The sequence below is a fragment of the Onthophagus taurus genome, chromosome 6 (assembly GCF_036711975.1).
Source record: "Onthophagus taurus isolate NC chromosome 6, IU_Otau_3.0, whole genome shotgun sequence".
Lineage (NCBI taxonomy): Eukaryota > Metazoa > Arthropoda > Insecta > Coleoptera > Scarabaeidae > Onthophagus > Onthophagus taurus.
The window spans coordinates 4,843,510-5,052,803 of NC_091971.1; the positions used below are offsets into that span (position 1 = coordinate 4,843,510).

General features: G+C 30.9%; 5 protein-coding genes, 1 long non-coding RNA gene and 1 pseudogene across 10 annotated transcripts; 3 read left to right on the forward strand and 4 right to left on the reverse strand.

Annotated features, from left to right (window-relative positions):
* The first annotated feature begins 1,652 nt into the window (after window positions 1–1,652).
* On the forward strand, window positions 1,653–7,271 carry LOC111421081 (chaperonin containing TCP1 subunit 2). The gene is made up of 4 exons (XM_023054211.2): window positions 1,653–1,763; window positions 2,012–2,321; window positions 5,758–6,804; window positions 6,862–7,271. Exons 1-4 carry the CDS (start codon window positions 1,761–1,763, stop codon window positions 7,104–7,106), a joined length of 1,605 nt encoding a protein of 534 aa, XP_022909979.1. The 5' UTR covers window positions 1,653–1,760; the 3' UTR covers window positions 7,107–7,271.
* Window positions 7,272–8,233: 962 nt separating this feature from the next.
* LOC111421093 (minichromosome maintenance 7) lies at window positions 8,234–14,812 on the forward strand. The gene is made up of 9 exons (XM_023054225.2): window positions 8,234–8,360; window positions 8,416–8,785; window positions 8,840–9,158; window positions 12,965–13,147; window positions 13,206–13,503; window positions 13,559–13,770; window positions 13,824–14,157; window positions 14,212–14,425; window positions 14,479–14,812. Exons 1-9 carry the CDS (start codon window positions 8,330–8,332, stop codon window positions 14,678–14,680), a joined length of 2,163 nt encoding a protein of 720 aa, XP_022909993.1. The 5' UTR covers window positions 8,234–8,329; the 3' UTR covers window positions 14,681–14,812.
* Window positions 14,813–27,209: 12,397 nt separating this feature from the next.
* LOC111421103 (homeobox protein aristaless-like) lies at window positions 27,210–151,034 on the forward strand. Its single transcript, XM_023054237.2, has 5 exons — window positions 27,210–27,596; window positions 30,307–30,526; window positions 116,311–116,548; window positions 129,032–129,077; window positions 149,958–151,034. Exons 2-5 carry the CDS (start codon window positions 30,337–30,339, stop codon window positions 150,480–150,482), a joined length of 999 nt encoding a protein of 332 aa, XP_022910005.1. The 5' UTR covers window positions 27,210–27,596; window positions 30,307–30,336; the 3' UTR covers window positions 150,483–151,034.
* Window positions 151,035–159,481: 8,447 nt separating this feature from the next.
* LOC111420652 (cilia- and flagella-associated protein 61-like) lies at window positions 159,482–180,697 on the reverse strand. Of its 5 annotated transcripts, none has more exons than XM_071196612.1 (10): window positions 179,188–180,697; window positions 178,467–179,118; window positions 178,077–178,408; window positions 173,385–175,438; window positions 168,737–168,847; window positions 168,485–168,679; window positions 168,365–168,433; window positions 167,774–168,305; window positions 159,782–161,579; window positions 159,482–159,719 (listed from the first exon to the last, which is right to left on the reverse strand). In XM_071196612.1, exons 1-8 carry the CDS (start codon window positions 179,360–179,362, stop codon window positions 168,075–168,077), a joined length of 3,819 nt encoding a protein of 1,272 aa, XP_071052713.1. In that variant the 5' UTR covers window positions 179,363–180,697; the 3' UTR covers window positions 159,482–159,719; window positions 159,782–161,579; window positions 167,774–168,074. The 5 variants fall into 5 exon arrangements, with proteins under 5 accessions (XP_071052713.1, XP_071052712.1, XP_071052711.1 ...); XM_071196611.1 differs by having other exon boundaries at window positions 167,774–167,876; window positions 167,947–168,305; window positions 178,467–180,697; XM_071196610.1 differs by having other exon boundaries at window positions 159,782–160,068; window positions 178,467–180,697.
* A 365-nt stretch (window positions 180,698–181,062) lies between these two features.
* Window positions 181,063–189,065, reverse strand: LOC111420642 (voltage-dependent anion-selective channel protein 2-like; annotated as a pseudogene).
* An 844-nt stretch (window positions 189,066–189,909) lies between these two features.
* LOC139430079 (uncharacterized) lies at window positions 189,910–201,446 on the reverse strand. The gene is made up of 2 exons (XR_011640643.1): window positions 200,176–201,446; window positions 189,910–192,960 (listed from the first exon to the last, which is right to left on the reverse strand). It is a non-coding gene; the product is annotated as an uncharacterized lncRNA (long non-coding RNA).
* Window positions 201,447–206,181: 4,735 nt separating this feature from the next.
* On the reverse strand, window positions 206,182–207,592 carry LOC111420651 (uncharacterized). The gene is made up of 3 exons (XM_023053688.2): window positions 207,254–207,592; window positions 206,958–207,025; window positions 206,182–206,815 (listed from the first exon to the last, which is right to left on the reverse strand). The coding sequence occupies exons 1-3, from the start codon at window positions 207,404–207,406 to the stop codon at window positions 206,197–206,199; spliced, it is 840 nt and encodes a 279-aa protein (XP_022909456.1). The 5' UTR covers window positions 207,407–207,592; the 3' UTR covers window positions 206,182–206,196.
* Window positions 207,593–209,294: the final 1,702 nt, after the last annotated feature.

Here is a 209,294-nt window from a genome sequence, read left to right on the forward strand (position 1 = left end):
TGGAAAAGGTGACGTCGTTATTATAACTCGGAGTTTCTGGTGTCAGACTTTCTAGTTCTAGGACTAGTTTTAGTTCAATAAAAATATGCAACATAGTGATATCTTATGCTAACTAGCGCTTTCTACCACTATTACTAGAACTAACATTAGACCTAAAACTAGAAACATTCGGATTTAGCCTCACGCCTTTCAAGACGGCTAAATCCGAATGTTTCTAGTTCTAGTTTTACACTAGCACTGTTACTATGTAGAACCAACACTATACCTAGAACTAGAATCATTTGGGATTAGCCAGACGTCTCTAAAGACGGCTAAACCCAAATGATTCTAGTTCTAGGTCTAATGTTAGTTCTAGTGACAGTGCAAGTGTAAAACATTTGGGTTTAGCTGCATGTCTCTCAATACAGCTAAACCCGAATGATTCTAGTTCTAGGTCTTGTGTTAGTTCTAGTGATAATGTTACTGTAAAACTAGAACTAACACTAGACCTAGAAAGTATTGGGTTTAGCAGTCTTTAAAGATGGCGAATCTAGCATAACAATTAAAACTAGAACTAACAATAGACCTACAACTACAAACATTCAAAACTCCAAAACATTCTAGTTGTAGTGTTAATTCTAGTTTTACATTAGCACTGTTACTATGTAGAACTAACACATGTCTCTAAAGATGGTGTAGTATTAGTTCTAGTTTTACACTTGCACTGTCACTAGAACATTAGACCTAGAACTCGAAAAATTTGGGTTTAGCTGTGGGTCTCATAAGGAGGTTTTACTATAATGCAAAATTATATTGACATGTTGCATTTTATGTGGGACAAAGTTTATGTGGAACCAAGTAAGTAGGTAACCCCTGATTTCTATAGCAATATATTTTTGTATACTGCATCTTAAGTGAAATTCACTGTACATATATTATTTACAATTATTTATTTAAATCGGCTACAGCTTTTTGTACATTCGATAACTTCTTTTGAGGAATAGCCCTGCTTCTAAGCTCGTCTTCAGCGGATTTATTCACCGTTTTCGTTACCATTTTCTTCAATTTATTCAACTCACTTCCTTTATTCTTTTTAGGTTGTATTGGGCAATTATTTCTTTTTGTTACAGCAACCCCTTTCGTTTGCTTTTTCTTCTTTTGCACGTCTTTAGGTACTTTACATTTCACTTTTAACTTCCCTTGAGGCATTTTTTTAATAATTTTCTTATATTTTCTTAAAAATATTATTGAATTTTCTAAAATCACATGACATCACAAATTAGAGGTTATGTTATTGTATCGGTAAAACAGTTTTTGTTTTCATAAAATTGATTATTAAACATCTTATTATAATTATTTAAAATAAAATAATAATCAAATAATAACTAAATAATTAATTTAATGCATACTCGCATTTAAATCATCAAATAATTAATAAATTAGTACATAAGAATTAATTCTGTTATTCGATTATTATTATAGGTTATGTTATTATGTCGGTAAAACCGATTTTTTTTTTAATAAAATCTATTATTAAACATCTTATTATAATTATTTAAAATAAAATAATAACCAAATAATTAACTTAATGCATATTCGCATTTAAATCATCAAATAATTAACGAATTAATACAAAAAAATTAGTTTCTTTATTCGATGATAGATGGTGCTGTTAGGGGATTAGTTAAACTTCTCGAAGTTTCATCGCGTGCGTCAAAATTTGGTTAAGTTCTCAATCCTCAAATTTAATTATTTTTTAATAATATATCAACAAAGTAACCATGGTGAGTACTTGAAAATTAAAATTTTCACCCTATCCATCAAGTTTAAAAAATAATTAATATAAAATTTTAAAAAACCCCCCCGATTAAGTGATTTAAACGATGCTGCCCGTTCAGGTGTGTCATGAGGCTAATTCACGCCGGCTTTTCATGAAAACCGCGTGGGTTTGCCCCTTTTCTACCTCAATTTTCGATAAATCCCATCATAACCGCATCCTTTAATTTAACATAAATCTTTTTATTTTCTTTAGGTTTCTTTAAACCCCGTCAGGGTGCTGAAACATGAAGCCGAAGAGGAAAAAGGAGAAATTGCACGTCTCTCAAGTTTCGTGGGGGCTATTGCTATAGGAGAGTTGGTGAAAAGCACTTTGGGGCCAAAAGGGATGGATAAAATCCTCGTTTCCTTTGGGAGAAGTGCTGGAAGTGTCGAAATTACAAACGATGGGGCTACAATATTAAAATCTGTGGGCGTTGACAACCCAGCTGCAAAGATTTTAGTTGATATGTCAAAAGTTCAAGATGATGAAGTTGGGGATGGAACCACTTCTGTTACAGTATTAGGTAAAAATACTCGTTCTTATTAATCATTTATTAAATTTCTAAATTAATAATTTATATTAAACTAAAACTAGAACTATCATTAGAACTAATATTAGACCTAGAAACTTTACGGGTTAAGCCATGTGTCTTTTGAAGAAGTGTTTGATGTTTTGGATGCCATGTTGCAACCTTCTTTAGAAATAAGTTCCAAGTGACCAGGTCATTTTTTATAAGAACTCCATTTATAAAAAAAGGGGAAAACAAAAAACATCTTTCCAGTGATTTACAATGGGAGTTGTTAAAGGAGAGGTCATAAAAAAATAAAAAACAAGAGATTTTTTTATTTTTTCTATCTATTTAATAGGTCTATAAAAAATTGGGGAAAAAAATTGGGGAAAAAAATTAATTATAACTGGTGAAAATTGCAACTATATTCTAATATTGAGGCATAAAAAGAATCTTTAGTAAAAAATAGTATCACATGGATGCTTTAAGGGGCTATACCAGCCAGGGTTGCACACATAGAATGTCATGAGCCATGTCATAAAAAATCGTGAGATGTTGAAATTTGTTTAAAAATCACTCCATTTTAATAATATGTCTTACATATAGGCATAGGATTCAAGTAAAATAGTTTAGACAACGTTTGTGTATAAAAGTGAAATGATTAAAAGGAAATAAAATATTACAGTTTAAGTAATTTCTTAGCGCCATCTAGCGGCAAATAGATGTAACTAATAGAGAACTTTACAGTAACCTACAATTCAAGTTGAAAATGCTATGATTTTATTAACACTGATTATTATATTATTTTTGTAATAAAATCGTGAGAAGTACATGTCCAATCGTGGGATTAAAGGTAATATCATGAGATCTTACGATAAATCGTTAGATCTGGCAACCCAGATACCAGTGTAATTGCTAAAGAATTTATGATCGCTGAAACACTCATAAAAAAAGTTCCTCCACTGCTGCAACGAATAACGATAACAGTAGATTCAGTACCTAAAATGAAAATCAAATATCGATATGATTTTAGAGAAATATTGACATTTTACAAGATGGGGGAGATTTGAAGAAAAATTTTTATTTTTCTGTAAAAAATCACCGTTTTTTCGATGTCAAATCGACATTTTTCATCCAATCCAACAATAAAACGTGTTTATAATACTCTTTTAAAAAAATCAAGTCAATCGGATAATTTGTCTTTGAGTTAGAACTGTAACAAATTTTAAAAATGGCGTTTTGAGCAAGTCGCGTAGTTTTACTATCGATAAGATGATATTTACCATAAGAAATGTCACTTCGCTATTCCTGGTCCATATAATGGGCCCTTCTCAGTGTCAAAAAACGCCTGCTGAGCTGCTAAAGCTTTTTTTCGAGCAGTCCTACCCTCCTTTGATGTCGCTTGGTGACGAAAATTAGCTTGATAAATTCTGACATCATCTTCATCGTTCGCATATTCATTTGCAATTGGACTAATAGTGATTTCCATTACTCGAAACATTTTCAAAATATATTGAAAATCATCGTTAAAAATGGAAACAGCCAGAAAATTTGGCAAGTTCGATAGTTTTGAAGCCATTGTGGAGGTGCGTTCTAGCAAAGTGCCAGAGCAAACCATTATAACTTTCCTTAAAAAAATTTACGAGTTTTTACAACTTTTTATTGCACGGTACAGTCCAGTACTTCCGAGAAATTCACTTCCATTTAATAATAACAAATAATAGGCGGACTATAGAATAATATGTTTTTGAATATTCTAAAACAATTTGGAATCCGACTTTGCAATTTTAATATTATGTTCTTGAAAGTATAAACTATCGAAAAAAGATCCGAATGATTCTAGTTCTAGGTCTAGTGTTAGTTCTATACTCTGTTTTTAAACCAGGAGGAGTATTTTAAATTTGTCACCAGATTGACCTTGCACGTGATTGGTTGAATGCGAGGAAGGTTCACACACAGGCAATTTTGAATTTGAAGGTTAGGTAATTGATAATTCGACAGTTTCGTGTCATTATTGTATATTTTGTGTTCTTAAACCCTTTTTTATTATATTTTGAAATAAATACACTCATAACTTCAATGTTAATTTGTATGTATAGTGTTGACGATAACAAACGAAAATAAATACAATAATAAGTAAATAAATAAATAATAATTATTAATTTAAATTTACCGCCAAAATATCTAGTGATATTTTCTGGTGATTTTTTCCAGTGTAAATCTGACTTTCGCGTTTACTCCTCCTGGTTTAAAAACAGAGTATAGTTCTAGTGCAAGTGTTAGTTCTAGTTTTAATTGTTATTCAGCGCTAAGTTGTATATTTTTAAGTTTCGGGTTTAGCCCTGTGTCTTTAGACGCTGAATGTTAGGTAAGGTTAGTTTTGTTTACAAACATTAATTATACCATGAAGTATTCTTTGGCAATTATAGCGTGAAGTTTTCTTTTGTAATGTCAATTATAGCGTGAAGGAATGTTCGGTAAGGTTAGTTTTGTTTACAAACATTAATTATACCATGAAGTATTCTTTGGCAATTTGTAATGGCAATTATAGCGTGACGTTTTCTTTTGTAATGTCAATTATAGCGTGAAGGAATGTGAGGTAAGGTTAGTTTTGTTTACAAACATTAATTATACCATGAAGTTTTCTTTGGCAATTAGTAATGGCAATTATAGCGTGAAGTTTTCTTTTGTAATGTCAATTAAGCGTGAAGGAATGTTAGGTAAGGTTAGTTTTGTTTACAAACATTAATTATACCTTGAAGATTTCTTTGGCAATTAAGTTTTAATTGTTACGCAGCGCTAGACCCAGAACTAGAATCATTCGGGTTTAGCCGTCTTTAGAGACGTGCGGCTAAACCCGAATGTTTCTAGTTCTAGGTACAGTGTTAGTTCTAGTGCAAAACTAGAACTAGAAAGTTTCGGGGTTGTAACAAATCTTTAAGGGTACGAAAAAGATGGAAACTTTAGTTCTCAGTCTAGTGTTAGTTGTAGTTTTACCGAACGTCTCTCAAAACGGCTAAACCCGAATGATTCTAGTTCTAGGTATAGTGTTAGTTCTAGTAACAGTGCCAGTGTAAAACTAGAACTAACACTAGACCTAGAACTAGAAAGTTCTAGCGTCTGAAGACGCACGGCTAACCCGAAACTTTCTAGTTCTAGGTCTAGTGTTAGTTCTAGTTTTAATTGTTATACATCGCTAGGCCAAGAACCAGAATCATTCGAGTTTAGCCGTCTTTTGTGACGTGCGGCTAAACCCAAATGGTTCTGGTTCTAGGTATAGTCTTAGTTTTACTTTTCGTTCAATAAAAATATACAATAATGTAGCGCTGAATAACAATTAAAACTAGTCTGAAGACGCACGGCTAATCCCGAATGATGCTCTATAGTTCTAGTTTTAGTTTAATTAACACCGTGCGTGAAATTCTTCGGACTTATAATAATTTATATTTAGCTTCCGAATTATTAAAAGAAGCGGAACGAATGGTAGATCAAAAAATTCATCCACAAACGATAATATCCGGTTGGCGTAAAGCAACGGATATCGCGAGGAATGCTCTTTTAGAAGCTTCAAGAGATAATAGTAATAATTTGGAGGCGTTTCGTGAAGATCTGATGAATATAGCGCGTACAACGTTAAGTTCGAAAATTTTGTCTCAACACAAAGAACATTTTGCTAAATTAGCGGTTGATGCGATTTTGCGTTTAAAAGGATCCGGCGATTTAGCAGCCATCCAATTGATTAAGAAAAGAGGGGGAACCTTAGAAGATTCATTTCTAGACGATGGTTTCTTATTAGATAAAAAACCTGGGGTGCATCAACCTAAACGGGTTGAAAATGCGAAAATTTTAATCGCAAATACCCCAATGGATACCGATAAAATTAAAGTGTTTGGATCTCATATTAAAGTTGATTCAATGGCGAAAATAGCCGAGTTAGAAGTAGCGGAAAAAGAAAAAATGAAAGATAAAGTTAGTAAAATTCTTAAACATAATTGTAACGTTTTTATCAATCGTCAACTCATCTATAACTACCCTGAACAATTATTTGCTGATGCTGGAGTTATGGCTATCGAACATGCCGATTTCGATGGAATCGAACGTTTAGCTTTGGTTACTGGAGGCGAAATCGTTTCAACTTTTGATAACCCCGATTTAGTTAAATTGGGAACTTGTGAGGTTATCGAACAGGTTATGATTGGGGAAGATATTCTGTTACGATTTGGGGGTGTTGCTTTGGGCGAAGCTTGTACTGTTGTTATCCGCGGGGCTACACAACAAATTATTGACGAAGCTGATAGATCTTTACATGACGCTTTATGCGTTTTGGCTGCTACAGTTAAAGAGAGTAGGATTGTTTATGGTGGTGGATCTAGCGAAATGTTGATGGCTGTTGCTGTTTATGAAGCAGCTGCTAAAACTCCTGGTAAAGAATCTGTAGCTATGGAAGCTTTTGCTAGAGCTTTACAACAATTACCTACAATTATTGCTGATAATGCAGGTAAAATTAATTTAAAAATAAATTTATAAAATATATTTTAAAACAATAATGTTTTAGGTTACGACTCAGCCCAATTAGTAAGCGAATTAAGAGCTGCTCACGCTTTGGGAAAACGTACATTTGGTTTAAATATGGATAAAGGAGTTGTCGGAGATATGAAAGAATTAGGAATAACTGAATCTTTTGTTGTTAAACGTCAAGTACTTTTATCGGCAAGCGAAGCTGCCGAAATGATTCTTCGTGTTGATAATATCATCAAAGCCGCACCTAGGAAGCGAGTCGAAGATAGAGGACATTGTTAGATTAACTTTAACTGATAGATTTCGCGATTTAACTTCGATTACTTGTGCTTATTTAAAAATTATTTTTCATTAATTAATGTTTGTTCACCAAGATTAATCAGCTTGTTTCATTTTTTATACCACTTGAATGTAACTTTTGAACAATAAAAATCATATTTAACAAGCTTTTTTTGAGTTTTAATTGAAAAATAAGATCTGTCAAAAAATTACAATTGAGGTTATGTAGTTTATATTATAAATATTTTATTCCATGGTATATAAATCTAAATTTCTTTTTATTTACATAGTAATATTTGAAATTTTATATATATTTTATTAATATAATTATTTATCAATTTGATAACTAAATCATTTAATTGATTTCGTTGAGAAAAGAGTGGATAGATGGCGCTTTTGTTTAAATAATTATGCAATATAATGTTAATTAATAAATAATTTTATTCTTTTTTAAAAGCAACCTAAATGTTTACATTCATTTATTTATTTACAAGAAAATTTAATAAAAAATTAAGTTAAATAACTAATACGCATGCGTCCGTTAACCTCAATTAATAGTCAAAACTTTCCTGCTCCAATAAAAATTATTTTTCATTAATTAATGTTTGTTCACCAAGATTAATCAGCTTGTTTCATTTTTTATATCACTTAAATGTAACTTTTCAACAATAAAAATCGTATTTAACGATTAGAGTTTTTTGATTATATATCTTTATTAAATCAAAAAATGACAATTGAGGTTATGTAGTTTTTATCAAATATTTTATTCCATGGTATATAAAGCTAAATTTCTTTTTATTTACATAGTAATATTTGAATAATGTCTTATTTTATACATATTTTATTAATCTAATTATTATTTATCAATTTAATAACGAAATCATTTAATTGATTTCGTTGAGAAAAGTGTGGGTAGATGGCGCTAATACTTATTTTTTGATTATTTTTTGAAATAATAATACGATATAATCTTTATTAATAAATAATTTTCTTTTTATTTAAAAAACAACTTAAAATTTTATATTTATTTAATTATTTATAACAAAATTTAATAAAAAATTAAGTTTAATAGCTAATGCGCATGCGTCCCATAACCTCAATTAATTGTCAAAGTTTTCCCGCTCAAATAAACCGCTTATTTTGTTGTCATATATTTATGTGTGTGGTGTTTAAAACTTTTAAATCACAATTTATTTTAGGAGAAAAAGTACTAAAAATCATTAAAAATGGTTCGAAGAGACTACGATAAAGATAAAGGTAAATTAAAACTGTAATATAGCTTAAATTTTATTAAAAAAACTTTTTTTAACAGAAAACCTTAAAACTTTCTTAACCGAATTTTGTTCGCAAGATGATCTTGGGAAGAAACACTTTAAATATTGTGAGCAATTAACAAAATTAGCTCACAGAGACCAAGTGGCAATGTACATTGAATTGGATGATCTTCATGAATATAATGATACTTTAGCTGAAGCTGTAATAAGCAATACCCGAAGATATTTGAATATTATGGGTGATTTAGTTTACGAGTTACTCCCTACTTTTCGAAATCACGAAGTCATTGCTAAAGACGCTTTGGACGTTTATATCGAACATCGGATTATGATGGACAGTCGAGTGCGACAACCAAACGAACAACGAGATCCTAAAAATAAATTTCCACCCGAGTTAATGAGAAGATAGTAAGATTTAATTATTTAAGTTTTCTATTTTTTATGTAATTTAATTTTTTTTAGTGAAATATATTTTAAAGATATGTCCACATCAAAAAATGTTCCAATTCGGGAAGTAAAAGCTGATCATATTGGTAAATTAGTAACAGTGAGAGGTATTGTGACAAGATGTGGAGATGTAAAACCCATGATGAGTGTTGCTACTTACACTTGTGATCAATGTGGGGCTGAAACTTATCAACCGATTGCTGGGTTGAGTTTTATGCCCATAACTAAATGTCCTAGTGAAGAATGTAGGGTTAATAAATCAGGGGGGAATTTGTATTTACAAACAAGGGGATCGAAATTTATTAAATTTCAAGAAATTCGTATGCAAGAATTGGTAAAAGATTAGAAAAAATACAGTGCTGTGCAAAATAATAGGTTGACCTGAGATATACAGGTGTTTCTAAATTGATGCGAAAGATTTCAAGGTGATTTTTCAGAGAAAATTAAGGGATGTCTTTTATATAACTTTTTGTTCAAAATCCCTTCTCTTCCAAGTTACAGCACTCTAAAGTTAGGGGAAAAAATTTGTTTTTATTTAATAAATCCACCATGGAGGAATTTAGAAGAATAACATTTTGATGATTTTTATAACCCAAAAATGGTATTATAAGGGGCTGAAAAAATCAACCCCTACAATACTTTATATTAGAACTGTTTAATGCGTCTAAATTTTTCTATTTAAAACCTTCGATTTAAATAGAGGGATTTAATACGCAACATTTTTGTTTTTTGACATTTTCTCCTAAAATTGTTAGTTTGATCACAAAAAAATAAAATAATACACAAGCTCAAGTGAGTTAATTCAGAGATTGGTTATTAATAATAATAACAATAAATTTATTGCTTACTCAAAGTACAAAAACAAAAAAAAAAATTACAATTGATCATAGCAAATACAGCTGTAACAATATAAATTTGAGGGAAGCAAACTGAGCCATCATAAACTGCCAATAGTCATCATAAACACATCTAAAGTTAGCTAACTAATGATACTTAAACTAAAGAGAAAGAAAGTGAAAAAAAAATAAGAAAAAACGCAAACAAAACTATAATATATACTGATATAACACAATTTTGTAGCGATTCACAAGCGATCTCAGCGTTAGTAAGTTAACATATCTAGTGTCAACACTATGTGTATCTCTTCTGGGCACAAATCTACAATGCAGATATGTATGTGAACCCGCGATTGGAATTTTATGAAGAAAACTAACGAATGCAACCGCCGGCGGTTTTCCAAGCTTACCCAACCACAGTCAGACAGCTTGTGGCTAATGCAGTGAAGACGTCGAATCCCGTAAATCATTCGAAGACAGGATTCTACACTTTTTGTAATCTGTCTTTATCCCTTCTATACAAAAACTCACCATAGACTGTGACCAAGTAGTTTAAGTTGCTAAGCACTAAAAATTAACACAGCATGACCTTACAAGTCTTGGAGAAAACATGCCGCTGAAATATGGACTTAAGTATGACTTACTTATTAAGTAAGAGGTATTTTTAACAAAACGTAGATTCTTGTCCAAAAAGAGACCGAGATCGTCACGTGTCGATCCGAACTTGTGATTTCGTTGGGTTCAGCACAAGACAGTGTCGTTATTGTTATTATTAGACAAAGAAATGAAATTATGTCAAATAATTTGACATTTGACAGATCAATTATTGATCTCAGCATTATTTTATTTTTTGTGATCAAGCTAACAATTTATTAGTTATAAATGTCAAGAGATAAGAAAGTTACAGATTTTTTCCATTAAATTTGGAGGGCTATTAACTTGGAGGAGAAGGGATTTTGAACAAAAAGTTATATAAAAGACACTCTAAACGATTGTTTCTCAAAGTAAATACGCCTGAGCAGAATAATAGATGCACACATTAAATTAATAAAAATAATATGGTTTTAATGAAAACTAAAAGAAAAATGGTATAATACAACATTTAAAATTAATATATTGTTCGTTGTCCAGTTTTTTAGCACTGCTGCGCATCGACTCTAAAATATTTTATACCAAGCAAATTCGACTGCACACCATAAATCCTTTTGAATTAAGTAACGTTTATTACCAATTGCTCTTTGGGGTCGTGGTCTTGCTGAAACTTCCAGCACAGGGGCATATTGTCATCAGCATAGGGATCATGGTATTTTCCAGTATCTTGATGTATATTTATTTAAAATGCCCTGTATCCAAAAAATTGGGTCAACTCCATACCAGGAACCCATTATGCTTCCCCCACCATGTTTTATTGTTTTGCTGGTGTACAGGGTGGGCAAATTTGGGTGTTATTATAGGCTATCTCAGAAACTATAAGAGACATATTTTTAGCTTTCCACTGATGTATCGCATGTATGGTGTATTTACAGATAATAAGCGTTAATTTTCAATTCCAAAATAGTAAGCGCTAATCTTCAAAATTTTGATTATATTAGATGGGTCCGGACAGTAAATACTACAGTGGTTATAATATATGGTTTTGTACGAATATGACAGAATAAAGTTGGTTTTGTACCATTATTCAGGATAAAGTTGATTTTGTACCAACGAATAAAAACTTTGAATAGTTAATTTAAATTTCTCAATATCTTATTCCTGACTTTGTTCACCAATAAAAAATGGCTAGCAAGTAAAGTTTGTTTATTAAAAATACAAAAAAATGTGTTAATGAATAATTAAATATGGACAACTTCACGAACTAAACTTACTGGTTGTAAGGTTGGAACAGTTCGGTATCAACGAATGAAATCTTTGGTAGTATTTTCCCAGTTTTCCCCAAACATAAGATTTAGAACTGATTTGATATCAAAGTGTCTTAAGAACGTGTCAACCCCATTTCTCTAATTTGAAAAATTAACGAAATATAAGCATTTTTTGAAATCGCTAAAATTTGACTTTTTGGCTATAACTCAAAAACGAAAGAAGATAGAGATTTGGTCTTTGCGGGATTGGATTAGAGACATGGCACCTACTTTTTTCGTCTCTCTTATAGTTTCTGAGATAGCCTATAATAACACCCAAATTTGCCCACCCTGTACCTAGGATTAAATTCTTTTCCTGATAGGACGCCTTACGAAGCTATTAAGTCTATCTGATGCGTGTTTGGGGTCGCGTGCAAATTGTAACTTTCTCCATACGTTCTTTTTTGGCAATAATGGTACTCTTCGTGGGCTCCTAGCAGAAAAATTCTTCTCTAAAAGTGGTCTTTTAATAGTCGATGTGTCAATATTCAATTTTAGTTTATTTTTGATAATTTTTGACATAACAAACGGATCTTTGTTGGCTAGGCGAACAATTACTCGGCGAACGCAAGGCTAAACCCGAATGTATCTAGTTCTAGGTCTAGTGTTAGTTCTAGTTTTACACTATCACTAGAACTAACTAAAAATCGAGAACTAGAATCATTCGGGTTTAGCCGTCTTGAGAGACATGTTAGTTGTGGTGGTAGTGGTAGGTAGCGCTAGTTAGCATAAGATATTAAAGTCCCTAGATTTACAAAGTACCGCGGTTTGACGCCATTTTGGCTCGAAAGTCAAGCGGGAAATTTAAAACTATGTTATTCTATTAATAACATTATGCCAAATTTCGTTTCTTTTTTTCTCGTGGTACTCTGAAGAGTCGAAAGTCCTTCTTACTGCCATTTTTGCAACTCCAAAGGCAATAAGACGGCAATATTTTTGTAAATAAGTGGTGAGATGCAGTGACAAGCTGTCAAACCGCCATTTTGGCTCGAAACAGCTCGAAAATACGCTTCATGAATCACGGTACTTTGTAAATCTAGGGACTTTATAAGATATCACTATGTTCCATATTTTTATTGAACTAAAACTAGAACTAACACTATCTGAAGACGCACGGCTTAACTTTCAGAAATTACAACTTATATTGAATTTTAACTTTTAAAAATGTAACACCTATTTTTTTGCACAACTCAAATTTGACAGTTCTTTAGAAGTTATAGAATTAAAGTGAGCGGACACAATATCAAGTTTGGCTACTCTTTAAGAGAGATTGCCCAAAAGAATTAATTTTTAATAATATGTTATTATGATTTTTATTATAAAAATACATAAATAGACTTGCACCTATTATTTCGCACAACACTGAAAAAAGTTTATCATATCTAACCTAATACAAATCTTTTTAGAGTGATCAAGTTCCTGTTGGACACATTCCTAGATCATTAACAATCTTTTGCCGCGGAGAAAACACCCGTCAAGCTTTACCTGGTGATCACATCGCGATTACCGGTGTTTTTTTACCTTTAATAAGAACCGGTTTTCAACAAATTTCAGGAGGACTCTTATCAGACACTTATTTAGAAGCACATGTATTATATTTTTTTTAATTAACCCCCATTAATTTTTTAATAACTTAATCGTTTTTAGCGAGTAATTTCATTAAATAAAAGCACCGACGATGAAATCGCCTCTCAAAATTTAACTCAACAAGAAATGGCTACATTAACAGAAGACGATTTTTATTCAAAATTAGCACTTTCTTTAGCCCCAGAAATTTATGGCCATTTAGACATAAAAAAAGCACTTCTCCTTTTGTTAGTTGGAGGCGTCGATCGGCGCCCTGACGGAATGAAAATACGTGGAAACATAAATATTTGCTTAATGGGTGACCCCGGAGTCGCTAAATCTCAACTTTTAGGTTACATTAATCGTTTAGCCCCAAGAAGTATGTTCCAAATCATCTCTATATTAGTAATACTAATTATTATTTATAAAAATAGGTCAATATACAACAGGACGTGGTTCTTCCGGCGTTGGTTTAACAGCTGCTGTTATGAAAGATCATACAACCGGCGAAATGATGTTAGAAGGGGGTGCTTTAGTTCTTGCAGATCAAGGTGTTTGTTGTATCGATGAATTTGATAAAATGGCTGATGCCGATCGTACTGCTATACACGAAGTTATGGAACAACAAACGATTTCTATTGCTAAAGTAATATAAAAAATAAAGTCTTAAATAAAATTTAGTTATTTTTAACATTTTAGGCTGGTATAATGACGTGTTTAAACGCTAGAGTATCAATATTGGCCGCCGCAAATCCCGCTTATGGTCGTTACAATCCAAAAAGAACGATTGAACAAAACATTCAACTCCCAGCAGCTTTATTATCGCGTTTTGATTTGTTATGGTTAATTCAAGATAAACCAGATAGAGATAACGACTTAAGATTAGCTAAACACATCACTTATGTTCACCAACATAGTCAACAACCCCCCACAGAAACTCCCCCCTTAGATATGTCATTAATGAGAAAATACATTGCGTTGTGTAAATTGAAAGACCCAACTATCCCAGCTGAATTAACTGAATTTCTTGTTTGTAAGTTAATTTATTAAAAAAAATTAATTTTTTTTAAATTTTGTTATATTTTAGCTGCTTATGTAGAATTACGAAAAGAAGCTCGTAATTCACGCGATATGACATTCACCTCAGCAAGAAATTTATTAGGAATCTTACGTTTATCAACAGCTTTAGCCCGATTAAGACTTTCAGATGTAGTTGAAAAGGATGATGTGAATGAAGCGATTCGCTTGATGGCGATGAGTAAAGATTCTTTGAATCATTCGATTGAGAATAAAGGAACAAGGTGAATTTTAAAACGATTATTTTTAAATGTTTATTTATTTATTATTGTTTTAGACCAATGAATGTAAACGACAAAATCTTCGCGATTATTGGCGAATTAGCTGGCGATAACAAAACGGTTAAAGTTTCTGATATATTAGAAAAGTGCGCCAGTAAAGGTTATAATCCAGATCAAGTTGATGCTTGCATTGAGGAGTATGAAGAATTAAACGTTTGGCAAATTAACCAAACCAAAACTAGAATCACATTTATTTAAAATCTTAAAAATAATTAGAAATTAATGTTTTTCATGATTATAATCACATTTATGTTGTAGTATGTAGTTAATTAAAAATAAGAGTTTTTTGTACCTACTTTTATAATAATTAAAATAAATGATGAAATAAAATTTTTGGTATTAAATTCCTAAAGATAAGAAAAAATATATAAAAAAGGTGTTACCCAAAATAAAGCGATTAGAGAGGATTCGGATTGAGTCGCGTCATAAATTCTAATCGAGTCCAAAGTGCTAACTCACAAAATTTGTAATCGATCTAAAATGTTATTTCTAAAGGTTTTAGTTATTATTATTTTAATGTTAGTTCAACAGGTGCAACTCAAAATTATTCGTGAAGAAAATAAGATGCTTGCAAGCAGGTAATCATAAAATATAATTCAAATTGAAAATATTCGTTTACAAAGTTGTATTTTTAGAGTGATTGTATCTCCGTGTCGGGCTGGATACATTTATGTGAAGAGTTGTATGTGTTGCAAAAGAAGAATTTGAGAACGCTATTTTCTTTCTATTTTTATGAGTAATAATCAATTTATTTGATAAAAAATGTTGTTTTGTAATTAAAAATAAAACGCAAAAATTCGTTTTTTAATGCGCATTAATTGCGCATAATATATTTTAAATCCATAACATTTACTTCGTATGTAAAAAGCCGGTTAAGAGAGGCACGGCTAAATCCGAATGTTTCTAGTTCTAGGTGACATTATCCAATTGAATTAACAAATTAACTAAAGATTAAAACAATTAAGGAGCAAAAACAACATGTAAGGATTAAAAGAAAATTAAAGGAAACAACTCACCGTCAGATCTCAGAGGAATGATAGAGTAGAAATGAATTAAAATTCATTTCTACGTTCATCAATAATTTAGGCGTATATGTTTAGGAGTTTATCCCCTGAACAAATTTGAAATTTCTTAAATGTGAAAAATTGTGAGAATAGTTATTTATGGCGTGAAGAGCATGTCATATTTAAAATAGTTTGTTATATCTTGATAAATAAAATTCTGAAAAGCAAAGGAAATGGAGTTAGAGCACGTGTCTTATAAGTAATGTAAAAGTTGACTTACTGGTTTTAACATAAAAATGTGGTTTATTGAATTAAATTAAGAATTTATCTGTAAAAGACGATGAAAAACTGTAAATGTGGTTATTTAGTGAATGTAACTTACTGAATCTATTAAAATTTGAAAACTGAATGATTTATTTTGTATTATCAACTTTGGGACACTGAATTAAGAGATTACTATATTATTAAACTGAAATAGCTCATACGTTGAATGTGTAATTTGAAAAATTAAATGTATTCGATGAATTGTCTATATGGGTTAATATCTGTTATATCATTCATTAAAAGGTTATTGTAATTATTATTATGTATAGTTCATTTTCTTTCTATAATACCTCCATATTGTTGTAAAGTTGGCAAAATTAACAGGGAGTTTTGTTTTATCATGTTTTGAAATAAATATGTCACATTGACGTTTCAGCTTTCGTTATTCAAAAATAAAAGGTGCATAAAAAATGTTGTGGGGTGTTTATTTGCCATTTATTTACCTAGAAAAGGTGTTTTGTTCTATTTAATTACCTTGTAGCACGTTTTTACAACAAATATGTACTTCGTTAAAATCGTATTTATCTAAAAATTTATTAGTATTTTAACCTCAACTATTTAGTTACTGAAAATGTTACTAAAAATCAGGAAAACAACATAAATTTTATAAGGGTCCTAGATAATACCAACAGAAACCCTAAAAAATGTACATTGACAAGTTTTATAGAAAAAAAAACGAACTATATGTGAAATTCTTCAATTAAGTCCATTTCCCTTGATTTCCTTACACTTTTGATAAGTTTAACATTTTCAAATTTTATGCTGTGTTTATGACTGTCACTATGTTTAAAGATTGCAGAATTATGTTTTGTTAAGTGTTCTCTAAATCTAATGTGTATATTTCTACCAGTTTGGCCTATATAGACCATATTACATTCTGGGCATGTTATTTTGTAAACATATGTAGCACTGAAAAACAAATAAATTTGCTTAATTGTTAAACATAGTTTAATTATTAAATAAAATTTGCGATGAACACCGAATCTACTATATCTAAAGTGGTAAGTAGCACTAGTTAGCATAAGATATTGCTATGTTACATATTTCTATTGCGCTAAAACTAGAACTAACACTAGACCTAGAACTAGAAACATTCGGGTTTAGTGTTATAGTAGAAACCACGAGAGCTGGCAGTGACAGATCGCTTAAAAATGGTATGAATCAAGATATGGACGTATGACTTAGATTATTTCACCACATACATTTAAATGTAGGTTATGTTAGTAATGGAGGTTATGTGTCAAACATTGTCAATGATATTATTTAATGATTTTCCTTTCAAAGAAAACATTTTCGGCTTGTGAAAACACTAACAGATTCATGACAACGCTCACAAGACGTTTCGATTTGAGGTTATAATTATAGAGTTACATCCCTTAGAAGAACAGACGTACTTTTTCGACGTGGCCATTTGAATTGTACAGCAGACATAGTAAACTAATGCTATCTCTTTTTAACACACATTACTCTCTAGCGGTTTGTGAACTACGTATGGCATTTGTAAGAGCGGAAAACGATGATTTACTGCCAGCTCTCGTGGCGTCTACTATAGTTCTAGTTTTACTCTAGCACTATTACTAGAACTAACAAAAAACCTAGAACTAGAATCATTCGGGTTTAGCCGTCTTGAGAGACGTGCGGCTAAGTTTCTAGTTCTCGGTGTAGTGTTAGTTCTAGTATTGCACTAGCATTATCACTAGAACTAACACAAAACCTAGACTAGAATCATTCAGGTTTAGCCGTCTTGGCAGACGTGCGGCTAAACCAGAATGTTTCTAGTTCTCAGAACATTCGATCGATACTTTCTAGTTCTAGGTCTAGTGTTAGTTCTAGTTTTACTCAAGCACTATCATTAGAACTAACACAAGACCTAGACTACAATCTTTCGTGTTTAGCCGTCTTAAGAGACGTGCGGCTAAGTCTTGCAAAAGAAAACACGAAAGTGATATCAAATATGCTTAAATCAATCAGTTAGTGAAATATTGGTAAAGAATAGCCACTGTCATCAGTTCAGTCCAACGTCAAAAATTATTTTTTTTTTTAATTTATTGTTCATTCCCAAAAAGACATAAGAGTCCATAACAGGTATATAAACACTAAAATGTAACAAGAACGCAAGAAGAAGTTACATACATACATACATATACAACAAAAAAAAACATTTCAAAAATCAGTTGAACCTAAGATTAAGGTAATAACTCCTTGCTTCTCCCGCAAAGGAGTCCAGACCATTTTGATTCTTCACCTGTTGTGGTAAATCATTAAATCACTCCGCTGCCGCACAGTGGTCCGAGCGGTAAGAAAACCCGATCGAAAATATTATTTTGGTGTTAGCAATTAGCTAGCTTTATGAAACTTGGCATATGATTATAAGACCAAAAGGGTAATGTTGTGTCAAAATTTGAATTAAATTCGTCAACCGGAAGTAGTACTACGCAAGCAGTACTTTATTTAAATTCATACTCATTTTCTTTTCATATAAATTAGGACTTTAAAGAAGAATATTACTATAAAATTTTGTGCAAAACATTAGACGTATATTACTTCACATTTTTTTGTGTAATTAGGTGATCGCAAATTCCTATCTAAATTGTTTTAAAGAGGACCTATACCGTATGTCTCACGCAACTGGTTCGTTAGAACTTTTTTAGATACCACTATTCGTAGCGGTTTGAAATTTTGACAACATGGATTGTTCATTCGAAGCTTTCGATCTAAAATACTTTCAAGATGGCCGCCACTTCCGGTCTACCGGATGTAGACCACAACTTCGTTATTTTAAATGGAATGCTATAGTTTTTAATGCACCTTTTAATTATATTCGACAAAATAAGTTGACTTTGATAAAAGTTATTGGTACCTACCATTTTTCGTTTTCGAGTTATTTTGTTTTTATGTTTTTCTTTGGCAAATTACTTTATGCTCTTTAAAACCTTATATCTCAGCCAACGCTCATTCAAAAAAGCTCTAAATTGGCACGATTACTCTTGAGATGTTGTCAAACAGATTGTCATTTGTTGTATTAAAGTATCTTATACAGGGTGGTCAAAAATTGAATTATCGTTTCTCCATATTCAATGGTAAGAAAGTCGAAAATTTTAAATGGAATACCCCATATTTTTTTACCCTATCAGAAATGGAATTTGATAAAAATGTGGCAAAATTAATTGGCAGAATTAGTTGGTTAGATAGCTCAATATTACTTAGCTTTTACTAAAAATGTTTTAAGAACTATTCGAGAATAAACTCATCGCTCTTAATTTGAAGTGATATTGGAGACCATAATACGTAAGTTTGCAGCCTACTTATAGTAGAATTTTCCCATGATACTGAGATAGTCCACATACATTTCAAATTATTCGAGATAATATTAAATATTTTTTTTTATATTCACCAACATAACAAAATTTATCTCAATTTGTGTGAGTCTTCTTCATTTTCTAAATCTTGTTCCTCTATATTTACTTCTTCATCATTATTGTCTTCTTCTTCACTTTCTTCATCATCATCATCTTCTTCTTTACCTTCCTTTTCTTCTAGAGATTTGTCCAGTATAAGTAAATTTTTCATGTCTTCATTCATATTTTTATATCTTTCTGAACATTCTTTATAAAAGTTACTAATAAATGGATCGGAGCTCAGTAATAGTCTTTTAAATAAATCTTCAATTGTTTGAAGTCTACCACATTTTCTTGTGTGACATTCTCTAAATCTGCGTACTTGTTTGTTTTTTGCTTCTTGATAAATAAAATCCACAATTATGTGTTAAGTGATCTTTGACTGCCAATTTTTTGGTTAAGGCGCACGTTGGCGCAAGATTTCTTTCTTATGCTATGTACACCATACCTTCAGCAATAAAAAAATGTTAGCTACAATTGTTCGATTTTGTTCGCTCGCAAGATATTTAATTTAAAAGATTGAATGGTCAAAAAATATATGTATTTATTGACGTCAATAGAAATGGTTGTAATTTTTTTCAACAAACATCTTTTGAAATTTGGAAAGGCGTAAAATGAAGACCTTTCTGTACTTTATAAGAAACCAACGACACAATATTTTCAAGTAGTGATATACCATCTTTTTTGTTTTCTAAAGTTGTGTCGTTTTCTAAAAAATTTCCTTATACAAAATAAGGTAATTGTAATAGCAATTTATTTCGCGCAGTAGCTATTATAAAACACCAAAGACTTCATAAACTTCACTAAGAGTCTATTAATAGTTAAAATATATGTAACATTTAAAAAAACAACACTATAAAATTTTTTTTTCAATTGATTTTCGATCGGATTTTGAGTGTTTTCGGACCACTGTGTGCCGTTTCCATGTAATTTAAGCAGTTATTTTATTCTCCAATAGGCATATATTAAAACCGATTCATTCTCATAAAGCCAAGTTTCCGCGAGCACCAGTATGTGTTGATGAGAATAACATAAACTTCATCAAGCTTGTGTCGTAGACTTCTTATGTTAATGTAAAGTAGTTTAATATTTATTGTAGCAGCTTGTTGAGTTTTCTCTAGTTTTTTTTTGGCAAGTCATCAGCACAGTTTAAGAAAATGGGTTTGGATTCATCAGTCTTTTTAAGCATTATCTTTCCATTTTTAACCCAAACATACTTATACTCATTTCCACGACCAAACTCTTTCGTGATCTTAAACAATTTTTGATTGTAACTTCGTTAACTCATCATTGAAATAAACCTTGTTATTGGTTCCCTCATAACCCAGTCCTTCCGTTGTAATGTCCTCTTTTTAACAAAGTGTAATTTATCCTGGTTGCCTTTTCCCCAATCTCCTCTAGTTCAATATTAAGAGAGGTACCTATTTCCTTAACGATGTCCACTGTTCTTTCCGGATTCTGGATCGGTATACCATGAATTATGATGTTCCTCATAATTGATATTTCTAGTTAGTTAGTTTTAAGTTAATTTCTGACACTAACTGCATCCTTTACAAAAATAACCGGATTTTTTTAGGTAGGTTGTAGCCAGAAACTCAAGAATAGTTTTGCCATATTTTTGCATGTTTTCATATTTTGTGCATTTATATATAGATAGCATTTATAAGCATCTATACAAATCCGCAGAATAACAGTGAGTTATTGAAATTAAATCTTAATTGCTTTACATGAATACAAATTATGATTCTTGCCACCACTACTTTAAGTGCAAAAAGGTTTGCCTCTATGATATTATGCAAGTCTTAGGTTGAGCTGGAATAAATATGTGCTTGTTGACTTTTTGCTGCCAATACATTGTAACAAATAAGAATAAATCTTGAAGGAATCTTTTGGTTATAAATATTCATCAAGATTAAAAACAAAAATTTATTTTTTCATGATATCTCAATTAGGAAATTTACTTTTGATTTATCCATACAATGTTGGCTTTTCCCCCAGGTGTATGGGGCGTGCCTCCCATCGCCATTTTACGGCGATCGGTGGGGAGATCGGAACAAAGATTGGTTGCAACGGTTGGGCCCCACTTGGTGGGAAACCGTTCGAAATTTATGTGGTCAATTAATCGAGCTCGTTAGGTTCGTGGGATGCCAGGATTTTCCCTCTTCGCTCCCCCGATTGATTTACTCCTGTAATTGAGCTGTTAGTAAATCCGGTTGATTAAAATATATTTACAAAACTAAATTCGCAACTATTACAAAATATAATTAAAAATAATATTTCTTATAAAAAAACTAAGATGCAATTAAAATGTTTCTTTAAGAAAAATAAATCGAATCGTAATAAATCTTCTTCTGTGATGGTGATATTTTTCAATGAGGGCGGAAGCGATTATAATATGAGAATATTTTTTATATATTTTTTTTAATTTAACAAGATCTCAAACTGAATACCCATTATGCTGGTAATCATCGACCTTCAACGAGTTAATTCGACGTCATTTGACGTCTTAGTCTGCGTACCTAATTATATTTATTTTATTATCGGCAAACATCTGCTCTTTCTTATTTATGTACGTACGTCTGAAAGTCTGTTCGTGCTTCGTGTGTTGGAGTCAAAGAAAGGAAATGAAACACATTAATCGATCGTAAACGAATAAAAATAACTTCATCATACTAAAATTAAAAACAATCATTCCCATTATAATTTATGTATAAACCGTATTTTACAATTTTATATCTTCCACAACATGGTGCTTATGGCTAATAATTTTTGTTCCGAAATTAAAATCGAACGCATTCCAGCAACGACCGACGCGACGTTAGTACTCGTATAATATACAGTTAATATAAATATAAGTAAAGGGTCTCTTTTTTCAGTGAAAACACCGCCACGACCAGCCGGTAAATACTCATATACGTTTTACGACCTCTATAATGTAGGTAATTTAAGGCAAGCGTACGGTCAATATAGCGTAATATAATGCGATATATGTCGATTATTTCTTCAACGTCCCACACTACTGAAACTTGCCCCCAAACCAATATATTATTGTTGTTATTATTTTATTGATAGATATAGTATGTAAAAATTGGTTATGGAAATATATAATAATGTGTAAAAAATATAATATAAAGAAAGTTCAATAAATTGTTAATTAAAGTTTTTTTTAATTGTACTTTAATATAGTATTACTGATAATCAATATATTATATACTGATTTAGAAATGACTGATAAAATAGAAGAACAAAAAAAGTGACAAAAAAAAACAGAATGACATATTTCATTACACATTTTTCTTTAAATTCTTAATATCAATATAACTATTAAAGTTGGATATATGACATACTTATCATTAATAAAAGGTAACTTGATGGGAAATTCAACTAGCACACAATATACAGGGTGTATCTGAATGACATGCCCAAACTTCAGGGGGTGATTCTTTAGGCAATTTTAAGGGTACTTTGATATATAAACCATGGGCGACTTGGGCTCCCCTAAGGAGCTACACCCCTCCAAAAATGGCGGAAAATTTTGGTTTAATTTCTTTTTCTCCAAAACCAAAAACGCTAGGAAAATGAAATTTGGGGAATATGTTTAACTCATAATAGGGCACGTTTTGACCCTATTTGTACTTTCAACCTACCCTTCTAAACTACTAAACGTAACCACCCCCGTTCAATTTATGCCTAGATTTTTTTTATGAAGATGATAAATACATTGGAAAAATTTCAGTTAGATAGATAAAACTATTCTAAAACTTTTTTGTCTCTCTGATTTTCTTCGAAAATTTAATAATTTCTGAGAAAAAAAATAATTAAGCAAACACTAACTGTTAAGCTGTAGGGTTGTTAATCAAAAGTTGAAATGAATTTTTAATGAAAAAAACTTAGTAGGCTTTGCAATCTTTGTCAGAAATATTTTTGACGTTTAAATGTCAGTGGTTTTCGTACTATTATTATTGTTTTATTTAAAATTTTGAAACGTCGAGTGAACGAGCGTAAATGCGATAAAACTTTATTTAAAAATTAATTTGAAAAACAATAATAATAGTAAGAAAAACGCTGACATTTAAACGTCAAAAATATTTCTGACAAAGATTGCAAAGCCTACTAAGATTTTTTCATTAAAAATTCATTCCAACTTTTGATCGACAACCCCGATGTTTAACGTGCAGTATTTGCTTTATTATTTTTTTTCTCAAAAATTTGTCGTTTTTGGAAAAATTTTAGAGAGACAAAAAAGTTTTAGGATACTTTCATCTACCTAGATAAAAATTTTTTAATGTATTTATCATCTGCATAAAAAAAATATTAGCAAAAATGTGAAGGGGGTGGTTACGTTTAGTAGTTTAGAAGGGTAGGTTGAAAGTACAAGTAGGGTCAAATCATGCCCTATTATGAGTTAAACATATTCCCCAAATTTCATTTTCCTAGCGTTTATGGTTTTTGAGAAAAACAAATTAAACCAAAATTTTCCGCCATTTTTGGAGGGGTGTAGCTCCTTAGGGGAGCCGAAGTCGCCCATGGTTCATATATCAAAGTACCCTTAAAATTCACTAAAGAATCACCCCTTGAAGTTTGTTGCAGTCATTCAGATACACCCTGTATAGGTGTTCCATTTAAAAAACTTTAAAAAAGCTATTTGAAAAATATCCAAATGGTATATGGCAGCAAAATTATTTTACATTATAAAATATTAATCAAATAATAAAAGGAAGAACAAAAAAAACTGATAAATATGGACACAATATAATATTAAATACAATAACGCATATTTTATTACACATTATTCTTTAAATTCTAAATATCAGGAAAACTACTATTAGATATATGACATACTTATCATTAATTAAAGGTAACTTGATGGGCAATTGAACCAGCACATAATATACAGGCTGTTCCATTTAAAAAACTTATGAAAAAGCCATTTGAAAAACATCAAAAGTAACTAAGCTTTATGAACACGCTGTATAGCGTATCTAATATCTTTGTTACTATCATTTATCTACTGGCTTTGGATATTGTTTGACATAGTTTCAAGGCAAAACTGGAAAAAATGTCGTTTTTAAAAAGATCCTGCAATGGACACATTTTGGAAAAACAATTGATTATCTCAGGAACTATGAACGCTATGAGTTATTAACATATATGCGATAAACGATAAAATGTATAGGGTGTTCCATATAAAAAAATCTACATACTCTCCGTTACGCTTAAATGGAACATCCTGTATAAGTGAAAATAATTTAACGTAATAAAAAGTGATGAGTCAAATAACTTTTGTATAAAACATTTTTTTCTTTCTCAAACGATTTAGCAACTATTGTCCGCCGGGATACTAATAACTCACCCTGTATATACAGGTGTCCCGTATCTTCCGCATCAGAGCATTATACGGTTGTAGGATACATTATTCTGAAGCAATTTTTCTAATAAAATTTTTCCGAAATGTTTATAATAACCGCACGGGAACTGTTTAAAGTTGTCCAATAGCAATTTTCCGTGAATCACGAAAAAACTTTATTTCTCTTTCCGTGTCGAATCTGTTGGTGAGTACACGAAAGCTAGTACTTAAGCTTTTGTTGAATTGCTATTGGACGAAAAACAGTTCGTTTAAACAGTTCCCGTTGAAACATCGCTCCAGAATAATGTATCCTACAACCGTATAATGCTATGATGCGGAAGATACGGGACATCCTGTATATATATATAGCGCTTTATTTTTTTTTTAGCCACACTATGGGTATTACTTTCAAAATATTTGGCAGTAATATGTTTTAGGACATCCTCTACACGATGGTGATATCATATTTTCAATTGGACGAAATATTTCAAAATGGCGACTGTCAACTTTTTTTTTAAATGGAATGCCAAAATTTTTTTTTTATTATTGAGATCATAAAAACATTCCTTTTACGATAGTATTTTGTTTTTCTTAAAAATTCATTTCTTTCCCCATCAAAAAGCAAACTAACATTGTAATCTAGTAGCGCAAGAATGTTTTACACTCGATGTTATGTTTATTACAAAATAAAGTTTAATTATTTCTTTTGTGTCTAGCGTTACTTGATATTTAGACAAAAATAACATCGAGTGTAAAACATTCATGCGCTACTAGATTAAAATGTTAGTTTGTTTTTTGATGGGGAAAGAAATGAATTTTTAAGAAACCGTTCAATCTTCAAGAAAATCTTCACAACGGAGAGTTTAAGAAAAAAAATTGTTAAGCAAAAAGTAATCAGTTTGTCAAGTTGTTTAAGACTTTGAAAGAAAAAAGTATATGTGCCATTTGAAAAAATAAAAATTACGTCAGAAGGGCCTTTAGGCAACCCTGAAAAAAATTCTGTTCTCACCAAAATATGTTTACTTGAAACTTATTTCGATTCGAGTTTTTGTTTTTGAGATATAAGCATATGGCATTTTAAATGAAACACCCCGTATATATAAATATACCGGGTGATTCAGACCACCCGTACCAGGGATTTTTCTCAAAAACGCGATTACCTAAGAAGTTGCAATAAAAAACCGGAAGTTGGTGGTAATGACATCAACTAAAAATTTTCCAAGTTGTCATATGAATTAAGTTTTATCGTAGAATAGATATTTTAAAAATAAACAACTTTTATTTTAACTCTTCTTAGATTTAATGCAACGTTTAAGTGCTATTGATGATTACAATATTTTTTCCTTATTTTTTCGTATATGAAAATTTTTAAGTTGATGTCATTACCACCAACTTCCGGTGTTACCAGCCTGATAAAAACTGGTACATTGGATTTTATTATCATATTTTTTATTGCAACTTCTTAGGTAATTGCGTTTTTGAGAAATATGTATATGAAGTTAAATTTGTGTATACCTAAATATAGTGTGTCCGAACAGCAAAGCAAGATAGAAATAAGAAGTCTTCACCAAATAAATGGTATCTCTTTAAGTTTTCGTAGTATGTTAACGCAATAACCATAAGCTGCAGCCGATTAGTCTACGCTAGTTGAAATGTGGACGGTACAAAGAAAATGTGGTGGCATGAACTCAGTTTTTAACGTTTAACAAGTACCTTGACATGTTGGAATTGTAGAGTGCTGCAATTTCCAGAAAATGTTATCTTTCACACTATGGCAAAATAATTTTTGAGTTTCTGGATAACCCAACCCAACCCAACCTTCCCCCAGCAATGGTTCTATCAAGCCATGTCCACCATGATTATTAAGTTATAAGAAGGAGAAGCAAAATAAAGTTGTTTATTAGCAGATCGCATACAAACCACAAGCTGAGGAAAAAAATTTCATCTGATTTGCTGAGTTAGGTTCGATTGAGTTTCTGGTAATGAGGAAGTTCTGTGTCCAAAATTAGATTGAGATCAACTCATAGGTAAACACTTCTGCCATACACTAATAGCTCTGTCAGAAAGGGATTAGGATGATGTTAGCTTAATTCTGCAAAATTGAAAATGATAATTGTTGGGAATATGGTCATAAAACAGTGCAGAAGACAATATCAAAAAGAACGCAACTACATCATATGCTCATCAATATGTTTGTCAGGCATAATTTACAGCTTTGCATTTTTGAAATTGTTATTGGCCAAAATGTTTGTTTAGAAATTAATGTATAATAAAATCAGTTTAGTGATATGGACTCAACCGTAGATTATTTTCTTTATGTCACAAAAAAGAAATCAACAAAATACCACGCCATTACTTACACACTAACCACCAAGACAAAATCGTAAACAAAAAAGAAAAAAAAATGTAAAATGGGCATATCTCAGAAACAATTAATACTGGTGGCGTATATCATTTTGCGGGCGGCGCGCCTTAAGTGGACGTCGTTTAGCGCACGTTCGAACCACGCCCCGGCGTCCTTTAACCAGGGGGCCCTTAACGAGCACGTTGATTAATGAGCACGGGGCGCCGTCTACGCCTATCGGGCGTGCTCAAAACAAGCCTCTGCCCACCGCTACCTTTCCAGACAGGTAACCCAGTGCTAGTTGGTTCACGCCAATACACACCTGCACACTTCTGCGTCGTAGGCGCCGAACGGACACGCTCTCCTTTTACAAATCCGGGGGCTCGTTCTTTTGAACGATAAAACCGAACGGAATACTTACTACATCACGGCGACGGTTTTCTTGTATCAAAAAAACCATCAATAAAAAAAAATTTTTTAATCATTGTTTTTTTTTTCGGTTTTTGTGTTGATTTTGAGTGCCGATTTTATTACAAAATTGTTTTCGTTAGTTGACATAGTGCTTGATTTTTTTCATTAATAAGGTTGTTTTGTTGACTACATTTGTTAATAGTGATAATCATTTTTAGTGTTTAAATTTTGTTTGTGAATGTTTAATTGTTTTTGTGGACAAAAGTTTGGAACTCTTTGGATCAAGGTAAGTTTTAGAATTACCTCATCAAATTCAATTCTAAATAGAAATAATCTTTGTAAATACAGTTTCGCTTGCAGACCTCCTAAGTACTTGTCCCATAAAAATATGTCACAAAGAGATCAGAAGAATATAGCCTTTTTGTTTGTACATTCCATTTTATTTGAAGTCTAAATGAGCCAGACTTGGTAAATTATGTAGAATCTCAAAAAATTGATCTAAAAAAAAGGATCAACAAAGTATTGGGTACCCGCGTTTATTTTCTGCAAACACTGTCTCTTTGCGTTTGTAAATCACTCAAGATTTTCAGTACACCAATACCGAATTTGAGAATATTTGAGGTTGATTAAATATTAATCATTGAACCTCAGTAACAACAGACTTCTGCTTAATTAAGTCATTATGATGTACATTATGATGACCAGTTTTGGTTGATATGACCTTAATCACTGAGCCTCAACCTCAAGCAACCTCAGCTTAGTTAGTCAAAACATGTACAGGGTGTCCAAATTTCGATGAGTTTGCAGGATATCTCAGTTATTATGAAAGATAGAAAGTTGCGGCTTTCGCGAACCTAAGCTACTTTTTTGTGAAACTTAGAATGGCGCAAACCAAATTTTCATAGCCCTCTTCGTTTTTGATATACAGGGAGTGTTTGAAATTTACGATTTTCTGTATCTCGGCTATCCGGAAACTTAGTAAAAAAGTAAAAACGGGTTCTAATAGATTTTTTCGCGTGGAATCCAATGGTGCACGTAGAATTTTTCTACTCATCACGGTTTTTGAGTTATAAACACAACTCAAACTTAGTGAATACCCAACTTCTAAAATACTTAACTCTTTATAACTCAAAAACCGTGATGACTAGAAAAATTCTACGTACACCATTGGATTCTACGTGAAAAAATCTATTAGAACTCGTTTTTACTTTTTTACTAAGATTCCGGATAGCCGAGATACAGGAGGTGTCTGAAAATCGTAAATTTTGATACACTCCCTGTATATCAAAAACGAAAAGGGCTATGAAAATTTGGTTTGTGCCATTGTAAGTTTCACAAAAAAGTAGCTCAGGTTCGCGAAAATCGCAGCTTTCTATCTTTCATAATAACTGAGATACCCTGCAAATCCATCGAAATTTGGACGCCCTGTATAGCTCCAGTTTATAAAGCCAAGATTATGGCGGCCGAGGTGTTACTATATAATGACCAATTTCAGGTTGATATAATATTAATGACTGAGCCTGGCTCTCATATTGTGGCGCCTCGATCGCAAGCTTTATGGCACAAAATTGTAGATCTTCTGAAGATCATATCAATCTGAACCTGGTAATTACATTGTGACGCCAGAAATTGTAGATCTAAGCCGAGGTTGCTTGCTGCCAAAACATGGTTACAAACTCAAGTAATGCTTATTTAACAAATTATGTACATAAACTAATGGCTTGAGTATCTGAGTGCAGATCTAAAAACGTTTCTGATAAATCAATCTCTAAATCTAAACCTTATGGTATCTTGTGGTAGCTCTAAGTTGACTTATAAAAGTGTTATTACAGCAACCTAGATTAGAAAGAATCATTTCAAAATAACAAAATTTTTTTGAATGCAAAAAGTAATGAATTTTCATTATTTAATTAGTCCCACCTAAAATAACGTTGTGTATGAAAAAACGTCAATCAATTTTAATTCATTTCCAAACTAATTAACATTATGCAAATTTGTTTAAGTAAAACACCGCACAATCTTTATTTCTAGTCATAAAAGCACTAAAAACTTTTAGATTTTAATTATTTAAAAGACTTTTAAAATCGTTTAATTAGAAGTATTTGTTTTATTAATCCATACATGTTTTATATTTGTATAAAACATTTCTGTTATAACATAACCCAAATTATACTAAATAAATTCTTTATAACACACCAAGAAATCAATACTAATTTTTATGTAAACGATGGTTTTACGATTTCCGTCGACAGACATAAATAATAAAAAAAAAAACGACGGATAATAATGATGCAAAATAAATTCAGTTGCCTCGCCCCATTTAGGAGTTTATTGTTGCCTTATTTACATTCGCTTTTAAATTACTGTCGGTGTGTAAATGCAAAACGACCGCTTTTTAGTAGATAAACAACGCACTATCCGTCGTATAATTTAAATTAATTAATGATATTCATTACGGTGACAAGTACGTTTTTTAATTTTTTAACAATTAGCGGTTTTAATTGATTTCTATAAATTTATCTTTTTGAATATTTAAAATTATTAAAAAAAAAATAAAATAGTTTAAAATAAATTCTTTTAATAATAATTTCAATAACTCTATGTTTGATTGCTGTAAACAAAGTGAAAAATAATATTGTAACACGTGAAGACAACGTGTATCAGTAAAAATTAAAATTGCGATCATTATAGTATAACATGTATAGAGGCCAATATCCTGCATAATTTTTAATATATTCCACTCAGCGCGCGTTATCGTCGCATAATTACCCTCCCTCAATTTACTTTATCGCTACTTTTGTTACCTTTAGTAATTGGCACGAATTTTACTATAATTACAACCGATTTTTAAATAACCTTAAAATAACCAACAACATATATTTAAGTACTTAGATAACATATAGATAAATAGTTATTAATATTTTTCGTTTCCTTTCGTTTTTATTCTTACATTTGTTTTCAACGCATGTGGTTAAACCAAGAATATGTTGTTATAGGGGTCGTGGATTCATTTTGGATACTAAGAGATGGAAGGAGGAGAATGCTTAGAAATGGATTTGAGTACTAATAGGCAACGAGATCAGCAAGCTCCGGATAGTTGTAAAGTTAGGGTAGCGAAAAGTGTTTTTTCTATAAGAAGCCTAGTCGATATTGGTGAAGGTGGAGAGAAATCAGAGGAAGAAGTTAACCAAAATAGTTCAATAAATACTGCACAAGGTAAGTTTTTGTATTGAGAAAATATCTTTGTAGCGGAAATCATATCCATACTTTAAATTAGACCTTAAAGAATCCTTATGAAGGTCTTGTATAAAACGTTATATGTTTAATATATAAATTTAGGAGAAAAACATTTCTGAAAAAATTGTTGTAGAAAAAATTTTGGGTTAAGGAATTAAATTCAAAAAATCATATCTGCTTTAATTGAGGGAATTATAAAATGAGCTACACTTTAAATTAAACCTTAAACAGTCTGTTTTAAGATGACGTATAAAAAGTTATATGTTAAATGTATAAATTTAGGAGAAAAACATTTCTGAAGAAATTGTTGTAAAAATAAGGTTGGGTTAAGGAATTATATTAAATTCAAAAAGTTATATCTGCTATAATTTTCGAAATTATGAAACGAGTTATACTTTAAATTAAACCGTAAAGAGTCCTTATTAAGGTGATGTAAAAAGCGTTATATGTTTAATGTATAAATTTATGAAAAAAACATTTCTGAAGAAATTGTTGTAAAAATAAGGTTGGGTTAAGAAATCAAATTAAATTCAAAAATTCATATCTGCTTTAATTTTCGGAATTATGAAATGAGTTATACTTTAAATTAAACCGTAAAGACTGCTTATTAAGGTGATGTATAAAATGTTATATGTTAAATGTATAAATTTAGGAGAAAAACGTTTTTGAAGAAATTATTGTTAAAATAAGTTTGGGCTAAGGAATTATATTAAATTCAAAAAATCATATCTGCTCTAATTTTTGGAATTATAACATGAGTTATACTTTAAATTAAACCGTAAAGAGTGCTCATTAAGGTGATGTATAAAATATTATATGTTAAATGTATAAATTTAGGAGAAAAACGTTTTTGAAGAAATTATTGTTAAAATTAGTTTGGGCTAAGGAATTATATTAAATTCAAAAAATCATAACTGGTCTAATTTTTGGAATTATAAAGTGAGTTATACTTTAAATTAAACCTTAAACAGTGCTTCTTAAGGTGATGTATAAAACGTTATATGTTTAATGTGCAAATTTAGGAGAAAAACATTTCTGAAGAAATTGTTGTAAAAATAACTTTGGGTTAAAGAATTAAATTCAAAAAATCATATCTGCTTTAATTGAGGGAATTATAAAATGAGCTATACTTTAAATTAAACCTTAATCAGTCTGTTTTAAGATGACGTATAAAAAGTTATATGTTAAATGTATAAATTTAGGAGAAAAACATTTCTGAAGAAATTGTTGTAAAAATAAGGTTGGGTTAAGGAATTATATTAAATTCAAAAAGTTATATCTGCTTTAATTTTCGAAACTATGAAACGAGTTATACTTTAAATTAAACCGTAAAGAGTCCTTATTAAGGTGATGTAAAAAGCGTTATATGTTTAATGTATAAATTTATGAAAAAAACATTTCTGAAGAAATTGTTGTAAAAATAAGGTTGGGTTAAGAAATCAAATTAAATTCAAAAATTCATATCTGCTTTAATTTTCGGAATTATGAAATGAGTTATACTTTAAATTAAACCGTAAAGACTGCTTATTAAGGTGATGTATAAAATGTTATATGTTAAATGTATAAATTTAGGAGAAAAACGTTTTTGAAGAAATTATTGTTAAAATAAGTTTGGGCTAAGGAATTATATTAAATTCAAAAAATCATATCTGCTCTAATTTTTGGAATTATAACATGAGTTATACTTTAAATTAAACCGTAAAGAGTGCTCATTAAGGTGATGTATAAAATATTATATGTTAAATGTATAAATTTAGGAGAAAATCGTTTTTGAAGAAATTATTGTTAAAATTAGTTTGGGCTAAGGAATTATATTAAATTCAAAAAATCATATCTGCTCTAATTTTTGGAATTATAAAGTGAGTTATACTTTAAATTAAACCTTAAACAGTGCTTCTTAAGGTGATGTATAAAACGTTATATGTTTAATGTGCAAATTTAGGAGAAAAACATTTCTGAAGAAATTGTTGTAAAAATAACTTTGGGTTAAGGAATTAAATTCAAAAAATCATATCTGCTTTAATTTTTGGAATTACAAAATGAGCTATACTTTAAATTAAACCTTAAAAAGTCTGTTTTAAGATGATGTATAAAAAGTTATATGTTAAATGTATAAATTTAGGAGAAAAACATTTCTGAAGAAATTGTTGTAAAAAGAAGGTTGGGTTAAGGAATTAAATTAAATTCAAAAATTCATATCTGCTTTAATTTTTGGAATTATGAAATGAGTTATACTTTAAATTAAACCGTAAAGAGTGCTTATTAAGATGATGTATAAAAAGTTATATGTTTAATGTCTAAATTTAGAAGAAAAACATTTCTGAACAAATTGTTATAAAAATAACTTTGGGTTAAGGAATTAAATTCAAAAAAATCATATCTGCTTTAATTTTTGGAGTTATAAAATGAATAATACTTTAAATTAAACCTTAAAGAGTGCTTATTAAGGTGATGTATAAAACGTTATATGTTTAATGTGCAAATTTAGGAGAAAAATAGTTCTAAACAAATTATTGTAAAATTAATTTTTGTTAAGGAATTAAATTCAAAAAATCATATCTGCTTTAATTGTGGGAATTACAAAATGAGCTATACTTTAAATTAAACCTTAAAAAGTCTGTTTTAAAATGATCTATAAAAAGTTATATGTTGAATGTATTAATTTGGAAGAAAAACATTTTTGAAGAAATACTTTCTCACTAATTTTATTTATAATTATATATTTCAAACATCTTCAATCCAACTATTATTAATCGGCAATTCGTTCCTCCCTTAAGGCTAAAGCCTGTTATGGTCAAGACATCGACGAAGTTCTTGATTAGAATTTATAGCCAGCAATTCGCTCTTATAATGTGCTCTTCGAATCTCGAACCAAAACACCAACATTTACATTTATCCATCTCGCTCTCAACGAAATCTTCCACGCGCGTTTCTTTCTTGTTTCAACGTCTCTTCTTATACACCTTAATATGCATTAGAGTGGGGTCAAAGAGGGAACAAAAGGCGATAATCGTTAACGTCTAAAAGCAAAATTTACAACTAAAGAGGCGACTATCAGCATTCAGACGGATTTTTCGGTTTTCTCTTTTTTTTTTCATCGTGTCTTTTAAATCACTTTTAAGTTTTTTTTGTTTACTTTTTAAGGTTTTTTTAATTTCTTCTCGAATGAATTTTCAATTATATTCCTTAATTGTGATTTACTGCGCATAAATATGGTTATTATGGGGTAGGGCGCAGCTCCGCAAAGATCATTATGACGATAATTATATGGACTGATTGGTCGAAACAATCGTCCACCAGCACTCGACTATATAAACTCCGTTTTAATTTAATCGCGTGGTCTCTTAGTTATGATATATTCCAAGAACTTTTTAACAAAACAAAAAATTTTAAAAGAACAAGTATGTATCATTAGTATGTAGATTAGTGAATAATTTATTCCGGATAACGCAAGATAATTTCAGTCAACTCTCGGTTTGTATTTACGATTATAGTAGTACCATAGTATTTTGAATAAATGCTTTTTGAATGCATCATCATCCGTTTAGTAGTTTTTAAATACTTTGACATTGAGAAATCTTTTAAGTAATCATTAACGTTATTATCAAGTGTGATGTGTTTATGCAAAATTATAGTACCTACATATATTTTTTCATCACAGTTATTATCGATATAGGGATAACATAAATTGAAGACTGCGAAAACGGGATATATTCTACATAAAAAACCGATAGCATAAAATAAAGTCGTATAACAACTGTAGCGGTCGTTACAAATTACCCGTATACCATGACCAGTGTTTCATTTATTAATTCGAACAGAGGGCGATATAGCTTATATACCAACATAGACACACTCAAGTATGATACTTTAAGAGTAACGTATTACTTATGCATTCGGAGAGTTTGTTAGAGTTACGGAATGCAGCAGGTAGCTAAAGCAAACGCGTTTATAGTGATAGTGCTAGTTTAAATGAGCTCTCTCGTTCCTTATTTAATACGTAAGTAACATGGGTACTACAACACAAATCAGGCTCGTATATTGATAAGCTTAATGTCTTCGAGAGCGTGTTACCAATAAATCCGTTGAGTGCGTTCCTATTGGATTTGTTTTCTAACTGGATATGTCTTATTGGAATGATAAGCTTAAATTTTTTTTTAATTAAGATTTATTGAGTGTTTCAACATATTTATGTAGCTATCAAATTAAAAATAGATTTTGATAAATGTGTCTAATTTTGTTCAATTTGTACGTTTAATTGTCACAACAAATATATCATATTATATTTCAATTTTAATAAATATCCATGAAAAATCCTTTAAAATGAATCCAAACACGATACATTTACGTATTAAACTTTCCGAGATATCTTGATTTTTGATTTTTGACAAAATCCAAGATGGCCGAAATAAAATGATTCCCAAATATTCCGATAGATAATTAAAAAACGAGTAAAATGAGTCCAAACTCGACATATCTAAGTGTTATAATTCTCAAGATATATTTATTTTTACAAAATCAAGATGGCCGAAAACAAAACACTCATTAATAGTAAAATCTATGTTTTTAAATGTAATTTTTATGATAGATATGGGTTGTGATACATCAAATTAGGTTAAAATTTTCTGATTAATACGAAATTATTACTTTTTTGTTGAAATTGAATGTTTATAAAATTCAAAATGGCCGCAAAACAAATAATTCGTAAATGTTACGATAGATAATTAAAAAACACTTAAAATGAGTCCAAACTCGATATATCTAAGTGTAATAGTACCGAAATTAAAATTATTTTTATAAAATCAAGATGGCCGAAAACAAAACACTAATTATTTATGTCATTTATTCTTTTAAAAATAAATTTTATGGCGGATATAGAGTGTGATACATCAAATTAGGTTAAAATTTTCTGATTAATACGAAATTATTACTTTTTTCGATGAAATTGAATGTTTATAAAATTCAAAATGGCTGCAAAACAAATAATTCGTAAATGTTACGATAGATAATTAAAAATCACTTAAAATGAGTCCAAACTCGATATATCTAAGTATAATGGTACTGAAATTAAAATTATTTTTATAAAATCAAGATGGCTGAAAACAAAACACTAATTATTTATGTCATTTATTCTTTTAAAAATAAATTTTATGGCGGATATAGAGTGTGATACATCAAATTAGGTTAAAATTTTCTGATTAATACGAAATTATTACTTTTTTGGTGAAATTGAATGTTTATAAAATTCAAAATGGCTGCAAAACAAATAATTTGTAAATATTACGATAGATAATTAAAAAACACTTAAAATGAGTCCAAACTCGATATATCTAAGTATAATGGTACTGAAATTAAAATTATTTTTATAAAATCAAGATGGCTGGAAACAAAACACTAATTATTTATGTCATTTATTCTTTTAAAAATAAATTTTATGGCGGATATAGAGTATGATACATCAAATTAGGTTAAAATTTTCTGATTTTCACAAATATCTTAGTTTCTTTTTATGAAATTGAATATTTATAAAATTCAAGATGGCCGAAAATAAATAATTTGTGATAAATAATTAAAAAACAAATCAAACTTGACACATCTATAACTTATAACACCCAAGATATAATTATTTTTATTAAATCAAGATGGCCGAAAACAAAACACTAATTATTTATATCATTTATTCTTTTAAAAATGATTTTTGTAATAAATATAGAGTGTGATATATCAAATTAGGTTAAAATTTTCTGATTTTCACAAAAATCTTAGTCTTTTCGATGAAATTGAATATTTATAAAATTCAAGATGGCCGAAAATAAATAATTTGTGATAAATAATTAAAAAACAAATCAAATTTGACACATCTATAACTTATATAACACCCAAGACATAATTTTTTTTAAATCAAGATGGCCGAAAACAAAACACTAATTATTTATGTCATTTATTCTTTTAAAAATAAATTTTATGGCGGATATAGAGTGTGATACATCAAATTAGGTTAAAATTTTCTGATTTTCACAAAAATCTTAGTTTTTTTTATGAAATTGAATATTTATAAAATTCAAGATGGCCGAAAATAAATAATTTGTGATAAATAATTAAAAAACAAATCAAACTTGACACATCTATAACTTATATAACACCCAAGACATAATTTTTTTTAAATCAAGATGGCCGAAAACAAAACACTAATTATTTATGTCATTTATTCTTTTAAAAATGATTTTTGTAATAAATATAGAGTGTGATATATCAAATTAGGTTAAAATTTTCTGATTTTCACAAAAATCTTAGTTTTTTTTATGAAATTGAATATTTATAAAATTCAAGATGGCCGAAAATAAATAATTTGTGATAAATAATTAAAAAACAAATCAAATTTGACACATCTATAAGTTATAACACCCAAGGTATACTTATTTTTTAAAAATTAAGATGACCGAAAACAAAACACTAATTACTTATATCATTTATTCTTTTAAAAATGAATTTTGTAATAGATATAACGTGTGATACATCAAATTAGGTTAAAATTTTCTGATTTTCACAAAAATGTTAGTTTTTTTTCGATGAAATTGAATATTTATAAAATTCAAGAAGGCCGAAAATAAATAATTTGTGATAAATAATTAAAAAACAAATCAAACTTGACACATGTATAAGTTATAACACCCAAGATATAATTATTTTTATTAAATCAAGATGGCCGAAAACAAAACACTGATTATTTATGTCATTTTTTCTTTTAAAAATGAATTTTGTGATAAATATAGAGTGTGATACATCAAATTAGGTTAAAATTTTCTGATTTTCACAAAAATCTTAGTCTTTTCGATGAAATTGAATATTTATAAAATTCAAGAAGGCCGAAAATAAATAATTTGTGATAAATAATTAAAAAACAAATCAAATTTGACACATCTATAAATTATAACACCCAAGGAATACTTATTTTTAAAAAATTAAGATGGCCGAAAACAAAACACTAATTACTTGTGTCATTTATTCTTTTAAAAATGAATTTTGTAATAGATATAACGTGTGATACATCAAATTAGGTTAAAATTTTCTAATTATTACAAAAATCTTATTTTTCCTGATGAAATCGAAAATTTCGTTGACTTTTTTTTAATTAAATTGATTATGATTTACGATATTTCCCACCAAAGTCATAAAACGAGTCTTTATTTAGTACTGAATACGGTCCTGTGTGTAAATCGTTTATATCTCGTCGGGTTCTACCTGTAAACGATGAGAATTACAGAATTGATGCTCGGTTTCAGATCTACCAGGCAGAACCATTACTCGTTTTTCTTCGTCTATTTGTAGTAATCTCTATCATAACTATTAAGAGAATATTTTTGGACGAATATTCTCTTCGCCTTTCCGTTTTAACTGTAATAAAATTTTGCAACATCTTATGCATAACTACAACGACATCTAACGTTTCTCTTTTTATATTATTATCCTTTCTTGTTTACTCAAACCCCATTCATACATGTTCTTTCTTGTTTTATAGAATGTAAAAAGAGAGAAGAAGAGATGTTTGAGATTCAACTCTTTGGGTTTTCTTTAGCAATGTAAATTGTCGTGAGAGCACACGACCGTCATTAAAACGAAATAACATTATCGCCGAACGATAACCATTTAGAATGTTAACTTATAATCCGGTTCGAGACCGGGGCCAAAGAGGGAAATGGGCGAAACATTTCAATTTCAATATTCGACCGCGTGCTGCTTTAGTGCTAGTATTTCACTCAACCAGAAGAGGCACTCGCCGCTGGGCGGCAGTTAAACGTTGTAATTGATGCCCTATCCAGTGTCAATCTTTCCCTCATTACCATTTTTAATTCATCCACAAGAACTTTACTGACTCCATCTTTATATTGATCGTCTACAAATTAATATTTTTATATAAACTCTCTATTTAGTAGTTTCGATTGTAACGAAATGAAAATAAATAATAAAAAAAAAGATTTATTATCTTGTATAAAAGTGAAAAATGAAAAATATGTGGTGCGTATAGAACGTTTAACTTTGACGTTGAAATTACATGGTACGTAAAGATGGAATTTTTATGTTAAAACTCGCGGGATGATCCGGAATAGAATGGGTTTAAAAATAATATCTGTACGTATTTAAAATATTACCGACTACTAACGTCATTTATGGACGCAGGGAACTACGGCGTTGAAAATAGCACGCGTTTTTGCCTAATCTCGGCATTCCAATTAGTCATCCAGTGTGAAAGTTGATGAATTGCAATAGTTCAGGGCTTACCCCAAGTATGTAGTTGTGATAAAATATATAACTCGGTGAATTACACGATTTTTTTTATATTCGGGTTTTTAAATCAACTCGTTTTCGTTGTTTTTTTTTTCTATTGGTGGTGATAAAAAAAAATACAAGAAAGAAATCAACCCCTATTTAAAGGTTGGGCGCCGAAAATAAATTAAAAAACCAACAAGGCGTGCGACCCCACAACATGTGTTCCCTATTGATATAAAAGGGATTCTTCGCTATTTAACGTTTTATTGGTAGATTCGGCACGCTACACGGTCGAAATGCAATTTAAAAAAAGCCGTAAACAACACGAAATCTAACTTATCGAAAAATACCAATTCATATATACAGTGTCCACCAAAAAGTATAAAAAAATATATATGGGATATTCATCCCGATTTTATTATTCAAATCCTTCATCATATTGTTGCACCTCGGCTTTAATTAAAGTAGAAAGTACTATATGATTTAAGTTTATGATTAATTTATATCAATCTTGTCATCATATTACTACTAGAATTCTACTGCCACTAGAACTAACACTAGACTGAGAACTAGAAACATTCGGGTTTAGCCGCACTTCTTTCAAGACAAATTTTTTTCAAACACAATTTTTCGAATTTTGCAATTTTTGCCGATTAAGTTTTAAAAATTCGTATAAAATCCAGTTCTTGGAATATGAGTATGAAAATTTCCCAAAGTGTTAATAAGAGTGTCCTTTTTCCAATGAACCAACCAATTTTGAAAAATAACTTTTAGTTTTTGAGAAAACAATATTTGCAGTTTTGATAAAATTTTCGATGTTGCAATTTTCATCGATAACTTTCAAAATTCGCTATAAAATTCATTTCTTGCAGGATCCTTGTGGAAATATCACCAATTATTAATTAAAGTATCCTCTTTTTAATGCAAAAAGCCGTTTTGAAAAATCACTTTCAGTTCTTGAGAAATAAATTTTTGAAATGATCGACATTTTTTTCGAATTTTGCAATTTTCGCCGATTAACTTTTAAAAATTCGTATCAAATCTAGTTCTTGGAATATGAGTATGAAAATTTCCGAAAGTGTGAATAAGAGTGTCCTTTTTCCAATGAACTAACCAATTTTGAAAAATAACTTAGTTTTTGAGAAAACAATATTTGAAGTTTTGATCAAATTTTCGATGTTGCAATTTTCATCGATAACTTTCAAAATTCGCTATAAAATTAATTTCTTGAAGAATCCTTGTGAATATATCACCAATTATTATTTATAGTATCCTCTTTTTAATGCAAAAAGCCGTCTTGAAAAATCACTTTCAGTTCTTGAGAAATAAATTTTTGAAATGATCGACATTTTTTTCGAATTTTGCAATTTTCGCCGATTAAGTTTTAAAAATTCGTATAAAATCCAGTTCTTGGAATATGAATATGAAAATTTCCCAAAGTGTTAATAAAAGTGTCCTCTTTCCAATGAACCAACCCGTTTTGAAATATAACTTTTAGTTTTTGAGAAAACAATATTTGAAGTTTTGATAAAATATTCGATGTTGCAATTTTCGTCGATAACTTTCAAAATTCGCTATAAAATTAATTTCTTGAAGGATCCTTGTGCAAATATCACCAATTATTATTTATAGTATCCTCTTTTTAATGCAAAAAGCCGTTTTGTAAAATCACTTTCAGTTCTTGAGAAATAAATTTTTGAAATGATCGACATTTTTTCGAATTTTGCAATTTTTGCCGATTAAGTTTTAAAAATTCGTATAAAATCCACTTCTTGGAATATGAGTATAAAAATTTCCGAATGTGTTAATAAAAGTGTCCTCTTTCTAATGAACCTATCCGTTTTGAAATATAACTTTTAGTTTTTGAGAAAACAATATTGAAGTTTTGATCAAATTTTCGATGTTACAATTTTCATCCATAACTTTCAAAATTCGCTATAAAATTAATTTCTTGAAGAATCCTTGTGGATATATTACCAATTATTGTTTATAGTATCCTCTTTTTAATGCATAAAGCCGTCTTGAAAAATCACTTTCAGTTCTTGGAAAATAAATTTTTGAAATGATCGACATTTTTTCGAATTTTGCAATTTTTGCCGATTAAGTTTTAAAAATTCGTATAAAATCCAGTTCTTGGAATATGAGTATGAAAATTTCCCAAAGTGTTAATAAAAGTGTCCTCTTTCCAATGAACCAACCCATTTTGAAAAATAACTTTTAGTTTTTGAGAAAACAATATTTGAAGTTTTGATAAAATTTTCGATGTTGCAATTTTCATCGATAACTTTCAAAATTCGGTATAAAATTAATTTCTTGAAGAATCCTTGTGGAAATATCGCCAATTATTAATTAAAGTATCCTCTTTATAGAGTTGTTTTGAGGCAGTTACATTTTTTAAATCCTTGTCCATAAACAATTTTCCGATAGCTTCTCGAAGACACACTTCTTTATCTTTAATAACGTCTTCTATCTTCATAAACTCTTCAGAGCATGAGGTAAACTGATTTTTAGTATAAAGCAGCTTTAGTACTCCAACTTTCGTACCCAGTTGATAAAGCTCGTTGTTTTTTACATCTACCACAACTGCAATAATGCTTTTTGTATCAATTTTAGCTCTATCAATGTCAGGCATTTGCTGACGTTGCACTTTTTCATTTTACAAATACGAGTACATGTCTATACGTGTCTATTTTTCGACATTTACCGTATCTCTGCGGTAAAACCTAAGATTTACCGAGTAGATGGTGGTAAAAGTTCGAAATGAACAATGATTACAGAACATTTCGGACTTCTACCATTCAGAGTTGGTAAATGTTAGGAAAATCTTAGGATTTATCGTAGTTCGGACTTTTTAGGTGATATTATAGCGCCTCGGCCTCGATTTTACCAGATAATGTTGTAAATCGTTTGAGTAATTAAGCTGAGCTCGCTTAGCTTGAAAGATCGGTATGAACATCATAAACAATCAAAATTTCAGAAACGCAGATGCAGACTTTTTGGTGAACACTGTATATTTATTCACAATTTGTTCTACATTAAAGAAAAAATTAACCGAATTATTTTTATTCACTAAATCACTCATTAAAAGAACTCACATTATAAGTATCTACATAAAAACTTAAAATTTCTTGATTTTATTAATTATCATGAACTTGATATCGCCGAATTATTATTATTACTCGTTAAAACTCCGTTTTGAATTTTTTGATTCCGGTCGTTTTCCTTATTTAACTCCAACAATTTTTCCTCTTCCGCAATTAATTTTCGCGCCAATTTCACTTTGCTATAATCGCTATAAAACAATTTCCGTTTTCTCCGAAATTCTTCGCGTCGCCTCATCATTTCCGGATCGTTCATTATCGCGTCTTCATCTTTAATCGGCTCCAATTTGTACAAAACGTTCCTCTTGTGGTATTTTTTTGCGAAAATGTCGAAATTAATCTTACGGTCGCGCGATGCGTATAATTTGGATTTTCTTTTTCGCGTTTCTTTCTTCGTCGATCTCCAGGGATCGTTCTCGTTATTTTCACGTTTCGTTTTCGTCATTTGATTCAAAAAAAATTCTATTAAACGGTTTTGTAGAGAACTTGAAATTTAGTCATTTTTTTTTTCTTCGATTATGTGACGTTTTGTTATTAAATGTTATAATTATAAAGTTGTCTATCAAATAATTTGACAGTTTCTTTTTTATTTTTTTTATATTTTTTCATTCTTCCTTATGATTTTTTGGAAATCATCATAACTTAGGTTGAAGATAATGTAAGGTAATACTTGATTAAGCCGAGGTGCTACACTTGAACATTGAATTGCTGCCCATATTGTACAACCTCGGCCGCGAGTGACCTCGATTTTACTTATGTTGAAGAATGTACTATAACACCTGATTAAGCCGAGTCATGTCATGAAACCATGTCGCTACATACTTGATACCGTGGCGTAGTGGTGGAACGGATATCCGGCAACTATCCGATATCCGGCCTATCCGACCATTTTTTAAAATCCAGCCGGATAGTTACCAAAATATCACTACCATAGACATTAAATACATATTACTTAGTACTCCTCCCCTCAGGAATTAGTATCTCTTTTAGGTGTTGGACACTGTAGATAATAATCAAGTTAACCCCAATAGGACTTTTTTCATTGAATACAACATTATTTATATCAGGTTTGTCTTAAGCAACCTCATTAAACAATCCCAATACGATATCTTATATATCTTCTCTTCTAATAAATCCATAATCACTGAGGTGTATGATTTAAAATATGGTAAAAATTTAAAAGAACTCTTTCTCAGTTTTTTAATAAATATACTTAGGACCGGTTTCGACAAATACTTATCATCATCAGCTAAATCTACAAGCGAAATTATAATTAAAAGTATATAGAATTAAATAAAATAAATAAAAAAATAAAAAAGAAATGAAACTTGTTTTATTCTTACGTGATTACTCCATTTTAACCTGTAGTGTCGTTCAGTGTCGTCCACTTTACATCTTTATTTTCCGTTGTTTTACCTTTTAAATCATTTTATATTGTGACTTTTATTTATTTTTTTATTTATTCATTCATTACTAACAGAACTGTCGCTGTTATCACTTTCGATTATTAATTAAAGTATCCTCTTCTTAATGCAATAAGCCGTTTTGAAAAATCGCTTTAAGTCCTTGAGAAATAAATTTTTGAAATGATCGAAAATTTTTTCGAATTTTTCAATTTTCGCCGATTACGTTTTAAAAATTCGTATAAAATCCATTTCTTGGAATATGAGTATGAAAATTTCCCAAAGTGTTAATAAAAGTGTCCCCTTTCCAACGAATTAACCCGTTTTGGGAAATAACTTTTAGTTTTTGAGAAAACAATATTTGAAGTTTAGATAAAATTTTCGATGTTGCAATTTTCATCGATAATTTTCAAAATTCGCTATAAAATTCATTTCTTGGAGGATCCTTGTGGAAATATCACCAATTATTAATTAAAGTGTCCTCTTTTTAATGCAAAAAGCCATTTTAAAAAATCTCTTTTAGTTTTTGAGAAATACATTTTTGAAATGATCGACAATTTTTTCGAATTTTGCAATTTTCGCCGATTAAGTTTTAAAAATTCGTATAAAATCCATTTCTTGGAATATGAGTATGAAAATTTCCCAAAGTGTTAATAAAAGTGTCCCCTTTCCAACGAATTAACCCGTTTTGGGAAATAACTTTTAGTTTTTGAGAAAACAATATTTGAAGTTTAGATAAAATTTTCGATGTTGCAATTTTCATCGATAATTTTCAAAATTCGCTATAAAATTCATTTCTTGGAGGATCCTTGTGGAAATATCACCAATTATTAATTAAAGTGTCCTCTTTTTAATGCAAAAAGCCATTTTAAAAAATCTCTTTTAGTTTTTGAGAAATACATTTTTGAAATGATCGACAATTTTTTCGAATTTTACAATTTTCGCCGATTAAGTTTTAAAAATTCGTATAAAATCCATTTCTTGGAATATGAATATGAAAATTTCCCAGAGTGTTAATAAAAGTGTCCTCTTTCCAATGAACCAACCCGTTTTGAAAAATAACTTTTAGTTTTTGAGAAACCAATATTTGAAGTTTTGATATAATTTTCGATGTTGCAATTTTCATCGATAATTTTCAAAATTCGCTATAAAATTCATTTCTTGAAAGATCCTTGTGGAAATATCACCAATTATTAATTAAAGTATCCTCTTTCTAATGCAAAATGCCGTTTTGAAAAATCACCGTTAGTTTTTGTGAAATGATCGACACTTTTTTCGAATTTTGCAATTATCGCCGATTAAGTTTTAAAAATTCGTATAAAATCCAGTTCTTGGAATATGAGTATGAAAATTTCTCAAAGTGTTAATAAAAGTGTCCTCTTTCCAACGAATTAACCCGTTTTGAAAAATAACTTTTAGTTTTTGAGCAAACAATATTTGAAGTTTTGAAAAAATTTTCGATCTTGCAATTTTCATCGATAATTTTAAAAATTCGCTATAAAATCCATTTCTTGAAGGATTCTTATGGAAATATCACCAATTATTAATAAAAGTATCCTCTTTTTAACGCAATAAGCCGTTTTGAAAAATCGCTTTTAGTTTTTGAGAAATAAATTTTTGAAATGATCGAAATTTTTTTTGAATTTTTCAATTTTCACCGATTAAGTTTTAAAAATTCGTATAAAATCCAGTTCTTGGAATATGAGTATGAAAATTTCCCAAAGTGTTAATAAAAGTGTCCTCTTTCCAACGAATTAACCCGTTTTGAAAAATAACTTTTAGTTTTTGAGAAAACAATATTTGAAGTTTTGAAAAAATTTTCGATCTTGCAATTTTCATCGATAATTTTAAAAATTCGCTATAAAATCCATTTCTTGAAGGATCCTTGTGGAAATATCACCAATTATTAATTAAAGTGTCCTCTTTTTAATGCAAAAAGCCATTTTAAAAAATCTCTTTTAGTTCTTGAGAAATACATTTTTGAAACGATCGACAATTTTTTCGAATTTTGCAATTTTCGCCGATTAAGTTTTAAAAATTCGTATAAAATCCATTTCTTGGAATATGAGTATGAAAATTTCCCAAAGTGTTAATAAAAGTGTCCTCTTTCCAACGAATTAACCCGTTTTGAAAAATAACTTTTAGTTTTTGAGAAACCAATATTTGAAGTTTTGATATAATTTTCGATGTTGCAATTTTCATCGATAATTTTCAAAATTCGCTATAAAATTCATTTCTTGAAAGATCCTTGTGGAAATATCACCAATTATTAATTAAAGTATCCTCTTTCTAATGCAAAATGCCGTTTTGAAAAATCACTATTAGTTTTTGTGAAATGATCGACACTTTTTTCGAATTTTGCAATTATCGCCGATTAAGTTTTAAAAATTCGTATAAAATCCAGTTCTTGGAATATGAGTATGAAAATTTCCCAAAGTGTTAATAAAAGTGTCCTCTTTCCAACGAATTAATCCGTTTTGAAAAATAACTTTTAGTTTTTGAGCAAACAATATTTGAAGTTTTGAAAAAATTTTCGATCTTGCAATTTTCATCGATAATTTTAAAAATTCGCTATAAAATCCATTTCTTGAAGGATTCTTATGGAAATATCACCAATTATTAATAAAAGTATCCTCTTTTTAACGCAATAAGCCGTTTTGAAAAATCGCTTTTAGTTTTTGAGAAATAAATTTTTAAATAATCGACAATTTTTTCGAATTTTGCAATTTTCGCCGATTAAGTATTAAAAATTCGTATAAAATCCAGTTCTTGGAATATGAGTATGAAAATTTCTCAAAGTGTTAATAAGAGTGTCCTCTTTCCAATGAACCAACCCGTTTTGGAAAATAACTTTTAGTTTTTGAGAAAACAATATTTGAAGTTTTGGTAAAATTTTCGATGTTGCAATTTTCATCGATAATTTTCAAGATTCGCTATAAAATTCATTTCTTGGAGAATCCTTGTGGAAATACCACCAATTATTAATTAAAGTGTCCTCTTTTTAATGCAACAAGCCGTTTTGAAAAATCTTTTTTAGTTTTTGGGAAATCAATTTTTGAAATAATCAACAATTTTTTCAAATTTTGCAATTTTCGCCGATTAAGTTTTAAAAATTCGTTTCTTGGAATATGAGTATGAAAATTTTCCGAAGTGTTAATAAGAGTGTCCTCTTTCCAATGAACCAACACGTTTTCAAAAATAACAAAATATAATAAAATAATAAATAGTATAATAAGAATCGATACGTCTACAAAGCTTGAGGAAAGAGCTTAATGAAAATAAATTAACATAATCATAACATTAATATAATTTATAGCCGCTGACTTTTTAAATTAATCCATCTCATGGATTAATTAAAAATAAATTTGTTTAACCTGGTATAGATACAGAAGATACCATAGGGGTAACCGCCCATATGACCTAGTCAACATTTTCTTTTCTTTGGCGATGTTGTTGTTGCTTTTGCAAATAAAAACTTTGCGCACACAGCGTGTATTCACGTAAACGTCGGTAAAACTTGATGTTTTTCTCTTTTTCCGTCAACTTAGAAATTGCCACGCAGTAATTATAGCCCGCAGAATTACGCGCAGCACATCATTACTACCTTTTGATTTATCACCCAGAAAGTGAGTGTGTACGTAAAACTAATCTAATAGGTGGTAACGGTTAAACCTGAAAATGAAATAATATTTGAAACGTTTTATAATAACTTATTAAAAACCACAAAGTATTTATATGGGTGTGTTGTTATTTTGCGATAATAATGAGGTTTCTTTTCATAATATTTTCAAGGTCTCCTTGTGGGCTTAATAAATAATAAAGGAAAAATCGAACCGTATTAAAATTACAAGTCCGTAATTGGTTTTAGCTTAATATATCGGCTCATAATTAGGTTCGGTTTAGTCGCGGCATAATGGCAGTTTATTTTTTCCTGCACATAAACTAATTGAACTGATATCGCCTTAACGTCCTTATCTATTGTGTACAGTGATTAACTGTTGCGGCGCAATTATTGCCATTAAAATAGCGGTAATAGTAGGAACGCACGCTCTTTTCAAAATCGTTAAAAATATTTTAAATAGGCTTCTATTTATCGAAATATAATTACTTTTAATCGAAACGTTGAATAAAAATAATTAATATAAAAAAATAACTTAATTATTTAGAATTTTTTGACTATTAAAAACTCGTACATGACCTAACTTAAAATATATAACAATACATAACTGAACACGGTATCCACAACGAATCTCCGAAATTGCTCCTTTCAAAAGCATCAATTTGCAACATTCCGAATAACAATAAGGCGCGATACCCTCCACAATATTCCGATACAATCCGATACAATCGGATACAATCCGAACAAAGCAGGATTATTTTCTTCCTGTTAACCAACTGTCACGTCGACAAAATTGAAGAGACACTCTTTCTCAAGAAGAAAACTTTTCTCTCTCTATCTAACAATTTTCTTTTTTTTTCCGTTACGGTTTTACCATAAGTTTTACGGTGTGACAACGACATTAATCAAAAACGTTACATCTACTTACAAGTAAAATAGAATTTAATACGTTAGTCGCGACATAATTCCATACCATTTCGTTATACCACATACGTTGTAACTGTTAACGTAATCAACGATAAGTGATCAGAAAATCGATAAATAAACGCGTGAACGGTAATTTCGGAAATTAGAACGATGATTTTACCCAATACGTCGACGATGATTTGCTTAATGTACGGTTTCGGCGCCGTCTAACCAATCATTAAGTTCACTTAACCAATCAGAAACATCGATTTCGATTTTGCAAAACGATTTAGCTTTTGCTTAGCGTCTATTTCTGTGTTTCTTTGTTGATGTTGAGACGTGAGAAAGATTGTGATTTTCGGTTTCGATTTGAAATCGAATCAGAACCGTACTAAAAATTATTTTTGTTCAAAATAAATTAAATTAATAAATTTTTTTTAAAGACACAGTTACATCCGGTTTTAATCTTTCGTTTAGGTGCTTAACTCGCATAATTCAGTTCGTCGAAGGTAATCCATTTTTAATTGCTCTAGTTAGTTAGAGCAGGACGCGTCTTTTGTTTGCGTAATTACGTATTTAGATAACCGAGCACGTGAGAAAAATTAATATCTCTTCATTTCCTCCTTAAATTTCCTACTTAAATTTCCTCCTTCCCGCCGGTTTCCCCGTTTATTTCCTTTTTTTATTGTCTTTTTAATAGACCGTTTTGTTCATCAACCTAATTATATCTCCCCAAAAAAAAATAAGAATTTTATGATCATCATGCGTAACTCAAAACTATTGTTCGTGCGATTATTTTTTTTGTATCACGATTAAAACTCAAAAGCAGTAATAATGATTAGCAGGTTTTAATTTCTTGGAATTAGTTGTAGATCGTTTCACTTGAACGACATTCCCTATTGTTAATCCTCTCCACGGTTCGTATAGTTAATTAACTAAACACAGTCGGTTCTAATAGGTTACAATTTTTTCCTTCTTTACTGTTTTTTTTTGTTCCAATCTTTCTGGTTCTTAATTGTCCCCACAAATAGAAAGTGTATCATTGTATAACAATTGGTGGGAAGTGCGCTCATTAGTTCATTTTATGTTTATTTTACAACTTCACGTTTGGTTCAACAACAGAAAGTTCAATTAAAAAAGAATCGAAAGATCATCTAAATGTAACTTAGTCCTCTTCAGATAGCTTCAATTAACTTACAAACGATTATCATCATATATATAAATGTTGCCTTCTCATGAATTTTGAACTCCACTTCTTTCTACCAATCGCTTCCGGTGAAGTCCAAAGTTGAAATTTAGCATGATTTTAGTCAATTTTCCCTAATTTCGTACTATGGTGCCTCGGCCTCGGCTTCAACTTTGCTTGCGGCCGAGGCTAGATGATTAAGATAATAAAAAGGTTGATATATAACTTGAATAATTTGTTATTGTCGATAAACATCGTTGTTATGATTTTTTAAATCCAACTCTATATGTTTGATTGTTATAGGAACGAAATATAAAACAAAAAAAATCGTATCTCAAGAACGAATTGAGATATCATTATGAAATAACGAACAATTTAAAGCAAATTTGATGAAGATTTAGTGCACCATAAATCATTTCTTATTTTCCATAAACATCGTTGTTATGATTTTTTAAATCGAACTCTGCATTTTTGATTGTTATAAATATGACATAAATTTGAAAATATCGTATCTGAAGAACGAATGGAGATATTATCATGAAATAAAGAACATTTTAAAGCAAATTTGATGAAGATTTAGTGCACCATAAATCATTTCTTATTTTCCATAAACATCGTTGTTATGATTTTTTAAATCGAACTCTGCATTTTTGATTGTTAAATATATGACATATAAATTTGAAAATATCGTATCTGAAGAACGAATGGAGATATTATCATGAAATAAAGAACATTTTAAAGCAAATTTGATGAAGATTTAGTGCACCATAAATCATTTTTTATTTTCCATAAACATCGTTGTTATGATTTTTTAAATCGAACTCTGCATTTTTGATTGTTATAAATATGACATAAATTTGAAAATGTCGTATCTGAAGAACGAATGGAGATATCATCATGAAATAAAGAACATTTTAAAGCAAATTTGATGGAGATTTAGTGCACCATAGATAATTTCTTATTTTCCATAACCAACCTTGTTATGATTTTTTAAATCCAACTCTACATTTTTGATTGTTATAAATATGACATATAAATTTGAAAATATCGTATCTCAAGAACCAATTGAGATATCATTATGAAATAACGAACAATTTAAAGCAAATTTGATGAAGATTTAGTGCACCATAAATCATTTCTTATTTTCCATAAACATCGTTGTTATGATTTTTTAAATCCAACGCTGCATGTTTTGATTCTTCTACATATGAAATATAACTTTTAAAGAATCGTATCTGAAGAAGGAATTGAGATATCATCATGTAATAAAGAACATTTTAAAGCTAATTTAGTGACATTTTAGCACACCATAAATAATTTCTTATTTTCCATAAACTTCATTGTTATGATTTTTTAAACCCAACTCTGCATGTTTGATTGTTATAGAAAAGAAACATAAATTTCAAAAAATCGTATCTCAAGAACGAATTGAGATATCATCATAAAATAAAGTACATTTTAAAGCAAATTTTATGAAGATTTAATACACCATAGATAATTACTTAATTTCCATAAACAACGTTGTTATGATTTTTTAAATCCAACTCTGCATGTTTGATTATTTTAGATTTGCAATATAATCTTTAAAAAATCGTATCTCAAGAAAGAATTGAGATATCATCATGAAATAAAGTATATTTTAAAGTAAATTTTATGAAGATTTAATGCTCCATAAATAATTTATTATTTTTCATAAACAACGTTGTTATGATTTTTTATATTCAACTCTGCATGTTTGATTATTATAGATATGAAATATAAATTTCAAAAAATCGTATCTCAAGAACGAATTGAGATATCATCATGAAATAAAGTACATTTTAAAGCAAATTTGATGAAGATTTAGTGCACCATAGATAATTTCTTATTTTCCATAACCAACCTTGTTATGACTTTTTAAATCCAACGGTGCATGTTTTGATTGTTCTACATATGAAATATAAATTTTAAAAAAATCGTATCACAAAAACGAATTGAGATATTATCATGAAATAAAGAACATTTTAAAGGAAATTTAATGAAGTTTTAGCGCACCATAAATAATTTATTATTTTTCATAAACATCGTTGTTATGATTTTTTAAATCCAACTCTGCATGTTTAATTGTTATAGATATGAAATATAACTTTTAAAGAATCGTATCTCAAGAAGGAATTGAGATATCATCATGTAATAAAGTACATTTTAAAGCAAATTTAATGAAGTTTTAGTGCACCATAAATAATTTCTTATTTTCTATAAACTTCATTGTTATGATTTTTTAAACCCAACTCTGTGTTATAGAAAAGAAACATAAATTTCAAAAAATCGTATTTCAAGAACGAATTGAGAGATCATCATAAAATAAAGTACATTTTAAAGCAAATTTTATGAAGATTTAATACACCATAGATAATTACTTAATTTCCATAAACAACGTTGTTATGATTTTTTAAATCCAACTCTGCATGTTTGATTATTTTAGATTTGTAATATAATCTTTAAAAATCGTATCTCAAGAAAGAATTGAGATATCATCATGAAATAAAGTATATTTTAAAGCAAATTTTATGAAGATTTAATACACCATAGATAATTACTTAATTTCCATAAACAACGTTGTTATGATTTTTTATATTCAACTCTGCATGTTTGATTATTATAGATATGAAATATAAATTTCAAAAAATCGTATCTCAAGAACGAATTGAGATATCATCATGAAATAAAGTACATTTTAAAGCAAATTTGATGAAGATTTAGTGCACCATAGATAATTTCTTATTTTCCATAACCAACCTTGTTATGACTTTTTAAATCCAACTCTGCATGTTTTGATTGTTCTACATATAAATATAAATTTAAAAAGAATCGTATCACAAAAACGAATTGAGATATCATCATGAAATAAAGAACATTTTAAAGCAAATTTAATGAAGTTTTAGCGCACCATAAATAATTTATTATTTTTCATAAACATCGTTGTGATGATTTTTTAAATCCAACTCTGCATGTTTGATTGTTATAGATATGAAATATAACTTTTAAAGAATCGTATCTCAAGAAGGAATTGAGATATCATCATATAATAAAGAACATTTTAAAGCAAATTTAATGACGTTTTAGCGCACCATAAATAATTTCTTATTTTCCATAAACTTCATTTTTATGATTTTTTAAACCCAACTCTGCATGTTTGATTGTTATAGAAAAGAAACATAAATTTCAAAAAATCGTATCTCAAGAACGAATTGAGATATCATCATAAAATAAAGTACATTTTAAAGCAAATTTTATGAAGATTTAATACACCATAAATAATTACTTAATTTCCATAAACAACGTTGTTATGATTTTTTAAATCCAACTCTGCATGTTTGATTATTTTAGATTTGCAATATAATCTTTAAAAAATCGTATCTCAAGAAAGAATTGAGATATCATCATGAAATAAAGAACATTTTAAAGCTAATTTGATGAAGATTTAGTGCACCAGAAATAATTTCTTATTTTCCATAAACATCGTTGTTATGATTTTTTAAAACCAACTCTGCAGGTTTGATTGTTATAGATATGAAATATATTTATAAAGATAAATTTTGCCACACTTTACTTAAGTAACTATTAAAATTAGAAGCTCATAAAACGTTTGTAAACGAATAATTATTGTGTTAAAAATAATTTTTTGCAAAATATTTTTTTATAAAATCTCATTACACCATAACGATATTATAATTGTGGGAAACAATCAACTTAACCGTTTAAAGTCTTCATATCATCACGATTTTAGCTATCAACTTAAAATTACCTCATTATTGCTCATGCAACAACATGTTTCTCGTTATTACCTACTAACTCATTAAAACCAATTCAATTCTTTTTTATTCTTTTATTAATTCTTCTTATTAAATAGAAATTTTAAATATAATAAATCTCAATTATAATTTAAGTGAGATAATAAGTCAGTAATTGATTAGATTATTGTCGTGTACCGAATTTATGCATGTTTAATCGACTCGAAAGTTAACGTTAGTTATTAGTTGAGGCGTAAGTGCGGTTGCAATTGACATTAATTAAACGTCGTAGTGACGGTATGAGTTATTAGTTGATTGCTGGGCTTCGGGTATTAATTGGTAGAAAATTTATCTAATTAGGACATGTTTGATTGAACCCGGTACAGTTTTGAACTATTTATGTTTAAAATTATAACATTCGAGGTGATAAAGTAATTAATCTTTTAAATATTGTCCTACATTTATCATTTTCTTATTGACATCTAACACAACATTTCTATTTGAACAAAGAATACTAAAATGAATCATCATTTTCGATACAACAACGAAAACAGCACTGTTAAGTGTTTTCATGGTGTAAAAGAAGACGAATTATTAATGTGGTGAGCATCTGACGTGTATTCGTCTTGTACCCTGTCTGTATTTGTAACGCATACGGGTAAAATTAACTTAGGGTAGGTGATTAGACTCATGAAGGTGGCATTATCTTTTTAACCCAGACATTAAATTGCACTATTTTAATAAATAATACGTTTCTCTTGATCATCGTGGATATTAGTTAATCCAATGAGAAAACGTTTGCCCACATTATTGTCACATTTGATTAATTTTCCAAACCACATAATTAAGTGTTAAAAAATTAAATATTAGAACGATTAGTAAGTAATCTAAGAATAAGTGACATGTTTGATAATATTTTTATACAGGATGTGGATAAATTCAACATAACGAATAAAATTGTATAAAAAAGTAACCTTTTTCTTTATTGCTATTCTTTCACGGTCCATTGTAAGATCGTAATGAAGTTGAGTTTTGAGGCGGAACACAATTGGATGAAAAACGGTTTAATTACATGATTTAACGCAATAAAAAATGTAACCTTCCAAGTTGTTCGAAAAGAGCGATTCTAGTTTTATCTAGAACGATATTAATTTAATTATATCCCTTTTAATGAAATCGTGTACTTTAAAATCAACTTAAAAAATTTCAAGATTCTTACTTGTAGTTATTTAATCGTGTTACCATTAAGTACCTTGCTTCGTGATTTCGTTAATTGCTTTATTATAAAATTTAATACGCCCTAAAGACAAGTTCTGGTACGATGATTATTTTTTTTAATACTACTTTTAATTAAAGAATAATGAATTAAAGGGAGGAAATCACATGTGTTCGTGTTAAAAATTAAAATAATATTGTTTTATGTTTTTATTTTAATAAGTTTATATCTAATAATTTTTAGAATTTGAAAATAATTGATAAGAAATGGTAACTGTTAAAAAGATGATTATGTTTAAGAATTAATATCTCAAAATCTAAAAAATATTTTTAAAAACGGTGAATTGCGTTGAAAAGCTGATAAAATTTTTGATAATTCGTGAAAATTTCGTAAATTAATCTTAAGAGGTCGATTTTATATGATTTTTTGAAAACAACGTTAAATTTATTAGGTCATAAATGGTGCGTTTAATTTAAGAATTATTTTCTTGAAATCTAAAGGATATATTTAAAAGCGGATTTTTTCGTTGAAAAGAAAACATTTTCTTTAGTATATTGCGAAAATTTCATAAAGATTTACATTAAAATCATTATTTAACGATTTTTTTTAAATAACTGATATAAAATGGTAACGTTTAAAAACTTGACAATGTTTATGAATTAATATCTCGAAATCTAAAAGTTATTTCTAAAAGCGGTAAAGTGCGTTAAAAAGCTGATAAAATGATTGATGATTCGTGAAAATTTTGTAAATTAATCTTAAGAAATCGATTTTATACGAATTTTTGAAAACAACGTTAATTTTATTAAGTGATAAATGGTGCGTTTAGTTTAAGAATTATTTTCTTGAAACCTAAATTGTATATTTAAAAGCAGATTTTTTCATTGAAAAGAAAACATTTTCTTTAGTATATCGTGAAAATTTCATAAAGATTTATATTAAAATCATTATTTAACGATTTTTTTAAAATAACTGATATAAAATGGTATCGTTTAAAAACTTGACAATGTTTAAGAATTAATATCTCGAAATCTAAAAGTTATTTTTAAAAACGGTAAACTGCATTGAAAAGCTGATAAAATGATTAATGATTCGTGAAAATTTTGTAAATTAATCTTAAGAAATCGATTTTGTACGAATTTTTGAAAACAACGTTAATTTTATTGAGTGATAAATGGTGCGTTTAGTTTAAGAATTATTTTCTTGAAATCTAAGGGGTATATTTAAAAGCGGATTTTTCCGTTGGAAAGAAAACATTTTCTTTAGTATATCGTGAAAATTCCATAAAGATTTACATTAAAATCATTATTTCACGATTTTTTTAAAATAACTGATCTAAAATGGTAACGGTTGAAAAGAAGAAAATGTTTAAGAATTAATATCTCGAAATCTAAAAATTATTTTTAAAAGCGGTAAAGTGCATTGAAAAGCTGATAAAATGAATGATGATTCGTGAAAATTTCGTAAATTAATCTTAAGAAATCGATTTTGTACGAATTTTTTAAAACAACGTTAATTTTAGTAAGTGATAAATGGTGAGTTTAGTTTAAGAATTATTTTCTTGAAATCTAAAGGGTATATTTAAAAGCGGATTTTTTTGTTGAATAGAAAACATTTTTTTTAGTATATCCTGAAAATTCGATAAAGATTTACATTATAATCATTATTTAACGATATTTTTAAAAATAACTGATATAAAATGGTAACGTTTAAAAACTTGACAATGTTTAAGAATTAATATCTCGAAATCTAATCATTATTTTCAAAAGCAGTAAACAGCGTTGAAAAGCTGATAAAATGATTGATGATTCGTGAAAATTTCGTAAATAAATCTTACGAAATTGATTTTATACGAATTTTTGAAAACAACGTTAATTTTATTAAGTGATAAATGGTGCGTTTAGTTTAAGAATTATTTTCTTGAAATCTAAAGGATATATTTAAAAGCGAATTTTTTTGTTGAAAAGAAAACATTTTCTTTAGTAAATCGTGAAAATTCCATAAAGATTTACATTAAAATCATTATTTAACGATTTTTTTAAAATAACTGATATCAAATGGTAACGTTTAAAAACTTGACAATGTTTAAGAATTAATATCTCGAAATCTAAAAATTATTTTTAAAAACGGTGAATTGCGTTGAAAAGCTGATAAAATGCTTGATGATTCGTGAAAATTTCGTAAATTAATCTTAAGAAATCGATTTTGTACGAATTTTTTAAAACAACGTTAATTTTATTAAGTGATAAATGGTGCGTTTAGTTTAAGAATTATTTTCTTGAAATCTAAAGGGTATATTTAAAAGCGGATTTTTTTGTTGAAAAGAAAACATTTTCTTTAGTAAATCGTTAAAATTCCATAAAGATATACATTAAAATCATTATTTAACGATTTTTTTATAATAACTGATCTAAAATGGTAATCGTTAAAAAGAAGATAATGTTTAAGAATTAATATCTCGAAAACTAAAAATTATTTTTAAAAGCGGTAAAGTGCGTTGAAAAGCTGATAAAATGATTAATGATTCGTGAAAATTTCATGAATTAATCTTAAGAAATCGATTTTATACGAATTTTTGAAAACAACGTTAATTTTATTAAGTGATAAATGGTGCGTTTAGTTAAGAATTATTTTCATGAAATCTAAAGGATATATTTAAAAGTAGATTTTTTCGTTGAATAGAAAACATTTTCTTTAGTACATCGTAAAAATTTCATAACGATTTACATTAAAATCATTATTTAACGATTTTTTTTAAAATAACTGATATAAAATGGTAACGTTTAAAAACTTGACAATGTTTAAGAATTAATATCTCGAAATCTAAAAATTATTTTTAAAAGCGGTAAAGTGCGTTGAAAAGCTGATAAAATGATTGATGATTCGTGAAAATTTCGTAAATTAATCTTAAGAAATCGATTTTATACGAATTTTTGAAAACAACGTTCATTTTATAAGGTGCACTTAAAATTCAAGAATTTTTTTCTGAAAATCTAAATGGTATATTTAAAAACGGATTTTTTCGTTGAAAGGAAAACATTTTCTTTAGTACATTGTGAAAATTCCATAAAGATTTACATTAAAATCGTTATTTAACGATTTTTTGAAAATAGCTGATATAAAATGGTAACGTTTAATAAGATTTTTAAGAATTAATATCTCGAAATCTAATAATTATTTTTAAAAATTGCGTTGAAAAGCGATAAAATGTTTAATGATTCGTGAAAAAATCGTAAATAAATCTTAAGAAATCGATTTTATACGAATTTTCGAAAACATCGTTAATTTTATAAGGTCGAATAAAATTGAATCAAATTCAAGCTGAGTTTTTTATCTCAAAGTTGCGGTCACATTTTAAATTAATCTTCCTTGCCGGATACTAAAGGTTCACTTTATTCAATCGCATCGTAATTCCCAGAAACAATCATTTGGTAAAAATTGTTAATGTGATATTTTGATCGATGATGGTCTTTTCAAGTTGTGCTTTTTTTAGATTGGTCTTTTCGGTTTGGTGCTTTTCCTTTTTTTATGTCTTTTTGTGATGAACACTGGTCGCGTCGTAACATTGTTAGCCCGGCTGCTAACAAGCTGTTGTATCGCTTTATTATACAACGTTACAATGTGCCTAGTTTATACGTTTTAAACCATCTACGCGTTTCGATGGGTCCTAGAACTTAATTGGCCGTATAAAATCATTAGCCGGTGATTAACGATGGTTATGTGCTTTGTTAAAAAAATTAGGTACGTTTGTTATGTTTATTGTTTTATGGACTATGAATTTATGCGGTATAAAAATTTATTACAATTTTCTTTTAGTTTCTTTGTGTTAAAAAAATTTTGTTGTATTAATTGATTAGTTAACAACATAAACATGATCATTATACATTAGAAAATTATACTTTCTAATTGTTGGAGTGTAGTAACGAGATTGTACCAAAGCCTTGGGGGGGCTTGAGCTTAATTGTAACGTCCACAATTGGAAACGCTGTGTGCAACGTAATTAAACAAGGCTTAGTCCTTATCTGTACACATGAAAACAGGATGCTTTTACATGGGGGTCATTTATTACGTTCGTTGTGTGTGGTAGCCCAAGGAGTTACTTCTCTAATTAGATCAAAATCATTTTTAAAAAATTATAAAATTATTTTCGTTTTGATTGTGATGAGAAAAAGCTTTGACAACTCCATCGAATAATAGGTGACTCTCTATTTTAAATTTCGTGGTAGCGACCTATTATCTTCTAATAGGACACTTCAAACAAGTTTTTGCGTTTCATTGGACGTTTCGGGGCGATAAATTGAAATCAGTTCTGAGAATTATTAACATCTCAATTGTCGGAATTGAATTGGTAAACAAAAAAATCTTATTGTGTTAAAAACAGTTTTCTTAACGAATTTTACTCCTCATGTTTTGACGGTTATCATCAGATTACTAAATCAATTAGGATTTAGAACAAAGGAAATTTTGTACAAAAGAAACGTTAATAAAGAGAAAGGAAATAAGTCAAAATTTTTTTAATTTAAATTTAAATAATACTAGAAAGTAATTTAAAGTAATTACGCTCAGTTATTACCAAGGAGATAGTCGTACAAGAAATGTTTAAGTTCGCGACGCAAAACCAAAACCGGAATAGCGTTAAATTATTAACGCAAAAACCGTTTGGCATAGATCTATAATATTTTAGAAAATGACACGATTCATTAAGCGTACGGAAAACGTTCAGTTCTTTCAAAGGAGTGTTCTTAAAAATATAAAATTACTCGTGTCTAATTGGTAAGATAGATGGGATTAAGGATAACGTATTTTGCATATAATTAATTAATCAAAAAAACTTGAATCATAGAGAAAGCTTATTAAAAAATTAAAAAAACGATTAAAGTATTTTGCTTGATTTTTTGAATTGAATGAAATTGTTAAGATAGAAAAACCAGAATGAGAAAAACTAATTCCTCGTAATGAAAAAGTGACGTTACCGTCCGGGAATTTGAAAAGCACGCGCTATCGTTCGGATTTCTATCCGTCCCATAATGGGCGGTTATCGACAACCGTCGGTTTTACATCAATTAAAACACTTAGGCCACCGATACCATCATCGTTCCTCTTCTTCATAGTTCGAGGAAGAGAAGTAAAGTAGAGAAGCTCTTTCTCCTCCGACGACGCAGACGAGAAAGATTCCCGGTAAAGACCGGCAAAAGAATTTTATCTACGGGCGCCGAGTTCGACCACGTTGGAATTTTTACATTAAACGGGAGACTGTTTAAAAACATAAGACATGTTAAATTAATTAATCGATTAGAAACTATTTCGATATTAAAAGAATTTTTTTTTTGTGAAATATTAAAATAAATGGAAAGTAACTTTTAACTGTAAGCACCACTTGTCTTTTGTAGAACTCGTCAAAGTTCACCAAACTACTGTCACTTTAGAAAATGATGTATTAATGTCAAGCTGTTCAAGCTGTTCAGAAACTCCAGCCAACCTAAGAAGTAAGAACTGAACTTGTAAAAGATAGTGACAAGATGGTACTATAACATTGAATAAGTTTGAATAATGTTTCTCTTTAATAACTGGAAATTTTGAAATCCTAAAAAAGTTGTCCATAAAAGGACAACTTGTTCCGGTTAAAAGATGTTCCAACATGCTGGAAGATTGCAGAAGTAATTATGATACCCAAACCAAGAAAATCCTCAAACGAGACCAACATATAAAACTTTTTTGAAAAACTATTTCTGCCTAGAATGACCAAGTTATTGAAAAAGAATTAGAAGAAAAGAACTTTTTTTTATGTAAAAAAAGTATTTGATAAAGTCTGGCACCAAAGGCTAGAAACCAAACTAAAAGTTATAATGCCAAAACAGCACATAAATGTTCTTTATTTCATGATGATATCTCAATTCGTTCTTGAGATACGATCCTTTTAAATTTATATTTCATATCTACAACAACAAAAAATGCAGAGTTGGATTTAAAAAATCATAACAACGTTGTTTATGGAAATTAAGTAATTATCTATGGTTCATTAAATCTTCATAAAATTAGCTTTAGAATGTTCTTTACTTCATGATGATATCTCCATTCATTCTTGAGATACGACTTTTTAAAATTTATATTTCATATCTGTGACAATCAAACATGCAGAGTTAAATTTAAAAAATCATAACAATGATGTTTATAGAAAATAAGAAATTATTTATGGAGCATTAAATGTTCATCAAATTTGCTTTATAATGTACTTTATTTCATGATGATACCTCAATTCCTTCTTGAGATACGATTTTTTAAATATATTGCAAATCTAAAATCATCAAACATGCAGAGTTGGATTTAAAAAATCATAACAACGTTGTTTATGGAAATTAAGTAATTATCTATGGTGTATTAAATCTTCATCAAATTTGCTTTAAAATGTTCCTTACTTCATGATGATATCTCCATTCATTCTTGAGATACGACTTTTTAAAATTTATATTTCATATGTGTAACAATCAAGCATGCAGAGTTGAATTTAAAAAATCATAATAATGATGTTTATGGAAAATAAGAAATTATTTGTGGTGCATTAAATCTTCATAAAATTAGCTTTAGAATGTTCTTTACTTCATGATGATATCTCCATTCATTCTTGAGATACGACTTTTTAAAATTTATATTTCATATCTGTAACAATCAAACATGCAGAGTTGAATTTAAAAAATCATAATAATAATGTTTATGGAAAATAAGAAATTATTTCTGGAGCATTAAATCTTCATCAAATTTGCTTTAAAATGTTCTTTATTTCATGATGATATCTCAATTCTTTCTTGAGATACGATTTTTTAAAATTATATTGTAAATCGAAAATAATCAAACATGCAGTGTTGGTTTTAAAAAATCATAACAACGTTGTTTATGGAAATTAAGTAATTATCTATGGTGTATTAAATCTTCATAAAATTTGCTTTAAAATGTTCTTTACTTCATGATGATATCTCCATTCATTCTTGAGATACGACTTTTTAAAATTTATATTTCATATGTGTAACAATCAAGCATGCAGAGTTGAATTTAGAAAATCATAATAATGATGTTTATGGAAAATAAGAAATTATTTGTGGTGCATTAAATCTTCATCAAATTTCCTTTAAAATGTACTTTATTTCATGATGATATCTCAATTCTTTCTTGAGATACGATTTTTTAAATATTATATTGCAAATCTAAAATCATCAAACATGCAGAGTTGGATTTAAAAAATCATAACAACGATGTTTATGGAGATTAAGTAATTATCTATGGTACATTAAATCATCATAAAATAAGCTTTAGAATGTTCTTTACTTCATGATGATATTTCCATTCATTCTTGAGATACGACTTTTTAAAATTTATATTTCATATGTGTAACAATCAAGCATGCAGAGTTAAATTTAAAAAATCATAACAATGATGTTTATAGAAAATAAGAAATTATTTATGGAGCATTAAATGTTCATCAAATTTGCTTTATAATGTACTTTATTTCATGATGATATCTCAATTCCTTCTGGAGATACGATTTTTTAAATATTATATTGCAAATCTAAAATCATCAAACATGCAGAGTTGGATTTAAAAAATCATAACAACGTTGTTTATGGAAATTAAGAAATTATCTATGGTGTATTAAATCTTCATCAAATTTGCTTTATAATGTACTTTATTTCATGATGATATCTCAATTCCTTCTTGAGATACGATTTTTTAAATATTATATTGCAAATCTAAAATCATCAAACATGCAGAGTTGGATTTAAAAAATCATAACAACGTTGTTTATGGAAATTAAGTAATTATCTATGGTGTATCAAATCTTCATAAAATTTGCTTTAAAATGTTCTTTACTTCATGTTGATATCTCAGTTCTTTCTTGAGATACGATTTTTTAAAAATTATATTGCAAATCTAACATAATTAATGAAACATGCAGAGTTGGATATAAAAAATCATAACAACGATGTTTATGGAGATTAAGTAATTATCTATGGTACATTAAATCATCATAAAATTAGCTTTAGAATGTTCTTTACTTCATGTTGATATCTCACTTCCTTCTTGAGATACGACTTTTTAAAATTTATATTTCATATCTGTAACAATCAAACATACAGAGTTGGATATAAAAAATCATAACAATGATGTTTATAGAAAATAAGAAATTATTTATGGAGCATTAAATGTTCATCAAATTTGCTTTATAATGTACTTTATTTCATGATGATATCTCAATTCCTTCTTGAGATACGATTTTTTAAATATATTGCAAATCTAAAATCATCAAACATGCAGAGTTGGATTTAAAAAATCATAACAACGTTGTTTATGGAAATTAAGTAATTATCTATGGTGTATTAAATCTTCATAAAATTTGCTTTAAAATGTTCTTTACTTCATGATGATATCTCTATTCATTTTTGAGATACGACTTTTTAAAATTTATATTTCATATCTGTAACAATCAAGCATGCAGAGTTGAATTTAAAAAATCATAACAATGATGTTTATGGAAAATAAGAAAATATTTATGGAGCATTAAATCTTCATCAAATTTGCTTTAAAATGTATTTTATTTCATGATGATATCTCAATTCTTTCTTGAGATACGATTTTTTAAATATTATATTGCAAATCTAAAATCATCAAACATGCAGAGTTGGATTTAAAAAATCATAACAATGTTGTTTATGGAAATTAAGTAATTATCTATGGTGTATTAAATCTTCATAAAATTTGCTTTAAAATGTTCTTTACTTCATGTTGATATCTCAGTTCTTTCTTGAGATACGATTTTTTAAAAATTATATTGCAAATCTAACATAATTAATGAAACATGCAGAGTTGGATATAAAAAATCATAACAACGATGTTTATGGAGATTAAGTAATTATCTATGGTACATTAAATCTTCATCAAATTTGCGTTAAAATGTTCTTTACTTTATGATGATATCTCCATTCATTCTTGAGATACGACTTTTTAAAATTTATATTTCACACCTGTAACAATCAAACATGCAGAGTTAAATTTAAAAAATCATAACAATGATGTTTATAGAAAATAAGAAATTATTTATGGAGCATTAAATGTTCATCAAATTTGCTTTATAATGTACTTTATTTCATGATGATATCTCCTGTTGTACATCCTTAGTATAAAGTCTGGACTTGTTCAAACAAATGATAGAACAAGAGGTTTGTGAAAGAAACACACAAAACGTTGTGTATGTTCCGATTCTTTCTCTTCTCATTTGTTATTAAAAAATTAAATGAAACGAATTGAATCTTTAACATCCGTTACGACGATTAATTAAAATTACAACTGCAGCTTTCCGAAAAAGAAAATTATTTTGTGGTCATTTACCTTTTCTTCTTTATTAAATATAACCGTATATACGCCGTCGCAACCGTAGTATAACATCGACAGATGCGTACCTACAGCCATAATTTTAACAGTAGGGCTCTAAGTTACATATTTTAATGCACCTGCCGCAGCGAAACATGAGTAAATTGTAGCAATGAACTTAAATACAGACCTCTCGCTACAGTATCATTATAAAATTGTGTAAATTAACAAAAGTATATTAATAAAGATAATAATGACATAAATTAATATGCATTATTCTATTTCAACAAAAAAGAACCTGCTTGATTGATTTTCGTTAACTTGTTTTGTTCGTAATAACAATAACTTAAACATAACAATTTAAATGCATACCTTTAAATATAAGCACAAGTTTAAAGGCGAAAATATTTCAGCGATTCAAATAACCATAAATGAAGTTAGTTAAAAAAAGTGAAAATAAACATACGTTATAGTTTAGCTAATGATAACGTTTTCACTAAAAACGATGGTAAATTACAGCGTTTTCTAAAAATTACCTTCATACATACTTATTTTATCTTTATCGATGAAATTGGAGTCATTATATTACAAAGAAAATGATATTACTTCATTTACAAACACATAAACTAACAAAACTAAAAATGGGTTGATAAATTATGATAATTTTTGTTTTTGAAAAAGAAATAATAATTTATATACTTAAAAAATATTAAGTATAATTCAATTTATTCGGAGACTTCGTGCTGAGTCGTTTATTTGTTGATGAAAATTCGATTTGTTAAGACCGATTCTCGAAACACAGCGGGAGTTGTATCGATCTAATACCACGGCTACTGTGGAAGGACCGAAAATTTAATAACTCTTTGTGAGGCTATATCATGCAGACAGATCGTTATGTACCCCCAAAAATGATTAATTGATCATTTACTGGAAATGCATTCTTAATAAATTAAAAATAAATAAATTCGAAATCCATCAAAATAATTTAAATTCTTCTCCTTTAATATCTTTTCACCTCTCCGTCTACAATATCATTCCTTCGGGTATTGTAACATCGACAATAAACAGCTATTAATTACAGTATATAACGTTTTACACCTTTGACTCGCGATCGGCCTAAACACACAATGGCTACTATTGCGTACTACGCATATTGTCTAATTAAAACCTATTGAAATTCGTATGTGATAAATGGTTATCGTTGACATACTATTGCCTTTAATGTTTTCTAATATCAATAAAGCAAATTAAACGGGTATTGTTAACTTTGCATGATACAAAAGAAAACTATTTATGGGTAACGGTAAATAAAGCAAAAAAACTTTCTATAATATTCAATTGAATAAGATTTTTTGTTCGTTAAATTTAAATTAAAAAAATATTTATATTTTAACTACAATTTAATAACTTTCTTCTTAAATAGGAAATGGCAGAAGTATTTTTTCCATATATGCTGTTTGCTGTCTTAAAGATCTGCTGAACCAGAAAAATGAAACTATAAATGACGAATTCAAATTAAAATTCAATTTATTTTGTCTACAAAGGTAGTACATATATACAGGGTGTCCCGAAACTCAACCTCAAGCGGGCACCGGGTGAGAGGCTAACCCATACCTGTTCTGGTAAAAATAAGAAAAAAATTCTATGATTTTTTTAATAATGTATTCTTTATGAACCATGCTACTATAGCAGTCACAAATCAAAAAAGAAAAGTCGTTAGTTTTGCAAAAAAATGTATTAGTTTGATTGAGTTAAGGTTGAAAGAATTTATGTCTATTAAGTTTGACACACGATTTCTAAACAAAGGACTAGTACAACACCCTTGGCAAGTTATTTTAAAAGATGGCCTGTTTAGTCAAGATTCCAAAATGGTATAACACTTGCCATTTTTCTTTTCCTAAAAAATATTATTGCTTGTTTTTCTGCAAAAAAACGCGTTATTTAAAAAATTCATACTTTCGTATGTTATTTGTATTTCCTCCAAAATAATTAAACAAGTTTGTTAGAAGATGTGCCACTCAATATCTACAAAGAAATGTGGTTTCAACAAGATGGTTCCCCAGTTAATTATGCTTGTCCTGTACGGTATTCTCTGGGCATAAATCCCTTGATTTTTCTATTAGGATTGCATAAAAGAAACAGTGTATTAAAAACCGATTGAAAATCTTGCCGAAATGTGCCACAATATTTGTACAGCAGCAGAAGAAATAAATGCAAAGAAATTTGCATAACTAGTAAAAAGATCTTTTCTGCGACTATGCAGAGGTTGTATTAGTGCCGACGGCAAACAATTTGAGCATTTGCTTTAGTTTTAAGAAAATAATGCTATAATAATGATTTTGTTTGTTTAATTTTGTCTTTAGTTTAACCTTATTTGAAACAGTCCTTTTGCAAGACATAAGAGCAACCATCTTGTTGCAATCACATTTTGTAGTTCGTAGGTATTGACTGGCACATCTTCTAACAAAGTTAAGAGGAAATAAAAAGTAAATATAAATAACATACAAAAGTATGAATTTTTTAAATAACGCGTTTTTTTGCAGAAAAACAGGCAATAATATTTTTTATGACAAGAAAAATGGCAAGTGTTGTACCATTTTGGAAACTTGACTAAACAGGCCATCTTTTAAATTTACTTGCCAAGGGTGTTGCATTACTCCTTTTTTTAGAAATCGTGTGTCAAACTTGATGGACATTAATTCTTTCAACCTCGAGAACGTTGAGTTTCGGGACATCCTGTATATGTAACTTGTTTCTCAGAGAAGAATAAGTTATTGATCGAATTAGACTAATGAGACATTCTGCTCAACTCGAAATTTGTAAAAATTCAAGAAATTGTGATTTCTAAAGAAATGGTCTACGCAAAAAAAACATGTTTTTTCATGTTTGCTATTTTAGAGATGATGAGAAATACCATGCAATGCAAATTAATTTGATTAAAAGTTCTGCTCAACCCAAAAATTTCCAAAAAATTCAAAAAAAATTGTTCTTCAGACAAATTGAGGTTGGCAGAAATAATTTTCTTTCCGTTTTAATTGCTATAAATGACGAGGAATAAGATATTGATCGAATTAGATTAATGAGACATTCTGCTGAATTCGAAATTTGCAAATATTTAAGAAAAACTGATTTTCTAAAGATATGGGAAAGCCAAAAAAATGTTTTTTCTTATTTACTGTTTTGGATTATGAGAAATACATTGGAATGCAAATTAAATTGATTAAAAATTCTTCTCAACTCGAAATTAGCAAAAATTCTCTGAAATCCAACCCAACCCAACCCAACTTTCAAACAAATAGAGAATAACTAAATGATTTTCTTTCCATATTTTGTGCTATTGATGCCATTGATGGTGAGGATTTCTTTAGGTCTTTTAGGAGGGAAATATTAGAAAGAACAGATTTATGTCCCACTGCAGTTAAATGGAAAGCCAAAAAAATGTTTTTTCTTATTTACTGTTTTGAATTATGAGGAATACATTGGAATGCAAATTAAATTGATTAAAAATTCTTCTCAACCCGAAATTAGCAAAAATTCCCTGAAATCCAACCCAACCCAACCCAACTTTCAAACAAATAGAGAATAACTAAATGATTTTCTTTCCATATTTTGTGCTATTGATGCCATTGATGGTGAGGATTTCTTTAGGTCTTTTAGGAGGGAAATATTAGAAAGAACAGATTTATGTCCCACTGCAGTTAAATGTTTGAAAAAGGCAGAATTATTTTTTGAAATGTGTTCTTTATACCTAGTTTTTATGTTACACCCTGTTTGACCAATGTAATAATAATCGCAATCTTCGCAGTTAAGCTTATAGATGCCACTTTTATGGTTTTGATCGAATTTATGTTTATTGTTGACAAGTAATTGACCCAATTTATTACTGGCAGAAAATACAAGAGTAATGTTATCAAATTTAAAAATACGGGAGAAAAAGTTTTGTAAGTTTGGATGAAAAGGAATGGAAACAAATTTAAGTTTTTCATTAAATCTTGGGAAGATCATCCTATTGGTAAAATTATTTTGGGTTTTGTTATAGATGTTTTGAAATTCTTGAAGAGAGTAGCCATTATTTAATCCGATCTTGATTATCTTTTTTAGTTCGATGATAAAGTCAGAATGTTGTAAGGGAAAATTGATTAGTCTATTGAAGAGGAAACGAAATGAAGCAAATTTATGACGTGAACTGGAGAAAGAGGATTTCGGGATAATAGTATCAGTGGCTGTGTCTTTACGGAATATGCTGAAACTGAGTGATGATTTTGAAAAGTCTTTGGAAATAGTAATATCTAAGAAATTAATTTTAGAATCTTTTTCCAATTCAGTGGTGAATTTAAGCGCACTAATGTTGTTAAAGATATTAGTGAGGGCAGTTAATTGAGCCTTATTACCATTAAAGATAATCAAAATATCATCAACGTATCTCTTATAGAAAACTATATCCTTGGTAAATAGGGAATACTTCTCCGAGAAGAGAGTCTCCTCAAACCTGTTCACAAAAATATCTGCCATGATACCGGAAATTGGAGAACCCATGCAATTCAAATTAGAAAGTCTCTTGAATTAAAAATTTCAAAGAAACTGCACGATAGCCAATAGCCGAGTTAGTTTGTCTTTAGCTATCGGAAAATCAATTTGCTGACCGTATCGTATCGTACCACAATATCGTTCTTGTTCAGCCTTCAGTCACACCTGACACATAAAGAAGGCAGATAAATCCGGCTGGTATAGTACTTACCGTAACTTCCTTCTGCTTACGTTGTTTAGTGGATCGCTGGATATTCTCCAGAGTGTAGTTAGGAAAAGTAATTTCCAGCTTTTGTTTCCATGGTAAATTTAATCATGGTGTATCGAGAGTTCAGGTAGTTAGAAACTCTTGGAGACGATCTTTTCCATGCTACCAGACCACATGTAATGAAGCCTTTCGTTTTCATACATCTCCATATAGAAATTGAGTTTCTGACAAAAACCATCCACGAATCCACGGCAATTTTGGTACTTTGGTTATTCTGTCTATTTTATCCCAATCTTTTCTGGTCACAAAATTGGAAAGAACAAGGTTGAGTGGTAGTAACCTCCCATTTACTTGTTGCAGATCTTTCAAGGTCTTGCAAATGCTTTCTCGTAGTAAACTTTATTCTGTCTGTAGCAGAGTTGATATCGTGCTTCATTATTTTCCTCTCTCTGCATCTTGGTAGGAAGGCCAGGCTGCTTAATAGCTTGTGTTGCTTAATCTGTAACTAGAAACTTTAGAGTTTAGCTGATTTCAAATCATTAATAATTCAATTTGTAATTTTACCACCAAATCTGACATTGATTGCTGTTTTTTTTTTAATGTTTCAAAATAAATCTATCTAGAATGTTTTTCTCAATATAACCAAATTGGATTGGTAAAGAAAATTTATCTTCTCCCCCTTGATAGCTTGTTACGGTGAGATCGAGATTATTCGCGCCACGTTTACCTCGACTACGTGCAGAAGATTACACCCGTTGGATTATGTAAGCAATTCCGACCCGATTGTCTCGAGGTCCAATTTGCCGCACAGCTTCAAAGTATATGCTTCGCCGGGAGATCGCGGTCTGGGATGTTTGTTTTGCGATTTGCTGCGGTCTGATCGAAGAAAGAGTTTTCATCAGGTATATTAGAACCACATCGTCTTGTTCTTCTATAGTTATTCTACGCCCGATGGTAGAACGAAATTGATGCTTAAACTACGTCTACCCGACTTTTTTCTTTTATTTTACATTTGTTTCTTTTTTTTTTTTATTAAATTGATTTTCTGGTTATTATTAGCTTAAGTTTGCTTCTTTTACAACGTCTAATGGCACGAAATCGGTGTATCGATTAAACTTAAAGGTAGGGTATTTTAAATTCTTTTAAGTTTTTCTTTTATTTTGTGAAGGGTTTTTATTACTTTTTCGTTGGTTTGGTTTAAAAAAGTTGGGCGACTTCCAAGTCTGTTGGTTTTGCGGTTTGGTGGCCAATTAAAACCGTGAATTTTTAGAAGAAATAATGAGATTTTTTTTTATAATAAACTGGTATAAACCTGATTTATTAAAATAGGACTAGAACAAAATAACCGTAATAATTTAAAAAAGAAAATAATCGATTTGATTTCTTGTAATAATTTTTTTAACACTACAAACACAAGTTTCTTTTCTAGTTTTATTTTATCGTATTAAAAGATCTTCGCCTTGAAAGTAGATTAGTGAAAAGTTGCCTTATCTCCTCATTAAAATATTTATTGACTCCACATCGACTAATCATTTCAATAATAATCCATTCGCCATTAAAGGTATCGTTCTATCTATCCATTTCGAAAGTACAACAACAAAATCTCGTCCGAGGATCTCAATCTTCAAGTAGTTTCCTCGAATAATGGGTCCTTAATTAATAACAAGCTAACCGTTAGAATCAAAGATTAAAAAAAAATTAATGGACAAAAAACATTCCCATCGTTTTAATTTAATTGGTTTTTAATTTTTGTAATTTGCAAAAATTGATGGGAAAAAGTGGTATAATTTTCTTTCTCTCCTTTTTGTTGACAGGACAATGTATCAATATAGTCGGGGCTATTATGTGGCAATAAGGCCGGCTAATAGTATTAGCATGACTGCCGCTTTTTTGTCCATTCGTCTTACAAAGGTCCGTGAAAAATGCACCACACCACGTTTCGGTCTCGACTTTTATAACAGAAACTGGCGCTAAGATCCGTTTGGTGATTTGACACGCCCGCTATTCGTTCTTTGTTTACAAGAATTCGTATTTAACAACTTATCAACACATAAAGAAATCTTATAGAAAACCAAAATTAATATAACAAATAATTCATAATAAACAAGATTTTCATAAAGAGCAGAAAATTTTAACCTAACTTGATGTATCACACCCTATATTTATCAAAAAAATCACTTATAAAAGCATAGATGGCACAGTTAATTCTTCTTTTGTTTTCGGCCATCTTGATTTTGTAACAATAATAATATCTTGAAAATTATAACACCTAAATATGTCAAGTTTGGGCTCATTTTAAATCTTTTTTAATAATATACCCCAATATTTACAAATCATTCATTTTCGGCCATGTTGATTTTTATAAATATTCGATTTTATCGAAAAGATTAAGAATTTCGCGATCTCCAGAAAATTTCAACCCAATTTGATGTATCACAACCTATATTTATCAAAAAATTCACTTTTAAAAGCACAGATGGCACAGTTAATTCTTCTTTTGTTTTCGGCCATCTTAATTTTGTAAAAATAAAAATATCTTGAAAATTATAACACCTAAATATGTCAAGTTTGGGCTCATTTTAAATCTTTTTTAATTATATAACCCAATATTTACAAATCATTCATTTTCGGCCATATTGAATTTTATAAATATTCGATTTTATCGAAAAGATTAAGAATTTCGCGATCTCCAGAAAATTTCAACCCAATTTGATGTATCACAACCTATATTTATCAAAAAATTCGCTTTTAAAAGCACAGATGGCACAGTTAATTCGTCTTTTGTTTTCGGCCATCATGATTTTGTAAAAATAAATATACCTTGAAAATTATAACACCTAAATATGTCAAGTTTGGGCTCATTTTAAATCTTTTTTAATTATATACCCCAATATTTACGAATCATTCATTTTCGGCCATCTTGAATTTTATAAATATTCAATTTTATCGAAAAGATTAAGAATTTCGTGATCTTCAGAAAATTTTAACCCAATTTGATGTATCACAACCTATATTTGTTATAAAATTCACTTTTAAAAGCCAGATGGCACAGTTAATTCGTCTTTTGTTTTCGGCCATCTTGATTTTATAAAAACAATGATATCTAGAGAACTATAATACCTAGATGTGTCAAGTTTGGGCTCATTTTACTCGTTTTTTAATTATCTACCCCAATGTTTGAGAATTATTTGTTTTCGGCCATCTTGGATTCTGAAAAAATACAAAAATCAAAATATCTCGGAATGTTTAAGAGCAAAATACGTCGTGTTTGGATTCATTTTATAGGATTCTTCATAAAGTTGTAAAATATCACAAAATTAAAAATCATAACCGGAAGTGACTATTTATTGGATAAATTTTCTCGGAGTTGGTTAGGTTCCGGTGGAGTTTTTTGAGAAAATATTAATTTTTGTCATCAAAACTAATTGTTTTATTGCAGTTTTTGTTAATTCGGGTGCATATTATAAATTAAAAGTTAGTACAAAATATGGTTTATCTGGTGAACGACGGATCATACAACTTTTAACAAACACTCGTTTTTTGTGTAAAATACTTCAAAGAATTCGAAAATGTAATCAAAATTATAATTTATTTAGTTACAAAAATGCTATAGATCATAGAATGAAGATATGGTAAGTTTTTAGATTTTTTAATGTTTTAACACAAAACCTATTTTATCTCAAGAATGGTTGTTGATACAACTTCTAACTAAGAGTACCTTTTTTGTGTAAAATACTTCAAAGAATTAAAAAATATTTTCAAAATTATAATTTATTTAGTTGCCTAAACGATAGAGGGTGCAGAATGAACATATCGTTAATTTTAAGGCTTTTTAATGTTTTTTTAACACAAAACCTAATTTATCTCAAGAACGGTTGGTGATACAACTTTTAACAAAGAGTACCTTTTTTGTGTAAAATACTTCAAAGAATTCGAAAATGTGCCCAATACTTTTATATAGATGATGTAGTAGATGTTACAAATCGCAGAATGAACATATCTTGAATTTTTGGAAATGTTGGTGTTTGTTAGCACAAAATATGATTTATCTTAAGAACGGTTGATGAAACGACTTTTAACAAAGAGTACCTTTTTTGTATAAAATACTTCAAAGAATTAAAAAATATTTTCAAAATTATAATTTATTTAGTTGCCTAAACGATAGAGGGTGCAGAATGAACATATCGTTAATTTTAAGGTTTTTTAACACAAAACCTTGTTTATCTCATGAACGGTTAACAAAGAGTACCTTTTTTGTGTAAAATACTTCAAGGAATTCAAAAATGTACCTAAAACTATAATTTAGATGATGTAGTAGATGTTACACGTCGCAGAATCATAACAATTTATTAATTTTTTTTATTCTGAGATGTTTCTTTCAATCACCATTATATAAAAATTATATACAGACCCAAATTTAGTAAATCAAATTTTTTGTTATAATCCATTAAATTTGTCGAAAACAACACAAAGAAACCGGATGTCACCTAATTTCACTGTCCCATTATTTCACTGTCCCCTTTTGGTTTTAGATACATCTACCTGCGATTCGAATAGATGAAGATCTAAGTTTATATACAACTTTAGAGATTGTATCTTGGCCCTATGTTGACACGAAAAACACTCATTTAGCTTCTGTTGGACACAACCGCAAACGCCACCAGGTCAACTAAGAACCCAGTAGATCCTAATGTCTTGTAAAATACAGGAAACGATTTGTACCGTTAAACTAGACGTTAAAAAAGGAGCGATCACGTAGGTAACCTTTAAACCGTGCCGAGTTCTTTGCCATTTCGGGAGAATTATAGGGGTTTTTCTCGCTAAACAAATTCCCGGTAATCAAAAATTAATGACGCGGTGAAGTTGGGTCGATATCAAAAAGGACATTAACGATAGGATCGCATTATAAAAAATATTATTACTACGATTACGTACTGTTAAATTTACTTTTTTCTGCACATCATTTAGGAATTAGAAAGCTACTTTTCTATTAGAAACATTATAGTGTAATTTTCTGGGTATTATGATATTATATGTTTTATGCTCGATTTTATGATTGATTGTTGAGATAAAAACTTACCATAAAATAAGAACCTTAAAGTTGAAATGAAACAATCAAATTAGTGCAAATTAATCTTCCCCCACTCGAAAAAAAAATCCTTCTCTCTTATACATACATAACATACATCTTTTATACATACTCATTCTGCAATCACCGCAGTTTCCATTATTTTAATCGCACGATTTCGCCCCTTCTCTACCAAAGTCGTCACGCCCGTTGACTGGGCGTAAACGGTTACCTGTCTTTTCTTCCATTGGCTCCACGTTCCCTTTCCCCAGGTGAACAAACACTCACACAACTCACCTGAGACCAGTTTTGCTCAGGTTCTGGCCTCCGACGTTGTGCGGCTCTGTTTGTTTGTCTCCTGTCTCGACCATTAACGCACAAATACATACATATATACCTTATATAAATTAAATGTGTATGTATTAAGTTACCTTTTAACTATATACATATAAAGGTGTATGTATAGATATATGTGTACAACTATATGTTCGTATATAAAAGATAAACACTGCGTGTATACGACGCATCGACGTGAATCTCATCTTACGTGTTTCCTTTTTTGTTTGGTTTATTTTGGGTTTTTTACTTTTTGGTTTTCGTCGCGATTTTGTTGAACGAGTTTTTTTTTTGAAACTTCATCGGTTCGTTGAATCAAACAGTTGATGGTCGTGACGGTTGTATTGGATTTTTGTTGGTTTGTTTAACATCACGGCACTGGGTAAGTACTTTTTAAATTATTATTTCTTTCTTATTTATTGCTCTTCCAATTAAACACAATGTACAACATAAAATGGAAAAAACATTTTTTCTTCCATTCTCCTTTCTAAACAATTAGTTTTAAATTAACCAAAGAGAATTTGGTGCAATACAGCGACCAACGTTATCATGAGTTGCGATAGCTTTATGTGTGGTAAAGCTTTTCTAATTACATTTCTTAAATTGGAAAAAGTTTAAATATTCCCTGCTTATTTTATATGGTGGTAATTAAGACTATGGTTTAATAGTTGTTGAAAGTGAGGTTGCAGAAATATATGGTGTTCTCCCAAACGATTTTTTGAGCTTATAAAAGTACGTTTGAGGTTGATTTATACCAAATTATAAAAGTTTCCTGTAGTTTATTCTGACATTTGTTGAATTGTTGCCCAAACGGTTAAGATTTTAAAACTGAAACTTTTTGTACTAATAAAGTAATGTTTCAAGTTCTATTTTACCAAACTTTGAGTTTCCAGGGTTAACAATTCTTTTTATATATTTCTTTGAAAATCCACTTTTTTATTTGACGTTTATTGAATGTGAGGTCAAAGAAAAAAATTGTTTTTTCCCAAACGGTTCAGATTTGCGAAATAAAACTTTTTGCGGTAATAAAGAAACCTTTGCAGTTGAGTTATGCCAAATTATAAGTTTCCTGGGTCACTGGGTGCTTTATTCTCCATGTATAAGAAAGTTTTAAGAAAAAAATTATTTTCTCCGAAGTTGTTAAAATTTGAATATTGAAACTTTTTGATGTTATAAAGTAAGGTTCATAGTTCGATTATACTCAATTTTAAATTTCCAGCTTCAACGATTCATTTTATATATATCTTTAAAAATCCCTTTTCTGGTTTGACATTTGTTGAATGTGAGGTTAGAAATAAAAATTGTTTTCTCCCAAACGGTTCGGATTTAAGAAATAAAACTTTTTGAGGTGATAAAGTAAGGTTTGAAGTTCGATTATACTCAATTTTAAATTTCCAGCATCAACGATTCATTTTATATATATCTTTAAAAATCCCCTTTTTGGTTTAACATTTGTTGAATGTGAGGTTAGAAATAAAAATTGTTTTCTCCCAAACGGTTCGGATTTAAGAAATAAAACTTTTTGAGGTGATAAAGTAAGGTTTAAAGTTCGACTATACTCAATTTTAAATTTCCAGCTTCAACGATTCATTTTATATATATCTTTAAAAATCCCTTTTCTGGTTTGACGTTTTTTGAATGTGAGGTTAGAAATAAAAATTGTTTTCTCCCAAACGGTTCGGATTTAAGGAATAAAACTTTTTGAGGTGATAAAGTAAGGTTTGAAGTTCGCTTATACTTAATTTTAAATTTCCAGCTTCAACGATTCCTTTTATATATATCTTTAAAAATCCCCTTTTTGGTTTGACATTTGTTGAATGTGAGGTTAGAAATAAAAATTGTTTTCTCCCAAACGGTTCGTATTTAAGGAATAAAACTTTTTGAGGTGATAAAGTAAGGTTTGAAGTTCGATTACACTCAATTTTAAATTTCCAGCATCAACGATTCATTTTATATATATCTTTAAAAATCCCCTTTTTGGTTTGACGTTTGTTGAATGTGAGGTTAAAGTTAAAAATTGTTTTCTCCCAAACGGCTGGGATTTAAGAAATAAAACTTTTTGAGGTGATAAAGTAATGTTTAAAGTTCGGTTATGTTGAATTTTAAGCTTCCAGGGTCAACAATTCATTTTATATATTTCTTTAAAAGTCCCGTTTTGATTTGACGTTTATTGAATGTGAGGTTAGAAATAAAAATTGTTTCTCCTAACCGGTTCTGATCTAACAATAAGAAATGAAACTTTATGAGGTTATAAAGATATGTATAAGGTTGGATTATGCCAAGTTTCAAGTTTCCTGGTTTAGTAATTCATTTTATATTTTATGTTTAAAATTGCTGACGAAATTTGACATTTGTTATTAAGAGTTTTAAGAAAAAAATTATTTTCTCCAAAACTGTTTAGATTTGAACATTGAAACTTTTTGAGGTAATAAAATAAAGTTTGTAGTTCGATTATACTCAATTTTAAATTTCCATCATCAACAAATCATTTTATATATATCTTTAAAAATCCCTTTTTAGTTTGACATTTGCTGAATGTGAGGTTAGAAATAAAAATTGTTTTCTCCTAAAATGTTCGGATTTAAGAAATAAAACTTTTTGAGGTGATAAAGTAATGCTTAAAGTTCGATTATGTTGAATTTTAAGCTTCCAGGGTCAATAATTCGTTTTATATATTTCTGTAAAAATCCCGTTTTGATTTGACGTTTCATTCAATGTGAAGTTAGACTTAAAAATTGTTTTCTGCCAAATGGTTTGGATTTAAGAAATAAAACGTACGTGTGTAAATATATTATTTTAAAATCGCCTAGAAAAAAAAGAAACAAATTTCTTCAACTAATTTTATATAAATATTAATTTCCGGTTACAACTTTTTTTGAAACACATTTCCGCTTTATTTCTTATTCGTCAACCAACTTTCATCTTTTTATACTACCGGCGATCATCCATATAGGAATTAATTAAATTAACTTCTAAGCCGAACGAAACGTTGGCGATTAATTAAAATTTGCTCGTCGGACATTTACGGCTCGCTCTAAAGTTTATTATTTATCGATTTTTTATGGTAAACGTTCGGTCGTAAAACGGCACTAGGAAACCGACCGGGGCGACCTCATCGACTACGAAGAGGTAAATATTATAAATCGATATGCGACAGCAGTTGTAAAAGATCTTTTATATCCTCACTTATGTACTTATACATACATATAAAGATTTTTATTAAAATAACTCAGACAAAGAATTGAACGTTTTTCTTTCATTAGCGTTATTCTAAGAATTGCTTCACTAATAACGTCATGTTATGAAATCTTAGTATAATTAACTCGATCGTTTACGACGCATTTTCCATAAATATTTTCAATGTAAATGGATGTGTTAATAAATTAATACTTTGTATTTAAATATTTTGTAGTTGTTAGATTCGCGATTGATGAATGAATATACAAGGATGTGTTTAATCTTTATTATTATTTTACGATCGAAAAAGAAGTTTTCATTTCATCAATAAATTTTGTTGTAACTTTACAAAGTCTTATATATATATATGTCTAAATCTTATATATGTATATATGAATTTTATTTTCATATAAAGAGAAATTACTAAAGTCGTGAAATGTCACAGTAACATTACAAGATTGCCATAAACACTAAATATTATTCTACGTATATAGGCACCAGCATTATTTATCAGTACATTAATTACAGTAAAACCTCGATATAATGGACTTCGTTAGAACGGACTTTGGCTATCCGAAGTATATGTCTATATGATGTATAAATCAAGGACGGTAGTTCTAGTTTTAATTGTTATTCAGCGCTAGATTGTTGTATATTTTTATTGAACTACGACTAGACCTAGAATTAGAAACATTCGGGTTTAGCCGTGCGTTTGAAGACATACATTTTTAAAGAAATATAACCCTGGAAGCTTAAAATTCAACATAATCACACTTTAAACATTACTTTATCACCTCAAAAAGTTTTATTTCTTAAATCCGAACCGTTTGGGAGAAAACTAGTTTTATTTATAACCTCACATTCAGTAAATGTCAAACCAAAAAGGGGATTTTTAAAGATATATATAAAATGAATTGTTGTTGCTGGAAATTTAAAATTGAGTGTAATCGAACCTCAAACCTTACTTTATCGCTTCAAAAAGTTTCAGTCTTCAAATCTTAACAGTTTCGGAGAAAATTATTTTTTCTTAACATTCTCTTCTAACAAATGTCAAATTTCATCAGTAATTTTAAACACATAAGATATAAAATGAATTACTAAACCAGGAAACTTAAAACTTGGCATAATCCAACCTTATACATACCTTTATAATCTCATAAAGTTTCATTTCTTAGATCAGAACCGGTTAGGAGAAAACAATTTTTATTTCTAACTTTGTGTTCAACAAACGTCAAATGAAAAGGGGGTTTTAAAAAAGATATATAAAACGAATTGTTGACCCTGGAAGCTTAAAATTCAACATAATCGAACTTTAAACATTACTTTATCACCTCAAAAAGTTTTATTACTTAAATCCGAACCGCTTGGCAGAAAACAATTTTTAACTCTAACCTCATATTCAACAAACGTCAAACCAAAAAGGGGATTTTTAAAGATATATATAAAATGAATCGTTGATGCTGGAAATTTAAAATTGAGTATAATCGAACTTCAAACCTTACTTTATTACCCCAAAAAGTTTTAGTCTTCAAATCTAAACAGTTTCGGAGAAAATAATTTTTTTCATAAAACTCTTAATAACAAATATCAAATTTCATCAGCAATTTTAAACATATTAAATATAAAATGAAGTACTAAACCAGGAAACTTAAAACTTGGCATAATCCAACCTTATACATACCTTTATAACCTCATAAAGTTTCATTTCTTAGATCAGAATCGGTTAGGAGAAAATTATTATTTCTAACCTTCTATTCAACAAACGTCAAATGAAAAGGGGGTTTTAAAGAAATATATAAAACGAATTGTTGACCCTGGAAGCTTAAAATTCAACATAATCGAACTTTAAACATAACTTTATCACCTCAAAAAGTTTTATTACTTAAATCCGAACCGTTTGGCAGAAAACAATTTTTAACTCTAACCTCATATTCAACAAACGTCAAATCAAATAGGGGATTTTAAAGATATATATAAAATGAATCGTTGATGCTGGAAATTTAAAATTGAGTATAATCGAACTTCAAACCTTACTTTATTACCCCAAAAAGTTTTAGTCTTCAAATCTAAACAGTTTCGAAAAAAATAATTTTTTTCATAAAACTCTTAATAACAAATATCAAATTTCATCAGCAATTTTAAACATATAAAATGTAAAACGAATTACTAAACCAGGAAACTTAAAACTTGGCATAATCCAACCTTATACATACCTTTATAACCTCATAAAGTTTCATTTCTTAGATCAGAACCGGTTAGGAGAAAATTATTATTTCTAACCTTCTATTTAACAAACGTCAAATGAAAAGGGGGTTTTAAAGAAATATATAAAACGAATTGTTGACCCTGGAAGCTTAAAATTCAACATAATCGAACTTTAAACATTACTTTATCACCTCAAAAAGTTTTATTTCTTAAATCCGAACCGTTTGGCAGAAAACAATTTTTAACTTTAACCTCATATTCAACAAACGTCAAACCAAAAAGGGGATTTTTAAAGATATATATAAATTGAATCGTTGATGCTGGAAATTTAAAATTGAGTATAATCGAACTTCAAAGCTTGCTTTATTACCCCAAAAAGTTTTAGTCTTCAAATCTAAACAATTTCGGAGAAAATAATTTTTTTCTTAAAACTCTCTTCTAACAAATAAATGTCAAATTTCGAGTTTAGCCATACTTCTCTTAAGACGGCTAAATCTGAATGATTCTAGTTTTATGTCTAGTGTTAGTTCTAATGCTAGTGTTAATCGTAGTTGTTATTAAGCGTTAGGTTGATGTATATTTTTATTGAACTAAAAGTAAAACTAACACTATACCTAGAACTAGAATCATTCGGGCTTAGCCGTCTTTAGAGACGTGCGGCTAAACCCAAATGATTCTAATTCTAGGTATAGTGTTAGTTCTATGTTTAGTTGTCATTCAGCGTTTCTATTTCTAGGTCTAGTGTTAATTCAAGTACTAGTGTTAGCTCTACTTTTGGTAGCTATTTAAAGTGCAAATTAAAAATTTTCTTCCCCGTATTAGTCCGTTACATCGAGGTTTTACAGTATTAATAAAAAAAAATCTAAAACACCTTCTTAAGTAGTAAGTAGTTTACATTTAGAGCGCTGACATGGTAGATAGATGATACCATTTAGATCCTTTCGTATACTGGTCAAATTAATTTACAAGAACCGATGCAAATTAACCTCGAGAGAGAACTAATTTAACACACCGGATAGCAAACGATCAATTAATAACGGAATTAGAGAGGTTATTATGCATCTATCGAGATCATTTAAGTCTAAACTATTTTTTTTTATTTTGTGAATATTACTTTGTATTCCAAAATGAGAAATGAGAAAGTAAACCAGTTTACTTAACACGTAAAAAAATTGCAAGAAATTTCCTCGTAAATAAATTATTTATCTTGAGTATGATGTAACATTTAAAATATAAATCACTTTTACGTGTAGTTAATTAACGTAATCCGGTTCCGGTTGGACGATCGTTTATTACCTGTTAGTTGTTATTAATAAAATAATAATATAAATAAATGTCGAATGAAACGATTGTAGTAAACATGTCGATAGAGAACTCAACTTTCTATCCGTAACAGTAAAAGTAATTAACAAGGTGTGTCCCATCGCGGCTTTCATAGAGAGTTATACCAGTTCATTTATAACCGACATACTGCTGCGTCAATTTCCATAATCTGAAATTCAAATGGTCCTTATTCCCGATGCTGAATTATTACCCTCCTTGCAATTAATTCATTACCTCTCTGCTATATACTTAATAAGTTATTTAAGTTGGCAGACGTTAGAATTGGTTTTACTGTAGTTTGTGCGACTTATGCAAAGTGAGAGGAGAATCAATCTTAAAGAATTATTTATATATTTCAAAATTTCTTTTTTGAATAATAATGTAGTATTTATATTGTGTCGAGACTGCCTGCTTAATTTCTTGTTTGTTCTTTTGTTGGTCCAATGGCCGATACATGCACTTAACACTATCTGAGGTAGTCGCGACCTGACTAATGGAGTCTTTATCTGTTTTGGCCGCTGTACGGTGTTGGATGTTCGAATCGACCAGAAGAAAGGCATTGCAGAAAACTAAACAAAATTATTGTCTATACGTGTGGATTATTTCATTTTTCTTTCTTCCTAATGGATGGAAAATCACAATTTTATTCCCGCATATCAAATGATACAAATAAAGGGTTTTGATTTAATCCCCTCTCGTATTGTTTGTTTATATTAAAACTCTAACAGAGTGAGGAGTGTTGGCTTATTAATATCCGAGTCAACAAGTGGATATAAATTAAAATAGAATACTGTAACTTTAATGTCATTAAAAATATATATATCTAAAATTTAGGATCTTTAATCCATAGTTTTAAGCTAACTTTGAAACTAAGTTGAATCCAAGCCTTTGTCTCAAATTTTCCCTCTCTCTTCCACTTCTCATCCTCGGTTACCCTCTTGGTCTCACTCTTTGCATCATTCTTCCGATTAGTCGTTTAAGCATTCTCTCTTCTCCCATTCTAATCACATGATCAGCCCATCTTAAACGTTGGAGTCTGATGAACTCCGATAATGACGGATCCTTATAGATATGATACAATTCATGGTTGTATCTTGATATTTGTATATTATTTTTTTGCGCTGGCCCTATCATTCTCCTTAATATCTTCAGTCAATTATATAAATGTTCATGATTCATTACCGCAAATTACTTAGTCTTGATAATTTCACATTGCTTCTTGTCTATATTAATATTTTTGATTTTTCTGTGTTGATTTTTTCAGTTTTTCATGTGTCTCCTCACCCGCATGTTGTTTCAGACCATGTTATATCTGTTAAATTTTTTTTTAGGCATATTAATTTAATATCTGTGTGGATTCTACTCCTGTCCTTCTTTGGCTTTTGAATATGTATGTTACCTATTACTAGTTTATGTTTGGTGCTGAGTTTCGCTTTTTTGTTCACCTTGATATCCTAAACTGCATAGCTTAGACTTTTGGAATAAATTATGTAGTCTATTATGCGTTTGTGTCCTAGTTCCTCTGCTTCTTACGTTATTTTGTGGATATTCCTGTATTCCATGTGATCTCATTGTTTTATCGTTGTACCTCCTCCTACAACATCTCTTTATTATTCTAATATAGTATATCGTCAATGCTGATTGTACTGGGAAGATATCTGGTGGAGTTATGACTAAGCTGCTTTTTGAGCTTTTGTTAGAAGTAAATTAGAGCTTTGTTCGAAACCATGCAAAAAAGCATCCCACTTACAAAAGAACCAAACCATGCAAAGCTAATAGAACCTATTCATAACCAAACTAAAAACTTAGGTTGTTCAAAAAATTTAAACATACAGGTTGTTTCATAATATATGCGCAGGACTTCAGGATGTGATAGCTTGTCTAAAAATTTAAAAAAAAGTTTCTATCAACTTACCCTCTAAAATGCACCATTTTCCAGATACAGGGTGTTGAAATTTAAACGAAATGCGTTACATTTACGGTTTGGAGAATTTTGAAAAGACAACTTCTGTATCATTTGCTTTTGTAGCTTTTGTTACTTGTTCTATCGTTTACATAAATTTTGTTTGATTGTAAAATAAAATTTTTGTTTCAAAAAATTGACCATGTTTTTAAACATAAAAGTTGATTTTTCTAAAAAACGGTCAACTTTAGAGGTCATGACCTTAAGTACCTTTTTTGTTTAGAAAACATTGATTGTTCAAATGGGCGTGTTAAAACTGTACTTTTTCCAGTGACGTAGAAGTTAGGGAGAAAAACAACCAGTACCCCTTCAAAATCTTCACCAATTATGACTTACAATTAATAAAAAATTTTTCTCGCGCAAAACTTAGCTTATTATGAGTAGAAAATGCTTACAAAAGCTGTTTTCTGTACGATAAATGGTTCCGGAAATATTCGCAAAAAACGATTTTTTTTTATTAAATTTCAACACCCTGTATCTCGAAAATGGTGCATTTTAGAGGGTAAGTTGATAGAAACTTTTTTCAAATTTTTTGACAAGCTATCACATCCTGAAGTCTTGCGCATATATTATGAAACATCCTGTATACATATATACAGGGTGTGTCAAATGTCTGGAATATAGCCAATAAGCTATTGGATAAAACTTCGCTATTTGTGATTTTAAAGAAAAATGTTTCAAATACAAGTTTCTTTATTAATCATGGCGCATTTTTTGACGATAATTGCTTGTTTGTATTGTTTTTGTTTCGTTGCTATTGCAACCAACATAGTTATTTTAAACGGGATGCATATATTTTTTAACATACTTTGATAGAGGATAAGTTCCTCTATGCGATGAATATATCAAATCATATGGTTGTATAAGAAAAAAATGCGTTTTTTGGAAGTATTAAATCAGCTAATTACAATCAAAGTAGGCGCCGAAATAACGCCGTTGATAGCTTTAAATGTCAAAAAAATTACAGTTTTAATAATTATGAATAATTAATAATGTATGGTCATTGGTAGCTGTCTTTGGCCATCAACTTTTTGGAAAGTTTTTAACATTTCTGGTGTTAAAGAATTTTTTTTAATATTTTGGATACTGTGGATTGTGTAATTTGTGTATCCGGGTAAATATTATTAAACAGTGTACAAACTTCACTTTGAGTGCGTTTTCTATCATCGTATCCATACATTATTAATATTTCGATTCTTTGTCGTTCGCTTAATTGCGCCATATTTGTTTAAACTCTCAATTTTTTGACATTTGCAGCTGTCAACGACGTTATTTCGATGCCTACTTTGATTGTAATTTGCTGATTTAATATTGTGAACGCATTTTTTCTAGATTTTTTGTTATACAACCATATGATTTGATATGTTCATCACGTAGAAGGATTTATCATCTATTAAAATGTGCAAAAAAACATATTTAAAATAATAATGTTGGTTGCCATAGCAACGAAACAAAGAACAATGTAAACAAGCAAGTATCGCCAAAAAATGCGCCACAATAAAGAATTTTTATTTGAAACATTTCTCTTTAAAACCATATTCTAGACATTTGACACACCCTGTATATATTGGTTACAACGAATTATATATTGGCTATATATTGGTTATATATTGACAATTACTGATAATTTGGTTACATAAAAAATTTTTCTTAAAGTTTCATGATTTTTCATTCATTTGAAATAGAAAAAAAGCAGTAGTTATTCGTAACCATGGAAACCAACTATTTCAGATATTAAAAATTAATCATTGTCTTATTAAAATATCTAAAACAACTGGTTGACATGGTTACGCATGGCTACTGCTATTTTTCTACCTGAATTGAATGGAAAATCATGAAACTTTAAGATAATTTTTCTCAAAAATTTCACTGTATATAAACTTTGGATTTAATTTATCGCAATTTAAATTTTCTACATTGTTTGAATAGTTATTTAACGAAATTAACACAATCTTTTATGGTTTTAAATTTTCATAATTTGCACGAAATATATCTAAGGATTATGTAACATAATTATGCACTTTCAATTTACAAAATAGTTCCGATTTAAATAAAGTTAACAAATATTTTCAAAAATCGAAATATAACTTTCAAAATTTATTAATTGTTGTTTATAATAAATCAATAAATAATCTTGAACATTTAAATAAATCTATCTCAGGGATTTAAATATAAATACAGAAGAAATTTATTTATTAAAAAAATGTTTACTAACTCCAATAAATCATATATTTCTTCATATCTATGTTAATCTATTTTATTTATTAATAAAATAACCTTTAAGGTATTGCATATATGCATAGTTTTTACATATATTACCCCATTTTTTCATTTACCCAATCTTTTTTTGTTATTGCTTATAAATACTTTTTTCTATTCATGTCATATTGCTTCATTTTTAATTTACAGGAAGTTGCACTTGAAGATAATTTATAGGTTTCACACAAGATCTGCATAATTTTCACATAATATTAATGTATTTATAACTTTATATAGTGAATCTGTATAGTACTTTTATTAAAAATTGGGTTAACTGGTTATTATTAAAAAGTAAACTGGATCTAATCAATTTTGTACAAAGAGTTATTGAGAGATAGATTGCGTTCTCTTCGCGTCGGTTCGTTGGGGAGGGAAGCTACAATCTTCACCTGGATCTAAAACGTTAGGGAAACGCCGGTTTATCGTATAAATTTCTAGAAAACCGACCGTAATGAGATTTTCCGCGAAACGCGATGCTATCAATACTTGCTATAATTGCTACTTTGTTACTGTGCGAAGTTAATTAAATGCTGACCCTTCTCTAGTTAGCATGGTTTAATTCAATCCACTTTTAACTTAATTTTACAGAAAAGAACAAAATCTTTTTTCATTCCATTAAAACCTACATCTTTATATAGAATCCCATTAATAATACAAATTACTTATACAAGTATTTGTGTAAAATAAGGCAGGTGTCCAACAACGGACGCCTTCGAAGAAAGCTAAAATGCGCATATTTTAAGAGGCGTAGTGTAGAATGCTGTAGATACATTAGGACAAGTATCAATTAGCATTTATTTGTACAGGCAAATTTAAGTTGAAGTCTTCCCGTCACGGTTTGCCCACACATAGGTATGTTGTACGACGAAGCTTTTTCCGCACCGAGTCGGCTGAGTGCTTTCATTAATCCCCTCCGATGAGATCAACCATCTTAAGTCGTTTTAAGTTCACTCTTTTTTTTGTACCTTTTATTCGTTATATTTCTTTTCTGTCTTCACTCGATCCGACCAGGAAATTACTAAAACCATTTATTGGCGATAATCTAAGAACAAAAATAAAAAATTTAAGAAAAATTTCGTTTTGTTTTCTTAAATCCAAGATGATACGTAATTTAAAAGGGTAAAGGACAGTTTACTATCGCGGTTATGACTGCGGTCGTTATAAAACTTTACGATACGTAATGCGACGGTGTTTTTAAAGGCACTTTGACGACGCGACGGCGATTTTAACCGGGCGAAGAGGTTTCCCCGGCGATCCAACGATATTAGCTCCAAGATCCCTTATCTCGACCGGTAATGGCCATCTTCAGTCGTTCTCGGCACGTGTTATTGTCTCTTCTACGAACCGTACCCTCTTTGCAACCACATTTTAGCGAGACGATTAAGTTGTTCTTTGATAAATTTTACTGTGTGATGTACTTTAAACTTAAAAGTTTTTTTACCTCAACTAGAAATACTTTTTTGTTGAATCAAAAACCACAAACAACTTCTTTAACAGCTTTCTTGTGGGGTTCGTGCTCAGTAAACCAAACCATTTTGGATGCATTGTGTGCAAAGATGTGCTTTTATTAACCTCAATTGAGGTTCGTGAAGAAGTTGAGAGCAAGCAGGTGCACATTGAAATTGGTCGTTCTGGGTCGAATCATCAGATACCGGCGAACCTCGGCTCCCGTAAAATGGTAATTAAAATGAAAATCTCTCGCGGCTCGAACAGAACCATCGTCCTGTTCTTCTTCTTCTTCGGCGAACCAAGAGAAGAAAGAAAGAGTCATTGACACCAGATAACAGCGTGTAATTAAATTATATCTTGAGCGACTCAACTCCGCGAGCTCGCAATTAAAGGTACCGTAAGGTACTTTTCTTCTTCTTCGTGGTTGCTCTTACTTCTATAACAATTTTTTTGTTCGTTTAATTTTTTTTGTGTACATTCATTTTTTTTTCTATTAGGTTTTATTGCAGTAATAATTTTTGCAGTTTACATTGTTGAGATCACAAAAACACATTGTTGTGGAACGATAAATGAGATAATCTACTTGAATAATTGGTTCTAACGTTTTACTTTGGTTTCTTTTCTTCTAAAATTCTAAAGGATTCTTTTATGGCATAAATTTCATTGCCAAAATTGTTTTGTATGTACTCATCGTATTCTGCAGATAACTTTGTAGATATTAAGACTGTCTAAAACGCAGTATACAAAAATTTATTGGAAACTAGTGATGGAATAGATAGTGATTTTGCGAAAAGCCCGATACATTGCCACATTATTCCGATATTTGAATAAAAATGAAATTAATAAGAAAACTGATAAGATATGTCAACTTATTTGGATCCAAGATACAAAATGAACTGAATGAAGCAACTCTAAAAAGAGGACACTTTAATTAATAATTGGTGATATTTCCACAAGGATCGTTCAAGAAATGAATTTTATAGCGAATTTTGAAAATTATCGATGAAAATTGCAACATCGAAAATTTTATCAAAACTTCAAATATTGTTTTCTCAAAAACTAAAAGTTATTTTTCAAAACGGGTTGGTTCATTGGAAAGAGGACACTTTTATTAACATTTTGGATAATTTTCATGTTCATATTCCAAGAAATCGATTTTATACGAATTATTAAAATTTAATCAGCGAAATTCGAAAAAATTGTCGATAATTTAAAAAAAATTTTTCTCAAGAACTAAAAGTGATTTTTCAAAACGGCTTTTTGCATTAAAAAGAGGATACTTTTATTAATAATTGTTGATATTTCCACAAGGATCCTTCAAGAAATTAATTTTATAGCGAATTTTGAAAATTATCGATGAAAATTGCAACATCGAAAATTTTATCAAAACTGCAAATATTGTTTTCTCAAAAACTAAAAGTTATTTTTCAAAACGGGTTGGTTCATTGGAAAGAGGGCACTTTTATTAACATTTTCAGAGATTTTCATATTCATATTCCAAGAAATCGATTTTATACGATTTATTAAAATTTAATCGGCGAAAATTGCAAAATTCGAAAAAATTGTTGATGATTTCAAAAATTTTTTTCTCAAGAACTACAAGTGATTTTTCAAAACGGCTTTTTGCATTAAAAAGAGGACACTTTAATTAATAATTGGTGATATCTCCACAAGGATCCTTCAAGAAATTAATTTTATAGCGAATTTTGAAAATTATCGATGAAAATTGCAACATCGAAAATTTGATCAAAACTTCAAATATTGTTTTCTCAAAAACTAAAAGTTATTTTTCAAAACGGGTTGGTTCATTGGAAAGAGGGCACTTTTATTAACATTTTCAGAGATTTTCATATTCATATTCCAAGAAATCGATTTTATACGATTTATTAAAATTTAATCGGCGAAAATTGCAAAATTCGAAAAAATTGTTGATGATTTCAAAAATTTTTTTCTCAAAAACTAAAAGTTATTTTTCAAAACGGGTTGGTTTATTGGAAAGAGGACACTTTTATTAACATTTTCGAAAATTTTCATGTTCATATTCCAAGAAATCGATTTTATACGAATTATTAAAATTTAATCGGCGAAATTCGAAACAATTGTCGATAATTTAAAAAAAAATTTTCTCAAGAACTAAAAGTGATTTTTCAAAACGGCTTTTTGCATTAAAAAGAGGACACTTTAATTAATAATTGGTGATATTTCCACAAGGATCCTTCAAGAAATTAATTTTATAGCGAATTTTGAAAATTATCGATGAAAATTGCAACATCGAAAATTGTATCAAAACTTCAAATATTATTTTCTCAAAAACTAAAAGTTATTTTTCAAAACGGGTTGGTTCATTGGAAAGAGGACACTTTTATTAACATTTTGGATAATTTTCATGTTCATATTCCAAGAAATCGATTTTATACGAATTATTAAAATTTAGTCGGCGAAATTCGAAAAAATTGTCGATTATTTCAACAATTTATTTCTCAAGAACTAAAAGTGATTTTTCAAAACGGCTTGTTGCATTAAAAAAAGGATACTTTAATTAATAATTGGTGCTATTTCCACAAGGAGCCTTCAGGAAATTAATTTTTTAGCAAATTTCTAAAATTATCGATGTAAATTGCAACATCGAAAATTTTATCAAAACTGCAAATATTGTTTTCTCAAAAACTAAAAGTTATTTTTCAAAACGGGTTGGTTCATTGGAAAGAGGACACTTTTATTAACATTTTAGAAAATTTTCATATTCATATTCCAAGAAATCGATTTTATACGAATTATTAAAATATAATCGGCAAAAATTGCAAAATTCGAAAAAATGGTTATGATTTCAAAATTTTTTTTCACTAGAACTAAAAGTGATTTTTCAAAACGGCTTTTTGCAATAAAAAGAGGATACTTTAATTAATAATTGGTGATATTTTCACAAGGACCCTTCAAGAAATTAATTTTATAGCGAATTTTGAAAATTATCGATGAATATTGTAACATCGAAAATTGTATCAAAACTTCAAATATTATTTTCTCAAAAACTAAAAGTTATTTTTCAAAACGGGTTGATTCATTGGAAAGAGGACACTTTTATTAACACTTTGGGAAATTTTCGTACTCATATTCCAAGAACTGGATTTTATACGAATTTTTAAAACTTAAGCGGCGAAAATCGCAAAATTCGAAAAAATTGTTGATCATTTCAAACATTTATTTCTCAAGAACTGAAAGTGATTTTTCAAAACGGCTTTTTGCATTAAAAAGAGGATACTTTAATTAATAATCGAAAGTGATAACAGCGACAGTTGTTATTAGTGATGATGAATTACAAGCGAAGAGAAGAAAACTAGACGAAACGGCAACAAGAGATTTTATATATCGTATTGGGATTGTTACAATGAGGTTGCTAATGACAAACCTGATATAAATGAAGTTGTGTTCAATGAAAAAAGTCCTATTAAGGTTGAACTTGATTATTATCTACAGTGTCCAACACCTAAAAGAGATACTAATTCCTGTGAATGGTGGAATACTAAGTAATAGTAACCCAAATATTTTATAGGAAAGCTAATGACGGAGTCTGATTCATTATCTTTCCAATTATACAGGTATAGTTTTCCTAATGCACAAGCAATGTAAAACTCCATACCCAAAAATAAAAAATTTTTAGCCATAATTATATCTTTGGAAAAGGTACTCCTCCAATATTAGACATCTTAGAGGAAAGTGGATAGTCGGGTGAAAACACCTGATCTATTAGCTTTCCAATCATATATGTTAAGTGGTTTTTCTCAAAAAGAAATTTTGGGGATAAAAAATGTCTAAAAATGTTAGAAGGAAGATAAAACATCGTCTGAATAATAGAGTTGGCTTGTTGTTACAAAGTTGTGAATCCAATTCATAATGGTTTTTCTTCATTCTGGAAAAGATTCTGGGATATATGTCGACTAGAAAGTCACAGCCAGTTCGTTCACTGCATTTGGCAAAGAAATGGTTTTCCTCATTTTAGGCACTGAGGTTGTGAGTCTTAGGTTCCATTGAATGGTGCCATAACTTGCAAATGGAGTACTTGTGGCTCTTCATCATCTGGAAAAAGTCATTGCCAAGGAGTTCTAATGATTTATATTTATTAATTTTCCAAAGAAAAAAAAATAATAATAAAGTAAAAATGTGACACATACATCGAACAAGTAACCAATTACAAAAAAGTTAAACATCGACATCGTACGATTCGATTAAGCCAGTTGAAGATTTTTTTTTACAAAGGACACAATTAAGCCGAAATTCTTACTTTTTAACGTACCGATCTACTCTCATCATCTTTTTCTTACATTCATCGTTTACTGAAAGTTTTCGAAGGTCTCCCGATCTACTGTCCTTGTCGTTCTTGTCCTTTTACGAGGAACGAATTCGCGTTGGGTTGCTGTCGGGTTGACAAAAAACCAGTTCCCCGGTCCGGGCATCTAGCTATTCGATAATTAAATAATTAACTTAATTATGTCTTCAAAGGCCTAATTCACCGAACGCGCTTTCGCGGTACGCCGCGAAAAGAAGACGGAAGAGGCGAAGGGGAGAAGAAAACGAAAATAAAAATGTAGATAAAAAAAAATTTGAAACACGGTCCGGTCGTAAAAGGCACTGTGTGTGCTGCAATAAGAGCAATCAGGTGTCAGATTTTTTCGCCCCAAAAAAGCGAGGTGCCCCGTGTGCAAAAGTCGCCGAGCCGGTCCTGACTTTTACGATTCAACGGGCGTAATAATTTAATTGAGCCGCAAAAGGGGCAATTTACGATCGCGGCCAATTGTAAATTTAATTAAGGAAGCCGCTTGAAGATAAAGACAAATAAGGGAATGCCACAGCGACTAAAAATATTAAATAAAAAATAAATACCACTTAAACAATTATGTATTTGGAAAATATTACGACCTATTCAGTTTGTTTCTAATTAATTTTCTCATAAACCAAAAAAAAATTTTTTGATTACTTAATTTATACCTATATAAGTTAGTTTTTAAGCAATTTGAATGATTAATGATGACATCACTCGTGATAAATTTTCCGGGCGCCCAATTAGCGGACGCCTTAATATAATATTTTTTAAGAGGAACTCGGTAAACGCGAAAACACATAAAGGATCGGCGAATTAATGTACCCGATTAAAACCATTAAAATTATGGCCGTTTATCGTTCGAGTGGAGAGACCGTGTTTGGTTCGAAACCCGTATTAAAGTTGTAATTAGCTAACATCTTCTCTTAAACTGACACAGTTATTTAATAGTATATTAATCAAGCAAACAAGAAATCAAATTCGTTTATAAACAAAAAAATTAGTTATAATTCCACGATATTTTCATTTTTAACTCATTAAGGCCCACTTTTACTACCTCCTAATAAATTTATCCGATAGATAAATCCAGTTCTTAGCCAATGAGAGCGCTTATAACTGGCGTAACCATGGCAACTATCCTCTAGATAGTTTATCAGGAGAATGGTAAAAGTGGGCCTAAAAGAAACTAGAATCTTACCAACCTAACGATTTTGTATTAATATATCAAATCCTCCGCCTCGCCCGCACTTGGCTGATCTCTTGAAGATATCACGTGCTGCGAAATTTATCCTGATGTGCCTTGATTCTTACAGCACTAGCCGTAATATGAGCGATTTACATGCGCGATATTATCCATCCACAAAATTTTAATCTCCTGGCAAAGTCTGTTGGTTCAAGGTGTTGTACTGGTTGAACATTGAATGGATACAAGCCATGGATACTTTTACATGAGGAACACCTAGATGAGCAGAAAGTCTTCTTGTACTGGTAGATGGACTGCATTCGACTGACTGAAAAATTTGTTCAACTTCATTCAGAGTTTGTACACCTGCACGTTGAGAATGAATACTTGTACTTAGAACAGAACCGGTTTCAAGCAATCTGTTGAATATTCAAGTAAATACTCTTGAATCTGGTAGCACTCGGTTAGGAAACCATCTCCTATAGTCACGACGAGCAGCACGTGCATTTCCATTGCAGAAACCGTAACAAAACACCATATCAGCAAAGTCCGAATTTCTATATTTTATGTACATATTTAAATAAATCAGTTTATGCATTAACTGGCTGTATCTCAGGTACCTTTGAGAATTGAGCACATGTTTTTCGGGCCTTTTCTGCTTAAAATGAACAAATCTATAGCATATTAACGTATGTACCATTCCTCATGAAACACCCTGTATATGTTGGTAAAGATATAAAGTCTTCTGTAAGAAAACGTTTACTCTCACTCCGCCGAGGTCGCTTGCGGGCGAGGCGCTAGATTCCTCCAAAACTGGCGATTTCTTGTTGATAGAACAAATCCTGCGCCTCGCCCGCAACATTTGATATATTAATACAAGATCGTTAAGTTGGTAAGATTGTAGCGCCTCGCCCGCAAGCGACCTCGGCGGAGTGAGAAAAAACGTTTTCTTATAGGAGAGCTTGTATCTTCACCAAGATATATAAGGCACGATTTCGCCTCAAATCGCCGAGGTCGTTTGCGGACGAGGCGCAACATTTGATATATTAATACAAGATCGTTAGGTTGGTAAGATTGTAGCGCCTCGCCCGCAAGCGACCTCGGCGGAGTGAGAGAAAACGTCTTCTTATAGGAGAGTTTGTATCTTTACTAAGATATATAAAGAACGTTTTCGCCTCAAATCGCCGAGGTCGCTTGCGGGCGAGGCACTACAATCTTACCAGCTTAACGATCTTGTATTAATACATCAAATCTTCCGCCTCGCCCGCAAGCGACCTCGGCGATTTGAGGCAAAATCGTTCCTTATATATCTTGGTAAAGATACAAACTCTCCTATGAAAAAACGTTTTCTCTCACTCCGCCGAGGTCGCTTGCGGGCGAGGCGCTACAATCTTACCAACCTAACGATCTTGTATTAATATATCAAATGTTGCGCCTCGTCCGCAAACGACCTCGGCGATTTGAGGCGAAATCGTTCTTTATATATCTTAGTAAAGATACAAACTCTCCTATAAGAAAACGTTTTTTCTCACTCCGCCGAGGTCGCTTGCGGGCGAGGCGCTACAATCTTACCAACCTAACGATCTTGTATTAATATATCAAATTTTGTGCCTCGCCCGCAAGCGACCTCGGCGATTTGAAGCGAAATCGTTCCTTATGTATCTTTGTAAAGATACAAACTTCCCTATAAGAAGACGTTTACTCTCTGTGGTTTGCAACTATACTCTGCAATATTCAGTTTACAGATATGACTTGTAATCTGGAATTTATAGCTCATGTTAGTAGTCTGCAAATACAATTGGCTTCAATCTGTAGCTTGATATACGAGTGTAGTTGGAATGTGAACTATGCAGCTTGCGGCAGAGCAACTGGTATGATTTGCTATAGTTCTCTGTTTCAAGTCTGCAACTATGGTTTGTGGAATGCGCCTTCCAACTAGCCTTACAGTATATAACTATAGCTAGAAGTACGTAGTTTCTGGTTAATATGTCGTGTTGAACTAATTGTGTTTACGATGCTGTTATAATTCTGTAGTTTCAGTATGCAGTCTTCAATTTGTAGCTATGGTTTGCTGTCTAAGCATTAGAAAGATTATTATGAAGGTTTTAGTGTAATAATTTGCTTTCTAAGTCTTCCAAATTTTCCGAAGTTTCCTACAACAGAGAAACTGATCAATTTAATTTCGGAAGATGTCTTGTTAATCACCAATATCATCTAAATTGTTGCATTGTTAGGTTGGGTTTGGTTTGGTTGGGTTAGGTTGGATTGGGTTGGATTAGGTTGGATTAGGTTGGTTGGGTTGCCATTATTACCATTTTTTGATCGTAATGAACCTCGGAATATATGGTATAAGTTTGTCGGTCGAGTCACGGAACACCCTGTATATCTTGGTAAAGATACAAACTCTCCTATAAGAAGATCTTTAAGATTACTGTTTACAAAAATCGTGGTGGCCGGATATGGGTTGCAGAGGTATTTAATTAAAAGATTGGTTACTGCTCGGAGATGATCAAATATGGATTGTAAAAGAATAAGTAATTCATTAGAAGACTAGATACTGCTTGGAGATGATCAGATACGGCTGGCAAAAAAACGTGACAAATTATAAAAGACTAGACACTCCTTGCAAACGATTGGATACTACTTGGAGATGATTAGATATGGCTTGCAGAAGATTAGACACTTCATTAAAAGACTAAACTCTGTTTGCAGATGAGTAGGTACTGCATGAAAATCAAATTGAAGATAAAGTCATACTCGTTCAGATGGTTACTCTTTAGCCGGTGAGATTTCCAGCGATTTACCACATGTCCTCCAGAATTAAATGATGTTCCGAGATATTTCAGCAAGCTCCCTCAGGTACGTTCTCGAATTATAGACCATTTCTCATGTTCTCTAAGTTGGGTTAGGTTGGGCTTCCTTTTAACATGATTTAGTCCGAATGCAAGGTCATGCATCCCAACCCAACCCAAGTGCTGCAGCTATGATATGGTTCATATCAACTCAATTTATTCTTAGGTTGAGTTATGGATCTTTCGAATTTTATCCGGCAATCAACTGAGAGTAATTTTTGACTCGAGAAGCAGACCAAGTCATAGATATTTTTGATAACTCTCTTCATTATTTTATATGTTGTGTTAATCAAAATTTTATTTTAATTTTTTCTTCTTCATAGAATATTTTTCATAGTTGTTTTTAAAAATATTAAACAATATTAAAAAAAAGTAATTATTATTAAGTAAGCACCTTTATGTGTTTTTATGTTATTAAAATACAGTAGCTATGTATCGAGGGCACTTAATCCTATTTAGATTAGGAGGATCGGGTTTTAAAAGATACTGAAACGGGATGTGTCGCATGCTTGAAATACCGGCGGGTTGCGATGACGACTCAGACATCAGCACTTCCTCGTTATCATGTTGGTAGCGCCGGACTGTCGCCCTTCTTAGTTTAATCTATCTCAAAAAAGGATAGTAAACTTCTTCGAAACCACCACCTTAAAAACACAAGTTATTTAAGGAGAAATACAAATTTTTATGTAAAAAAATTTTATCTTTTTCGATGCGCTTTAGAAAACGTTTTTCTCGTGATGTTGAGCCATAAGAATTAACAGGCTGTGGATCTCGTGATTTGCACTTCTTCGGCGCCTCGATTTGCATTTTTGGTTTATTGGGACGGGTCTCGGAGGTGATCCCATATTGTAGAAGCTTATTTACGAACCCGTTCTATATTTTTGACTTCTATATTTCTTACTACTCTTTTAACGGGATCAATAAAATCCAAAGAAATACAATTTATTTAATATTTTTTTTTTATATTAACACCTTAACTTGAATTAACCTTCAAGGAATTTATATAGAAAAAGAGCTTAATTGATCATTTAAATTTAAAAATTCATTTATGTTTTATGCATTATATAGTTCTTAATAAAATTGCTGTTATCTTGTTTGGGATCTATATAGAGTATAATGTGAAAACAAAAAAGTTAATAACTTGGTTTAAATAAAAGATATTTTTAATTAAAAATGTAATTAATATTAAATAAGTGCATTGATAGAAATATCTAATAAGTTGATTATTTAACAATTATGGTAATTCTATGTGAATAGATGAGGCTCAACGTGGGTGAATAAATCGGAATGGATTAAATCGTTAACGATTACCGATATATTTTTTATTAATTTTGGTAACTTAGCTAATTAAGAAAATGTATAAGGAGCTATTTACCATAATACCTAATTTATTTATGTATGAATTTAACGGATTATCGTTACAACCTTAGTTCCTTATTACGGAAACTTAATCCATTTCTTATTGGAGAGGTTTACATAAATCCTTTTTTAATTACAAGCTCGAAAATTGAATCGGTAACATTCAATCACCTGCCGCTATAAGCATCGGCGGGCATTCAATTAACGATAGTAGCTACATTATAGTAGTATGTCGAAAACGGGTTAGTGATAAAGAATACATCTCCTCTCCTCACTTTCCGAGAAACGCACTCTGGGAGGAGTGTGTGTGAAGCCGTTAATTAGAGAAAACGACGGCATCTGATGAAGAAAACGAGAAGAAGGACCGATTTAAAACCGATTCCGAGAATATTTTTGAGCTTTCAAGTTACAATTAAAAACTTTTTACCAACTTCGTGCAATTCACTTAATTACTTAAGTCCATGAAGCATTTTATTCATTTGATTGTTGAATTGTGGTGGATGATTTTAATTGGTCTATTAATGTGTAAGTAAGTTTGACAATGTTATTACATTATTTTCAAACTCTTCTGGAAGATGTTTCTACTGACACTTCGAACGTATAGAAATCATTCTTGGATGTAGTTCCTCATTATACTGCTAGATATAAGTTTTGCCAAAATCTTTCTGAGATGTTTTTTAACTTACTTATATAACTTTTTGCTGCAGAAGACTGAAAAACTGCTTGGAGATGATTAGATACTTCATTAAAAGAGTGGCTACTGCTTATAGAAGTCTAAATACTGCTTTCAAAAGATTGAATATTGCATGGGATTGACCGGATATAGGTTGCAGAAGATTAGACACTTCATTAAATGACTCGATACTGCTTGGAGATGATTAAATATAAATTGCAGAAAACTAGATAACTCATTAGAAGACTCATTATAATCCTGGTTGCAAAAGATGTAGTATACAATGTTAGAGATGATGAGATGTGGGTTGCAAAATACTAGATACTTCATTAAAAGACTGTACTCTGCTTTCAAATGAGTTGATGCTGCATAAAAATCAAAGTAAAGATAAAACCATTCTCGATAGGATGGTCATGAGTTTTTTATGAGTTAAATCATGTTCGGAGATATTTCAGCAGGTACTTTTTCGAATTTTAGACCATTTCTCATGTTTTAGTGAAACTTCGAATATATACAGATCAAAGAATCTTCTGGGGCGCTCTTCAACTTACTTTTCCAACTCTGTTTAAATTAAAATTTTATTTTTTCTTTTCTGCACAATTACATCTACTTTCTTGTATATATTAGGCAACCAGATGTAGACTAATATGTTGGGTGAGTTGAAACTTTATTAAGTTTGCTATAAAATGGTCTCGATATCTTAATTAGTTTTTTTGAGACAGGATTTTTTCAAATTTCATATATTTAGTCCTAACTTGGCATAAGTGGATATGCAGAGATGAATTAAAAAAATCGTAACGTCGAAATTTGTAGAAATGAAGAATTGATTTTTGGAACACTAAATATGAATTAAATTTGCTTTAAAATGGTTTTTATTTCATGGTGATATCTCAATTCGTTCTTGAGATACGAACTTCTAAATTACATTTTTATCAACTTAGCCTAAATAACCACAAAGGTGACTTAAAAAGATTATATTTTCGAGATTTATGAAAACGAAAGAAATATATTTTGTGAGTTGAAACTTCATTAAATTTGCAATAAAATGGCTTTTGAATCATCTCGATATCTCAATTAGTTTTTGAGATATGGTTTTTTAAATTTCGTATATATAATTCTAACTTGGCATAAGTGGGTATGCAGAGATTAATTAAAAAAATCATAACGTCAAAATTTGTAGAACTGAAAAATTAATTTTTTTAACATTAAAATCAATTAAATTTGCTTTAAAATGCTTTTTATTTCATGGTGATATCTCAATTCGTTCTTGAGATACGATGTTCTAAATAGCATTTTTATCAACATAACCTCAATAAGCATAAAGTTGGATGGATTAAAAAGGTCGTATCATCGGGATTTATGGAAACGAAACAAATATATTTGGTGAGTTGAAACATCATTAAATTCGCAATAAAATGGTTTTTGAATCATCTCGATATCTCAATTAGTTTTTGAAATATGATTGTTTCAAATTTCGTATGTATAGTCCAAACTTGTCACAAGTGAATTGCAGAGATGTATTTAAAAAATCATAATGTCGAAGTTTGTAGAAATGAAGAATTAATTTTTTTAACATTAAATATTAATTAAATTTGCTTCAAAATGGTTTTTATTTCATGGTGATATCTCAATTCGTTCTTAAGATATGAAGTTCTAAATTGCATATTTATCAACCTAGCCTAAATAACTACAAAGTTGACTTAAAAAGATGGTATCTTCGAGATTTATGGGAACGAAACAAATATATTTGGTGAGTTGAAACTTCATTAAATTTGCAATAAAATGGTTTTTGAATCATCTCGATATCTCAATTAGTTTTTGAAATAGGGATCATTCTTGAATGTCAAAATCTTTCTGAGATGTTTTTTAACTTACTTATCTAACTTTTTACTGCAGAAGATTGAATAAACTGCTTGGAGACGATTAGATATGGGTTGCAAAAGACTAGATACTTCATTAAAAGAGTGGCTACTGATTATATATGTCTAAATACTGCTTTCAAAAGATTGAATATTGCATGGGGTTGACCGGATATAGGTTGCAGAAGACTAGACACTTCATTAAATGACTAGTTACTGCCTGGAGATGATTAAATATAGGTTGCGGAAAACTAGATAACTCATTAGAAGACTCATTATAATACAGGTTGGAAAATATGTAGTGTACAATGTTAGAGATGATGAGATGTGGGTTGCAAAATGCTAGATACTTCATTAAAAAAGACTGGATTCTGCTTGTAGATGAGTTGATGCTGCATGAAAATCAAAGTAAAGATAAAACCATTCTCGTTCGGAGATATTTCAGCAAGCTCCGCAGGTACTTTTTCGAATTTTAGACCATTTCTCATGTTATACTGAAACTTCGAATATATACAGATCACTTTTCCAACTTTACACTTCTTCTGCTTTCTTCTTTTCTGCACAATAACCACATCTACTTTTTTATATATATTGGGCAGCCAGCTTTTTTTGCCGTTTTTGTATTCATTGCAAATTATATCAATATTTGATGTCGTTTCCTTGCTTCCTCGGGTATCATGCTGCTACTCATGATATTATATGAACACACCTTTTACACATAATCTTACTAACCTACTAAACACTCTATTAACATAATAATTAAAAAGACTGAAATTCTTTTTAATCTACTTGTAATGGTTTAAAGATTGAATACGTTAAAGCGTCAACGTTAATTAACCTAACTGTACACAAATGCTTGATCAATTATAAATGTTTATCAATTGGTTGTGAAATATAATTACTGGCAAAGAGTCGGGGCGATAATTGTAACCTTAGTCAATGAGTTATTATGCAGATGCAAGTGTGTTAATAACCGTGTGTTGGCTCAGGTAAGACAATTAATAACAACTCCTTCGCGATTTCAGTTCGCGTCGTTCTGCTTTGTTGCAAAGACGTTTTTGTGAGTAATTAAAAAAAAATGGTTTTATGATTCCAACGAATTCACACCCATTCTGTTTTAGCCAAGGGGGATTAATTCCGAGAATATCGTCCCATTGTTATTCCGGTGAGTTTCGTTAAGAAGGCAGTTCTATTACTTTACGCGACTCACTAAGAACATCTGATGATATATTATTTGAACCGGGAAACAATGTTTAACAACTTATAATCGTATTGTTTGCATGCGACCAAGTTTAAACGTACATTAGTCTTATTGGATTATATGTTATTTTCGATTTATTTTTATTTTAGTGGATAGTGTTTACTGTTCCGGAGCTTAAACAGCAAATTAGATTGTGGTTACAGCGAGAATGGTATTACAAAACGTTAACAGAGAGAGATAGAGATAACGTTTTAAATGCGTTTAAACGGAATTTGATTTGTACTAACACAAATTAAGAGAAACTACATTATAAAAACTAATTATTAGATATGTATCGTGTTTAGAGAAATTTATCACTTTCTAAAAAAAAAATTAATAAAATTTTATCTTTAATAAGGTTTAAAAAATGTACTGTTATAAGTAGAAATGTCTTCGGGTTGTAATAATAACAATAATTTTTAAGATGAGAAAGTCGTAAATAAATTAGTCCAATTTGTATAATATTTAAAAATGACCGGCGGTGTTTATTTCGGTCGATTCGATTAAGCTTTAACCACTTTCTACTTAATTCGCAGAATTAACCCACTTTCATAATGACTCTTGTAACAATCAATTATCTCAAACATTGTGTAAAAGAAAAGAGAACGAACGGCGAAGGCGACATAGTTTTAAAAGTAATTTATCGAGAAATAAATCGGCTCGTTTTGGAATACTCTTCTGGAAAAGAATTCCAGAAATCGAACGGACCGGGGAGGGAGAACATTACCGGACCCGGTTGTTCTGACCAAAGAGTTCTCCACGGTAAAAGCAATGGCCGCTCTCCTCAATTAATATATTTTATTTAATTACGGCCGGTCGAGCGCCGTTCTCGGTACGCTAGCCACGTGAAAAATGCCGCCAATGTGGGCTTATGGTTATTTTATGTTTTAATTAAGACCAAAAAGGTAATAGACTTGCGTGTCCTTCTCGTGTACGAGAAATTACCTCCTTTTTTTATAAAGCGCCGGTCTTTTCCTTCGTGTGGTTTACAGGGTAGGAGTTAGGATCCTTCAAAAATAAGATAAGATATTATATAACAAGATTGTAACATCGGTATTTATACGAACGAAACGAATTTGGTACGAATCATTAAATTTGCTATAAAATGGTTTTTAAATCATATTGATATCTCAATTCACTTTTTAGATATGACTTCTCATAAGTGTATATGTAGAGATGAATACAAAAAATCATGAATGGAGAAAGTTGTAGAACTGAAGAATTGATTTTTTAACATTAATATCTTAATTAAATTTGCTTTAAAATGGTTTTTGTTTCATGGTGATATCTCAATTCGTTCTTGAGATACGATTTTGTAAATTGCATTTTTATCATCAAAGTTGACTTAAAAGATGGTATTTTCGAGATTTATGAAAACGAAACAAATATATTTGGTGAGTTGAAACTTCATTAAATTTGCAATAAAATGGTTTTTTAAATCATCTTGATATCTCAATTAGTTTTTGAGATATGGTTTATCAAATTTCGTATATATAGTTCTAACTTGTCACAAGTCGATATGCAGAGATTAATTAAAAAAATCAGAACGTCGAAATTTGTAGAAATGAAGAATTTATTTTTGGTACATTAATTATCAATTAAATTTGCTTTAAAATGGTTTTTATTTCATGGTGATATCTCAATTCGTTCTTGAGATACGATTTTGTAAATTGCGTTTTTATCAACTCAACCTCAATAACCATAATGTTGATTTAAAAAGATGTTATCATCGGGATTTATAGAAACGAAACAAATATATTTGGTGAGTTGAAACTTCATTAAATTTGCAATAAAATGTTTTTTGAATCATCTCGATATCTCAATTAGTTTTTGAAATATGAGTTTTTAAATTTCGTATATATAGTTCAGAGATTAATTAAAAAAATCATAACGTCGAAATTTGTAGAAAGAAAGAATTGATTTTTGGAACATTAATTATCAATTAAATTTGCTTTAAAATGGTTTTTGTTTCATGGCGATATCTCAATTCGTTCTTGAGATACGATTTTGTAAATTGCATTTTTATCAACTCAACCTCAATAACCATAAAGTTGATTTAAAAAGATGTTATCATCGGGATTTATAGAAACGAAACAAATATATTTGGTGAGATGAAACTTCATTAAATTTGCAATAAAATGGTTTTTGAATCATCTCGATATCTCAATTAGTTTTTGAAATATGAGTTTCTAAATTTCGTATATATAGTTCAGAGATTAATTAAAAAAATCATAACGTCGAAATTTGTAGAAATAAAGAATTGATTTTTGGAACATTAATTATCAATTAAATTTGCTTTAAAATGGTTTTTGTTTCATGGTGATATCTCAATTCGTTCTTGAGATACGATTTTGTAAATTGCATTTTTATCAACTCAACCTCAATAACCATAATGTTGATTTAAAAAGATGTTATCATCGGGATTTATAGACACGAAACAAATATATTTGGTGAGTTGAAACTTCATTAAATTTGCAATAAAATGGTTTTTGAATCATCTCGATATCTCAATTAGTTTTTGAGATATGGTTTCTCAAATTTCGTATATATAGTTCTAACTTGTCACAAGTGGATATGCAGAGATTAATTAAAAAAATCATAACGTCGAAATATGTAGAAATGAAGAATTGATTTTTGGAACATTAATTATCAATTAAATTTGCTTTAAAATGGTTTTTATTTCATGGTGATATCTCAATTCGTTCTTGTGATACGATTTTGTAAATTGCATTTTATCAATTTAGCCTAAATAACCACAAAGTTGCCTTAAAAATATGGTATCTTCGAGATTTTAGGGAACGAAACAAATATATTTGGTGAGTTAAAATTTCATTAAATTTGCAATAAAATGGTTTTTGAATCATCTCGATATCTCAATTAGTTTTTGAGATATGATTGTTTCAAATTTCGTATGTATAGTCCTAACTTGTCATAAGTGAATTGCAGAGAAGTATTTAAAAAATCATAATGTCGAAGTTTGTAGAAATGAAGAATTGATTTTTGGAACATTAATTATTAATTAAATTTGCTTCAAAATCGTTTTTATTTCATGGTGATATCTCAATTCGTTCTTAAGATACGAAGTTCTAAATTGCATATTTATCAACCTAGCCTAAATAGCTACAAAGTTGACTTAAAAATATAGTATCTTCGAGATTTATATTAACGAAACAAATATATTTGGTGAGTTGAAACTTCATTAAATTTGCAATAAAATGGTTTTTGAATCATCTCGATATCTCAATTAGTTTTTGAGATATGATTGTTTCAAATTTCGTATGTATAGTCCTAACTTGTCATAAGTGAATTGCAGAGATGTATTTAAAAAATCATAATGTCGAAGTTTGTAGAAATGAAGAATTGATTTTTGGAACATTAAATATTAATTAAATTTGCTTCAAAATGGTTTTTGTTTCATGGTGATATCTCAATTCGTTCTTGAGATACGATGTTCTAAATTGCATTTTATCAATTTAGCCTAAATAACCACAAAGTTGCCTTAAAAATATGGTATCTTCGAGATTTGTGGGAACGAAACAAATATATTTGGTGAGTTGAAACTTCATTAAATTTGCAATAAAATGGTTTTTGAATCATCTCGATATCTCACTTAGTTTTTGAGATATGATTGTTTCAAATTTCGTATGTATAGTCCTAACTTGTCATAAGTGAGATTGCAGAGATGTATTTAAAAAATCATAATGTCGAAGTTTGTAGAAATAAAGAATTGATTTTTGGAACATTAAATATTAATTAAATTTGCTTCAAAATGGTTTTTGTTTCATGGTGATATCTCAATTCGTTCTTAAGATATGAAGTTCTAAACTGCATATTTATCAACTTAACCTCAATAACCAAACAGTTGATTTAAAAAGATGGTATTTTCGAGATTTATGGGAACGAAAGAAATATATTTGGAGAGTTGAAACTTCATTAAATTTGCAATAAAACGGTTTTTAAATCATACCCATATCTCAATTAGTTTCAGAGATATGACTTTTTCAAATTTGATATATTTTTTTAACTTGTTATAACAGTGCAGACATACATTAAAAAAGCCATAACGTCGTAGTTTGTAGCAATAAAGAATTGGTTTTTTTTACATTAAATATCAATTAAATTTGCTTTAAAATGGCTTTTATTTCATGGTGAAATCTCAATTCGTTGTTGAGATACAATGTTGTAAATTGCATTTTTATCAACTTAACCTCAATAACCACAAAGTTGACTTAAATTAATTGTGTCGTCGGTATTTATGGAAGCGAAATAAATATATTCGGTGAGTTGAGACTTCATTAAATTTGCAATAAATTGTTTTTAGAATCATTTTGACATCTCAATTAGTTTTAGAGATACGATTTTTTCGATAATATTCTGAATCCATCCCTGTTGTTGCTCCCGTTTAGATCGTTCCCTTTAACCAGAAGACGCCGCCTTTCCTCTACACGGAATGAAATTGTCATTTTCATTCCTGGCATCGCCGTGCGTTTAAAGAGGTGCTTTTTTGCGTGCGCAAGCCAGAGCGTAGCGGTCGTATTGTGTCCCTTCGCGTTCCACGTGTTTCCCTTCCTCTTCACCGTCACCAATACTCTTCCCCAGCATCTTCTTCGCCGTCTCTTCTTCTCGGATGGCATCGTCACGGCACAATTACATTAAAATTTTATGGCATCGACAAGTTACAATTTCGTCCCCACCTCTTTTATACCTTTTTGAAAAAAGATACTCGAAATGACGACGATGAGGTAACGAAGATGCGATGAAGTAACGAGTGATGAAGAAGAAGAAGTTGATGACGAGAACGAGGATGAAGGATAATATTTCAATTGGACCCGTTTTTCTCGGGAACGCGCCTCTCTGATGACTTACTGAGAAAAATGCCTCTTGAGAGAAACTTGGGAGCCGGTTTTCCTTTTCTTTTCATAGTCACTTCCAATTATCGCTTGTTTAGGAGTATTCTTTAGATCAAGTTAAATATCGATTATGGTTTGTATCTCATCATATAAATATTAATAAAAATTGGTTTTAATTAATTATCACAGTGTTTAAGTGACGATACGACGAGGAATTATAACGAGCTCTCGTTGGAATTGTTTTTAACCAGAACGCCTCTGGCAGATGTTTCATATAATATTTTTTAAAACAGGTGTTAGATATAGTTTATTGAGCCCATGTTCACGAAAGCGACGATGAAACGATAAAAATATGAATTATTACAATCGATTAACGGAGAAAAAACATTTAAATTGACTCGAAAAGTGACCAAAAAAGGAAATAGTTAGGCTCCAAAGTCTTGTTTAAATTTAATTAAACGGATAAGCATAAAATATTATTAATCACCCGCCAGATGTAAAAAATATTTACTCATTGAGGAATTAAAAAAAGCAATTATGAGTTATCACGACGTTCCCTGCTTGTGCTTATAGACAATAATGAAAAAGCAATTCGTTCTTCGCTAACAAACAAGCTTGCTAAAATGTCAAACGTCTAATGCCTACGTTTAACGAAGGTCATAGACTGGGAATAAGAACCGGAGTTCGTTCAAATATCGCAATCCATTTACTATAATTAATAATCGGTCAGATAAATGCGCCGTTAAGTTTTATTAAATTACTGGGATCGTCTCTTTACCCATTAAACATTATTGCATACACCGAGGTATTCCTATTCTTTATCAACGTTTCAAATTAAATTTGAAAATCTTAATGTAAGACTGTTATGTAAATTATTAAGATTAATTATTTTTTTAATCCATGGGAAAATCTTAAAAGATGACAAATTACATACGTTTCTTTTCAAACCGGATATACGATAAAAATATCTAGTGCAAGTTTTTTTTATAGACCGTAAAGAAAACTGAGGAATAATCGTTGAGATTGATGAAAAATTACATCACATTATCATTAAATATATTACGTTAATGGTAATGAGATATTGTGTAAAACTTCTTCATTAATAGTTCTCATGAAATAAAACTCATAATAATCTATTACTTACTTATTAAATAATAAAATAAGTTAAAGTTAAATAGAATTAACACTTGCACTATCACTAGAAGTAATACTAGATCTAGAACTAGAATCATTCGGGTTTAGCCGTCTTAATAGACGTAGGGCTAAACCAGATTCTAGTTCAGGTAGTTCTAGGTCTAGTGTTAGTTCTAGTTTTACACTAACACTGTTATTATGTAGAACTAACACTATACCTAGAACTAGAATCATTCGGATTTAGCCGTCTTTAGAGACGTGCGGCTAAACCCGAATGATTCTAGTCCTAGGTATAGTGTTAGTTCTAGTGATAGTTCTAGTTTTACTTCAATGGTAATATGCAACAACTTGGTGCTGAATAACAACTAAAACAAGAACTAACACTATACCTCGCATGATTCTACTTCTTCGTCTAGTGTTAATTTTAATGATAATACTACTGTTAGTTCTAGTTTTAGTTCAATTAACACCGGTCATAAAATCCTTCTTACTTATAATAAAGTAAGTAATAATAAGTAAAAAAAAATTGGGGCAGCTGTATGACTTATTATGTTAAATTTTGTTAAACTTTGGGGTGTTGTTTCTGATAAACTGTACTTCCTTCCCACTAACGACCCATTACGCGGTCTATTCGAGCGTGTTATTTCATTTTTCGAGAGTTGGGGAACTGTCAGGCGTGTAAAAGTGCTGACGTCTGTCCGCGATCAAGAGCATTGCCATGCCATGGCAGGTGCCCCTCTTTACGAGACTAATTTATTTGTTCACCAAGATAGAAAATTGAGCCGACGATACCAATTAATTTTTTTATTTTATTCAATTTTCTTCGTTTTTCTGCGAGTTGAACTGTGCGTCGACTTTTCGAGTTAATTACGCAATTAAATTGTTGTTTTTGATTTTATCGGTGCTAAAAATTTAACTTATTATGTATTCATTATGTAACTTTAAGTTTCACCTTTAGCCTTAGATGTGCAAATTATGATTTATTCTGGGAGGAATATTTATATTATAAATATTTATTCAGTTAATCAAGTATTTTGTTAGGTTTTGATTTAAAAAGATTGTAACATTGGTATTTATAGAAACGAAACGAATATGTTTGGTGAGTTGAAACTTCATTAAATTTGCAATAAAATGATTTTTGAATCATCGCGATATCTCAATTAATTTTTGAGATATGATTTTTTCAAATTTGACATAAGTGGATGAATTAAAAAAATCATAACATTGGAATTTATAGAAATGAAGAAATGATTTTTACAACACTAAATATGACTTAAATTTGCTTTAAAATGGTTTTTATTTCATGGTGATATCTCAATTCGTTCTTGAGATACGAAGTTCTAAATTACATTTTTATCAACTTATCCTAAATAACCACTAAGTTGACTTAAAAAGGTTGTATTTTCGAGATTTATGAAAACGAAAGAAATATATTTGGCGAGTTGAAACTTCATTAAATTTGCAATAAAATGGTTTTTGAATCATTTTGATATCACAATTAGTTTTTGAGATATGATTTTTTCAAATTTCGTATCTATAATCCCAATTTGACATAAGTGGATAAGCAGAAATGAATTAAAAAAATCATAACGTCGAAATTTGTAGAAATGAAGAATTTATTTTTGGAACACTAAATATGAATTAAATTTGCTTTAAAATGGTTTTTATTTCATGGAGATATCTCAATTCGTTCTTGAGATACGATGTTTTAAATTGTATTTTTATCAACCTAGCCTAAACAATTACAAAGTTGACTTAAAAAGATTGTATCTTCGAAATTTATGAAAACGAAATAAATATATTTGGTGAGTTGAAACTTCACTAAATTTGCAATAAAATAGTTTTTGAATCATCTTGATATCTCAATTAATTTTTAAGATATGATTTTTTCAAATTTGACATAAGTGGATGAATTAAAAAAATCATAACATTGAAATTTATAGAAATGAAGAAATGATTTTTGCAACACTAAATATGACTTAAATTTGCTTTAAAATGGTTTTTATTTCATGGTGATATCTCAATTCGTTCTTGAGATACGAAGTTCTAAATTACATTTTTATCAACTTAGTCTAAATAACCACAAAGTTGACTTAAAACGATTGTATTTTCGAGATTTATGAAAACGAAAGAAATATATTTGGTGAGTTGAAACTTCATTAAATTTGCAATAAAATGGTTTTTGAATCATTTTGATATCACAATTAGTTTTTGAGATATGATTTTTTCAAATTTCGTATCTATAATCCCAATTTGACATAAGTGGATAAGCAGAAATGAATTAAAAAAATCATAACGTCGAAATTTGTAGAAATGAAGAATTTATTTTTGGAACACTAAATATGAATTAAATTTGCTTTAAAATGGTTTTTATTTCATGGAGATATCTCAATTCGTTCTTGAGATACGATGTTTTAAATTGTATTTTTATCAACCTAGCCTAAACAATTACAAAGTTGACTTAAAAAGATTGTATCTTTGAGATTTATGAAAACGAAAGAAATATATTCGGTGAGTTAAAACTTCATTAAATTCGCAATAAAATAGTTTTTGAATCATTTTGATACCTCAATTAATTTTTGAGATATGATTTCTTCAAATTTGGTACATACAGGGTGTCCATTATGTATATATGTTGGTAGGTATCAACTTTATAAAAAAACATTTTATACAAAAGTTGTTTAATATTTTATTTGCCATAATAAGACTGCATTCAATTGTTTTTAATTTAGAAAACAAATGAGCAACGAATAACACTTGAAGTTTTTTAAATGGCAATGTACCCTTTTGTTAGGCTCATTTGATAGAGACTTTTTTCTCTTTACGATGACGTAAAATTTTAGTACCGTTATATCAGAAAATTTTTGAAAATAATGTAAAAATTGTTTATTAAGAAAATTTAACTAATAACATTAATCTAGATATCCGAGATCGCCAAGTACCTCGAATTATTGGATATGTACACTAATTTTTCGTTTATTTGTTTTATTTTGTATGTAAATTTAATTTACAGCAATAATTCGTGGTACTTGACGATCTTAAACTTAACCTCAATAAGCACACAGTTGACTTAAAAAGATCGTATCATTGGGATTTATGAAAACGAAACAAATATATTTGGAGACTTGAAATTTCATTAAATTTGCAATAAAATGTTTTTTGAATCATCTCTATATCTCAATTAGTTTTTGAGATATGATTTTTTGAAATTTGGTATATATAGTGCTAAGTTGTCATAAGTGGATATGCAAAGATGAATTAAAAAAAATCATAACTTCAAAACTTGTAGAAATGAAGAATTGATTTTTGGAACATTAAATATCAATTAAATTTGCTTCAAAGTGGTTTTTATTTCATGCTGATATCTCAATTCGTTCTTGAGATACGAAGTTCTAAATTGCATTTTTATCAACTTATCCTAAATAACCACAAAGTTAACTTAAAAAGATTGCATTTTCGAGATTTATGAAAACGAAACAAACATATTTGGTGGGTTGAAACTTCATTAAATTTGCAATAAAATGGTTTTTGAATCATCTCTATATCTCAATTAGTTTTTGAAATATGATTGTTTCAAATTCCGTGTGTATAGTTCTAACTTGTCATAAGTGGATTGCAGAGATGTATTTAAAAAATCATAACGTCGAAGTTTGTAGAAATAAAGAATTGATTTTTGGAACATTAAATATCAATTAAATTTGCTTCAAAATGGTTTTTAGTTCATAATGATATCTCAATTCGTTCTTGAGATACGAAGTTCTAAATTGAATTTAATCAACTTATCCTAAATAACCACAATGTTGACATAAAACGGTTGTATTTTCGAGATTTATGGGAACGAAACAAATATATTTGGTGAGTTGAAACTTCATTAAATTTGCAATAAAATAGTTTTTGAATCATCTCTATATCTCAATTAGTTTTTGAAATATGATTGTTTCAAATTTTGTATGTATAGTTCTAACTTGTCATAAGTGGATTGCAGAGATGTATTTAAAAAATCATAACGTCGAAGTTTGTAGAAATGAAGAATTGATTTTTGGAACATTAAATATGAATTAAATTTGCTTCAAAATGGTTTTTATTTCATGGTGATATTTCAATTGGTTCTTGAGATACGATGAAATTGCGTTTTTATCAACTAAACCTCAATAAGCACAAAGTTGACTTGTACAGATTGATAGCTTCTTGATCAGGGTTGAGGCCAGATTTTAGGGATTTAACTTTGACTATTAGTAAATGCATTGCATGTATGGAATTAGTCATATCCAAAGGAAAAGTTAAATTTTGTGATAAAAAGCTTTCTAAATGACTTGCCAATTCTGCCATAATGAGTTTGAATTTGCATTGGCTAACACTGGAGTTAATTAAAAACGAATTTATGATTGAAGTACTTTTGATTTTGATTTTTTCTAATCAATCAATTTATTATTCTTGTTCTATTTTGACGTCCGTCCGTTATGTATGTTTATGACGCCCCGAATTGACAGAAAAACAAGGATCCCGCCGCGCGCGAACCCTGGTTTTTGGACGTGCGTGTCTTCGGCGTCCGCCGGCAGGTGTCAGCGGGTCGGAGAACCGGCACCAAAGCGGCCCTCTTGATCGACTTTTAGTAGGGCCGGCGCTTCAGCCGCAATATATTAAGTTAATTTAGTGAGCCGGGGCGGCCACGAACGTAACTTTCGAATTTTATGCGATGATATGACGTGTTTATGGCGCATACCGATCCTTCGCGGCACTCCTCATCTCTCCTAAAACTCCACCACCATCCACCATAGCATGACCGAAAGTTATAACAATCCACAACTCTTTTTCTTATTCTTATATTCGTCTTTTAGGTATAAACCCAACTCAAAAAAGAATTTCATCGTAATCCAAATTATTTTTTTTTTAAAGTGATAATTGTTAAATTAATAAAAATTACTCATCCATTCTCCTTTAAAGTTAAGAAGTGAGTAATTTTTATGTTTTTCTTTAAGTACTTATTATCGTTAATTTCTTTTAGCTGATTTAATTTCAAATACCCAGATTGAGGACTAAGTGCAGTTAGACACAATCGGTTTTGTTATTTATCGTAGAAAATTATACTCAATATCAATTTAAAAGGAATGTAAAAGCTCATAAGAAACTCTTTCTAGGAAGGATAAAAAGAGGCTATAATCCAACCAGTCAGTTAAGAGTAATTGGAATCCATTATTAACCAGCTTTGCTTTCTTACTAAACTGAGACAATTTTTTTCGTAATATTGTATATTATTATTTTAATCGTAAAGAAAAATTAAATAAAAAATGAAATATTGTTAGGTTTAGTTGTTATAAAAGCGATGAATAAGATTATAAATAACATCCGCGTGCACACACCTAAATGCACTGTTACGTAAACCCTTTTAATTGAGATGTTATGCCCAGGTAACCTTGTCGATCAGATAATACGGTGGTACAACATCTTAAGAGGAACTATATATTGAGGAAGAGTTGTAAAGTGCGACGCCAGAAGCGGCAGATGAGGCTCATTCTGATCATATCACATTTCCACCACGCCATCTGATACGAATCGAAATAACTTACGGTTTATTTCGCACCTTTATGACAACATTTCACAATTTTTTTTAATTGATGTGTTGCTAAAATCTAACGAGGTATTAGTCGACGTTTCTGTATCAACGATTTTAATTGGTCTCGTTGCGGTTACATTTCCACTCGAGAGATGAGATGTTTTTCATTCTCGAACACGATACACCATACTATTTATTTAAATGGCTTACGATGGATTTGCATTTTGGTTTGCTGCGGATACCGCTAATGCAATTACGTTCTCTAATTATGTCCCTAAACATACTTTGGCATTTAATCAAATCGATCAATTAACATTTACGTGTTGCTTTTAATAAGCTAAGTTATTTGCAATTTTTAACGGAATCGTTTTATTTTAAAAGTTAATATCTTAAAAAATAAAAGATATTTTGAAAATCGGTTTCTTTCATTGGATAGCCTATAATTTATATAATAAGTGCTGATAATTTCATAAATATTTATTGAAATCCCGATTTTTTATGATTTTTTGAAAATAATTGTGTATCCTGAAAAATGGCAATATGTCTTGTTGCGTTTAAACAATGATATCTCGAAAACTAAAAGATATTTTTAAAATCTGTTTTTTTTCATTAGAAAGCTTATAATTTATGTAATAAGTGCTGATAATATCATAATGATTTATTAAAATCCCGATTTTTTATGATTTTTTGAAAATAATTGTGTACCCCGAAAAATGACAAAATGCCTTGTTGCGTTTAAACAATGATATCTCATAAACTAAAAGATATTTTGAAAATCGGTTTCTTTAATTGGAAAGCTTATAGTTTATATAATAAGTGCTGATAATTTCATAATGATTTATTGAAATCTCGATTTTTTATGATTTTTTGAAAATAATTGTGTACCCCGAAAAATGACAAAATGCCTTGTTGCGTTTAAACAATGATATCTCGAAAACTAAATAATATTTTGAAAATCGGTTTTATTCATTGGATAGCTTATAATTTATATAATAAGTGCTGATAATTTCATAAATATTTATTGAAATCCCGATTTTTTATGATTTTTTGAAAATAATTGTGTATCCTGAAAAGTGACAAAATACCTTGTTGCGTTTAAACAATGATATCTCGAAAACTAAAAGATATTTTGAAAATCGGTTTCTTTCATTGGATAGCTTATAATTTATATAATAAGTGCTGATAATTTCATAATGATTTATTGAAAACCCGATTTTTTATGATTTTTTGAAAATAACTGTGTATCCCGAAAAATGACAAAATACCTTGTTGCCTTTAAACAATGATATTTCGAAAACTAAAAGATATTTTGAAAATCGGTTTCTTTCATTGGATAGCTTATAATTTGTATAATAAGTGCTGATAATTTTATAAATATTTATTGAAATCCCGATTTTTTATGATTTTTTGAAAATAATTGTGTATCCCGAAAAATGACAAAATGTCTTGCTGCGTTTAAATAATGATATTTCAAAAACTAAAAGGTATTTTGAAAATCGGTTTCTTTTATCGGATAGCTTATAATTTATATAATAAGTGCTGATAATTTCATAATGATTTATTGTAATCCCGATTTTTTATGATTTTTTGAAAATAATTGTGTATCCTGAAAAATGGCAATATGCCTTGTTGCGTTTAAACATTGATATCACATAAACTAAAAGATATTTTGAAAATCGGTTGCTTTCATTAGATAGCTTATACTTTATATAATAAATGCTGATAATTTCATAATGATTTATTGAAATCCCGATTTTTTATGATTTTTGAAAAAAATTATGTATCCTGAAAATGACAAAATGCCTTGTTGCTTTTAAGCAATGATATCTCGGAAACTAAAAGATATTTTGAAAATAAGTTTCTTTCATTGTAAATCTTATAATTTGTTTAATAAGTGCTGATAATTTCATAATGATTTATTGAAATCCCGATTTTTTATGATTTTTTGAAAATAATTGTGTATCCTGAAAAATGGCAATATGCCTTGTTGCGTTTAAACATTGATATCTCATAAACTAAAAGATATTTTGAAAATCGGTTTCTTTCATTGGATAGCTTATAATTTATATAATAAGTGCTGATAATTTCATAATGACTTATTGAAATCCCGATATTTTATGATTTTTTGAAAATAACTGTGTATCCCGAAAAATGACAAAATACCTTGTTGCCTTTAAACAATGATATCTCGAAAACTAAAAGATATTTTGAAAATCGGTTTCTTTCATTGGATAGCTTATAATTTATATAATAAGTGCTGATAATTTCATAAATATTTATTGAAATCCCGATTTTTTATGATTTTTTGAAAATAATTGTTTATCCCGAAAAATGACAAAATGCCTTGCTGTGTTTAAACATTATATCTCAAAAACTAAAAGGTATTTTGAAAATCGGTTACGTTTATTGGATAGCTTATAATTTATATAATAAGTGCGGATAATTTCATAATGATTTATTGAAATCCCGATTTTTTATGATTTTTGAAAGAAATTGTGTATCCTGAAAATGACAAAATGCCTTGTTGCTTTTAAGCAATGATATCTCGGAATCTAAAAGATATTTTGAAAATCGGTTTCTTTCATTGGAAAGCTTATAATTTATATAATTAGTGTTGATAATTTCGGAATGATTTATTAAAATCCCGATTTTTTATGATTTTTTAAAAATAATTGTGTATCCCGAAAAATGACAAAATGCCTTGTTGCGTTTAAACAATGATATATCATAAGCTAAAAGATATTTTGAAAATCGGTTTCTTTCATTGGATAGCTTATAATTTGTATAATAAGTGCTGATAATTTCATAATGATTTATTGAAATCCCGATTTTATATGATTTTTTGAAAATAATTGTTTATCCCGAAAAATGACAAAATGCCTTGTTGCGTTTAAACAATGATATTTCTAAAACTAAAAGATATTTTGAAAATCGGTTTCTTTTATTGGATAGCTTATAATTTATATAATAAGTGCTGATAATTTCATAATGATTTATTGAAATCCCAATTTTATATGATTTTTTGAAAATAATTGTTTATCCCGAAAAATGACAAAATGCCTCGTTGCGTTTAAACAATGATATCTCATAAACTAAAAGATATTTTGAAAATCGGTTTCTTTCGTTAGATAGCTTATAATTTATTTAATAAGTGCTGATAATTTCATAATGACTTATTGAGATCCCGATTTTTTATGATTTTTTGAAAATAACTGTGTATCCCGAAAAATGACAAAATACCTTGTTGCCTTTAAACAATGATATTTCTAAAACTAAAAGATATTTTGAAAATCGGTTTCTTTTATTGGATAGCTTATAATTTATATAATAAGTGCTGATAATTTCATAATGATTTATTGAAATCCCGATTTTATATGATTTTTTGAAAATAATTGTTTATCCCGAAAAATGACAAAATGCCTCGTTGCGTTTAAACAATGATATCTCATAAACTAAAAGATATTTTGAAAATCGGTTTCTTTGATTGGAAAGCTTATAATTTATATAATAAGTGCTGATAATTTCATAATGACTTATTGAAATCCCGATTTTTTATGATTTTTTGAAAATATTTGCGTATCCCGAAAAATGACAAAATGGCTTGTTGCGTTTAAACATTGATATCTCAAAAACTAAAAGGTATTTTGAAAATCAGTTTCGTTTATCGGATAGCTTATAATTTATATAATAAGTGCTGATAATTTCATAATGATTTATTGAAATCCCGATTTTTTATGATTTTTTGAAAATATAAATAAATTGCTTAACATAAAAAAATGAGGAAATGTCTAAACATTAATATCTCAAGAACTAAGAGATATTTTGAAAATCGGTTTCTTGCATTGGAAAGCTTATAGTTTGTATAACAAGTGATAATTTAATAACTAAATATAATTTATTAATGATTTTTTGAAAATGATATTTCTAAAAATGAGAAAATTTTTTCATTGAAAACCTTATAATTTTTATAACAAGTGACAATGTTTTATAATTTTTTTCGAAGATAAATATTTCTCTATCACCGATTTGAATTGATCTCATTGCGGTTTCATTTCCACACTGAAGTTTTTTCATTCTTGCTATTTATTTAAATGTGTTTGGTTTTAATAAGTAGAATATTTCGAAGTTATTTGCAATAATTAGCGGAATAATTTTATTTCCAATTTTGCCAAACAGAAAAAAACGGTTAAACAACAAAGAAAATTCTTGAATAATGATTCAACGTAGAATAAATTTTATGTCTCTTAAGGAATTCAAGGTAGGTATGTATTCAAAATAAAAAAATGGTAAAGATTGAATGAATTAAAAGAACAAACTTATCATAAAAAGTTTTTAAACTAACGCAAATAAACATCTTTAAAGTTCTTTTGTTTAGTCATTTAATTATTATTACACAAACACCACTAACTCCTTTTTATTGTCATCGCGCTCGCCGACCTGTGAAACGAACTTTTAATTACAAAGTGAATCATCGTATACAATTATTTAAAGTGTATTTTAAAAAGAAACTTATTACATAACCGCAACAATATAATCCGATATTTTATGGCCAATTATTCATCTTACGTTTTTAGATACATTATAAATTCAAATTTTATGTGACGTCATCGTGGCACTTAAATTTGAAAATAAACTTGTGGGTAGATTTCAATAATTTTTTTTATTAAGAGATCAAGGTCGATTACTAATTACATTATCATCTAAATTAAATTTCCACGCACCCATGAACACGTTGCGGATAATTGGCGAAATATCGATCTATCATGAAGTCTTGTGGTTCGTCGCTTGATCGACTATTTGGGTCTGTTCTTGCAATTTTCGAATAGTACTAGAAAGACCGGTTATGACAGACGCGTGACTAAGCACCTGCTTCCGGTACGCTGAAAACCAACTAAGCTAATAAACTTTCCCCTACGCTTTAAGTTTCCATTCCTAATACTTTACCGATTCTTGACCGCGTTTCCTAAGCACACACAAGCCGCTTTTAACCACATTTTTGAACGGTTTCAAACTATAGCGGAGTTGCGATTAAAGTTCGTTCCCTTTTCCCCGCCCACGAACTTAATTAACTTAATTATAGCTTATCTGGGAGTGTTACGGTGAAACGCGTTCGTAATCACGCGTAATTGTCCGAAGACAAGGAATCCCATAAGACCAGACGATACTTAAAAAAAGAAAAAGTTTTACTTTAGTAGAATTATAGTCTTAGACAATGAACTAAATAGAGTTTGAGTGGTGGTGACGGTAATTCCGTGTTTTCCATTTAAAGTACTGCTATTTTAAACGTTTTATTTACAGTTACATGTTGTACATCACGATCCTATTTTATTAACTTAATTTATTTTTAACTTAACCTTTTCACTTCCTGATTTTATATATTTTTATTTTTTGTTGCAGAACCTAATAGAGCAGAGATTAGTTCGGAGGGTATGGGAGTATCGGAAGAGATGGCACCGAATGCTGGTTCCGAACCAAGACCGACCGTTCCAGACCAAAGCGATGGTAGTGACCCTGAACCTGATGAGTTTGCACCGAAACGGAAACAGAGGCGGTACCGGACGACATTTACTAGTTACCAACTGGAGGAATTGGAGAAGGCTTTTTCTAGAACGCATTATCCAGATGTATTCACGAGGTAAGATTCTGTATTTACTACACCAATTCAAACGGTTTGGTTCTTTGTTTCCTTATGTATCTAGCTGCATTTTCAATGTCCCTTAATACACCCATGTGTTCCCCCCAAACTTGTTTAAAGGAAAAGATGTGCAAATTGACATTTAGTTCATTCATTAATATTTGGTCATGCCTTATATTGTAAAAATATATATTCACTATCTTCAAAAATTTTCAAAATGGACAGCAAATAAAAATTTAGTAGTTCTACTATTCTACATTCTAGTATTCCTTACAGTGGTTAAAATTAAATTTATAATAATTTTGATGGATTTCTGGGCTTTCCAAATATATTATAGCGATTTAGTAACATTTTCCAAGAATTTTCAAAGTCAATCAAAACGTTTTCCAAAATTTCAGAGTACAGTGAAATTCTCCTAACTCGAATCACTAAGAGAGCGCAAGAAAACTTCAAGTTATGGAGAATTCGAGTTAGAGAAAAAATAGTAGAATGCCTTGTGTTTAAACGTAGATATCTCAAAAACTACAAGGTATTTTGAAAATCGGTTTCTTTTATTAGAAAGCTTATAATTTGTTTAACAAGTGTTGAAAATTTCATAATGATTCATTGAAATCTCGATCTTTTATGATTTTTTGAAAATAATTGTGTATACCGAAAAATGACAAAATGCCTTTTTGTGTTTAAACATTGATATCTCAAAATCTAAAAGGTTTTTTGAAAATCGGTCTCTTTTATTGGAAAGCTTATAAATTGTTTAGCAAGTGCTGAGAATGTCATAATGATTCATTGAAATCTCGATTTATTATGATTTTTTGAAAATGAGTTGAAATAGTAGCTTAACCCGAAAAATAAGCAAATATCTTCCGATGATTGAAAACTAATATCTCAAAAACTAAAAAATATTTTAAAAATCGATTTCTTTCATTGGAAAGGTTATAATTTGTATAACCAGTGCTGATAATTTCATAATGATTTATTGAAATCCCGATTTTATATGATTTTTTGAATATAATTGTGTATACCGAAAAATGATAAAGTGCCTAGTTCTGTTTAAACCATGATATCTGAAAAACTAAAAGTTATTTTGAAAATCGGTTTCGTTTATTGGAAAGCTTATAATTTGTATAATAAGTGCTCATAATTTCATAATGAATAATTGACATTCCAATTTGTTATGATTTTTTTAAAATGAGTTGAAATAGCTGCTTAACCCGAAAATTGAGCAAATATCTATTGACGTTTAAAAATTAATATCTCAAGAACTAAGAGATATTTTGAAAATCGGTTTCTTTCATTGGAAAGCTTATAATTTGTTTAATAAGTGCTGATAATTTCATAATGATTCATTGAAATCCCGATTTTATATGATTTTTTGAATATAATTGTGTATATCGAAAAATGATAAAATGCCTAGTTCTATTTAAACAATGATATCTCAAAAACTAAAAGGTATTTTGAAAATCGGTTTAGTTTATTGGAAAGCTTATGACTTGTATAATAAGTGCTCATAATTTCATAATGAATAATTGACATTCCATTTTGTTATGATTTTTTTAAAATGAGTTGAAATAGTTGCTTAACCCGAAAAATGAGCAAATATCTTTTGACATTTAAAAATTAATATCTCAAGAACTAAGAGATATTTTGAAAATCGGTTACTTTCATTGGAAAGCTTATAATTTGTTTAATAAGTGCTGATAATTTCATAATGATTCATTGAAATCCCGATTTTTTGAAAATAATTTATTGTGTATCCCGAAAAATGATAAAATGCCTAGTTCTGTTTAAACAATGATATCTCAAAAACTAAAAGGTATTTTGAAAATCGGTTTAGTTTATTGGAAAGCTTATGATTTGTATAATAAGTGCTCATAATTTCATAATGAATTATTGACATTCCATTGTGTTATGATTTTTTGAAAATGAGTTGAAATAATTGCTTAACCCGAAAAATGAGCAAATATCTTTTGACATTTAAAAATTAATATCTCAAGAACTAAGAGATATTTTGAAAATCGGTTTCTTTCATTGGAAAGCTTATAATTTGTTTAATAAGTACTGATAATTTCATAATGATTCATTGAAATCCCGATTTTTTGAAAATAATTTATTGTGTATCCCGAAAAATGATAAAATGCCTAGTTCTGTTTAAACAATGATATCTCAAAAACTAAAAGGTATTTTGAAAATCGGTTTATTTTATTGGAAAGCTTATGATTTGTATAATAAGTGCTCATAATTTCATAATGAATTATTGACATTCCATTGTGTTATGATTTTTTGAAAATGACTTGAAATAGTTACTTAACCCGAAAAATGAGCAAATATCTTTTGACGTTTAAAAATTAATATCTCAAGAACTAAGAGATATTTTGAAAATCGGCTACTTTCATTGGAAAGCTTATAATTTGTATAACTAGAGCTGCTAATTTTATAATGATTTATTGAAATCCCGATTTGTTATGATTTTTTGAAAATAATTGTATCCCGAAAAATGACGAAATGTCTTGTTGTGTTTAAGAAATGATATCTCAAAAACAAAAAAATATTTTGAAAGTTAGGTTCTTGCATTGTAAAGCTTATAATTTGTATAATAAGTACTTAGCATTTCATAATAATTTATTGACAATCCAATTTGTTATGATTTTTTTGAAAATGCGTTGAAATATTTGCTTAACTAGAAAAATGAGGAAATGCCTTCTGCTGTTTAAAAACTAATATCTCAAAAACTGAACGATATTTTGAAAATCCGTTTCTTTTATTGGAAAGCTTATAATTTGTTTAATAAGTGCTGATAGTTTCATAATGATTCATTGAAATCCCGATTTTTTACGTTTTTTTGAAAATAATTTGTATCCTGAAAAATGACAAAATGCCTTGTTGTGTTTAAATATTGATATCTCGAAAACTAAAAGATATTTTGAAAATCGGTTTCTTTTATTGGAAAGCTTATAATTTGTTCAATAAGTGCTGATAATTCCATAATGATTCATTGAAATCCCGATTTTTTATGATTTTTTGAAGATAATGTTGAGTTTAAACATTGATATCTCAAAAACTAAAAGATATTTTGAAAATCGGTTTCTTTTATTGGAAAGCTTATAATATGTTTGATAAGTGCTGATAATTTCATAATGATTTATTGAAATCTCGATTTAATATAATTTTTTTGGAAATGATGGTGATTCTATGCACTTGTTTCTAAAGCCAAATTGATAGAATAGTTGTTTTTGCTTCTAGTATTGGCTCGTGAGTGATGAGGTTGGTTCCTATTTGGTCTCATTTGGAGATTTTCCTGGTTTAGATATCATAATTATTTCTGCAATCTTCCATTATGTTGGAACATGTTTTAACCGGAATGGTATACTGATCAGTTAGTTTTGGATAACTTTCCTTTAGAATTACTTTACTGCTTAACGTAAGTATTATGGAGGAGTGATATCCTTTTTTCTGCGCCTTTCGAGATTTAGCCCTTCTTCTGGGTGCAATAGTTTTGAAGCGATACTAATAAAGAATTGTAGTAATTTGGGAATTTTATTTCTGCCAGTCGGCCAGTATCTTCATTTTCCAGTTAAGTGAAACCCGCATCTTACTTCTGCAACTAATTTGTAAAATTCTCTTCTTTTTGTTGGTATAATTCTTGTTTTCCAGTTTGGCATTAAAGTCTCCTCGAAGAATAAACCAATCTCCTAGCTGTTGAGGAAGAGATTTTTAGTCTTCTTTTTGAAATTATGTCTTGGAACGCAGTAAATAGCTGTATTCTAAAAGAACACACAATTAATTCTCATTATCTACCTTTATTGCTCCTTTTTGTACATACAGGAACCAAGTAACCAACAACGAGCTGTTTCGGTTGTTTCCTGGAAGGTAAATTTAATTACGAGAAGAAGGTCGGGCACTCAACACACCAGCTCCCCTATAATTGGGGAGTACCACACTCGCGACGGCCCCCTCAGTATTATTTCCTTTAGGTAATGACCTTCCTCTTTCTCCTCCCCTCTCAATCCTTTACGTCAACAATTAAGCGGCAAACGCTTCGAAAATCACCATTACTTTTGCGTGCCGCTCACTTTTCATACCGTACCATACTAATTGGTTCAGACCCGTAACCCGTAATTTCCGACCATTACGACATGTTGCTACTATAACTACTAGTATTAGTAAGTATCGGTAAAGATCTTTATGGAGTTAATAAGGAAAAAGAAATTAAGTGAAAAATTATAAAATTTGTTGCCGAAAATAAAGGACACAAGGAAAATAAATTTTAAAGTGTAGAAGTTGAGTTAACTGTTAATGGGTTAGTACGGTACTGCGAAACAGTTTAACCGGGGTTAATGGATTTCCAGGAGCGACCAACGAGTGGCGCTTTCGCCTCCGGCACCGCACCAAGAACGGCGACGCGACGATTAATTCTGGGGGCCCCCTCAGGTTATTTACGCTCGAAATGAGAGGGTCCGCGAGCCATACGAAAATCTGGAGCGTTACCTCGTCGTCGATAAATGACCAGTTTCCGAAAATGGATCGTTCCGCGTTTACTTGGAATTTTCTTCACGTGAAGTGCTGGTAATTTGATCGTGCTCAATGTTGTCCCAAGCTTTTTTTGTATTTCTTGGACCTCAATCTAAAAGAAAGGCATTCACCTTTTTATAGTACGCCAAAAATTAAAAACTGATTATTATCTGGACAAGAAAAAGCAATTCCTTCCGGATTAATCAAAGATTGATTAAAAAGATTATTTATTACCTATGATTACTTATTTTATATAGAAAATACTTTCTAAGGAATATTATTAAATGTAAGAAATTCTACGTATGATTTATTAGCGAATTGCTCTATTAAAAGATAATTTATTAAGTATTCTTAGTTCAAAGTGATTTATTTTATTATTCTTCCCTTAAGACATGAGGTTATTAAAGATACGTTGTACATAAACAGAAAATTAATTATACCTAACACACGGTGCGCCCGTTTTACTCCTTGTAATATGCAATTTTAAAAATCGCACATGGAAACAAAAAGTTTCATAATTTATAACATAACACAACAAACGACATGTAAATAGATCATAAATGCTCTTAGATTATAGACTGCGAGAACTATCTTATCTATAATTAATGCGAATTAATTAAAATAAAATTACATTTGAGTATAGAATGGTTTAATATGATTATAAATTATAAAAAAATAATTGAAAATTGCAATACTAGAAAACCACATCCATGTTTTATGTAACATCTGTTGCTATATCCTCGTAAACACTGGAAAATTACCGAATATTTACATAAAATATTATCAAGAACACTTTCCCATAATAATTTAACATTAATGACACTATAAATAAATTGTCAACAACATCAATATGTAATTTTCAAGTCAAAATTTTCACGATTCATTTCAATTAACATTCAAAGTACGGAAATGTATCAAATTACACATGACGGTGATGAAGAATTACCAATTATCGAACACGTTGAAAACGAATTAGACATTATCGAGAAAAAAAAACCGATTATTAAGAAAATTGTTTCGAGGGAATCGAGGAGAAAGAAACACGATGATGGCGGTGATTCAAACAAGATAAATAAAAGGGACGTGTTTCTCTTTGGCAATAAGAAGTTTAAAGTGTTACCATTAACGGCGGAAAAACGGGAAATGTATCGAGGATTTATTGCTGCAATTGAAAAATAAGTATTTTCATAATTACTATTATTATTAATTTAAAGGCTCGTGTTGGGTCGTTTGACTTTTTTTATTTGCAATTATAATCGCTTGATAATTAGGAAATTATGCCGTTTTAGAAATTAAATTAATTTTTTTTTGAATTGATAAAAAACATAATATGATAATAAAAACGTCATTTTAGAAATTTTACGATTTTAAGATTTATAACTAAAATTCCAAAGATATTGTTTGTGGATTATGTTTTTATGATTTATTACAAACAATTTTTATTAATATCATTCTCATCAACAAGTTTTAATTTTTGTGGTAAAACCTATTTTGTTGTTTGTTGTCTCACATTTGATATGTTTGAGATTTTAAATCCGCTAAGTTGGTAACAATCATAATTGTATTAAAACCGCTTATATATAAAGTTTTGACGGTTTATTACAAAGAATTTTCATCAATAACGTTTTCTTCTAGCACTATTAGTTTTTGAGTTATAATAAAATTTTTATTCCTAAACGTCGTTTTTAGAGATTTGGGGTTTTATGCTTTATACCTAAAGTTTCGAAATAGTTGAGAAGATATTTTTTATGGATTATGTTTTTATACTTTATTACAAACAATTTTTATTAATATCATTTTCATCAACAAGTTTTAATTTTTGTGGTAAAACCCATTTTGTTGTTTAATGTCTCACATTTGATATGTTTGAGATTTAAAATCCGCTAAGTTGGTAATAATCATAATTGAGTTATAACCGCTTGTAGATAACATTTTGATGGTTTATTACAAACAATTTTCATCTATAACATTTTCTTCTACTATTATTAATTTTTGAGTTATAATAAAATTTTTATTCATAAACGTCATTTTTAGAGATTTGGGGTTTTTATACTTCATACCTAAAATTTCGAAATAGTTGGGAAGATATTGTTTATGGATTATGTTTTTATGCTTTATTACAAATAATTTTTATAAATGTCATTCTCATCAAGAAGTTTTAATCTTTGTGTTAAACCCCATTTTGTTATTTATTGTCTCACATTTGATATGTTTGAGATTTTAAATCCGCTAAGTTGGTAACAATCATAATTGTATTAAAACCGCTTATAGATAAAGTTTTGATGGTTTATTACAAACAATTTTCATCAATAACGTTTTCTTCTAGCATGACTAGTTTTTGAGTTATAATACAATTTTTATTCATAAACCTCAGTTTTAGAGATTTGGGGTTTTTATGCTTTATACCTAAAATTTCGAAATAGTTGGGAAGATATTGTTTATGGATTATGTTTATATACTTTATTACAAACAATTTTTATTAATATCATTCTCATCAACAAGTTCTAATTTTTGTGGTAAAACCCATTTTGTTGTCTATTGTCTCATATTTGATATATTTGAGAGTTTAATTCCGCTAAGTTGGTAATAATCATAATTGAGTTATAACCGCCTATATATAAAGTTTTGATGGTTTATTACAAACAATTTTCATCAATAACGTTTTCTTCTAGCATTATTAGTTTTTGAGTTATAATAAAATTTTTATTCACAAACCTCAGTTTTAAACATTTGGGGTTTTTATGCTTTATACCTAAAATTTCGAAATAGTTGAGAAGATATTTTTTATGGATTATGTTTCTATACTTTATTATAAACAATTTTTATTAATATCATTCTCATCAACAAGTTTTAATTTTTGTGATAAAACCCATATTGTTGTTTATTGCCTTACATTTGATATGTTTGAGATTTAAAATCCGCTAAGTTGGTAATAATCATAATTGAGTTATAACCGCTTGTAGATAACATTTTGATGGTTTATTACAAACAATTTTCATCTATAACATTTTCTTCTACCATTATTAATTTTTGAGTTATAATAAAATTTTTATTCATAAACGTCATTTTTAGAGATTTGGGGTTTTTATACTTTATACATAAAATTTCGAAATAGTTGGGAAGATATTGTTTATGGATTATGTTTTTATGCTTTATTACAAATAATTTTTATAAATGTCATTCTCATCAACAAGTTTTAATCTTTGTGTTAAACCCCATTTTGTTGTTTATTGTCTCACATTTGATATGTTTGAGATTTTAAATCCGCTAAGTTGGTAACAATCATAATTGTATTAAAACCGCTTATAGATAAAGTTTTGATGGTTTATTACAAACAATTTTCATCAATAACGTTTTCTTCTAGCATGACTAGTTTTTGAGTTATAATACAATTTTTATTCATAAACCTCAGTTTTAGAGATTTGGGGTTTTATGCTTTATACCTAAAATTTCGAAATAGTTGAGAAGATATTTTTTATGGATTATGTTTTTATACTTTATTATAAACAATTTTTATTAATATCATTCTCATCAACAAGTTTTAATTTTTGTGGTAAAACCTATATTGTTGTTTATTGCCTTACATTCGATATGTTTGATATTTTAAATCCGCTAAGTTGGTAATAATCATAATTGAGTTATTACCGCTTATATATAAAGTTTTGACGGTTTATTACAATCAATTTTCATCAATAACGTTTTCTTCTAGCATTATTAGTTTTTGAGTTATAATAAAATTTGTATTCATAAACGTCATTTTTAGAGATTTGGGGTTTTTATGCTTTATACCTAAAATTTTGAAATAGTTGGGAAGATATTGTTTATGGATTATGTTTTTATACTTTATTACAAACAATTTTTATTAATATCATTCTCATCCACAACTTTTAATTTTTGTGTTAAAACCCATTTTGTAGTTAATTGCCTCAAATTCGACATATTTAAGATTATAAATTCGCTGGGTTGGTAATAATCATAATTAAGCTATAATCGTTTATGTACATAATTTTGTTGGTTAATTATAAACAATTTTCATCAACAACGTTTTGTCCTAGCATTATTATTTTTCGAGTTATAATAAAATTTGTATTAAAATCGGAGATTTTGGGATTTTATGATTTCTGTTAATGAGGCCGAGGCGATACAATTAATACTATATTTAGGCAATATTGAACAGTATATATTTCTTGTCAGTGAGCAAACTGGGTCAATTTCCATTTTAAACCAAACCGAGGTTGCTTCCGGCCGAGGCGCTACAATTAACACCATAGCACTTCGTTCCAATCTAATGATGCAAGTATTAATTTTAGCTTTAGTTCAATTCTTTTTTAATTTTAACCAAATAATTCCGAGAAAATCCAACCACATTAATTCTTCCAAGAATTATTACTTAACACTCTCTTAAACGTTAAATCAAACGATTCAAAGAGAACTTGAGATGTCGTTATCTCATTATCCGAACCCATCCCAACTTGTAATCGGAATCGACAACTAAATTGGTTTCTATTCATGTTGTAAGAGATTTTCCAAGAATCCTTTTCCACCAATAAAAAATTGGGGTTACGAATTAAATACGAATCGAATTGAATCGATCGGTTTTAAAATAGATGTTAAATCCAAGTTGAAGTAAGTGAAGGAATAATGAGTAAAAGAAATTAGCATATTTCGAACAAGAGTTAAGCGACGGGTCGACAAGAAAAAAGAGAACGGAAGGCGAAAGAAAAAGTCCGGCGAGTGATCCATTATCCGGGATCCCTTGGTCTCCAAATGAGAAGACCGTGTTTTGTCGTGCAAATTAGATAAACCGATTCTCTCTATCTGAATGCCTGTAATTTGTCCCCGTGGCGTTGTAGTGACGTTGTAAAAGGGACCTCAATTAGGAAGGATTCGAGACCGAAAAAGGCAACCGACCATTTTAAAACTCTCCACACACATCTTTTCTTATTTCACCCTTTTTATTTCATTTTACGTTAAGTTTTGTTTTCGCGTACAAGAATTAATTAAATGTCAATAAAACCTTAATCGACAATTTTAATGTTTTAAGTTTTAATTGAGACAACGAAAAAGTTGTTAGTAATTTATAAATAACTGAAAATTATATATAATTATAAACAAGCGATTATTTAATGATTGATTTAAATTGCTTGAAATAATTTCTTGTTTTGATTTTAGAAGATTACCTAAAAATTGATTTATTGAAATTTTAAGTTTTTTATGTAGACAATGAGTCATTTATGGGGATCCTAAAAATATGTCTAGACCACCTGATAAAACGAAGCAGCTTGTAATCTATCAATTAACGATAAGTTTTATTGGAAAGGCCACAAAGCTACCAGTTCAGAATGGGTTTTAAGTTTGGAATTTTACCCTCGTATTGTCTGTTTTATGACTCCAAACGAAACCACCCAGTGTTTCTTTTATTTCAGAAATAAAAACCGCTTATTGCAAATTCAAAATTTAACTTATTGTTAGACATTTCAATTAAACTAAATTAATGTTTTAACTAGTAAACTCAATTAACTTTTTACTTAGGAATAATTACATGCCCTCATTACTTACTTATTCAGTCAATATATAATGTGTTGATTAATGGAAATATCTGCATAACATTTTTTGTGAAGGAAAGTCTTTCATACATAAAATTTTTGAGAGTTACACTTCATTTTCAATAAAATTTTAATTAATAATAAATGGCTTTGTTTTTTAAACATGCACTTTCATTAAAACTAACATTAATGCTATATACTTTTCAACATTGCCTAAATGTAGAATTAATTGTAACGCCTCGGCCTAATTAACTGAAATCATAAAATCCCCAAATCTCCGAAATGACGGTTTTGAATACAAATTTTAATATAACTTGAAAAATGATAATGTTAGGAAAAAACGTTGTTGATGTAAATTGTTTGTAATGAACCAATAAAATTATGTACATAAGCGATTATAACTTAATTATGATTATTACCAACTTAGCGGATTTAAAATTTTAAATATGTCGAATTTGAGGCAATTGATTACAAAATGGGTTTTAACACAAAAATTAAAAGTTGTGGATGAGAATGATATTAATAAAAATTGTTTGTAATAAAGTATAAAAACATAATCCATAAACAATATCTTCTCAACTATTTCGAAATTTTAGGTATAAAGCATAAAAACCCCAAATCTCTAAAAACGACGTTTAGGAATAAAAATTTTGTTATATCTCAAAAACTAATTATGCTAGAAGAAAACGTTATTGATGAAAATTGTTTGTAATAAACCATCAAAACTTTATCTATAAGCGGTTATAACTCAATTATGATTGTTACCAACTTAGCGGATTTAAAATCTTAAATATGTCGAATTTGAGGCAATTAACTACAAAATGGGTTTTAACACAAAAATTAAAAGTTGTGGGTGAGAATAATATTAATAAAAATTGTTTGTAATAATGTGCACAAACATAATCTATAAACAATCTCTTCCCAACTATTTCGAAATTTTAGCTATAAAGCATAAAAACCCCAAATCTCTAACAACGACGTTTATGAATACAAATTTTATTTTAACTCAAAAACTAATAATGCTAAAAGAAAACGTTATTGATGAAAATTGTTTGTAATAAACAATCAAAACTTTATCTATAAGCGGTAATAACTCAATTATGATTGTTACCAACTTAGCGGATTTAAAATCTTAAATATGTCGAATTTGAGGCAATTAACTACAAAATGGGTTTTAACACAAAAATTAAAAGTTGTGGGTGAGAATGATATTAATAAAAATTGTTTGTAATAATGTGCACAAACATAATCTATAAACAATCTCTTCCCAACTATTTCGAAATTTTAGCTATAAAGCATAAAAACCCCAAATCTCTAACAACGACGTTTATGAATACAAATTTTATTTTAACTCAAAAACTAATAATGCTAAAAGAAAACGTTATTGATAAAAATTGGTTGTAATAAACCATCAAAACTTTATCAATAAGCGGTTATAACTCAATTATGATTATTACCAACTTAGCGGATTTAAAATCTCAAACATAAAATATGAGACAATAAACAACAAAATGGGTTTTAACACAAACATTAAAACTTGTTGATGAGAATGATATTAATAAAAATTGTTTGTAATAAAGTATAAAAACATAATCGATAAACAATATCTTCCCAACTATTTCGAAATTTTAGGTATAAAGCATAAAAATCCCAAATCTTTAAAAATGACGTTTATGAATAAAAATTTTATTATAACTCAAAAACTAATAATGCTAGAAGAAAACGTTATTGATAAAAATTGGTTGTAATAAACCATCAAAACGTTATCTGTAAGCGGTTATAACTCAATTATGATTGTTACCAACTTAACGGATTTAAAATCTCAAATATATCAAATATGAGACAATAAACAACAAAATGGGGTTTACCACAAAAATTAAAACTTGTTGATGAGAATGATATTAATAAAAATTGTTTGTAATAAAGTATAAAAACATAATCTATAAACAATCTCTTCCCAACTATTTCGAAATTTTAGGTATAAAGCATAAAAACCCCAAATCTCTAAAAACGACGTTTAGGAATAAAAATTTTATTATATCTCAAAAACTAATTATGCTAGAAGAAAACGTTATTGATGAAAATTGTTTGTAATAAACCATCAAAACTTTATCTATAAGCGGTTATAACTCAATTATGATTGTTACCAACTTAGCGGAATTAAAATCTCAAATATATCAAATATGAGACAATAAACAACAAAATGGGTTTTAACACAAAAATTAAAACTTATAGATGAGAATAATATTAATAAAAATTGTTTGTAATAAAGTATAACAACATAATCCATAAACAATATCTTCCCAACTATTTTGAAATTTTAGGTATAAAGCATAAAATCCTCAAATCTGTAAAAACGACGTTTATTACAAATTTTTAGTGTTAATTATAAAAAAGGATTTTTAATAATTATTTCTTTTTGTTACAGGGAGGAATTAGCAATGAAAATTGGATTAACCGAAGCTAGGATACAAGTAAGTAAAATTTCAATAAATTTATGATTAAATTGGGAAAAAAAAGTAAATTGATTAGAAATGTATTTAAAAGAAAATTGCTATTGTTATGGATTAAAATGGGGTGTTATTAAAACAAATTCATGGTTATGTAGAAAGAGTTAAAGTTTTATTAATCCATTAAATATGGATAACATGCAACCGACCGTCTAAGATTTGTGACGTGTGATAAGGGGTCGAGTAATAAAAGTTTTTCCCTCATCGAGGGGCTATTTCGTGTTGAATATAATAACTAAAACTGGTAATCTTACGATCAGTAACTAATTTGTAAAGTTAATAATTGCACAAGTTTGTGTTTACTTTAAATATTTATCGTTAACATTTTTAACTGGAGAATCTTTTTATCAAAAAAATATATGAAAAATTAAAAATAAAATGATTTAATCTGTTAAATTTACTTGTTAGTCACTCTTAAGATGTTAATACATCTTGGGATTCAATAACGAAGTGAATGCGGATTGCGGTGATTTAACGGGCTCATAACAACCGACTTAATTGAAGTTAATTACGGAGTGAAGCACTTAAATCGTTCGGTTTTACAGCAATCGTAAACTAGTCGTAATAAAACTTTAATCAGCCGCGGAAAATACATAAAATCTCAATTTTTAAAAATCTATTAATTAATAAAATGAAGCAAATTTAGTTCACTTTGAGTTATCTTTTAACATATTTTCCTCTATATTTACTTCTTCTAATTGCGCCGTCTCCGATCCATTCAATTAGCGATTATAATTTTTGATATTGATACTCGGCAAGGTTGCAAGATTTTTCAAGCCAAGGTCTCTTGCGGCCGAGATGCTACAATTATCATATCAATACAAAATTGTATTGTAGCGCCTCGGTCGCAAACGACCTCGGTTTTTACCCAATCAAGCCGAGATTTCTTGCGGCATTATAATTAATTATTAATCCAATCTTGCAATTTATCGAGAAGTCGCATTTAATTCCGGTCTAATAGTTTAAGATCACTAGTTCTATAAGGTGCGGCGTAAACAGTAAATGCAACACGGACCAAGGTTCGCGTGATCCTTAAATCGCAATTAATTGCGCGTTTTTTATGTATAAATCTTTTAATTAATGCTGTTTGGTTTATCGTCTGCGAGTATGAATAAAATCCGGACGAGAGAGTGCCCGTTTAATAACGTTGCATGACGACTAGGTTTAGGTTAACATCGTCCAACGTAAATAAGGCGCTTTAAATATGTAATTTCCTCGCCGTTTTTGCCCTCCCGACCGGCTAAGCTCTTAGTTTTATTTTAATTAACACCATTTCTAGAGACGGTTAAATTTTCATTCTTTTCTTATCGTTTTTTTACTAAGATTTGCTTTTTTCGTCTTGTTCTGTTTTGTTGTTAAACGGTCAAACGACTTCGCCGACGACGTTCTTATAATCTCGTTTAAACACGAATTTATTGTGCTTTCGTGTCTAAACTAATTGAAAGACAAGCGAAGTTTCGGTAAAGTTTTCTTGGAAAATCAATAGAACACGAAAACGTTTAGATTTACAATTATTATTCTTCCACTTTTTAAGAACTTGGTTTGGAATCATAAAATTTTTAGGAATTATACTAAAAGGTATGTAGATTTCAATAAAAAATGCGAATTTGTTGCTAAGATTTAAATAAAGAACTTGTAAGTAAGCAAAATCGAAAAGTATTTAAAAATCAGCGGAAATAAATGGTTTTGTTACTAAAGTCCATAACTTCTTAAGAAATGCATTTGGAATCACGAAATATGTAGTAGTCACTCTAAAAATGATGCAGATTACAATGAATATTACGAAATTGCTATTTGGGTTGAAATAAAAATGTTACTGGGTGTTAAATGGAGTAATACCCAAAATTGTTAAAAATGCGCAGTTTGCGGTTACAAAAATTGATATCTCTTGATAAAATTGCGTTGGAATCAGCAAATTTTTAGGAATTGTACTAAAAAGTATGTAGATTTCAATAAGAACTACGAAATTGTTGCTAAGATTAAGATAAAGAAGTTCTAAGTAATCAAAATCGAAATGTATCTAAAATTTGCAAAAATTAATGGTTTTGAGGCTAAAAATTCATAACTTTTTAAAAAATCGGTTTGGAATCACCAAATTTGTAGTACTTACTCTAAAAATGATGTAAATTACAATGAATACTACGAAATTGCTATTTGGGTTGAAATTAAAATGTTACTGGGTGTTAAAGGGAGGAATACCCAAGAATGTTAAAAATGCGCAGTATGCGGTTATAAAAATCCATATCTCTTGATAAAATTGGGTTGGAATCAGCAAATTTTTAGGAATTATACTAAAAAGTATGTAGATTTCAATAAGAACTACGAAATTGTTGCTAAGATTGAAATAAAGAAGTTCTAAGTAATCAAAATCGAAAAGTATCTAAAATTTGCAAAAATTAATGGTTTTGAGCCTAAAAATTCATAACTTTTTAAAAAATCGGTTTGGAATCATCAAATATGTAATAGTTACTCTAAAAATGATGCAGATTACAATGAATACTACGAAGTTGCTATTTGGGTTGAAATAAAAATGTTACTGGGTGTTAAATGGAGTAATACCCAAAAATGTTAAAAATGCGCAGTATGCGGTTAGAAAAATTCATATCTCTTGATAAAATTGCGTTGGAATCGGCAAATTTTTAGGAATTGTACTAAAAAGTATGTAGATTTCAATGAATACTACGAAGTTGCTATTTGGGTTGAAATAAAAATGTTACTGGGTGTTAAATGGAGTAATACCCAAAAATGTTAAAAATGCGCAGTATGCGGTTAGAAAAATTCATATCTCTTGATAAAATTGCGTTGGAATCGGCAAATTTTTAGGAATTGTACTAAAAAGTACGTAGATTTCAATAAGAACTACGAAATTGTTGCTAACATTGAGATAAAGAAGTTCTAAGTAATCAAAATCAAAATGTATCTAAAATTTGCAAAAATTAATGGTTTTGAGGCTAAAAATTCATAACTTTTAAAAAAATCGGCTTGGAATCATCAAATATGTAATAGTTACTCTAAAAATGATGCAGATTACAATGAATACTACGAAATTGCTATTTGGGTTGAAATAAAAATGTTACTGGGTGTTAAATGGAGTAATACCCAAAAATGTAAAAAATGCGCAGTATGCGGTTATAAAAATCCATATCTCTTGATAAAATTGCGTTGGAATCAGCAAATTTTTAGGAATTATACTAAAATGTATGTAGATTTCAATAAGAACTACGAAATTGTTGCGAAGATTGAGATAAAGAAGTTCTAAGTAATTAAAATCGAAAAGTATTTAAAATTTGCAAAAATTAATGGTTTTGAGGCTAAAAATTCATAACTTTTTAAAAAATCGGTTTGGAATCATCAAATATGTAATAGTTACTCTAAAAATGATGCAGATTACAATGAATACTACGAAATCGCTATTTGGGTTGAAATAAAAATGTTACTGGGTGTTAAATGGAGTAATACCCAAAAATGTTAAAAATGCGCAGTATGCGGTTATAAAAATCCATATCTCTTGATAAAATTGGGTTGGAATCAGCAAATTTTTAGGAATTATACTAAAAAGTATGTAGATTTCAATAAGAACTACGAAATTGTTGCTAAGATTGAGATAAAGAAGTTCTAAGTAATCAAAATCGAAAAGTATCTAAAATTTGCAAAAATTAATGGTTTTGAGGCTAAAAATTCATAACTTTTTAAAAAATCGGTTTGGAATCACCAAATTTGTAGTATTTACTCTAAAAATGATGTAAATTACAATGAACACTACGAAATTGCTATTTGGGTTGAAATTAAAATGTTACTGGGTGTTAAATGGAGGAATACCCAAAAATGTTAAAAATGCGCAGTGTGCGGTTACAAAAATTCATATCTCTTGATAAAGTTGCGTTGGAATCAACAAATTTTTAGGAATTACACTAAAAGGTATGTAGATTTCAATGAGAACTACGAAATTGTTGCTAAGATTGTGATAAAGAAGTTCTAAGTAATCAAAATCGAAATGTATCTAAAATTTGCAAAAACTAATGGTTTTGAGGCTAAAAATTCATAACTTTTTAAAAAATCGGTTTGGAATCATCAAATATGTAATAGTTACTCTAAAAATGATGCAGATTACAATGAATACTACGAAATTGCTATTTAGGTTGAAATAAAAATGTTACTGGGTGTTGAATGGAGAAATACCCAAAAATGTTAAAAATGCGCAGTATGCGGTTACAAAAATCCATATCTCTTGATAAAATTGCGTTGGAACCAGCAAATTTTTAGGAAACATACAAAAAAATATGTAGATTTCAATGAGAAAAGCGAAATTGTTGCTAAGTTTTAAATAAAGAACTTCTAAGTAATCAAAATTGACAAGTATTCAAAACAAGCAAAATTAAATGATTTTGAGACTAAAAAATGTATAACATTTTAAGGAATGAGGTTGGAATCATCAAATATGCACTAGTTACTCTAAAAATGATGCAGATTACAATGAATACTACGAAATTGCTATTTGGGTTGAAATAAAAATGTTACTAGGCGTTAAATGGAGGAATACCCAAAACAGTTAAAAATGCGTTCTTTTTTGTTACAAACTTTCCTATCTTCTTATAAATTCGGTTTGGAAAGATAAAATTTTCAGGAATAATACTAAATAGAACGCATATTTCACAAATTAATGCGAAATTGTTGCAATGACTGAAATAACGATTTTCTAAGTAATTAAAATCAAGAATTCAAATTTTAATAGATAATTCTCAATGTTATCTAACTGTTGGAAAAACGAATTGCGGAAATACAGTAAACAAATTGACTGTGAATGATAGAAAAATAGTTTTAATTTTTCTTAATGAATAGTTAAGGTATAAATTGTGGTAATTAAGAAAAAAATAGGATTGAAATAAAAACTTTAAAAAAAAGTAATCCGGTTTCTGTGTCATTGTGCAGTTAACCTTCGGGTTTCGTCGCAATCCGCACTGAAATAGAGACATGTAATTTATTTAATTAAGCCTAATCGTCCAGACGCTCCGTGACCGGTACGTTCTTGCTTGTACTTTTCGCCTTTTCCCTCTACCGCTCGCACCAAGATCCTTTTCTCTTTCTCCACATTGCCACACTCGCCGTATCTTTCCCAAAAAAAATTGGAACCACCAAATGACTTGTTTCCTCCGCGGCACTGTCATTTTAGACACCACTTACACTTCTACTTCTTGCGCTGCTTCGGACAACAGGTGACTTGGTTCTTCTTTTATCTTTTTATTCCTTATTCATTCTTTTCGGGCAGTTTTTTTCAGTACACGCAGATGAAAGAAAAGCGAAGTGGCGCCCAAAATAAAGAAGTTGTGTCTTAATTTAGGGGATAATTTTCGTTTCCAAATGACGACGACAATGTTTTTTCTTTGGTCTTACTTGAAATTTTAAAACGTCGACATCGTTTCGTTAATTTCGCAATTATATTTCGTTATCTACAAAAAAAAAAAAAGAGATAGATTGTGGATTATTAAAGTAATTGGGATTAATAGCAAGGTAATTGGTTTTCTGTTTTTAATTTAGTTGAATTAAATTAAATTTTTTTCGAGAACTCTAATTGATGTTTTTATTAACATTATTATTATTGTTTTTTTATGGCTTTTTAGTCGTGCGATTGTGTTCGTGATTTAACCTCCTCCGCCACGGAGGAAAATTAATCTTCCAAACCTAATTGGTTGAGTATTCGAATTTCCGATCATGGGAACGTTACGGGTTTGACAGGCGTGAACGAGAGATTAATTTCAGTGTTGGAACAACAGTTTAGCGGCTTTTAGATTGGGAGTCAAACAAGAAAACCTTTAGATTCATAAATCACGGTCGTTACTTAATATTTTCACAAGACCATCTCTCCTAAATGGAGAGAAAGAGAAGGTTGAACCATTAAACAACATCGAAAACGACTTTTAAATGACTCGTAAACTCAATTAGTGTTCATGGATTCCTCAAAAATTAGTCACAAAGGGATTGAAATCGAATTTGTCGTTTTTGCTGTTAAAGTGCGTGATCACGAAGTATTATAATCTTTTTCAGTCGTCTATCGTAATAATAATCGTCGACCCAATAATTATTTATCGCTGATTAATGCTCTCCGCTCCGTCTCCCGTCACGTAATTGATTTTAACTCCGCTTGGCATTTAAATAATTTGCTATTTCGCGAAATATAATTCCAAGCCTGAAAAGCGCGGTCATAATTTAATTATTTTTTGTCACGACTTTGCGGTCAGCATGTATGTGTGTACTTTAACTTTTCAGTCACCGATCATTTACATATTTACCTTAATTAACGCAAACTGACTGTTTTATATACACGTCGGTATTAGCTTTTATGTTCGCCGCCTTAGAAATTCATTAATTTCAATTATTAATAATGAGTACTCTAACGTAACTTTATATGATTATTAAGTTAGAAAGTGCCGATTGCGGTTAGAAAAATTCTCAAAGAGAAACAAACGTATTTCTTTGCAAAAATCTTACATCTAATAAATTTTAATTTCAAAGAATTCCTTAATTAATTATGTAACATGCAAAAATTGTCGTTTATTTAGTTACATTTAGTTTCATAAATAATTCAATAAACAAAATAGTTAAAAAATTTACTTTTTAACGTATAAAATTGTTGTTTCGACATTTACCGATGCGGTCAATAAAGCAAAATTAAATTTTCTATAGTTGGTTGGTTCGGATTATAATTGCGCCCTTGGCATTCAACGGGTCCGTCTACAATCTCGTATAAATTGTAAAATTACTCCGTGAATATGTTCAGAGGTAATTTATATCCTGGATTTTTTTAACTAACATTCCGTTTTTTCTTCATATTTGAAAACAATCATAGCAATTAAGATTAACCACTAATCCTATAATTGATTTCAATTCTTACTCAGTAACAACAAACAATTCAAAACTAAAACATAATTAGTGTAGATATATTCTTATTTAATACTGTTGTCTCTGCTTAACTTGCAAATTTACATAAACGTTGATTAACGCAGCATATTTCCGTTTTTGAGTTATCAAGATGTTTCTAGTATATCGGGCGTGGATGAGTTGAGTTTAGTTGCAGATTAATTGGGTTCAAATTAGTTTGCGCGATTTAGGTTGAGTCTACATTGGGTGTGGAAGAGTTTAGTTGTGGATCAAAACGTTCGGCTTGATTTGCGACAGTCTGAGGTATCAGCAAAAAGAAATGGTTTTGTTACTAAAGAATCCATAACTTCTTAAGAAAGGGGTTTGGAATCATGAAATATGTTGTAGTTACTCTAAAAATGATGCAGATTACAATGAATACTACGAAATTGCTATTTGGGTTGAAATAAAAATGTTGCTGGGTGTTAAATGGAGGAATACCCAAAAATGTTAAAAATGCGCAGTATGCGGTTACAAAAATTGCATAAAATTGCGTTGGAATCATCAAATTTTTAAGAATTACACTAAAAGGTATGTAAATTTCAATAAAAAATGCGAAATTGTTGCTAAGATTTAAATAAAGAATTTCTAAGTAATCAAAATTGAAAAGTATCGAAAACCAGTAAAAATAAATGATTTTGAGACTAAAACATTCATAACATTTTAAGAAATCGGTTTAGAATCATCAAATTTGTAGTACTTACTCTAAAAAATGATGCAGATTACAATAAATACTACGAAATTGCTATTTGGGTTGAAATAAAAATGTTACTGGGCGGTAAATGGAGAAATACCCGAAAAAGTTAAAAATGCGCAGTATACGGTTACAAAAATTCATATCTCTTAATAAAATTGCGTTAGAATCACCAAATTTTTAGGAATTACACTAAAAGGTATGTAGATTTCAATAAAAAATGCGAAATTGTTGCTAAGATTTAAATAAAGAATTTCTAAGTAATCAAAATTGAAAAGTATCGAAAACCAGCAAAAATAAATGATTTTGAGGCTAAAGAATCCATAGCTTTTCAAGAAATGGGTTTGAAATCATCAAATATGTTGTAGTTACTCTAAAAATGATGCAGATTACAATGAAAATTACGAGATTGTTATTTGAATTGAAATAAAAATGTTACTGGGTGTTAAAATGAGAAATACCCGAAAACGTTAAAAAAGTGCAGTATGCGGTTACAAAAATTTATATCTCTTGATAAAAGTACGTTAGAATCATCAAATTTTCAGGATTTACACTAAAAGGTATGTAGATTTCAATAAGAAATGCGAAATTCTTGCTAAGATTGAGATAAACAAGTTCTAAGTAATCAAAATCGAAATATATCTAAAATTTGCATGAATTAATGGTTTTGAGGCTAAAAATTTATAACTTTTTAAGAAATCGGTTTGGAATCATCAATTTTATTAATATTTTTATTTAATACGGTTGTTGCTGCTTAACTTACAAGGTTACAAAAACGATAAAAGATTCGATATGTATTTAGATAAAGTTAGAGTTCCACTTGAGGAGTAACACAAAAGTTTGGAAAAAATTGAACCACGCAGCTATTTCTGTTTTTTAGTTATCGAGATGTTTCTGGTCTGCCTTGGGTGTGGATGAGTTGAGTTTGGTTGCAAATTAATTGGGTTCAAATTAGTTTTCGTGGTTTAGGTTGAGTCTAAATTGGGTGTGGAAGAGTTAGTTTTGGTTTAGTTGTGGATCAAAACGTTCTGTTTGGTTTGCGAGAGTATGAGGTATAGACTTGACTTACGTGGCTTGGGTTGGATTTGGTTTCGATATGAATACACTACTTTGGTGAATTTTTGGTGAAGTCTGCTGTTAATTATTTCCCATATATTAGCTATGTCCGAAGTGGACTTAACTCAAACAGTTTTCTTTGAGTCTGGTTTCTATATGAATTTGCTGGCATAGATGTGGATGGGTTGAGTTGCGTTGAATAGTTTGGATCCGAGCTGGTTTTTGGGGTGATCCATACAGAGAAAAGCGTCAATATGCATACAGGACGGCTTCAACGGACGCTGGAGGAGTACTAGCTTGATGCCCCCCCTACGACCTGCTCACTTGGGAGATAAAAGAAAATTTGGAGTATTCGAATGGGCACGTACTTTCATAGAAGACCTAAAAAAGTGGCAAGAATAAGGCCACTTGGGACCAACCCAACCCAACCTTTTTTTTTGTTTTGGCGCAGTGGAGGGGAAAATGCGTTGGCACCCCAGCCTACTGTTGGCGCCTCAGATGTTCGAGTTGGAAACTTCTGTTCTTCGGCGGGAAATATGGGACTATTCTACCCCATTGAAGGTCGCTTTCTTCTTTCTGTCCTTTCAAGAATACAGAATGAGCGCCATCATTTATCTCTCCTGTTCTTTTAATCGAGTAGATCTTCTTTTCCAGGGTTCATGCGTACTGCATCCTAGAAATAGAGACGTACCTGGGATAGATCGCCCCCCTCTCCTCTTGTATTCTTGCTTCTTCGCTTCTTTTCTCTTCTTCGAGTTGTTCTTCTTTTCAAGGGTCCATCCTTATTGGATCATCCAGTTGGGTAAGTATAATTACAAAAATACTAAACTTTTTGATTAGTTATCTCCCTATAAAAACGTGAGTTAGGTTGGGTCCACACTATGTAGCACTATGTTGCAAACTTAACCTAACTGAACCCAACCCAACCCTTTTTTTTCTTTATACAGGGGAAAAAAGCTTTATCAGCCAAGCTGGTTCAACGCCAGAGTGAGGGGCTCTCACCCTCTAAAAAACCTCCTATAGATCGTCGCAGCCATGCCAGAAATACATTGCGCGTTTCAAACTTCGGTATATATCGCTGTATCACTGTTTCTCAAACCCGAGGTCTCATCTCTATTTACTTTCTCATACTCTTCTGTTATTTTTTCTTATTGCAGTTTTTCCTTCATCCTATGTCTTGTCTTGTTCATCTTCTCCTCCCCCAACCCAACCCATCCAACTATTATTATTAAAATTATGAGACGCAGGCTATACTGAATTTATACCACGCAAAATGTGAGGAAATAGAAAAGAAAAAGGATACAGAACAGATTCTGATGCACTGGCACCATAGCGTAATGTGGAGGTCATTCCAGGATGCTTAAACAAGGAAGCGAAGAAAAAGAGGGCTTTGGGAGTATGGTTTACGATTGACTTGATAGTTTCGGTGTGGATGGTTTGGCTTGAAGCTAGTTTAGGGTGTCAGAAGGTTGAGTTTTGCATTAACTGTAGGTCAGATAGATTTGCTTGGTTTTGTAATTGGATTTATATGGACGAATTGGGCTTAATTTGGATAGTTTCGGTATGAATTTGCTAGTTCCGGTGTGAATTCTGCGTCGTGTATGATTTATGATAGCCTAGGTTATGGCCAAAGTAGATTTGACTGGGGTTGGTTGGGTTGGATCTTATCTCAATGTTGATTTGCTGGTTTAGGTGTACATGGATGGTTTGGCTTTTAGATGTGAGTCGATTAAGTTTTGCTTGCAGTGAAGATCAGAAATTTTCTGCTTGGCTTGTGATAAACTTGATATGGGCAAACTGGGCTTGACGTAGGTAGTTTGGGTTGGGTCTGGTTTTGTTGTAGATTTGCTAGTTGCGGTGTAAATTCTAGGTTCTTGTTAGTTTGGATTGATTTCGATGTTGTTTCGGGGTTAATTTTGGATGTAGGTAGATTACATTTACTTTCATTGTGGATCAAGTATGGCTTGAGTATAAGTGACGGACTGGCTTTAGATGTGCATGAATGGGTTTAGTTTAGATGTGACGGAATTTGATTTAATTTTAGTTTTTAATTATTGACTATTATTATTATTATAAATACGTATTGCAAGACCAATACTGTGATATTGGTTGCATACTTTCAATGATGACGTCGGGTACAATAATTAATTAACACACTGTATGTATTAGAGATAAAAGTAATAAGTATAATGTAAAAAACGTGTTGTTATCTATATTTTAAAATAATTTATTTTAAATAAAACGAAAAAGAGGAAACATTTAAAAATGACATATAGACAATGAATTTTATAAAATGTGTGTTAAAAAAGGAACAAGCTCCCGCATATCGAGTATATACGGGCCTAATTACCTCGTTATAATGCTAAAATGCAAATTTTTACATTATAACGAATACGTCGCTATTTGGGTCATTCGATGTGAGTAACATTACGATAATACTTCTTAACGAAATACTTTTCTATACACTTAAAAAAAAATGTCATTTAAAATTTTTACACCTGAAAATATTGCTTATTATTAACGTTCAGAAAATAACATCAATTTTCCATTCACCTCCCTTAAACGTTCATTCGCGATATTATGACTTATGCGAATAAGAATTATGAACACTCTCAAGTAGGGAGTTGTTGATGTATGTGCGATCGTTAAAGAAAATCATACGGTGTTCCCGAGAGAGATTGTATATTATACATCTTGAGAGGTATTAATAACGCCTTCTGTATGTTCACTGGATCTGCCAGCACCTGTTCGCATTTATCTTTATTTATAAAAATTAAAGAAAATTTGTTTACCATTTATAACATATTATAGAAAAATTTATTAAGTTCTGTTTGGAACGAATGAGTTTTTGAAATTTAATTAAATTAGAAAATCAGAGAAGAGCGGTGCCCTTATTAGCATCGTAAAAGGATGCCGAACGGCGGCCTTTTGAGACAATATGTTGGTTTGTGGTAATAGACGCGGCGGGGTTTTGAACAGCGGGATGGCATTCAGCCAATTTTCGACGCCACGGGACGCCACGTTCGTTCCTGGGGCACCTTCTCGTTCGATGTGCCCCCCTTTACCTGTACCCTGATACAACGTGTGCACGACCTATTAAAAATCACCAATTTGTGAGCTCGGCTTATTATTGCGGAGAGATTAAATTATGGACGTCGGTAGAATAGATCGTTTTCAACCCGGTTTTCATTTCAATAATAACTTGTATGTACTTGTGATTGCAATAAACATTTATCATTTTTATAATCGTGTAATTTAGAGGATTAAATTAAAAACGAACCTCGTTACTTCTAAATAATATACGAGAATTATAATTGGTGTAAAAGCTCAACGATATTGTATTATATATGATGGACAGATGCTCGGCCGCGATAAGTCTCCTCGCACTTCCGGTTATATTTTGCGCGGTCTTCCGAAAAAAAAAATTATAAATAATTTTATTACGCGCATTACTCGATGAACAAAATAGATAAAACTTGGAAAAAAACAGGTTGGGAGTACAATTTTTGTTTAAAATGTACTCAACTCATTTTTTTCTTCTTTTTGAGGGCGGATGTTAATTTTGAATGGTACACTGATTATCGTTTGAATAACAAATGGCTTTGCTAATTATTTTGTTACACAGCCCATAACTAAATTAAATTTAAAATTTTATTCCGACTATATAGTATGAAAAGAATCACTATTTCTCGATATACAGGTGTCTCCCCGTTGAGTTGCATAACTTCGTAGTTATGCAACAAAATTAGCATAGGTCGAATTAGCATAGCGATCATTAATTGATTAAAGCTACTCAAGATGGCGACCCTAGACTGCCATACTACTGATTCTACCTACTAGTTCTTCTTTGGTAGCCAGCTTCCTTTGCCCATAAACGATGGTTTTAACATTGCTCTATTTCCCCTATCCAGCCCTTTAGAAAGGCAGTGTTCAAAAAGTCATGAACAAACCACATTTTATTACGCACGTTCAAGGGGATATCTTAAGTATGGGAAGCTCTTCTTCTAAGAATCTCCTGTAGATTTGACTGGTCAAAGTTCCATCAAAGATTTTTGGTCCCAACATTTTCGATGATTCCTCTCAAAATCAGTGCTGGAATCTACTTTCTGACAAAACATGGGGATTTTCTTCGCTCCAGATGTGCTCGTTATGTTAGTTGTTAATCCCATCACGAGTGAAGGTAGACTCATCCGCGAACAAAGCATTTAGGAGGAGATCCTGGTTCTCTAAGATCCACGAGCAAAATTCTTCTCGTTTCGCATTGTCTGCTGGTAAGAGATTTTGTACTTGTATGTGGTAAGGATGTAGCCTATTTTCACGCAAAGTCCTGTGAATCGATGCTCTTTGCTGTCCCGTAGTGGCAACCATTCTTCTTATGCTGTTCTCCGATTCTTAGAAACTCCTGTATATAATATTTTTTCTGAAACTCTTTCAAATTAAAACCTAAAACCCCACAGTTTCCCACAGCTTGCTTTATTGAGCGTGTGTTATTTTTTTTTGTAGATCTCCTTGTGATAAAGGTTGTGTTACCTTGCTAGTATTACTTGATTTTAGTAAAGCCTTTGATTCTGTGGACCATGCCCTCCTGTTAACTAGGCTTTCTGCTATTGGTTTTACCTCTTCTTGTGTATCTTGGTTCCAGTCCTACCTTTCCTATCGGTACTCTCTTCTCCTGTTGACATCAAATGTGGAGTTCCCCAGGGCAGTGTACTGGGTCCTTTGCTCTTCTCAATTTTCATAAATAGTATTAGTGATGGTATCTCGTGTAACTATCATTTATATGCAGATGACCTTCAACTTCATATTTCGTCAACTGTTAACAACCTCTCAGATGCGTTGTTGCATCTTAACAACGATCTCTCTGAAGCTTGGCGACAGCGTTATTCCGTTTTCTAATACGGTCAAAAATCTTGGTGTGGTAATGGATTCGGTGATGTCTTGGCGGCCACAAGTTAAGAGAGTCTGTAGGAGGGTTTACTTCTGTTTCCATACTTTGAAAAAACTTCGCTGCGACTTTCCTCCTGTTGTACGTCGTAATCATTGTGTTATTCGCCCATTTTCCTACACATTGATTATGCCGATCTGTCCGCAGTCTTTCGAGGTAAATTGGAAAGACTTCAGAACAATTGTATACGCTACATTTTTGATTTAGGAAAGTTTCAGCACATTACTCCATATCGTAACAACCTGCAGATGATGATTTGCCAGAATCGTAGATCATTTCGTATGCTTACTATATTGTACAAAATTATCCATACCCGCACTCCTGCTTATTTGTCCGATGTCCTTCACTTTTTAGCATCACATTACTTGCCCACTCGATCAATGTCGGACTCTACACTCATGTTTCTAGTCCATAGTACTGAAATCTACCACAGATCTTTTACAATGCAGTCGATTGCGTTGTGGAACGATTTGCCTGCCGTTGTTCGCCATGCAGCTAATTTAATAAGTTTTAAAAATGCCTTGAGGCAAGGACAGTAGAATCTAACAGGACTGCTACATCCATTGTTGTGACAACCTGTCCGCAAACTACGTCACACCATTTTCCACGCCCAGCTGTTGTTATGGTCTATGCGTTTGGTGTGTATTTGTAGAGGTTATATACTAGACGTATTCATATTATTTTTGAAGTTTTATGTTTTTAGACGTATTAATGTCTATCATATAGCCTCTAAAAACGTAGACAGTTACCAGGCGTGGCAAATAGTGTGACGTAGAGTGCGGGCAACCAATCCCTAGTGGACTACAAAAATACAATGGATGTAGCAGTCCTGTTAGATACTACAGTCCTTGGCCTTGAGGCACCATCTGCTATCTCTTCAACTATCTTCTTCTTGACCTATACGTATTTTGTTTTCTTCTCTAGTCTGCCTTTCATCTATCTTTTACTGCACTTTTTTTTGTGTCAATTTCCTTCCTTGTAGTAACTGACTGTCGATCCGTTACATAACTCAAATGAAGGGGTCGGGAGAAAAAAGTGCCAAGCATCATGTTTGTTGTTTTGAGATATAGCAAGTTGAAAGGTTGGCTAAATCCATAAATAACATTTTAGTGCAGACAACAAACCAAAGTTTTTTAATACAAAGGTCATGTATCTATATACCGTTAAAAGTGAAGATGTAGGTAAAAAAAACGCTATTATAAGATAAAAATGGTTGTATAGAAAAATATGCACTGAATAATGTTGCTTGGCATTTTTTCCCCAAAAATAAAAGACATTAGGTTTGTTTGTACTTTTATTAAAACACACACCGTCATCGACAAAAAATACTCTTAACCAAAAAGGTACTTTTCAAATAGGTCTATATTACCACAACATCTTCCTTTTGGTCATCTACTTCACCGGAAGACTGTAGGCCATTGTAATATCCATGGTAGATGGGAGGAATGTATTGCATCAAGGATTTGACATCATCTAATTTTTTTTTATTGATTTTGTTGGGCGCATTTCTTTTTAAATGTAGTGCTGGAATAGAACTCCTTTCACGTTTCTTTAGGTTCAACACTAAAAACTCTTCGTTCATCAAGTGTTTGAGTTTCATTTGAAAAGGTTCTTCGCTGTCAAATTTAAAGCAAATAGCTTTGGAAAATCGTGGAGGAGTAACACCATCTGTACAAAACTTGCTTTTTGTGTTAAAGTAGGTCTCTTGCACCCTAGACAAATCGAGGAAATCCTCACTCATCATGCATGTTACAATGAAGTTCAGTGTTTTGTTCCACACTTTGCTACTATCTCTCTCCATTGCCCAGGACTGTACACATTTTGGCAGTGCTTGGTATAATACTTTTCTATTTTTGAAAAAAAGTCACGGTCTGATGGAAGATAAGTATGCCCAGTTATCAGGAAGTAATGTTCTATTGTTTCAAAACGTTTACTAGCTACAAGGTGTGACCAAAGCGACATTATGTTCCAATTTTTATTTTGTCCTCCGCAGTTGTCGGTAAATATTACCAACTTCTTTGCGTGGACATTTGCTACTAATAAGTACTTTACAATACAGCTTCCTATTTCATCACTACCCTTTTTTCCAACTGATTCATCCCACATGAACATAAAACCTTGTCCAGAAGTGCAGTTATGGATACCTACGTTATAGGTCCACAGTTTCCTGCAGTAAAATGCAGGTCCACATGACAGTTTTGGTGTAGGGAGGGTTTGTTGCTAAATAATTGGAATCGCTGTCACTGTCATCAAATTCTTCATACAAGTCTTCTAGGTTTTCATAATAATCTTTAAGATTTCTAACACATTTCCTCTTTCCCTCCATTTCTCATGAGGAGCTTGACACTGTCTTCCCCAAAACTTTGCAAACAACCAGTTGAGGTAATAAAATGCAATGCAAATACAGAGCAATCTAACGGCAATAATTGAAATCTAAACAGTGCTGCTTGTAATTTGTTCAATTTACTCATAGACAGCACTGCTAAATTCGGTTAGGCCAAAATGATGCTTGGCACTTTTTTCTCCCGACCCCTTCAAATATGCTCATTCGCTCAGTCCTATTAGCACATCATTTAGTATTACTTTTTTGGTAGCCATAGTTATTTATTTAAAATTACATACACAATATTACCAGTTGGGTCTCTTGGAAGATATCGCTTATTGCGATAAATTGATCAATTTGCTTTGATGTCTATATTTGTTATGAATTTTTGAGGCAATAAACATTATTATTATTATTACAAAACCTTTTTCCCTTCATATTGTATTGTTAGAAGTTAGGTTGTACCAGGTTTTAAGTTTGATTTAAAGAAAATAATATTTTTCATAAATTCACCTTGTTTCGATTTAAAAAGACCATCATCAGAGGTAGACTAGAAAAGAAAAATTAGAATAAGACTTTTAAGATGAAATTTTTGTTGAAAAAGTAAAATATTAAAATAAAAAAAAATATACAAGTGTTAATAACCTCCGGTAATTGTGTAAATTGTACCAATCATTAGAAGTTTTCCTTTCTGCTAAAGGTGTCGTGGCAATTCCGACTAAGAAACGGCCACAGCCGAAGGAATTACCGGAGCTCAATTTGCTAATAATCCTGCGAACGCCAAAGGAAAGAATTACCGTAATTGCACGGTAGCGCTCTTCTTGGAAATGGGGCGAATTATTTCTAGATTTTTTTCTTCATTTTCACGTTACCTCCGCATATACAAAAGACACCTGTTTCGCTGTAGATACACGAGTCGGGACACGACGAAATCTACTTAAACCTAATCTTTTAAAATTAAATGTCGATCGGCCATTTGTCTTTTTTAAAAGATCTTGTTCGTTGTCGGCAGAGATTCCTTCGAAAAGATACACGTATAATACACCGATAATCGTCCAATCACAATGCCGCTGCGTACTCGGCAGCTTATTAATCTAAATCGATAACATCTAAAAGAGAAGAGAAGAAGGGGAACATGTAAAGTACAAGTTTTGTAGAATGTGCAAAGTCATTCGGTTGAGTGGAAGAAAGAAAACTCGATCGATCTCGTTTTTTTTTATTGTTATTTTTAAAGGAGGGTTAATTATCATCGTTCCCTACCTGAAGGATACCCTCTGAAACCACAACCTGATTACGCGGCATTATTAAATTTATAATATTAGATACACTTATGTGTGCTCTCTGGTTATTATTATATTAATATTAGCGTATTATAATACGCGGCGGGAGCTAAGCTAAAAGTTGTTGTTAAGGATCTCCTTCGAATTCTGGGGACCGTATAATTTATTTTATAGCTTGTAATGATAAGGTGGCCAATGCCGGGAGTGTTTTTTTCAATGGGGATTGCACCCGAAAATTATTATACGCGAAAAATGAGCGTAAAAGTGGAACCAAAAAAGAAAACCACATCTTAACCGAAAATTTATTGAATATAACTTGTTCGCTTTTTTTCCCAAAAAATAATACTTGCTTTATTAATTAATGCATTTGCATCAACGAACCTCAGATATAAATTTTCGCATATGCTCTCAAGACGTTCTAGTTCTAGTTTTAATTCCATAAAAATATCCAACAAAATAAAATATGTAACAACCTAGCGCTGGATAACAATTAAAACTAGAACTAACACAAGACCTAGAATTAGAATCATTCGGGTTTAGCCGTCTTGAGAGACGTGCGGCTAAACCCAAATGATTCTAGTTCTAGATATAGTGTTAGTTCTAGTTTTACAGTAGCACTGTTACTATGCAGAACTAATACTATGCTTAGAACTAGACACATTTGAGTTTAGCCGGACGTCTCTGAAGACGACTGAACCCAAATGATTCTAGTTCTAGGTATAGTGTTAGTTCTAGTTATACAGGCCGATTCAAATTCGATATCCGAATAGGCTATCTCTGAAACTGTAAGAGTTAGAAAAAAAGTAGCTTACATGTCATGATCTCGTTTTTCGAGAAACTGTTAATGCTGAAAACCTAAAAAATATAGAGTTTGACAGGTCTATTCCTTATTGTTTTAGAATAAAGCTGAAAATAAACTTTTTTTTAGTATCGTCAAAGAAATTAAATTTACAGTTTCCTGTAAATTATAACTAAAAATTTAAAAAAATATATTTCTGATATTTGAAACAAATACATTTGTTGAACTATTTAATTTATATTTGTTTTACACAAAAGTTGGAATAGATTCCATTATTTCACATTTTTTATTAATATTTAATATTATTATTAAATGACTTAATAAATTATTGATAGATGGCGCTCATATTCAAAAATTTTCTGAAGTGTCAAATTAAAAATCAAAAAAATCAAATTAAAAATGTTTTTTAAGATAGATTACGAAAATTACGAATCGCTTGACATGTTGGAATGTTACATATTAGAAAATAAAGTAAATTTTATATAAATTTTTAGTAGAATAATTTTTAGTTACAGTACCGTAATTTACAGAAAACTGGTTTATTAAAACCAGTAAAAAAGTTTTTTTAAAAAAAGTTTATTTTTAGCTTTATTCTATAACAGTAAGAAATAGACCTATCGACCCCATATTTTTGTAATCAGAAAAAGATAACGAATTTAATAAGCGAATAATCAGTGGTTGTTTCGAAGATACAGGGCGAACAAAATTTGGGACAGTAACAACATTTTATTATCAAAAAGTTCATGTAAAGTTGCTCAATCTATCATAAATGTTCGATATGACTTCCTCCAGCCTGAATACAAGCAATCAATCTTCTCGCCATTGACTGTCGAACTCTTTCAAACACACCAGGGTCGTTTCTAATTGAGTTGCAACCAGCAATTATCTGATTTCGCAAATCGTCCAAATTCTGCATTGGAGTGCGTAAACTAATGACTTCAGAGATCTCCCGAAAAAATAATCCAGGTGGTTTAAGTCTGGGGATCAAGCAGGCCATGCGTGTGGCCCACCTCGACCAACCCAGCGATTTCCGTATGTTGCTGTTAAAAAATTACGAGCAACCAAACTGAAATGTGGTGGTGCACCATCGTGCATAAACCATATTGCAATTCTTGTCACGTATGGTACATCGTTCAAAAATTCAGGCAGCGTTTCTGCCAAAAAGTTGCGATACACCACGCCAATAAGTCTTCCTGGTAGAAATACATTCAAGGAGAATTGATGTTGAAAATGATCTTCACATACCTCATGCGGATTTTCAACTGCCCACACATGATTATTACGAATTCCTTATTGCATTTCTTGTGCGTCAAGAATAGAAGGATACGAACTAATGTTTGCAATATTCATTGACATAAAGCAATACGTGGAAGGAAATCAGCAGGTAGTAGTGCTTGATCGTGTTGAATGTGGTTCCAAACTGTCCAATGACTTACAAAGTATTTGTAATTCTTCGCGTAAAACTACCAGGAGTACTTCTTCCTCTATCATGTCCAGCACATTCAGTTCCAATTGTACCGTTCTTGCAGTCATTGATGTTCTTGGCCCTACACTTCGTTTTAATGAGCCTGTTTCACGATTTTTCGGTCGGGAACATTACGAACAGGAAATCGTTGGATGTACAATCGTCTAGCTTCTGATGATTTGCCATCAGCAAGTCCATATTTGAAATGCATGTCGTCTCGGCGTTCTTATAAATCATTATAAAGTAGGTACTACACTAACTGTTAAAGACACGCCAAACGCCACTCAATCTAAACAAATGCGATCGATGAGACGTATTTAGGTACTTGATAAACTCTTTGACGTATGCCATACTTTTATTTACATTAATAATTTCAACAAATATCGAATATGGTTGTCGCAAATTTTGTTCGCCCTGTAGCTTCGAAACAAAGGGATGTTTCAAAAATCATCATAGGACGCAATATTCTTAGAATAGGCTAAGGAATAACCCCTTGAATTTTTGTTGCATGTTTACCTAACACCCTGTATAACAAACTTGCGTTGGATAAAAAATAAAACTAGAAGTAACACTAGACCTAGAACTAGAAACATTTGGTTTTAGCCGCACGTCTCTCAAGACGGCTAAACCCGAATGATTCTAGTTTTAGGTCTTGTGTTAGTTCTAGTGATAGGGCTGGTGTAAAACTAGCCGTCTTGAGAGACGTGCGGCTAAAACCGAATGTTTCTTGTTCTCGGTCTAGTGTTAGTTCTAGTTTTACACCAGCACTATCACTAGAACTAACACAAGACCTAAAACTAGAATCATTCGGGTTTAGCCGTCTTGAGAGACGTGTGGCTAAAACCGAATGTTTCTACTTCTAGGTCTAGTGTCAGTTCTAGTTTCACTATCACTAGAACTAACACAAGATCTAGAACTAGAATCATTCGGGTTTAGCCGTCTTGAGAGACATGTGGCTAAAACCGAATGTTTCTAGTTCTAAATCTAGTGTAATTCTAGTGATTAATTCTAAAACTCGAATATTTCAAGTTCTAGGTCTAGTGTTAGTTCTATTTTAATTCAATAAAAATATACAAGAATTGAATCACTTAATATGGGTTACTTAAAATTTTTTTTTCTGAATGATGCAAATGGGTTAATATGTGTAAATTTTAAACATGTATTGTTGCAGGGGATATAATACGTTATATAAAGTTATTACAGATCCCTTGTATACGATAAATTATCCTAAAATTACATATAATTAATCCCCGATGAAAATTATACACGGAAATTACGATATACATGTACACGGTCTTAATAATCGTGTGTATCTTGTATAATTTCAATGGAAATTATTATAATTAAGTTTTTTTTTTTAATTTCAGGTATGGTTTCAAAATCGTCGAGCGAAATGGAGAAAGCAAGAAAAAGTCGGTCCTCAAGCTCACCCTTACACTCCATATTTAGCCCAATCCCCAGGCGGTCCAACCCCATCGGTAGTCGCACCCACCCTTCCAAATCCTTTCAACATCCCGTTCGGGCTCCGCAAACCATTCGATACCCTAAGTTTTCGTTATCCGCCCCATATGCTCCCTAGTTATCTACCCACGCCCCCACATTACCATAGAGGCGCGCCGCCACTTCTTCCTCCCTCGGTAGGGCTTTACCCTTCGGCCAGCTCGTTTCAGACCCTTTTGGCCAACATTTCAGCCGCCCAAAGACCTAAATTACCCACCCCTGAATTTACGGCGTCGCCGCCCCTCTCCCCCGGCGGCGGTGGAAGTTCTACAGCCGTAACCCCTCCGGATGTTGATAGAAGGAGTTCGAGTATTGCGTCGTTAAGATTGAAGGCGAGAGAACACGAACTTAGGCTGGAAATGTTGCGGCAAAATGGGGATTTAATTAGTTGAATTAATTAATGTGGTTTAAAAAAATTACAGTATTTTTTTTGTTTTTAAAATACCATTTTGCTTTTTGGAGAAAGAAAATTATTAAAAAACGATTTAATTTTTCTGTGAAAATATACTTAGTTTTTTTTCCTGAAATAACTAGATTATGGTAATAAGTATTATAATATGTAGTACATAAAAAAATAAATTTTAGCTTCTATCGTAAGGTGGGTAAAAAAATAAATCTGTAATTATTTAATTATTTTTTACCACGCAATTTTAAGCCTTCTAAAACATGTATATTATTATCTTTTTAAATAACAAAATAACCTAAACACTCAAAAATGTAGATAAATTATTATAATTATAAATAGTTAATTATTAAATAATTTTAACTTAGTTTTTAGTTTATAAATATGTAAAGCAGAATGTTCTAAATATTTGTAAAAAAGTATGTAACCGATTCCGTCCAACTATGCCTGTAAATATTTAATTATTATTAACATTTAGTATTGTTATTCAGAAATTTATTCGCAAGAAAAAATATTAAATAAAGTATTTTGTAAAAGTTAATCAATGTTTTAATCCATTATCATATTAAAAAGGAGATTCAAACCTTTAATTTCATGTATGAATCGTTTCTTAACTGCCATAAAGAAATTTCGGCAAAATCTACCAAATAATGTATCTACTTAATTTATAGAGATATCAAACTTTAATTTGATGTATGAATCATTTCTTAGTTGCTATAAATAAAGTTTGGATGGGATTTTAAAGTTTGGGTTCGATTTTGTCATTTTTCCTAGAACTGAAAAGCAACATATTTAAAAAAAAAATGATAACTAATGAATTTGCATGATTTAATAAAATGATTCATATAGTGAATCAAAGAGAACATTTTAAAGTTTTATTTGCACCATAAATCATTTTCATATGTTCATAAATGCGAACTACACGATCTCTTAAAGATGGCGTTATAAATTAATATGTTTTGATTAATTCGCATTTCGGCAAAATCTAACAAATAATGTATCTACTTAATTTATGATAACTAAGAAGTGACTTTTATATCAAATTGAAGAGGAGACTTCAAACTTTAATTTGATATATGAATCATTGTTTCGCTGTCATAAATAAAGTTTGGATGAATTTTTAAAGTTTGGGTTCAATTTTGTCATTTTTTCCAAGAATTAAAAAAGAACACATTTTAAAAAAAATGATAACTAACGAATTTGTATGATTCAAGAAATGACTCTTATATTAAATTAAAAAAGACATTTTAAAGTTTCATTTGCACCATAAATCATTTCTAAACATCCATAAATGCGACCTACAGAATCTCTTAAAGTTAACATTAAAAATTAATATGTTTTGATTAATTCGCATTTCGGCAAAATCTACCAAATAATGTATCTACTTAATTTATGATAACTATGAAGTGATTTTTATATCAAATTGAAGAGGAGATTTCAAACTTTAATTTGATATATGAATCATTTCTTCGCTGTCATAAATAAAATTTGGATGAATTTTTAAAGTTTGGGTTTAATTTTGTCATTTTTTCCAAGAATTAAAAAACAACACATTTTAAAAAAAATGATAACTAACGAATTTGTATGATTCAAGAAATGACTATTATATTAAAATAAAAAGGACATTTAAAAGTTTCATTTGCACCATAAATCATTTCTAAACATCCATAAATGCGACTTACACGATCTCTTAAAGATGACGTTAAAAATTAATATGTTTTGATTAATTCGCATTTCGGCAAAATCTAACAAATAATGTATCTACTTAATTTATGATAACTAAGAAGTGACTTTTATATCAAATTGAAGAGGAGATTTCAAACTTTAATTTAATATATCAATCATTTCTTCGCTGTCATAAATAAAGTTTGGATGAATTTTTAAAGTTTGGCTTCAATTTTGTCATTTTTTCCAAGAATTAAAAAACAACACATTTAAAAAAAAATGATAAATAACGAATTTGTATGATTCAAGAAACGACTCTTACATTAAATTAAAAAGGACATTTTAAAGTTTCATTTGCACCATAAATCATTTCTAAACATCTATAAATGCGACTTACACGATCTCTTAAAGTCGACGTTAAAAATTAATATGTTTTGATTAATTCGCATTTCGGCAAAATCTACCAAATAATGTATCTACTTAATTTATGATAACTAAGAAATGATTTTTATATCAAATTGAAGAGGAAATTTCAAACTTTAATTTGATGTATGAATCATTTCTTCGCTGTCATAAATAAAGTTTGGATGAATTTTTAAAGTTTTGGTTCAATTTTGTCATTTTTTCCAAGAATTAAAAAACAACACATTTTTAAAAAAATGATAACTAACGAATTTGTATGATTCAAGAAACGACTCTTACATTAAATTAAAAAGGACATTTTAAAGTTTCATTTGCACCATAAATCATTTCTAAAAATCCATAAATGCGACCTACACGATCTCTTAAAGTCGACGTTATAAATTAATATGTTTTGATTAATTCACATTTCAGCAAAATCTACCAAATAATGTATCTACTTAATTTATGATAACTAAGAAGTGATTTTTATATCAAATTGAAGAGGAGATTTCAAACTTTAATTTGATATATGAATCGATTCTTCGTTGTCATAAATAAAGTTTGGATGAATTTTTAAAATTTGGGTTCAATTTTGTCATTTTTTCCAAGAATTAAAAAAACACACATTTAAAAAAAAATGATAACTAACGAATTTGTATGATTCAAGAAATGACTCTTATATTAAATTAAAAAGGACATTTTAAAGTTTCATTTGCACCATAAATCATTTCTAAACATCCATAAATGCGACCTACACGATCTCTTAAAGTTAACGTTAAAAATTAATATGTTTTGATTAATTCGCATTTCGGCAAAATCTACCAAATAATGTATCTACTTAATTTATGATAACTAAGAAGTGACTTTTATATCAAATTGAAGAGGAGACTTCAAACTTTAATTTGATGTATGAATCGTTCCTTCGTTGTCATAAATAAAATTTGGATGAATTTTTAAAGTTTGGGTTCAATTTTGTCATTTTTTCCAAGAATTAAAAAACAACACATTTTTAAAAAAATGATAACTAACGAATTTGTATGATTCAAGAAATGACTCTTATATTAAATTAAAAAGGACATTTGAAAGTTTCATTTGCACCATAAATCATTTCTAAACATCCATAAATGCGACCTACACGATCTCTTAAAGATGGCGTTATAAATTAATATGTTTTGATTAATTCGCATTTCGGCAAAATCTACCAAATAATGTATCTACTTAATTTATGATAACTAAGAAATGATTTTTATATCAAATTGAAGAGGGGATTTAAAAACTTTAATTTGATATATGAATCGATTCTTCGTTGTCATAAATAAAGTTTGGATGAATTTTTAAAGTTTGGGTTCAATTTTGTCATTTTTTCCAAGAATTAAAAAACAACACATTTTAAAAAAAATGATAACTAACGAATTTGTATGATTCAAGAAATGACTCTTATATTAAATTAAAAAGGACATTTTAAAGTTTCATTTGCACCATAAATCATTTCTAAACATCCATAAATGCGACTTACACGATCTCTTAAAGATGGCGTTAAAAATTAATATGTTTTGATTAATTCGCATTTCGGCAAAATCTACCAAATAATGTATCTACTTAATTTATGATAACTAAGAAATGATTTTTATATCAAATTGAAGAGGAGATTTCAAACTTTAATTTGATATATGAATCGATTCTTCGTTGTCATAAATAAAGTTTGGATGAATTTTTAAAATTTGGGTTCAATTTTGTCATTTTTTCCAAGAATTAAAAAACAACACATTTAAAAAAAAATGATAACTAACGAATTTGTATGATTCAAGAAACGACTCTTACATTAAATTAAAAAGGACATTTGAAAGTTTCATTTGCACCATAAATCATTTCTAAACATCCATAAATGCGACCTACACGATTTCTTAAAGTCGACGTTAAAAATTAATATGTTTTGATTAATTCGCATTTCGGCAAAATCTACCAAATAATGTATCTACTTAATTTATGATAACTAAGAAGTGACTTTTATATCAAATTGAAGAGGAGATTTCAAACTTTAATTTGATATATGAATCGATTCTTCGTTGTCATAAACACGGTTTGGGTGAATTTTTAAACTTTAATAAGAATGTATAATGTAGCCAGATAAAAATAATCCCCCAATAATAACGAACACCAAACGAAGTTAGTTGACCCCTTTGTAACATTAAAAACAACACACCGTATCACTTTTAATAACCATAATCATGGTGAATAACCGTAATCTCAACGAAAACTTTTCGCAAATTTAGAACCCATCAACGGACGCACTTTTAAAGAAAATAACTTCATTAAGAAGCACCCGATAAAAGACTACTTATAATACTCTCTCTAATCTGTAATCTATATTTAAATTTTTTTCTCATGCACAAAATTAAAGCGCAGCTGCAACAAACATTCTCTATAAAGAATCGTCCTATCGACGAACACGAACTTTCAAAACGGGTGGCTAATAATTCTCCGAAGAGATCATCCGACGCGATTAATAAGATCAGCCTCCTGTCTCTGGCTCATAATAAGGACAATTAACGGCCTCCAGCGGTAAGTGCGTCCAATATTGCTTTCGCTTTATGATTTGAAGAGAAGCCAATTTGTATATTGTATGGCCTCGTAATCAAAAGCATACTCTTTAGCGGGAGAGAAGTCTTCAACAAGAGCTCCTAATCAGTATGTAATTAGTCATGTTATTAATAAAACGAATTGTGTGTGGTGGATATGATTCCTTTTATTTTTTGTTATGTTTGTGTGTGAGGGTAAGATTTTCTGTGTGTGAACTAATTTTAAGTTGATTAAATTAAAAATTCATATTTGTTTGGAAACGGTTCTGATGTAAATGAGCGGTTTCTACCTCCGGACGTGGCGGCTATATTTCACTGCCGGTTCGTTTCTTTTTCCTCGAACGGGGATCGCTTGCCTCCGAGCAATTATCTAATTAAAATTAATGCCCGTTTAAAACCCGAACTCATCAGGACGCAGCGGCCGCCCGAATTAATCATAAAATAATCGAGTTTAGACCGGCGCGCTCTTCAACACAACCAAAAAAAGAAAGAATTTAAAGCAACAAAAAGCCTTTCATCTTAGAAAAAAAGCTCTGATGGATACTTTTAATTTAATAAATAATGGGAACCTTATTAGGAGATTCTAGTTAACAGGTGTATTTAAAGAAAATTAAGTTCTTTTTTTGGTAAAACTCATTTATATAAGAACAACAATACTTAATAATCGAACCAGCAACGGTTGAAGATCATTCGATTGTAATAAATTGCCACCGAAGAACCGAAGGAACGATCGTGCGGTAGGTAAAGACGGTATTTATCAAGGCGCTAATTACACCAGCAATTAATACTTGTAGAAATAAATCTACCGCCCGAAGCTACCTCGACAATAAGAATTAAAAGGAACCTGTAAAAAAAAAAATAAAGCGAAGAAGAAAACCACTTAACGAAACTAAATAATTTAAAACTTAGCGTCACGACGACGAAAGAACTCAAAAGAAGGCAAAAAAGAAAAAAAATTGGTAACGAGTTTTCGATTTTGACCCGATTTATAATTCATTTTGAAATATGTAACGACCATGATTGTTAAAAATTAATGCGATGTGGGTCATTAAATAATGAATTAATTGAATTCGAGACACGTTAAAACGGAAATTTTGTTAATCATTGTCTCATTATGTTCCGATCGAGTTGTAATTAATGATTTTTAGGTCCACATCTTCCTACTAAAACAAAGCAATAAGATAAAATTGATTTTGTATTGCCATGACATAACTAATGTAATTTTTTATAAATAATAATATTACTTACACTAAAAAAGCCACGGAGAAAGAGTGTTTTATTGTCCTCTATATGTCCTTGCTCTGTGTCGGCTCTTATGTGAATCACCCTGTATAACCCCATATTTTTGTAATCAGAAAAAAATAACGAATTTAATAAGCGAATAAGATAATCAGTGGATGTTTCCATTTAAAAAAACGAAAATTGTACGTCAAACTTGACAAATAGGTTATAAAAGCTTGTCGTCAAGTCCTAGTTATCAAGTTTGACGTACAATTTCATAGCCGACTACTGAATTTTCGCTTATTTTAAGTAACATTACGAAATACGTGTCTTTAGTTATTTGAGTTTTTTATGAAAACGACAAAGTTTTTTAAAAGATAATAAGAGTAAGAAAAGTTTTAGAATTAATTTCTACATTAAATGAAGTAGTAATGTATTAAATCCGTCAAAAGGTTAAAAAAATCTATCAAAATTTGGGGTACCATTACCCTTAATCAACCCTTTGAAATGCCTTAATTGAGTTTAATTTGCTACCAATTAATACCCTTGGTACCACTCATAACGTGTACCAAATTTGGGTTTTCTAGCTTAATGTAATACGAAGATATTGAACTTTTAAAAAAATTAAGAGCCAACTTTGAAGACCTATAACTCCTCAGGTGTACAACTTAGTATAGAGGTAATTTACGTTAAATCATCTTAATTTATTGTCCTCTACATGTATAGGTCTATTTCTTATTGTTTTAGAATAAAGCTAAAAATAAACTTTTTTTTAGTGTTGTCAAAGAAATTTAATTTACAGTTTCCTGTAAATTACGGTATTATAACTAAAAATTATTCTACTAAAAATTTATATAAAATTTACTTTATTTTCTAATATGTAACATTCTAACATGTTAAACTTTTTGTAATGTTCGTAATCCATCTTAAAAAACTGGATTTTTAATTTGACACTTCAGAAAATTTTTGAATACAAACAAATGTTGCTATATTTATTTGAATTAAAAGACCGCCATCTATCAATAATTTATTAAGTCATTTAATAATAATACTATATTAAATATTAATAAAAAATGTGAAATAATGCAATTTATTCCAAGTTTTGTGTAAAACAAATATAAATTAAATAGTTCAACAAATGTATTTGTTTCAAATATCAGAAATATATTTTTTTAATTTTTAGTTATAATTTATAGGAAACTGTAAATTTAATTTCTTTGACGACACTAAAAAAAGTTTATTTTCCGCTATATTTTAAAACAATAAGAAATAGACCTGTAAAACCCTATATTTTTGTTAGAGGCGGCGCTACCGGAGGGTGCAAGGGGTGCACTGCACCCGGGCGCCGCCTAAAAGGGGGCGCCGGCGCCTTTTTAATGTTTTCTCCAACAATATCTTATCTTCCTTTTGCAGTATTTAGACCTATCAGCAGTAGCTAGTCTTCAGAAAGCAGTATTTAGTCTCCACAAAGCAATTTTAGTCTTTAGAAAGCAGCATTTAGTGTTCCAGACGCTGTATTTAGACCTGTCGGCAGTATCTAGTCTTCAGAAAGCAGTATTTAATCTTCTAGAAGCAGTATCTCGTCTTCTGCCAACGTTGTGTATGTTTTCTCCAACAATATCTTATCTTTCTTTTGCGGTACTTAGACCTGTCAACAGTATCTAGTCTTCAGAAAGCAGTATTTAGTCTCCACAAAGCAATTTTAGTCTTTAGAAAGCAGTATTTAGTGTTCCAGACGCTGTATTTAGACCTGTCGGCAGTATATAGTCTTCAGAAAGCAGTATTTAATCTTCTAGAAGCAGTATCTCGTCTTCTGCCAACGTTATGTATGTTTTCTCCAACAATATCTTATCTTTCTTTTGCAGTATTTAGACCTGTCAGCAGTAGCTAGTCTTCAGAAAGCAGTATTTAGTCTCCACAAAGCAATTTTAGTCTTTAGAAAGCAGTATTTAGTGTTCCAGACGCTGTATTTAGACCTGTCGGCAGTATCTAGTCTTCAGAAAGCAGTATTTAATCTTCTAGAAGCAGTATCTCGTCTTCTGCCAACGTTATGTATGTTTTCTCCAACAATATCTTATCTTTCTTTTGCAGTATTTAGACCTGTCAACAGTATCTAGTCTTCAGAAAGCAGTATTTAGTCTCCACAAAGCAATTTTAGTCTTTAGAAAGCAGTATTTAGTGTTCCAGACGCTGTATTTAGACCTGTCGACAGTATCTAGTCTTCATAAAGCAGTATTTCATCTTCCAGAGCAGTATCTAGTCTTCAGAAAGTAGTATTTAGTTTTTTAGAAGCAGTATCTAGTCTTCTGCCAACGTTATGTATGTTTTGTTCTTGATACTGACAGCTACTTCTTTCTGGGTGTCTATCATCATCTTTTTGGGAGCCTCTTATTATCTATACGGATCTTGTACTTGTTACTTTGCTTTTGTGCTTATCCTGCATTGGCAAAGTTTGTGTATTGGTGATTTCCTGTCCTGTGCAATAACAAGACAAGTCCATCGGTTTCTTGTTCATATTCTTCGCATTCTTTTATTGAACACATAAGTATTTGCTATGAAAAATCATGTTTGGTATATAATCATTTTTTTGTTTTCTCTGAACAGTAATTTAAGACTTCATGTGGACTTTGAACAATGTAATTCCTGTTTTTTGCTGAAGTCTAGTTTATAACTATTGCAATTTCAGACTTTTTCTTGTAAATTAACCTTCTGACCAGAGTATTTCCGACTATTCCCTTAAGTTTGGTTTTGCAAGAGTATAATTCTTAAATTTTGAAGTTTCTGGAAAACATCCCCAATAATGTTATTAATTTTTTTTGTCATTGTTATCGTACCTTTAGTTGTTTCCAATTAATTAGTGCCATTTTAACACACACCATTAACCTTTTTCTATTTCCTGGTAGCTTTGAAACAATTTCAAAAACGATCAAAATCATTTTTCTTCATCTTTTCATCCTCGTCAAGCTTTCTGAAGATATTTTTAATTGATTAGAACCATTTGGAATCACACCAATCAGCGTTATTCATAGTCTAAAGATTTTGAATTTCTTGGAAAAGATTTGAACATACCTTTAGCTGTTTCCAATTGATTTTGACGCAAACCAATAACTTAAAGAAAGTGAAAAAAGACATTTATTTCATTAAAAAATACACAACAACAATCAAATTAACCATAAAACCCAACAACTGTGTATTTTCATTTAGATCACTCGCAACGTTACATCCCATTTTATCGTTACATTCGCAAACAGTTATCGAAAAAAGTTGGGTTACTTCGTAATAACACTGTTGAGCGCTTTTGTGAAAAGCCGTACACTCTCTGATATACGTTATAGTTGGTGTATCGTTAACGAAGACGGCTGTAATAATGAAAAATTGTTAAAAAAGATTTGTTTGAAATAAAAACGGTTAATTTCTTTACTGTTTTGGATAATTTTTCGACACCACACGTCTTTACTTTTTACAGTATTATCCATTAATTCCACCGTGTCCGTATTTTCAAAAGATGGGCATGGTGTTAAGTAAGCAGCAGATGGTTTTTCCTCAGCACAACTTCCATTTAAATCCGATCTACATTGATAACAATCCATTGCTGTATTATCTTCAGAGGATCTCCCAGAAAGAGTCGAATTCATTGATTTCGTCGAATTACGAGATTTCACCGATTTAGATGATTTAGTCGTTTTGGTGGAATTAGTTTTACTAAAACTTCCTTTTAAATCAATTAAAACAATCATTAAAATTATTATCGTGGGATTAGGAATCATTTTTGACGTTTTTTGATTTTTTTAAACGTTTATTTTTGATAGATTCAGGTTAGGTGAATATTTTATAATGGTTAATAAGGAAATAAAGTATTAAATAAATTGGAAATTTTGCATCTCGACTAAATTGACTTTAAGGTCCCATTTCCTGATTATAAACTATCTTTGATATTCAATAAGTTTCAAGATTAATGTGCTTCGAGTCAGTACGTAAAATGGAAATGTAAATTTACTAGCAAAAATATATAATTATGTATATTTCATTGTAGATCCTTTCAAATTGAAATGTTAACCCGCTTGTGAAATATATTTAATCAACGGCACAATTTACTTTATCTATGATTAATGAGGGTATTTGAATAATTACTTGATTTGAATAATTATTCACTATTTCATCCGGTCCATTTATAATTGATCAATCGAGATCGCTTATTGTCTTCTCACGAAAACAATCGTTTATTATAACCCACAGGATGATTTGCAATTCATATTAAGCAATTCGTTTTGATTCAAAAGGTTTTGTATAAAATTAGATTAAAAAATATTTTTTTGAAATTATAATGTGGTGATTTCATACGAATTGAGTTGGGTTGCATAAACAACATTTAATATGAGGTTTTATGTTCGGATATGAAAAGGAAACAAAATACAAAATTATTTAAATTAATGATACGAAATACGTTATATTGCCAGTTTTATACGAAATAAGAAAAATGTAATATTAAACATTTTTATGTAGTTTAAAGTTTGGAAGGCTTTGTGAAACCTGATTAAGATGTTACATCATCAACACCAAGATCATGTGGAGTACTGTGAAACTGGAAAATGATTTTAAAGGTAAAAAAAGGACTTGGCATAAACGAGGAATACTAGAAAGAGACAGGTAATAGCAAATGGAGATTGAACAGAAAGACTGGAGAAACAAAAAAAGTTGGGGCAAAGAGGAAGGAAAATGAAAAAAGATTGTAAATGTAAAAAAAGGGCAGACATAGAAGTGGAAGGCTTTCAAGGGTCTCTTAATAAGAGAGGGAGACTAAACGGAAGCTAGAAAGAGATGATAGAAACTGGAAGAGTGAAACTAGACCAGTAATAGAATAAACAGATTGAGCAAAAACTGGAAAGTGGAGCAGCAGTTAAACAGTTTACAACAGTAGTTAGCTTAAAACTGTAGCCAACTTAAAAACTATTACATTCAACAACCTCTCTCAAATTAATGGTTCACATCTTTGTTTCCTAAGTCTTTAGCCAGCTTACTTAAATATAGAATTTCTGCACAACACATTGCAACTGCTACATATTCAGATTCGACTATTGATAATGTTATTTATTTGAGGACCACGATACCAATTTTTCTGTTCAAATCATGTCTTTTATTAAACGTCGTATTTTTGACATATTTTAGCACTCCCTTTGCTGCCTTCCATGTACTCATGGTTGGTTTAACCAAAAATCTTCCTAAAAAAGATGTTGCTAATGATATATCAGGTCTAGATATTGTTGTCAAATAATTCAAACATCCAATTAATACTCTATATGGAACGTTTACCATATTGTCGTTCTTGTTGACTTGATATCCAACTGCCATAGGAGCCTTACATAATTTACCATATTGAATTTCTTCATAATTTTATCTTATCGAACCTAGAAACATTTTTATTTCTCCCAAATATTTAGCATTAAATTCTTTAGTTAAGTTCTCGTAGATTGTTCTAAGGCTTTTTTCTTCTCCAGTGATAATGATATCATCGACGAACACTACATCCATACCGTTTCATTGGGCACGTTCAGCCGGTGTCAACTGTTGAGTTGCTATATTAGCAGTCGCGGCTGAAGAATACGCTAAGTAAGCGATGTTACGCAGCAGTTTAGTACATATATCAGCATAAGTAATCTGCGCTTAGTTTATCAGCGGTTGTGAAATTCTAAGTTAAGATTAACATTTTTTGTTTCTCCCCTTTAATTTTGAAAACTGACAAAACTGTATAAAAATGAATATTGTTAATGCAGAAACGCATCATCCACTATCTCTTGTAATAGCACAAAATTTTCAAAAATATTATTGTTGGCCATAGTTTTAGGTTATGCAGAACCGCTAATTCTCAATTGCTTAATCAGCCGATTTCGTTCCGCTGTATTAAAGCTTATACAACTATCTGACTGATTTAATTCAATTGTTGACACCTATTGAACGTACCCATTGTAATATACATACATCATATCCAGATCTTTTCAAATTGTTCTTTTGTGGGTACTTATTAAATGTATCGTCCCAACATTTCGGTGATTCTCGTAAACCATAAATTGCCTTATTTAATTTCCATGCATAATTCCTATCATTAATCTTGAATAAATTTCGGAATTCAGACAACCGTTTAGAAAGACACTTACAAGGGAAGTGTCACAACTGTGTCTCACCGATTTCGATGCAATTTGGTACAGTCATAGAATGGGCCAAAATAAGGTTCGTACATTTTTTTATACGTGCGGTAAAAGCCCCTGGGGCGAGTTATAGGGGTTGAAAGTTTGGAGAAAAAGTACGTTTTCACTTATATTTTAAAAATGAAAAGTGCTATCAAAATTTGGTAAATTGTAACTGATATTCATTTTAAAAGAGCTTTCTTTTGATGTATCACACATATACCAGAGGGTTAAGAAGGGCGAACTACCCCTATTTTTTTGGAATTATTTAAAAACCACCCTATCGATTTTGGCGGCATTAAGTATACTTCCAGCACGTTCAAAAATATTAGTTAAGGGTTTTTTCCCATTCGCTCTAGATCATCCCCAGCGAAGTTACGGGGGTTAACATGTAACCACTTTTCGTAAGAATGATGTGATAAAATTGTCAGGTATTTTGAAAATACTTTAACAAAACCGTAAATTAGTCGCACAATAAAATGTTTAATGTAAAATAAGGCATAATACACCATTTAGGGGTGGTTGGGGTTAACCACCCCCTTAAAAATTAATTCTATCCCGGGCATTACTTGTTGATTACGGCGAAATTTGGTACTGTGTTTGTTTTATATAGTTTATTAGTTTATTTTTATTCTACATAATGTTGCCAAAAATACACCTACCAAAAAAATTTTGGCACAATATTTGTTTTTTTAGTGCCGCTTGCTAAAGGTCATTTCTCAAAATAGTTTTTTCTAGTATAAAAGAACGTGTGCCCAGTGGGTAGATTTTAGTTTCAGAGCAACTGACAGAAGCAATGGTTACAATAAACCCAATAAACGTTTTAAATTTGCTAATGACAGTTTTTACTGTTATGAATATTCCCCAGACTCCTGTAAATGAAGCAGAAGTTAGTTTAAAAGAAAATATACAGCGTATTTTAATGGAAAGTATGGAAGACTACAATATGCAAATTGAAGACGAAACTGTATTAATTTTCGATTCATCCAATGGCATCAATGACGGTCAGCAAATTATTGAAGACCAGGATACAACTGACAGGTTTGTAGAAGATACTGATGCTCATTGTCCATTGAAGGATGACATCGACTACGAGTACAAATTAGAGGCGGTAAATTACTGGACAAGTGGGAAGAAAGGTTATTTGAAACTAGAAACCGTAAAAAACAAATACCGAAAAGTAACGTCAAAGACCCAATTGCACAGATGGTCTAAATATATTGAAGAAAGAGGGACATACAAAGAAAAATTAGCAGAAATTACCGAATTTGTAATTAATCAAGCGAGAGCCGCCGTAGATAATAAATTGCCACTACATGATATTGATATACGCAGATGGGCTATACAAGCTAGAAATGAAAAGAATTTATCTCCTCAACTGTTCAAAGCATCTCATAGCTGGGTGCAACGTTTTAAGAAAGCAAATCGGTTAGTAAGCCGAAAAATAACAAAATTTCTATCCCAAAAACAAATTGGAAATGTTGATCGAGTAAAAACTTTAGCAAAAGATTTCGTTAAAGAGGCAAAGCTACAAATCCAAATATATGGACCTGAAAACACCTACAATTCGGATCAGAGCGGTTTTAACTTGGAATTCCATTCGGGAAGAACATTAAGCGATTTAGGAGTTAAAACCGTAGAAAGTGTGGTCCAGTCGGTGTCATCTACAACGCACAGTTACACAATTCAACCCGTAATATCTGCTGATGGGAAACTTCTTTCTCCACTTTTTATTGTTTTAAAAGAACCCTCTGGCAGCTTTGGACCGAGGGTAGCAAATACAATGTTTAAAGCAGACAATATATACGTTTTGGCATCAAAATCTGGAAAGTTAACTTCAGAACACATGAAAAATTGGCTCCAAAATGTATATTTTCCAAATACTGGTTCTAAATCATTATTATTATTAGATTCTTGGAGTGGCCATTGTCCTGAAGTTATTAGTGAAATAACTCCATCAGGTACTAATTTTAAACATTTATCTATACCTGCAGGGACAACAGGTCAAATACAGCCCCTAGATGTATTTGGTTTCAGAATATGGAAAAATTTTATTAGAAGATTCTCTGATCAGATTATTCTTTACCAGTATGATGTCAATTTACATCAGAGGGATAACATATTAAAATTGCAATCGTTGACGCATAACCAGTTGGCTTCCCCTCGGTTTATAAATGTTTTTAAATACGCATGGTTTGCAAGTGGCTATATAGAGGAGAGACCAGACCATTTTGAAAATCCCGTGGAAGTTTGCTTTTCGAGTGAGAAGCCAACGTGTGATATCTGTGGGGATATAGCGGTCATAACATGTGCATGGTGTAAAAAATCCTTATGTTTAAAACATTTTTTCCACGACTTTCATTTTTGCCAACACTACGTAGAATAAAAATAAATTTAATATTGAAAATTAATATAATACATAAAAAACGTCAATTAGTAATGTAGAATAAACTTCTTTGGTATATTGAACTATTTTTTTTGTCAGTTGCTTTTTAACTCATAAATAAATAAAATATCTTATTTATCTAGTAGTTTTATATTTATTATTTAAAGAAAATGAGGGTAGTTTACCTCGTGGAACATCGATAGATAGATTTTTAAAAAACAATACCACAGTTACGATGGCAGTTTTCATCTTCGAGGTATAAACAAAAAACTACCCCTAATTTGTAACCCTTATAACCATTTTCAAAAATTTTTACTTCAAATATAAAACAAACACAGTACCCAATTTCGCCGTAATCGACAAATAACGCCCGGGATAGAATTAATTTTTAAGGGGGTGGATAACCCCAACAACCCCTATATGGTGTATTATGCCTTATTTTACACTAAACATTTTATTGTGCGACTAATTTACGGTTTTGTTTAAAGTATTTTCAAAATACCTGACAATTTTATCACATCATTCTTACGAAAAGTGCTTACATGTTAACCCCCGTAACTTCGCTGGGGTTGATCTAGGGCGAATGGGAAAAAACCCTTAACTAATATTTTTGAACGCACTAGAAGTATACTTAATGCCGCCAAAATCGATAGGGTGGTTTTTAAATAATTCCAAAAAAATAGGGGTAGTTCGCCCTTTTTAACCCTCTGCTATATGTGTGACACATCAAAAGAAAGCTCTTTTAAAATGAATATCAGTTACAATTTACCAAATTTTGATAGCACTTTTCGTTTTCAAAATATAAGTGAAAACGTACTTTTTCTCCAAACTTTCAACCCCTATAACTCGCCCCAGGGGCTTTTACCGCACGTATAAAAAAATGTGCGAACCTTATTTTGGCCCATTCTATGACTGTACCAAATTGCATCGAAATCGGTGAGACACAGTTGTGACACTTCCCTTGTTAGTAGTTTTTTATAGCATAACATGAAGGCTGGAAATAGTAGGCAGAGACTAAACGGGAATTAGAGACATAAAAAAGAGACGGAACTAGCAAAAGGAAGAAATTGGGCTGAGAAGAGAAAAACTAGAAAGTGGGTGGTAAAGAAGAGAGTCAATTGAGACTGGAAAGAGGAAAAATATTGGAAAGATTGAGATGTTTCTTCCAGTACAATATTCAATAATCTTAGGATACTATTTATTTAGGAAGGCGGGCTACAAGGTACAGAATTGGAACTGGTCCTTTACCTCCTATACATAGCAGATTTGTCTATAAACCAGTGTTAAACTTATGGCAATCAACTTTGAGGTTGTGCCAGTCAAAAAGAGTCTAAATATCGTGAAAATGATGATTTAAGTCTTTTCAGATAAAGTTAATCAACATAATTGTGTGGAATAGCTACAATTTTTGTGGGAAATCTGAACAACGAATCTGCAAAACATTTGCAAACTGGTGGAACAAAAAAATTGATTAATGGAGATGTTGCAGACTTTTACTCCAAATGAAGTACTACCGTAAAAGCTTCTAAAGGTTACTTTATCGTTTCATTCATTTTATCTGGTTTTTATAGACACTTGGTATACATAAAAAGGACACTGGTAGCAAAAGGAAGAAACTGTACAGAGTCTTAAAAGAGAAGAGTAAACTGGGCTGAGAAGAGAAAAAGCTGAAGGAGACTGCAAATACAAAAAAGGGAATAGGCATAGAAGAGAAAAACTAGAAAGTGGGTGGTAAAGAAGAAAGAGAGTCGATTGAGACTGGAAAGAGGAAAGATATTGGAAAGATTGAAATGCTTCTTCCAGTCCAATATTCAATACTCTTAGGATTCTATTTATCTAGGCAGGCTACTGTAAGGTTGTACCAGTCAAAAACAGTCTAAATATCATGGAAATCATGTTTTATCAAGCATTTTCATACAAAGTTAATCAACATAATCATGTGTAATAGCTACAATTTTTGTGTGGAATCTGAACAACGAATCTGCAAAACATTTGCAAACTTGTGGAACAAAAAAATTGATTGATGGAGATGTTGCAGACTTTTACTCCAAATGAAGTGCTACCGTAAAATCTTCTCAAGGTTATTCGATATTTCTTTATCGTTTCATTCATTTTATCTGGTTTTTGTGTGATATGAATCTTATTCGTTTGTAAAACGGTAGTAGTGGAAATGAAATATTCTTGCCGATACCCAGCACTTAAATTCTCCAAATGGTAATTTGATCTCCATTTTAAATAACCGTTAAATGCGCTGCCGGTAATAAATAACGCGAGATAAGAACTCTCCCGGTGGAGAGAGAATAATTTTCTCGCGCGGACAAAAATAATCGAATTACGGCCCGAAACGAGAGCAAAACGATCATCCTTGCTCCGCCAACAAGCGGCTTCAGTTCAGGACGGTAGCAGACAGCAGATTTTGCGCCATAAATTCAATCTTTAATAACATCCACGAAACCGATTCTCTTCTACTTCGCCACAACCCAACCGAAGAAAAACTTTTTATCTCATTCTCCTATCTTGTTTTTCAAGTTTACTTTATACCTTCAATAACCTTCAATTATACTTTGAACTATTTTTTAAAAATAATTTTATTTTAAATAAATTTTTTTTAAAGATACTTATTAAGAAAAATTTTTTTAAATTAAAACGAAATTTGTTATCCCATTTATATGAAGATTAATTAAAAATTGCGTTTCACTTTACTTTAAAAACACCTTTCGCAAACCCCTTTGCACTGCATCCCATTCCCGGGGGCCGTTTAAAGAAATTTATCGTCGATAAATCATATCGAATAACGAAGTAAAAATTCTAATTTGCAATTTTAATGAGAGCAACCCGAACTTACTTGGAGCGGCGTGCGATCCAGAACTTCGTTCGGAAAGGATATTTCGAGACGAAATGAGACCGGGATCCAATCATTCTGTCAGTGGACTCCTCCCAGTACGCCCCTGATCAAATTAAATTACTTGCCTCCGATAATTACCCTATCAAGTATGCTGATTTTCATTTCTTGCTCACCTTATCTGGTTATGTTACTACTTATCACTGCAGTAAATGCGTTTTTGAATTATTCCGCTAAATTAACGACATTTTAACTTAACATAATAATAATTTTGTATAGATTTTTATGAGTTTTATTAAAATTTTTAATTAATTTTCCTCTTCTTCTTACTTAACCCCGAAATTCCCGCTTCTTCTCGAAATAAGTTACTATCAGTGTAACCAGCAATAATAATCGGTATTGTTAAAGGATGAGTGTACATTGGAAGAGAAAATATCTGTTCCTCCAAGAAATTCAAAGTCATCTTTACCACATTTTCTTCGTAAACACTTCCGGAGAATAAAGCTTTAATTAATTGGTGATGGATCTTTTTAAACTATAATTAAAAAAATTAATTTTTTATAACTTAAACCTTAATTAAAAGCAAGAACAAACCTTTTTTTCATTATTCATTTTGTAGATATGAATAATATCATCGATTAAACATTTTTTATACTTATCAGGCTAAAAATGTTGCTTTAAAAATTTATAATTCAAAAGAAATAAAATTTTTACCGGTCTAGATATCAACATTCTCGTCAGATTGTCCCATAAATGTGGAAACATGTAGTTGTAAATCGCCGAAAATTCATCTCCATTAAAGTAAGCCAAAAAATTGTTTATTTCGCCCACTTTATAGCGCGTCACTAACTTTTTAAACAAAACGTTGTGTTTTCCCCAAACGTTTAAGAAATTTAAAACTGAAATCGGCTAAAAAAATAAATTATATTGAGTAATTTTCGAAATTATTCGATTAAAAACGGATACCTCCTTTGATAAACAAGATATTTCATCAATAATACCATATGAATTAATGTGTAGGCGACAATAACCTGTACCATCGAGGTTATGTGGACATCCAGTTGATATTAGTTCACCCTATATATAAGAATTTGTTATATTATGTAAATCATAAAATGAATAAATAAGAAATTATTTGCGATTAAAAATGGTTACATAATTTAAACTATGTAGGACTTTATGTGTCTATAAAATAATATGTACGAATATAGCCATCCTTCATGACTTCTGTTTCTTTATATTCCCTACTTTAGATTGGTGTTTGTGGCTGGCCGAAAGTATTGTCGCTGATATAAAGTAACCCTTAAAAGTCATCTTAAAAAAGTGGACGGCCGAAGACAGCTAGCAACGACGAAACTACATTAAAGCTTTTGGTTGTTCAAGAACAACCGCAGAATCTTTAAAAACTATAAGCCGAGCTACAAAAAGTAGTGCCAAGTTGTCAAATTTTAAAACTGGAAAAGTTTCACCCATATAAGGTACTTCTTGTTTCCATGTTTTATTAGCTTTAGCTTATTCACGAACTTGGGGATGCCGATTATGACAGAAAAGTGCAGTTTTGCCAAGAAATGATTGGAGGAAAATTAACAATTACCATCTAACATCCTTTTCTCCGACGAGGCAACTTTCATGTTAAACGGCACAGTAAATAGTCACAACAGTCGATATTGGAGTGACATCCATCCATATTATATTCAAGAAGGCCAATATCCAAAAAAAGATAAATGTTTGGACTTGTATTCTTTGTGGTCAAATTATTGGACCTTTTTTTGTAAACACAACGTTAAATGCAGAGATATTTAAATCTACTTGAAAATGTAGTGCCTGCGGTTCAAGTTTTATTCCCAGGGGATAATGGTGGAATTGATCATGACATCATATTCCAGAAAGATGGAGCTCATCTGCATTCTTGGGAAATGGATTGGCAGACGAGGACCAATTTTAAGGCCAGCTAGATTTATCATCTTTAAACTTTTTCTTGTGGGTTTCTTGAAAGACAGAGTGTACGAGAATCGACCTAAAAATCTTAATCAGTTAGGTAAGAGAATAACAACTGTAATACAGCTTTAGAGGTCGTCTTCAAAATTGTTTGGATGTAAATGGTGTCCAATTTGAACATTTGTTGTAATTTCCCTATCTCGGCTTTATATGCATCTCATTTAAAATAACAATATAGGTTGCCATAGCAACGATACAAGAAACAATACAAACAAGCAAATATCGCAAAAAATGCGCCATAATTAATAAAGAAACTTTTATTTGAAACTACTTTCTTTAAAACCACAACTGGCAAAGTTATTGGCTATATTTCAAACATTTGACACACCCTGCAAAACGCAAACTCGTAATTACAATGCAATACGTAATATCACAAATTAATGCCTGGACGTCATCATTATTGCAGTAATCTTACCGCCCCCAAGCAGAGTGTAGGTACGGTGAGAAATCAAAGAGCAAAATGTTACAAATTAAAAAAAGCCCTCTTCATAATAAAATATGAAATAAACTACCAATCAATTTCAGTCTTCCATCTCTCTCTCAATTTTGACTAACTTCAACTGTCAAAAAAATGATTTGTTAAGTAGTTGATCAAAAACTGCTTAGCTCATTAGTATGGTAAGGGTAGCTGTGTCTAACTTTAAAAAGCATAGATTTCTCGAAATCTGCCCGACCAAATCTTTCAGGGGAGGTTCAACAAAGTCATTGTAGATTCAGCTGATGATGGCCTACTAGCCGAAACCAGTACTGATTACATTAAATTTTATAGCGAGAAAGAAGTTATTTTATTTAAATACCTAAATTTTATATTTATTTACTTTTATAACTCGCAACATGGATTACCAAAGATTTCCTAAATCAGTTTTTGACACTCAGGGAATTGTTTGAAACAATTGGTTACCATAGTTACTCATGGCAACTGCTATTTTTATCATGTCAAGTAAATTTGAAGAAGTTAATCTTTAAAGTAATTTTTCTCGACAATTTTCTTATGTAACCAATATTAATATTGAGTGTACTAGATTCAGAAAAAGATCCTCTTTCATATTCCGTAAAAAAATTGGAGGATTGCCGTTTGAAAAAAATATGGTGGAAAAAAATTTAAATCTTTAGACCCTTTTCAGGGATTTTTCCATAAACCGTTTATAATGATTTTATCGCCTATATCCGTTACTTTAAGGACACACTGTATAATAAGTCCTCCTCCTTGCCACACAGTTAGTGTTACATGGCCACATAGTGCTAGTTCTAGTTTTACACTAGCACTATCAGTAGAACTAACACAATACCTAGAACTAGAATCATTCGGGTTTAGCCGTTTTGAGAGACGTGCGGCTAAATCCGTATGTTTCTAGTTCTAGATAGAGTGTTAGTTCTAGTTTTACACTAGCACTATCTCTAGAACTAACACAATACCTGTTTCCGGTATGTAGTTTGTAAATGTTGTTATATTTCAAAAATTAATCGATTTCATTGATTTCATTTTATGTTTTTAACAATTGTTTAATGTAAATTAAATATTTTTACTTTAGCAAAATGTGTTTTATTAAAAATAACGTAATTCTTATTAATACGGACCTGATGTCATAAAATTTATGAAATCAGGTGCGCCAGCCCAAAGGTTAAGGTTGACTAATTTCGTGTTAAATTATTCCAAAATCATGCTAAAACCCTTCAAGATTGAATAGTTTTTATTCAGATTGTATCAGATCAAATAATGTCAAAAACTTTTCAAATTGAACGGTTTTGTATTAAAATCATATTATTCCCAGGGCCTCGGCGTTTTGAGGATAAACGAAGTTTATCCTCAAAACAAACGTCACAAACCAGACGTCTCCCTCCGCCCTATCGTCAGCGCCATCAACTCCCCAACATACCAGCTGGCTAAACATCTTGCAAAGATTCTGTCCCCCTTTACAGGTAACACGGAATCGTATGTCAGGGATTCTACACATTTTGTGGAATCGGTAAAAGGTGTAAAGCTGGATGCTGGGGATATGTTGGTAAGTTTCGATGTGGAATCCCTTTTTACTAGGGTACCAGTTGCTGTAGAGGGTCTTCGCCGAAAACTCATTCCGGAGGGTTTACCAGGATACGTGCCAGATCTGGTGGAGTATTGCTTATCGTCGACGTATTTCAGCTGGAAAGGAGAATTTTACGAGCAGTTCGAAGGGGCAGCCATGGGATCTCCACTATCGCCAGTTATAGCTAATTTCTACATGGAATTATTCGAAGAGGACGCTTTGAAGAAGAGCTAGTGGAAACCAAACCTATGGCTCCGATATGTGGATGACACGTTTGTGATATGGCAACATGGTCAAAAACGGCTCCAAGAGTTCTTGGATCACTTAAACTCTCAACACCCTATGATTAAGTTCACCATGGAAACAGAAACTGCCAAAAAACTACCTTTCCTAGATGTGTTGGTCACCAGGACGACAAATGGAGATATAGAACTTGGTGTATACCGAAAGAAGACCCATACCAACAGGTATTTACAGGCATGTTCACATCATCATCCCCAACAGAAGAGGTCCGTGATCCGTACATTATTTCAGCGAGCAGCTTGAAGAAGGAGCAACACTTTCTACGAGGCGTGCTGCAGAAGAATGGATACACTTCGAGGGACATCAACCAGGCCATCAAGCAGCGAAAGCAGAAAGAGGACACGGTAAGTACAAAACCACTTGGATTTATCTGTCTTCCCTATGTTTCAGGTGTAACGGAACGAATTGCTAGGCACCTCTAGAAGAACGACATCGTAGTGCGGTACGGCACGGTCAGCAAAATTCGGAACACACTCCCGATAGCCAAGGACAAACTAACTCCATTAAAAGGAGCGGGAGTCTATCGACTATCGTGTAGTTGTGGGAAGGTTTATGTTGGCCAAACTGGACGCAACGTCGAGAGGGATGTAAGGCTGAAGAAGATCCAGCAGTCGGCGGTTGCGGAACATTGCCATGCAGAGGGGCAACGAATAGACTTCGAACAAACAAAGGTGCTGGCTAGGGACAACAGATACTACCAAAGACTGACAAGAGAAGCCATAGAGATTCACCGACATAAAAATAACGTCAACAGAGAGGATGGCTGGGAGCTTAGCAGAACATGGAAGATGGTGGTGAACACGAAGACCTCTTCCCGCCTCACACCGGACGCGACGCAATTAGTTATTAATTAGTTTGTAATTAGCGTTAACTGATTATTAATTAGTTTTTCCGACTTATATATAGTTACCGATTTTTTGATCTCGTCACTTCGAACCAGTTTCTGAAGAAGGTTGCAACATGGCATCCGAAACGTCAAACCTTTTATTAAAAGACGCACGGCAAAACCCGAAAGTTTCTAGTTTTAGTTCTAATCTTAGTTTAATTCACACCGGCCGTGAAAGCCTTCGTACTTATAAACGAAGTTTATTACACATACTGAATCAATGTTTTGTCAAGAACCATGGCATTTCTGGACATGAAAACATTTTTAGAAATTTGACCAATATTCTGCCTTGTTCGAAAAAGTTACTCAGAATTGGGGTTGATATAGAAATTGTCGCAGCTATCATTACATAGCTCATGAAGTTCTTAATGTAATCATTTTTAATAACACATTTTTTTCTTACCTGATTATAAATACCGCAATGAGATAAATACCCAGGATTTCTAACACATAAATAATTAACTCCACCTGGTAAAATGCAATTAACATAAACGGGCTCAACATATTCGGGTACATAATAATCGTGTTTTTCCGAATCACACCGATAAATTTTAAAAGGATCATTCAATTTCCCAGTAACAAGATAATCAGCTATCATATTAGCTAAAACCCGGCCAATTTCGCCTTGGTTATAAAATTTATGACAGTTAGTTTCTGCATGATATCTTTTATGATATTTAGTACACGTTCCAGCAGCGAAAATAAAAGGATCATTCGTTTGAAAATTAGGAGTTATCACTAAAGCCCCATCAAAAACTAATCCGGCGTTTTGAAACGCTTGCAAAGATGTTTGGCAAATGTATTTCTTTTCGTATACGAAAAGCGCAAGACAGTCCAAAGTGATTCTTCTAGTACCGTTGCTACATTCAAAAGTAACCGATTTTATTCGATCCAATTCATCGTAATCCCAAGTGTATAAATAACCACGGTACATACGCACTCCGCGTTGTTTTAATCCGGCGAGAACGGCTTCTTCGATGGCGTGATCCTTAAAAATTGGAATTCGTCCAGATTGGTGGTACTCATGAGCAGGAACGTGATCGACAAAAACTAAATAATTTTCAGGTAAACCCATATAAAGCAACGTTGAAATGCAACAAAACGCATTTAAAGAATGTCCATAAACGATAACGTTGCTTTGATTTCGCGACCAAGCTTTTTGTAAACGTTCCAAACATAACGACGCATCAACCTCTGTATTTATAATGAAAACGTTTTCGGGATATTCAATTCGCTTCTTTCTTGCCTCCAAAACTCGTTTTGGAATTTGAAATTGTACCCCGCAAGTTAAAATTAAAATATCGTAACAAATTTTATTATTTGAAACGGTTATCGTTTTCTCAGCCCGATTTATCCCGGTCATAATACCTTCAACGATATCGACATAAGCGCTTAATCCGTGCATATCTAACGTCCATTTATTAATATTACTCGATATTGGAATAAACCTGGTTAAGGTGTGGCTGCGATTAACTCCGTGAGCGGAAACGACAGTTATATTATTGTAAATTAATTGTTTTCCGGTATTACTTTTTATTAAAAGTGCGATTATAAATGATAATCCAACATCGCTAGCTCCCACAACAACAATTCGCGTGTTGATTTCAAATTTTGGTCGGCCACACAACGAAGGTGTTGAAATGAATAAGGTTGCAACGGGTCTGCATTCTTTTAAAGATGCGGGGATTTCGTAATAAGACTCTTTGTTTACTTTTAATTCGCCGATTTGAATCGGTAGAACTAATGTCATTTCAGCAATTATACACGGAACAAATTTCGGTTGAGGATCTAAAGTATAAAATAATTTGGAGTATTCGCTTAATCGATGAAGTTCTTGTAAAAAGAATAAGGCCGTTTTCTCGAATATTGGTAAAATAGTAAAATACAAAATATGACCGTAATCCATACTTCCCAATTGCATATCTGCTAAAGATTCTTTGCAATAAAAATGTGTACGAATGTATTCAATATCGTATTCTTGATTTAAAATGGAAAATCCTATAATTCTCGAATTACAAAGAAATACGTAAGTTCTTAACGACGTATGTTGGGCATGTATCGATTTTGAAAATAAATCGGCTAACTTTGCTGATTTATGAGAACCCATCAATTCGTAAATAAAACACGAATCCGCAGAATAAGCTTCTCTAGCTGAAAATCGTCCCATCACTGAAAGTTTATGACTAACGTATAGTTCGTCGGGCATTGTTACATCTCTTCTTGTGTGGGCGCGTATAAATTTTTTTAAAATCGGTGGGGTCGGTTCGTTACAAGGTAAACTAAGTAAACAATAATCGAAATCTGGAAAACATTCGTAAGAAGCCAAAAATAATAAAGTTACTGCAAAGGCGTGTGTTTTTGCGACGGCGATAATTTCGATGGAATAGGCGTTTGGATCTCCGTCTACTAGTTTCAAATGGGTGCTTGATTTTAATTTGGATAATTCATTATATTTTCCTAAAAATTTCAAAATTAAAAAACAAAATTATTAGAATGTATTAAAATAATATGTAAAATGAATGAAAAAAAAATTAGACTTTGAGAATCGATATCTTTTTTTATTTGTATTTTTGTAATCCAACCCAACGATTATTATTATTACATCTCCTTAAAGAGAAAATTTTGAGATTTCATTTAATATAAATATCATTTCTCTGTGTCCATAAACACAGCTTCCAGAAATTTTTGAATTAGCATCTTTTTTGACATTTTGAGGTTATACGAAAATGTAAGTATTATTTCAACATTTTTTTTCTCAATATTTTTCCAATCCAACCCAACGAGTGTTATATATCGTTTTAAAGAGAAAGCTTTGAGCTTTAATTTAAAATAAGTTTCATTCCTTACTTTTTATAAACACAGTTTCCAGGAATTTTTAAATTATCGTCTTTTTTTGACATTTTTAGGTTATTTGAAAATGTAAGTTTTATTTCAACTTTTTTTTTCTCCACATTTTTGTGATACAACCCAACTATTATTATACATCCTTTTAAAGAGAAAGCCTTGAGGTTTAATTTAAAATAAGTCTCATTCCTTAATTTCAATAAATACAGCTTTCAGGAATTTTTAAATTAGCACCTTTTTTTTCACTTTTAGGTTATACGAAAATGTAAGCTTTGTTTAAACTTTTTTGTTCTTAATATTTTTCCAATCCAACCCAACAATTATTATACATCGTTTTAAAGAGAAAGCTTTGAGCTTTAATTTAAAATAAGGCTCATTCCTTACTTTCCATAAACAAAGCTTCCAGGAATTTTTAAATTATCGTCTTTTTTTGACATTTTTAGGTTATTCGAAAATGTAAGTTTTATTTCAACATTTTTTTTCTCCACATTTTTATGATCCAACCCAACAATTATTATACATCATTTTAAAGAGAAAGCTTTGAGCTTTAATTTAAAATAAGTCTCATTCCTTAATTTCTATAAACACAGCTTCCAGGAATTTTTAAAGTAGCGTCTTTTTTTGACATTTTTAGGTTATACGAAAATGTAAGTATTATTTCAACATTTCTTTTTTCAATATTTTCCCAATCCAACCTAACGATTATTATGTATCGTTTTAAAGAGAAAGCTTTAAGCTTTAATTTAAAATAAGTCTCATTCCTTAATTTCAATAAATGCGGCTTCCATGAATTTTTAAATTAGCATCTTTTTTGACATTTTTAGGTTATTCGAAAATGTATGTATTATTTCAACATTTCTTTTTTCAATATTTTCCCAATTCAACCTAACGATTATTATGTATCGTTTTAAAGAGAAAGCTTTGAGCTTTAATTTAAAATAAGTCTCATTCCTTACTTTTTATAAACACAGTTTCCAGGAATTTTTAAATTAGCGTCTTTTTTTTGACATTTTCAGGTTATACGAAAATGTAAGTATTATTTCAACATTTTTTTTCTCCACATTTTTATGATCCAACCTAACCATTATTATACATCATTTTAAAGAGAAAGCTTTGAGCTTTAATTTAAAATAAGTCTGATTCCTTAATTTCAATAAATACGGCTTCTATGAATGTTTAAATTAGCATCTTTTTTGACATTTTTAGGTTATACGAAAATGTAAGTATTATTTCAACATTTCTTTTTTCAATATTTTCCCAATCCAACCTAACGATTATTATATATCGGTTTAAAGAGAAAGCTTTGAGCTTTAATTTAAAATAAGTCTCATTCCTTACATTCTATAAACACAGCTTCTAGGAATTTTTAAATTAGCATCTTTTTTGACATTTTTAGGTTATACGAAAATGTAAGTATTATTTCAATTTTTTTTTTCTCCACATTTTCATGATCCAACCTAACCATTATTATACATCATTTTAAAGAGAAAGCATTGAGCTTTAATTTAAAATAAGTCTAATTTCTTAATTTCAATAAATACGGGTTCCAGGAATTTTTAAATTAGCACCTTTTTTTTCACATTTAGGTTATACGAAAATGTAAGCTTTGTTTAAACTTTTTTGTTCTTAATATTTTTCCAATCTAACCCAACAATTATTATACATCGTTTTAAAGAGAAAGCTTTGAGCTTTAATTTAAAATAAGTCTCATTCCTTAATTTCAATAAATACGGCTTCCAAGACTTTTTAAATTAGCATCTTTTTTGACATTTTTATGTTATTCGAAAATGTAAGTTTTATTTCAACATTTTTTTTCTCCACATTTTTATGATCCAACCTAACCATTATTATATATCATTTTAAAGAGAAAGCTTTGAGCTTTAATTTAAAATAAGTCTCATTCCTTAATTTCAATAAATACGGCTTTCAGGACTTTTTAAATTAGCATCTTTTTTGACATTTTTATGTTATTCGAAAATGTAAGTTTTATTTCAACATTTTTTTTCTCCACATTTTTATGATCCAACCCAACCATTATTATACATCATTTTAAAGAGAAAGCTTTGAGCTTTAATTTAAAATAAGTCTCATTCCTTAATTTCAATAAATACGGCTTTCAGGAATTTTTAAATTAGCATCTTTTTTGACTCCTTGATGAATCCTTATAGAAATCGATTCGCAAAGTCAAAAAAATTCATTAATAATTTAAGAATTACCTTAAATATCTTTAAAACTATATTAATTTATTTACCTGAAGCAATTCTTCGTGCTTCCAATAATTTTTGAATTTCTTTACTTGTGTACGATAAAACAACACAACTCATATTAAGCTCTAGATGACCAATAAGCAAGGAATCTTCTGATTTTTCATCGATAACCGCGTCTAGATCTACAAGACTATCAACCGATTGTTGATCAATATCAAGATCAATGTCAAAATCAGCGTCGCTAAGGATAAGTGAAATATTATCTTCGCTTTCATCATGTTTTACGTGTTTAGATACTGCTCCTGATAATAATCCACTGGGGATTGTGCGTATTGTAAAGTCTGATAAGCTTCTTACTTTAGACAAAGCAGAATCTCTATAAAACAAAAGTTAAATTTAAAATGAATGTTGTTTGATTAATGTTTATTACTTACATTTTGTGGACGTCGCTAACAAGCGCTGCATCAGAACTAACTTTTTTCAAACCAGATAACATTTCTAAATGAAATCCCAAGTTTAACATGGAGTAATTAACATTACTATTAACAATCATAACAGCAACAATGGCCTTGTTATATTCGGCGACGATAATTTCTCTTGTATTATTACCGCTGCTTAAAATTCCGGCGATATAATGTTTTCCGTACAATTCTTTTAATCTAGGACAAGTTTTGTGTAGTAAAGCAACGATGTCATCGTTATCGCCTTCAACAGCTTTTCTCGTTGTATAAGAAGAAACAAAATTTGTTCTTCTAAGTAATAAAAGTCTTTGGGTTCGTCGCGGCCTATCCATTAATGGACAAGATATCATCGTTCCAAATTCAGCTATCCATTCGAATTGAGCTAAAAACGGTGGAATAACCATAACCATGAATTTAACATGTACGTATTTTTTAAAAACGTATTTTATAAACGCATCGGTTATATCGCGTCTCATATCAATTTTAAACAGAAATAAATGTATCCACAAAGTATTTTCCGGTGATAAAAAAGTAACCTCGTAATTTCGTTTTAACCAGGTTTCCCAAGAAGAAGTTGGAATACTCGGAATGTTTGGATAATTATTCAACATCATTGTCGCTACAACTGTATTATTACATTCCAATAAAATAGAAATGTACGATTTTGACCATAATTGTTCGATATCAAAGTTACCATATAACATTTTAGCTTGAGCCATTCCGAAAAATCCAGCAAGAAGTTTTACGTTTTGTATATCCACATAATCCATGGGTCTTATTTTATGGGTTCCAATTCGTTTGTCGGCGTTCTTAGGCGGTGGATTTACAAAATAAGATCCACTGCGAGATCGTTGCACTTCTTGGTACATAGTGGGTGATATAGAAAATTTTTCCGTTAAAATCCAGTCAAGAAAAATTAATTAAATTGTCCCCTTACACAAAAAAAAAAACTTGGGATGGTTAATTCACATTGGATGGTCCAAAAAAATTTGTAATACAAAAAAAAACCAACCCTTAAACATAAAAAAAGGGGAATTAATTATATCACGTCATGCATAAAACTGCATGACAACATTTATAATTAAAAGATGACGTTTTTAATTAATTGTTTTTGACAAAATCAAAAAATAAATGTTAACCAGGATTTTTTTTATTAAATAAATTGACTAAATATACAGGGTGGCAGATAAAAAACGCCCAAAGCTGTAATTCTGTCATTTACATTCCGATTTTCATGAGCGAGGTATCAATTGAAATGGTACAATGGCTACAAATAAATTTTTCCCAAGGCCATCTTCAATTTTAAGCGATTATTAGCTTTTGTTTTTCAAATTGCTCTATATATTTTTCTTCACGTCATTGCATAGGGACTATTTTTCAGAATACATTAATGTACAATACATCCATTTTGAATGTAATTTTAGCAGAGAAAAGACACATGTATATACAGCAAGCTGTAACTCTGTCATTTACCTTCCTTACTAACTTCATGCTACAAATAAACTTTTTCCAACGCCATCTTCAATTTCAAGCGATTATCAACTTTTGATTTTCAAATTGCTAAGTGTGTTTTTCTTCACGTTATTGGATAGAAATTTTTTTTCTGGACCTATTACTGTACAATACATTAACGTTAATTATAATTTTAGCAGAGAAAAACAATTAAAACATTTTCCGAACATTGTCTTAGTCACTTCAGTACTGTAGTGTGCCATGGAAAAAAATAATCAACCAATTTGTTATTGGTTGCCATGGTTACGCACGGCTACTACTATTTTTTATATCAAAGAATGGGAAATAATGAAACTTTAAATTAATTTTTCTCGAAAAGTTTCTTATGTAACCGATATTAATATTTATTGTACAGGGTGGGCAAATTTGGGTGTTATTATAGGCTATCTCCGAAACTATAAGATATACGAAAAAAGTAGATCATTGGAAAGCTAAAAATATGCTCTTTTCAATAACACCATACTCTACTATAGTTTGTATTTAAAAAAATACAACTTTGTGTTGTATCTCAAAAATTATCAAATATTTTTAAAATTTTTCAACGTCAATATATTCTACTTAAAAAACTGTCTTAAGAACGTATCAACCCAATTTCTCTAATTTCAAAAATAAACGAAATATGAGCATTTTTAGAAATCACGAAAATTTGACTTTTTGACTATAACTTAAAAATAAAAGAAGATAGAAGTTTGGTGTTTGCGGGATTTGGTTAGTCTCGAAAAAAGAAACCGGGATATGGCACCTACTTTTTCGTATCTCTTATAGTTTCTGAGATAGCGTATAATAACACCCAAATTTGCCCACCCTGTACAATACATTAACATTAATTATAATTTTAGCAGAGAAAAACAATTAAAACATTTTATAACATTATCTTAGTCAGTAATACTGTAGTGTGCCATGGAAAAAAATAATCAATCAATTTGTTATTGGTTGCCATGGTTACGCACGGCTACTACTAATTTTTATATCAAAGAATGGGAAATAATGAAACTTTAAATTAATTTTTCTCGAAAAGTTTCTTATGTAACCAATATTAATATTTATTGTACATAATTCAGAAAAAAATCCTCTTTCTAATTCCGATATAAAAAATAGGGTGTTCCATTAAAAAAAAAACTTCGATGACGTCATAACTCGTTTAAAAATAGCGGAAAAAATTTAAAATGTACACCAAAAAATTGCAAAAAATTTAAATCTTTAGACCCGTTTCAGCGATTTTTCATAAATTGTTTATAATAATTTTACCCAATTTATCCGTTACTTATGAAACGCACTGTATATATTTTTAACCATTACATGTTATATTCGTTACCTAAAATATCTGAGAAAACAGCAAAAATATCTACCGAAAAGCAGGATGAAGATTCAGGTTTAGCTGCCATATTTTCCTTTTTATTTGCTTAGGCGTCAAGTTCAAGGTTGAGACTGAATTTGTGGCCACCACCGTTAATGTTCTTCCCACCAATCAAAGCCAATAGAGTCAATGTGATACCGTCTCTTAAACGTTGTTTATAGCCCAAACCAATTTGACTGGTGTTTCTTGGTATGGTTCCCAACTTAGTGTCTTCACATCCAGAAGACCACGCCAACTGAATAGCAGTCTCAAGTCGAGGGGACACCCTCTGGTAAATCAAATTCGCTTAAATCGACATTGGTGTGAAGGATAAAATCGCCAGTTGAGAATCCAAGGGCGAAGTTATTTTTCGTTAACTTCTTATTTTCAGCATCAAAAGCCGCTTGGTAACCAGCCAGCCAACCTTGATAACCGATAACAGCGGATAATAGGACCCTTAGCTTGCTTAAGATCAAAGTTTGCGATTATAGCAGTGTAATCGTTATTATAGGCGGTCGATAGAGTACCAAATTTGTTTCCTATTTGAGGGGCGAAAGTGCAAAAATATTGCCTGAACTTTTCCCAAATTGTTCCTATTTCTGGGTCAATACAACAATCCTTGCATTTCATGAAATAAAAGAGTCCTTTATCATCTTTCCCCTCTTCTCGTCTTTGCCTTTTCTGCGTCCGCATCTCCTGGTGTACTCGATCTTGTCCATTTCGGTTTCAAAATTTGCGTGGCTGCAAACTGAGGTGTCGTTCCTGGGATAAAACATATATATGTATAATTATTATATTAATAATTAAAAGGTTTTTAAAAACCTTGGATTTAGGGAATGGATTTTGTAGGCATGATGCAGCAGCTCATGACATGCAGATACTTGGGAGTTGAACTATCAAGTAACGGTAATATTTACGAGGAAATATCCCAATAAGTGAGCAAAGCCAGTAAAATCGCAGGCAGTTTCAACGACACTTTATGGGGGAACAAATATCTACATATTAACACAAAATCGAGATACGGCTGAGAGTGGACCTGGTATGTCTAAAACAAAACGATTATTGTAAACAGCAGAAATGACGATACTTCGTAGAATGACTCCAAATGATAGAGAAAGAAGCGAAGACATAAGAACAAAACAAGACATTACATGTTATCAAAATAAAGCTGAAACATTCTATTTTAAAATAATATATAAAACATGTTCATGAAAATTTCTTTCTAACAAAATGACGTTTAGTATACAAAATAAACATTTCTTTGTAAAACGAAGTGGTTTTTATACAAAAAGTAACGAACAAGAATTACAAAGAATACAATATCTTAGTATTCCTTCATATAATTTTTAATTTAATCCTATTTATATTTCCGGTATTTAACCGAACCTAAATTATCGTTACTCTTCAAATAATATTCCGTCGGTTTCAGAATTCAATTAAGGCCTCAATCGGACGTCGGATACACGATTGTAGTGGGTTCGGTTTTAATTTCGGTTTATTACCGTTTGTAAACACGGTCATTTGGGAATCGTCGGCGAAGACTTGGAAAGGGAGAAATTACGTTAACGGCACTGCGAGCGCCGTTTCTAATAACAGTATAAGGTTTATCCTCCTCCTTCTCTTCGTCTCCTCGTAATCGTTCTTCCTCTCATTCTCTTCTTGTCGTATAACATTTTCCTTTTCACTCGCTCTCATAAACCCTATGCCCACCACATAAACGAACGTGAGATAATTCACCGATAATGTTTAAACGTGCACAAGAAACGATTACGGGGAGCATTTAGATTATTTTAGATCATTTTAGATTATTTTAGATTATTAGTTTGGTGTAATTGGAAAATCTTAACTAATTTTAGTTGTTTGATGTGGTTGATTGAAACTTTATTGATAATATTTAAATTATTGAAAACGCAGTTATTTCGAAATTTTACGATTGTTAAGGGTTTCTTGTTTAGTAATTATCGAAGGTTTATTACAAAACTATAATAACTTTATGGCTTCCATCGTAAATTCTTGTCTTTTCCTTGAGTTTATGAATCCGCGTTGCCAATGAATCAGTTAAAGTTTTTTAGAGCCCGCGGTAATTGACTATAACAACTTAATCCCGCTTCGTCGAACAATTAACCTCCTTAATTTATGTAATACGTGGGTCGTAGTCGTACATTAACGATTACAAATGATCAAAAAATTCGCCCGGAAGCGATACGGTATAAATTTACTTTAACGATCGACGAATATCCTCAAAAACAATTTATAAATGAGAATTAAAAAAATAATAGAAATTTAAATCATGATGTTATTTTGAGTGGGAGTTTAAAACACAAACGAAAGATTATTTAAATATTTATACGGATATAATAATAATTTGAGGGTTAAATCACCACGAGGACTTTAGTTTCTTCGTCGAGGATCGTAAAACTGATGGTTTTATGTAAAAGCGCACCGAAAGGCATGCTTGTGTATGCAAGCACCGTTTGATTCGGTTGAGTTATACCGATCGCAGCACGAACCAAAGGTGGAGGGACTCTTAACAGCGGGACGTTGGATAAACCCCTTGCTTTACACCTACGGTATAATAAAATCAACTCCAATAAAACTGGCAAAGTGAAGATATAATACTCCTATATCACAGACGCCTATTTACCATTAAAGCACCGTGTATATACGCGAAGACTAAAGACACTGACCACGGCGGTCTTGGAGGTTATTAAAATCCGAACCAACCCAAGTTTAGTTTATACTTGAAACAACAAGATTTAATTAAAAAAATTTTACTTTCAAAATAAAGAAGGTATCCAATAAATTTTTCCTATTCTAAGATTGTTTCAAAGCCTAATTAGATGCGGCTGTATTTTAAGGAATTAAATTTATGGCCTCATATGGCCTGCATTTTTAGTTCGTTTCTATTTACACAATGAATCCGTGCTAAGCCAAAAGACAACGAAATACTAACACAAAACCAAGTGCAAAGTTTAGCTCTGAAACTACAAACGACCAAGAAACAAAGTACTCACAAAAGAATGAATCAAAAAATCATTGAAAAATCAGGTAGATATAATACCAAAACCAAAATATTTTGAAGATCCAATACATTATTGGAGAATACCAAAATTTGGATAAGAAGCACTAGACAACTACTCATGCCAAATACCAAATCTAAAAAAAATCGTTGCCAAAATCTGTACAAAACGAAGATCCATGTTGGAATCGATCAAACACAAGAAGATCCAGAAATGGATGACTGAATGACTAATCATACCTTAGCTACCTTGGATACATAAAGAGGCAAACCTGACAGATGGAAAACCTTGTTTTAGAGAAAAATGGAGGGCAAAAGATCACTGAGAAAACCACCGATAAAATGGGAAGAAAGCTGAAGATGACACTTGATGCACCAAGTGTACAGATGGTGGAAAATAACTGGAAGAAATACTTACTAAAACTTTCTCAAGGATACAGGTACTGACTGTAACAGTACAGAATTATAAGTAATGGAAAGTCGCTTTAGAATATTACCCAGGTATCGATATATTTGCGTATACTGGGTGATGTCTTATCTGCAAGGTTTTGTGCATCTTCTTCATTCTATTAGATTCCGGAAACGTAGCTGAGAGGCTACTTCTTCACCTAGGTACCTTCCCCTTGGTTAGTCTCTATAAATGACACTATAGAGACATCGTTGTGGCAACGTGGTACCAATGGAGACTGACTGAGTGTGTTTAAAAAGCTTCATGACGCTATCTAAGCATCGATACCACAACGCCCTTATTTGGGGATATCCGCAGCATGACGAAATTCCGCGAGACGTGAGAAGGATTGGGGATCCGAACTTCAAAGCAGTATCCTTGAATATGGAGGAAAATAAAGGTGGTCTTCATACCTAGAGGTGGTAGGCGTTCAAACGCCAACCCCAAAGCATACAGACCAACTAGCCTAACTTCATTTCTCCTTAAAGGGATGGAAAAGATAATCGATCAATACCTTAGAAATGGAGTGCTTGTCACTAATCCACTCTACCCTAGCCAACATGCTTGCCAGAAAGCAAAATCAACAATTACTGCTCTCCATGCTTTTACTAGCACTTTAGAGGAGGCAATTGCAACCAAAGAGATTAACCTTTCGATAACACCTCCTACGAAGCCATAGCTCTAAACGTAAAAGATATACATCCGTCGAAAATCAAATAGTGTATAGCCATGTTAAAAAGTCGGCAGATCACAGCCAGTGTGGAAGGCGAGTCGTTGTCTATAAACGTGCTAAGAGGACGTCCCCAAGGGGGGGTGCTATCACCTCTACTATGGTGCCTGGTAGTTGATGTCTTGATGAACATCCTAAAAAAAAGGATTCAAGATTCAGGGGAATGCTGATGACCTGGTAATCACAATCCGAGGAAAATATGATACAATCACAACTCAACTAATACAAAAAGCCCTATTACTCACCAGTACTTGGTGTAGAAGCAATGGGCTCAGCATCAATCCAAATAAAATCGAAATAGTCCCTTTCGCTCGGAGAAGGAAGCTACAAATAAAAGCATCCTCCATTGAAAGCAGAACTATTAACCTCAAAACAAAAGTTAAATAACTAAACTAAACTGGAACTCACACTTAGATAAGGCGAGGAAAAAGGCCATCATAGCAAACCAGATCTGCCACAGGGTCCTAGGATGGAACTGGGGTCTCAAACCACGAATGGCTCATTGGGCCTACGTAGCAATAATCAGACCCATGGTCGCCTACGCCACATTGGTTTGGTGGTCAAAAACAAAACATAAGACAGCACAACAACAGCTGGCACAAATCCAGCGGTTAACATGTATTAATTAATAGAACATAGAACGGATAATAGCTCTGCTCGGTCTCACACCACTCCATTTATATACACAAAAGGAGGCAGCTTCAAGTGCCTTATCACTGAAAACAGTTTCTTCACTCAAGTTGATGCAGGGTAACCTCAGAGGACACCTCGAAATCCTCAAGGAGCCATGTCTAAATCACCTGATTGAAATTAAAACGGACCTTATATCGACAGAATACAATTTCAACCAGCCGTATAAGGCCATATTTAGAAGCAGGGATGATTGGGCGAAGGGTGTGCTTCAACTATAAAGAGGAGCCCTAGCCTGGTACAGCGATGCTTCAAAGACAGTTAGATCCGGAGTAGGTATGTATAGCCATATTAAACTGCCCTTCAGCTCGGACATAACAATTTTGCAAGCAGAAGTTCTTGCTATAAACTTCTGCACCACTTTGAACCAACAGAAGCGACAGAAATGTGCATCCATAAACATTTTCACAGCAGTCGGGCCGCCTTAAAGGCAATTCAGACCTACACGTGTGACTCCACATTGATCAGAGAGTGTACCAGCAACCTGAGAGAACTCGCTAGGGGTAATGATGTTACCCTATGGTGGGTTCCAGGTCACAGCAACATTGAGGGCAATCAGAAGGCGGACAAGCTAGCCAGAGAGGCAACTTCCTTGGATCCCAACCTGGTTGTGGACTGCAAAAAAGCACCTAAAACATATAATCAACAGCTGGGAGGTCTCAAAGATAGCCTTACGCTGGAAAGAACTTCCAGGTCACAGACAAGCGAAGAGTATGATAACCTCCTTCCACATTGGACAAGCTGAGGATTAAGCTCGTCGACTTTGCAACGACGAGTCAGAAACAGCTGAACATATACTGTGCTATTGCGTCGCCAGAGGCCGACTAAGACACAAAATTTTCGGTAAAACTGTCTTGACACCTACCCACATAAAGGTTCAAAACCTCAGGGCAATACTAAGGTTCATCAAGGACCTACATTTGCCCTAAATTTTTAGAGGACTAAAGTTAGAATAGATCTTATAGGTCGCGATAACGAGCTCCCCTCAACCCGACAGCAATTATAATAATAATATCCTTGAACCGAGATAATTGGAGGAGAACTCTAGAAAAGAAAAATGAATTAGGTTGTTTAACTTTGTGCTTTGACAATTGCAACCTTTTTATTCAGGGCTCCAATTGGTGATACCCTTTACCATCTAGTTGTATTAACAAGGTCCAATAATAAGTTCTATAAAAATAAAAACTTTTTGATTGTTTTAAGTGTAAACATTTCTTGAAAACGGAAATAACATCGGCGTCTGATTGTGAGTCAAACTGTCTCTTACCACCCGCCAGGTTAATGTGTATTTTTCTGAAAGAAAAAAAGGCACCCTCTAGGGCGCACGCCCGATAATATTTATTGATGCGCTATAATTGAAAATGGTCTTTCAAGGCAGTAAAATTATTTTTATCGAAATCGACCGCGCGCTCCTCGCCATTGTGTATTCATTCATTCCTATTTTAATTTCTTTCTTCTTCCTTTTTAAGATCCTTTCCGACCTCCATTTACGTACCGAAAACGTTATTATTCGTCGTATTTTAAAACGGTGCGCGCTTTTAAAATCGGTATTTACTACATGTGTCGCCACGGGACGTAGTATTGTTTCAAAACTGGTCGATTAATGTTATTGAAAACGACAACAACTCGTATTTTTAAGGGGTTATTTAATGCTTAAGAAAATTAAAAATTTCTGTCATATGTGGGCTATTTGTTTATAAATTATTACTATTGGGTAATAATAAATGAATTATGATTTAATTAGTGTTACAATTTGTAAAGGTTAATGAATTATAAAACTGCAATTATTGACACACAATTATAAATTTTCTTTGTTTAAAAGCTTAAAAAAATAAAATCATATGTATTTATATAACTCTGTATCTGCCACAGGGCACAATAGTAATTAGCTCGATTCTGTGGTCAAGATTTATGTCTCTACTATCATCGCCCAACCCGAAGTAAAAGCTCTACCTTACGACCTCATGCGCCGGACTCCTTTGTGACCGACGATGAATGGAAAATAATTGGCCATTGTATTATATTACCCTGACATATTATCACCCAAATTCGCTGTATAACTCAACCCATAATATAAAAACGCACAATTACTTTGAAATCATTACCTTGAACTCTAAAACAAATAAATCCTCAGTCTCAAATAAATTGCGATTCTTATAAAAATCCCCACTTCATTAAGTTTATACGCTAACAATAGCCCAATTTTATTCGCGGCACGTGAACCTAGATTGTTACCGTGACAAATGGAAATTTTATCTAAGAATAATTTCAGCCGTCGGAAGAAAGACTTTGCAGAAAGCGGCAAGTGAGTAATTGTTCAAGAACCGGGCACAGAAATCGTTCCGAAGTAGTAGAGGGCATGCCGTTAATGGCCTGAACCGCGGTTCACTCGTGGTCCTAAGTGATTCGAAACATGCAAATGAAAACGTAATTAAGGTAATTGGGACTTTACAAATTCGCACGCAAATTTACCTCCTCACAGATATTTAGTCGGAGAAAAATAAAATAATGATGTAAATTAACTGCTGGTTTTAAATAAAAAGAACAAAAATCAAAAAATTATTGATACTGAGATGGACAAGAATAAATAAAGACAAAAAAAATGGTACTACAGGAATGGTAAAGAAGTTAGGCTAAAGATTTAGGTTAATTTTAATGCAGAAATTTTGTTACTAAATTGAATAGAACTGGTGATAAGGAATGAGTGGATTGATTATGGCTAAACCCGAATCTTTCTAGTTCTAGTTTTAGTTCTATAGTAATATGCAATAACCTGGCGCTGAATAACTAAGACTAGAACTAACACTAGACCTAGTTCTAGAAACATTCGGATTTAGCCGCACGTCTCTCAAGACGGCTAAACCCGAATGATTCTAGTTCTAGGTTTAGTGTTAGTTCTAGTTTTGCACTAGCAGTATCCCTAGAACTAACATAAGACCTAGAACTAGAATCATAATCTCTAGAACTGCTATTGCAAAACTAGAACTAACACTAGACCTAGAACTAGAAAAAATCTAGAACGAAACTTTCTAGTTCTAGGTCTAGTGTTAGTTCTAGTTTTAATTCAATAAAATTATGCAACACAGTGATATCTACATAATGAACGAAGAGAAGAAATGATGCTACAAGAATGGTAAAGAAGTTGAGCTAAGGATTTAGGTCAATTTTAATGGAGAAATTTTGCTACTAAACTGAATAGAACTGGTGATAAGGAATGAGTGGATTGAGTAGTTCAGGAATCATGAGATTGGAATATGGAACGTGAGGACACTGAACAACGCAAATAGCGCGTCTTATTTAAATAAAGAAATATAACCTAGCAATCACAACTATACAAGAAACTAGATGGCTAAACGAATGTATCAGGGATACCAAAACCTATGTGATAATGTATAGCGGCAAACACAAAGGAAGCCAAGGTTTGGCAGTAATACTCGAAAAACTAGCAAAGTTACCTTGCTAAAGCAGTATACCGTATGTGGCCAAAGCCACAAATTCACGGATAATTTGCTAGTAACTAAACACTTCTAGAATATTTGGTTTTAGGACAAAATGGCCAAATACAGTAATACCCCGAAGTTACGTAATAGGGTAGGATTACGTAAATCGAAGATTATGTAAGTCGAGTATCTGGATAGGTTGAAGCAAAATTTATGTTCAACAAAAGGTAAACCGGAAACATACTCTAAATCAAATTTATTTATGCATTCTAATAACAGTATGAAATAAATCAGAAAAAAATTAATTATTTATGATTTAGGGCCGGTTGTACAATATACCGATAAATCTACCTGATATCTATCCGCCCGATAAACTTATCAGGAGGATAAAGATATTCGCTGTTATACAAACTGTTTTTGTCGGTAGGATTGCTATCGGCGAAACAAGAGGCGGTTGGTAGTAGTTTTTCCCCATATCTAGTGATTGATATGCCGTAGAATGGTAACGCCAACGTCTTTCTTTGAAGTTTGAATTATGACTTTGACAATATAAATTGTTTAAAAAAATTTTCACTGACACATCGTACATATAAGGTTAACGTTTAATGTTAGAGGTTAACCTATGCAGTAATCATACAAAGTTTTTATATAAAAACCTTGGTAACCATAAATATCTGCCGGATAAGTGTCTTATCGGCACCGCTGAGTACCCGATAAGTTATCCTGCCGATAATCTCACCGACAAAAATATCCGTACATTGTAATACAGTACAAACTAACTTATCTGCCAGATAACGCTGTCGGGAAATTTATCGCTATATTGTACAACCGGCCCTTAGTCATTTAAATTGGACGGTTTTATAAAACTGGTGATGATTTGGCGACATACATTTTTTTTCTTCTCACGTAGGATTTCTTGATAGCAGACAATTGATTGTTCCATTCTTCTCTTTACTGTCATAATGCGTTCTTCATTATTATCTGTTTCTTCTAAAACCTTTATACCATTTTGTATGCAATTAAGCCCTTCTGTTAATTTTGCGATGGTTATCCTAACCATTTCCGGTTGAGCTGGTTCAACATCACTTTCTTCACCATCATTTTGTTGCTACACTTCAATCAGATCATGATCACAGTATGCTCCTCATCATGCAACTCCAAGAGCACAAGGACATCTTCATTATCAACTATCAAATCGACTTGTTTTCCTAAAGTAACAATATTTAGTACTACTTGGGTTATATCGTTTTTGGCGCTGTTTCTGGTGAGTCAGTGAAAAAGTCCGGGCAAAGTTTTTTCCAAACTCCTTTCAGTGTATTTGAGGAAACATCGTCCCACGATTCTTTTATTAGCATCAAGAATATTAAACTTAACCAAAATTCCTTAACGGATAAGTTGTCATCCTGATTCATAGATTCATTTAAACCTCTATGATCGTCGAATATAATCAGCTTTAAATGTTTTTATAACACCTTGATCCATAGGTTGAAGTAAACTAATCATGGTTGATAAGATTAGCTGCTGAGTGTCTAGGTGCGTTACCAATAATTAATATCACTTTAAATGCGATGTTTTTAGAGGAACAGTACCGTTCAACTTTCGGGACAAAGTGATTCCGAAACCAGTCTTCAAATAAAGAAGCAGTAACCCAAGCTAACTTCCAAATTATTGGCAATCCTGATTTGGATTTATTTTTTAGGGCTCTGAGGTTTTGAGATCGATACACCAATAATGGTTTCAATTTACAATCGCCAGCAGCGTTTCCACCGAGCACGTTTAATCGATCTTTTACTGCTTTAAATCGTGGAAACACCTTTTCATCACGTACAATAAAAGTTTTTCCCGGCATTTTCTTCCAGAAAAGGCCTGTTTCGTCTACATAGAATATATTCTTTAATTTGCCAGCAAAAGTAGATGCAGCGACTTTATCTGCACTTGCTGCTTCTCCATTCTGTGTAATATTGTGTCAGTTGCATCTTTTTTTAAACTAACAAAAGCAACCATTGCTAGCTAAAAAGGTTTCATCTTTTGCTTCGTCACCAACTTGTGTCTTTAGTTCTTCGAAAATCTGTTAAGCTTGATTGCATATAATATTTTGGTCAAGTGGACAATTCTTGACTTTTACTTGGTTTTCGTACTATACTTTAGGTAAAGATTCCATTTCCGCTATCAAACCATGCCGGTTATGAATTATATTAGAAGTTAACGGCTGAGCATTTTTAACTGCGTCGAGAATTTTACATGTTTTCAGGTCTTGTTCAAAATTTTTCAAAATCTCATGCTTTATTTCTAATCTCAAGGTTTCGCATTTTTTTCATAATAACTAAAATGAAAGAAAATAATTAATTTTTCAACTAATAATTACGTATGCAGTATGTATAACATAATAAAATACTTACGTTATTCTAAAACACTTAAAACCACGTTTTATAATAGGTATGCACTGATTAATCAACTCTCTACGAAGAACTCGCATAAACTGAAGGAGCTAGAAAATTTTATGATTCAATCCGCTATTGAACGAAACAGGGGAATACCCGACAAAAAATAGAACGGACAAATTCGTAAGACATAATAAACGAAGAGCTTTTTTCAAATAGTTGGGTTGGGGTGGGTTAGGCGAGAAACTCAACGAGATTCTGTCAAAAAGTTTATGACCTATTTATTTTTATTCATTAAAAAAAAATGTCATCAAAGTAAATCAACACAAACAAATTTGTACAAGCTCATCACCCCACATTTCTAAACTTCTTAACATCACCTCTGAAAATGAATAATTCACCACGGTGTCGGTTTCTTAACCACACTCGTAGTCAATTTATACATCCACCTTTACACACACCAGCAGGATCGGACGTGGTTCTGGTTTTGTGTGGCGTTGGCATCCGTGGCGCTTTTAACGATCAAACCGCCGCGACCGTAACATTAACCACATATTTACACATTTATGAGACGGCTTATTAACGGATCCGCCTCGGCCTCTTCTCTTCTCTCGTCTCGTTTGTTTCGAAAACGCGAGGAGAACAGACGAGACGAAGAAGAAGGGTCCGGCCATCAAGATGCTGAGAGACGGGAGAAACAGTCCGGGGCCCCACTGTCCGTCCAACCGTTCATGTTAATATTAATTGAAAGTGCCAATCACGGTAATGAAGCGAGCCCTCAGGCGACGACTGCTCTTCTTCTCTCGTGCCCACGGCCCCACAACGTAAAAGAACCCAAACTCGTCCAATTATATTCGACGAACTTTAGGGTTAAATGGTTCACGGATTTTTTTGACACCCTTTAAACACTCCTAAAAGATTATCATTATTATTACTAATAAATAGGAGAATGTAACAAAAAATAAAATACAATAACAAGTAAAAAAATGTTAAAAATGAAAATGTTATTATTAATAAAAGAGAAAAATAACAGATAATTCAGACATTACCCAGAGCAATTTAGTACAATTTCCAAGATAGCACTTAATAAATTACATCAAAACCTAGCCTATAATATCCAGAGAGATAATTTTGTGCTCCCATTTCTTTTTTAACACGCCGAACCAAATTAAACCCATTAAAGAATTTATAATTTCAAAAAGCCATTTTCAAATTGAGGTCCTAAGTGGGTATTATGCGCAATTTTAATAAATGCGAAAATAAAAAGAAATTCATTTTTATTAAACAAAATAAGTGATGTTCAAATTGAGATGAGATGGGAAAAATAAAGTAAATTACAATATATTAGAATCGGACAATAACAGTTTTTCCCCTCTGGGTATAGTTTAATCAACCTCCAACTTATAAATATGTAAATTTTGGTTTATTGGTTTTAAAAATGAACATAAACTAACCTATCCAAAACGAACAAGTTGTTTAACCTGTTAAGCGCCACACAAATCTTGTTTACATAATATTAACCCATTTGCATCACCAAACTTTTTCTCACCGTGTTTTGTGCCGCATCTCAAGATGCACGATTAAACCCGAAATTAGTGTTAGTCCTAGTTTTAGTTGTTATTCAGCATCAGATTATTGTATATTCTTATTGAACTAACACTAGACTTAGAGCTAGAAATATTCGGGTTTAGCCGCACGTCTTTTAAGATGGCAAAACCCGAATGATTCTAGTTCTATGTTTTGTATTAGTTCTAGTGATAGTGCTAGTGCAAAACTAGAACTAACACTAGACCGAGAACTAGAAACATTTGAGTTTAGCCGCACGTCTCTAAAGACGGCTAAACTCAAATGATTCTAGTTCTAGGTATAGTGTTAATTCTATATAGTACAGTGCTAGTGTAGAACTAGAACTAACACTAGACCTAGAACTAGAAACATTCGGAATTTTCTAGTTCTAGGTCTAGCGTTAGTTCTAGTGATAGTGCCTAAACCCGAATGATTCTAGTTCTAGGTCATGTGTTAGGTCTAGTGATCGTGCTAGTGTAAAACTAGAACTAACACTAGACCTAGAACTAGAATCATTTGGGTTTAGCCGCACGTCTCTAAAGACGGCTAAACCCAAATGATTTTAGTTCTAGGTATAGTGTTAGTTCTAGTTTTACACTAGCACTGTTACTATATAGTCTGAAGACGCACGGCTAAACCCGGAACTTTCTAGTTCTAGGTCTAGTGTTAGTGACTAAACCCGAATGATTCTAGTTCTAGGTCTTGTGTTAGTTCTAGTGATAGTGCTAGTGTAAAACTAGAACTAACACTATACCTAGAACTAGAATCGTTTGGGATTAGCCGTGCGTCTGAAGACTAGAACTAGAACTATGAAATATCCTAACATAAAATAAATATTTAAATGTTTATTTAGGTAGATTTTTAATTAAATAAAATCCTACTTTAAACCAACTTGAGCGGTATCCTTTTTAAACCTACAGTCTCGTTTATACAAAAAAAGAAAGTTTAATAAATTTCTTGAACCTCAACTCGTCGCCGAAAACGGTCATCGCGCGCTAATTCATCATGTACCGTGAAGAAAAGATACAACCTGAATGATAATTACGATTGCTCGCGCATTGCGGGTTCCAAATTGGACCAAAATCTATATCGAGTATCTCGGTTACTCCTTGTTCTTTGGCTGGGGCTTCGGTTAACGTCCTTCAAAACTCTACGGGGGGGGCATAGGGCACAATTAGTGACCGATACAAGCAATTACTCGGGCGGCGGGTGAGTAATGGAGGGCCCCCTTCTGAGACCCTTCAAAAGAGTTCATTTTTTTGTAATTTTATTGTATACAGAGTGATACAAAAGTAGGTTGAAGAATTTGTTATTTTTTTGTCCATATTTATCTTCACTTCGAGCATTTGTATGGTTCGAAATCTAATTCATCGTGATGGTTCTAATTAAGACGTGATTTTTGTAAATACAACATAAATATAAATAAACACTACAACATATTTCCAAAGGTAGCCTTTGTGAAGGAAATGGTAATAATTGTAGAGCCTCGCCCGCAAGCGACCTCGGCTTAAATTGCTGAAAATGGAATAGTTTTGTATCAACATGTCATTAATGTAGCGCCTCGGCCGTAAACGACCTTGGCTTAATGAGGTAAAGTCGTAAATTTTTACCATAATGAATCTGAGCTATGGGTTAAGAATATCAATCTCAAAGGGCTCATACCTCTTGGTTCTCCAAATGTAATAAGATTAATGTTCACAATTTTCTTTTAATTTCAATATCATTTTTAATAATGTTTAATGATTCTCGTAGAATAACAATTGTTTATATTTCCTCGCAAATATGATAAGTATAAATTTATTTTAATTAAGTTGATTAGTTGTTTTACCTCGGGGGGTGAGAAGGTAGAAGAGGTAAGGAGGCAAAAAAAGAGTCCGATTAAATTGGTAATCGTTAATTTTAAGGGCCGTCAAACACGCGTTAGTTTACGGACATCCCGCCCGGAATTTATTGCACAATTATATATTAATTTAGCATACGACGTCTTCGGCTCGTTAAAAATTAATAAAACCCAGCGGCGATGTGAGCCCCGTTTGTCGGCGACTTAGTATCGAATTTATTAAGGGCCCTTAATTGCTCAATTGCCGGCGTAATTAACGATGGAATGCCGCACCTAGATTAATGTCACTAACCAAAAAAGATTTTTAAGTATTAATAATTAAAACAGGAATTTGGCATAGAAATTAGATCTTGAAGTAAATTAACCGGGTATTTACTATTCAGGTAATGAAATAGATAGTTTCTGGTCAGCACACGACAAGCGTCAATCATTAGTCAATTTCATCATCGAATACACCCAGCACGAACAATCGAGCTAATTCGATGACTTCCATATATCAAAAACCCGTAATGAAGAGCGCTAACAAGCCGAGACACGAGCTACTAATTTTTTTTCCAATTCAAACAACCACAAGAAGCCGTCCATTCTAACACCTCCAGACCCCGGTGCGAGAAAACAAGAAGACAATAATCATTAATAACCCATATGAGTTAGAATTTCATTGTGAAATAAACCTTCATACTTAACGATGTGATTAATAAACCTTATAGATACACTCAACCTAAGAAAATGGTCTCAAGTTTATTTTATGTTGCATAATTTTTTTGTGCATAATTTTTAAGTGTGGTTCCAAACAAAATAAATAAGTGAACGTGGGTTAAACTCATTACGTTTAATAGATTAGTGTAATGGGGGTTCAAGTTATGCGTCCGGTGCTAATTGGAAAATTGGAACCACCCGCTGCTGGTAAACTAATAAAGCATTTTTACGACCTGCCTCCACGCTTGCCAACCGTCTTCGTTCTCGGCCCATCAACTCGTAGCCCGTTACAACACGGTTTTGAAACCTTAATTCATTATCTCAATCCCTTCTAGTCAGGTCAACTCATCAACATAAATTCTCCTAAAACAACCGTAAATATTCATTTCAAATTTTTTATATTCATCAACAAAAATTATTTTTTCAAACATTCTAGTACACGCACTTACACGTCAAGGAATTGAATAACAATAAAAACTAGAACTAACACTAGACCTAGAACTAGAAACATTTGGATTTGGCAACCCAACCCAAAACTTTCTAGTTCTAGGTCTAGTGTTAGTTCTAGTTTTATCTCCATAAAAGATATAACGATTCAAGAAAATTAATACATTGTTATTGAAATAAAACTAGATCTAGAACTAGAAACATTCGAGTTTAGCCGTCTTGAGAGATGCAGGGCTAAACTTGAATGTTTCCAGATCTAGATCTAGTGTTAGTTCTAGATTTAATTCAATGAAAAATATACAACAATCTAACGTTGAATATGCTGAGAATATGATGATAATTTTGCAGTACAAAACAGTGGAGTTAAGATAACGCGCGAGATATAGTCTAGATAGAGATGGGAAGTAGCAATACCGGACCAAAATCTCAATATCGGTATTCGGTATTCAAAATTTTTAAAACCGGGATACCGGTATTACTATAAAAAAGTTTACTCACTAAATTACTAGATAATACAATCACTAGATATACCTAATTGTAAGATTTTTTTCCCTTAATTCCTATATTTTTAGATTGGCAACAAAGCATAAGATACAGAATCTGAGAAAATAATCAAAAAATGGAAAGATATTAGAAATCTGTACAAAGTACCAATAAACTTAAAGGTCTGGATACCATTATTGTTTTGTTGTCTTTCGCTTGGTCCAAAGGTTCAACTTCACTGCCGCGTCAAAAAATGAAATTACACTTCATCATCTGAAGCTCTGTGGAATTCTTTCAAATTCCTGCTTTGGAATTTTCTGGAAAGGTGCAGATTCAAGAAAGAAACTTTAACATAATGGCTCTTGGTAGTTTGTCAGACTTATCATACTACTGTTATACTTGGTTGGACACTACACGAATCAAACTGACATGAAACACCATTATGGAGTAAAAACTCCAAAAATAGTTGTATACAGAGAGTATTTTAATGTTGGCTGGGTATGACAAATTTATTCTGTCAGAGTGCAAAATGATATTTCTTGTAGATGGTATCAAAAAATGTCACTTGAAAAAATGGTTAGTACGGATATAAGATAGATAACACATTTCTGTTTGGTCAACATCGTTTTCTAGCACAGTTTTAAACAAGCACGGCCGTTGTCTGATGAGAAATGGGAATAGGAAATGATCTGAAGTTAAAGGTGATGATGAGCGGAAAAGACGAAGAACCAAAACGCTTTGAACAACTCTTTTGACGAATAATGGGAAGCTTGAAAGAATTCTCCCAAGCGGACTAACCTCTCTTCGATTGCTTTTCTGGTAGATTTCTATTGAGGATGAATCTGGATATTTGACAGCTTTTATTACATACCTAAGCAAAATACCAACCAAAAGCTTTGAACAGCTTTTTTGACGAAGAATGGGAAGGTTGGAAGAATTGTTCCAAGAAGACATAGTCGTGGCTAAGCTCTCTTCGATTACTTTTCTGGCAGATTTTTATTGAGGATGAATCTGACAGCTTTTATTACATACCTAAGCAAAATACCAATCAAAATCATGACTTTGGAACGTATAAATGCAACCCAACCCAACTCACCCTCTAAAGAACTCATTAACTGCAAACCTTATGTACTCAAAAGAGAGTTCAACATCAAAACAACGCAGTAATTTTGAATCAGGAAAGAAAAGAAGAATTTGATTCGAAAAAATCTCTCTCTAAATATTAAAATATGATTCCAATTTGATTACAAGAAATAAAAACGAAAAATAAAATTTGTACAAAATAAAAAAAATTAAGTTGAACCAACCCCCGAGGAAATATGAAATATGTAAAGGTGCACTCTAAATCGAAAACATATATCTTTCCTGCGGAGAGTCTGCCCTCGGGCAACATCAATTTATTTCTCAAAGCAAACAAACCTTATTAAGTTAATTCAAATTTCGTAGCTGGAGGCGCCGGACGCGACCAAAAAACAATTTCTTTCCGAAGCGCTTACCTTTTAGCTATATGGTACAAGCTCCTCCATAAGACTAGTTTTTTGCGCGGCGATACGGCACCTTTACAAAGGAGAAGTTTCTTTTTAAACGAGCCGCAAGCTGCGAACGTTTTAAAACGTCGACAACGGGGGGAAGAAACGAATGCGAAGAAACACAAACGCGACGAAGAGGAGGCGTAGAGGCATCCAGGCTTCGTCCGCGAGCAGTAAATCAGCCTTTAACAACGTCGATAAATCACCGGTGGCGAATTGTTTACCAACTAGAATGCATTTATTAGCCGCTTTATGTGTTTCGCCCCGAGGACGCGATACAACACTGTTACAAAAACTTGTTACAATTTTATTAGCCGTCCGCGTTCGCTGCTTTTGCTGCTCTTTGCTTCAGACGTTTTTCGCCTCAAGCCAAAGTATCGAGGATATACACGGACGATTTATGGGATTATTCGACGAAGATGCGTGAGGATATTGTTTGATATTATCCTTATTAACACTACAAAATCTATTTCAAACGAGATTTAAATAGAATGCTTCTAGCTATGAATAAAATTATATAATTTATTTTTCTGTATCTTAAAAAGTACAAATTTCTAAGTATTAACTGGTACCAATCAGAAACGTTGACCAACTTCTTCGCATTCCCGATCGTTCGCAATCAAGCAATTAATAACCCCGCCTCAGAGAGAAGGCTATACCGTAGGAAACTACACAGTAGGTAATAAACCGCTTATCTGCCACCTTAATCTAAATTCGATTAAAACTTTCCCGGACGGTTTACCGGGGCCGAAATTCCATTCCGTGCGGCTTCGAAAGCGAAAAAAAATCGAATACAAAAAGAAGGCAAAAAGCGTCCGAGATATACCTCTCTAGGAGGAGGAGGCGTGTCGAGGTAAATTCCCTCAAACCACTCCGGGATTTTACACTGTCATTAGCGTTATTAATTAATTAACTTTTTAATGGACCGAACGAACGGTCGTTGAGGTAGCCAGTTACCAGTTGTAATTAATACAGAGTCGAGAGGAGTGGAATTTAGTTCGCGCGGATTCTTCATCTTTTGATTCTTCCATCCTCCTCCCCTTCTACCTCCTTATTCCCCATAAGAAGAAAACCTGAAGTAATACTTCTTCTTGGGTTGTGGGCCGTTGGGTCGACCACGCCCATAAATGTTTAGTTTATCACGTAACAACATTAATTAAACTCCTAAATAGATGGGCGAGCGAGAAAGAGGGGGGACGCGAACTCGAGGGGGAAATGGTGTTCATTAAGATGCCACCGTTGGTAAAAGGGGGACTGACCGATTTTCTAATCCCCCGCTACCGTGTTACGGGAGGCAGCCGGACATTAACGAACCGCAAGGGATTTGCATGTCGCCAATTAACCCAGCTATCGTAAATTTTTGGGTAACCCGCGTGTACAACCGGCTAACAAGGCCGTTTTCGACTTATCTGTAGTAAGTTATAAGTTTTTGCACCGTTACTAAAACAAAAAATATCCTACAATATATAAATATACTTTTAAGTAAAAGATAAAGATTTACTTTTCTTTTTAACGCAGTAAAAAATGATATATGTAATAGGATTTCAAGATATAGTACTTACCAATTAATTAAAAAGTAAGATTTTTTTTGAATCCATCAAGGTACTTTTTTATAACCCCTTTTTTATATAAATTGTATTATTTCTAGATATATAGGATATCGAGTCATTATTACTGGTTCATCTCGGGTACTACAGATATGGTTGGATTCCATCTTGACTACAATCTCCTCTAGAAGACTAGATACTGCTAGAAAAAGACTAAACACTGTTAATATAGGACTAGATATTGTTTGCAGAAGTCTAAAAATTGCTGCCATAAGACAGAATACTACTGCTGATAGAGAACTAAGTACTGCAGGTAGAAGGCAAGATATTAACAATAGAAGACTAAATCCTTACCTTAGAAGACTAAATACTGTTAGCAGAATTATCTTAATAATTCGTTTTTGTCTCGTTAACGGTTTCGCCATTATTTCGTTAGACATGTTGTGCTTATAGTAGATAGTTGTAAAGACTAAAAATATTGTAAGCATTCAAACCTGTCATATCTAATATTTCTCGACTGTTATCGACAAATTTCCATAAAGCTGGAGTAATAACTCTTTTGGTGTTAAATAGTAAATTTTTCCTGTTGTAAAGATGAAACCAGAAGTCGTTTCGCTTGTCCAGGATGATTGCCGATAACTTGGCCGGACAATCAGATCGTTTAGGCACGGTCGGGCGCCGGTCGATTGTCTTGTAAAAATTGCATTCTTCGACCAACAAAGGCCAATGTGAAACATCGATCTGTTCCGCTCTATTGTGCGAGTGAATTGTGTTATCGACGATGACGGTCTCTTCTTCTTCTTCGCTCCCGCTCCGGATCTTCGTTTTTCCACAACTAACGTCTCGTCCCTTTTCTTCTCGTTGTTCCTTTGTCGCTTCGGTCTTCGTTCTTTGCGTTCGGCCTCTTATTAACGGCAACTCCCGATACGGAATCTGTTTAACATCGCATTTACGATCGATAATGGACGGATAATTAATCTAAGAGACTCTCTGACTCGTCACTTTTGTCTCTATAACCTTATAAAGTGTTCCTTGATGGTTGGTAGTGGTAGCTGATCGTTCTTTTTCTCTCTCCTTATTGTCATAACTTAAGATGTTACTTACTCGGAATATAAACGATATTCTAAACTAAATTTGATTCTTTATAATCGAATTAACAATTTTGTGTCATAGACTGTCCCAAGATAATTTTCTATTATTAAAAAAAAAAATTAATGGACTTTAAGTGGTGGTTGGATAACGAAGGTGGTCGTTCAATTATAAAATCTCGTTAAAACACAAAGTCGCCCTGACAATTTACTTACGCATTAATCACCGGTAACTATTCTCTTAATACAAGAAGCCCGTAATTTATAGTAATTGGATTAAAAACGACCTCGTTTCGACTCTTGGCTACCGTTTCTTCTCCCCCATATCAGGATTCTCCGTCTTTTTACTTCGCCGTTTTGTTTCTTTTTTACCTCGTGCCTTTTTTGCAGATTTTTTTAGCCCTGAGGCAGCTGGAGACGCTGACCAATTTTTTACATGAATATTAATGGAGCCCGTTAAACAGTCGTTACAGAAATCGTTTCATCACGCCATTAATCCCAATAAATATTGTAATTACGTCGTCTGAGCACTGGATATCCATTGTCGACCACATGTATTAAGAACCTGAGAGGATTAAATATGTATAACATTCAGCGTGCAGGTGATTTGATGGTTCTTGTTTATGTGTTAAATCACACAACAGTTTTTGATTAACATTTTAATTAAAAACAATAATTGTAAAGAAAAAGTGTTAATCACTCAAACACATTTATATTCTTTATCTACATTAGTTTCAGTAAAAATAAAAAGTCGTATGCTATAAGCCTTAAGACTAGTTTGTAATCCAGCTTTAGATCTTCTCTTCAACTCAGACACCAGCACGGTTCAAAGCTATTATAGTACCATAGGATCACGGAATAGAGGCTCTTCACAATCTAATTAGCTACCGAAACACGTGCGGAACAGAGACGACCAAAGAAGAAAGGAGACGAAAAGAGAACGATGAAGAAGAGAGGAGAGGTCTTTGAGGAGATTGCCATTCGCCTTATCTTTAATATATCTACTCCTTAACGCCGCTTCGGCACAAGCCATTTCCTACCGAGGCCGCGAAAGACTCCGTGGACACGAGAGATAAACGCTTTGAGAACCGCGGCCAACGAAATTACTATTATGGCGGCTAATTGTAGTGCTGCTAACGTGCGCGCCAAATTGTTTATTTATCAACGTCGAAGGAGAACGGGACCGATGAAGGAGATGAGACGGAAAAGGAAACGGTAGGTAGGTGTGTGGGATGATTAGGGAGTTGGAAGGATGGTTGATGGACGGGGAACAAGAAGGCAAATAAGAAAAAAGTTAAATGAAAATAGATTACGTGGTTGTTGATGATTTAAGGCACACAAGTTTAAATCTGATTTGCTGTTAATTCTGAACTGGTTTAACACACCTTACAGCAATATTAATTCAGTTTGTCATATGTGGTGTTGTGTTAACAGTATCCACTCTATTATCAGCAATATCTAATCTTTTTATAACAATGGAGTTTCATGTCATAAGTCCATAAACGATGCCGTTGGCCCATTTGATATAATCAAATCTGTGGTAGATTATTTTGTCGCTGCGGTCACATCCAAAACATTTGCATTCGTGAACCGACTTGAAAGACATTACTGTCTTCTGCAAACAATATCTAATGCTTTACTACCACTATTCCATCATGAGCATCCACTCTTCTCTTAACTGTATCTAGTCTTTTACAAGCATAGGTAGTCTTCTGCTAGCAATATCCAATATTTTTTCAGCAGTATGTAGACATTCAATCTGTTATATCTAGTATGCAGTCTTCCTTTTGTGTTACCAGTAAGTAGTTTTCCCTTAGCAGTATGTAGTCTTCCTTGAACAATATTTAATCTACTGCCAAGAAATAGTAGTCTTCTGCAAGCAGTATCTACCCCCTCAGTAGTAGCTTCCACTGCTCCATCAGAAGCATCCACTAGGTTTCTACGCATATAGGCAATCTTCTGCGCACAATATCTAGTAATCTGTTATCGCCACTTATCAGCTGCAAACAATTTCATTAAAGAATTAATAACCTACTTCAATTACAATTAGTTAATGTTTAAAGTAATTTCTCGTAAAGGATAACTAATACATGATTGGAAAAAATTGTTAACACCACACATTGTAGAACGTATAGATGATAAAATCTACACAATTTGCAATGATATAATAATAATGCAGTATACGATTAATTAATCCAATATAGGGCAGCATTTATAATCGAAAATAATTCAGTTTAATGACTTCGCAAATATAAATGGTAATAAGCGACAAGTAATTATAAAGGCAATATATCAACCAGTGAAAATATGCGCTGTGTCAATTATAGCCTACATATGCACTCGCCTCATACACGTTAATTTATTAAAAGAAAATCCCAATTAAGAAAGATCAGGGAAAAGATCAGAAAAGTGAAGATTTTTACGTTTATTTATTAGATATACCCATAGTAATAAATTCCGAATCATCGACAACTTTTAATTTAAACCGTATCTAAAATTATATTCGCTTAATCATTTAGTGTTGCGAAGACCAATGATTGAGAAAGAAATTGCAAATATTAAGAGATTAATGCGTGCTTCAATTAAAGATTATGATGGCTTTATAAAATATGGTTTTAGGAAATTAGTAAATGAGTCGATTTAAAGAATAAAATTAAAAGATAAATAATAAATCAGGATCAATGTGACAAACGAAATTCGATTAACTATTTAAAACGAATATGTTCTCTAATTATATAGGATGTTTCAAAACTAATAATATAAAAAGAATTAAATTAAATTCTTAAACATGTCCTATAATTATTTATTAATTAATAACAAAAAAAAGGTAAACACAGCAGTATCTTTTTCTTCTTACAACTGAACGGTTTATTAAAGTAATTTTCCACGATGAAATCAGCGAAAAAAAAATGTTAAAGCTTTCTTGGGATGGTGGTCAAGGTAGAGGAGTTCCATCGAAAAGAAGCAGCATCGGCATAGGGATCGAGTTAAAAGTAGAAGAGTTTTTAAAAGGCGAGGCAACCTGGATAAAAAGGAGGAACAAGGCTACCGAGTGAGTGTAATATCCAATAATGGCGTAATGACGGGCGGCCGATACGTCGCAAGAAGTGTATAATGAATATTGGTATTGCAATTATGAAAATGGACCAATTTAGTTGGGCTCGGGAAGCCGCTGGACCAAAAGGACGACCGGTTCTCCTTCGTTCTTCCTTCGTCTTCGCCGTCGGTCAATTTTTGCAATTTGGGCAATATTCATTTAGACCCCGGTCTTTTAATAGATGGTTAGGTGGTGATAAACGCATCAACGACGCCACTATTACAACCTATAGATCCATTTTTAAAGCTTCTATCTTAATTTTTATCTAACTCAAAAATAAATCTACATATAAAAAAATTCAATTTAAAATTTCTACTTTCCTGTATTTTTATTAAAACACCAATTTTCTTGCATTACTCTCCAAAACAATACATCATCTTGTTAACTTTCTTCTATACTAAACACTCTTGGCACCTAAATAGAGAGATTACGATGGAGATAAAAGCGTAATTTCACGCGATTTAACTTATTTACCATCCCGGACATTGGATCGAATCGAAACGACTGTTGTCGAGCGTTGAGCTTTCTCGGTTCTTTTTTGGTTATTGTGCTTGATGCTGGTGGTTTTTGTTTGTTTGTATTTTGTCGAGTTTTCCGCCTCGTTCACGTTTTTAATCGACACGCGTTCGGCACCGCGTCCAGAGACGTCGATCAGAACCGTTATTTTATTATTAAAACGATAAGTGGTAATAGCGGCGTAGAAATCAGATCGTACGAGATAATGCTTAATATATTGTAATCGAAAATTAAAGCCCCGCTTCTTGAGTACGTTTTATCTCTTGGTAGCAATCGACTTGTTGGAAGAATGCTGACGATATTAACTAGTATTAAAACCAACCTACTGGGTTTTAAAAGGTAGTAGCTTCAGAAAGATTTTTTCTTTTGTATTAACGGTATATTGCTTCAAAAAATATTGTTTTTAATCAAAACATTTAAATGAAGTTCTTGTTTCAGATTTGGCGAAGAACAGGTTGAAGTGTTGTTCTTCCTACAACCAGTTATCTTTAATCTACCAGGTACCATTTAAGTTATCACATCAGATCTTGGACTAATAGTTTTATATAAGACTTAGATCTAGAAACATTCGGATTTAGCTGCACGTCTTTCAAGACGGCTAAACCAAAATGATTCTAGTTCTAGGTCTTGTATTAGTTCTAGTGCTAGTGTAAAACTAGAACTAACACTAGACCTAGAACGTTTCGGGTTTTAGTGCAATAAAAATATGCAACATAGTGATATTTTATACTAACTACCGCTACCTACCACTGTCACTAGAACCAACATTAGACCGAGAACTAAAAGTACTATCACTAGAACTAACACAAGACCTAGAATTAGAAACATTCGGGTTTAGCACGTCTCTCAAGACGGTTCAGCGAATGATTCTAGTTCTAGGTCTTGTGTTAGTTCTAGTGATAGTGCTAATGTAAAACTAGAACTAACACTAGACATCTTAAGTGAAACTCACTGTATATTATTATTTTACTTACACAAAAAATAAAAACGCGACGTCCAGTCTATGTAAAACAGACACCATATCATCTTTTCCAATTGGACAGAACGAATTAGGGTCTCTCCAAATGGCTTATTTCTGTTTCTTTTTAATTTTTTCAAAAAAATTTCAAGCACTAATATGTATACTTGTAGTATCTAATTTTTTAACAAATTATAAACTTCTCTAATGAATATTATTATTGAATTAAAAAATAATAAAATACACCAACATTTTATGTAATGTTCTCTTCATTTATTTTTATCATATTTATAATATATTAATAAAAATAAATAAAATCGAATGTTATTAACGAAAAAATTAACGAAAAACGTGCAACTCTATGATTCTTGATCATTTTACTCTAAACTGGTGTAATATTCTAACATAGCAACATATTCCATTCGATTCTTATCGGCACTAAATGCGTTACACGCGGAAGCTACTTCGGAAACTAACGTATCATTGAAACATACCTCCTGAGCTAACTCGTCAAAAACCGATTCAGAACAGATACTTTTATGCGATAAAATTCCATCGAACCCGACGGCTTTCAAAAAATCATAAGTGGTTTCTACCAGTTTTTCAGACGACATATGAAATAAAGTTTTGCAAATATCTTTCGTGCGTTGGTCTGGTTTCACCATACGATCGGAAATGATCGAATCCATAACGAACTTCCTCAGAAGCAACGTTTTTTGATTATTCTCAAAATTAGTTTTTATTTCATCATCATCTAATTTTGCGTTTTTAAATCGACCGATTATAGCATTAATATCCAAATCATCATTAAAATTATAAGAATTTACCGGTTTGATGTATCTTCCGGTAAACGGCATGGAATAGCAAAAACCTGGGGGTGGTTGAACTGACGTTGTGGTTGTAGCAATTTTTACAACGTGCTCCATCACCCTTTCGATATTCACAACCCTCTCAACGGTACCTCCAAGAGGTTTAATAAGCGGTGGTATCATGGCACTAAATCAAAAAAAAAAGTTCGAATTGATTTGAGAGAAATTTGGGGAAATTCCGCGACAAGCGACAATCAGTAGAGTGTCGCCTGTCTTGGAATTGTATCTATATCATGAAACTTTATTTAATATCTATGTGCTAAACTTACTTTCCATGTGCTGGAATACAATGATCCATATTAATTATTTGTTGATAGTATTCACCAAACGTTCTTAACTGAAATTTAATAAAAAAAAATGTTAAAAAAAGTGTACGAGAAACAAACGTAAAAATCGATAAACCAAATAAAAGTGTTCAATCTACAAAGACGAACATGCGCGATGAAACTTTCCCACATAACCCAAAACCATCAAACGAGATCAAACACGTTCGGTTAGGCGTTCAAGGTCAAAATCGTAAATCAATTCATTTTCCCTTATCATCAAAATAGAACGTAATACGTACTTGTAGGATTGTTTCTTGGTCTCGGTATCCACTTCCTCTGATTTGTTTTCTTCTAAACTCGCGAGTGCGCAAACATTGAACCGCTTCTTGTTCGGATAACCACCTTTTCTGGATTAACCATCCCGGTCTCATTGTGACATCTGGTGGAGCCATCGAAAACGGGTTATGATTGTTGCAATGATAAATTATAAGATTCGACGCGCGACGATTCGCCTCTAACGCTTCTCGAAGAGGTTCGACTTGGTTTCGAAGAGTTTAATAAATTATTGTTGTTGTTGGTGTTGTGATTGTTCAAAGAATGATGGATGCTAAATTGACATGGAAACGTCAACGATAAGCTTTTGTTTTTTTTAATTGTCAACGCTACCGTGATTAATTAATTTATATTAAATAATGTAATTATTTATTTTTTAAATATTAATTATTTATTACGAAATTATAAGTTATTGAGTACATTATGAGTTAGGTATAGTTTATAAGAAAAATAAAAAGAAATTAAAAAAATTTTAGATTATTTAAAATTTATATTTAAAATGTATAGATGGCGATAGTAGAAAGGAGTTAAATTAATTAATGAATAAATAAAATAATTAAAGTTTTTGAAAAAAAATCGATTTTCTTTCAATTTTAATTGATTCAATAAGCTACATTTAAATTTGCTGCTTATTTTTGCGATAAAAAATCGGGTGATTTCGATAAAAACACAACTTAGCACCATCTATCGGAAAAACGTTTAATTTGAATTTCTAAATACTATTAATAATAATATTTTATAACAAACACTTAATATTTTCGCAGTTTTATATGCTATTTCAGCGATAGATAACGATATTAAAATCTTTTTGTTATTATTATTAATTTTTACATTAATTTTTACCAAAATCAAAAATTTTTGAGGTTATAAAAATGCAATGTTAACAGAATTCAAAGTTAAGAAGAGTTTTAGTTCTCAATTTTCGGATAAATTGGACATTAATTTAAGATTATTCCCAGCTCCTCCACCAAAAGTGAGCTCTGTAACTATTACGCTCAATACACATCGAGGAATAATAGCTGCTTATTAATTTTGTCATTGGGGAATTCCCCAAATCATTGTTTATCTTGTTGCTGGATGATGGTTGCCATAAGTTTGGTTTTTCAACTTCTACAGGCCAGCGCAGTATTGATATACTTTCATTTACGTTGTTTACTATTAATTTCATGACACCATCTCATAATGAATCTAAAAATATACAAGTACAACAGCTGTTTATATAACAATTTAAATTAGTATGATGTAGATATATCGACTCGTAAAGACATTTTGACTTTATTATGTTTGAGCCAACAACCACTGGTTATTGAGGTCTCATTATTTGGACAAATCTCGCATGTATCAGCAGCCTTTATAAGTAACTTTTTATTTCTTAAATTACAACAACACAAAATTATTCTTTAGGAATTCAGAAAAGTTTATCTCTTTATGAACTCGTTACTAACAATTACGAAGAAAAGAATGGTTTAAAATTCATTTACAACGAAATTAATCTTTAGTTGTTAAATTTTCTTTCTTCATTGTAATTTCGTTGCTTATAATACTGATTTATATTAAAATGGGGGAACACGCAGCGGGATACTGCTGTGTCATTGATAGGCAATTAGGGATCGAATGAAGACCTTAACTGGTAAATTGGGCCTTATTTTAACAAAAATACACACGTCCTGTCATTTCGGAGATGGTGATCACAAAAGAAGGTAAGTTCGGAGAGGGATCTCGCATGGTCACGGATCCTTCGTATCATGGCGAGCAATAATGGAGAAAAAGGACCATTTCGAACGAGTTTACCTTCATTATCGGCGCTAATTCCTTAATAATTGTTTTTTATTGCAACGATTGGACGCAGTGAATCGACGATTTTCTACGGTGATTGTAGATAAATTCTTTTTTTACGAATGCGAACCTTTTTTAAATCAATTTTTATTAATAAATCTAACATAAATGTAATTTAACTTAATTAATGTGAAAGAAGATTTAAATCTAGTTATTTAAATCTTGTTAATA

Bases quoted from the DNA above. Each gene is read 5' to 3' on its own strand.
- LOC111420651 (XM_023053688.2), bottom strand. From the start codon at position 207,406: ATGGCTCCACCAGATGTCACAATGAGACCGGGATGGTTAATCCAGAAA. The intron at 207,026-207,253 runs GTACGTATTACG...ATTAAATTTCAG, and splicing joins ACCAAGAAACAATCCTACAA to TTAAGAACGTTTGGTGAATA. The intron at 206,816-206,957 runs GTAAGTTTAGCA...TTTTTGATTTAG, and splicing joins TGTATTCCAGCACATGGAAA to TGCCATGATACCACCGCTTA.
- LOC111420652 (XM_071196611.1), bottom strand. From the start codon at position 179,362: ATGTACCAAGAAGTGCAACGATCTCGCAGTGGATCTTATTTTGTAAAT. The intron at 168,680-168,736 runs GTATCCGTTTTT...TTATTTTTTTAG, and splicing joins TATCTTGTTTATCAAAGGAG to CCGATTTCAGTTTTAAATTT. The intron at 168,306-168,364 runs GTTTGTTCTTGC...TTTTAATTATAG, and splicing joins AAATGAATAATGAAAAAAAG to TTTAAAAAGATCCATCACCA.
- LOC111421093 (XM_023054225.2), top strand. From the start codon at position 8,330: ATGGTTCGAAGAGACTACGATAAAGATAAAG. The intron at 8,361-8,415 runs GTAAATTAAAAC...TTTTTTTAACAG, and splicing joins AGACTACGATAAAGATAAAG to AAAACCTTAAAACTTTCTTA. The intron at 14,158-14,211 runs GTAAGTTAATTT...GTTATATTTTAG, and splicing joins ATTAACTGAATTTCTTGTTT to CTGCTTATGTAGAATTACGA.
- LOC111421103 (XM_023054237.2), top strand. From the start codon at position 30,337: ATGGAAGGAGGAGAATGCTTAGAAATGGATTTGAGTACTAATAGGCAA. The intron at 30,527-116,310 runs GTAAGTTTTTGT...TTTTTGTTGCAG, and splicing joins TTCAATAAATACTGCACAAG to AACCTAATAGAGCAGAGATT. The intron at 129,078-149,957 runs GTAAGTAAAATT...TTTTAATTTCAG, and splicing joins TAACCGAAGCTAGGATACAA to GTATGGTTTCAAAATCGTCG.
- LOC111421081 (XM_023054211.2), top strand. The intron at 2,322-5,757 runs GTAAAAATACTC...ATTTATATTTAG, and splicing joins CACTTCTGTTACAGTATTAG to CTTCCGAATTATTAAAAGAA. The intron at 6,805-6,861 runs GTAAAATTAATT...ATAATGTTTTAG, and splicing joins AATTATTGCTGATAATGCAG to GTTACGACTCAGCCCAATTA.